The sequence below is a fragment of the Botryllus schlosseri genome, chromosome 3 (assembly GCF_051294905.1).
Source record: "Botryllus schlosseri isolate E-star chromosome 3, Bs_hap1, whole genome shotgun sequence".
NCBI classification, from domain to species: domain Eukaryota; kingdom Metazoa; phylum Chordata; class Ascidiacea; order Stolidobranchia; family Styelidae; genus Botryllus; species Botryllus schlosseri.
In genome coordinates this window covers 31,812,603-32,039,878 of record NC_137238.1, presented here as the reverse complement: position 1 = coordinate 32,039,878, position 227,276 = coordinate 31,812,603, and the positions used below count along the sequence as shown (strand labels likewise).

At 43.6% G+C, this 227,276-nt stretch overlaps 2 protein-coding genes across 3 annotated transcripts; both read right to left on the bottom strand.

Annotated features, from left to right (window-relative positions):
* Positions 1 to 50,391: 50,391 nt before the first annotated feature.
* On the bottom strand, positions 50,392 to 136,327 carry LOC145435013 (uncharacterized). Of its 2 annotated transcripts, none has more exons than XM_080312270.1 (53): positions 136,137 to 136,327; positions 131,983 to 132,130; positions 126,511 to 126,651; positions 123,293 to 123,415; positions 121,850 to 122,004; positions 119,444 to 119,523; positions 116,950 to 117,074; positions 115,563 to 115,675; positions 113,943 to 114,078; positions 112,701 to 112,812; positions 110,902 to 111,098; positions 105,351 to 105,502; positions 104,731 to 104,929; positions 103,463 to 103,566; positions 102,405 to 102,576; positions 102,120 to 102,202; positions 100,550 to 100,655; positions 99,680 to 99,796; positions 97,564 to 97,673; positions 96,288 to 96,375; positions 95,413 to 95,532; positions 94,692 to 94,856; positions 94,178 to 94,357; positions 92,365 to 92,516; positions 91,418 to 91,535; positions 89,797 to 89,952; positions 87,620 to 87,795; positions 86,750 to 86,936; positions 85,389 to 85,581; positions 84,652 to 84,777; positions 84,449 to 84,571; positions 83,068 to 83,196; positions 81,812 to 81,924; positions 76,617 to 76,736; positions 75,845 to 75,997; positions 74,794 to 74,967; positions 73,386 to 73,485; positions 72,651 to 72,772; positions 70,821 to 70,942; positions 70,474 to 70,578; positions 70,308 to 70,413; positions 67,154 to 68,839; positions 64,559 to 64,668; positions 62,919 to 63,132; positions 61,152 to 61,284; positions 60,810 to 60,943; positions 58,318 to 59,748; positions 57,038 to 57,147; positions 55,435 to 55,648; positions 54,122 to 54,248; positions 52,348 to 52,481; positions 51,531 to 51,702; positions 50,392 to 50,885 (listed from the first exon to the last, which is right to left on the bottom strand). In XM_080312270.1, exons 1-53 carry the CDS (start codon positions 136,305 to 136,307, stop codon positions 50,858 to 50,860), a joined length of 10,065 nt encoding a protein of 3,354 aa, XP_080168396.1. In that variant the 5' UTR covers positions 136,308 to 136,327; the 3' UTR covers positions 50,392 to 50,857. The 2 variants fall into 2 exon arrangements, with proteins under 2 accessions (XP_080168396.1, XP_080168397.1); XM_080312271.1 differs by having other exon boundaries at positions 58,324 to 59,748.
* A 123-nt stretch (positions 136,328 to 136,450) lies between these two features.
* LOC145436550 (uncharacterized) lies at positions 136,451 to 207,007 on the bottom strand. Its single transcript, XM_080313912.1, has 3 exons — positions 206,813 to 207,007; positions 168,464 to 169,230; positions 136,451 to 136,456 (listed from the first exon to the last, which is right to left on the bottom strand). Exons 1-3 carry the CDS (start codon positions 206,871 to 206,873, stop codon positions 136,451 to 136,453), a joined length of 834 nt encoding a protein of 277 aa, XP_080170038.1. The 5' UTR covers positions 206,874 to 207,007.
* Positions 207,008 to 227,276: the final 20,269 nt, after the last annotated feature.

The window sequence follows — 227,276 nt, the reverse complement described above, 5'->3', positions numbered from 1 at the left end:
ATTGCCGGCGAAAAATTTGGATTTGAATATTTACGGTGAGCACAACTATAATAAATAAACAAAGAATCGGTCACCGTAAATGATATTTTATTCAAATCCAAGTTTTTTGCCGGCAATAACTCCGCTTCCAAATTTGGTGGGCATCGTTTCTATAGACAGCCTAACACTTTCATGGGGTGAACAAAAAATTTTCAATTTTTTTATTATTTATTCTTATATAATAAATAGAAACTTTCTTCCCCTGTAGCAAAGCGGTTACTGGCTGGATATGAACCAAATTTTGTGTGTAGGCTTAAATTAGGTAACCTAACAATTTTATCAAGTAGCCAGTACGATTTGAGAAAAAAAGTCATTTTTGAAGAGCCCTACTGCCCATACAGAATACAAACAGTGACCTAGCTGGTCATGCTATTACAGGAATACTGATGAACTGACATTGTGCTGGGACTGCTGATATAGTCTGCTCTGATCATACCAACATCAATATACTTGTAACAAAATGTTCTGGTATAATGACACTTTAACAAGGGCTATTCATTAATGCTGTGGCTTATATGGACAATTGGACATTGATAGACTGTGATGGTCAGGTGATATTAAAAATAGAAACTGATTCTTCAAAGATAGTCTGGCTGCCCTGCTTATTCTGGCATTCAGCACTCACCTGTGAAATGATCTTGGATGCCGACGCTTTACCAAAGACTCTTCATCGCTACTACCATCGCTATTACTTCTCATATATGACTCCGTGGATATCTTTTTCTGCCATTTACTGCACCCATAGGCGCAACAAACACTACCACCAAAACGAGATGTCTTCGACATGTCGAAATACACAGATAACACAGATATAAACACGAGATATTGGGCTGAAACAAATCCTGAATGTTACGATGATTATTCATTCAAAGCTCCATTCGTATAAAATACTACTAACCCATTACGAATCAAATATATTTTAACACTGGACGTTTTTCCATAAGCGTCTGTACTAAGTCGTCCAGCCTACTACCCACAATACATCTGTAAGATGGTGATCACGCAAATTTGCTTAGCCGGAGATAGCAGTAGTTCGGGGCTTGCTCTGGAATGTATGTATCGAAAATTATATTGCGTGTTGTTTACAAAACCTCATTTTTACCTCTGGATGGCCAATGATGGCGTCACAAACGCATCCAGTACGACTAGTTTGACGTGAAATAACGCTTTCGCGAAATTTTGAGCGTTACTGGTATCGGTTCAAAATACTTTTTATGTTGCAGTTGAAGGCGATTGTCTTGCGTACTGGTGTGGTTGTGTGTCTTGTATAGTCATAGGCCTACCAGCAGATAGCTGCTCTGTGATGACAAAAGTGTTGGGTAGTGGGGAGCAGGACCGTACCTGCCGCGCTCCAAACCCCCCAATTGGGGGGGCGAGCTCGAAGAGGCCCAAAATTATTTCGTGAATTACCATAAATTAAAGTATTTTTTGGAAATTATGCCACTTTATCGAAAATTTTCCGCGCTCGGTACGCGATGAAATATTGCCGAATATCTGATTATTCGGTACCGTTCCCCCACGACAATACGTAGAATTGATAGAAATGGAGACTTCGGCGTCAGCCATTACTGCGCCACGACGCACCAAGGCCATGTATCATGCAATTCCGAGAAGTGTGCCAGGACGATCAGCAGCGAGAAGACCTTGGCCGAGAAGGAATGGCCTTGTGGTGACCGAAAACTTCGATATATATGCAATATACATATATATTTAATTGTCCATAGGCGGCTAAATGGCTGGCGCCGAATGTTCTTGTCCTGGCGATCTGAACCCCACAGGGCAAATGCCATCCCGCAGGGAAAAATTATTTGCCAGTAAAGCAATACCAATTTGAAATCGTGTGTGCCTTTTAGTTTGGGCGATTTCCATATCTTTTGACATAGCAGATTTAGGAGGTCACGAAATAGCATAATGTAATGAAGTCAATATACCAACTGGTCCGCCTGAAAAAGTTTACTTCTTATTTAGGGGTCCTACCTTTTCCAACACACCTCACTCAGCTTTACCGGTAAATCTGATTACGTGAGCAGAGAGGGGATAAAAATTGATAACAAAATATATGCAATTCCCGATCATATTTACAGATTCAAACACGAACTATATACATTTTTCGCGCTTCGCGCCTTTAGTACAAATAAGGCAACACACTGAACAGTATACCCGATGTAGCTGATAAGTAGCGGTAAAAAAGCGTACAGGCTCAGCGGGGCTGCGGGGCCGTGAGAGCCCAAGATCAACGTTTTTTTTTTGGCGGGGCTGACGGAGTGCTGTTACGGTCCTGGTGGGGAATGAAGGCTCGGAAAAAATCTGAAGTGGGGAATGAAGACAAAAAGGTTGAGAACCACTGGTATAACGCGTAATGTGACAATGGCAACGAGGAAGGTTTCAACTAAACTATATGGAAAGAGTGATTTCTTGTGACTTCAATTGCTACTCATACTTTGCCACATTGCCTTTATTTTGAATCTAGATCACGCATCCCAGGTACGTAGGCAGCGTAATCGTGGCATATAAATGACCAGGCTTCGAAGTAAACGAATTTCCTGTTCATTTGATACACCTATGGTTTTCGTCATTCAACAAGCAGGTTTCTTATTTTGAATTCGAAGAGTAATTGAGTATGTGAGTAAATGAGTAATTGCAATCTATTTCACACCAGTGTTGGGATCAAGTCACTACCTTCGAGTCACGAGTCATTTCGAGTCATTGCACATTTTGACTCGAGTCAAGTCAAGTCAATCGATTTTCGAAGGTGACTCGAGTCAAGTCAAGTCACTCGATTTCTGGAGGTGACTCGAGTCAAGTCGAGTCAAGTCAAGTCAAGTCACGAGTCAATTCACAATTCAAGTCAAGTTGCTTTTTCGAAGTATGAGGCATGATTACGTCATTGCATTTTACTAGCTGTCTGAAACGCAGATTGAATGGTCATTACTTTTCAAGTGATGAACGAATATAGAGTTGAATATACACACAAGAAGGCCCTGTATCGCTCACATATACGTAGAACTGCTAAACTACTTAAGTAATTGCATAGCCTCAGTTTATAGTTACCAGCCAAAATAGAGAATAGAGAAACGAATTGATAAGATGCAATACATTACCAGTTTACAAATTGATATGATACAATTCGAGCCTGCGCCAATGACTGAGGGCTATATAAACTATATTCGAATTCAATTTCAATAAAACAAGAGGTTTGGTTAAGGTAAGAACATAGAGCAGAAATAGACATTTTGCTATTAAATAACTTTACTGTATTAGTTTACAACAACGTAAGCTGTAAGCTTCTATCGCTTCGTTTGTGGCCAATTTATTTGTGAGAGAACAATGGAGGCTCAGTAAAACTCAAGATCATTGAATTATTGGTCGCTCTCACGGGTTACATCAGCGTTTCGCGTACAATCTGAATATATGCAAGATACAGAGATTTTTATCGACACCGATTACTTGATGATATGAAATTGACTCGTGAATTTTGCTCCGAGTCACGAGTCAATCCACATTTTTGATACGCCGAGTCAAGTCAAGTCAAGTCATTTTAGCAAAGTGACTCGAGTCAAGTCAAGTCATACGAAAAAGGTGACTCGAGTCTGACTCGAGTCAAGTCATGACTCGAGTCATCCCAACACTGTTTCGCACCTATTTGAATAAGTATTAGTTTGCAAGCGCGACTAATTTTGGTCTTCGAATCACCGTCTACGACGGTCCTGTGTCAAACATATTACCAAAATATTATCCTGCGTGTGATTCCTACCTCTGTAACACCAAACTACGAGAGATTTAGCAATCTATTTCACACCTATCTGAATAAACGTTAGCATGCGACCGCATCCATAAGATTACCGATATATTGATGTCCTGCTCACCTTAAAAGTTAGGATCAACTCGAATCGGTCCTATATAATAATTTTGAAAATGAATAATGAGTAATGGTGTCACTGTTTCCATACTTCATACAACACCAATTCAACAGAGATTCAAATACCTGGTACCGTTCGCTCACCAGCACTGCCTATACCTAAAACCAACATACCAACTGCACAAGGGTCACCTCATCAGCGGTAGGGAGTAAAAGGGTGCCATCACAAACACGATTTTTCAACCATCATCGTCACCCATGAGAGGTCACCTCATCAGAGATCCCTATACTTACAAAAGGCACCTCACCAGAGTTGGGGGGTCTAAAAGGGTGGCCATCACCAACACGAGTTTCGCGGCACCTCACCAGCGGGCCCTTAACAGCCCCTGCCACATCCAGAGCGATCAATACAACTACTAGCGTTAGATTTGTCACAACTGTTTACAAAGTTCAAAAATGATAGCAACCTGCATTTTGTCTGTATCGTGGATTTTGCACTGTCAGTGAACTTATCATTTGATATTTTACATTTATAGCCAATTTTATAGACGGTCCATTGTCTGCTCATTGTGAAACGGTCAAATTTTACAAATAGGTTGACATGGTGTTACGGTCAACGTACCGCAATATCGCAACTGAAGCAAGACTGCTAGGCATGGTTCTTATATCAAGAAGCGTATGATGAAAAATTGTTGTGTAGACAGCATATTCAGAATGAGGCAACAAGGTGTGTAACCAGCATTGTGCGCACAACTTCAGTGTTGTCAGCCCAAAATTGCTAATGTTGAACGTTGCTTCTCCATTCTTGGCAAGCTACTTAGTAAGGACAGACACTTTCTACCCGAGAATGTAGGAAAGTATTTTTCGTTGTTGTACTACAACAAATTTTACCTATTTTTACCACAATACGTGATATGTACCTCCTGAAATTCTTCATAGGACCAGATTTTCGCACTTCGCACGACCATGACGGATCGCGATTTTGGTGCGTATAATAGGTCGATATTCAACGGTAGATTAGTCTGGCGTTATCCGGAAATGACTTTGGACGGTCTAACATTGTATTTGACGTCCAGCTTATGCCTTACGGCTTTGTCCTGAAATGCACCCGCCACAATCACATAGAACGTATATATGATATGCGTTTTCCCTCGCATTCACTCATCCAAGTTTTCAACACTATGATGTGACGTCAAGCGAGCATAATAAAATATTAGTAATATGCTTGCATTCTCGCTCTTTGTTCACAATTAACGATAATTCTTTCCAGATTTTATCGTTTGGAAAACAGCGGCCATATGTTATAACCTAGGAAGCTTTGAAGTTAAGGTATCCCTATGATGTCAATACGCTTGGGTCGTTATACGCCGAAATATGTGCTACGGAGATACTCAACAATAAGGTACCAGCTATAGTCTTGGTGATACTCAAGCGTTGCGGTTTTGCATCCGAACAACACCCAGACGGGACAAGATATGTGCATTCCGTAGCCTGATAAATTTACTAGAAAACGAATCCACCTTTCTCACATATGTAGAAATCTGTTCCGATACATTTGCCATCATTCCATTGCCCATTGAAAGAAAATAATAGCTTGCCGCAATCTTCACCAGTGCCAGAGTCATTCGGTTCGGCCTCGTTCCAGTATCTAAAATCAACAACGATATCCACTTCATTTCTATAATCAGCTACAATATGTCAACGCGATCTAATTCATCCTTGAAATAATACGATGTAATATATGTAGGCGTACGATAAATTGCGAATAACAGCACTTATAAAGTGGACGAAGTCATCAGTTGGTAAGTGCTCTAAATAGAGAAACAATCATGTTTTCATGACGTAATAAGGATATGAGAATATGGTGGTGAATGGCATATAAAACTGGTTAGTAAACTTTTTAGAGCGTAACGGCACAATCCAAATCTGTGTTTTAATGAGAGCTCGCGACCCAAGCTTCAGACATTGAATTGAAATCTTTTTTAATGTTAGTGTGCTACGTTGTTACGGGAGTATGAAATGGCGAAGCAGCAGACAAATTGTACGCTACGTAGCTCTATGAATCATGACATTGCAATCATTACAATGAAGTCGTTGATTCAGCGGGGTTGATTATCCTCCATACTATTATTTATGAACGACTCTTTTGTAATGGGATCAATGCTTATATCAATGATTTCCAACCTTTTTGAATTTACGCTCATTTTAACAAATCAGGCACTGAAGCAAATTCTATATACATCATTCGCAAACACTAGGGTTGATTATAATTGACCGACTTTCAAAAAGTCGTGGTTTTCAGTCCATTTCCCGTTCCTTATACTTTAAAGGGGGCGGAAACGCTCAGGGGCGATATGGGGGGGGGGGGGCACTGAAGAGAAATGGCTTCGCAGTAGATGATATGGTAGTAGGACAACCCTTAATAAGTGGCAAGAGCAAATTAACATTCCACAAGACATGTCAAATCCCGAAGTTTTTGGTCGCGCTACGCGACGATGTTTGCTACATATGTTTTGATAATGTAATAGGTTATTATAATTCATGTAAAACGAATTGCGAGTGCTTTTGGATCGCCAATTTCCCGTTAAAACACTACCGTCACGCTTGCTAGGGTTATTTTTAACAAGAATGTTTCGATTTAGGTATTATATCACGCAGCGCACAAATCGAAGGAGGCACTGTATATCACTTTTGAGAGTGAGAGCCCCTTGTACATAAAATAAGTTATGAAGCTTTGTGCGCAAAATAAATAACTAAATGCACTTGTATTTGAGAGCTACAAAATTAAATCGTCAGAATATGTCTTCATCGTATCATCAAGGAGGATGCTATTGTATAGTGTTTGGAATACATTGATTTTAAAATTAATAACTGGGTACAGTACTAAATTCAATGTGAGCAGATATATGCATGTATCCCATTCCCAGTTGACTGATTTATTGTTACACAAAGCATCAAGACAAAATCCAATATCATTAATTTCCCCGTATTGCCAATCGCTGATGTGAATTCTGGATGGTTCGAACCACAGGGTATGAGACCGCACCTGATTGTTGTTATAACAACCTTGATTTGACCCGGAATATATCAAACACAATTAACGTATGATTTATTACAGTCGAATGGTTCTCGTGCGCGATTAAAGCGCGAAATACCAATTGTACTTTGACCTCTTACCAGGACCGAACTGCTGCAACCAAAACCCCCAATCGGTGAGCTCGAAGGGTGCCCCAAATTATTTCGTTGAATGAACATAAATTACACATCACGTTTTGACGACTCCCCTCGTAAGAATACTTATAATTATAGAAAATAGAAATAGGCATTTCGACCTCGGCCATTACCACGCCACAATGTACGGATACATTTGAAGCTCCGGTCAATATGGGACTCCGAGAAGTGTGTCAAAAAGATCGTCAGCGAGAAAACCTTAGCCGAAGAGGATTGCCCTTATGTTGATCGTAAAATTCGATGCATATAAGTGTAATTGTCCAATCTCCATAGGTGCTTAAATCCCTCGTGCCAAATTATCATGTCGACACAATCTGCACCCTACAAGCAGGGCATGGTATGGTATGGTATGGAACGAGAATTTTCCATACTCCATACTTGCCTTACTCTCTCCATACCATACTTGCAATTTTCCATACCATACCAACATTGTTCCATACCATACTTGATACATATTCCATACTTTCAAATACTGAAAATACTGAAATATCATAAGTATATTTCCTTTTCTAGCACCTATATTATTGATATTTCGGATGTCATTATTGCCTAAACTAGCCATGATGCGAATCTAATTCCTGGTAATAGTTTTACAGAGTCTCTTTTGGTGAGGTTTAGTTCAGGGTGGTGAGGTGCCGTGTAAGTCTACTCTACAGCTTCCGCGAGAAAAATGAGATAGTCAGCAGATTTTTATCTAGGACCGTCCATAAAAGGGACGGGTAACATACTGCCCACGGGCCGGATGCGGCCCGCGACGAGATTTTGTCTTGCCGCGGACAGTTTCCCGTCTTACATCATAATGTGGCCCGCTGCCCCAGTCAGCCGAGATTCCCCACCACTTGCTTGAACGTCAAATTTTAGTGACTGCGTATGTAATTATATAGGTGTGCGCACTGCGCAGCGTGCGAGATTGGATCTTACGCGTAAGTTCGTCGAAGCGAGAAGACTTGCATTATTGGCATTTATGATGTACTCAAGCCTATAATGAATTGATATCTTGATAAATTTTGGGTACCGGACTTATGAAACGCTTTGAAATCTTAATTAAGCAGACATGGCGGCGCCTGTATGACAATGCTGTTCTCAAATCCACATTGTATTGTCATTATCGGCGAGAAATGGCTTTGAAGTGACATTGCTGTCGATAAAATACATTCATTAAATACCATTTATTCCTTATACATATGCGCGAATAATGTATCCATTCAGCAATCCGGCTTGCCAAGTACTTAATTTTCCTATATCCGGCCCACCGACTGGCGAAGTTGCCCGCCACTGCTCCATAAGAATATCATCGCATTCCCGGTACATTGGCGTGATGATCATGCAAGTTTGAAGCAAATACTCGCAAAACAATTTATAATATAGGTGCACCCATAAAATATCCCAGCTACAGGCGATCAATACTGTAGCGATCTGCGTGATTATTAGTACAGCATTTGGTTGGGGTTAGCGTGGCTAGAATTTCAAACTATGTCTACCCCACTCCCTAATTTATAATCCTAATGCGAGAGCGTTTGAAATATGACCAATAATGCAAATAGTATAAATGTGCGGAGCGTACAATGTTGAAGAAGAAATGTAATAATCAATCGCATTGAGCAATTAGTACATTGCATCTTGATTGCTTGTGAGCTGTCGTCAGTAGGGCTGGGCAAAATCGAGTACCTGGGTGATTCGATTCTGAATCACGTAAAATGCTTCGAGTCGAGTCGAGTATTCGAGTATCACTCATTATGACGTCACAACCGAATGTCCTATGTCAAAGTTAAAATATGTACCTTTTATGCCACCACGAAGAACATAATGCCCCTTATCCGTCACATTAAAGATACTTTGGTATTTTTTCGACCATCCCGATTTCATTGCACTTCTTGACAATGTGGTGGGATGGTCATGACTTCGGAAATGTGTTATTTCCAGTAACGTTCCTAGCTTTGTACTATGTCTCGTATGCTGAGATGCCGTCAATCAAGGTTTTAAGGCTTCCTCATTGGAAAATATTACCAAAACTATAACCCTCGTTAGTAAATTAACTTTCAGTTGCGAGAAGCGTATAATTTCAGTACTCGAAAAAATCGTCTTTTACTACTCGACTCGAATAATCAAAATTAATACTCGATTCAGATTCGAGTACTCGAATCATTGTGCCCAGCCCTAGTCGTCACTCAAGTAATGAGGTATAGTTGGAGTTGCCTACATTACCAATTATTGCGTCACATGATAGACTATGCTCGGAGACGTCGTGTCTAGACTCAATAGAATATCAGATCAACATTACTGTTGTCATTAATATATCACAAAATCATGTCATTCCAAGTGCTCCTAAAACCGTTGCACAAGCGCGTATTTGTAACTACACAGCGTTCAATAGTTCACGTTCACACATAACAAGAGCGATCGTATTCCGTGAGCAGCGATCAACGTACGCTTCATGAAGCTTGCACAGATCACGATAAAATGTATAAAACACCAAAGTATGGAAGTATGGAAATGTCGTTCCATACCATAGATTAAAATCTTCCATTCCATACCATACTTGCATTCTTCCATATTCCATACCGAAATATCGATCCATACCATACCATACTTCCATACCATACCATACCATGCCCTGCCTACAAGAATAACATCCATCAGATAAAATTATTTGCCAGTGTGAAGAAGTACCAATTTTGAATCGTGTCCTCACTTTAGTTTAATACGTTTATGCGTTTCAATATCTTTTGACTATATAGCGGACAAGAGGTAACAAAATGACAACATATAACGAATTAATTGCACCAACGGGCACGCCCGAATATGCTTAATTAATAATTACGTGGCATTCATTTTCCAATACAACATCTCATTAAGCGCTACTAGTAAATCTGATTACGTGGGCTGAGAGGACAAAAAGTTTATAGCGACATATATATGCATTATAGAAAATTTTGGCGCCTAGGGCGACCAGTTCACAAAACTATGCTGACCAACGAAATCGCGCGACGGGGTTCTTGAGGGCGAAGCCCACAGAAGTTCGATTTATCAAGCTATGGGTGCGCAAGGCAATCGTTTTTAGGGGGGCTGACGAAGTGCTGTTACGGCACTCTCTCTCACACATGATCTTTATTACAATTATTGCAATATGATGTGGGGGGCGCTGGAGCACGATAATTTTTGAAAGGGGCGCTGGAAGAAAAAAGGTTAAGAATCACTGACCTAAATTATCAAAATGCCGTATATGTGAGGGTTTAAGTCGCTGTTGTGGTTATGGGTGAAGCAAAGCGTCACTGTAGATATTATTCCTGGTACAGGACTCCATTTCCATATTGCACAATGCCTTGAAAATCCTCAAACTCACCTAAAACTGAGCATCATTTTACACAACTCACCATTTAAAAGAATGTAACTGTAAACGCTCCATCCAATCGCACAGCGACTTTGTAAATAGCTCATTATTCCATGAAACGTAACAACATGCCGGGATATGGATAACGAAACGAAACAACGTAACAAAGAAATGAGTTAAATCGAAAAAAATGGAACACCAATCACGTGGACAAATTGGTTGATTTTTCGAAATTTTCAAATCGTGAAAGAGACGGCCTATATAGTACAGTGGTGGGCAAACTTTTGAGCTCGCGGGCCGCATTCAACATCTGGATCCATTCGCGGGCCGCACTATATAAAATTGGGATTATAAACCAAAATACAATATTGGTATTTGATTATATAGCGATGACATGGAGATAATCTACGTGCTTATTTAAAACCAACCAAAGATTGCTTTGACGAAATCGTACAGGTGTTAGAAACAGTGGCGAGACTTTATAGACTGGTTGACCTCAAAAAACAATTTATCAAAACTATAGGCCTTAAAGTCGATGTTCCCAATTCTTAGAGAAGGGATTGAAATTTAAATCAGCGTACAGCTATCAGTTCATAGATTTGCTAATGCCACTTTTGGTTCAGTTCCCGGACACAAAATGCTGACAGCATCAAAACCATGTTAGCTTCAAACACGCTTCTACTATGTGCAGATAAAATATAGCCAACTTTTACGCCAGGGGTAGCCAACTTATTGGCCATTCACGGCCGCATTTCGGCTAATCATGTAGCCTGCAGCCGCATTCCCGAGCATATTCGTGACGAACGAGCTATGGGCGCCAAATAACCATGTTACAGTGTCTATGTCTATTTCCGGCGAACTCCGGACACGTCTATTTAATGATATAGGCTTACTATACGACCCGAAATCACGGGGGGGGGGCACTGAAAATGGTAAGGAAATGTCAATATTAGCACCAAGCGCGAAAATTTTTCCAGATTCACTAATGAATTTCGTCATTAATATTAGTAGTTTTATATAGTACTATCAACCTTGATCCTTTACCAGCCCATGTGATCGGATTCACCGGCAGAGTTGATGGATGTGGTGTTTTCGAGAATTTAGGACAAGTTATAAATGATGATGCATCTCCGGGTCGGCTAATTGCTGTTAGTCATTTTGTTGCACGCTGTTATTCCTTGACCTCCCATCAGATTGTCGGTATAGTGAGGAGCACACGATTTCAAGTTGGTATGTCTATATGATGCGCATCATTTTCCTCTGCTTTTCGCATCTGCACTGTGGGGATCTGATGGTAAAGAGTGCTAATATATTAAAATCGAAAAATGAAGTGAATTTGAATCGTGCGCAGCGCGAAGAAAACCACAAGACGAATTAAAATCTTCAGATTCACGAATGAAGACCATAATTAATAGTAGCAGTATCACATATATTACTGTCAATTATTTAGCCTTTTTCAGCCCATGGGATCAGATTCACCGGTAGGGTTCATGGAGGGAGTGCTTTCGCAAGTTAAGGGCAAGTTAGAAATGATAATGCATCTTCGGGTGGGCCAATTGTCATTAGTCATGCACTTCGTTGCATGCTGTTATTTCTTGACCCCCGATCAGGATTGTCGATTTTATCGGTAGTGGAAATATATTGAAATCGTCCAAATGTACCATAAAAAATTTTTTTCGTCAGGAGCACACGATTCCGATTCCTGCTCAGATTTAGAAGGGCGCAACTACATTAGAATCGAAAAAATAAGTTATGTTGAATTGTGTGGAGCTCCAAAAAAATGTCAAGATTATTTAAAATCTCTCAAAAATTTGGGAGTGAATTAGTAATTTCAATTTGCATGTCGACGGCTGCCTACATATACCGATACTAATTGAATTGCGTGCCCACGACCGCACGAATTTCCTTCTACGGCCGCAAGTTGGCCACCACTGTTTTACGCATACAGAGAATCAATCTAATCAATACACCGGCGAATCGTTCGGGGAAGCGAGTGGCGCAGTTGCTTAAACACTGCAGTCACGACACCAATGGTTAATGGTTGCTGGTTCGAGTCTCGGCTCTGCCGTGTTTCTATGTGTCGGAGGTTTCTCTGGGCTCCTCATCGCCGATCCCGCTGTATACACAGCGCCTTGAAAAGTCCAGAGGAAGAGAGAGCCGAACTCGTGAAAGAATGGCAGCAAATGACCGGAAAGAGGACGAAAAAAAAAGCGAAAAAATACCTTACGAAATTTACTGTGCGGGCGCAAATGACCCAAGTGTTTACAAGCGCCAATTATGTCAATAAAACAAACAAACCGGCGAATCGTTTCTCCAAGCACAGTACTAAAATTAATAAACGTTGCTGCCCTGGAGTGGCCGAAATGAAATCACACTCGTGATCCGAATTATATCAATCTCGTTTAGGATTTCTATGATGTTTTGCAGTTAAAACCTTTCAAAATGCGTTGGCCTTGAGGTCGGGCTGTCGCGCCAGAAATTATACATGAAAAAGTAATATAGGAAGTATTTACTTTAGAATTAACATGGTAAAATATAGGGATGGTGTGAACGTGAGGTTCACGTTCGCGTTCTGTGTGTGAACCTCGGAGATTGAGAGGTTCACGCTCACCAACGAACCTTGGCAGGTTCTGCAGTGTGAACCTTTTTGATATATTACAATTTTAACGTCACCATAATATATTTGGCTGAACTTTATTGCATTTCAACTGCGTGCCACTCTATGAATGGTGCTGGCGCTGACGGCATAAAAGAATCAACACTGAACGAGTATGTACTTTGACAAGCTCATACAATTTACATGCTTTGTTACATAAGTCTGCTCGAAATATCCAGCTTTCTGTTTGTGAATATTTAGTGACTCTCTGGTGTGAGCTTGACCCTCAATCACACAACATCAAGAGCAAAATACGCTACATCTGGATTTCATGCGTTTATTGTATCATAAAAACCAAATCCGTACGATTGGGGTGTTAGGTACTGCTGCATAACTTGTTAATGGGTAAAACCCGTTAACCCGTTCACACAGAACCTTTCAAAATGGTTCGCGTTCACATGAACCTGAACCTTTCAGAGGTTCACACCATCCCTATTCAAAAAAAGTTTAATTATGGGTCCCTGTATTTTTAAGAAGTTTCTTGAGACTCTCGCGGGCCGCATACGGCCCGCGCGCCATAGTTTGCCCACCCCTGGCCTAGTACTTTCTGTCGTCTTATATGACCTTAGCGTGGTGGGTATTTTATTTTATCATACGCGCTGCTGTATCGTCATGTACTTGACCACTATTCCTAACCATCGGAGCGTCGCAACACAATGGCCAAATCACTATGATAATGGAAATTATATCAAGCGATTATTCGGAACAATGCCGATTTTCAGGGGTGCCTTTATTTTGTGCTAGGAAACTTATGAAACTCATGGAAACTTATGAAACTCATGGAAACTTATGAAACTTAAGGAGACAGATGAGACTTATGATACTTGTGGAAACATATGGAGACTTATGCAACTTATGGAAACTTAAGGAGACTTATTAAACTTATGGAAACTTATTGAGACTTATGAAACTTATGGAAACTTATGCAAATTTATCAAGTAAACTTATGAAACAGGGAAACTTATGACATAAGGAAACTTATGAAACAGGCTAACTATGGAAAAGAGAAACTTATGAAGATAAAGAGACTTTTGGAGGAAAAAACGTTCAATATACAATTTAAGAATATCTTCCTAGTGAAAAGAGCCCGAATAATTTCGGCTGAAACACGTCAGGGGTAATCGTCAGCAGCTAGTAGAGAATTGAAAAAAACATTGTATAGCAACAATCGCAATGATATAATGAATACAAGTCATTAAATAAATAACCAATCAATTTTAGTTGACACCGTCCAGATATGTCGTACCTTATTGTCATCGCATCTATGTGCTCTGTCCAGGTTTGATATGAACGCATGACAACGCGCACACCAATGTCACTTAGCCTATTTCATAGCGCAATGGTGAGAGTTCAGTATCGCATACACCCTCTTTATCTTATATTATAAACCTGACTGGAAAGAAAATTCATTACCGTGAATTATACTGGACTCATTCGCCTATACTTTGCTTAAATTTATTTAGAATGCCAAGTGAAAACCGTTGGCGTTGTCAGTGTAAAGTTGGATAATTAGAATATTTTCAGCTTTTTTTCAATTAGATTATAATTAGAACTATATAGCTCTATAGTATTTTTTTCAAAATAGATTTGAATTGAAATTTTAGTTACACAGGTGTTTTCGAAATATATTGGAATTAGAATTACTGAATTCGCGACCAGTTGGAAATTCAGATAAGTTCAGTTCATACTAAATCAGAGCTCTTTGTCATAAGCACGAAAATGGCAAATGCCTGTACAGCAAGCTCGGCTCGTTTCGGACTGTACTGTTCTCCTGTAGTATTTTCTGGAAAACCAGAAGTAGCTTGGATTGAAAATTGTAAAGCATTGAAAAATAGCACAAACAAATTAGAACATAACCAGCATTTTTCTCTATGTAGACAATTATGTCGGAATCAGTGTATCTGGTATTCTCCTAAATTAACATTGCAATTTACATAAACAATTTTCGTAATTGTAGAAGAATTGAAGCTTCGCCCAGAGAGATAACATTTTTATATAATCTGTTGTGAAGAATAGAGATTACATCAAAACAATGCGACGTCTACCACCGCATCTGAGATATTGGGCACATTGCACAATCCGTAACTTTCGCTCGGCAATCAAATTGGGTCACGCGTTAGCATATGACGATTGCGACATAGTTGCGTTTGCAGATTGACGCTGAAAAGCACTGCATGGCTTTTTGTAATACACAGTTTACGCCGATGACGTGGCGAGGAGGAGCCTAGATAAACCTCCAACACTTAGGTAGAAATTCTGGAGGCGACATTGGTCGCACTCGAACCCACAACCCATGGGTGTTGTAGCTGTGGATCCCAGTTGTTCTCAACCGCCGGTCGGCCAGGTATATTACATTGTTCCGCCGGTGTCGGTCAGTCAGGTATATTACAATTTTATACCTTCTTTTCAAGATGCTATATGTTGAAGGATTGTCCATCGATAAAATATATAAAACATCATCCTACGTTTTCATTTTTTTGCACTTTGCACGATTTAGTGTCACTAAATGTCTTGATTATTGGCTGCCCTCCCCCCAAGAAATACGCACCAACAAATAATGAAATTTAGGCTAACATGGGATTCCGAAAAGTGTGCCGAAAAATTCGGCAGCGAGAAAACCTTCGCTTACACTGAGTAGAACTCTCCTCCCAATAAGGTTGGTTTATCACCCTGTGAGGGGCCCAAGACCATCGTGTGTTGAGGGCGAGCAGACGAAGTGCTGTTGCAGACAATATTTTGTGCATGGCCAGGTATAGCGGTTGTCAGACTTTTTCGTGCGGCGTATTGTACGCTATTCGGCGCTGATTTTGTGGATGGTTAGGTACAGCTGTTGTCAGGTGTTTTCGTGCCGTAGCCTACATTGTATTCGTAGTAGCCTGAGTAGCCTAAGTCTGGTGGTAGTGGGCAATGGGCAAGGTAGCACAAAAAGGTGCTTGTTTAGACTACGAAACACTTCTTCTCTCAATATTCCCGAAGAGAAGAATAACATTCGGGTTAACGTGGTCGGTTAAATCCACGGCCTCCGGATCTGATGTGCGTTAGTGATGTGAGTGATGAAGGACTCTCGGCGGTAGCACGTTTATCTGGGCAAGACAATTTTACCTCGACACAGCAGACATACTACCGTAAAATCACATGGTTGCCTTCTTGAACATAATTAATTACGGTTAAAACCCTCAAAATGTCACTTTCTAAAACCTTCAACCTGCTAGAAAACTGTCTGAGATTCAATGAACAGATATACTCGTGTCGAGTCGAGCCATTTCCGTATCTTGAGAAAATGTTTGGAGTTAAGTAGAGGCTTCAGAATATCGTGACTCGAATTGAATTGAGTTGGACGAAAATTCGTATTTACCGCAGAATCGTACATTTTAATCTTGAAAAAGTACTCAATTTTCAATTTTTTGATATTATCATATCAGAATATCACGATGAGATGGTTATCCGAATATATAACATGTCCAAAGCAGAGGGCACTCCGTTACATTTTGGGTGTCTTGGCTCTCGATCGAAATTTACCAAAAATCTAATTATACAAAATGTCGTATTTCGCACAAAATTGTGCATATTGATCTTAAAAAAGTACACAATTTCTCAACTTTTTGACATCACGGCAATCACCACGACAAAGTATCTGTGTATATAACATATCAGAAACAGAGGGCACGCCGTTACATTTTGGGTGTCCTAGTCGTCGATTGAAATTGACCAAAAATCGAATTGGACGGAAAATCATTTTGATCTTGAAAAAGTAAGCAATTTCTCAACTTTTTGACATTATGGCAAACACCACGACGAAGTGATTATATGTGTATATAACATATCAGAAGCAGAGAGCACGCCGTTAAATTTTGGGTCTTCTAGCCATCGATTGAAATTGACCAAGACTCGAATTGGATGGAAAGTCGTATCTCGCACAAAATTGTGCATTTTGATCTTAAAAAAGTACACAATTTCTCAACTTTTTGACAATATGACAAACACCCGACAAAGTGATTATCTGATTATATCAGATAAAGAGGGTACGCCGTTACATTTTGGGTGTCCTAGTCGTCGATTGAAATTGACCAAAAATCGAATTGGACGGAAAATCATTTTGATCTTAAAAAGTAAGCAATTTCTCAACTTTTTGACATTATGGAAAACACCACGACAAAGTGATTATCTGAGTATATCAGATGAAGAGGGCACGCCGTTACATTTTGGGTGTCCTAGTCGTCGATTGAAATGGACCAAAAATCGAATTGGAAGAAAAGTCGTATTTAACGGAAAATCGTGCATTTTGATCTTTAAAAAGTACGCAATTTTCCAACTTTTGATATCATCATTAATATCATTATGTAAAATTTATCCCAATATATAACATTTTCGAAGTAGAAGCAACGCCGTTATATTTTTGTTACATTGCATAAAACAAGAATAGGACATAAATCGCAATAATCGTAAGCATTTATATTCAGATATGCTCAAGACACATAGTGTACAAGGCGATGTAGTTAACCGGCTGGAAGAAGTTGCATTTACCTAGAGCAGGGGCGGGCAACTTCTCCAGTCGGCGGGCCGGATATAGGAAAATTAGGTACTTGGCAGGCCTGATTGCTGAACCGATACATTCACTGGTCTACAAATTTCAACTTTTTTTTTCTGGTTTGGGTTTTGACAACTGATCAACTGAAATCAATTTTTGACCCGCCTCTGTTGCGAAAACAATGAATTCTGATGCAATAAACTCTGTTTTATATGCATAATCCAGATTTAATTAGCAAACAAGCATTCTATATCATATTCACCCAAATTTACGTTCTCTTCAATAAAATTTCATGCTTTGGAATAAAAAATAGGCAAAAAATAGGCTTGAAAAAGAGCAACTCTCAAATCTGGTACAAGCGCGACATTTTATCGAAACGAGTAGAAAAACTGCTTCCATATTGTGCTTCCCACAATGATTTCGTTTATTGCAACAATATAGAAGGGCTTCTTCCAGAAATGAGATTACCACAGTATGATGCAGTAGAGACTTTTCATTGATATCTCCAAATGAAGTTTCAAGTGTGTTCTACTTCACAAAGGCAACGCGTACGGTTCTATCCTGATAGGAAATTCGGTGACAATGAAAGAAGAGTATCAGAACATCAAAACCGTTCTTGAAAAGATAAAGTACCATGAGCATGAGCATGGTTGTCTCATCTGCTTAGATTTAAAAATGGTTAACTTTTTGCTGGGGCAACGGATATATGTTATGCTTTTCCTGGTCTCAGTGAATAGAAAAAAAGTGCTGGGATTTTCAATGGGACACAAATCAGGCCATTGTTAAAGGATGAAAATTTTGTATAATCAATATTGCTATTCGAGGCTAGAGCTTGGAATGCTTTCGGTGCTGTTTTTTGGGGAACAGAAAAGCAGAAAATTATAGAGATCTACTGCTTAGTTCTGAATATTTGGGATGTAGGATGAGCATCGAAGTTCACTATTTGAAGCGCCATGCGAATGAGTTTCCAGAAAACCAATGGAAAGTTAGTGAAGAAGAGGGTGAACGTTTCCACCAGGATATTGAAATTATGGACGGACGTTATCAAGGTCGGTGGGATTTATAGCTTCATTTATTCGTCACAACAGTGAAAATCTGGCACGGACAAGGGCACAGTCACCACCTGTACCTGGATTGTCATTCGATGGCCGACTGTTGCTGGAGTTCGGAAAGAGAAATTCCAGATGCTGCTCATAAAATAAAGTCCCTAAAAAGAGCATTTTAAATCTTATAAGTGAAGAGTTCATATTTTATGAAAGCTCTGTTTTTTTACTGTTTCTGAACTCGCTCTGGCCAAGTCCCTCTGGGTCAATCTTTATTTTGGCACTTTGCTATTTCTGTGTGTGTCTTCAGAAATTCAGCACTCCATTGGAATGACTACGTGCATATTGTGTACACTGTAGGCTATAATTCAGATGGTACCTTATTGCTGTATCATTGACATGCTCGTCAGCATAATGAATGCGTTTGATGTCATTATGGTTGCTCTTTTGCATGCCGATTTTTTATTCCAAGGAATGAAATTTTAATAAAGACAACGCAAATTTGTGTGAATATAATATAGAATGCTTGTTTGCTAATTAAACCTGGATTATTGCAGGTGAAACAGTGTTTATTGCATCAGAATTCCTTGTTTAGACAACAGAGGTGGGTCAAAATTTGATTTTTTTCAAATATTAGGGATATGAATCTGAGATCATTTTTTGATTCAGCGCCCGAAAATTAGCTAAAATCAGCTGTAAAAACCCAAACCTGAAATTTTGTGTAGACCATGCAGTGTTATTCGCCCATTTATCCACATATACAAGGAATAAATCGTATTTAATGAATGTATTCTAAAGACAGCAATGTCACTTCAAAGCCATTTCTCGCCTATAATGACGAAGACAATGTGGATTTGAGAATGGCATTGCCATACAGGCACCGCCATGTCTGCTTCTCTCTGATCAATTAACACACGGCGCAATCCTTAATTAGGATTTCAAGGCGTTCGATGAGCCCGGCACCCCAAATTTACCAAGATATCAATTCATTAGGGTTGAGTAGGTAACTAGATAGCGTCGTTGTTCAACTGTGTGGCCTAATTTATCTCGATATTGAATTCATGCGGCCCGCGTCCTCTACGAAATATGAGAAGTGGACCCGTATTGAGTTGGCGACCACTGCCATAAGCGGTGTCTTGCAAAAGCTTAGAAGTGTGCCATGCTACAAGTCGGCGGTTACGAAATAAAAAATAAGAACTATCAGCCTTTGAAATGACCATTGTATTCGACAGACACCAAGATTACTACAAACGACATTAGGGCTGAGTACATCGTAAATGCCGATAATGCAAGTCTTCCCGCCTCGACGAACTTACGCGTAAGCTCCACTCTCACACGTTGCGCATACGCGCACACACGTATGTAATTACATACAGTCACTAAAATCTGACGTAGCCTATAGTAAGCAAGTAGTTGGGAATGTCGGCAGACTGTGGCCGCGGGCCACATTATCACGTAAGACGGAAAACTGTCCGCGGGCCGGATGAAATCCCTTCGCGGGCCGTATGTTGCCCACCCCTGACCTAGAGTTACCATGATTTGTCTTCCTTTTTCAGGTTTTTGAAAATGCCTCCGTGGACGCCCAAATGTCCTCCTTATTGGGAATTTGTCCTTCTTTACAGCTTTTAGAGCTAAGGTAGTGGATAGATTCGAGTGAAAATGCATGGGCATAAATGACGCTAAATAGGATATTTTTTAGTCAACCAACGTAAAGTGTGAATGAAAAACTGCCTATTTTTGGAGTCGAACAGGAAAGTTAACCTTTTTTTAGTCAACCTACCACAAAGTTGGAAAGAATTACCATTTTACCGGATTTTACTCCAGTATTCAAAGTGTCCTCCTTCCTGATTCGAAAATATGGTTACCTCAATTTACCTATCATGATCTTTTATTCAAACGTCGTCTTGAGCCAATATAGTGACCGATGTAACAGTGTTAGATAGGCTGTCTCCGTTAAACATTATTATTTGCTTTCTTCTTGCTCGATACCACATATATTCCTTTGTGAAGTCTTTCTCCGAGTCTGTCGACGCCGTAAGAAATAGTCACACATGTTAGGAGGAGCACAAATAAATCTCCCCTGCTTCGGCTCCAGGCAAGAATCGATATAGGGTCGCCTGCGTATATTGTGTAACGACTAAAAATTTATATGCCATAAGTACTACATTGCGGTTATAAAATGAAGCACTCCTACAAGTTTCGATGATATCTTCTATTGATCATTACCGTTTGCGCAATTTATTAACAAAATCCTTTGTTTTAGTTCGTTTGCACGCCTAACCTGTCGCGGAATGGTTTTTTTCGATAATAACATTTCATTTTAGCGCAAGTGAATAATTTCGACAACACTGACGCAGCAAATTCGGAAATATGACGTAAGAATTTTTTACCCGAATCACAGTCGTGTTATTGGGTGCCCTTTTCCCAAGAAAATACGCATGATTTATAAAAATAGGCATTCCGACGTCAGCCATTACCGCGCCAATACATAGAGAATTTTAGGCGCGAGAAAACCTTGGCCGAAAATGACTTCCCTTTGATGACCGAAAACTTCGACATAAATATGTCTAATTGTCCATAGGCTCCTGAATGGGTGGTGCCGAATCTCGCTGTCCTGGCAATCTGTACCTCACAGGACAAAAGGCCATACCTCAGAGAAAAATTATTTGACAGTTGAGAAATACCAATTTGAAATCGTGGGCGTATTTTATTTTAGTACGCTCGGGCGATTTCAATATCTACTCACTATATAACAAACAGTAGGTCACGAAATAATGACATGCAATTAAGTAATTATTTCAACAGATCCGCCCAAATATGTTTAATTATTAATTACGTGCCCTCAATTTTCCAAGACGACACCTCACTCAACTCTACCGGAAAATCTGATAATTCTGAGAGTAAAGAAATTTATAGCAATAGCCTATATATGCAATTATTAATATTATTGAAGGATTCGATTAAAATTTTAGCGCTTCGCGCGATTAGGCTGCTTAAACTTATTGCCGACACTGATTAGAATGAATAGTGTACTGGTGAGAACATCCAACGAACTGCGAGGTTTGGGGGTCGAAGCCCCACAGAAGGTCGGTTTATCTCCCTGCTGGGGCCCAAGACCAACGTTGTGGACGGGTGGGCTGACAAAGTGCTTTTTGGTCCTTATTTTGGGGATGCCCAGATATAGCGGTTGTCAGGTGTTTTCGTGCGGCGCATTGTATTCGTACTAGCCAGAGTAGCCTAAGTCTGGTGGTAATGGGCAATGAGCAAAGGTAGACCGACAAGGGGCTTGGTTCGACTCCAAAACGCTTGTCCTCTCGATATTGTCGAAGAGAAGAATATTATTCGAGTTAGCGTGGTCGGTTAAATCAATGGCCTTCGGCGCGAAAGACTGTAAACAGCTCTCGACGGTAGCACGTTTATCTGGGCAGGGCAATTTTACCTCGACTCGGCAGACTCACTGCCGTAAAATCGTATGGATTCCATCATGAACATAATTAATCACGATCAAAAACCGCAAAATGTCACTCTCCAGCAGCATATACTTGCAGAAAACGGTTGGATACTTGACGTTTTGAGTTAGTCCACCGGTGCGCCAAATATTTTTTGAAATTTTACCGGTCTGCGAGGTGAAAAAGGTCGAGAACCACTCGTCTATAAGGTTTGGAGTTTCCCTTGAGAGTCTTTAATAGCAAATGGCATTGAATGTCGGTTTCCTCTTAGCCAACCATCCATATTTCATTGACAAGTTTCGCAGATTACATGAAATGCCCAGTTTTTATCATGGTCTCCAACTCTCATGCCAAAGTAATGTTAAAAAGTATTAAAAAACCTTACTTATATCTATATTTTTACTGAACTTGTTTAAAACTGATATAAAGACAACAGATACAGCTACAACAGCTTGCAGACAGATTGCATTTGTAATGTTGAAATAAAAGGTGATATATTACTCACTAGATCCACAATCAGTGCAGTTACGCAACAAAACAAAAAGGAATTTGAGATTGCTTGCTGTAGGTAGGCCTAATACTGATTAACTGAGACTGAAAAGACGATTGTTACTAAAATCCAACTATTATGAATTGAATGATATATCAATGCGACGTCACAGTTGAAAGGGAATTCAATAAAGGCGCTTGAAAAACATGGTGCGGGAAGTTTAAAAATCTTAAAATGACATTCTTTTCTTAGCGACACTTGTAACAAAAAATGCCGGAAACATGTTTCTTCGAGGAATATGGTATAAGAAATATTTCAAAAACCTGTCTCAATTAATTTTTGTTATATAGTGCAATAAGCAAGACACCCAGAAATTATTTACTACAACATGACTTTGCCATGGAAATGTGTCGATCTTTATATTACACAAATTAGTTTGAATTCATGATAAGATTTATCTGACATTCGTTTCCCTGGAAAACACCGTCGAGGACCGTTTGAATGCTTTAGTGTATGGGTGTGCAACGAGTGGGTACGAGACTATGATCCACATATATTTAGAGGCCGACCGCTTACGCTCCGGTACACATGAAAACATGATATTTCGGCCAGCATGAGGCTGGGCAAAGTGCGGTGGCAAACATATTGGCGGCGGTATAACCTTGGCCAAGAATGACCGTCGCGGGTTAGCCAAGACGTTGGACATTGTTATGTCAGGTTGCCGAAATGGCACCCGCACAGTTCCGTCCTTGCAATCTGAGTAGTACAAATGCGGTACAAATGCGACCGCAGAGGAAAATAATGCACCCAAAATTAATATCGCGTGCAGTTGAAATGTTTCATAGGGCTGAGTTGCGTAGAACTGTTGTCTGCGCTGTCTACGTCATACATGACCGTAAAACATAACATACAAATATTCAAAATGAATTCTATTTCATATGTGACGCTTGGGTCGAGAGATGCCACTCAACTCAGGTTTGAGTCGCGGCCTAAAATAACCCCTGCATTATAGATATGCATATCATTGCGGGGTCATATGCTACATACATGCATAATATACCTTTGTATTTGCTCAAAGTTATTTGAGTATGTAACACCCCATGTTCAATAAGGACAATTTACAGAACAAATAACTCAATTGGCTTCTTTACAAATCTAATAATCCACTTTTTCCGCCATATTCTGCAAAGCGTGCGGATAACATACACAAGCGCACTAACGTGTATGAGACTGGCGTTCCATCAGCCCATACGAACGTCCCTTCTTGGTCGCGGTCATTCAGTCCAATCCATAACGTGTGCTCCCCGCGTTTGTTTGTCCATAAGAAATTCTGAAATTGCAAGAGCAGCGGCTGGCAATTTATTTCATAAGGTGACTATTTGCAGTCAATAGGAGATTGAAGTTACGCGAACGTGCACTTTGTATCGCTGATGCGACTGCAAGCATCACCGATCACACTTTTTATGGCAATTCAGGTATATCAGTTTTTCAACAAGTGGGTGATTACTGATTACATATTTGCATGATTATTTAGCGAAGCGACAACTTATTTGAGTGACAATTCCAGACCTTCTTCTTTCGACCGCCAACTTGCGTTGCATTCATAAATCTATGCGTAATGTCGATTAGGCCTACGTTTGTTACAAAAGGGTGTTCGATTTTAGATTGGGTTGAAGCTGAGCTATAGCTTATACGACGTTTGAATTTCGTCTTTCTTACTCGAACATGTGTCCTAGAATACCCTAAAAAAGTTGTCTGCGCTTCAAGTCGGCAGTTCAGTCGGGGTGCGCAAAGTGGTCAGCGAATGTATGCAAGTAGTATTAAAAGTTATGCCATAAATTTATGCTCACATTCAAATGCAAGCTGCGAGCTGCACCCATTATTATCGTACTAACGACAAATGTCGTACAAAACAATTCTATCCGGTGTCGGGACACCAAAACTGTGACATGAGGTAGGATTTCGTTCGAATATAACGAGGTATTGTCCACTTTCATGGAAAAACATTTCTGTGTATACGATACGGTAGTAATCGGAGGTCGTCGTCGCCTTATCCCTAAAAACATTGTTTTTGAACCGCTAAAGTGTTTGGCTTGTTTGTTTGTGGTATACATGGTTTTTGTCGACTACAATGGTCATTTGCACCAGGCCGATTGGCATCCCAACCTCATCGCCCCCTTTTCAAGCTCCCAATTGATCATCGCCCCCCAAATAGCTGGAACCGAAAAATGGGCCACCAAAAAACTGTAATCACCGGCGAGTTGACTAAAAATAGGTCAACTTTCCGACTCGACCTCGAAATTACACTTTTACAGTTAAATTTTCGTGACTTGACTGAAAAGTTCATTTCTCCAACTTGACTCCAATATAGCCGTTTTAACGCGACATCGCCCCTTCCGTCCGTTTTCGACCACCCCCGTCGCCCCCTTTGTTATTTTCGTCCCTGGACCGCCAAATCACCCCCTGAGGGGCAATATCACCCATTTTGGGAACCACTGCCCTAAAATACCATTAAGTAACAACCTCCTAAACTGAAATCCTAACACGCCGCGTCACATCATCACCGGGAGAGTCACATGCTCCATCCCCTCTTCATTACATTCGATCGGGAGGGTCACAAGCTCCATCCCCTCCATGCGCGCTCACATCAGTTCCGCCAGTTAAACAGTTACTACGAAGTGAAGCAACCCGTCAAGTCCCTGAACTTCTCATATCGATGCACAATTGTTTCATCAATCGGCCCAGATAGCCAATGCCGTAATCGAATATCAAACCATCTTCACATACAGATACAGTCCAGGAATCTTCCTAATTCAGCAAAATTATGAAGTAACGTTTTTAGCGTGTTTGCCACTGTAAATGACCTACGTATGTAAGTAATCGCACTCGATTCAACAACTGCTGCAGAGACTTTATTACAGCCTTCGTCCGTCCGCCTAAACGGCCCGAAGCAGTAGAGGAAGTGAAAGCACGGTACAGTGATACTGCAACTGAAATAAGGGGCAGTAGAGAGCTGGGCTCTTCAACCGGGTGTACCGTACACCTTAGGGCAGGGGTGGGCAAACTACGGCCCGCGGGCCGCATGAGGCCCTCCACACCGTTCTGTGCGGCCCGCGAGAGTCCAAAGAATCTTATAGAAAATATTGATAAAATGCGTGCTAATAATCCAATTAATACAGGCACTTGATTAAACTTCTTAGTATATTTCACCATGATAATTCTAAGGCAGTGGTTATCAAACTGGGGGGCTAACCCCCTCCCCAACCTCCTTGGGCGTGTAAAAGCATCTGCAGGGGGCGATGCTGAGCTCATCTGAATTTTTTTTCGCGCTTCGCGCGAATGTTATCCTGTTCAGTATTATTGCTATATATTTAGTCGGCATTTCATATTTAAAAATCTCTTATCCACAATCGTAGCCTTCCATGCCATCAAACTATCCTTTATATTTGCTAGCATCCTGGTTGCGTTTTGTGATATGACGAAAAGGGGGTCGCGAAATCTTTTACCATCGTATGAGGAGGGGGGGGCATGTCTTGAAAAGTTTGAGAACCACTGTTCTAAAGGTAAATACTTCCTATGTTATTTTTTATGTTTAATTTCTGGCGCGACAGCCTTATCTCAAGGCCCACGCAGTTTGAAAGATTTCAACTGCTAAGCATTACAGAAATCCTACACGATATTGCATGGTATAATTCGGATCACGAGAATGATTTCATATTGGTCACCCCAGTTTTAATTATTTCAGTGATGTGCTTAATAAAAACGATTCGCGCGTGTCTTAGGTAGATTCGTTCTCTGTATGCGTATAAATAGGGTGTTTATAACATGGTTATGATGCTGTCAGCAGTGTGTGTCCTGGAACTGAACCAAAAGTGGAATTAGTAAATCTATGAACAGATCGCTTTTCACAGATTTAAATTTCAATGCTGTTCTAAGAATCGGGAAGACCGACTTTCATTTCTACAGTTTTTACAAATTGCTTATCGAGGTCGACTAGCCTATGAAATCTCGCCACTGATTCTGACGCGTGTACGATATCATCAAAGCAATGTTTGGTTTGTTTTAATTAAGCATATATATTGTCTCCATGTTCTCAGCACTATATCATCAAATACCAATATTGCGTTTTGGTTTATAATCCCAATTTTATTGAGTGCGGCCCGCGAATGGATTCAGATGTTGAATGCGGCCCGCGAGCTCAAAAGTTTGCCCACCCCTGCCTTAGGGTGTACCAAAATTGTAAAAGGGTGTACCAGATTCGCAATAAAATATACCAGTGACCAGTAGCTATCACAATAAGCAGGCAAGTTTATGCTTCAGAACATGTTGACCGGATATGCAATATCGTACAATGTTCATGTTCTTATCAGCTGTACGAAGCTTGTAAGTAACATTCCTTTAGTGATGTCATACGCAAATGCTTTCCTGTTTGAGACCCCTGATTTAAACGTTATTAATGGAATTAGTGGTTCCTTCTGAAGTTGAACAGAAGGGATTTAACATATGTTCAGCTTGCGATATCGGCCTACTCTATAATGATTTTCGAGGACACCGCCGCGAGAGCACAGAAATATTGAATTATAGTATATTTTCAGTGAGATGCTTCTAAATAGCGCAGTGTACATAATTGCAGGGGCGTAGGCAGGGCTTCTTGGGGGCGTCTAGTTTGAAAACAACTGTGCTAGATGGTGGTTCGGTAATCTCGAGCCTTAATTTGTATTTTGCATAACAAATACGTTGCAACCTTGTTCAATGTTCATTCTTATTTCAACAGGCCAGAGGTGGCCAACCTGCTGACATTAAACAAAAATTTATGCGGTCCTCCACACATAATAAATTAACGTCTTTTGGCAGTCGTCAATATTTAATTTGACTTAACGAATTGGTTCCCAAATCTTTCCCAATACCCCTGGAATAGGCTTACTATACGGAATCATTTGTTTATGTAGTACGTGGACAACATATGTGTCACTCACTTTGCTTCCACAATCCATATGATACCAGAGCACGGCAAATATCTACTGCGATACTGCGTTTGCTTCCAAATGATACATCAGCACGGACTCTCAATACCCGTTCCAACATATGTATTTATTTGTATAATTACCATATTAGCTAGGTTGTACGCTACAGGTACTGTGTTGTGCTATGCCAGTGTCTTATGATCTGCCACTAGTCAAGATTGAACAATGAACATTCTCAAGGACATTCACTATAAATATTAGAACCAGCTGGCCTCTTACAGGGAATTATCTAAATGAAGTCACATCCACCGAATACGTTCTTGGCCAATGGATATTGTCGCAGTACTTCACAATATGCACGACAAAAATGCTATAATTGTACATCAATGATAATGAAGCATAATCGGCATCACCTTCGTTATATCATTTTTGTGAATTGTGATTTCGTTAATATACAAATTATACATCTATAATAATCCCCTATTAAATCAGACGGCTTTGTCACAGCAGGATACCAGTAGTGTACAACAGAGCCTCAACAGTATGGTGAATATGCATATGTTGCAAGTGGAATTGAAAGCCCGTGCTGATGTATCATTAGGAATCAAACATAGTGTCGTAGCAGATATTTGCCATATACTAAATCAAAAATTGAGCTACGATATGGAGGTCGCGTCGAGTAGGTGCGACAGTGAAGATATCGCGCCAGAAATTTCGCAACGGGTCATATATCAATGACGCGCAGCCACGTTAGTTGGTCTTATACAAATTTATTTATTTGAAGCTCCAGTACAGATGGTATAATTTTCTTGTCATCGGTCCAACACCCTAGCTATTGGAACGAATTTGAAAATTTGACTTTAACTCCTGGTCTTGAATTATTTTAATTTATGACGCGATCGTGTATCTAATCTAATTTTTTTTCTTTCTTATGCCATTGACGAAGCATCTAAAACGGATTTGATCATGCAAGGGCGTCAGGCAGTTTCAGCTATAGTTATAGATGTCGTTAAATGTCAGTTCTTTCCCAGCAACAACGAATGAGATTTTTCAACTCTCAATGTCCATAACCATGTTATGCTCAGAAAATGTGGACTTTTCATCCATGAATATTAACACGAATTATAGAAATGTTGTTTGAAAGAATTTTCATTGAAATTCCATGCTAAATGGCACGATTTGTCAACTCAATATGGGTTCAAGGCGAAAAAGTCTCCCGTTCAATTACCTGTTCTGCAGCACTATCGATCGTAACCAGATTAGCTCCAAAGTTTTGACAACTTTGCTGTGCATTTTCCCACGACAATTCTTCAGTCGAAAAATAGTAACACCTAGAATCGTTTTGCTCCCAGCCTTGTGGACATGGCATGCCTGAATTAGTGGAGACAAATCAAATTAGAGTATCATTCAAAAGTTGAAATTATATCTCTCTGGTATAGAATCTTAGCATAGTGCATGGGCGCCTGGGCGCCCGTAAAATGTGAAAGAGCCGAATTTGACAACTCTTAAGAAGCATAAAAGTGTAGGCCTATGCACGATCGGTTGATTAACGTAGAAGGAAATGAAATGAACTGATACCATGCTCAAACTGTTGGGTTATGCAACGGAGCCTTTCAAGAATTTTATGCCCGAATAATTCTAAAAAATATAAATGCAACTTTCTTTAAAGTTAAGTGCAGATTTCTCGCGATTTTAGTGCAACAAAACTTGCTCTACTTGTTCGGGTCGCTACGCAGTCGGTGTATTGCGTGGATTGGTTTGTATAAGTTTTGAATAGTCGTTAAAAGTGTGTACCATTCCGAAAAGGTTGACAAGCACTGTTGTATAGTGCAGGGCTCTACAGCCGGGTTTATCGTATACACCCCATGGTGTACCATAATGTTTAATGGGTGTAGCACTTTGATGTGGTGTACTGGGGTGTACCCGATGCCGCATTACAAAATACCAATGACTAGCTATCACAATAATGAAGCAAGTTCACAGTTTCCAATTTTTCATAAAACTCTGAACTCAATGTGCACTTTTGTCTTCTCGAAATGGGGTGTCGATGTCACCGACTTGTTACTAGTAGCAAATGTCCCATTTCTTTCAAAAGTTACCGAACAATCACAATTATAGTTCAGTGGTAGTTAACAGGACTGAGCTTGCAGAAACTTCAATAGAACCACATATAAACAGCTAGTATCGAAAGTGCACCATTAAATGAAGTTTCCAGCATTACAATGACGTTTTAAATGCATTTTTCGTAATTAGATTTCTTTGAATTTTGGTTCTTTACGGTTCACCGGTTCTCAACATATGTTATGGAGTTTTTACGATCCACGAGTTCAAAAAGGTTAAGAACCACTGTCTAGCATTTCCTTCACGTTGCAGCCTTGCTCATTCTCATTTCGATTAGGCCAGGGGTGGCAAACCTGTGGACATACGGCGGCATGCAGCTGTAAAACCGTAATCATAATTATACTGTCGTCTCCACATACATACATTAGGGTGAGGGGGGGGCATTAGAATGCAATTTGAATTGGTTCTGAAATCTCCGAGATATTTTATGCTTAGCACGCTTAGCACGAGTCAGGGTGACTTGGATCTTGGATTTTTCGTTTTAATATAATACTGTCCTTGCAACCGAAGCCCCACCAATCACCATACAAATGCGAAAATCATAAGAAAGTGACGCCCTCCATAAAGAATTGTAAAGTTGGACCCGGGTGCATCTCACGAATGGCACGTTTTGCTACTACGTTTGAGTGATTCCAATATAGTTTGGCTATAATCCTAATGGGAGGTCAAGAAATAACAGCATGCAACAAAGTGATTAACAAAACCGCAAGATGCATCATCAATAATTTTGTGACCAAAAGTTTCGAAGCCACCCTGTTCATCAAATGCTCTACCGGTTAATCTGATCACGTGGGCTGAGAATGGATCAAAAATTGACAGTAATATGTGAAACTACCAATATTATCGACGAAATTTTAAATTCAAAATTTTAAATTTGAAAAAATGTTCACCATCTGCGCCATTATCAAGTGAACCCCGGGTTCTTTTCCCAACAATAATACTCGCAATTTGGGAGCGTATGTAGTAAGCCTGTGAGGGTGTTCTACTTCCACAATCAGAAGTGTTTATACGCAAGGTATATCTGAAGAAAACGATGTACAGACCCGACAAGGTCTCTCCGCGTTGCGATGTTCTCGGTAGCCAAATTAACATGAGTATTTGTCGTCCAGATGGTCCATGGCGAGTCTCCGCGGGAATGCGGCCCTATATGCTATATATGTAATCGAAATTCGACCTTATATAGCAAAAAGATTGAACACCCCCGGATAAGGCTTACTATTACGGAATCGCTGTGTTATGTGGTTAAAGGGTGCACTACGACGAAAAAGGTTGATGGGCACTGGCATAGTGTACTTTCGAATATTGGTGAATTGGTCTTACCGGTGTAAAATCACATATACGCTTTCGTGGCCGAACGATATTTTCATGAAAGTTCGCTCCGGCCATTGTCGCTTTTGTGTGACATATGCCTCGTACCCGAGAATGTGGATCATTTCCTCCTCGTATGCCCAAAATACGATTGGCACCGAGCATATTTAATCAATTTTTGCTCGAACTTGAAAGTTCAATTCACCACATATAACCATCTCGTATGGCCAGAACTTTTTTCACCTGTTGTCAAGTTCGTCCTGGCCAGCAATGTGATAATTTAAGTCACTTATAGGTAAATGATTTTCAACTTGCGATACGAAATTTTTGCCGTGGCGAACCAAACCCGACAAAGGGATAAGCGCCACAACGTCTCATTCTCACAATTAATAAATAAATAATAATTTATGAAAGTTCCGTTCACGAGAACACGGGCCTCCGATAGGTATTCAGTATGTGGAAATAAAAAGATTGGCTCTAATATTCGAATTATCATGTTTTAACTTTAGACTTGAACACTGAAATATATCCGGGTCAATTACGAGCTCTTCCACGTTGCAATTTGGTATATATCGAACGGAGAATATATTTTTAGGTCACTGATTCAGATGGCTAGGACTGTCACCTAGAATATTAAGTGTCACGTGATAATTCCAGACGTACCATAAGTAGGCATACCTGGTGTAATACAAAAGAATGCGAAGAAAATCCACTTTGTTGAAAGTTCTCCCATCGCAGTGTTGTGAAGAGCGAATAGAGGCTGTAAAAGACTAACAGAATTCAGAATTGTTTTTTCTGGACACTGGACCATTGAATATATATCGGCAAAGAAATCAGTTGCTACAATGGCCCGCCGCTCGTTGATAAATCTGTTTTTATACGACGATTTTGCCTCCAATCGGAAGAGTGCCGAGCAAATGTGATACGTCTTTGTCTTTGTTATTAATTCATTTGATATATGACAAATAGGATTGAAACGTAGCATTTAGCGTAAGCGTAGCATAAGCCCTGTTTAAGTAATCATTACATATCACTAGGGCGATTTTTTTTGACATGTCAAAATCTGTCAAAAGTTTGTCAAAATTGTACCGTTAGGTCAAAATTTGTCAAAATTGTTTACAAAGTCAAACAAATTTTGACATCTGCATTTCGATTGTATCATAGATTTTGCACTGTCTGTGAACTTATCGTTTGATATTTTACCGTTTGTAGCCTACTTTATAAGCCCACCGTTGCAGACGGCACATTGTCTGCTCATTTTGAATCATAAGCGGTCAAATGAAACAAATAGGTTGACATGGTGTAATGGTCAACGTACCACAATATCCTAACTGAAGCATGGGCATTGCATGGTTCTTATATCAAGAACCGCATGATGAAAAATTGTGATGTAGACAGCATTGTCAGTATGAAGAAACACGGTGTATCGCCAGCAGTGTATGCACAGCACAACTTTAGTGTTGTCAGCCAGCAACTGCTGCTGCTGTTGAACGTTCTTTCTCCATTCTTGGCAAGCTACATAGTAAGGACAGACAGTTTCAACCGCAGAATGTAGGAAAGTATCTTTCGTTGTACTACAACAATTTTCAATTATTTTTACCAGAATACGTGATGTAACGACTCGAATTCTTCATAGGGCCAGATTTCGTTGAAATACTAGGTTTTATTTTCGGGGTAAAATTTGTCAATTTTTAAGCCAAAGCGTTTTTTCGGGCCAAACTACTTCGTAAGGAAAGACAATTCAAACCATAAATGGAAATATGTAGTACAATTTTATCATTATGTCGGAAAACACCTAATTTGCATACGTGAGGTTCAATTCCGTTTTTTAAGGTAAAAATATTCCATTTTTAGGTAAAAAAAATCGCCCTACCTATCACTGATTGACATAGGTGTCAGGGTGGCAATGTCAATATTTTGGTCGGTGCATTCAGGTTTATTGTTAAGCTTAAGCAATCTGACCAGCGTTAACACGTGCTGACAATAATCTATTATTACCAAAGCTGTGTTCTTATATCATCTATCAATAGTTCTGTAGCCTACATCATTCAATAAGTGCACTATTATGCTGTCATTGCAGACGTTGGTGTATTTTACCTTGAACTTGTGATTCGAGCATGCATATATCCAACGCCCGATTGCGAACCTGGCAATGGTCTTGTTTTCAAACGGAATGTTATGAATCTATAGCGATAATGCTCGTCGCTTGTGCTAAACGATTGTCACGCACGCCGAACTCAATAAAATCTACATGTCGAAAAAAGATACGTCATGTATCAATAAACGGCGTAATTGTACAGTACATGCACAGTGCACAATGTATGAAGGTATCATTGCCCTTTATCAAAGAGTAGTGATTCTCAACCGGTGTGCTGATTAGAGAGACCATGGGTGCCGCGAGAAAATCACGTTGCCAACGAAATATCACAAAAAATTGGAATTCCAAAGTCGTCCTTGATCGCATAACAGGTTCAAAGCTTACTTAAAGATTGATGTCAGTGCTGTTGTATGAAGGAACCACCGTAGTAGGCCTTCACCATTCATCGAGTGATAGATATGCGATTGCTATGGCAACGTAAATACATGCAATTTTATGCTAAAATAAATAAACTTTTGGGTTGATTCGATCTAAATCGCTACGCTGTCCGCAAAACAATTTTTGAATTTGCAATATGCACAGTTCATGGATACGTAACGATGAATATCACTCCTAGTTAAAATTTAGTTTTTTGAAATGACTATATTTGAACTTCAAAGTATTTGTGTTCTTCAGAAAATGTTTCGGGTTTCGGAATGCAACCATCCGTATAACTTATTTGCGAACAGTTTGCATACTGCGGGATTGACCTAGATCGACTTCAACTCCCCAACGCGTAGTTTAGATAGCAATCGAATATCGATTGGTCGACTGATTACGTGTCGACCGTGACTGTATTTCGAACAAACTTGGCGTACCGAATGATAGTTACTGTCCGCTGGAATTCCGTTCTACCACACGCGATAATTCAATTCAACATATAATATTCCAATTGCCTTCTGCTTTTTCTAGATAAGGTCTTACGATGACTATTCACAAATCAAAATAATCAATGGTTGACCGGACGGCGGCTTTGATTCAATTTTATCAATGGCACGTTCTCGGAATTTGGATTGGGAAAAGTTACGAAAAAGAGTCTATACCAGGGGTTCTCAAAGGGTGGGCCATGGCCCACTGGTGGGCCACAGAGCATTTTGAGGTGGGCCACAAAGCTATTTAGAAAATTTTAGAATTAATGTAAGTTTAGTTATATTTGTTATGTTAAACGCTAGAAATATATTCATAAACTTTTCATCCGACTCTGAGGAGACGTAGTGGCACGTATGGAGTCAGCATGTACAATTCGAAAACGAGAGGGACAAACGGCGGCCTTTTCCACTGGCTATGACAACCTAGGGCTAACAGCAACTAAAGTAATTTCGAGTATATGATAACTGGAAGGTAATGCTGAAGTAATCAAGTATTCCGACAGGGTCATATGTCGTATTCCGTTGAAAGGGTGTGCAATAAACTCGGAATGAAGTGTAATTGATGTATTCCGGCAGATCGTAATATTGTAAGACAAAAATAGCCATAATTGAAAATTATTAGCAACTTCTGGTGAGGGTATACTGCACCACCGCTGCGAATCGTAATTGATGGGAGATTTCGCGGACTGCATTGGTCTTTGCAATCGCTTTAAAATGTCCGGCCTGGAAATCATTGAACATAATGTAAGAGTCACATGAATTGATTGTATCACTGGATTGAATATTATGACATCGCAACTTCTGTTGGCTCGGTACAAGACATTCAATGTAGGCTACATTGTACAGCATGCATATTAAAAAACTATTTCTCAACTTCTCTGTAGTACTAGCACCCCATTCATTAATGAATTGTTTGAAGCTGTCCCGGAATGATTATATTATTCCCTACAAAAAGCTTATAGGTGGGCTGTGCTATATGTCGGCAGTTGCGGAAAAATAATGAACAATATCGGCCTGGTGTAAATGCCCATATAGTCGACAAACACCATGAATACCACAAAAAAAAAACTTCTCCAGTCGGCGGACAGGACACAGGAAAATTTAGAACTTGACGGCCGGATTGCTGAATCGATACATTATTTGCCCATTTATCCACATATACAACAGTGTTGGGATGACTCGAGTCATGACTTGACTCGAGTCAGACTCGAGTCACCTTTTTCGTATGACTTGACTTGACTCGAGTCCCTTTGCTAAAATGACTTGACTTGACTTGACTCGGCGTATCAAAAATGTGGATTCACTCGTGACTCTAAGACAGCTAGTAAAATGCAATGACGTAATCATGCCTCATACGTCGCAACTTGACTTGAATTGCGACTTGACTCGTGACTTGACTTGACTTGACTCGACTTGACTCGAGTCACCTCCAGAAATCGGGTGACTTGACTTGACTCGAGTCACCTTCGAAAATTGATTGACTTGACTTGACTCGAGTCAAAATTTGCAATGACTCGAAATGACTCGTGACTCGAAGGTAGTGACTTGATCCCAACACTGATATACAAGGTGTAAATCGTATTTAATGAAAGTATTTTAATGATAGCAATGTCACTTCAAAGCCATTTCTCGCCGATAATGACGAAGACAATGTGGATTTGAGAACAGCATTATCATGCACTAGGCACCGCCATGTCTGCTTCTCTCTGATCCATCATCACACGGTGCAAGATTTCAACGCGTTCGATAAGCCCGGTACCCCAAATTTACCAATATATCAATTCATCAGGGTTGAGCAGGTGGCGGGATAGCGTCGTTGTTCAACTGTGTGGCCTATTTCATCTCGATATTGAATACATGCGGACCGCGGCTTCTACGACGTATGAAAATTGGCACGCGACCGCTTTGAGTTGGCGACCCCTGGCATAAGCGGTGTCTTACAAAAGCCTAGAAGTGTGCCGTGCTACAAGTCGGCGGCTGCGGAATCAAAAATATGAAATATCGGCCTGGTGTAAAATGACCATTGTAGTCGACAGACACCGTGATTGCCACAACGATAGTAGGGTTGAGTAGATCGTAAATGCCGATCATGCAAGTCTTCCCGCTTCGACGAACTTACGCGTAAGCTCCACTCTCGTATATTATAACATACAGTCACTAGAATTTGACGTAGTAAGCAAGTAGCGTGGAATCACGGCAGACTGTAGCCGCGGGTCACATTATCATACAAGACGGAAAACTGTCCGCGGGCCGGACAAAATCCCTTCGCGGGCCGTATGTTGCCACCCCTGCTCTAAGATGAGAGGTGGGCCGCGGCCAAGAAAGGGCTGAGAACCCCTATGGTCTCTACATTTGAATCATATGCTTTTATTGTAGCCCACTTTAATTATATTGCTCATTCGCTACAGTAATAGAACAGCCTATAAGCCTGATTCCTGCGAGGGTATAATAGCACGTAACTTTAGATTATGCTCTTTCTGGGTATTTAGTACTGAGGGGAAAACTTTTCTGTGCAACTTATATATTTGGGGTAAAACACCTGCCGGCAGATATCGCATGGCTACATATTCATTTATTGCCAAACAGAATAGAACAAAGGTAACGTTAGTAGGCATATACACGAAATTCCCTTATCACAATATATGTCACGTCTGCTTGCGTGATACGCGTTGCGTGTAAGTGGTATGGCGAATATTGTGCAGTTATATAGAACAACCGGAACACTGTGCATCAATGATCATTGATCACGGTTGATTAGAAATATGAAATTTGGCAATGGGTACATGTGAGGGTTGTGCGTAACTTATTGTGGGGTGATCAGCGATAATGAGAAAAGTATAAATGATAAACGAACCGAGTGGCTCTCAATACCTATATAGCTATAACAATGAATGCACATTGCACGTACGTATACAATTTGGATTAAAATGTTGTACTCGATTAATACCGCGGTATAAGTCCTAGATAGGTTCTGGTTTAGTGTGTCATGGGTTTATATTCACACCCGTATATCAGGAGTACTACACTGGTGGAAATACACACGGTTTTCGCAAAGAGTGCCCGGACTTTCTACGTTTAGGCTACTTCGTGTCACAATCATAGTTGGGTCAACACCGTACCAACGCACATGCGCTCGTCACAATGACGCTCCAAATCCCATAAATCCTCAATTAAGTTAACTTTTTTCAATTTGACTGACCTCAGCATCTACTGTTGGAATTGAGTTAAATTTGGTGTGCAACGTTTTTAGGTAACCGGACGATTTGACAACTAAGCCGATGAAATTCGAAAAAATGGGTTTTTGGAACACCCCTACTGCGCACCTTACAACACTTTTAAGCGGTTAAAGAATCGATATCGGGGTCGGATATACACGGTGTTTGCAGGAAACTAACTCTTCCTAAATCTTGGTATTGCGGGGAAGCCCAAAATCATTTTCTAAACGCCTTGGTCTTGGCCGTGTCTGGGCCATTGCACGTGAAGGCAATAATTATATCCGCTAATTCTTCATCCATGGAATGCTATGATCATCGCCGAAGCCGCATCAGCGACTGAGAAATATTGATGTTGGGCACAGGAGAAAGCGTATTTTGAACAACAACGACAATATTTTCAAATTGAAATCAATTTCAGAATTTTAAAATGCTTTACTGAGCGTTCTTCCGATATCTCAAATCATGCAGCCCGTGAGCCGCGTGTTGGTGACCCCTGACCTTTCATTACATTCTGACTACCTCTGCGGGCGACACGCTGACCGGCAACAACAGGAGCTTGCTTACATTGGAGTACATGTTTCAATTAAGAGCGGTGGAACAGCTAGCGCTGACTGCTTCATGAATGAATTGATTTCCTTAAAAATACATTTTGATTTTGATCAAGATAAGAGATCAAAATTGATCACATGTCTGATCTGGTTATCAGAGATTAAACCCAGATAATCCACCTCTCTCTCCTATTGACCCCATACTTGACCTAACTCTAAAAACTGTTTATACTACTCGAGCTCCAAAGCTCCCCAATCAAATTATAACGTTGTCAACGGCGGTAGGCAAATTAAAGTGATACGGGGCTAATATTGAAAGGAGCTGAAGCGTTACTTAGTTCCGTTCCGCAGCGTTCCAGTAGCATACGTTTCCGAATCACTATGCATTCCGTTCTAAGAGGTATGCAAACTTTTAAACATTCGAGTCAAATTTAAGGGGCGCGGTTAAGCAGTGGGCCCGCACATAAGCTTTCCAGTAGTTTCAACCTCCAGTACCTCAATGTAAAGTGGTAAATGCGATGCCAGAATCATCATTAGACTTGCACATTAGACTTGCATTGCGTGAAGCGCGAAAACGTTTTCAGGTTATTGACTAAATTTTGTCAAATATATTCACGTGCGAAATATTATTCTAGTGTTTTGTCCACTGTACCACGACCTCAGCTAAGACAGATCGGACTCTATAGAAGGCAAATTAGAATGCCATTCTGCGGGCCACGCAATTTTCATATTCGTTTCAAACGTTGTACACCTCTGTTCTTAATTTCTATCGTAAGTAGCGCAAACTACATGGTTGAAATTGCTATTTAGTTATTGGGCTACTGTCGAGATATTTGACAGATAACAATTTCGCATATACATGATTTTTTGATCGAAATATCACAAAGTCATTTTCACATGATAGTTTCGCCTCCGCTACCAACTAGAGACGTGTGTGATTTCAGTTTCTATCAATGAAAGAACTGATATTTATATTTGGGGAATTGTTCGCGCTTATTTGGACACTTGATTTGTAAAAACCCAAGGCTGACTGCTTAGCGTTGCTGTGAGATGCGTGTGACTCTAAAACTGTGGCTCGTGCATCCTTATATCAGCGAATGGCAAAATTATACCAACGAAGAGGTATGCGTGCAGTGTCCTATCTGATGCTAAGTGCAAGTGTCAATATTCAATGGCACGCGTCTCAAAAATTCTTAAAATCAGTTTCGTCTGGTGCGTGTGAACCATGCCAATCCCCTTGACCTGCGTCACGTATCATCGGCAGGGAATTATTGTTTCGTCTGTAGCGCATTCGTGGGATATTAAGTAGCCAGCTATAGTAACGCGTGAGTTGACTGGAATGTATGGTAACACTCGATAAATTGACGCAAGATGCGACATTACCCCCGTCTTATTTGCGTGAAAAATTACAACGAATTATTTTGTTACAGTAGTCTAGGGTCACGTAGCATATGAATTAACCCCATCGTAACCCAGGTTATGAATATTTCAAATAATTTAAAATATTCCTAGCGATAGGAGTGTACGGATAGGCATGGACCTAATTTTACACAGCAGAATACTCACGATATTGACCTGAATTTCAATGTTGATCACGGGAATTTACTGATAATTTAATTGTGAGATTTTGTTTTGAAATTTTGTCTCTGGAAAATGACATGACAGAGCCCTTTCCCAAAATTAACTATTATTCATTCAGAGTGAAATCTGTCAGGAAAATCATCATAATGTAAATATTAATGCTCTCATAACCGTCAGAGCTACGGTACAACAACTTATTGTAGGCCATATTTTGTGCGCTCAATGCGGCCCCAGTTATTGTATCATTTACGATGAAATTCCGTTATGGAGTTTTACTAAATCGTATAAGGTGATGTCACATTTGTGTTCAGAATTAGTTGATTCCTACTTGCGTCCCGCAACAATACGTCGATATGCAGTTGCAGAGCCTACAGACGTCGCGTTCTGGTGCTGCTGAAGTTAATTAACAATGATCAGACTGAGGCGTTTAGCCTGTTCTAACGATCAAATAATAGTAACGCTGCATGAGCTCGTCACAAAGACTGCATCGTCAATTCCATTAAAGAGCTTTCATGCACGACATATCCGTTCTACCTTCGGGAAGTCCTTACATTCATACCGGCGCATAGTCACGTGACAAATGCTATGTAGGGGAATTTAGCATGCTACAAGGTTAGAATGTCAGAATATCACACGCTCGTTTGAGGATAAACACTAGATTTACGATATGTGATACCGACCGCCGACTGTTTCTCCTTTACATTGAAGTACAGGAGGTCCAATGTTAAGTGAGCAATAACCGAAAAATTCGGTTTCGTTTTTGCCAGCGTCTCTCGAAACCAACGTCGTCCGAAATCGTTTGTTATTACCTAAGTCACATGGATGTCTGTCATTCCGTTAACAAATTATTCATTCTTAACATATATTGTATTACGATATGATAAACTGATTGGATCCATGGATACTACTGCTAAACATTTGCACAAAACTAATTGTCACCGCAGTCAATCCTTCCCAGCATAACATTACCGCTTTGGCTGTTCCAGGGCAGCGAGTATATAGCTGAATCAACGAGCCGCTTTCTGTAGCCGCTTTCTGTAAGAAAATTTGCGTAGAAGGCCCGAATCACAGTCGGGAGGAAAAATTAACAACAGAACATTCAAATCGAAAAAAAAAAGAATTGACCTACAGACTTTAACTATGTGATCTGGGGTGAATCGTAAGTAATACAGTATACTGTTTTTGTGATCGTTGTCCAAGGTATTTGCGGTGTTATAAGCTTGTTCCAGAATGGTTCCCGTATACAATGTGCTTCATTTGCTTGTTTAGAAATGGAAGTCAGAGTTAGGCATATATACTCTATCGCAGTGCTTTTCAACCTTTTTGAGCTCCATTCGCACTTTTTTTGTAAAATAATTTCATTCGCACCAGTCAGCCGAAATTTAGTAAACGAAAAGAAAATGAAGAAACTTATCACTTTTGTATGCGAAGAGCTTCTTGGAGGTACAGAGCTTCATTATTTTGCATTCAGCGTATCGTATTATTGACTAATCAAGCACTAAAATAACTGCAATAGAAAAATCACAGATATCGCACTCCCGTTGTTCTCAAGAAGTTCGTTGCATTTCCGGGGGTATCGTGCAGTGATTTCCTTGGAAGCTTAAAGGGCGAACCCAAGAACAATATTCACTCGCAACCATCTCACTTTGCCACTAAATCTACATGTTACGTCATCGCGATGTGAATGTGTTTGCATTTAGAACGCACAAAATAGTGAAACTGCACTTGAATCGTAGCATCAATGTTGCGATTAGCACCTTTGGTTCATTTTTCTGACAACATTCGAAAAGATGCTTCGCGTATTAAGGTAAGTTAGATAGGGTTACCATACGTCCTCCTTTAGGAGGATTTGTCCTCTTTTATCGGGTTTTCGAAAAAAGTCCTCCGAGAACGACTAAATGTCCTCTTTTTTTGAGATTTTGTCCTATATTTTAGGAATTTTGGTCAAATTTATAGCAAAATTCGACTGAGATGCCGTAAATCAGCTCTGGCGGGTATCTCGGGAGCTGAGCGAAAGTTGACCGTTTTTTTGTTATTTCAGTCAACCGACTACGAAGTGGTAGAAATTTACCACTTTTTTAGGATTTTCCACCGATATTCTGTGTTTGAAAATTCTGAAATGGTGTCGTCCTTCCCCGATTCCAAAATATGTCAATCCTAATGTTAAACCATGGGCGGGCAACTTACGGCCGCGGGCCGGATCCGGCCCGCGGACAGTTTCCCGTTTTATATGATAATGTGGCTCGCTGCCCAAGTCTGCCGAGCTTCCTCACTACTGGCGTAACGTCAATAAGTATTTGTGACTGCATGTTATTATATACGTGTGTGCGCTGCTGGCGAGAGTGGAGCTTCCGCGTAAGTTTGTCAAAACGAGACTTGCAATATTGGCATTAACGATGTACTCAAACCCAATGAATTAATATATTAGTTAATTTTGGGTACCGGGCTTTACGAACGCCTTGAAATCTTGATTAAGGATTGTACCGTGTATTAAATGATCACAGAGAAGCAGACATGGCGGCGGCTGTATGACAATGCTGTTCTCAAATCCAGATTGTATTAGTCACTTATCGGCGAAAAATGGCTTCGAATTACCATTACTGTCATTAAAATACATTAATTAAATTTGATTTATTCTTTGCATATGAGGATAAATGGGCGAGTATTGTATCGATGCAGCGATCCGGCCCGACAAGTACTTAATTTTCCTATATCCGGCCCGCCGACTGCAGAAGTTGCCCGCCCCTGTTTTAGACGATTGGATGGTACAGTGGGCGTTAAAATCATGAATGCATTGCGATACAAACCCACACAATCCGAGTAATTGATGACTGTTGTTTATGGATAAGCTTAGGCTTCATTCACTTCTTATCTATGCAGTACAGAAATTAACATATCTATCAATAACAACGTTCGGCATCCTTGTGTTGTCAAAGCCAACACTTTCACCTTCTTGAATAATAATTAATTATTACTCAAATAAGATGCATGATTAACACACAGTTATATCGACCCGGGTAGCCAACTGCGGGATGGCTCTTCTTAGGTCAATCGTAAAATATTGGTAAACTGACTGAAATATTGCCAAATTATCTTTACTATCCCACATATCCTGATACATAAAGACTAATAAGGTTCAACAGTCTAATTAAGCTTAAATTAGGCTGCATAAAGAAATATCGTAAGACATAGGCCTTGGTGGATTTGATTTTGCTCTGCAGAGGGTGCTCACTGCTCACTGCTCAGTGCTCATCTGCTCAAGCTAAACCGGTAGAGTTCAGAGTATTACAGAGTTTGTAGTACAAAGGCGGTACGGACACGAACTTTTCCTATGGATCAGCAAGCTTAGTGGAATGACCAATATGTTATATATAGGCCTATGCCTTTACGATCTAGACTTGGCCTGAGATCATCAGTCCAAGAACAGGAAATCGTGTCTAAGCCTAAATTATGGAGTTCGCATTACAAACAGGCCATTGCACTAGTCAGTAAGTAAACTGCCCAGTGACTTAATAATTCAATGTGATGCAAGATACATATTCATTGCACGTAAGACAATAATGTGCTTACACTAATTTTATTTATAACAGCCTCTAATCCTTGGTTAGATACACGAGCAAACAACACTTGTTATTGATGTAATGTGCTAATTGTTATAGTCGTAGAACAGCTAAATTCTCCTGTTAACCAACATGAATGTGTGCCAAAATTTCAACATCTTGCATTCAAATATGCCAAATGTCAACACTGGCATCGGATACTATTACCTACATCTACATTCCTACAAGGTCCGTACTCCGTATACAATACATGGTGGATGTTTCCGAGCAAGTGAGCAACTGATACCGATTCAACTCCTTCGTTTTTCCATGCAGTGACGTAATCCTCTCGTGCGAAAATATTATCTCAAACTTTGCATTATACACGCATCGGGAGCGTTCCTCACTTGTGAACTAGTAAAGCCTAGCTAGCAACAAGTTTTTAGAATTGCTTCCAAACGACAAAATGTACGGGCTCACTGTACTCAATATCGCGTTTATTTGAATTATTCCACGTCAGAAAATGTGAGAAACATGGACAATTTTCATTCGCACTCATCCGGATTTTTCATTCGCACCACGCTTGCCGTTCGCACTCATCCGGATTTTTCATTCGCACCATTCGCACCGCGCTCGTCATTCGCACTGAAAATTTTTTCATTCGCACTAGTGCGAACCGTCACACAGGTTGAAAAGCACTGCTGTATAGTATAGTGTATACAGTCGTAGGGTTGTTCATATTTGGGAATTTTTTTGGAATGTTGTTTTGCGTAATTCCAAATGATAGTTTAGTGCATAAAAACACTTCTAAAAGCGATTTTGGTCATTTTCATCGCGATCTTCCTTGCCCGCAAAGCCCTCAAAGATCAACGGGCCAATTCTCCTTACTACCGACGATTCACCATTCCTGGTTTGTAGCTTTTGAGAAGTTTGCGGTAGAAAACGGCTGAGTAGACCTGGGAAATATCAGGTTGAATTATCTTTTTGATGATTGAACATACTTTCATTCCTATGCATTCCAAATGTGTTTCACCTTCCCGTATTTGGCATAGGTAGCCGCGTGGTAGGCCTATGTATGAACGAATACAGGCATTTTCAGCTTGTTTTAACTCAGTAAATGTTAATCAAAGACATATTGTGTATGAATGTAATTTTATCTTTATAGTAGCTATATTAGTAGCTATAGTAGCTAGTAGCTATATTCACCTAATCCGCATAAGGTTTTCAGTATTTAATGCGTCTGAAGGAATGTTGACCCTCCCCCCACCTCTGAACACAAAAACTCAGGCCTGTACTGTCCAAGGCGTTGTCACAGTAGCGAATACGACCAGAACACCTTGTGCAAATGTCAAAAGCTCACGACACTAGGCTTCTTCTCAAAAGATCATGACAGTTAAGTCTACATGAGGGTCCTGATCCTCAACTACCTATGCATTCTGTAAGAAAACGTCCACGGTGTTCTTACGGAAACAGAAACAATAATCTCAATACATATTGGTCATTGTCGTCACCCACTATGGTATGTGTTTACAACTGAATTCACAAAAAAAAACAAAACAAATATCTGGCACAGACAATGTTTCTGAAACTTGATGAATTTATTGTAAGGAAATTTGCCTTATCAGACTTGAAAATCAGAATAAGGCAAAACACAAATCCGGACATAGTAGGCCGACCATTTACGTGACTTGAGACAATTGTGAAGGATGAAAAGACAGTTATTATCATTGAAGCACATTGAAAATTGGTTAAGCGTAAAACAAAAAGTGGATAACAACAGGCTCTAGTCTCAGGTAGGCTTACAGGATTTCATTGTGGGTTTATTGAAGTTGTCATACTTCTGATGGTGTAGCTCAACAACTTGCAGCAGACTTTTCTTTTGGCGCTCATCATTAGGGCTGGGCAAAATCGAGTAACTGGGTGATTCGATTCTGAATCACGTAAAATGCTTCGAGTCGAGTCGAGTATTCGAGTATCACTCATTATGACGTCATGACCTAGTGTACTATGTCAAAGTTCAAATATGTACCTTTTATGCCACCACGAAGAACATAATGCTTCTTATCCGTGACATTCAAGATACTTTGGTATTTTTTTCTACCATCCCGATTTCATTGCACTTCTTGGCAATGTTGTGGGATGATCATGACTTTGGAAATGTGTTATTTCCAGTAGGCCTAACTTTCCTAACTTTGTACTATGTCTCGTATGCTGCGATACGGCCAATCAAGGTTTTAAGGCTTCCTCATTGGAAAATAGTATCAAAACTATAACTCTCGTTAGTAAATTAACTTTCAGTTGCGAGGAGCGTATAATTTTAGTACTCGAAAAAATCGTCCTTTACTACTCGACTCGAATCATTAAAATTAATACTCGATTCAGATTCGAGTACTCGAATCATTGTGCCCAGCCCTACTCATCATCTGTGATGATCGAAGCAAAAGTCGGTGTTGAGTTTAACTCCTCGTTCAGCAGCGTCATTAACGACTTTGACACTACTTACAAAATGGCATATTAGTCATTGTCGTCACCCACTATGGTATGTGCTTACAACTATGCATTGAGATTATTGTTTCTGTTTCCGTAAGAACACCGAGGACGTTTTCTGACAGAAGGCATTGTTAGTTGAGGATCAGGACCCCCATTTAGACTCAACTACCAGGATCTTTTGAGAAGAAGCCTAGTATCGTGAGCTTTTGACATTTGCACAATGTACCTAGGTATTTTGGCCGTATTCGCTACTGTGACAACGTCTTGGACAGTACAGGCCTGAGTTTTTGTGTTCGGAGGTGGGGGGGGGGGGGGGGGGTCAACTTTCCTTCAGACGCATTAAATACTGCAAACCTGATGCGCATTAGGAGAATTGGAGCTACTATAAAGATGAAATTACATTCATATACAATATGTCTTTGATTAACATTTACTGAGTTGAAACAAGCTGAAAATGCCTGTATTCGTTCATACATAGGCCTACCACGCGGCTATCTATGCCAAATACGGAAAGGTGAAACACATTTGGAATGTATAGGAATGTAAGTATGTTCAATCGTCAAAAAGATGATTCAACCTGATATTTCCCAGCTCTACCCAGCCGTTTTCTACCGCAAACTTCACTAAAGCTACAAATCAGGAATGGTGAATCGTCGGTAGTAAGGAGAATTGGCCCGTGGGTCTTTGGGGGCTTTGCGCGCAAGGAAGATCGCGATGAAAATGACCAAAATCGCTTTTAGAAGTATATTTTATGCACTAAACTATCATTTGCAATTACGCAAAACAAGATTTCAAAAAAATGTCCAAATCTGAACAACCCTAATAAGCAATGCTTTGCTAGTGTGACGTCATTTTGACGGTCAATGTGTTACACCTTTTTAAAATCCGCTAGTGGGCGCTGAAGAGTGTCCAGAATTTGCTTCACAAAATATGGTAACCCTTGCCTATATATTTAATTTGATCGTTTATGATTCACACTGAGCAGATAATGGGGCGCCTAGGATGGTATGCCTATAAAGTAGGCTACAAGCAGTCAAATGTCAAATGATAAGTTCACCGAATGTGCAAACATCTACGATACGAACGTGCAGGTACCCAACGCCACAATTCCAAAATTATGACTTATTTTGACATGTCAAAAAGAATCGCCCTACTTATAAGCAATTCGAATGCCCCATCTGGCTGGATGTTCAAGTTTCACCTGGCTCATGAAATTAACAGCATATGCCATATTACGAATATAAATATGTTATTCCTAATATTTTGTGTAGTTTGTAATATTTTGGCAAGGCAGTCCAATAGCAAGTTGATTTTATTCGTAATTTGTGACATATGCTATGATCCCATTCAGTAAATCGGTCTGCCAACTACCCCTTCCGTAACTATAATATTGAAATTGTTCTGTGCTTTGTCTCTGAGAAGTAGGTCAAAATACATGTAAATTTCGCATGTATTAGAGAGGTTTGCCGGTAATAAGTTGGTATTTCCTTTTAGGCCAAGCATGGATCAAAGAACCATGAATATAATTAGGATCTGACAAGAAGAGCAAAGAAAAGAAAGCTTGATACTACCAACACTGTCACCACCAGGAAACAGAGAAAGCTAACATATCTGGAATAGGAAAGCTTCCCAGGACAAATTCGAAAAATATTTAATGCGTCCGATTGCGGAAGGTGTCCTACCATTCAGTTTTGTGGATCTTGTATACCGTTGAATGATCAAAAAATTGCTTTCGATTCCTCTGGCCTAAGACGAGGCTCAAGATCAATCCAAAAATCTTGCAGTACAGCAAGCATATTTTGCATATAGTTCTCCTGTTGCCCTACCTCGCCCAGACATTGCTTCATTGATCATTTGCTACCATTGTTTAATTTTTTTCTATTTTCCTTTCTTAACTAAACATTTTTTACAGCCAGACTGTTCAGAGTCAAGTGTAGCCTACCTGTTTGATGCTGGTGTGATCAGACTAGATGACCTTCTCGGTCTTATCGATCATTCCTATCTAATACCGAATACTGTGCACGCATATTTTCTGTATCACCATCACTGCCATTTGTTATGTATTTTGGTTCGATGAAAATAAAGAGTCTCTATCTATCTTTCCGATATCACGGTGTGGCCATGCTTGTAATCCTCAGCCATAATTCTATTAGGATCCGAATCTACGTTATCTTCACCCACCAAAGTAAAATTCTTTGAATTAACACCATTGCGGCCAATACCAGAAGCCTTTGCAGACTTCTTCCTGTTTCTACCAGGAGTCATTATGAAAACCAGAGTATACCAATTTACTGTCACCTCTGCTCGATAGGCAAAGACTTGCTAGTGTGACGTCATATTGACATTCAGTGTGTCATAGCTCATTATAAAATCCGCAAGTGGGCGCTAAAGAGTGTACGGAATTTGCTTCGCAAAAATATGGTAATAGATCCTTCGGCGATTGCATTTATTGCTATTGCACAATAATAATTATATTCAAGTTGTTATAGAAATAAAATGCCCAATCGCCGAATAATCCATCGGTGTTACAGCTGCTAAGCGTATGCTACGACTACTAAATACTCGCTACATTGTATTGGCGATAATAACAAGGATACAATATACCCAGGATGACACATTATGTCACTAACTATACACCAAGAGGGCAATGCAATGCCAATGGTTGCCATGCCGACCTGCTTCGATATCTACAGATATGCAACACAAGCTAGGACCTTTTGGTATATTGTCATTCCCCATACCAGACATATGGTTTGTTGCGTCCGTGGTTGTACCAAGTCACGGCGTTCCGGGTCACAAAAGTCCTTCTCTAATTGTAAGGTTTGACGCGACTCAACTAGAGTCACACATTAAGCCATTTACATGGCCGTTTGGGTCAGCTTCGAAGCTGACTCGTCAATCCGACTCTCTCGTTTTTGAAAAAGAGAAAAAGGCAGACGGCTTCAATCCGTCTTGAGCTCAATCCGTTCCGCAGAGTCGCTTGGAGCGACGACTTGAACAGTACCGGTAATTGAAAACGAAACCCGTCTACAGCAACATCCCAACATTTCATGTTCGTATTTCACGAAACCAGCACGTATTCCAACTAGGTGAATATGAAAGCTCTATCAGTACATGATACTGCTTTTTATAATATGCACGTGGTCTTATTTGTCCAGCGTCAGAACTTATGAAGCGAGTACAGCCAACAATATAACTTGCCCAACTCACTATCAGAAAGAATATATACACGATGTATTTGGTCATTCTAGAATTGTGTTGAAGTATTTGTGGATATCTGAACTGCCGTAGCATATTCTCGAGGTGAATCCCAAAGTGCCGTGTATCACTCGAGCTGCGATAAACATGACCATGTAAACTCGATCACTTTGGCAAGCCGTCTCATGACGTCACTCCAAGACGACTTGATTCAAGACGACTTGACCATGTAAATGGGCTTTGAGTCCGAGTAATTCTACGAATGGTAGTGTGACGCAATAGTCGATCCTCCACTGCGTGGTAACTTTTGAAAGTGATGTAATAGGGAAGTTTGATCAGTAGTTTCAGGCTCCTGGAGTAGTTTCCGAGCGAATTTCAAGTTCTTAAACTCTAAAAAAGACACTTGGCCGGTAAATATTGTCGAATATTCGTAATCACAAATGCCATCGCGTTTGAGACCACTGGTTTAAATCAACCAAATGTAGTAGTGCAAATGTTTATTTCGAGTCTATTGATTTACTTTCGACTGCTATTGGAACGTTTTATACAATAAACACAAAATAATAAAAGTAGTACTTTTATGTGGGTCATGAGTAAAATATGTTGGGTGCCTAATCCAAAAATTGGACGTGATAAAGAAAAATGGAAGTTTTTAATTCAGCGCCCAAAATCTAGTCGAAATGAATGTCTGATCAAAAGTAAACAAAATCGTGTTTACTGGTGTAATCACCACTTAGGCCTACCGCTCACGACTGATGAGTTCGGCATTTTTGACAAAATTTTGACTCAAAAACACTTATTTTTTACCTCATGTATGTAAATTAGGTATTTTCGTACATAATGTTATAATTGTTACTACTTATCTTCTGTCCTTATGAAGTAGTTTGGCCTTGAAAAAAAGCTTATATCTCAACGAAATCCGGACACACGAATAATTCTGGTAGTCATAACACGCATTATGATGGAAATAATTAAAATCTGTTGTAGTGCAACGAAAGATACTTCCCTATATTCCCGGGTGGAAAGTGTCTGTCCTTACTAAACAGCTTGCCAAGTATGGATAAAGTTGTTAGTTGGCTGGCCACACTTACGTTGTTCGTACACTGCTGATGACACACCCTATTGCTTCATTCTGACATTGTTGTCTACAATCACAATTGCGCTTGTTGCGCATCATGCTTCGGTTAGAATATTGCGGTACGTTGAGCATAACACCATGTCAAGCTATTTCTTTCATTTGACCGTTTATGATCCGCAATGAGCTGACAATGGGCCGTCCACAGCAGTAGTCATATAAACTAGACTACTACACGCTGTAAAATGTCAAGTGATAAGTTGACCAACTGTGAAAACATCTACGATATAAACGAAATGCAGGTTTTAAAAACAATTTTGACAATCTTCCGACCTAACGCTATACAATTTTGACAGGTAATAAAAATCGCCCTCCTGAGGAGGCATTGCCTCCACTGAGTGCACAATTGCGCATCTTCGCAAAACATCCATCACACACCTAACTGGAGGCCACTGAAGGGTCGGGCTACAGTAGTACTGCACCATCACTGCAAGTTTAATGAAGATCAGAGTAGCCGTGGAGGTATAACAAAACCTTAATAACTAAAAACGAAAAGAAGGGATATAACATCCTGGAAGTTAACAATAAAACCCTTTAATCTCGTTGGTACTCTTTTCTTTCACCATCCTCCACTGACGCATGGTGCTAAAAATACGTGGGTGTCCCGAGTTCTGATTACCAGTCCCTAATTCATCCTACACTTGCACTTATGCACACGTATTAGCATCAAGTTTAATGCAGCCGACAAAGAAGAACTAAAATGAATCATATGGTCCAGCTGCAGTGTAAAGGCGGAAAGCGTTACAGTGTTAATAAAAGAATACTTGGGAAATGTGCACAAGCAAATGGACCCATCATCATGAAAGAACTAATAGAACTTTGAATGAACAAGTATAGGAAAATTTTTTATCTAAAAATGAAGGTAATCGTTAAACAACGGTTGAAGAGTGCAGTTGATTAAGTGTCTAAAATATGAGAGAGATATAAAAAACTTGAAATAATCCAGCTAGATTATGGTTGGCTTCTTTGAATGCATCAATTGTGTACGAGTATTCCATTGAAACATGACGAGCTAAAACGCTTTTGAAGCTGATCGCTGAAACTGATTGAAGGGGGAAAGAATCGATTGCAAATCATTGTTAATAAAAGGCAATGTATGTAACTTTATCTCTCGTGGCACGATTCCTCATTGCAGGATATCATCAAGGCGTCCCCTGAAAGAGACAATCGCACTTGAAATACATTAAGAGAGATCAGGAATGTATTAGAAATGGCATTAGATAGTCACCATACTATATCAATGCATGCTAGGCAAGGTATTTGCAAATGATGGCTATCCACCGAACAGCTGGTACAACCGTTGCTGATGAGCACCGTCAAAACAGAACTGTATTATATCGAAGCAGTCGGAAGCGTCTAAATTTAAGCCGCAACCTTTATAACTCTCCTCCCAATCCATTACTTCCAGCTACTTGATTACTTTCGAGACGTTTTCTACTGCTGCTTGAAGCTGTTCTGGCATTTAGCCATGATGAAACTTGAATATGGGGTGGGTTTTAATCAAGATAGAAATTTGGGCTAGGAAAAAATTACAGACATGACAAATTTGGTGGTGGGGGCAACCTTTATCTAGGACAAAAACTCTAGGAAGGGGCAAAATAGTTATCAGGTTGAAAATTTGGGAGAAGTTGAAATTTTACCGATGATATGATGAAAATTTGGGAGAGGAAAAAAATTTACACAGATATAAATTTGGATTCGAAATTTATCAATGTTAATTTGGAGTGAAAAAAGTTATATTACGGATAATTGGTAGAGGTAAAAGGTCCTTGGGAAAACCACTGTATCACCGCACTCACCGCATAGATCCGCCAGTGGACATATCATTGTACCGCATCCTGGCTTCGAACGGCACCTCTGCGGCAGCGAAATGGTGAGATTTTCTCTTTTTCATCAGATAAACAACAATCGCGACTATGCCTGCGACAAGCGCCAAAAGTCCAATCGTCAATCCGGCAATAGCCCCGCCATCTGTGAAATTATTGCCGTTTTGAAACACCACTTTCCACAACAGGATGGTTGTCCGCCTTTGAGCATGGAGCAATTTCGTCTGTGACTTTACAGCTCCAATGTTAACCCTAAAACCTAGCCACTAAATTATTCCTTACACAAACTACAATACTAACACAACCGTAAGCCTAACCATATTATGTAAATCGGGGTTTTAGAGTAAACAGAGAATTAGTATCGCATTTCCATATCAATGCTGTCATTTTCACTTCATGATACGGACGAATGCCTATGCTGTCGAAAATTTACACCTCCCGGGATACCTTTCGCATAGCTCGATTTGCAGCTTTTGACAGTTATTATATGCCAACGGATCACGATCATTTTCACAACTCTTACTTACTTGAGTAGATTTAAAGCCAGTCAATTCTACTTTTACTTCAAGTAGTTTTAAGCTGCTTTCAAAATGTCTACTTCTACTCGTACTTGAGTAGATTTTTGCGTCGCTACTCCTACTTCTACTTGAGTAGCTTTGTTGACGAATTTTACCACCTCCGCAAATATTACAAAATACACTACTGCATACTATTTGTGGAGAATTGTCAGCACCACTCCAACATGATCAATACCCAAACCAGTATTCAGCTTCAAATATATTCAACTTACTTCTATCCGCACATCTAACCCCTTGGTAGAAAGCCACACATTCGCAAGTAGGGTTCTGACTTCCCCGTTGGCGTACGCAAGTGGCCCCGTTGGTACAGTAATCGTCGCCGTTGAGAAAACATTGATCTTCGCAGCTGGAATACAAAATACATTGTAGCCTATAAGCTAGGGTGGTGGTCGGGAGCCTATGTCTTGGCTCTTTTGGGTATAGGATATGGCTCTGCAACTAATTTTAATTTGGTTATTATTTAATTAATATTGCAGCAGCTGGTGAATTTTCAAAACGACCAGAATAATTTATCACGTGGCAGCATATACATATCTAATAGAGGTTCAATACAGCGAGGTATCAAGGGTTAGGAGCTCGTATCCCCCTTTTCAAAATCCTTAAATTTATGCCGCTGTCGTGCTGGCGACTAACATCACTCGCGAATTCGATGTAGCCTACCCGACGTCGCACGCCTCGAAACCGATCAAAGATAATAGAATCACGGCGACGCCTGTATGACCATCCAGTTTTCAAATACACATTTTCTTCTCGATCTACACTAAGAAATGAATTGCTTCGGAAGTGTCATTCACAATTTAGAAATTCAAATTAAAAAACAACGCCATAGCTATCCATGTTCTTGATTGATAAGTATAGCATTATTATATCGCCGTTAAAATGCATAGGTGTGTGGCGCAACGATTTGCTAGCCGAATGCTGCGGAAGTCGATCAATATTTAGATATTCGGAATCAGTGCGACAATTACATTCGATTAATATCAGCGATTATAAATTCTAAGCTGTTTACGACGAGTTGACCTATCAATGGTGAGGCTTGGCCCGCCTGTGCCTCATCTGAGTCTTACCTCTCCTTTCGCGCTCTATTTCCGAACAATATATTTGAATATTCCTTGATTTTGGGAGTAAAAATGTTTAAAATCTAGTCATTCATAAACATTGATAAAAAGTACCAATGAATCATTCAAGGTTTTATATTTTATAGGCTACTGCTGTAGTGACCAATGACCATGTTTAGCTCCCTTCGCCTACTCATGTGAGAAATGCGAATGCAGAGAAAATATTGTCCACACTACGAATCCCATGTATTAGTGCTACCAATGCGTCACAAATTTTCAATTGTGACTTAGTAATTGATTGACATTTCTGGTTCTTCGGGAGTTGCAATTGAAAATAGTTGGTAAATGCGGCTCTTCGGTCGAAAAGGGTTCCCGACCCCTGATTTAGGGGTTTCGACCTGTCAGCCATAAAATTTCAACGATTCGTCATATCCAAGTCTAATCCACGAAAACAAAAGATATGTTGTACAGCACATATTGTATTGTAAGATATAAATTGGTACAGCAATAATCTACTTCATGATTTTGAATTAACTTCCTTCCCCCCATCAGCAAACCTTCAGCTGAACACATATTCCGAGCAGAAGCAAGCTTAACAACCACATTAAACGTAGATCTAATAACTTATTATTATACTCGTATCGTGCCAATTGTTTGTTGTATTTAAAAGATTTTATCATTCCCATACCAGGTTACATTGTAAGCCGGTTTTTATTTAAAATGACATTTCCTAGATATTTCAAAAAGTTGAAAAATAGGGGGTCTTTTATAGTTCCAAAGTTCCGAAAGAGGCGCAGCCGGACCCGGAGCTACTTGAATTCAATTCCGCGAGTTAGTAATAATTGAAGTAAACAAAATATACGCGAATTCTCCAAATGAGCACAAGTGCTTTGTCACTGACCAACTACGATCAATCGTCCCTACTTACTTCGTTCCTGGAATCGATGGTGACAAGTCCCTGAATCCACTTCGACACTGGCATGTGAACCCCGGGTCAGTGTTTGTGCAATCGGCGGACTCATCACAATTGTCACTGTCATCGCACTCGTTCACATCTGTGAGAATCAATTGAATCAGTGACATTGAAAGATATTACTGCCTCGCGGCGAGTTTGCGAACATATGAACACAGAGCACGCATTACTTTAGCATGCGACACTGGCTCATGGCATATATATTACCTTGCATGCGGCATTTGAGCATGTGACATATGAAACATGCACATGTGACATATGTGCATGCGGAATTTGAGCATGTGACATATGTGCATGCGGAATTTGAGCATGTGACATATGAAACATGCATATGTGACATATGTACATGCGGAATTTGAGCATGTGACATATGAAACATGCACATGTGACATATGTGCATGCGGAATTTGAGCATGTGACATATGAAACATGCACATGTGACATATGTGCATGCGGAATTTGAGCATGTGACATATGAAACATGCACATGTGACATATGTGCATGCGGAATTTGAGCATGTGACATATGAAACATGTACATGTGACATATGTGCTTGGGTCACTGTAGCATGTGACACTTAAAGAATGTAGAAGTCTTTCTACATTCTTTGGTGACACCTAAGCATGCAGCATTGGTGCATGTGACACTTCAGCAAGCAACATCAGCGCATTTCAAATATGAGTATGCAAGACTTTAGCATGCAATACTAGTGCATTCAATATATGAGAGTGTGACCATTAAGAAGAGAGGTCTCAAACATGTTGTGACAACATTTTGTGCTGCCCGCGTCGGAATTAAGTGCAAAAACATTTTTTAAATACTTGAAAATATGATTTTCTTTGTGATAGGCGTGAATTTCTACACATTTGATCACATTTTCATGATGAGTGTTGAATGTCATTCTGCAAGGTCCCGTCGAATAAGGCTTACTTGCCTACATGGAAAAACATAGAATACTCCTATTTTTGATTCTACGGCCCAAGTCGCTATCAAAGACTAACAGATTGGCCATCAAGCGAATTTTACACCCCTGATTTAGAGTGGAACACTTGCTTATGTACCATGTAAGCACTCGATACTTTACCTTGCCATACTGACGCATGTGACACTCGGGCGTGTAACATACGAGCATGTGATAATTACGCGTGTGATACTTGCGCATGTGACACTAGTGTAAAGTTAGAATTATAGTTAACTTAGATTGTGGCGATGGTTATGGTTGAAAAGTCACATAGCGAAATGCCGAGCAGCCGTATTGACGACGTACCCGAGACAATGACTCCCTGAACAGACTGCGCTTGCACTTCGGGAACTTCTCCGCTAACAATAGCGCTGCTAAACTTCCTGGCGACTTGGGTGGAATTGTCGGTAGCGTTGCGTGGTAATTGCAGTAAGCCAGACCCTATGATACTACCGCAGGCGAATTTCATTTCCGCGATTCCAAACACAGGAACTCGAGTGTAGTTACTGAGAGCTAATACCTGCAAATAGAAAATATATAGTTAACTGACGGTGCGAAATCGATTAATATTACATAGAGGCCAAGTTACAATTTTAAATATATATAGTCATGGTTAGAACATCGCTCTCGCAGAAAAACTTATGTATAGCGTCTTGCAATGGAATGAAAAAGTAGTTGAAAACATTCCTGGATTGCGACACAGTCACGGGCAGGGTTGTGAAAAATCGAGTACCTGGACCGTGAATCGAGTATTGAGCTTCGAGGCAATTATCCTGATGTCGTGTCAGTATGGATGTGGGAAGTTCAAATATGTACCTTTTATGTAACCGCAAAGAATATATATTGCAAGTTCTATCCCTCATCAAGGTAAATAGGTATTCTCCGACAAAGCCGTATAGCGAACCCGTACTGCGTATAGGCTACTTGAAGCAATAACGAGAACGCGGGTGTGTTACTCGGCTCAGAATCTCGTCTTTTTGCAACTGCCGTTTGCTCACGAACACAATACGGAAAACAGACAACACCACAAGTCTACGCGGTTATAATATTATGTTTATACGACGCAATAAACTCACAACGGCGATGCTCATGCTCACGGACACATGTAAAGGAATCCAGACGATCCATAAAGCTCCGGTACAATACAAGTAAACTGCAACGAAACCTCACGCAAAACCTACGCACAACCTCCAGCTTAAACCCGAACCACCAGCTGCATTGTCATTTACAGGCAAGTATACGGACTACCAACGGGGCAACATCACTCCCAAGAGGCTCGTGTAGCATCGTCAGTGACCAGGTCGTGCCACAGCCATTCTCTCCGCGCAGAGATTCCGATCGGTACATACAACTCAAACCGGCAAATACAACACCAACTTCTACTACTTCACGCCCGAACTGCCTAATACTGCAACTACTGCTGCTCCCGACTATTCATACTTCACGCTACCAAACATAGCGACATACTCGCTCACATCCATCTTCAGCCACGCTTTCAGCCAACTTTCTACCTAACAATCTCAACACGCGGTCTTGAACGATACCACGTGTAACATAAATTCCAAACGGCGAATACCGAACATTCTGGAAACTTCGGGTTTCCACACCTACTTCATTGCAATTTGTGACCATGCGGTGGGTTGATCACGACTTCACAGGCATGTCGTTTCCACTACATGTTTCGTATGCTGTGATACAACCAATTGAGGCTTCAAGGCCTCCACAGTGGAAATACTAATGAAACTATAAATTTTAGTGACAAAGTAACTGTTAATTGCATTCAGCATATAATTTCATTGCTCGAAAAAAATCCTCTTTCACTACTCGACTCGAATCATTAGAATCAATACTCGATTAAGATTAGAGGGCTCGAATCATTGGTTCCCAGTTACAGCCACGGGTTACTCACCACTCCACGGAAAATGGCGAAAACTTGAAGATACGCTTGGCTGCCTGCGACTGTCACTAGCGGGTCGCAAGTCTGGTCCAGAGTCATCGAGAAGGACATTTGCGTAACATCTGCAAAACAGTAAATAAATAAATTTGCATAACAATATGGTAACGCTATCATTTTTCATGACTTGCATATGAACAATACCAATAAAGCACACATCACATGTACATTGTACATATAAGTTCAAATTATATAAATAGTGTGTCAACAGTCATTTAGGTACACCTTCCAATGAATTACGGATCTTCATCAGATGAGAATGTAATTTCTAACATCCAAGAATACGAAATATGCAAATGCGTACACAATCACGCTAGTTTGTGTTATTTTCCGTAAAATGTTTCGAATTGGGTATTTTATCCCTCAGCGCAAAGTGTGGCGAAATCGAAGAAAGAGGCACAGTGCCTCTTTAGAGAGTGAGAGTCATTTGTACATTGAAGATGCTTTGAAGCTTTTTGATCAAAATGATTCACTAAGTGTATTTGCATTTGAGAGCTAAACAATTGAATCTTCAGAATATTTCTTCATCATATAATAAAGAATGATACTGTTTTAATAGTGAAGTCCCAACCCGAAAATACCGACGGAACGTCGAGCTCTTACACCTTGTTTTTACTACCGTCCTTGAATAGAGGTTAGTACCAGAAGTAGGCAATTTTCGGAAAGGGGCCCGGCAGGGAAAAAATGTTATCACTGATATAACTCTTTGTTATGTAAACCAAAGACAATAGAACCATACTAGAAAGTGCTCACCCTTATAAAATGGTTTTTAAATCACTCCTTCACATTCTGCGCGATATTTGATAAAATTTGCAGTGAAAATTTTAATGAAAAATAGAAACAGTGACGCTATAAAATTCCTACAAACAGCTTAAAACATCACTGTACATAGATTCTCAGCATCTAGGAAGCTTGCGAAAGCAGAACAGGAAGTTGCAAAAACCTGCCCTTGTGATCAGGATTAGGCATACCTATCCACACCAGTTGCAAATTCAGTTAGCACATCGATGAAAATTATAGTTTTGAATTGTAAGTCAGCAGTAATCGTCAGAAACTAGAAGAGAATTGAAAAGAACATTGTGTATGTATATCTACGATCGTATCGTATCGAAGTATGATCTCGCAAGCATGAAAATTATTTCATCATGAATATATTATTCAATGTCATATTCATATTCTGTACCTCCAAGTGTCTCTTTATGATATATTTTTAGGAGAAATCATAAATCGCGCACCTGTACGTGACGGTGTTGTGGCCGGCGCTGGTGTCGTGGTGGTTGTCTGTGTTACGGCAACTGCCGACGTATCTTCGGAAGAAGTTGCAGATAGAGTAGTTGAAGTCGACTGAGAAGTTGCAGATTGAGAAGAGGATTCTGAATGTACAGTGGGTCCTCGTGAAGTTGTGGGTTCTGGGGTGTTTGTAGTTTGTGGGGTATTGGTAGTTTGTGGGGTTGTGGTGGTTTCTGGAGTAGTCGTAGGTTCTGTGGTAGTAGTTGTTTCTGGCGTTGGTATTGTTTGTGGAGTATTGGAAGTTTTTGTGGTTGTGGTGGTTTCTGGAGTACTAGTTTCTGTGGACGTGGTGGTTTGTAGGGTGGTTGTAGTTTGTGGGGTAATAGTGATTTCTGGAATACTGGTAGTTTCAGTAGTAGTGGTTTGTAGGGTAGGGGTAGTTTCTCGCGTTGTGATGGTGGCTGCTACAGTCGTTGTAGATACTTCGTCACTAGAAGAGGTTTCTTCTATAGAGGAGGTGGATGCTGAAACGTCTGTATCATCACTGGTTGCTCCTGCAGTAATTTCATCTCCAATGCTAGCTGTGATCGTGGCAGCTTCGGTAGCTGTGGGGCCTGACACGGCAGGAGTCAAACCGTCAGTATCAGTAGCTGTGGGATCTGATGCAGTAGTAGTCAATGCATCAGTATCAACAGTTGCTGATACTGTTACAGTGGCTGTCAATTCGTCTATAGCTGTGGCGTCAGATGAAGTAGGCGTTAATGCATCAGTGTCTGTGGTAGTAGGTTCTGTTTTAGTGACAGCTAATATGTCTGTAGCAGTAGCAGTCGATGAGTCGGTATCAGATGTAGTAGATTCTGCTTCGGTTATAGTCAATGTGTCTGTAGCAGTAGCAGTAGCCTTGGGGTCTGAGGCAGTGGGCGTCAATGTGTCAGAACCAGCGGTAATAGATTCTGCTTCGGTGGGTGTCAATGTGTCTGTAGCAGTAGCAATAGACGTGGGGTCTGAAACAGTGGGCGTCAATGTGTCGGAACCAGCGGTGGTAGATTCTGCATTGGTGACAGTCAATGTGTCTGTAGCAGTAGCAATAGCCGTGGGGTCTGAAACAGTGGGCGTCAATGTGTCGGAACATGCGGTGGTGGATTCTGCATTGGTGACAGTCAATGTGTCTGTAGCAGTAGCAATAGCCGTGGGGTCTGAAACAGTGGGCGTCAATGTGTCGGAACCAGCGGTGGTAGATTCTGCTTCGGTGACAGTCAATGTGTCTGTAGCAGTAGCTGTAGGGTCTGATGAAGTGGAAGTCACTGCGTAGGTACCGGTAGCAACGGGGTCCGTTGCAGTAACTGTGAATGCGTCTGTAGCAGCAGCTGTGGGCGTCAATGTATCAGAATCGCCAGTCGTCTCCTCCACCGTGGTTGTAGTCGCAGTGGTAGGAACTTTTAAGAAAGAATACACGAGTTGAAATTAACTATTCTTTCCCGATATTATGCAATTTACCAATAAACATGGCTGTTAGAGTAACGGTTTCACGTAGCAGATTAAGTAAATATACTATAAGCCAGTTCTTCCCAACCAGTGGGTTTCCATAACATGTCATAGAGGGTTACCTTTAATTGCGATGAAATGCCAGCAATCTTCTAATTGATATGATAGCAATTTTATAGATATAAAAAAAAAACTTCTACAATACTGACGATCTTACATGTGGAGATAGGAACAGGTGCAGGCCTATCTCAATTTCAGGAATTTATAGAGATTTTCCGATTATGAAATTCAAGTCAATGAAACCTAAACTTGATCTGATAATGTACAATTGTACAATAAGCCAGCTCAACTTTTGCATTAATAGTAAACTGCATGAGTATACATGATTCATTTCTCATTAATTTGTTGTTCATCCGTTCGGTAATATATCTCATAGTGGGTCACACCATAAAGCTTGCAGCAAAAGTGGGAAGCAGTGCTATAAGCGTTGGTTTTTGAAGTTGCAAGTTTATAGGTGCGTCCTAAGCTAAATGAAGTAGTTCTCATTCTTTTTCACAACTCCACATTCCGTCTTTTATAATTATCTTTAAACCTATGATATAATCACTATCCCTTGTGTACAGCGCCAAATAGTAGGGAGGATATATTGCTATGTAGTACATACAGTGCTCTATAAATTATTGTAGTGTTATTATTTCAAGTTAGAAATCAACACTGCTTCCAAATACTTCATTGAACAATGGACATAGATCGGTCGCAAGTGTCATAGATTATTCATGAACATGTCATAACACCGTATAACGAACAAGGAGATCAACAAACACCATACTGCACGATAGTGAGTCTTCTGCTAAATTTTTCTGTGAATTTCAGATACGATATGGTCAATTACTAGTCAGTGATATTATCGAAACTAGTGATTTTTGAAGTTTTAGTGAAAAATCTAGCTATTTCGTGCAGAGCGATAACATACCGTCTAGCTCTAGCTCTAGAAGTTATCCACAAAACGTACCTTGCATTTCGCACCTATCTCCAGTATAATCAGAGGAGCATGCACATGAAGGCGCTCCAACTCCTATTCCATTTGTGCAGTTGCCTGAATGCATACAGTACGGACTGCCGTCATACTCGCACTGAACCTCACATCTGCAAAAATGTAAGCGACGTTAACTGTATCCTTGAAAACGCATGGCTATACGCAGTGGTGGTCAGTAACGAAATAGGCCTTCTTCTGCATTTTCACAATGACAAGTCGGCTTTATCTATCTGTACTACTTGATAAAGTGCAATTGCTACAAACTACAACAAAGCCGATCCTCATTATCGATATTGATTCAACACAGAAAAACCATACTTGGTTCCAACGTTATTGGGATCTTGGTCCCAGTAGCCATCTTTGCACGAACATTGAAAGCCCGGGTCTTGGTCTGCGCAATCCGCGTTGTCGTCACAGTTATTGTCGGTGCTATTTGCGCATTCATTCACATCTGCGATGATTAGGAATAACGTAAAGAGCCATGCCCGAGACATGCAGGACATGAAACGCAGTACGAATGAATCTCGTCTTGTCGTTCATCCTCGTTTATGGATTAAACATTAAACGAAAACAGCATTCCTTACGCAAATATGAACTCACTCAAAACAGACTTATAACACGAATTTAAGTATAAATGTTGAAAATTCCTCACCCCACTCACACTATAAATGTGAGAAAAAACATATGATCATGACGGAATACAAGAAAACGAATCGCTCTATCAAGTATGCCGGACCTGTATTGCGGTACAGCATCTCACTAGTCGCCGCGCATGTCCACAGTCAAATCGCAGACAAGCGGACCGCGTGTTGGTGACCCCTGATCTAGAGTGATAGTTCCTAACCTCAACTAACTTGCGGAACACTAACTCCAATCTACAAGCCTTCACAGAACTCCAAATGTTTGCTGCGTCATAAAACAAAAATCTACCAGAATAGATGTCTAACTACACATCTATTATATTAGGCCTACTATAGATTGCTGGTTCACGCAAAATAAACTGTGCAGTGTGCATCAATAGATGGACGAAGGGAAAAACCATTAAAATACATTGTGCACACAACTAGAAAAACTTCATTGAATATTCACTGTAAATCTTCTGTTCCCTTTCAGATACCACTTCAGAAACGCGAGGATTCACCTTGTAAAATGTAACCGCAATCGAAACGCAAGCAAGATATACCGATAGCCTGATTACAAATAGGCTTATAAATATTGAAGATAGAAATGGCATTTCAGAAAGACTGGGTTTTGCTTCCGGACCCCAACCTCCTCTGCATATGCCAATGCACACGCCGTGCCACCACAACAGTCACAAGTTGACTGACTGATCGTGCTTAAATGTCTGCAAACAATGCTGGCCAAGACGAGCATATCGTCACAAATCTTATATATGAGCTGGGTGTATGTCGTGACCTCTAGAGTACCCAAGATACTAGCTCAGGTAATCCATAGTTCTTAGAAACCACCGGTTAAGAACTACTGCGATAGATATTGGACATGAAATCAGCATTCCAAATGGACGGGATTTCGAGCCTAATCCCTCTAACCCCCTTGCGTACGGCACTACACACAGACTGAACCAACGGCATTTCCAATGCGGCTACCGATGGCGCATAATTGCTATCAACCAATAATGGCGTGTCATCACATATCATATGTGTGAATTCTATGTGTCTTAACTCGTGCGGAAAGCCTGAGACTGACTAGCAGAATCCCTGGTGCTCCGTGAAACATCGGTTACGAACCACTTATCAGGTGGGGTGGGGAAATGTTGAGTTTCATAACATTCATTCGCAAACACGGATGGAAATTCGTACCATATTTGTTGCCGGGTTTCAAAAAATCATAAACGACATTTAGATATAAAGAGGTATGATTGAAACAGACTCGCAAATTCAACTTACACTCTCAGACTGCATGTTAGGGCATTGTTAATATAAAGTTATATATCGTAATGACGTGAGGTGAAGTGACGACGTCATTCTGTGTACTCACTCAGTCAAGCTACAAATCTGATGAAGGAATTGAATCATTGACCGCTCAACAAAAACTCCGAATGTGCGATAAATGCAATCAACTCACCAGTGACTTCAGCGGAAGTAACATTGTTCTCCGCGATTTCGGGCACGCTGTTATTCTCGATCGCGCCCTGTAATTCGGCTTGCGTTTCGTTGGCGCTGGCCGTGGTGTTGGACGGCAATTCCGCTTCTCCAGACGCAACCAAGCTACCGCACGATAAGGTGACTTTCGCCAAAGTATTAACCGGTCTGCCGATAGATTTGAAGAGGGCAAACATCTGAAAACACAAAGTTTCCCGATTGTACCACCATGATATGATCGAAGTAGACATTATTGCGACCACAACTCAACTAGATTTAATCGTTTGAAAAGTATTAGAGAATGTGGCTTTCCAAAATAATGTGGGCATTCAAAATATTGCCATGCTTGTTATCAACTGACACAGGCAATGTTTAGAATGAGAACCTAGAATTTAAACATACGACAAAATGAAAAAAATTGCTATTGAGAACGCAACACTTTATTATACCACATTCAAGCATGCGATTTTACAGTTCACAAACTCGCCCTCGTTCAGCTCTAACCCGAGAATTATCCATTGCCGAAACCCTAACTTAAATATACATGCTCAAGAGCTCAAGTCCTTGAGCTACTGTGTCGCATGCTTATTAGGACTGGAAAAATAGAGTACCTGAGTCACTTGATTCCGAAACCAGTATTAGTTTTCGAGTCGAGAACTCGGACACCTCTGACTATGACGCCATAACAGTAATTAGGATGTGGGGAATTAAAAATATGTACCCTTTGTATTACTGCCAAAATATACTGCCAGTTCTACATTACAATAAGGATAATTTGCTATTATTTCGACCTTGTGGGTTCATCGCGACTTCAAAGATGTCATTTCTCTACTGGTCTCAGACCATCAGAAATAATACTCGATCCCGATTCGAGTACTCTGTGCCCAGTCGTAATGATCAGATGCCCATTGAATGTTAAAAAGGAATGTGAACTGACGCTGATAAATAAAACATCATACCGATTACTTTTAAGTTGTACGCTAATCGATAACCGACTGATAATGGGTAATCGACAAGATAGCGCGATGGCAATCGGTAGGTCGTGGATTCAATCTCCGACCGGGTCAGACCAAAGACCTGATTAGTAAAATTGGCACATCGCCCTGGCACTCAGCATTACCGGGATAGAATTTAGGGGAGGTGCTAGACTTAGAAAGATTACATGGCTATATCTGCACCCTCATTGTCCAGCGGCATATGCACATCATGGTCTCATGGTATGCCTATGCACAGATCGAGTGTATGTCTATATTGAGTCGGTTTATATGCCCAAGAAAACATCACACATAACGTCATTTCGTTTCCTAATCGATAAAAATATATTTCAACCGAACAATTTTTCAAGTTCTAGTTACAATTCACGAATTGACATGGGCCGCATGGCTACTACAGATTGTTAAAAACTGGCTTTTTGAAACGGTCTTGGCCGCTAATAATTACCTGAAACATACTGCCAATTACAGTTCTATATTTGCTAAGTAAAAAGTTTTTCAAGCATGGTCCTTTATCATCGAATTTTCACACAAAAGCAAACACATATTCACTTGAAATATTTCATTTGCTAATCACCGGTGCGTCCCTCTTTCAAAACAACAACCGGTAGCTTAAAAAACTTATGCTCACCACTCGCCGGAAGATCTCCAAATATTTCTGATAGTAGGCGCTCGACGTGTTGGCAATCTGGACTGGGTCACACGTCAAATCGAATGTTAACAGGATGCTGACGCGCACAACTGTCAAATGTTCAAGAGGATATTGGAATTTGGATCCACAGCATACTGACCGATGAACATAAATACGCTTCATTCGAGAGGAAGTTGCACATTGAAGACTGATGCTTCAGTCGTTTCAGAGACAGAAGTATGTAGTGTACGAGTGTATTTTTGAGTGAGACATTCTATATTCTGGATTCCCTACTAGTCAGCCTCGAGATAACCATACCTCGATCTGACACATCAACTTTGCTTATAGATACATGCCACTTCATTTTCACCGTCACGTCCTTTTTATTTTTCGTCTGTTACTTTTCAGTGCGCCTGCCCCTTAATTACACGATCCAGGCCAGTGGTTACGAAACTACGTGCCACGACTCGGTACAAGGCCCCTACGACATTTCCAATGGGTCACATATCCATAAAAACATATTCTATTGTTTTGGTGTACTGTAAATATTTTGCACTTTGCTATGAAAAAGATGATATTATAATCTGGTTCCACCGAAATCGCCTGCAAATTCGGATATAGCCATTGTTTCGAATGATCGATCAATACAATCAATAAACAATGACCCAAATGCTGCTAAGAGTGTTGTAAGCTACTTCTAAATAGTTTGGTAAAATATTTATAAGTATTGTACTGTGGTCCAAAGTAGACAATAACTCTACATTACGCTAAAATGAAGAAAAGTACTTTGCAGAATCTTAAATCAATTTAAAATATGAGATTTCATTTCTCTGTTTGATGGACAAGCGTCCAGATTCTTTCACTTTGCAATTAAAATATAAAATTACATAATATGTTTGGTGGACTGGAAAAACGATTTCTGACAAACTGCGGGTCGGAACTGATGGTTTACACTGCTTTCATTTGTAGTCTGATTTTAAAAGTATGATCAAAATTACTTCTACATCTTTAATGTTCGTCAAAAGTAGAGTGCTATAAACATCTTCAAAAGAGTCAGCGGTAATTTCAGTCACGTGTAGCCAGCGAAGGAAAACCAGTGCGTTAAGTAGGAATTCTTAAAACTTGTTTATATCAGTGGTTTTAAGCTGGGGTTTTCTGGGTGCGCAACGTTGTTGACCTTTTATTTAGTTATCAGCTACCCAAATTAAGCGGTGAGCCACAAAATATTTCAAATCTGAAAGATTGCAACGGCCAAAAAGAGTCTAGGAACTACTGTTCTAGGCCAGGGCGCGCGGTGTCTGATTTAAAACACAGCTCCAAGTCGTCTCCACACTTGATGAAAACATCAATGAATGACTTTGTCACTGACATTTAGAAGTGTGGCACCAATCGTTTGTGCAACAGAGAAATGAAGTGTTTGAGGAGCGACATTGCCATGTTCAATGTAAGCTAAAGAATTTTGCCCTTGAACTCAACCAATTGCAACCCCAAACCGTGCCTTAATTTGAATTAATTGGTACAGTACTCAAATAATCGTCGTAGACACTGCAGCTCGAATTGAACTTGCCCTACTTAAATTTTAGCTAATTTTCTCTTAAATGAAATAGACCCGACCTGAATTTTATATATCACTCAATTCATCATCTACACCAGTGGTTCGTAACCTGGGGGTAATACCCCCAAAGGGGTGATTTACCAATTTTCGGGGGGTAATTCAAATTGTCATTTCTTATACACTTATAACACTGCTCTGAAATATTTTCAAACGTAAATATGAATGTAGGCTAACATATATTTTTGCGAGCTTTTAGGCTATGCATTTAGTCTCACTTAACACACCATGCCTGCTGTGATATCATAGTGGCGATAACCAATAGTGATTATGAATAACAGGGTTGAATGTAGTTTAGTATATTGCTCGGTGAGTCCAATTTATTTTGCAGTAGTGCGGATCATATATTGTTACGCATGCTGGCAAATTAAAAGAGAACAAGGGGCGTCTAAGCTCAGCTTTACACCTATAATGCAGTAACAATATCGTAGAAATATAGTTGTTAGTATTGAAAAGTGTAGTGGTCTAGTCTAGTCTGAAAAATTAAGTCTGGCATCATCAAAATGCCTTCAAAAAAACGAAGGGAAGATATTGGAACCTTTTGGTTTCGCCTTCAAAATGAATAATAATCTTCATCATAATGGAACTGAACTTTCTGATTGGATTTCCTTCAACTATTGCTGTGAAATAGGATTTTCTGCAATGGTATCTATCAAAATGAAATATCGAAATAAGTTTGCGACTGACAAATGCATGAGATGCTGTCTGTCATGCTCCCCTTTGCCTAGATGTGACCACTTGATAACACAAAAACAGCATCAGCCTTCCCCCCTTCCCATTGACTTAATATTTTTAAGTCATTTCGGTGTACATTATGACGTCACTTTGTGTTGTTTTACAATTAATTGAGTGTAAGCGGTAATTTTTTATTTTTTGAAAAGCGGTAATTCCATCCCGTCATTTTCTTCTTGGGGCTAAAGGTATGAAAAGGTTAAGAACCACTGATCTACACTCTACAGTATCTGGAATTCATATGAGATTACCTGCGGGTGGCACAGTCGGCTCTTGTGTAGTCGTAGCTATAGCGGAGGTTACGATAGCGGTTGTAGTTTCCACATGCACTGTGGTGGTCGGTGCCACAGTTGCGGCTTCAGTAGTTGATGGCGACTGGGTTGGAGTCGTGACTTCAGTCTGTATCGTACTCGTGGACGCTGTGGTAATGGCGTGGGTCGTGGTGTCATTTGAAGACAAGGTTGAACTGTAGGCTTCTGTTTCCATAGTGACATTGGACGCAACAGTTGTGGATAATGTCGAGGCGTTTGGAGCCAGGGTTATGGTTGTGCCATCCGTCTGAGTGTCATTTGAAGCAGAGGTGGTCGTTTCTGTCTGAGTACCATCCAAAGTTGAGGTTGTAGCTTCTGTTTTAGTGTCATTTGAAGCAGGGGTGATGGTGGGGGCCACAGTCTCGGCTTCAGTAGTTGATGGCGATTGGGTTGCAGTCGTGACTTCAGTCTGTATCGTACTAGTGGACGCTGTGGTAGTGGCTTGGGTCGTGGTGTCATTTGAAGCCAAGGTTGAAATGTCGGCTTCTGTCTCCATAGTGGCATTGGACGCAACAGTTGTGGATAATGCCGTGGCGTTTGGAGCCAGGATTGTGGTTGTGCCATCCGTCTTAGTGTCATTTGAAGCAGGGGTCGTGGCCACAGTCGCGGCCTCAGTAGTTGATGGCGACTGGGTTGCAGTCGTGACTTCAGTCTGTATCGTACCCGTGGACGCTGTGGTAGTGGCTTGGGTCGTGGTGTCATTTGAAGCCAAGGTTGAACCGTAGGCTTCTGTCTTCATAGTGACATTGGACGCAACAGTTGTGGATAATGCCGTGGCGTTTGGAGCCAGGGTTGTGGTTGTGCCGTCCGTCTTAGTGTCATTTGAAGCAGGGGTGTTGGTTCCTGTCGCAGTACCATTCAAAGCTGTGGTTGTAGCTTCTGTTTTAGTGTCATTTGAAGCAGGGGTGGTGGTGGGGGCCACGGGCGCCGATTCAGTAGTTGATATCGATTGAGTTGCAGTCGTGACTTCAGTCTGTACCGTACTAGTGGACGCTGTGGTACTGTCTTGGGTCGTGGTGTCATTTGAAGCCAAGGTTGATCCGTAGGATTCTGTCTCCATAGTGACATTGGACGCAACAGTTGTGGATAATGCCGTTGCGTTTGGAGCCAGGGCTGTTGTTGTTGTGCCATCCGTCTTAGTGTCATTTGAAGAAGGGGTGGTGATCGGGGCCACAGTCGAGGCTTCAGTAGTTGATGATGACTGAGTTGCAGTCGTGACTTCAGTCTGTACCGTACTAGTGGACGCTGTGGTACTGGCTTGGGTCGTGGTGTCATTCGAAGCCAAGGTTGAAGCGTAGGCTTCTGTCTCCATAGTGACATTGGACGCAACAGTTGTGGATAATGCCGTGGAGGTTGGAGCCAGGGTTGTGGTTGTGCCATCCGTCTTAGTTTCATTTGAAGAAGGGATCGTGATTTCTGTCGGAGTACCATCCAAATCTATGGTTGTGGCTTCTGTCTTCGTGTCATCTGAAGCAGTGGTGGTGGCTTCTGTCTGAGTATCATCCAAAGCTGATGTTGTGGCTTCTGTCCGAGTGTCATTTGGAGCTAGGGTTGTGTCAGTACCTTCTGTTGTAGTGTCTTGGTACGTAGCAGTTGTCAGTGCCTCCGTAGTCGTAGTAACGGCAGCTATGTACAAACAAGCAGTGAATTATCTTAATGGGTAACAGTCAAGTAAAGTCAAGTGTAGCATAAGTAAACTTGGGAGAATGTTTTGTTTGGGCCGACGAAAATAAGAACAACACATTCATTGCTTTGGTTATTTAACCTCAGTTCATCTATCCAATGGCATATTTCAGCAGTGTTGGGATCAAATCACTACCTTCGAGTCACGAGTCATCTCGAGTCATTGCATATTTTGACTCGAGTCAAGTCAAGTCAATCGATTTTCAAAGGTGACTCGAGTCAAGTCAAGTCACCTGTTTTTTGGAGGTGACTCGAGTCAAGTCGAGTCAAGTCAAGTCAAGTCACGAGTCAAGTCACAATTTAAGTCAAATTGAATTTCGACGTATGAGTGATGATTCAAAGTCATCACATTTTGCTGGGTATGTGAAAGACAGATTAATTGGCCATTTATCTTGAGTCAAATAATGAATATAAAGTTAAATAAACATGCATAAAGACGTTGCATCGCTCACGCACACGTAGAGCTGCTATTAAAATACGTAAGCAGCTGTACAGTTACATGCTACAGTCAGTTATTATCACCCAAAATATAGGACCGAATACGAAGCCCCGAGAAGTTGAAACAAATTGATTTGGTATAATAGTATACAATACCCATCTCCACATCCGTAAGAATATAAACGCACAGACTATATTTGTTCGATTTAAATCATACAGGAGGGTTGGCAAAACTGAGCACTGCGTAACGTAAGCATTAAGCCGTCTAAGAAACAGGGACACATTGCTATTTAGTTTAATCTTCTACTACTACTACGACAGCATAAGGTGTGATCGCTTAGTTTGTGGTCAATTTATTTGTGATCTAACAATGGAGGATCAGTGTAACTTACAATCAGTGAATGACTGGTTGCTTTCACAATGTGACAAAGGCGTGTCTTGAACAATCCGAACATACACAAGATACATTGATTTAATGGACACTGTTTACTTAATGACTTGAAATTGACTCGTAAATTTTGCTCCGAGTCACGAGTCAATGCAGATTTCTGAAGCCCCGAGTCAAGTCAAGTCAAGTCATTTTTGCAAAGTGACTCGAGTCAAGTCAAGTCACACGAAAAAGTTGACTCGAGTCTGACTCGAGTCAAGTCATGATTCGAGTCATCCCAACACTGTATTTCAGTGTATATATATCATACTCCGCCACTACACAGCATCCCCAAAATTCATGTTCTCAAAGCAGCGATTGACAATACTCAATTCACCAGTGAATGTGATTGCTATTTCCTATGACAATTTGACCCGTAAAAGTGTTGTGAACTTATCCCAAAAGTAATGTAAAATCATAACCACTCGATTAAGTACCGCAAACAGACAAAACCTTCTCAAGTACTTCGAAACAGTGAAAGTAATTCGCTACTGACCACTCCTACGTATGCGATGAGTCGAGCACATCTGCAATGAACCCACTTACTTGTCTGTATCGAGATCTCTGCAGACTGCTCGCTGACATCATCGCCATCCACGCATTTAGCGGAAATCGTGTACTCAATTCCGGACGCTAGTGCAGACAACACGGCCTTAAGAGTACCTTATCGTCACACACCTCAGTCACATTACATATCAATCGTAATACTCACCGAATCCATATTCGTACTGTCCGAGCCGGTGACATTTGAGCCTTTAGCGAGATAAGACAACGAGATATCGGGACAAGGCCCATTAGTCGGGCGCACGAGTAAGATCTGTGAAAAAGCGACGGAGTATATATTTTTGCTTAAATTCATGTCACAAATATGTGCACTTCATAGATTGGCATGGATTTGAAAATAAAGTTAGTATATTTATATTGGTCATATTCATGATGGGCTGATTAATATTTTCATCCCGTCAAGACACACGATGTACAATGCGATAGACTATACCAGTGGTGCCCAAACAGCGGTACGCGTCTTTGCAACGCACATGAAATCCTGAGATAACTCACCTGAATTGTCGACGTCGTGACATTGCCGCGTGATATCTCTGGTGGATACATTGTGAATGTGGTGGTAAAGTTGAAGAGCTCAGCGTCGCTGGAGACTTCCTTGTAAATCGCGTACAAGCTCACTTGAAACCAGCACAATATCGTTACGAACATATCGTGACTCTTTCTAGGATACTCGACACATATTGTTTGCATACTTCATCCACTTAAAACTTCAACGATTATAGAATGAGTTTCCAAATGAAACGCGATTGTAAAGCACCTGGCGCCTGTAAGCCAGGCATCGCGGATCCTGTATTTTTTGGATTGTACAAATGAAGAATTCAGCAGAGGTGGTCAAAGTAGTCAAGAAAGCTACTCAAGTATAAGTAGAAGTAGTGTCGAAAAAATCTACTCAAGTACGAGTAGAAGTACTTCTTCCATAAGCCACCTCAAACTACTTGAAGTAGAACTAAAATTGAGTGACTTTAAATCTACTCAAGTAAGTAGTTTTGAAAACAATGTTATTTCGTTCGCATGGACTGCCAAGAGCTGCAAATTGAGTTAGGCGGAAGGTGTAGAGAGCTTGATTCGTATTGATGCATCCAAAGAGGTATCAATTTTCGACAGAATAAGCATTCTTTCGCATCATGGGATGCGAATTATACTATTGATATGAAAATGCGATACTAACCCATTGTTTACTAGAATACCCCGTTTTAGAGAATATCATGGCATGGCGCCCTACCCCATATTATAAGGCCCAAAGTTTAGGCAAAGAGCAATACGGAGAAGTTGTATCGGATACGGTTTCAACACTTTGCGCGACTATACGTTGATAACAAATATTGTGGATCGTAAATGTTATATTCAATGTAGCTTTATTTTCGGAAAATAGAAGCATTACTACACTTTCTTTTATGCTTCAGCATGTATGTTCTGCAGACAAAAGAACTGAAAGTAATTAGAACTCAAAGTATGATACTCGGAATTGAAAGTGAAACACAAATACCACTTCTAAAAAGCAAAAATATATTTCATGTCTTTTGTCCATAAAGCTTCAAAGGTGATCTGCTAAAACAGGTGTAACGCTCAAAAAAGTCGGATTTTCCAGATTAGCAGGAAACGTCATGGGCTGCTAGATTATGAAATGATAGGTAATTTCTAGATTGCGTAACGGTAGTTGCAAACGTTATGGGGGGGCCATATTCACTGTGACGAAATATGGTATATGGGCGACAATACGGTGAGAGCGGATCCAAGCACTCCGGTACCTAAATTATATTCACTGATACTTTCTTGAAAACATATTTGTCTCTTCATAACTACTGTGCGCGAAGCGCAACAAAATTTCTGGCCTTTACTTTACTTTTATGAATATTAGATGTTGGTACTCCGTGAAAACAGCTCCGAAATTCCTCAGGCTATCTTTCGTACTGTGGGATTGAACCACTTCTACTTGACAAACTGAAAATAGCGAAAAGTAAGTAAGTAGATCACAAACTATTATGAAGTAGAAGTAGAAGAAGAGAAAATCAGATCTACTTGAGTAAGTACCAGAAGTAGAGGAAAACTACTTGAGTACTTTTAAAAAGTAGAAGTACTTCGTTACTGACCACCTCTGGAATTCAGCATTCAGATTCGACACGATTAGACGGAATCCATACTAGAAATGAGCATTTCATTGGATTGGCCAGCAGCGATATATAATTTAAAAACTGGATTCAGATTCGGAATCTATTCAAATTGGACTATGCCATTGAGGTATAAATCTCACCAAATCTTTACCAAGAATCAAAGCGCTTCAGATTTGTCTAGCGTCTAATCAGTAACAAAAATAAAGAGCCTCACCTTGATATTGTGTCCGAAACGTCAGTGAAGTGAAATTGTAAACGTTCACGTTACTTGCGACCGTCACATCCTCAACAGTTTGATTTACGGTATCAGCGTCTCCAATTTCTTTCAGTACGATACTGAAAGGCGAGTGATATATTGAATAATAATATTAATACCCGCATGAACTAAGACCAAACTAAGCTTCCTTAAACATCATATTATCAACGAGAATAATAGTTCCAATGCTTTTTTGTCCAACATCGAAGTGTTGAAACCGCTATTGAACGCATCACAGCATCCTAAACATGTGTTGGTGGTACAAAGCTATCAATATTAGTGGAAATCATAATTCTATCATGTCGTAATCCACCTATAGCATTGTCACAATATGCGATGAAATACGACTGTTTTGAAATTTTTTGCCAAATTGTCCTTAATGGGATACATAACTGGCAATATTTTCTTAGTGGTTGCATGAAAGTTAGGCTATATCTTTGAACTTTCCGTAGACTCCATACTATTATGGCATCAAAAAGAGTGTTACTGTAATACCCTAAGACTCAAAGCTTGGTACAATATTTGGAATCGAATCGCTACAGTACTTGATTTTGACCAGTCCTATATTTATCATTAAATCACTTCAGAGTGAAAGTGTGTTCTGAGTCATCAAGATCCTATAATTGAGGATCCCATGAAGTTTATCTTGACTTGACAACTGTGTCAATCCCAATAATAAAATGCTATATTTACCGCGTGTTGTCTACCAGATCTCCATTGTTCCAGGTTATATACGCGAAGTTGTCGCCGAGATTCGAACCTGACGGTTTTACGACGGTTGGCGCTACAACACCTAGAATTACATGAAATTCAAGAAGTGTAACACCTAAAAGATCAGGAAATAGTGGATTTGTTCAATTAGACACACCCTTGTGGGAGTTATTGGGAGGAAGTAACTTTCGAAACAGCATCAATGAGGGTCAGTATCCTGTCGAAGCAACTTCAAATAATGTCATATTCGCGGGGTTTGGCGAAACACAAACATTGCGATTACAATACTTGTTTTGGTACAATCTCCCATAACTTTAGGATCGACAGGGTGAAATGTAATCTCTCAGGCATACCGTAATCAGAATGAAGTTGTGATACATTATTAAAGGCTCCACAACCAGGGGGTTACGTCGAGCGATTGCTAAAATAAGTTCCGATCAACTCTGGCTTGGAAATGTTCATTTTGTAACCCAAGTATCGTAGCTACAGCATAAGTGGTGATGTGTGAAATAGAGATATATTGCAACGAACAATACATTCACATTGATACAGAGCATTCCATTCAACTTTAACAACTTACTGACTGACATTAATACCTTACAAAGTGTAGTAGATTTTGTAACTTCATCAAAATGACAGCAGTTATTATTCACAATTAACTTACTATTCTGAATATCCTGTAGTAAATTATCGAATTAGCTTGTGTTATAGATACCTTTTATTGGCTTATGATGGGAAAGATCACTGCTTTTATAAGCGCCATATCATGATTATGATGGTAATAACATGACCACCACGGTGATATAGAAGGCCTCACATTCACATTATACTCATTTTTTCTCACTACAAACACGTTTATTCAAACAGATCAAAGACAGTTTGTGTGTATATTTTTCAAACATCGTTAGTAATATACAAGACTTTAATAAGTCGGAAAAAAAGTGTAGAGTCATATAACTTGCTCATGCGCAATGGCTCAAGTACAAGTCAAGTCCATGCACAAGTTGACTCAAGTTGAGTCAAAATTTACGACTAGATTCCAATTCAAGTCGTGTCTTGACTCGAGTCATTACAACCCTGGTGTTGCGTTTTGGCTATAAGAAAATATAGCTATTTGAATTCATCTTATCGCCTACGTGCTTGATGCTTTCGTTTTGAGATTCTCTCTCATTATTGCCACACTGTCTATTTCCTATTTAAATTTTAAATTCGATTTACAGAAGGTCGCCTTGATGTGAGTCAATTGAGAATTGTAGATAAATGTACCGATTTAATTCGCTGCCATATTCAAATTCTGGACCGCAGATCATTCAAAAAACCTCCTCGAAATGCAATCAAAATTACGCTGGTATTAGTCAAGACTTCGGGAAAATTAGATCTGCATACTTACGTTTGCAGGTAACGACCGTTTGGGAATCGGAATCAGCCACGTCGACGTACGGGCTTGGACACGAACATGCGTATCCCGGGCTCTCTTCCCTGCATGACGACGATGCGCCACAGACTTCTTTTTCATCACATTCCTTTATGTCCTCACAATGCGTGCCGTTCACGGCTTCGAAACCTGACAACAGTAATACGAGAAAAGATGTCACTCATTTCCGTAAGACAGCTGCTTGGTTTTCGTGTAAAGCTGAATATTCTAATATTACCATTGAATCAGAGAAATTCTATTCAAACATAATAATTTTTTTCAAGCGGTATTGTGTAGAATTCACTATTCTAACGTTACCATCGAACAGGATAAATACTGTTTGAAATGTTGATATTTTAACAATGATTTTGGCGTGGAAGATTGAATATTCCAATACCGGCATCCAAATGGACCAATTCTTTGTGAAATAATATTTTTATCCGGGTTTTTCATGCGGAAGACTAAATATTATAATATTAGTGTCAAACAGGACAAATTATATATGAAAAGTTGAGGGTTTTGGTGTCGAAGACAAATATTATAATATTGGCATAGTACGAGATATATTCAACATACAATAGGCCTAATAATTTTTTTTGCCGAGGGAAATATTTCAACGTTAAACGAGTAACGAGAATGAAGACTTTCAATTCGAAATACAAGTGGTGTCTGCTAGACAAAGACTAGCTCGGTCATTGAGATTGCATTACTGCAGCGCTGAAAGCATGCATCTTTGTCATCCGTAGATTTTTGATACTTCCAAAAGGCCGAATGTTCCTGCTCCCGAAACTCCTGATTATTATCTATAGTCTGATCTAAGAGGCACTCGGGGGGTGAACATTTCACTAATAAAGTGATAAACCTTCTTATCAGGTTCTATGTTGATTACATTGAAAACATTCGATAACATCAACGAGTGTTACGTGTGAAAACCAGTGCTGCCCCCTAATTTGTATACTCCAGAGTAGTACAGTCAAAATTGCTATTGATTTTTGTAACTTTTCATGTCTGGCTAACGCATGTTTACCTGAGTCGCATAGACAGTTGGGTTCGTTTGTGCTGTTCAGATAGCAATTCGCGTTGACGCAGGCGATAGAGGTGGTGTTTGTGCATGTAGCGTTTGCCTCACAGGTACTCCCGTTTCCCTGAAATCCTTCGTAGCACGAGCAAATGTAGTTTCCTGTCACACAAAGCAGTTAAACAGTTCATAAGGTATTTGTTTGATCCTAACGGTAATTTGTCGACTTTGTCGATATCATGGTGTAACTAGCGAGGACCCCAAAAATAAGAACAATTTTGAACTCAAATTTACAAAGAATTTGTCGAAATTGGAGACTTTGGATCTACCCTGACTCCAGCACTTTACAACTTATGTTCCAGATAGGAATGTCACACTAAATTTCTGGCTTGCCATTGCGCGAAAAGACAGTATGCTGTCAATGACAGACCAGCGAGGACTGTGTTATTGGGTCGCGAGGCTTCGCGCCACGATAGTTAGATGATATCAACATCTCCATAAACCATTTTTGCAGATTTTCATTCACAGACATCCATATTATGGTTCTTTGATTAATATCTGTAGGCCAGTTTGGGCATTTGATTGAACAGCTTCTCTGTATCTTTTGACTGTATCGCATACTTGTGGCATTCTGAACGAGAATTGTAATAAATGATAGTGATTCAGTATATAAAGGTGATTGACCCTATTATAGTTGGGCATTGGGCAGCTATAAAATTTTCAGAGTTGGTAAATTAGCTTATATTTAGAATTATAGCTGCACTGTATTATCTCTACTTACCTGGCGTATTAGTACAATTTTGTTGACATATCGCGGGATCCGCGCATTCATCAATGTCCACGCAACCAAATCCGTTGCCAGTTATCCTGAAGCCGACGTCGCAGCTACACTTGAAGGAACCTGAATATATTGGCATAACGCTCGGTGAAAAGCTCACCCTTAACTCACCCGCTCAAGATTGATGCAGAACAATCAAAGGCCATAAATTCTGCAATTGGCAAACACTTGTTGGATAATCCCGCTTGTGCGGAAAAATTATCGAGACGACAGATTTCGCATACTCGGAAAGGGTCGCTCACACTTTCATTTGTGTGACTTGGAGTCGACTTTTATCAAAATACACCAGCCAAGGCTGTGTCAACAAAAAGAGTTCGTGTATCATCTAAAAATAGTACATTGATCGCTCTCGTATTCGACATTTCGTGCTGGTGACATCATATTTTGTGTTACGATTGTTGATATACGCTGTTCTTTCGAATTCTCTACTAGTTGCTGACGATTACCCCAGACGAGTGTCAGCCGAAAATATTCGGGTTCATTTCAATATGAATATACTATTCAATTGTATATTGAAGTTCTGTACCTCAAAGAAGCTGTTCGATTGGCAGAAGTGAATCCCATATTTAAAGACATTCTTGTAGAACTTCAGGTAGAACTTCAGCATACAACAGAATAATATATTCATAATACAAAAACAAATATTGTCGGCTGACACTCCTCAGCATTTATCACACTATTCAGCAGCCAATTTGCTTCTTAAACGAATAGAGTGAATCTCGGATAATTTGGGGTCGCTAATCACGAATATAAACTTGAAATTCGTTGCTTAGCTCTAGTTTCGAAGTTATAGCACCACGACAAAACGCTGTTACAAACAATGCTTTATTATACTCTTTAGTGAAGACAGATGGGGATGAGCGTATGAAATGATCTTACTGTGATCTGAAATTAATATCGGCATTTAAATATAGCCTACATAAGAAATCAATAAAAGTTATTTCGAAATCGGAAACTAGCAGCGGCCGCAACAAATGTCCTGACAGGTCACATGTGGCTGGCGAGTTGGTTACACATGGCCTCTATAGCAGGGGTGGCGAACCCGCGGCCCGCGGGTCACATGTGGCTCGCCAGAAGGTTTTGAGTGGCCCACGGATAATCCCAGGGTTGTAACCAAGTCACAGGGCTCCGAGTCACAAGTCAATCTCACTTTTATATTTTAGACTCGAGTCAAGTCGAGTCATTTTCAATTCCCACCGAGTCAAGTCCGAGTCCAAGTCAGCGAACAGAGGATCAAGTCCGAGTCATGGTATTATGACTCGAGTCCGAGTCCAAGTCATTGTGTTGACTGCTCAGTTTCCAGTTAAAGTCTTCCTAAACCCACTTTTTTAACACTGTTTGGTGATATTGAATGGTTCGCATTTATAATATATCAATTTTCCTCACTTTTAGCAGTTTCTGGTCGCATTTTCAAGCGCCAGTACCAACAAACGAAATCCCAATAGTGTGTTGGCTTCGAAATTACAATGAAATGTCGATCTTGGCCGTCTGAATCTCGAGTCAATGACTAGCTTCGAGTCATGCGCAATGACTCGAGTCCAAGTCGAGTCAATACACAGATTGACTCGAGTCGAGTCATTTCCGTATTTTTAGAAAATGACTCGAGTCGAGTCATCCGAAAATCGTGACTCGAGTCATTAAAACCCTGGATAATCCTCGAAATTAGTTATATTATCAAAAAAATTATCCAGGTAATTCATTGTGAACTTGCACGGTCAACCAAAAATTTAATTAGCCTGACCACAAAATTTGCGATGCTGATGACTAACATATCAGTTCCAACGCATTGGTGTAGCCAGGGGCTATCGCCAATCAGCGATTTGAACCGAAAATTTTGGATTCAGCTTCCACAAATACATAGGCATCAACTGTTTTCTTTTCAAATGCAAACGGCTTTTGAAAAATTGTTGAGCAATGTCTCCCGCCACTGGTAGAGAATTCAAAGGGACGTTGTTTATCAACATTAGTATCACCGCATATCACGCCACAGGCTTAGAGATTTGAATAATTGAGGCACACAGATTTATATTATACACTGATCCTGTCGGTTGGGAGAACGTATGTTGGCGGATATTGATCAAAGTCGACCACGAATGCTTCGTTCATTTGTGCTCCTTGGACGAAAATCTCATCTCAGGCATAATTGAAATTGAGACGGGTATATTATTGGATTAAAAACCTCTCATTGCACAGGTCCTATCAACTCCGGCTATGACAAGTTCGTTTCATGGCCCCAAAATTGCATCGATTGCCGGGTAAAAATCGCAAATATTGGAACCAACAATACATTCGTACTGATACATTTATTCAAACCAAGGCTTTACAATAACTTTCAGCAAAGGGACAGCCTCTATAAGAGTGGTTCCCAACATTTTTTTTCGTAATTCCCCACTTCCGAATTATTCCGAGCCTTCATTTCCCACCTGAAATCTCTACATTCATCCTTTAAAAATGCTACCTCCAATAAAATTTGCCAGGACTTTGCTTAATCAATACGTGCTATAGGCGATTGTTGAGATCCCCGGAATTGCTCAGCACACAATTAAATTAACACAGCAGTGAATTGAACTATTAACCATAAACGCGCGCCCGTAAATATGTATCTACTAGGGTTGTCCATAATTTGGAAAATCTTACGAATCCTCCGTTGTAATGTCTTATTCTATAGATTATTGATAAAAAACGACACTGAGCCCGAAAGAAGCTCACAGGAAGGTCGTTAAGATTTCGTGCAAAGCGTTTGAAAGTTGCTGCTGAAGAATGGGCGTGCAACTGACCATAGAACGGCGAGAAGACTAGCAATCACAAAACCACGGCTCTTGATTGGCCAATCTGCTATGCTTCAATGACCACTACAGCAGCAGCTTGCTGTGTAGGTGATCAAAGAGTCTGCTACCGGCGGCGATTCTGAATGCGCATTGTATGTAGGTTGACAGTTAATGATTTAGGATTGAGTCAGGATATGTTGAGGTACGAAATACATGATGAACAAACAACAGCTGCTTCACAAAACGTCTAAAGCCAGACCATTTTATTGTGAAGAAAATTGCCGTAGCCTATATGCCTTGTTTTCAATGAGGGAAAGCATAGGCGCTTATGCAAATAGTGACAGATTGCTAGTTTCAGAAAGGTTATATCATCATTGAATACAAAGATAAAGCTTAACAATGACACTATAATTTGTGTGATCTTATTGGGCTCAGGTTGTAGTACATAATTGAAGTTTTGAATGCTCTAGGGATCGACTGAATCAGACGGTTAGGCTTGGCACTTATCAGATGTTAACAGCAAATTGAATTCACTTGTAAGTGTTTTCAAAGTCCCGAATGATGCCGCAGAAACGAGGTTTAAATGCAAGCACAGACTATGCTTGATATGTTGTACAAACTATGCTGGATGCTATGCACTATGCGGCATTGTCTGTGCCTACCTTTACACCCCCTTTCTGTGCGATTAATAAGGACTTTGATATATCATGTCCAGCATAGTATGTGCTTACTTTTACACCTCTTTTCTGCGTCATCATCAAGGACTTTGACAACACTTGCAAGTGAATACATTTTGATGCAAGCATCTGAAAAGTGCCAAGCATAACCCGCTGATTCAGCCGATCCTTAGAGCTTTAAAAACTTCAACTATGTACTACAACCTGAGCCCAATAAGATCACATAAATTATAGTGTGATTGTTGAGCTTTATATTTGTATTCAATAATGATATATTCTTTCTGGAACTAGGAATCCGTCTCTACTTGCATAAGCGCCTATGCTTTCTCTCGTTGAAAACAAGGCATATAGGCTACGGCGGTTCCCTTCACAATAAAGCGGTCTGGCTTTAGACGTTTTGGTGAAGCAGCTGTTGTTTGTTCATCATGTATTTCGTACCTCAACATACCCTGAATTAATCTTAAATCATTATCTATCAACCTACATTAAATGCGCTTTCAGAATAGCCGCCGGTAGCAGACTCCTTGATCACCTACACAGCAAGCTGCTGCTGTCGTGGTCATTAAAGCATAGCCGATTAGCCAATCAAGAGCCGTGGTTTCGTGATTGCTAGTCTTCTCGCCGTTCTATGGTCGGTGGCACGCCCATTCTTCGGCAGCTACTTTCAAACGCTTTGCACGAAATCTTAACGGCCTTCCTGTGAGCTTCTTTCAGGCTCAGTGTCGTTTTTTATCAATAATCTATAGAATAAGACATTACAACGGAGGATTTGTAAGATTTTCCAAATTTTGGACAACACTAGTATCTACCCAGGCGTAAAATAGGAGGGGTTTGAAAATGTTCCAATTGTTGCGGGGTAGCATCAGTTTACCTGCGTAAATGCCGAATAATACATGAATAAGATAAACTTCCTGGTGTTGAAGAACTCAAGCGTGTGATATATATAAGCCGCCGTAAACTATACTTTCGCACGCAACTAAAAGACCTCGAAATTATATAAATATATGATATATAATTTGTAACGATTCCGAATGTGGCAATGTGCTATCAATTATCGCGTCCGCGATCTTCCTTGAATACATATTCAGCAATATATGAGCTCCTATACTACAACGAATCATGATATTTCAATCGTTCCATTACTTGTACAAATTTATAAGACCATATGCTGGAGATCACATGCCGCTATCCAGGCGATTCTCGCTAATTGGAGGCACTAACAATAATACGAATTGCTGAATTGCAAATGAGATAAGAAATAGTAGAGATACCATCAGCATTTCAAAAGGACATTTGATAAAGAAGATTATTATTGTGAATAGTTTTTCAAGAGTGAGTCTATTCCCCACCAGTTGGGAATTCCTCACCTGTTGGGAACCACTGCTCTATACTCTTCCAGTGCTACTTTATCGTTAATGTTGGTTCTTTAGCTAGCTGAATGGTATTTGTCTTATTGCTTGGGTGCTTAAACGCTCTCATTCACCGTTTTTATGTCATTTTTTCATCACACCGTATACTTCATCTTTCAATTCCGAATTCCAATCCCCACATTTACTGAAGGTCACACCCGATCAGATTCAGTTTAAAACATTATATGATTGAAGATACACGATGTTCAAATGAACAAACTGTACAGAGCACCATATTATTAACAGTCTTTAAACACACACCAGAGAAGGATGAGGATTCATACCAACAGAATTTTCACAGGTAAAACTGCAAGCGCCGTTGTTGTCAGCGCATTCGTCGATATCTTCGCACTCTTTGGTCGTGGAATTGTAATCGTAACCAAGTTCGCAGATACACCTGCAAAAGTACCGAGCAGGATTGTGTCGAGACGTTGAAAGATTATCACGTTTAGCTGAGCATTCTAGACTGTTTAGGGCAGGGGCAGCTAACCCGGGGCCCGTTGGTCAAATGTGGCCCGCGAGAAGGTTTTGAATGGCCCGAGAAGTAATTCTTGTAATTAGTTATATTATTCAAAAAATCAAATCATACAGGTAGTTTATTGTGAACTTGAAACACAAACCTAAAATTTGATTAGCCTGACCGCGAACTCCAGTTTGTTGATCACTAAAACATCAGTTCTGACGCGTTGGCGTAGCCATAATTTCCGTACATCTTCGTATTTGACCATAAAGTTGATTATTTCGTGGTAGATTTATTTGGCTTGATATTTTCTCTTAGCATTTCGCGAGATTTATTGTCACTTCATTTCTTGCTTTTAGTATTGGTGCCTCCTACATTCCTACACGGAATTGAGTCTAACTATATTCGCCACTATGAGAGAACGTGTTGTACAACAGCGACTGTAGCATCGACTCCAATCGCGAACCCTATACCAGTATGCATTACAACAAGTCAGTGCATCGACCGTCACAACCACTAAAGAGGAGTTACAATCTGCGAGCAAGGTTTGGATACCTTTCATTATTTCAGTGTCGAGTGTCGAGTATCGAGCTCGCGGCATGGGGAATGGAAGAGGTTCCACAATACAACCATGGTTAATTTGTAAGATGGCACCACAAATAGGTATATTGTACCATCTACAAAATATATTCCACTAACGTGATGCAGCAGCTAATTTGCATTGTTCTTTTGAATATTCCAACCATAAAGGTGATGCAAACTTGACCGGACACTCTACCTTCACTCTTTTAAAATTGAAAGTGTCAAAGTAGAAATATTTTTTCCTACAAAACTGTACAAAGGCGGGACTAGGCCAAGGCAAGGTCACTTGGGTCAGTTGGCAAAACCTACTTGAGTACTCCGAAAAAGTAGAAGTAGCCTGTATTTTGTTAATGACCGCTTCTGGCAGTTACATTGCCAGCATGATAGACATTGAAATCTTGTAGCCGGTAGCTGATGCCAATTTGGGAAAGTAACTAGAGAACTAAGATCGGAACGTCATGCACCTGCCCCTACAGCAAAGCTTTAAATATAACTCACAAGAACGAGCCGACCTCATTGGAGCAAGAAGCACGTGTTGGACACTCATGCGTATTTTCTGTACATTCGTCAATATCTTCGCAAGTACTCAGACCATTTGCTGCCGAATACCCAGCTGTACAATCACACCTAAAAGCAGAAAGCAACACATAATCTTGTGATAATGATAGCTGTCGCGATAATTTGGCAAATTTCGGTTCAGGAATCTTTCTAGTTCAACAATTTTCACAGCTACTTCAGACATAGTAGCCACAATAATAGGAGAGATGTGGTTCCGATGGATCAAAAATTGCAAAATGATCTCTGGCCCTCAAATAGCAGACCTTTTGCCGGCTCAACACTTTCATCCAAGCTCTACCTACCGCGGATATTTACATGAATGTCCGCCTCTTAAAACAATATTTATAAATTTTCAAAATTTGTTGCTCGAGCGTATCACGGGTCCCCACCAGGTGGGTCCAAAGGCACACGACCATGGGACCTATGAGACACCCGCTCAAGAACTCAATTTTTTAAACTTGTTTTTGCTGTGTACTATAACCTAAGCTACAGCAAGCCAATGATAAATGTTTGGTCGGTACTTTCAAAAGTGACATAAATAGTAACAACTCAAATGATGGCGTAAAATCACGTTCCGATTCACGCTAAAACTTACAGAATTAATGGCACATACATATTGCCCGTAAATCTACGTTTTGTCTTTGAAATACCTCGTTATAGCGCTAAAACACCACAGGTAACCATGATTTACAGCCTCTATAGGAGTGTTTCTGTTGTTGCGTGACTAGTTGGTCCAACTATTTTGCTTGATTTACCTATGGTATCATAGGACCCCACTCTACGAATTTTGTAATTGAATTGAAAATAGTCCACTCGAGGATGATATTGAATTACAAACATGTGCCATTATATAGCCTGATACAAGCCTTACACTTCACATTAAAATGATGGTTGGTTTGTTAGTGTTGGAGATTACACAGAAAATCAATACGTCGATCAAAATTTAGTTTACACCCCAAAAAAACATTAATCATCTGTCACAGACCCCATAACTCACACAGGTCAAATTATTTGTATGTGAGGAAAGATTCTGCCAGCATGCAATTGTAAACAAAATCGCATGGTGTAATCAGAGGATTATCACAGAGAATAATCCAAGTATTTTCGGTCCACAAGCAGCTTTCCAACTCTCTCTTTTCAAATAAATTGGTATATGTCTAATAACAGATAGATCACGTATTCCATGACACAGTTAAATACTAAAAATCATCCACCTTCCGCGTATATTGTATCCTTGAGGTAGTATTTGCAAAAATCAAAAATTAATATAAAAATCACAACAACACTTTATCATAATTCAAAGGTTTGAAGACAATATTACCTGAAGGAGCCTTCTGTATCAATGCATGTCTGCGTCACATTGTCGCAAAGCTCCGTACCATCACACTCGTTGACGTTGACACAGGTTCCGTTAACCGAAGTGTAGCCAGTCTTACAATAGCATCTAAAAAGAACTCAAGTTACTATGAGCCATCTGGTCAGATATGAATCAGAATTTCTCGAACTGAATATCACGGGACGCACCTGAAAGAACCGGGGCGGTTGAGGCACGTCTCCGTCGTCGCATTGCAAACACCATTAATATCGCATTCGTCGATATCCACGCATCCAGTCGCAGCGTCACCGGTGTAGCCATCGGCGCAAACGCAGCTAAATTGGAAGATATCGATTAACGGTAACGGCAGTAGTATCGACGAATGAAGATTGGGACTGAGCAAATCTTCGCACCTATCTGATTTCGCTTTGAGTCAAGCATTAAACTAAGATTGGGTAGCACTATTGATTAACACACATACAGAAAAATGGAGATGCTGTGATATGTGAATTCCCTTTGAGCACAAAAAACATATTGCCATGATAAGAAATAATTTCGTGTTCGTTTGCCATAAATATGCCATAACACATTTTGACAACGCCCCGGGTATTTGATCGCTACTGAGGAACGTCATTGTTATGATTGTGATTACAATACCGGGGAACAATTTCAATGGGAGTGACTGGATTTGACCGACTTGAAAGTTAATATACATGTCAGGGGCACAGGCAGTGATAAAGCACTACGATTTAAAGTTTGATATGCTAGACTCACGGTAGAGGCATGGGGGGGGGGGGGGGTATTCATCAGAAAATAAGTATAATGTCGATCATTTTTCCTTTGTCAAATTAGCAAACCTAATTTGCGTAACAGAAGAAGTTTGATTATATTTGAGACGAAAAAGTTGAATTATTATATAGATTTATGACATCTTGTCCTAAAATACCTGAAATTTCCTACAGAATTTACGCAGGCCGTGTTAACTGCAGAGCACGATGTGTTCGACAAGCATTCGTCAAGATCCTGACATCTAGAATCGTCGGTCGCGTTAATGGCGTAACCATCCTCGCAGGAACAATTGTATCCGCCGCGTGACGTTTCACAAACCTGCTCGCACGGCTTCGTATTATTGCATAGATCTGAATGCAGCAGAGTGCAAGAACAAATTCAGTAGGATGTATGCATTGCGGTGATGCCACCAATACATAACATATATGGTCATTGGTCACGCAGTAACAAATTACTTCTATTTCTCGGAGTGAGATAGTGTAATGGTTATGCGTCCGGCTTCTCGAGCGGTAGGTCGTGGGTTCGATCCCCGGCCGGGTCATACCAAAGACTCGAAAATTGGTATCCGCAGCTATCCTGCTAGGCGCTCAGCAATCACGGATAGCATGGAGGAGAAAAAAAAAACGGGGGCGCAGACTAGATGACCTCATGGGGCCGTATCGCTACTCCGTCGTCAAAGCATCTCGATGGTGCAGGCGAAAAAGAATATCATATCTCTCTCTCTCTCTCCAATGTAAGTAGGCCTACGACTTCTATACCATACTAAACGTCTTACTTTTTACATTTCTGCATTTGTAGAAAGTAGCCTGTGGTAAGATTGCGTCTGCTTTGAGAGTGAAATTGTTATCAAAACCAGGCAAAATAACCCCAGATGTTCAGTAACTGAATGTTATGTCGAAGATGGCATTCAATTGCATCATAATCAGTCTCATTTACGTAGGGTTACCATGCGTCCTTATTTTTCAGGTTTTTTAAAAATGTCCTCCGAGGACGCCTAAATGTCCTCCTTTTTGGCAATTCGTCCTCCTTTACAGCTTATAGAGCTAAGAGAGTGCATGCATCCGAGTGAAAATGAGCATGAATGACGCCAAATGGGAAATTCGTGTTTTTTTTTCTATCAACCACAAACATAATGTCTTACTATTTTTTACGGATTCCAATATTCTAAGTCTGAAAATTTTGAAAAAGTGACCTCCTTTCCAAATTCCAAAATATGTTAGCTTTAATTTACGGTAGTCGAGATGATGAATCCTGCACTTTCAAACGTAAACTATTAAAACAATATGGCGATCTCTACTTGTAATATAGTAGTATGTCAGGTCTATACATCTACTTGAGTAGCAATGCTCTCTACTTTGACCATCAGTAGATCTTTTGCGTTATCACACCATCGCAATAGTGCTGTGACGGCATGATGACAAGTTTTGAAAATATTTCCAGTTATTGTTCTACAGGAGGTACTTCACTAACCAACCACGCTACTGAATTTCTGATATTCGGCTCACAGATTCGTCTTACCTATTAGGTAGCATTTGTTGTCGATGCGTTCTTCGTTCTCGTTGCATGCGATAATGCAGTTGTACCCGGTACCGGGAGCTTCGATATCTGTGCAGTTACCTCCGTCGCAAGGATTAAACTGGCATTCGTCGTAATCGTCGGAGCAGAAGTCGCCGTCCCAAGCTTCGGGGCAGTTACAGCCGTGCACCTGACAACAGATTGACGGGATAACACGGGCGACATTTCTTAAACCTATAAGTAAGCGAGATGACGTGCATGGGTCACAACGGACCCCCAAATGTGCTGTAAGATCCAATATTTGGATTAATCTTGACAGTTATTAGAGAAAATATTTCAATATATCAGACATGTCACTGGAAATATCGAAATTTTTTAAAAAAAATAGAAGTTTTAGGCCGTAAAAACGTCAAGAAATAGAAGGGGTACACCAAAGGTGAAACCGCATGAGTAAGGATTCCAAGTACACAAAACCTAGTAAGTATCCCACTCTGAAAAGCTAGGAGTACATTGTTACTTACCAGCTCCGGGTAGGCAACACGTGAATATGTGGGTTAAATTAAGGGTCTCGGTAAGGTTTGATATTGATATTACAATCAGTTCAGGGCATGGGCCCCAAGCCGTTTTAATATCGTTGCCTTATAACAAAATGGAAAAACCAATGGAGCCATTTTTTTGACAAAATCAAGAACGAATATTTGGATTAAAAATGGTTTAGTTAGTTTACATAGGCCATGGTCCGCAGGTCGGGAACCCCTGGATTAGGGGATACAAAGTTATGTGCTGATATGTTCCACACTAATGTGCAACATTCTCTACTGTATTCATCATTTTCGTGCATGCTAAAACGTAGCGCAACCGATTTCGACGCACCTGAAACCGATCCGTCGTGTTGACGGGATCGCTGTCGTAGCTGCAATTGCCGCCATTATCGCATGTGCAGATCTTTACGGTGGGGGTCAGCGTTCTCTGCAAGTCGCCCGAGTCCGTCACCGTAAACATGACGGTAAATTCCGCGAGGTCCGTAGGCGTGAATGCGAATACTCCCGCTGATTGGAGAGAAATAATATTTGGATAAATACCAGGCGACAATAGGTGACCCGGGTTGGGCACAATGATTTGAGCAATCGAATCTGAATGGAGCCTAAATTCTATGCATGCGAATCTAGTGATGACTAGTGACTTTTGCGAGTCCTAAAATTATGAGCTCTTTGCCACAACGAGCTAATCTATCAATAAGAATTCTGAATGGTTCCAATACTATTCTCCACTGTGGAAAGCTGCAAATCTCGATTAGTCGTATCGTACTATCCAAAACATGTAGCACGAAGTTACCATGTTCAGGAAAATAGTTTAACTGTTAAGTAGTGATCAACCCTCTGCTTTTTCAAAAAGAGTTATTGAATTGGTGTGGTTAAAATGCTCCATTGTCTTTAATGTGACGTGGAATTGATTATATATTCATTCTGTTCGCAAAAAGGTGCCTATTAGGACTTTCCACATCATTGATATTGTGCTGATGAAACAATGAGTGATACTGAAATACTCGTCTCGACGCCTATTAATCGATTCAGAGCTGAATCAATCATGTATCGATTTTAGCCAGACCTAGCTTCAATGGTTCAGTATGCAGTTCGGTATGTTTCGATACTAACAGTATCGAAAACGTCATGGACGATTTTTCATGCGATGTCACGTTTTTTTCTGATACCCGCGTTATACTGACCTATAACCTTTATATAGTCATTCATGGGTATGTTAAAACATGTTTTACGACATTGTGAAATGATGGGCATAGTAGTCATGGATCGCTCTTATACAAAAATTAAGTTACCGTGCTTCCAGTGACTCCGAAGAAAATTTTCAAAATCACCCAAGGGAGTAAACAAGCCTCCTCAAAAGGGAATAGGAAATTTCGACCAAATATCGGGAGCAAAATAAAAAATGGGACAAGTCTTCATCCTCGCAAGTGCCAAATACACCGAAATTTTCGGGCTGTAACTTGATAAAATTCATGATCCGTCCTACTGCAAATGCAAAAGACCTAATTCGAATATGATGACATCTTCATGGGGATCTCTGATTGGCGGTGATCTTAGGAAGCGCATCTTGGTGTAGGTTTATTCTGTATACTGAGGAAGTGCTGAGTTTTGATCACGTGTCGTTCCCAAAACCGCATGAGTGATTTGCTTCATGAATCGAGTATTACGCTCCGAGTTCAATTGAGTATCCAAATACAACCCATTCTGACGTCATACCAGTATGAAAAATGTGGAAAGTTGAAATATGATACATTTGATCCTATACCACAAAGATTACAATACCAGAGATATTCATAAAATTAGAGACAATGCCTATTTCATTGCACTTTATGACAATGCTGTGCGTATTAGATTCAGATTTCACAGACGTGTCATTTCCACTAGCGTACATACTGCATGCATAGCTTTATACCACGCGGTCAGTTTGTAGCATTTCAAACTTCAGAGTACGTATGGAGCCGCATGAAAACACTTGAGTAGGCTACTTATAACAAAAATTTAAAGTTAGCTATTATCCTACCTCTGGATCTCACCACCCAGCTAATTCAAAAGCATGCACAATGCACATGGACTTCTATAGATTCTATTCTATTAAATTTTGTCGAAATTTACTCTGCAAGAATGTTCTTTGTCGGTTTTTAGAAGCGGCCTTAGACGGCTTTAGACATAACTAATACCCCTAATTTTAGCAATCATATACCGGAATTGTGACATATTTAGAGGACAATCAGGGCCGTAAGAAGGCTATCTTGGAGCTGCATGCGGTTTCAAGAGCCGCAGTTGGAAATCAGTGGTTTAAAGGCTAGCGCAATGGAATATAATACCGAGAGTATAATTTTTGTTGATAAATTAGCTCTTGTGACAAGGAGCACATCATTTCGACTGTAGAAAGGGTCATCACTTACTATTCGACTCGAATCATTAGTATATTTTGTCAATCCCCCGGAAAGGCTGGCATTTCAGAGGGATCCAAATCCAGAATTATTTACGCTAGTTCTAGGCACTAACTTGTATTATCAAACGTGTGCGTTAGATCCACGATGGTCCCATCGATTCCATAAGTAAGCTCTCCAGTGTCATTCGCTTCGAGTTGCAAAACGAATTCTTTTCCAACCTCAAGAAGTATCTCCGTGATATTGACTAGCCACTCGGGTGGTACATTATCTAAAAAAGCAAATGGGAGGTATCGCTAAATGTCCAACTATGTCTGCGAATCTATAAGTCAATATCCAAGCTTTCTTGGCAGCGGTTCCTTAATTTAATCCTAGTTGTGACTGGAGTCTGACCCATTTTAGCCGTTTGCTGGTAATAACGAGTCGATATCACACTTTGAAGGATAACTTTGTATCGACCATTATAGGTAAAAAAAAACTATCGTCTATTTTCAGGATGTCACAGCATGTTGCAAAGAGTCAGAGCATTAGAATCGGCGACTGGCAGACCTGAAATAATGATATATATGATATATATTTCTTTCAATTTACCGGTGTCCAGACCCAGACATTTTAGTTTAGTTCATAACAATGGCTGTTAATCTGTTCAAATGAATGCTCAGATGTTTTAGAAATGCGTCTCAAGCTAGATGCCATATCTTTCCAACATCGGTTTTATATGTAGGCTATGTAGTATGTATGTATGTATGTATGTATGTATGTATGTATGTATGTATGTATGTATGTATGTATGTATGTATGTATGTATGTATGTATGTATGTATGTATGTATGTATGCATGTATGTATGTATGTATGTATGTATATATAGGGATAGGGGTGCTTCTCAGCAAACTGAGACCTTTCGCATCATGCCATGTTTATTCATGGAGTCTCTAGTGGGCAAAATAACAAAGTCTAACACTGATTGTACTGTTTAAGGACTTTGCAATAGCAAGCTAAACGAAAGTTAGATGCTGTATCTATGTGCGGATTGAGCCAGATGAGCCGTGGGACGAGCGTAGCGATTGCATGATGTAAAAAACTGCTGAATCGTCATTGTTTGATTGTATGTGTCACACAAGCCTGTTTCATGAAGTCCGAATCTATGCTGATGAGCGTTTAGCATACCATTCCCCGTTTGCATTCGGATGAGAAAAGACGATTGTCCACTGGAAGCGACGGCATGATAGGCTTTGTATATATTAGTTTTATCGGTGAAGGTACTAGTTATAAGTTTATCATTATGGGTTCAAAAATTGGACATCGATGAGACTCTAGTCATGAACCACTTTTATTTTGGTATATCCCGAATTCGCAGTGTGATACTAACAATTAAACCGACAGAATTCCAAATGTGCTCTACAGACCATCAGTTTCGACCACCGAAAAGCTACCTTCCGAGATTGACTTATCGCAATATTTTCCTTCTCCAGAAGACATTCCTATCAAATAGTCTTATCTCTGAATCCCGAGGAATCATACGGTGAAATTTCAATTCAAACGCAAGTCTTCAAAGCATTTCATTCGATAGCATTATCTCACTACCTGGCAATACCTTTATCAAGTCAAACTATTAAAATGTTACATTACTATGAAAAAAAAGCATTTGAGAATTATTCTAATAATAAAGCACAAATGATTAATCATCTGCAACAACAGTTCTGCCGCGTGTCATTGGTTCCAGATAATACTAACTTAAATCGGTTTTCGTTTCCTCCAACGCGTCACCAGCGTCCAAAGTGTTTTGTGCCGCAGACTTGTCACCCGTTATCAGAAACGTTCTCAGGCACGAAAGGTCGTACAAGCCGGATTTCTGTATATGAAGCAACGTAAGAATGAGGTCGTAAAGTACATATTCAAGGTTACAAAATGGTATGTGGACTAGATCACTAGAGCAGTGGTTCTCCACCTTTTCAGCTTGTAGAATCACATATTTTGTGGACTGATGAACATCAAAAAATCCCAATCAACCTAGACTCTAATTACCACAAATGTATGCGATTCAAAACAAGCAACTCAAAACAAGCAATTTCTGCAACTTAAATTTTTATTGAACACATCAACTCAATATCAACACTCAACAGTTTGGTTTCTTTTTAAAGAAATGCGACCGGTTGTATTAGAAAACTAAGCAGAATTATGTAAAAAGAATTCGTTACTTTGCGACAGTAACATGCAATTTAGCCACATTTTACAGTATAATAGGGGCTAGCGAACAGCAAAGTCGTAGTTCTTCAAAAAGAGACCAACCAATCAGGATCAGATCAGTGGATGCAACTGGACTTCACCCTGCAGTAACTCAGAATCACGCGCAACACATGTAAAGTGGAAAAGATGGTAACGAATTTTTCTTCAAGTTGAAGTTTCCAATATTTGCTTTAGTTTGCATACATTTGTCGTAATTACATTTTTGGTGAATTGTGATTTTTTGAGGTTCACCGGTTTGCATTAAATAGATTAAATAGGACTTGTACAGGGCCCTGTATTGGTACAAGAATTGGCCGGAACCCAAACACTTCTGCGTGTGTGTATGCCAATAAAAAAAATTTGACAATAAAGATATATATTTTGATTAACTCAAAACACTTGGCATCCCCACATAGGCTACCAGAGCAATTAATCCACCCCTCATATCCACATACCAAACACAAGGTGTCTGCTTGATCTAACTGTTCCTCTGACGCCTGCTCCAAAAGGTCGGGCAATGATTTCGGTCTGAAAGTCACATTTCTCATTGTGGACCAGCTTTGGTTGCCAACGTAGGTGAAAAGAGATTCGTTTTTTTCAACAAGCCCTAAAACAAATGAAAATTGCAATTAGCTTGACATATAAAGCTTAAACTCACTTTTTTCGTTTATTCTGACAAGGCGCGTCGTTTGTAGTATTCATGGTTTTGTCGACGAGTATGATCATTTACACCTGGCCAATTTTTCTTCATTTCTATTCCGTTGCTGCCGACTCGTACCGCTTCCTACAGCTATAGGCTGTTATAAGACCCCGCTTACATGGATGATATGACGAGAAGGAGCCTAGATAAACCTCCAACACTTAGGTAGGAATTCTCGAGTCGACCCTGGTCGGATTCGAAACCTCAACCCATTGGCGTTGCAGGTGCGGATTATACCATTACGCAATCTCGCCACACAATTTAGACAAGGAGTATATGTGCAAAATGAAATCAGTCCGACATTACAAGCAAACTCATTTTTTGTATTTTTTTACTCATTTTTTCATTTACTATCACAGAGATTTATGTATGTTAAATCGGTTTGATGTTAAAGCATAATATCGTTTCACTTATTTTCAAATCATTTCAATTTCTCACGATATGGAGTTAATGGTCAAGGATTAGCGGCGTGACGTCATGCAAAAATTAAAGGACTTGCTTATACATTGCAACAAAGAATTTGGGGTACACAACTTCGGAATCACCCGAAAAATAACATCATATTGATGATTTATTCACTAAAAGCTTTTCACTAGACTGTGAATATTGATGGTAACGGCATTTTCATAAGCCCGCGACGTCGTTGCAACAAGCTATTAAATAATCATGATCAATGGGTAAAACTAACACCTTTGATTACATGCAACAATATTGACCTTGTGGCCACAAAATAGTACATACTTTCGAGTTCATTCCGACTGTTTTGCTGATGAGTGCTAGATGTTATCATCCCTAGCCATAGTATATAAGCAGGTTTGCCAGTAAGGCGTAAAATAGGACAACAGAAACACTTTTCCAATGTTTTTAGGTGTTGATTTGATTTGAAAATCGGCGATACACTTTTCTTTCAAGCTTCGTTCGATAAGATGCAATTTCCTGTCAAATCGCCACAAAACCCGTATTTTCCGCTTGCTAATTCCTTTTATCGGAGTTAGCCTTACCAGAATTATAAAACATATGTGCAATGCTATTCAGAAAAATTTAAAAACCACTTGGGAGCATGGATTCGCAACCTGTAGGCCATTGTCGCGACGTAGCACAACAGTAAGCTGCGAAGTGTAAGCCACGGGAGTAGCTTTAAATTCCTTGTCAAATCGCCACAAAAAACTTTACAGCACAACAGTGCACTGCGACATGTATGCCACGGGAGTAGCTTTACATTATGATGACACAAGTCAAAATCGGGACAATTCCGAGAAATCAGCACAATGTCGTTTTATCAGAAATTGCCCTTCAAAATGAGGACAAGTCTAACAAATCTGAACTGTACGACCACCCTGTATATAAGGCTTTTTATCTTTCAGTAAGTAGTAGTATTATAATCGAAATCTGAAAGAATTCGATTTATCGGGGATTGGGACTTCAAAACCATTCAACAAAACTAGTTTCTCAGTCTCTTACAAATATGCTATGCCAACTGTGACTGCCTGTAACTGAAAAATGTAACCGCAAAGATTCCTCAGCGGCCATCCCATTATTGTTCACTAAAGTAGTAATGAGAATCTCACATGACTGGCCAAAGTCAAAAACTCTGTCTTCTAGGATGGTCTCATTGGTGAAATATTTGTTCATTCTCGTTTCCCTTGTATCGACAGGACTTGGATACGGATTGAATCGAAGAGAGTCCAGGTCTAACACTGTTCCGTTTCTCATTTCAAAATCGTTTACACCATCGCCGTCGTAAAGTCCTGAAAGAAAACATTAGATTTACGAAATAATTTTAGGGTGAATATCACTCCAAAATCATAATTCAATGTCCGTTTTTCTTTAGTGCACCACACTGCGCCAATTACAGGCTATTCCTACTGAAAGGGGATATCATTTTTATCGTAAATGAATGTGGCACACAGGGAAGAATTGAATAATTTTACGCTACTGCGTCGCATGCTGATATACCCACATACCTAAATCAAGAACTTCTTTTGGAGTCAAAAATAGTACATTCAATGAGCTCTCATGTTTGGCATGACATTGACTGTAAGAATAACCACAGAAAAGAATCGATGACCGCTCAGTGCTCACCATATAAGCCTTTCAAGTCTCCGAAAGTATCAGGTTGCGAAGAAATTATCACCGTGAGAAGTTTCGGAGTGGGCGTGATTGTAATGGTGTATGAATTCTTCGTCGAGACTTGCACGGAGTTGTTAGCCAGTTCGATCTGTAAGTCGCCGAGATCAATACCAGTACCTGTGAAATGCAAACAGGACAGGAGAAAGTGATTCTTTGAGTTGATACATCCATGAAGCAACATTGCATGTAACAGTCACTTCAGGTAAAGGGACCTTGCACTTGAGAGGGTACATCTCAATCAGACTCGAGGCTGCCACTGCAGATTTGGAAAAATTGAACATTTTAAACTTTACCAAATGAGATTAGAACTACAATTATACCTACACCGTTTTTTTTCATATTAGAATATAATTAAAATAAGAGCCACACAGTTTTTGCATTATGAATAGAATTAGAATTACTGAATTCGCAAAACTTTGAAATTGAATCAAGTTCAGATCATATCATATCTGAGAAGAGTTCATTCTGATAAGAATCAGAATGACTCGGTCCGCATAACACAGTTCTACTGCAGAATCTTCAGGAAAAATGGAAATTAGACTAGAATTAAAGTTAGAGCATACAAACAAAACCAAAGGTGATATTTCAATTTCTTTAAAATTATATACAAAAAAATCAAAAGTCTTCATAGGCAAAACAAAAGTTACAGCAGTACACGAGAAAGCATTCTCACCGTTACTCAGCAACTCGATGGCATCATCGTTGATCCTTCGCATACCAAGAAAGATTGACAAGTTCAGCAAGTCGTACTTGCCGTTGACTTTGCCCAAATAGAATCCCAAGGATTCAACACCTGACCGCGAAAGTTAATGAGTTACAGAAACACGACAAGCACCCGTACAGCTGAGAATAACGCCACAAAAAATCTACAGCTGTGGATAAAACAAGTCGGTACCCATAGCGTGCCCCACAGCGATACATAGCATCGTACAAACTACCAATCTGGTAAGTTGATGGTTGACTACTACTGCTTTATTGTGTAGTTCTAGTTCTAGTTGCGAATTTAAACGATTGTCATCGTTTGGCGTCAATCGTGATGCCGATATTCTGATGTGCGATGTTCTTGCAGCTGTTGCTACATCAGAGTCATCACTACTAACAGTTGCGTCGCCAGTGCGTGAATTTTGGGGTCGATCCGATTACGATGGAATTTCATGTTGCTTCGAAATTGAATCGATTTAGTTGCGTTTCAGTTACTTTTGACGGCCATTAGTTCAAGTGCGAGTTTTGATAAGTGAGTGGTTCAAGTTCTAGATGCGCATTTTGAAAATCCAGTAGGTCTTCTACAAGTCTTTGAAGACATTCTTGCAGACACAGAACTTCAATATACAGTTGAAGCCGGTCAATCGGAAATATTCGTGTTTATTTTCACATGAATGTATCATTATTCAATTGTATTTTGAAGCTCCGTACCTCCAAAAGTATCTTCAAATTTTTCGCACACCACAAAATATTCACCAATGGTCTGAACTCTGACAATGCGGGAAGAGTGACTTCCGCTACTTTGAAAATATAGAAAGTGTTCGCATGTAATGAGAAAGTACAAACCCGTGTCGGTTCCCCCAATCGCAAACGCCGTAAGGACACTGCCTTCTATGAGAGTGCCGTTGACATCTGTGCTTTGCGATAATCTACCCTGAAGTAGAAACACATTTGTCAATAACTAGGCCTACTTCACTGCGAAGTAGATTACTATACTAGAAGTTTCAAAAAGCGGATTTCGTCAATTACACAAATATTCCAAGCCGGGGGTTCCTAAACTGTTTATCGTGGCGACCCAAAATAACTACTTGAAAATGTTTGGCGAATCCACCTCTCAATTTGGTGTGCTGCTTATCGAAAACCGGTCAGCATCTTCGCCAAAATCGATTCACAGCATATGTAGAAAGCTGGGGAAGATGTATGCAGTAACAGCATTTATGGAATTATAAATCGTCAACCTCCAACTATCATGGTATAGGTATTCTGGAAATATTTCTGTATATAGCCAATTGAAGTAGTCAAGCAGTACTAAGTTAAATTCTGTGTCACGTGAAGTATGGAAAACGTGAGTGTGTATAGGTCTGTTACACTGTTAATACATAGCACCACAGGTCACTTGAAGTTTTCCTGGAATGCAGAATTACCGTCCTATTGATTTCTATGCTCCCGACACTTTGATCTTCATTGTGATGGCGGTATGGCCAGCCACCAACCATACTTTATATTAGGTGGCGCTTTAGAACTACGCTTCCACTGATCAGATAGCTTGTTTGCGGGACTCGCATTCATCCGAGGTCTTTTTTTCTTTTACGTTGAAAATAAACTAAAATTTTTGGAAATTGGCCACCAATAACATATGTTTAATTTAATGACATTCGAGTAATAGTTTTTGGCAGTTCATTTTTGCCTTCGCGACCATAATGGGCTCGTTTACCAATTAGTTACCCCTAGTCCGGGAACGCCCGCTTTAAGCGGCTAATCAGAGGTAGTTACTGTCGAAATCGCAAGATGTACATTGTACATTGGCGACTAACTCAAAATGAGAAATGTCACTACGAATCAGTGGAATTGTCGATTATATATTCAGTTACCATGAGACAGACGCCATTTCACGCAATGTCAATATCCCGCATGAAAGTGATGCGAACTTGTCCCCACCCTCCTTACAACTTTCACAATAAAAAGCATAAAATCTGTGAGGTTTCGACTAAATACATTCTGGAGTAGAAGTAATCTACAAATAACCTATTTGAAAGTATGTAAACCTACTTGAGTACTCACAAAATGTAGAAGTACTTTATTATGGAACACATCGGTAAATAAATTAAAGGCACATCTTTACCTGCATCATCGTATTACTTCCCATTCCAAAAATGTATTCGCCCAGTCCCGAAAACAGATAGTCGTTGCCGTCCAGTGTTGAAAGTAATGGTTCCCCTCTCGACTGACAGACTGCAATAGCAATGGTTTGGTCGAATCAAAATCACATACTCTTTGGCGCAGGCTGTCACAGTGGTTACGGTCACTACTTAAATGAGAAGTGGGCTGCAGTAAATTTCAACTTGACTTTCAGTCGAGAAATTGATTTTCGAGCGATAATATGCCCCGAGTGAAATTTTCAATAGTCCTGTCGTGTCAGTCGAAAATATTCCACCATTGATTTCATAGTAACCTAAAGCATACCAAAAGCAAACTTCTTCCTTCAGTACATTTCAGGCCTTTGATTTTCGACTTACACTGGAACTGCTTTATACGTGTCTTATAATTTGCTACTTCTACTAGTAATTGAATGGAAATTTACATCGTTACTTCCGCTAGAGCAGTGGTTCTCTACCGGGGGTCCACCAAGCATTTTGAGGGGGTCCACGAAACCTTCACATTTGCAAAACGTTTGATAACCTAATTTGTATTTTTTAATTAGATAATTCACGAGCAGTTTCGCTTCATAACTGTTAAAACTTCAGGACTCACATAAATAGAAGGGCCGTCTAAGATGAAATATTATGCCATGTAAATTCATTTAATTGCCAAATTGCCAACAAACGACTGATACAAACATATTGCTGTTTTGACGGGTCTTGTTGGGGTTTTGAAAAACATTGTTTGCAGAGATTGTAGCAACGCTTGGTAATGACTGCACGTGAATGGTGGCGAGATAACGTAGTAGTATAATCCACAGCTGGGACACCAATGGAAACAAAGCCATGTCTCGCTAATGTTCATAGTCATAAATGTATGTAGAGCCGAACAGGACAAGTAGTTTGATGTCCATCTTTCTCAATTTGACAAACTTGTATTCATTCTGCGATGCATAAAATTCGTCAATACTTTCATAACAGAATTTCACTTTCAGGGTAAAGAAACTCTCTACGGTCCTGATCCGGCCGGCGGACCGCACGTTGCCCGTCTCTGATCTATATAGTAGGTTAGGTTGTATGTGAATTTCATGAAAGATCATATTGTTGCTGTTCATCACAAGCTCACAATTAACATTTGCACAAAACATATGATGCTTACGCGATAATTGAGCTCAATTTGAACTAAAACTGGGGGTTCGCGAGGGTCCGTGATGGTCCAGAGCAGGAATGCCCAAAAGATTGAGAATCATTGCACTAGTGTATATGTTGACCAATTTGACCACTTCAGATTATCGCTCATTATGGCATCGAAATCCGCAGTGATTACTACTTACCTAGATGGTGGTACAGAATTTGAACACTTTCAAAAGTACTTTCATAACGCAGGCCACTATTCTTTTCAAAAATCGTGGGATTTTAGACCGATTCAGGGGTAGGCTGTATCAGTACACTGAGTCCAAAAATGCGATTGCTTTTTCTGGATAGACTCTAGTTTCTAATATATGGCTTCTTCCTACATATACCATGAAATTGTCTATGATAGTTAGTAACATATTGTTATATCTAGCGTGGGAGGTAATGAAGGCCTCAGATTAGTTCATAATATCTCCCGTACAGCACCAACATAAGCATTGTTGTTCATGTGCATTGTGCTCCGATAAGGCAGTAGGCCTATAGTTAGTTTTGTCTTGAAGTTCATCAATAAAAGCTGTTTTTTCAGCATTGATATAGCTCATGCTGAGGGAATTGTGCCTGAAACTAAATGGAATTGTGATGCCATTGCATGCCGTTACTTAGATGAAATAGTGTAGTGTGTTCCACATCCAATGTGACCCCTTCAATTAGGACATTATCAGAGCAAAAACTAATGAATGTAATATTATTATTAGTATTTCTTGTGTTAACATAATTTTATCATTCTTACTATACCAGGTACTGTATAAACTAGTTTTTAGATTAAAATAGCTCAATTTTTGGTGGTTGAAAAGTAGGAGGGCTTTTATCATTTAAAGTTTTTCAAAGGGGCCACGGTGCCAATAATGTTGATAGCCTCTGCTTGAAAACGGTTTGAAGACATGATGGGATCTGTGTGTGACTCACATTGCCCTTGGAAGAGATATCCCACAGATGTCACTGCCGGCCGCTTCTCCCTGTACAACGAGCATGTCTCTTCGTTCAGATCATCGCAACACCAACTTCTCGGCCTGACATCATCCTCTGTAACAAATACTCAGATTACCAGCCGTGGCGGGCGGACAAGAACTGATATTTCTCTGACAGGACAAATCAAATATGCAGATTCGGTTCATAATAAATCTAGACTTGGAATTAAATTTTGAAGAAAGCTGTTACGGTATACAATTGAATATTATATTCATATTGAAATTGACTGGACTGTTTTCAGCTGACACTAGTCAAGGATCATTGTCAGCAACTAGTAAATAATTTAAAAACAATTTGAATCTCAACAGTTGTATTACCAAACAAGATGGCACAGGTATAAAAATTTGAATACTCGAGGAAAAAGATTGGATTTCAATAGAACTTTGTATGTTAACAGTCAGATCACCAAGAATGACGTCATAAAAATTAATGCATAAAATATCTGTTGGCATGCACTAAGTTGCCCACCTTGATCATATTCGAAGTTATATTCCTGTGATGTCAATTCTTCACTAACTGCTGAGAACTACACATGACGAGTGACAGCCGAAAATATTCGGGTTTACTTCGATAGGAATATGTTATCCAATGTCCAATGTCCAATGGTAATCGATCAAAAACTCAACTTCGCAATTGTAGTCCAAAATGAAAGCCCGAAAACTTGGCATTTTGGCGCCTTGAAGTTTTTCACCTACTCCGATTTTTGAACCCCATTATCTTGCAAAATGGACCCCAAGAGTGAAAATCACCAAAGTTGAGAACCACTGTCGCAGAGTTAATTTCGATTCAAACGCAAATAGGAATTACCCAGGTATTGTTGAGCTTGATCATAATCTCCGTCGTAAACCGGACTTTGCACGACTTGACCGGCGACTAATAAGTTATCCGGCGAGTAGTCGGCTTCGATCAGTCTCTGCAAAATTTCAAAACGAGGTCACGTTAGAAAACAGACAATGCGAGGTACTGTCGTATCCACCCAACACCACATAACCAAGAATATCGCTTCATTTAGCCAAAATGCGTGGGATCACAACAAAAGCAAAATATGCACTCCTTATTCAGACAAAGGTTCGCAAATCCCATCATTACATAGTGACACAGCATTTTGTTCGTTTTAACACAATGTAAGTCATCGTTACGGTCAAGCAATGGCACACCATGTAGGAAAAATTGACACTAAACTTACATTATTCCGCGCTAGTTACGTAGTTTACTTCATCACAATTGGAACCATTGTGTAGAACAGAATAGATGGATCATTTAATAGATTCGTATCACCAGGAAAATTTGAAACATTCAAATAATCGGTATGGAATGTGTCAGGCATTGCAGCGTGGCTTAATACTGTATTTTGGAGAAGAACTGTAATATTTTATCCCTATATGTGTTTGTTACACAGTAATACATTAAACAGTATTCGTTGACTTGTTTGGTATCGAAATACTGTACCATACAACTAACATCTGCGATTTTTGGGACGAGTGCCAATAACTGCAGTAGGCTATACCGCGGCTGCAATACACTTATTACGCAACAGGGCAGTATCTTTCATACGAGGTCTGTCATCATCCTTCACGTATGGTCATGAAACGAACAATTGGGTTTCCGATTCATTCCGACACTGCTGTTTCGGTCACTATTGACCGAATTAAACGGAGTCAAATGTATTATCGTTTGCACGCGATCGCTGTTTCGCGGATAGTTCAAGTTGCTAGTACACAAGTAGAGTAAAAGTAACACCGCTAATTTATATACCTACTCATCTCAATCACAAGAAGAAATAGCAAATTCCAATACAACTCAAAACTACTCTAAGTGGAGGTGCCTAACAAAAGGTCTAAAAACTACCCGAGTAAGTAGTTTAAAAAGGTAGGCTTGCTCGAGGGGTCACATAATCGGAGGTGGCTTCTTTTGAAATTTCGAAATCTATCTTCGCGACTGATGCAAAATCACAAATAGGTACATTCTTCAAAAGCGTACTCCGTTACCGCGACACGATGTTAATTTCACGCGCTAACTACGACAATATCAATCAAAATTGTGACGGAAATTCATAAAATTACTAGATTATGCTTTCTAAATTCTGGAGTGTGAAAGGTGAGCACTTCACCCAATAAACTGTTCAAGTAGACGTGGAGGTATTCCACAGAAATAATTGTATGGTAATCTACACCAGGCCGATATTCCTTATTTTTGATTCCGTGAGAAGGCAAAAATTACTGGAATAGCCCAGTTAAAATAATGTAGGGGTACTCCGCTACTCGCCGCCACCGTTAGTGGCATAATAATTCGATCGTTAGAGCTACATCTCGAAGTGGAAATTCTACAGCATTACATTGCCCTGGCAAGGAGATGGAATATTATAGAATGAACCTACCCTTTGCTGACCGTAGTTGTAACAGCAGATATGGTTTGATCCGTCATATGCAGCGTAGCCAGCACTTTGAAGACAGTTGGAGGCTGATAAAAATGCAATAATTCGATTGGAAACATCGCAACAGAGGAATGGCATGATACTTTAAAGGTGGGAAGACACCAAGACCAGACCTACTGGTCTCGGGCGTGAAATTACAATAAATGTGACGGTCTGGTACTACTGATGCGGTGAAATTTCAAACCATCACCGTTATCACAGCCACGTAGGATATTAATGTTGACTCACGTGCAAATTGATCAAGTTCGTCACTTGCGTTGAAGTTTGATAGTGGGTGGTACCGAAATGAGAAAAATTCTAAACCCGAAGACAAATATCTAACGGTTATGATCCACACAGGAGTGGAAGGCAAGTATCTATATCCCGAACGCCATGCATTTCTGAAAGTAGGCGGACATACCTGAAAGGTAACAAACATATTCAATTTATCGATTCGTACTCAGAGGCGACCCGTTTTCTCTAATCACGAGGGCTGGTCGCAATGCTTTGAATACTCAAATCTTAATCGAGTGTTAAGTCTATTGATTCGAGTCCAGTATTGAAAGATGATTGTTTCATGTACTTGAATTATACCCGCCTTGCCACTAAGAATTACGGAAATACTTCGTAAGGACAGACGGCTCCAACCAGAAATGAAGATAAGTAGTACAATTCCAACATTATGTGCGAAAACACCTAATTTACATACAGGAGGGCAAGTTTTTGTCAAGGTTAAGATTTAGGGTAAAAATGTCAAGATTTTGATTTTTGATGCCAAAATCTTCCTGCCCAACTGATCAGCCCGCAGAATTGTCACGAAGTCCCATGAAGTAAGTATAGTCCAAAAACATGTATATCATTTTAATCAGTTGCAGAACTGAAATAATTTTCGTCGTGGTCACAACAAAGAAAAACAAATTGAACCTTCCACATGATCCATCATCATATGACGTCATAATGAGTGATTCTCGAATATTCTACTCTACTTGAAGCCTGATGTTTGATTCGGGATCGAATCACTCCATAACCGGATTTTTCCCAATCCTGAAACTGGGTTATCAACATTCGATACTACGATGTTGCCAAGGTTGGAAGGAAGCATCAAAACTATATTTTTCGTTAATAAAATACCTCTCGATGCGAAATGCGTATATTTTCAATACTCGAAAGCAACGACTTTCTATACTCGACTAGAATTATTACAATCGATACTCTGTTCGTATTAAAGAACTTGCCCAGCTGTACTGACCACTTCTAGAGACTATGGACCAGGAAGCCTGGTTTAAGCACCGATTTCAAGTTCTTACGTTTGAACTTCGCAGTTCCGTTGCTTGTCTGTTCCATGCAAGACAATCTGGATTCCAAACTATCGAGGCTTGTCCAATCGCGAACACCCATCTGCCGGTTTTCCCTGTATACACACATCGACTCAAATATGAATCATTACTTATGACAAGGGCGAGTTTTCTTGACATGTCGCAACCTGCATTTCATTTTTATCGTAGATTTTGCACTGTCGGTGAACTTATCATTTGACATTTTACAGCTTGTAGCCAACTTTATAGGCCTACCGCTGTTGACGGCCCATTGTCTGTTCATTGCGAAGCATGAACATTGAAATGAAACAAGTGGGTTGACATGGTGTTATGCTCAGCTCAAGGTACCGCAATATCCTAACTGAAACAAGACTGCGTGGACATTGCATGGTTCTTATGTCAAGAAGCGCACAAGGAAAATTTTTGATGTAGACACCATTGTCAGAATGAGGCAACGCGGTGTGTCACCAGCAGTGTACTCACAACTTCAGTGTTGTCAGCCAACACCTGTTGCTGTTGAACGTTCTTTCTCCATTCTTTGAAAGCTACTTAAGGAGTAAGGACAGACACTTTCTACCCGAGAATGTAGGAAAGTATCTTTCGTTGTACTACAACAAATTTTTATTATTTCTACCGTAATACGTGATGTAACTACTGGAATTCTCCATAGGGCCGGATTTCGTTAAAGTGAAGTTTTTTCATTAAAACATTTGCCAGTATTTGAGTCTAAAAACTTTTTTCGGGACAAATTACTTCGTGAGGACAAACAGTTCGACCAGAAATGAAGATAAGGAGCACAATTCTAAGATTTTGTGCAAAAACACCTAATTTGCATACGTTAGGTCAAAAGTCGGTCAAAATTACGTTTCTTAAGGTCAAAAAATGTCAACACTTTGATTTTTTAGGTCAAATCTTCAGTTTTTAGGTAAAAATTCGCCCTACTTATGACAGGTAGGAACCATGACGCAGGGGCTATTCTTATCTATCTATCTTGGATAATCACACACACAAAGGCGATGCTAACCAATCCGAAAATTACTTCCCACTTCACAAAAGACAATGCATAAAACAGAAGATGTTTTGCGGAAAAAACTGTCAAGCAGAAGCGAAATTGGTCTGTCTACTCCAAGGGGTGGTTTTATGCCTGATCGGTGACGAATAACTCACTGAGGTTTTTCCTCTATCGTGACTCCGGAGTCTCGATAACCTTGGTTGTTGAGTAGCGCAAATGATTTAATGGGCACAGTTCTGTGGCTTACCAGAGTTGGTATCCAAGTCCGGTCTCTCACGAATCTGCATGCCGGTTTCGGTGTAACTTGTCACGGTATCGGTCCATCCCATCAGTGGCGGGCTGTTTTTCCTTTGATAATGCCGCGCGTCCATGTAACCGACTCGAAAGTTGAAAACCGAGTACGTCACGTTGCCGTCGGTGGCCAATATCATTTGGAAGTTATCCGTCTGCGTGAAAATGAGTTAATTGGATGTGGTTAGTAAGGACGTACTTCTGCTGTTTCAGAGTAGGCCAGCTCTGAGGGGGCAATCAATAGTAAATATTCTTTAGATTATGTTATCATATGCCTCAAGATACATACACAATTGGCAATGCAATGTAATGAACAGATAGGGGATGTCGAAACGACCAGTTGCAGTCTCTTAATTCGGCAACCACATCGGCCTACTGCCCGATGTCACAGTTTTCTTCGATGTTAATCTGTCTCTGTCTGCCCTTTTGGACGCTATTTCTTGCTTCATCCTTCTTTGTTCATAGTTCACTGGGCGATTTTTGTCGTTGTGGGATTAATGACACGGGTGTCAAGGAGCCCAGAATAACCTTAGATTGCGGTTTAATAAATCTCAAAATAAGATATGAAATACTTACCTTGTCCGAGTTGTCGCTAGACGCACCCACGCGGGCCCTTCGGTTGGTCCAAGTAACGACCAATGCTCCGATAGCATTGAAATCAGTCTTCACATCACTACTGGAGTTCTTCAAAATGTTTGTTATCGTCAGCAGCTTATTTCTGCCATTTTCTGAAATGACAAAGGAAATATCAACGCAAATACCAGCCCACTGACATTATTAAGAAATTAGAAAGAACGCATTTGAAACTTCAACAAGCCAAGTCCGATGTTCCATACATTATTAACAGAGAGAGATCAATTTCACAGTATCTTTGCGGGAAAATCATGAATAAACAACCACATGTGATCAAAGAAATAATGCATTGCTACCCTAGTAGGCCTAGAAGTATATTAACCATTTCGAAGTTAGTGAAAAAGTTAGTTCTCTGGGTCTAGCTTAGTCTAGAAACTGAAAATTGTTAAGTAGAATTAGAATGCACATAACCACTTGTGTACAAGGATGCAAAACTAACATGAGTTCTACGAAAAGGTGGAAAAACTTCGTTGCATACCACCATCTGGGAGTACTCGATTCGGTTTAGCCTAGTTCAGGGGCGGGCAACATACGGCCCGCGACGCGATTTTATCCGCTCCGCGGGCGGTTTCCTGTCTTACATGATATTGTGGCCATAGCGGCGCCAGTCTGCCATGATATCCCACTACTTGCTAACTACGTAACATTTTAGTGACTATATGTTATTATACGCGTGTGTGCGCAGCGTACGATTGTGGAGAGAGAGAGAGAATCTTTATTCGTATACATTACTCATCAACATTACACTACAAAAATTTAACAGTGAAATGCGACATGCAAGGTAGACGGGAGGCTCGATATGACAAAGTCTTCAGAGCCGAGCCACCCAGGACAGGAGCAATTTTCACAGTTGATAACTAATAAACAAAAACAAAATTAAGTAACGAACGAAAAGAAAAATAACACACAGTATCATGGACCAATTCGAAATACAATGCAAATACAATTTAGCCGTAGTTAGAGATAAGGGAATGAAAACATTGTTTTTTAAATGCACAAGAGTCTAAATTGCGGAGATTAGGTGGCAGCTTGTTCCAAACATTGACACCAATAAAACTGATCGAATTTTGTACTAGACTGGTAGAGTGGTGTTGCACAGACAGAGACAAGTTAGAAGAAAATCTGGTATGATGTTGGTGGGTATCTGAAGGTATCTTGAACAGATTATCCAAATATAGTGGCAGTTCGCCCTGATGATAGCTATGCATAAATTTCATAACCTCAAATTTGAAAATGTCTTCCACTTTCAATATTCCAACGCTTCGATACATGCTATTACAATTTTAATATCTAGATTTGCGACAGAGAATTCGTATGGCTCAGTTTTGCAAGACTTGCAATTTCTGCAGATGTTTTTTTTGGCAGCAGGTCCCCAAACTAGGGTCCCATATACGAGATAGCGGTGAATTAAGGCATAGTAGACTGATCTGAGAGTTTGATGAGGTATTAAATTTTTAAGGCGATAGAGAGCCCCGACACCACGCCAGATTTTAGTTTTTATATTGTTGATATGATCAGACCATCCGAGTTTATCATCAATGATAATGCCAAGATTTTTACCAGATTTATGTGTACCAAGACGCGTAAGTTCGTCCATGCGAGAATGTTGTTTGTGGTGATCGCTGTATTTGACGACTACAGTGTTAATTTACACCCGACCGATTTTTATTATTTGTGATTCCGCAACCGCCGACTTATAGCACGGCACACTGCTAGGCATTTGTGAGACACCGCTTATGCGAATAAGATGGCGAGGTGGAGCCTAGATAAACCTTCAAGTCTTTGGTAGGAATACTGGAGTCGACATCGGTCCGACTCGCACCCATAACCCATTGGTGCTCTATGGTGTGGACACAAGCAGATCTCATGGCTCATTGACATTGGTCTACGTCAGACTTTTCATTTGGTCAAAGACAATCTGACGGTAATTTTTGACCGGCTTGCCGAGCATTAAATTTGATAAAATGAGTATCCATCGAAAGCTACCTTGGTACTGATTTCGAAAATATAAATATTATTCTTCTTGTGGTCCTGGACTACTCAGAATCAGCCTCGAATGTGGCATTGTAACGGAGTTTGGTATTATGACTCAATTATATGCCATCTGAGCAGCTCAGGAGCAATTTCGTAAGAGAGTGAGAGTGAGTGCTCAATCGGTTGCGCAGCAATGGCTAATACGCTTGCGGTTTACGCTGTTTCTCACCAGCTTCCAGACGGCATGGTTGCTTCACAATACCAAACTCAATTAAAATGCAACATTCGAGGCTGGTTTTGGGGGGTTCCAGGACAACGAGAAAAATAAAATTTATATTTTCGCAATCAGTAGCACGGTATAGCTTTCGATTGATACCAATTAAATGAAATTTAATGCTTGCCAAGCGAGTTGAAAATTACCGTCAAATTGCCTTCGACCAAATGGAAAGTGAGACGTAGAACAATTTTAAAGGGCTTGTGTCCACACCAAATAGGACACTATGATTGCAGCGTGTGTTGATTGATCAAAGAGAAGCAGGCATGGCGACGCCTCTACGACAATGCCGTTCTCCAATCAACATTGAATAGTATATTCATATTGAAATGAGCCCGAATATTTTTGGCTGACACTCGTCAGGGGTAATCGTCAGCAACTAATAGAGAATTCGAAAGAACAGCGTATATGAAAAATCGTAACACAAAATATGAAGTCACCAGCACGAGATGTCGAATATGAGAGCGTTCAATGTACTATTTTTATATGATACACGACCTCTTTTTGTTGACACAGCCTTGGCTGGTGGATTTTGATAAAAGTCGACTCCAAGGCACACAAATGAAAGTGTGAGCGACCCTTTCCGAGTATGCGAAATCTGTCGTCTCGATAATTTTTCGCACAGGCAAGATTATCCGACAAGTGTTTGCCATTTGCAGAATTTATGGCCTTTGATTGTTCCGCATCAATCTTGAGCGGATGAGTTAAGGGTGAGCTTTTCACCCAGCGTGTTCTAATGAATCTAGGGACACGCTGATTTATGCTTTCCTACAAGCGCTTTGACGTTCTTCCCGCGTAGCCACAATCACAGTGACACTTAAATTCGTAAACTACATTGCTTTGCTGAAGTGCGGGTAGCACGTCTTTACGTGTTGCAGGGAGCAGCTGCGTTGTCGTGAAAATCACGTTGGTCTTCACTGTGTCGTAACACTTATTGACCGCTGAAATCAATTGCTTTTCAAAGCGGGCAGAAATAGGCCCTATCCAAGGTAGATGGATGTAAACATCTTCGGTTGTTCGTTCGGTAGGCTCTGTTGACTTTTCTGCATTGAAATGCGTTACTTTCCTCTCTATGCCGCTGTTGATGACATGTTCAGGGTAACCGTTATCAAGTAAGATTTTCCGGATATTGTCAAGTTCTGAGCTCAGTTTATTACCCGAACATCCACATTGGCGAGAAGTGGATTTGAAGTGACATTGCTGTCGTTGAAATACATTAATTAAATACGATTTATTTGTTGTCATGTGGATGAATGGGCGAATAATGCATCGATTCCGCAATCCGGCCCGCCAAGTACTTAATTTTCCCATATCCGGCCCGCCGACTGGAGAAGTTGACCGCCCCTGGCCTAGTTTGTCTACTTCCTAGAGTGGTTATTACTTCATACTGCTTTCATATCTTCTAATCAGTTCTTGAAGCAAAGCTACTTACTTTCTACATGAGTTTTTGTTGAGTAGAAAGTAGTTTTAGGGCTGGGTTGAATTGCTTTCGTGCTTTAAATTATCATTGCAGCTGGACGGAAGTGTCCCCGTCCCTTCTCATTTCTACTCAATAAACAAGTGGAAGTAGACATTTACAGGATATGTCAAAACTACTCCAAGTGGACGTAAAAAATAAAGATCTGATATGCACTAAAGCAGTGGTTCCGAACCTTTTTCCTCCCGCGTACCATTTCGAGGTTTCAGGCAGTGCTCGCGTACCACCTACAGAAATTACGCTCGCCGAGGGCGTTCAAAAATGTTTCCACCTGATTGCGCTGCCTTCCGCAGAAAATAAACTGCCCAATTAAGGTGCAGTAGCCTATATGCTTTCCGTATTGGATTCATTTGGAATTCTTGTGGTCGATCACATTAAAACGGAATTTGGTTAGGTGAGAATCCAAATGTTTTACGACTAGATCTCTTCGCCGTAGGCCAGGGGTGGCCAACCTTTTTGCCATTCGCGGCCGCATTTCAACTATACTCATGTAGCCCACTGCCACATTCCAGGGCATCGTCGTAATTAGCTAGGCCTATTGGCGGACACCAAATGCCCACGTTAGAATGTCTATTTCTGGTGAATTCCGGACTAATCTACTTAATCATAGGCTTGTTATACGTACCGAAATCGCGAGTGATCTCTGGTGATGTTATGGGACGGCAGACGTTTCCGCGCGAAGCGCGAAATTTCTTTCAGTTTTACTATTGAATTTCGTGATTAATATTAGTAGTCTTACTAATATCAAACATTTGTCCTTTCTCAGCCCATGGATGTGGTCAGATTCACCGGTAGAGTTGATGGAGGGGGTGATTTCGAAAATTTAGGTTAAGTTATAAATAATGATGCATCTTCGGGTGGGCCAATTGTTATTAGTCACTTTGCTGCATGCTGTTATTTCTTGACCTCCCATCAGGATTGTTGGTATAGTGAGGTGTACACGATTCCGAGTTGGTATTTCTATATGGAGCACATCATTTTCCTCTACACTTCGAATCTGAAATGTGGGGCTCTAATTCCGAAGGGTCCTACTATATCAAAATCGAAAAATAAAGACACATTGAATAACGCGCAGCGTGAAGAAAATTTCAAGATAATAAAATTCCATCAAGAAATTGGGATTTAATTCGTAAATTCAAATTGTATGTCGGCGGCCGCCAACACATATATGCTAATTAAATTACGTGTCCAAAGCCGTACAAATTACCTTCTTTGGCCGCAGAGTGGCCACCCCTGCCGTAGGCCGTCATTGGTGGGATTGTCCCTACCCACGACGAAGACGATGGCTTCAAAAAACTTAAAGTCAACCCCTCCTGAGCTAATACCACCCTTCGGTCGAAAAAAAGCAGCATCTACTCGCGTACCACCTGGAAGACCTTCGCGTACCACAGGTTGGGAACCACTGCACTAAAGTAACTTAAAAAAATTAGATTTGTTACTTTCGAAATTGCATGATCACGACAAAACAAAACGACTGACGACACTGCAAATAGGTCAGCGTTCAAAGATATTTACTGGGAGCAAGATACATGGGTAATTTTACACGCTTGTTGTCATAGTTTCACTCCATAAAGTTGTGAAAACCAATCCAAAAACTACTGTCTATTTTGCGAAAACCAAATCGTGAAAATTCAGTATTGCTGCCTTAATTATTGATAGTAGAAGTGGAGTAAGAATAAGTAAAACCAATATAATTACTGCGAAAAAGTAGAGGTACTTCGGGGCCACCAGCCACGAAAAAAATTCACATAAATTGCCAACCATTCTACCTGACTGAAAATCGTACTGCGCCACGTAGGTACCGCTATCGAAATAGTAGTCTCCAAGGAAGGCGCAGACAACCGCCAGATCTGTGAACCTTGGCTTGATCGGACTCAACTTTCCTCCCTCGGTGAAGCTCTTGTACACCCTGTGTATTGTGGGGCCCTTCTCCAGAATGATGACGCCGTCTTGTTGAAGAATAAACCTGAGCAACGCGCAGACTCGTGTTATTACAATTCAGTGTGAAGAATACAGACACAAGAATCGTTCTGATTTCGTGAAATCTACATTGGCAGTACAAAAGACATTTCCATATTTTGACTGTCCCTCGAGAAATACATTTACCTCTATTTTACCCGTTTGTCAGTTCATTTCCTTTATTACCTTTTGCCAGTGTGGAAAATAATTTCATTTGCAAATTATATCACCACCATTTTGACGCGGTACTTTCAATGAAGTTGACTAATTGCGAGCTAATCAGCGTCATATCTTTTTTTAATTAAATGGCGATGCCATTATCGAAACTCAATCACGGGCCCGTATCAAGACACAAACGCATTGAAAAAGCATCACCTTTCAATAGGTATGGCTGGAACATGATTGTTTTTGTAATGTCAATGGGACGAAATTTGCCACCGTAAATACCCTATTATTTCCAAAAATAGTTGAAGTTTTATTTTGGTGTAACTCGGCTTTTACTAGTAGCATCTTAGCTAAATTTGGCGGTACAGCGTTTTTTCAGGGTATCTGACGAGTTGATAAGTGAATCGCATAAATTTGGAGAAAAGTTTTCTGGATTACACTACATGTCAGTAACGATATAGTTCTACCATTGCCGCTAAATTTGCCAGGTTGTTCCATCGGAGAGCTGTTGACTGAAAAGGAATCCCCGAGTTGGCTTGCGATGACATTGAGTTGAATCGATGAATTTGGCACATGAGTCACGGCAGCTCAATGTACATTTGAAAAAATATAAAAGTTTTCACTTGCGGCTACGTTTGCGATGAATTTGGCATCATAGCCCCCTGCTTAAGGGCTGGATAAGATGTCGTGTTAGGGACAATTTGTATGAAAAGGAAATATTTCAAATAGCCTTTTAATATACTTCTAGTTGAGAAGCAACACAAAATAACACGCTTTCAAATGAACCTGTTTCGTACTTTACATTTATGCCATTAGAAATGACAAATTTGATGAATCCATGTGTTCCCCTCTTTACATTCCTAAATATATATCCAATGTTACTCTAATTTTTCACGAGTGTGCTCGCACTCACCGTCTCACTGCGTGGTTACTTGGACAACGGTGCGTAACGACCAAAAAGGTCATCACGTTCGCTTACATGTGCGCAGTTTAGATTTTCTGTGCGCAGAGACCGTGTCAGCACTGGGCACAGTGTCTATATATTATTCTCCGTAAAACTACAAAACTTCGAAGAAGTTATGAATTCCCACTTCTGTTGGGAACCACTGCTCTAGGGCATTTATGTCCGAACAGCTTTACATCCCTCGCTGTGCTTTGATAATGTCCGAAAGACATGCTATCACCTAGGAAGGCAGCATCTGGACATCTTTAAGCTATGAATATAAATCAATATTCCCAGTCTAGCGGACGCAGACCATCCTTCTGTGACTCCCAACCATCATGCTTTGACGTCAGGAAAACTGCACATATTCTTTACCTCTAATGGCCGATACTGATATTTCTTTCAAGGTGTGGTATCGAGTGGATATTTTCGACGAACCAATAAATCAGTCCTGCTCTAAATAAAACCGTGGGCAACTGTCGATTGAGATGGTCCACCTACCTCGTGAAAGCGTTAGCTCCGTAAGTAACAGGCACTGAGAAAGTCCCGCGGTAAAGGCTCTCGTTAGTTATCACAGTATCTTCATCTTCGATGATGTCAAGCATTACAATCTCTGTGATAAAAGAATGCAGTGCACCTCAAAGCCCAGAACAGTGATTAACCATTTACAGCAGTGGTTCGTAAACTGTGACATGCGAAAGCTTTCTTGAGCAGTATGCCAAGAATTTGACAATTTTTAATTGTATTCAGTCTACAATTTGCTGGACCTTGAGTAGGCAAAATCACTGCAAATACGCGGCGTTGAAGTACCTCAGCTGTGCAACAATTTCACACTGGTGTTATTGTGTCAAGGCAGATTTACAACACAAAAAGCCAAGCTACTTATGAGATTTGGCTAACTAGGCTACTACGACTAACAGAAGTATTCTTCAGTACCGCGAATGTAATCAGGATAAATTTAAACAAGTAACCAGTATACTCCAAAATACATGAAGGTGTCGATTCATCACAAACAAATACGAAGGATATTGTTTGCCATGAATTATGATATATCCCGGATGGGCAAGCTCAAGCGGGAGAGACAGAAGCTGCAGCTGCTGCACTAATCACATTTAATCGCGTTTTCCTGTTATGCATTGTCGTTATGTTGTACTAATATAGTCGAATTGTTGGAGATGATAGTTTACCGAGTACTGAAATTATATGCTTCTTTCCACTAAAATTTATTTTATCAACGATATACTAATAGTTTCAATACTATTTTCCCACCGTGAAATCCTCAAACCTTGATTTGTCACATCACATCATATACTCTACAAAGCTACGTACGTTCGTCAAAAGACATTTCTGAAAACATGTGATCATCCCAACCCATTGTCACAAAGTGCAATGAAATAGTATAGTCGAAAACAACCAATGTATTTTTAATGTGATGTAGTTGTACACCTAACATTATCTTCTCGTCATCGTTTAAAAGAAATACCTTTCGACTCTCCGCTCAGATGACGTCATAATGAGTGACACTGGATTTGACTCGCAGTCGAATACTCTATTCAGAAATAAATGATTCAATTACTCTATTTTGCACAGCCCTACATAAATAAGTGAAATACCTAATAAATACCGATTCATTTGAATGCAATAAGTCATTCTGGAGTCATGTGCTGATTAGTGTAGTGATAGAACAAATTAGTGGCGCACGATCGGGAAAAGATCGAGGAACACTGATTTACAGATACCTACCGTGGCAAATCGTTCCGTCGTTCGGGTGGTTTTTGGGTGGCTCGTATCCATCGGCACAGCGACAACTATACCCGGGCTTGTAATTAACACACGACTTATCTGCACCCAAGCAATCGGTTTCACATTCGTTGATATCCTGAAAAAAATAGATGTGCAGTGATTATGAAGAATTCAGTAAACGCCTTTGGAAATTGTTTTATGCACTTTGAGAAGGTCACAAGATTTGGTCGATGCAAATGAAATAGGTGTGTGCAAAAAGGTGTCGAAATGTTTCTTGCCAGTATCTTAGACTGCTGCCTGACTGTAAAGTGGGACTGGGCAAAATCGATTACCCGAGTGATTCGAATCAGAATCGATTATTATTATGCTTCAAGCGGAGTCGAGTAGTTTAATATCACTCATTATGACGTCATGTCAGTATGAAGGGTGCCTTTTATTGTGTACAATGAAGCTGATGAAACAAGCTAATGATATATGAAGCTAAACTTGTTTCATTAGCTTCATTTTTTTCATTAGCTTGTCTCATTAGCTTCAGCTTTTCATCAGCAAGTTTCAGTAGCTTGTTTCATTAGCTTCATTAGCTTTTCATTGGCCAAAGATTATATCGTGCGCAGCAGGCCTATTGTAGATGTGATTGTTCAGGCCAGCATAACCAGGCCTGTTGGAGATGGGACTGTTTAGGTCAGCGATTATATCTTGCGGGCCTGGCCTGTAGTAGATGCGATTATTGAGGCTTGTTGTTGACGCGAGGAATCAGGCCAACGAGGATTGCGCGTGTGTACAGCAATCAATGATTTAATTTCGTTCGCGTAGAAATGGCATACCAACTCAGCATGAGAACTGTTTTCTGAAGTATTCATGGTGTTTGTCGATTACCATTGGTCATTTCCACCAGGCCGATAATTTTCATTTTTATTTCCTTAACTGATCATTTGTTGCACGGCCCACTTTTAGGCTTTTTGTTAGACACCGCTTACGCGGATGAGGTGGCGAGGAGGAGCCTAGGTAAACTTTCAACATTTGGGTATAGGAATTCTGAAGTCGACCTCGGTCCTACTCTAACCCGCAACTCATTGGTGTTGCAGCCGTGGATTATACCACTGCACTATCTCGCCACCCGCAGCATGAGGTTGCGTGCTGTTGCGCAGCGCAGACGAATCTCACTAATTGGAAACACGTTTGTCGCTAATTGGTAGCGCCCAACACTGATAATCGGAATTACCGGGCAGGATGCCTGAATGGGAAGCGCGATTGACAACAAACAAGAAGAAAGGAGTGATTCAAAGTTTTATTTCGAGGGAGTTCCTTTTTCAAGAATTGTTGTACTCATGCATAATGCGTTGTGCACACTCGATTTTTTGCATGGAAAATTACAGGAAATTTTCAATAGTAGATTTGGTCGATGGACCCCATGCCCCTGCTAGTAAATCGTCGGTGGCTTTAGTTTACAAGATCGTCGCGACTAACAAAAACTGAATAAAGTCACTAGAAATAAGTACAATCTTCGAATAGATATTTAGTTACAGTGACACTGGGGCTATGTCATGTATTTTCTGTGACAACATCACTCATTCATTGGACTCGGAATTCTTAGGTTGGTAAAAGGGAAATGCAACCCACAATACAATTCGTTCCTGAAAGCTCGTATCCTTCTCCACACCGGCATTCAAATCCACCCTGCTGAAGGTCTACGCATTCACCGAATTCACATTCAGCATCAGAACACGTCAAAACTAAAAAAAAAAGAAGAAGATACATTGACTGAAAAGAGAAAGTAAATTCACCTAGCCCGACCATAGCGTCAGTAGTCAAGTATCTCTACTTTTTAGTGGTATACTCAGATAGGTTTTGCATACGTTCACCACTTACGCACCCTTACGATGTCTAATAGTCATAACGAATTCAGTCATAAAAATGAAGGCGATCGATCCAGAAACTAATCTGTGCGTGGACCATATTTTCAAAGTGACGAACTAGCAATCTAACGTAAAAAATCTGTGGGAGTTCAAGTGGAAACCACTCGAATACGGTGGTAACAGTAGATACAGTTATATTTAGGCTACTTGTAAAATGCGGACGTAGGCTCAACTTTATTCAAAGTTGGTCCAATTCGTCAGCTTTCTTACTCAAGTGAAGTAGAAGTACTCTGTTCTACTACAAACAGAAATAAGAATTGATTGATTGGAAGTATTAAATTAATGCCGAAAAGTACCCTCGATAGTTTAAAAAAGTAAATATGGTGGCATGCTTTTACCAGTTGTTCAGAGGAGATAAAATGTGAATTTGCATCTTTACGACTAACGCAAAATGATTGATGACAGAACCAATAGATGCAATTAGAGCACAACGATCCCGGGGATATTTTTTCCAGTTGTCATGGCAATGTCACTCACAGCGTGATACAAGCATATCCCAAGACTTAATTCTACTTTACAAAATCCAAAGTGTAAAATGAAGGTCGTTCGGCCAAACAATTTGTTAAGTATAAGTAATCTAAAACCTACTAGAATACACCAATTATCTTGGTAGCGTAGTGATCAGCTGCTTTGGGCATTCGTTTACTGATTTTGTCATAGCAAAGCAGCTCAAGACTGACTGCAACTTAGAGACAGCCGCAAAAATAGCAAGGCAAGATAACCCAATGTCTACGCGCTCAGCCCACACTGATATTAGAGCCCGACCGATACAGGATGTTTGATCAAATAGTGATAAAACCAATATTATGCACCTTCATCGGTAACCCCGATATATTCAGTCGATATTCTACTGCAGTCTAGCAGTCTCAGATTATAGTTCTCTGATACGCTACTGACATGTCGTGGAATCACGAGAATTGCGGATATTTTTCACAATCAACGGGCGATATCGATATTTCGTTCAAAGTCTGATATCGATTCGATAGTATGGGCGAACCGATAATCGATCAGGTCATAGCCTCAACTATCTCAAAAAGCACAAACAGAGAGGAAAATGGAGAAATGACAGAATTAAACGGGCTGGTACTCACTGTCTTGGCATCTGTCGCCTTTATAGGCAGAGTCACAAGTACACACAGGGCCTGCGTCACTTTCCGCACACTGACCGCGTCCGTTGCAGGTGTCATCAGTGCATTGTTCGTTGATGCAGCATTTGCTGAGAAAGTAAAGTATAATGATTGTCAGCTGCATTACAGCATATTGACCTATAGGCGTGGGAACAATGTCGTGACTAGGGTTAGTTCGGATATCAATAATTTTCACTATCCGGATAACGGATATATCCGGATATTTGGGAATTTATCTAACCGGTTAACCGGATAATAACTGCTAAGTGAGACAATCGATTTCATTAGGTCTGCATGTAAAACGGATCGCAAAATCATTACACAGTGTTATTGTAGAGTACCTACCTACGCGCGCAGTATGAGCGAATACGAGAAAAACCACGCAAATTTAATGTTCACTGCTTCTGCAATGCCCTCTTTATAAAGCACAGATGCATCAATTGTGGGATCCTGTAGCCGGGACCGGAATTTTGTAACGAAGAGTCCACGTTCATTGAATGCTTTTTCAGCTTCCACAGAAGTGGGCTGAATAGAAAGCAGCGCTTCGTAGAGAGTCAAAAGGTTGGCAGTTCGTACGCCGGAAACTTCAACGGCTTTACATCCTTTTGACCATCCTTATGTTTAGGTTTGGAGTACTAGAAAGACGACTAGCTGATACTGAAATTGATGCCGACATGATACCTCGCTCTAATTCACGTGATCAGGCACGCAGCCAGCCGAAAATGTAGGGGGATTGAAATAAAATCAGGGGGATTCTATCTTTTTTTTCGAATTAATCATCAGCGGAAATCAATTATGCTTGCACGCACGCACATTTTTGCGAACATTCGATGTCATTCAGTTTCGCGGTGTCACTCTCAGAATCACTAATTAGAATACACTTGATGGCATATCGTCAACAAGCCATGGAGAGATAGGAGCCAATGCATGCTGGGTCCGAGATGGTTAGGCCAGCGATTATATCGTTCGTAGGCCTATTGCAGATGCGATTGTGTAGGTCAACGATAATATCGTGAGCACCAAGCCAATGAAGATGCGATTGTGCAGGCCAGCGATGGAATAGTGTGTACACTGCACAAGTGCTTATGGCCTATTGCAGATGCGATCCTTCAATCCAGTGGGACTATCGGCTTGTTGAAGACGCGATAAATCAGGCCAGAGACGATAGCCGAGCGCGCGGCAATCAATGACATAATTTAACGATCTTCTCAGCAGGAGATCGCGTCGCATTACATTGTGCAATGTGTACAGACGCATTTCGCTAATTGGCAACACGCTTCTCGTTAATCGGCCGCGCCAACACTGAATACGACTTATTGAAGCTTACTAAAACGTGTAAAATGCATTAGCAACGATTCTTTTTTATCCGGTTAACCGGCAGAAATATATCCGGATATCAGATAGTGAAAATACCTGCGGTTAACCGGTTAACCGTTATCCGGATAATCCAACCCTAGTCGTGACTCCACTGGAATGTCTTGACAATTGAATGGTATATTCATGTTGAAAAGAACCAGGATATTTAGGCTTACACTCGCCAGGGGTAATCGTCAACAACTAGTAGAGAATTGGAAAGATCATTATATACATATATATATATATTTCAATGGTACGTGGACTCCTTATATTGACACAGCCTTGGCTGGTGTATCTTCATGAAGGTCGACACCAAGGCACACAAATGGAAGTTTGAACGTCCCCCCAACGACGCATAATCTGCCATCTCCATAATTTTTCGCACAAGCGATATTATCCAACAAATGTTTGCCAATGGCAGAATTTATGACCTTTGATTACTCGGCGTCAGGCTTGAGGGGATGAGTCAAGGGTGAGCTTTTAACCTATCGTGATGCGTGTGTTCTGATAAATCTAGGAACATGCTGTTGTATGGGTCCCAGCAAATGTTTTGATGTCCTTTCAACGTAGCCACAATCACAGTGGCATTTATATTCGTACACCACATTATGTTGTTGGAGTACAGGAATCACGTTATTGTCCCCACGTGTTGCAGGAGCAGTTGCGTTGTCAAACCATGTTCACAACATTTAGAAACAAATCAATAAGAAATATCCCCCTCGAGCTCTGGAGTCTGGTTAAATTTTTTCTCTTTGTTGCCGTGAGAAAGCTCACAGCAGAAACCGACTTGACATGGTGCGACGAACAGAAATTTGTGATTTTTATAAAAATGAAACCCAATATTATGAGGATGATGAGTGATGACAATACACCAGCCTCATCCGTTTTATGTGTTCCATTAAATGCAGAATACCTCTGGTTTAATTATTTCAGCGCGGGAAGGACATGGAATGCGCTGATACTTTATTCGGTCCGTAAGGGAGAGCTCTACAGCTGTAGTCAGGCCTCGTGACTAAGCACGGGAAAACTCCTGAGAGTTGAATTGACTATAGCTACTGCAATGAATGTAGCGTCAAAAGAAATTTCATTGTAAACAACGTACTTGTTGCTGACACTGGATAAAGTATATCCTAACCCGCAAGTACATTCGAATCCAGGTGCCCCTGGCAGCAATCTCCATCCCTGTCAGGACAAATAGCGTAGTTAGTTCAAGAAATTGGCACCTTGAACATTGCATCGCATCAGTTTCGCACCCTGACAATTATATCGTGTGAAAACCATACCAAATCATTTGATCAAATACAAAGGTTAACCGTAGCGATGAGAGCATTTCATATATTGAAATCAAACCAAGTTCCGGACTGGAGATCTATCGTAAATCTAAATCCCAATCGAAATGCAGAACTCAGTTTGTTTAAATTATCCTAAAGTTAAATTTTAGAAATTTCATGCCCAAGTCAAAATCCAAGTCCAGCTGCGATGCTGCAACACGGCTATATTCGAGCGAGCACTCAAGTTGAATTTCGCTGACTGCACTACTTCCTCAAGTGGATTCGTCTTTACACTACCATTTTACCGATGCGAATACCTGCAACGCAGAGTTGGTCAACTAAAAAACATTCAGCTTTTCCAAAGTAGATTAGAATTAAAAATAAGAATTACCGCAAACCGGGGTAACTTTGGACTTAAGGGTAACTTTGGACACTAAGCAGTAAAAGATTTAAATGGTTATTGATGGAAAAGGGTTGCCGCCGGATGTCCAATTCTTTTTCATGAGGCAAGAGTACCACAAGTAGTCTCAATAGAAGGTGGATTCATTTCACTACCAGATAAACTTGACCCGACATTGATAAATTAATGGCGGGGGTCAATTTCATCAAAATTAATGGCCATTAAACTTCTTACAACCAAACATAGATAGCATGTGATTCATAGATTGAAAACTTGGCAGCAGATACCTCTAAGCAGTCTTAATCCATGGCAAAAATCTCAGTGGGCTCACCCTTAGATCAATACAAGAAAATGTGATGTCCAAAGTTACCCCGTCAAATTTTATCAGAACGGGGTAACTTTGGACAGTGAAAAATGTGGTATTTAGAGCTCTGGAAAGTGGCTGCTTCATCTGTGTCAAAGTGTATGGTCAACTATATTCCTTATGACCGGCCTGGTGGCTTTTTCAAAAAAAATGAATGAGAAGGTTAATAAATTAGAGTTTGCCAAAATATGAAAAAATTGGTAGGCAATGAGCTGAGAGATTGTAATCAGGTGTAGGCTACTTCAAAATACTCCTAAAGATGCGCCTGCTGAATACGGCATATCGTAAATTACGACAAATATATCCATCAGAGGAGATAGGAAAGGGAAAGTGTATCTTTTAAAGAACAGTAATATATTTGAAATCTGCAATTAATCATGTTAACATGTTTAGCGTTCGCTGTCGATTGCTGACACTGCCAGTGGGATACTCCTCATCACCATATGTTATTTATAAGTCCCAATTGGCGAAGGCATGAGGGAAAATTGAGATAAGAGATAAATAAGGGCCCATTAGCCTTCATAAACTACCTATATATATATTATTTTTTTTGGGGGGGGGGGGGATTAGGTAAAAATCATACAATAGGCCGGACATATACTATTTTGTTTCAGTTTTAGCCACTGCTCTCATCAAGTCTTACCAAATAAGCCTCATTTACAAGGTTTCATAAACAATTGAGTGGAAAGGCATACAAAAAACTACATTGTCCAAAGTTACCCCACATGCAGGGATAACTTTGGACACGGATAATTTACAAAAATAAGTTACTTATTTATGACCATGAAGATTTTGGATTAGGTAATTCTAATCTATGCTCCGTGACCCCTAAAAAACACCAAACTTGCCTCCCCTACACCCCAGCATTTCCGAGATACAAAGCGGAATTGTTGAAAATTGTCCAAAGTTACCCCGGTTTACGGTACTGGATTCGCAAATAATTGGAAATTTAAATAGAAACAGACAGAAAAAATAAAGTTCAATTCATATAAGCACGAGAATAGCAAATGTATGTACTTGTATACAATTGTACATGCACACCAAGCTTGATCCGTTTTGCACTATAAGTCTCTCCAGTAGCATTTTCAGGGAAACCAGAAATTAGATTAGAATTAGAGCATAAAAAATTCCATACATCTGATTAGAAATATGTTTTTGGCATTTCGCTCTAATTAGTCTAATCCAGTGGTTCTCAAACTAGGGGACGCACAGTTGAGTTTTTTTCGCGCTCGTCGCGATTTACCTTTTATTAATAGTTGTTGCTGTATGTGTAGTCCGACTTACATATTTGAGAATTCTCTCATCAACGGTCATAACTTCCATGCTATCAACCTATTGGTTGGGATGGCAGCAAAATTTTTCACTATCAAAAAGGGTGGCGTGTCTAAAAAAGTTTGAGAACCACTGGTGTAATCAGACAGTGAAATTATCTAGTTCACCGACTCTGCTGCAACGCATTCAAGGCGTACTTACGTCAGAGCACGCGGAGGCGGCTAATTCACTTCCAGCCAGAACACATGTAAACCCGTTCGCCACGTAATACTTGGGACACTTGCACTGCACTCTTTGAAGCGCGTCGTAATACGCGATGCCGCCACGACAAGTCGACCTTTCATATGTGAAGTTCGCTAGAGAGAATCAATCGATAAGGTGCAGTTGATATAGTGAAACCTTCGTGATAAGTAATTAACCGGCTTGTATATTACATATTATCCGCGGGTCGTTCAAATCAATACTCAGAGTCGCAATAAAACTACTTAATAAACGATCGTTGAGGCTGGGCGCAAAGATAAGAGTGCAGGATTACCAGTCATATCATTGAGTCCTGAATTCACTTCCTGCGATTTAGAATTATTGTTTCGACAATTCATTCTCATTACAGAATTCAAAATATCTGGCACGTGTTCTTAAAAACAACATTGCGATGTGTTAAGTCTTAATTATGATAACTACATACGAATTTATTCCTGGCCAAGTTGGACTGACAATATCTTAGTTATAGTTAGCCTCATATTTCAGGTTTTTTCCGGAATTTCCAGATGTGTTTGACGTAATGATGAGCAATACTCAAAAATTCGACTCGAAACTTGAAACCCAACTCGAAACGAATCACTCATGTACTAATGTTATGTACAATTTGCCCGGCTCTACTCATATCTTATGGCCGGCGAGTAAATAATTGAATTGACAAGTAACCAGTCTGAAGCATCAATATTGAGATCATAAAATGCGTCGATAAAATATTCTCGCGAAGAAACGAGGGTTTGGTGGCTTTTCGCATTCTGTTTCGACATTCACTTTTCTAATTAATATACTTCCATTTCAGTCAGTAGCACTAAAAGTGAAGGCATTGCTATTAAAATACTTTGAATTACGGTACATAATAAGATGCCCCAAAAATATGCAGTCTGCTTGCTCCACTTCCACGTGTACTTCGACAGTTTTTCAAACAAAATTACACTTTTTTCTAGATTTATCCACGTGGAAAATCCTACTTTGCAAGAATTTGCATCACTTTTATCAGCGAAATTCTCATAACAGCCGAGCAAGGCTCCGTCTATGTCAAAGTACACGTTATAATTTTGAAAATTTCACGTAATTCTCGCGCCATTAATCATTCTGCATTGGTCACGATCACGAAGATGCAGTTTAATAATATAGCCTGCAGAATCCATCCTAAATGACCAAAATATAGCCGACATCTTCAAATGTTGAACTCAATACTTTTCAGATAATTTGATTTGTACTTCCACTTGAAGTAGTTTTTACTGTCTTGAAAATGGTTACTACTACTCATTTTTGAGTATAGAATTTCACGACACCACTTTTACCTGAGTGGCCCCTGTCATTACTCTGTTCACATCAGCATAACATACAGTTATGTTATCCTGTAATAAGTAAGAGGATGTGTGCCACCTTCACATCTCCTTTCATCACTATTCCAAGAAAAGTCTTCTTCGCAAGAGCAAGAATACCCGTCGACTTTGTTTGTGCAGATCTGGTCGCAATCGTCCGTGCCAATTAAACATTCGTCGAGATCTAAAATCACATAAAATTTGAAAGCTTTCTTGTTCATGCTCAATCAATTCTGAATTTGAGATGAAAGATTTAATTTTGTTAAATACACGTACATCATATTCTTCGCTTCCAGTAAATGAAATTAAACAAGTATTAAACAAGTAAACAATCACAGTTGTTGCTCGATATTCATGGTGATTTGACATTAATATGTTACACAAGGCCGACAAGTATTTTCATGATACCCGAGGACGGCTGACTTTTGTCCAAAGCCAGTGATTCTGAACCTTTAATAAACTACCCGAACCCTATGCTAATTTGCACGAATATGGGAAAATCCCATATTATAGTTGAGTCACAAAAATTAAAATTCACATCTAACTACATATCAAGTAGGCCTACATTACTTTTGATGACAGGTGCACAAAATATACTGTGCAGTGTGCATTATTAACGGAGTGGTATAAGAATAAAACTAACATGATATTCACTCAAGACGAAAACAGCATAACGAATATTTGATGCATATTGGAGTCACTTCGGTAATACCGCAAGAGAACTATGTTTGAAATTAGAGACTTTGCCTTTCAAAGTGCCTTCGTATTTTTGGTCGCAACCCAACATCGTGATACCAGCTGCGTATTGAAAATGACCTAATAAACAATGGAGATTAGAATCGGCATTTCAGCATGACGGGATTTCGATGTTGAACACAAACCTACCCATCATGATTACGTGTCCTGTCAATACCGGGAATGATATTTCCGAGACTGCTATTACCGATAACGACACGACCGAGAATTTTACTACCGAGATAGTCACGACCCAGAATGCTAATACTGAGAATGGGCATTACCGAGAATGTATATTGCCGAGAAAAACACGACTGGTAGTAGGAATTACCGAGAAAACAATCAAAACATTCAACGGTATTTAAAAACGATTGAATTCAGATCACTCGCGAGACGCGATGCATGGTCAATAGTCATGCTCAGTGCTGTCGGGTATTGTTTCCATACGCCACTGCTTCGCTAATATGATAGAAGCCCAATTCATTTGCCCGAATATTGGATCAGGATGATCAATAATAAAATAAAATTAAAACGCCTGGCGGAGGGTACTATTCCAAGCGAACTAAATCATCTGAAAATTTATCACGCCATGGATATATGATGATCCGTTAAATCGGGTTGTGACAGGTGTGATACGAGGTCGATGAGATCTCCCGCTTAGTTGATTTTGTATGCATAATACGTCGTAACTCGTGATCAGTAATTATAGGTGTGCCAATATCTTAATATAACTGGATTATGTATATCAGCACGCATTGGTTAATACGAGCAAATGCGTTGTAACCAGATATGCGGTTATTGTCGTAACTCGATTTCGGTAATTAGCGAGGCAGCAAGTTGCGTCTCCCAGATACGTAAAAGACGTATTCTAGATTCGGATTGTTATTGTAGCGCAGGGGTGTCAAACATACGGCCCGCATCCGGCCAGCCATACCATTTCATCCGGCCCCGCGAGGTCCTTTTGAGTGAAGTAAAAAGTTATGGTATTGTCCAGCACATTTTTAACAGAAGTTGAGATTTATTGTAATGAATACTTTGACGTAAACATCTCTCGAGACAGCAATTTTCGAACATGTTCATAGACCACGTGATGAACATCTGTCGGCAGTGTTGAGTTCTCACTCAAATAACCATCAGGAACCAGTCGATGACATTAACGTTACATTCTAAGAAGGCAAAGAACTGCACACTCCGTTCCGAGTTTTTTTTCAAGAAATGGGTCAAATGCTCCAGCCCCAGTCTCAAACAGAATTTCGAATAGCGAGATGAAAATAATGAACAAACTTCCAACGCCTGTGTGTACATGTACAATCTCTTATATTCATCACCACTAACGATTACGCCAGACCAACGACGCATCACGATCAAAACAAGCGGAGCATAGAAATATTCCAACTCATAGCGTCGTCAGAGTCACTGTTTCAGCGGTTTATAACGGTATGCAATCGGCCATCATCGTCTTTATGACAATCCCATTGTTTGTGAATAACGGCGCTGCTCGAATGGAGCCCACATGACTTGTGAGTGACATACTATATAATACTATTTTGCTTGATGTTGATGATAAAGCATCCCAGAGAAAAAATGTTTTGCATTTGGAGGTAACATAGTGGAATCATTTGATCAAAACTTTTGAATCCGGCCCGCGACCGAAATTGAGTTTGACATCCCTGTTGTAGCGTAATGCAGCTGAGCTAAATCTAGCCTGTTTCCTGGTCATGCACTTAGCGCTGACGGGAAATAGTTATACTATTATCCACAAGCAAGAGAGCGTGATATTTCAATGAGAGTATTTGAAGTCAGTAGGCCTAATATTCTCGATAACGCATGCCCTATCTCAGTTTTGTGGTAAACTTTATTTCGTACTGTCACGGTGAAACAACCAGTGACATTAAGTTGAAATCCAAGGAATTTATTTCCCGATGTTGAGATTACCGAAGCCCTGTGTCAAATCTCAGGTATAGATCTCGTTCCCGGTAATGTCCTCCTCGGTAGTGTCTATTCTCGGCCGTGTCTTCCTCGGTAATGTCATTCTCGTTAATATTAATTCGCGGTCGTGTCTATCTCGGTAATGTCCATTGTCCCATTGTCCATTCTCGGAAATAGCATTCTAGGTCGTGTCCAATGTCCATCTCGGTAATGGCATTCTCGATATTAGTATGGAACCTCATGATTCGACTACTGATTTTGATAATGGCTAATTGCCAACAGCCAATGACAGCCATGACAGGCATGGTATGACGAATTGTATGTTTCAGTTGGGTATCTATCTTGATCTCTTACGATAGCCGGTGTATGGGTCAGGAAAACTAAGTTGAGAACCAGATAAAGCAACGAATACATGGGGCAGGTTCTAATTTTCGATTCTTGCCAAATCGCACTTGGGTTCACACATAGCAACAGTAACCGTCTCAAATTGCATTGAGTGTTGAAAATTCTCAGTATCTGCATTATTCCGGATTTGCTGTATTTGAATTATGATATAAAATACGGCAACTCCGGAGATATCACAGCAATAACAATTAGACCGGTACTGGTACTCACTGCAATTACTACCAGGCTTGCTAGTCTCCGGCGTGTCGAAGTGGCTATATCCGCAATCACATTCGCACGTGGTTTCCCCCGCCGCATAGGTGCACGAAGAATGATTTCCACAAGGATTAGAGCACTCGCATTCATTAGTAACTGAAATGAGTCACTGTAATTCAGTTAAAGGCCTACATCTTATACGGCATTGTGTGAGTTTACAGGCAATTTAGCTGTATAGGGATGTATATCAGTGTCATATTCAATCGATATGTGAACAGTCTCTATAGAAACAGACCAATTTGCTATACAATCAACAAAAGACACAGAACACCTGGACATTGCCTTCATTACCAGTTATGTAATTTTGGTATCACGATCAAGACTTGGCAAAATTCAGTATCTTGATGATTTGATTCCAGAAGAGCTTCGAGCCGAGTATTCGAGTACAGTCTTCTGTAATGACTAGGGCGATTTTTTTTACGTATAAAGGGACGATTTTGACCTAAAAAATCAAAAATTTGACATTTTTTGACCTTACAAAACTTAATTTTGACCTAGGCGTTTTTTTATTAGGCGTTTTCCCACAAAATGTTAAAATTTTATTACTTATCTTCATTTCTGGTTGGAACTGTCTGTCCTTACAAAGAAGTTTGGCCTGAAAAACCTTTTTTGACTTAAAAACTGACAAATTTTCACATCGATAAACTTTAATTTAACGAAATCCGGACCTATGAAGAATCATAGTGGGTAGATCCCGCACTATGGTTGAAATAATTAAAATTTGTTGTGGTACAACGAAAGATACTCTCCTACATTCTCGGGTAGAAAGTGTCTGTCCTTACTAAGTAGCTCGTCAAGAATGGAGAAAGGAGTTTTGACCGCAGCAGTTGTTGGCTGGCAACACTGAAGTTGTGCGGCGTGCGGACACTGCTGTTGACACACCGTGTTGCTACATTCTGACAATGTTGTCTACATCAAAATTTTTCATCATGCGCTGCTTGATATATGAACAAATGCCCACGCAGTCTTGCTTCAGTTAGGATATTGCGGTACGTTCAGCATAACACCATGCCAATCTATTTGTTTCATTTGGCCGTTTATGATTCACAAAAAAAAACGGATAATTGGCCGTCTACAACGTTAGGCCTATAAAGCAGTGGTTCTCAACCGCCGGTCCGCGACGACTTTTCTGCCGGTCCGCCAGGAATATTAGGATTTTATACTTCAATTTTAAGATGCAAGATGTTGAAGGCTTGTCCATTGAACAGCTTCTTTGAGGTACAGAACTTCAATATACAATTGAATAGTATATTCATATTAAAATGAACCCAAATATTTTCGGCTGACACTCGTTGTGGTGTATCAGTCCCTTTTGACCACTAGTGGGTGTTTATACTGATTGCTCCTGATTACCTTCACGTCGGGGCTATTCCTTTCATTCGTACCAGTTGGGTGTGGCGTCGCTTATGTTAGTTGTACCTACGTTAACTCTGTATTATTGCCATGTTGTATTCAGATACACTAGCTTACTTTTATGTTAATAAAAGCCTAGGAACCGATCGTATTGAGTTCTATCGAAGGGTACAACACTCGTCAGGGGTAATCGTCAGCAACTAGTAGATAATTCGAAAGAACAGCGTATATCAACAATCGTAACACAAAATATAACGTCACCAGCACGAAATGTCGAATACGAGAGCGTTCAATGTACTATTTTTAGATGATACACGAACTCTTTTTGTTGACACAGCCTTGGCTGGTGTATTTTGAAAAAAGTCGACTCCAAGGCGCACAAATGAAAGTGTAAGCGACCCTTTCCGAGTATGCGAAATCTGTCGTCTCGATAATTTTTCGCACAGGCGGGATTATCCAACAAGTGTTTGCCAATTGCCGAATTTATGGCCTTTGATTGGTCCGCATCAATCTTAAGCGGGTGAGTTAAGGGTGAGCTTTTCATCGAGCGTGTTCTAATGAATCTAGGGACATGCTGATTTATGCGTTCCTGCAAGCGCTTTGACGTTCTTCCCAAGTAGCCACAATCACAGTGACACTTAAATTCGTAAACTACATTGCTTTGCTGAAGTGCGGGTAGCACGTCTTTACGTGTTGCGGGGAGCAGTTGCGTTGTCGTGAAAATCACGTTGGTCTTTACTGTGTCGTAACACTTATTGACCGCTGAAATCAATTGCTTTTCAAAGCGGGTGGAAATAGGCCCTATCCAAGGTAGATGGATGTAAACATCTTTGGTTGTTCGTTCGGTAGGCTCTGTTGACTTTTCTGCATTGAAATGCGTTACTTTCCTTTCTATGCCACGGTTGATGACATGTTCAGGGTAACCGTTATCAAGTAAGATTTTCCGGATATTGTCAAGTTCTGAGTTCAGTTTATTACCCGAACATATCATCAACGCTCTATGCACGAGGGTGCCTATGAGGTTGATTTTTCTGCGTCTAGGACTAAATGAGTTCCAACGAAGGTATTGGCCAGTGAATGTCGGTTTCCGGAAGATTGATGTTTCAAATTTATTGGTATCATGTTTTTCGACTAAAACGTCCAAAAATGACAATGAGTTATTTCGTTATTTTTCAATTGTGAATTCGAATTCTCTACTAGTTGCTGACGATTACCCCTGACGAGTGTCAGCCGAAAATATTCGGGTTCATTTTAATATGAATATACTATTCGCTTGTCCATTGGTAAAATAAATATTACGTCAAATTTTAAACTGCTGCAGAACTTCGTGAGGTAAGATTAGGCTCGGAGACATGTTCTATTTGACTTAAAAATCACACTGTCTCCGGTGAGGACATACGAGCGACTTGTCAAGTAAGACAAGACTCGCTAAACCGCGCAATTCGTTCAATAATTCGTTCTCGATTTATTAGTTTTGTGGATGGCCGTGGCCAGGTATCGCTATTGTCAGGTGTTTCCGCGCAGGCATTGTACTCGTAGTAGGCTAGGTCTGATAGTAGTGGGATTTGAGATAGCTCGACAAGGTGCTTGGTCCTACTCCAAACCGCTCCATCTCTGGATATTGTTGAAGAGAAGAATATTATTCGAGTTGCCGCGGTCGGTTAATCCTCGGCCTTCGGCGTGAAATTAGCCTATAGGCAAGTCAATTTTACCTCGACTAAGCAGACACTAGCGTGGAATCACATGAATACCATCACAAACATATTTCATTACGAACAAAACCTTCAAAATGTCACTCTCTAGTACAGGGGTGGCCACCCTGCCGCCGTAAAAGGCAATTTGTGCGGCCGGAGACACTTACTTCAATTAGTTTGTGTTGGCGGCCGTCGACATGAAAATTGAATTTACGGATAGACTCCCGAATTACTGATATATTTTATTTAATCTTGAAATTTTCTTCGCGCCATGCATGATTCAATGCGACTTCATTTTCGATTTTTATATAGTCGTATAGCGCTATTAGCAATCTGAGCCCCACAGTGCAGATGCTAACAGCGGAGGAAAATGATGCACTCCATGTAGAATTAACAACTCGAAATCGTGTGATCCTTCCGAAAGAAATTTGTTTTGGTACGTTTAGGACAGGGCTGGCCAACCTTTTCAGCCAAAGAGCCACATTCGATTGACGAAATATTGCGCGGGCCACTTACCGCGCAAAGCGCGAAAATTTTTTGAAGTTTATAGGTCAATAATATTGTCACTTGACTATATTGCGGGCCTGCCGTATATCGCTGGGCTAAGTTTGCGAGGACTGGGCTATTCGGCGCATGGACATATCGATATCGAAAGCTGCGACCAACATGCGTCAATCATTCCGAGCCTAGGTTTCATAGTCAACGATCTTACTGCGAGCGCAAATGCAAGGTCGCATTTGTCTTGCGAACGTAGTTAGACTCAATCTGATACATCAGGCGTTCTTCCATTTTCACAAAAAGGGCAACAATATTAAAATCAAGGAATCGAGTGACAACATGTTGCGCTAAGCTTGCAGAAAATTTTTACTTTTGATAAATCCATCGCAATTTATTCTGCTTTATTGTAGTGTACGAAGATATACCAATATGCGACTGGCTCATGGATCTGTCGATGCGTCGGAACTGATATTTTAGTCATCACATCTCAAGTGTTGCGGCCAAACTAATCAAATTTTTGGTTGGCCTTGCAAGTTCACAATCTGTGCAATCCATTTTTGATATTAGAAATTTCGGAAATTACCTCGCGGGCCACTCAAAACCTTCTCGCGGGCCACATGTGGCCCGCGGGCCACGGGTTGGCCGGCCCTGGTTTAGGAGATTCCAATATCTTTTCACTATACCGACAATCCCGATGGGAGGTCAAGAAATAACACCCCCATCAAAGTGACTATAATAACAATTGGGCCACCTGAAGATGCATTATCATTCATAACTTGCCCTAAATTTTCGTAAACACTCCCTCATCAACTCTAGCGATGAATCTGATCGCCTTGGCTGAGAAAGGATAAATATTTAATAGTAATATGTGAAACTACGAATATTAATGACAAAATTCATTCGTGAAACGACCATAATCGCTCTAAGTAAGTGCTCCTGACATGACCACTATGTCGTGATTTCGGTGCGTATAGCAAGACGATATGAAAAAGTTGATAAGTCCGGAGCTTGCCAGAAATGGACATGCACAGTTTAAGATAGGTATTTTGCGTCAAGTTAGTTGATTGCGACTATGTCCTGGAATCCATATAAGTAATTGAGATGCGGCCGTGAAGAGCAAAACGTTTTGGCACCCCTGCTCTGGCACCATACTTGCAGAAAAACGGCTGCATACATTACATATTGGGTTGATTTCAATTTTTAAGGTCCACCAGTCCGCCGAATATCTTTTGAAATTTTACCAGTCCGCGAGGTGGAAAAGGTTGAGAACCACTGCTATAAAGTAAGCTACAAGCTCTAAATGTCAAATCATAGTGTCCTATTTGGTGTGGACACAAGCAAATCGCAGGGCTCTGTGAAATTGATCCACGCCACACTTTCCATTTGGCTAAAGGCAATTTGACGATAATTTTTGACCGGCTTGCCGAGTGCGTGATTTGATAAAAATGGGTATCAATCAAAAGCTACCGCAGTTTTGATTGCGAGAATACAGATTATTATTGTGTCGATGTTCCTGGAACCCCCAAAATCAGCCTCAAATGTTGCACTGTAACGGGGTTTGGTATTGTGATGCAATCATGCCGCCGGAGAAGGTGTTAAAAAAATTTTGACTTTGAAAAACAATTTTGACAATTTTTTGACATAACGCTACAATTTTGACAAAATTTTGACTTATTTTGACATGTTAGAAAATCGCCCTAGTTATAACATAATATCAGCATAATGTATTGTAAAGTTCAGATATGCAATTTTTGATACCCACAAGATAAGTGATACTAGCTAATAGCTATACACGTCATGCAAAATGGTTGGTCTTGGGAAACACAGGTCAATACAGTGCATGCAACAGAAAAGAGCCGAAAAGTTGCGGAACGCATTATACCCGGCTCATATGTCAGCTGAAATCCCTTCTCCCCCAAGCTGTTGGTGCTGCTGTCGAAACGAATTGTCACTGTATCACTTGTTGAATAATATGTCGTCGTCGAGACATGTCCAGATAGTCTGACAACACCGCCTTCAACGCCGTCAATCTGATGTATATTATAAACTTAGATATGAACCGCAGCCAATATAATGTAAAATTGCAGGTACAGAACTTCAATATGCAATTGAGTAATATATTCATATGGAAATACAGGAAATATTTTAGGCTGACTCTGGTCACAGGTAATTGTCAGCAATAGAGAATGGAGATAACTTTGTATCATTAACAGTATTCTACTCTGTACTCTCAGTCATAGGCGCCGAACCTGGGTATGCAAGGTATTCCACGCATACCTAGACCTTTTCTCAGGTATGCGGCATACCTAGAATTAGGTTTGGCATGTATCGGCATAAACCCCCGATTGTGTTATTTAGAACGAATCTCAATGTAATTTCGTTTACAACATTACCTGCTGCGGCTATGTGAGCGAGGTAACCCGTAACCCGAGTCATATTCAGTCCCTATAAACTAAATTATCACCGAAGTGCGGCCTGTTCTACAGCCTTAGGCGCTTCATGCCAGTATGGGTTCTTCTGATACTCTTCTGATACTCTTCAAATCCTTAATCCAATCGAAGTTACATTATGGCATCCTCTGTTGGGGGGCTGCCAGTAAAACTGCACTCAAGCCACTGCAGAAACTACAGCATAAAGTACTCCGAATCATAGCTAGGGCCCCGAAGGGGCCTGGCTGCCCATCCAACAAGTCGCTACTGAAGAGATTCGGCGTCCTAAACATAGAAGATATGCGGAAACTAGAAATCGCCAAGTTTATGTATCAGTTTCACTGCGGTCGTTGCCCCGAATATTTCAATGACTTCTTTACCTCTGAATCAAAAGCGCACAAGTACAACACACGCGCGTCCACGTCGTCCAAATATCATATGATCGACCGAAAAGATCATCGCTCCATCAAATATGCCGGACCTGATGTGTGGAACAGTATCCCGCCGGCCATCCGACAGTCGACGAGCATGTCCACATTCAAGTCGAAATACAAGCAATTACTACTAAATAAATACAGTCCATCCTCAAGATTACCGGACCACGACTGACCTATCGATCTCGCTTCCCATGACATGCCGCCCTATTTCTTGTCGCATTCTTTTTCTATACTATCTTCTTTACTTTCATTCAGTGTGCATGCCTCCTCTTTACATCGCCTAGGCCAAGGTGGGTGTCAGATTCCATAGACTACTCCTTGTCGCTTCGACATCTTCCTGTCTTTTCATTGTATCGCATTTTTGTGGTGTATTGAACTGATAAAATTGCTAATAAACCAATGATGATGATGATGATGATGCGCGAGGCCAATTAGCGAAAAGCGCGTTGCCAATTAGCGAGATTCGTCTGTGCAAAATGTAACGCGACGCGATTTCCCGCTGACATGATCGTGAAATTATGTCATTGATTGCCGTGCGCTCGGCAATCGTCGCCTGGGACGCTTGCCAGATTTATGGCGTCTCCAACAAGCCTAGGTTCACTGGCTTGAACAATCACATCAGCAGTATGCCCGGTGCGCACTGTGCCATCGCTAGCCTGCACAATCGCATCTGCAACAGGCCTGGTACGAAAGATATCATCGCTGGCCAACTGTCGCGTCTCGAGTCTAGCATACGTTGGCTCCTATCTCTATATGGCTCGGAGACAATGCCGTTAGGTGTATGCTGATTAGCGGTTACCATAGCGCCAAACTGGATGCCATCGAATGTCCGCTGACATGTGCGGTTGTGCGTACGCCGTGCATGCGTAAGTGAATATCGCTAATACTTAAACATAACCATCAGAATATGTTTGTCAAGGCTTGAGTTGCAAAATACGAGAAAGGTTTGAACAACCTGAGATCGGTGCCATTATAGAACAGATTCCATAACAACTCGGACATTTTGCCTTGCGCAAATCGTCGCAGAGGTTACGTAAGACACGTTGATAAGCGGCGCATTTAATTGTTCGCTAGCAACACGCTAATTGACAGCGCTTCCGGACTCACTGACAAGCTTATACGCGCAAGTTCGTTAACACGAGGAGATTGTGTAATCGGCATTTACACAGGCACTTAACCCTCAGGAATCGATGCTATATTAACCCTAAGTAATCGATGCTATATTAACCCTAAGTAATCGATGCTATATTAACCCTAAGTATCAATTCCGTCACATTATACCGTCATTCCTTTATGACGTCATCGAACCCTCATACCCAAGGAAAATTAGCGTTCAGCGCCTATGCTTTTAGTACTCTGAGAAAGCAGAAGTCCCGGTTACTGACCAGTGACCACCCCTGAGCAAGAGTGACCACTAGGGTTGTCCATAATTTGGAAGATCTTACAAATCCTCCGTTGTAATGTCTTATTCTATAGATTATTGATAAAAAACGACACTGAGCCTGAAAGAAGCTCACAGGAAGGCCGTTAAGATTTCGTGCAAAGCGTTTGAAAGTAGCTGCCGAAGAATGGGCGTGCCACCGACCATAGAACGGTGAGAAGACCAGTAATCACGAAACCACGGCTCTTGATTAGCTAATCGGCTATGCTTCAATGACCACGATAGCAGCAGCTTGCTGATTAAAAAGACTGCTACTGGCGGCGATCCTGAAAGCGCATGGTATGTAGGTTGACAGATAATGATTTAGGATTGATTAAGGGTATGTTGAGATACGAAATACATGATGAACAAACAACAGCTGCTTCACAAAAACGTCTAAAGCATGACTGCTTTATTGTGAAGGAAGACGCCGTAGCCTATATATGCCTTGTTTTCAACGAGGGAAAGCGTAGGCGCTCATGCAAGTGGCGGCGGATTCCTAGTTTCAGAAAGAATACATCAATATTGAATACTACGATAAAGCTTAGCAATGACACTATAGTTTGTGTGATCTTATTGGGCTCAGTTTGTAGTACATAGTTGAAGTTTTGAAAGCTCTAAGGGTCGGCTGAATCAGCGGGTTATGCTTGGCACTTGGCAGATGCTCGCATCAAACTGTAGGCCTATTCACTTGCAAGTGTTTTCAGAATCCTTGATGATGACGCAGAAAAGAGGTGTAAAAGCAAGCACATAATATGCTGGATATGATATGTCAAATTCCTTAATAATCGCGCAGAAAATGGGTGTAAAGGTAAGCACAGACAATGCTGCATAGTGCATAGTATCCAGCATAGTTTGTATATCATATCAAGCAGGGTCTGTGCTTGCATTTAAACCTCGTTTCTGCGACATCATTAGGGACTTTGAAAACATTTACAAGTGAATTCAATTTGCTGCAAACATCTGATAAGTGCCAAGCCTAACCGTCTGATTCAGCCGATCGCTAGAGCATTCAAAACTTCAACTATGTACTACAACCTGAGCCCAATAAGATCACCTAACTTATAGTGTCATTGTTAAGTTTCATCTTTGTATTCAATAATGATATATTCTTCCTGAAACTATATGAATCCGTCGCCACTTGCATAAGCGCCTATGATTTCCCTCGTTAAAAACAAGGCATATAGGCTGCGGAGGTTTCCTTCACAATAAAGCGGTCATGCTTTAGACGTTTTTGTGAAGTAGCCGTTGTTTGTACATCATGTATTTCGTACCTCAACATACCCTTAATCAATCCTAAATCATTATCTGTCAACCTACATACCATGCGCTTTCAGAATCACCGCCAGTGGCAGACTCCTTGATCACCTAATCAGCAAGCTGCTGCTATCGTGCTCATTGAAGCATAGCCGATTAGCCAATCAAGAGCCGTGGTTTCGTGATTACTGGTCTTCTCGCCGTTCTATGGTCGGTTGCACGCCCATTCTTCGGCAACTACTTTCAAACGCTTTGCACGAAATCTCAACGGCCTTACTGTGAGCTTCTTTCAGGCTCAGTGTCGTTTTTTATCAATAATCTATCGAATAAGACATTACAACGGAGGATTTGTGAGATTTTCCAAATTATGGACAACCCTAGTGACCACTTTCGAAAAATACACAATATTGCGGTGGAGGTAAGTTTGATTTTGCCCATGCATACACTCATTTACATCAGATGGTAGTCACTTCTAAATAGATTATGACCTGACCTGTAGAGTATCATGGGGAAATTCAGTCCTCAAGTCTTCTAACATAATCGAAATACGGCCACATAGGTCTGGATTCTGAAGATGGACCATGCAGTTTAATTTCCCCTCATAATTCTGAGGATAGTTGGGTGATGAAATGGTATTAGTTCCACGAACTTGGATGTTCTCCATTGTGCAAACTGAAACAAGGCATATTTCATTATTCAATAACGAAATTACATCTTTGAGTCAATTCTTATTTTTCATATCTTTACGAGTGTTGCAAGGCTACTTACAAAATCACCATATGCGCATTCGAGTTGGATATAAGACTATCAATGCTAGAACAGTGAGATGTAATTTTGAGGACTCATATAACCTAATGCTTGTCAACATTTTGTTCGTTAAGCATTCAGAACACAGCGCTACTATCAAACACGCAATGTTTAGCAATGCAGCGTGGTAGGTTACGTGAACAACGAAACAAATTGCATGTCATTAGATCAGTTTGGTAATGGATGAAGATCAAATTGCAGAAACCATAGTCGTAAAGCAGTATAAGCAGCAGAGAACACGGTTTGTTTGTCTGTTTTGGGGTATTCATGGTGTTTTTCGACTACTATGGTCATTTACACCAGGCCAATATTCTTCTTATTTTCCGTAACTGCCGACTTATAGCACGGCCCACCTCTAGGCTTTTGTAAGACATCGCTGACGCGGAAGAGGTGGCGAGGAGGAGCCTAGGTAAACTCCAACAGTTAGGTATCGGAATTCGGAAGTGAGAACACGGTTAAAATTATTTGGCCTTAAGCGCCGGGGCGGCCAACCAGTGGACCGAGGGACTCATGTGGCCTTCCAGAAGGTTTTGAGCGGCCCCCGAGGTAATTCTCAAAATTAGTTATCATATCAAAAATTGTAGTTGTACCAGTAGTCGTGCTCTCAGTGGTGGACGCCGTGGTCGGTTCTGTCTCTGGGTCTTCTACCGCGATCGTGGTCGCGCCAGTAGTCGTGCCCTCAGTGGTGGACGCCGTTGTCGGTTCTGTCTCTTCCACCGGGATCGTGGTCGCGCCAGTAGTCGTGCCCTCAGTGGTGGACGCCGTGGTCGGTTCTGTCTCTGGGTCTTCTACCGCGATCGTGGTCGCGCCACTAGTCGTGCTTTCAGTGGTGGACGCCGTGGTCGGTTCTGTTTCTGGGTCTTCTACCGCGATCGTGGTCGCGCCAGTAGTCGTGGTCTCAGTGGTGGACGCCGTGGTCGGTTCTGTCTCTGGGTCTTCCACCGCGATCGTGGTCGCGCCAGTAGTCGTGCTCTCAGTGGTGGTCGCCGTGGTCGGTTCTGTCTCTTCCACCGCGATCGTGGTCGCGCCAGTAGTCGTGCCCTCAGTGGTGGACGCCGTGGTCGGTTCTGTCTCTTCCACCGCGATCGTGGTCGCGCCAGTAGTCGTGCCCTCAGTGGTGGACGCCGTGGTCGGTTCTGTCTCTTCCACCGCGATCGTGGTCGCGCCAGTAGTCGTGCTCTCAGTGGTGGACGCCGTGGTCGGTTCTGTCTCTTCCACCGCGATCGTGGTCGCGCCAGTAGTCGTGCCCTCAGTGGTGGACGCCGTGGTCGGTTCTGTCTCTTCCACCGCGATCGTGGTAGCACCAGTAGTCGTGCCCTCAGTGGTGGACGCCGTGGTCGGTTCTGTCTCTTCCACCGCGATCGTGGTCGCGCCAATAGTTGTGCCCTCAGTGGTGGACGCCGTGGTCGGTTCTGTCTCTTCCACCGCGATCGTGGTCGCGCCAGTAGTCGTGCTCTCAGTGGTGGACGCCGTCGTCGGTTCTGTCTCTTCCACCGCGATCGTGGTCGCGCCAGTAGTCGTGCCCTCAGTGGTGGACGCCGTGGTCGGTTCTGTCTCTTCCACCGCGATCGTGGTCGCGCCAGTAGTCGTGCCCTCAGTGGTGGACGCCGTGGTCGGTTCTGTCTCTTCCACCGCGATCGTGGTCGCGCCAGTAGTCGTGCCCTCAGTGGTGGACGCCGTGGTCGGTTCTGTCTCTTCCACCGCGATCGTGGTCGCGCCAGTAGTCGTGCCCTCAGTGGTGGAAGCCGTGGTCGGTTCTGTCTCTTCCACCGCGATCGTGGTCGCGCCAGTAGTCGTGCTCTCAGTGGTGGACGCCGTGGTCGGTTCTGTTTCTGGGTCTTCTACCGCGATCGTGGTCGCGCCAGTAGTCGTGCTCTCAGTGGTGGATGCCGTGGTCGGTTCTGTTTCTGGGTCTTCTACCGCGATCGTGGTCGCGCCAGTAGTCGTGCCCTCAGTGGTGGACGCTGTGGTCGGTTCTGTCTCTTCCACCGCGATCGTGGTCGCGCCAGTAGTCGTGCCCTCAGTGGTGGACGCCGTGGTCGGTTCTGTCTCTTCCACCGCGATCGTGGTGGCGCCAGTAGTCGTGCCCTCAGTGGTGGACGCCGTGGTCGGTTCTGTCTCTTCCACCGCGATCGTGGTCGCGCCAGTAGTCGTGCCCTCAGTGGTGGACGCCGTGGTCGGTTCTGTCTCTTCCACCGCGATCGTGGTCGCGCCAGTAGTCGTGCCCTCAGTGGTGGACGCCGTGGTCGGTTCTGTCTCTTCCACCGCGATCGTGGTCGCGCCAGTAGTCGTGCCCTCAGTGGTGGACGCCGTGGTCGGTTCTGTCTCTTCCACCGCGATCGTGGTCGCGCCAGTAGTCGTGCCCTCAGTGGTGGACGCCGTGGTCGGTTCTGTCTCTGGGTCTTCCACCGCAATCGTGGTCGCGCCAGTAGTCGTGCTCTCAGTGGTGGACGCCGTGGTCGGTTCTGTCTCTGGGTCTTCTACCGCGATCGTGGTCGCGCCAGTAGTCGTGCCCTCAGTGGTGGACGCCGTTGTCGGTTCTGTCTCTTCCACCGGGATTGTGGTCGCGCCAGTAGTCGTGCCCTCAGTGGTGGACGCCGTGGTCGGTTCTGTCTCTGGGTCTTCTACCGCGATCGTGGTCGCGCCACTAGTCGTGCTTTCAGTGGTGGACGCCGTGGTCGGTTCTGTTTCTGGGTCTTCTACCGCGATCGTGGTCGCGCCAGTAGTCGTGGTCTCAGTGGTGGACGCCGTGGTCGGTTCTGTCTCTGGGTCTTCCACCGCGATCGTGGTCGCGCCAGTAGTCGTGCTCTCAGTGGTGGTCGCCGTGGTCGGTTCTGTCTCTTCCACCGCGATCGTGGTCGCGCCAGTAGTCGTGCCCTCAGTGGTGGACGCCGTGGTCGGTTCTGTCTCTTCCACCGCGATCGTGGTCGCGCCAGTAGTCGTGCCCTCAGTGGTGGACGCCGTGGTCGGTTCTGTCTCTTCCACCGCGATCGTGGTCGCGCCAGTAGTCGTGCCCTCAGTGGTGGACGCCGTGGTCGGTTCTGTCTCTTCCACCGCGATCGTGGTCGCGCCAGTAGTCGTGCCCTCAGTGGTGGACGCCGTGGTCGGTTCTGTCTCTTCCACCGCGATCGTGGTCGCGCCAGTAGTCGTGCCCTCAGTGGTGGAAGCCGTGGTCGGTTCTGTCTCTTCCACCGCGATCGTGGTCGCGCCAGTAGTCGTGCTCTCAGTGGTGGACGCCATGGTCGGTTCTGTTTCTGGGTCTTCTACCGCGATCGTGGTCGCGCCAGTAGTCGTGCTCTCAGTGGTGGACGCCGTGGTCGGTTCTGTTTCTGGGTCTTCTACCGCGATCGTGGTCGCGCCAGTAGTCGTGCCCTCAGTGGTGGACGCCGTGGTCGGTTCTGTCTCTTCCACCGCGATCGTGGTGGCGCCAGTAGTCGTGCCCTCAGTGGTGGACGCCGTGGTCGGTTCTGTCTCTTCCACCGCGATCGTGGTCGCGCCAGTAGTCGTGCCCTCAGTGGTGGACGCCGTGGTCGGTTCTGTCTCTTCCACCGCGATCGTGGTCGCGCCAGTAGTTGTGCCCTCAGTGGTGGACGCCGTGGTCGGTTCTGTCTCTTCCACCGCGATCGTGGTCGCGCCAGTAGTCGTGCCCTCAGTGGTGGACGCCGTGGTCGGTTCTGTCTCTTCCACGGCGATCGTGGTCGCGCCAGTAGTCGTGCCCTCAGTGGTGGACGCCGTGGTCGGTTCTGTCTCTGGGTCTTCCACCGCAATCGTGGTCGCGCCAGTAGTCGTGCTCTCAGTGGTGGACGCCGTGGTCGGTTCTGTCTCTGGGTCTTCTACCGCGATCGTGGTCGCGCCAGTAGTCGTGCCCTCAGTGGTGGACGCCGTTGTCGGTTCTGTCTCTTCCACCGGGATCGTGGTCGCGCCAGTAGTCGTGCCCTCAGTGGTGGACGCCGTGGTCGGTTCTGTCTCTGGGTCTTCTACCGCGATCGTGGTCGCGCCACTAGTCGTGCTTTCAGTGGTGGACGCCGTGGTCGGTTCTGTTTCTGGGTCTTCTACCGCGATCGTGGTCGCGCCAGTAGTCGTGGTCTCAGTGGTGGACGCCGTGGTCGGTTCTGTCTCTGGGTCTTCCACCGCGATCGTGGTCGCGCCAGTAGTCGTGCTCTCAGTGGTGGTCGCCGTGGTCGGTTCTGTCTCTTCCACCGCGATCGTGGTCGCGCCAGTAGTCGTGCCCTCAGTGGTGGACGCCGTGGTCGGTTCTGTCTCTTCCACCGCGATCGTGGTCGCGCCAGTAGTCGTGCCCTCAGTGGTGGACGCCGTGGTCGGTTCTGTCTCTTCCACCGCGATCGTGGTCGCGCCAGTAGTCGTGCTCTCAGTGGTGGACGCCGTGATCGGTTCTGTCTCTTCCACCGCGATCGTGGTCGCGCCAGTAGTCGTGCCCTCAGTGGTGGACGCCGTGGTCGGTTCTGTCTCTTCCACCGCGATCGTGGTAGCACCAGTAGTCGTGCCCTCAGTGGTGGACGCCGTGGTCGGTTCTGTCTCTTCCACCGCGATCGTGGTCGCGCCAATAGTTGTGCCCTCAGTGGTGGACGCCGTGGTCGGTTCTGTCTCTTCCACCGCGATCGTGGTCGCGCCAGTAGTCGTGCTCTCAGTGGTGGACGCCGTCGTCGGTTCTGTCTCTTCCACCGCGATCGTGGTCGCGCCAGTAGTCGTGCCCTCAGTGGTGGACGCCGTGGTCGGTTCTGTCTCTTCCACCGCGATCGTGGTCGCGCCAGTAGTCGTGCCCTCAGTGGTGGACGCCGTGGTCGGTTCTGTCTCTTCCAACGCGATCGTGGTCGCGCCAGTAGTCGTGCTCTCAGTGGTGGACGCCGTGGTCGGTTCTGTCTCTTCCACCGCGATCGTGGTCGCGCCAGTAGTCGTGCCCTCAGTGGTGGACGCCGTGGTCGGTTCTGTCTCTTCCACCGCGATCGTGGTCGCGCCAGTAGTCGTGCCCTCAGTGGTGGACGCCGTGGTCGGTTCTGTCTCTTCCACCGCGATCGTGGTCGCGCCAGTAGTCGTGCCCTCATTGGTGGACGCCGTGGTCGGTTCTGTCTCTTCCACCGCTATCGTGGTCGCGCCAGTAGTCGTGCTCTCAGTGGTGGACGCCGTGGTCGGTTCTGTTTCTGTCTCTTCCACCGCTATCGTGGTCGCGCCAGTAGTCGTGCTCTCAGTGGTGGACGCCGTGGTCGGTTCTGTTTCTGGGTCTTCTACCGCGATCGTGGTCGCGCCAGTAGTCGTGCCCTCAGTGGTGGACGCTGTGGTCGGTTCTGTCTCTTCCACCGCGATCGTGGTCGCGCCAGTAGTCGTGCTCTCAGTGGTGGACGCCGTGGTCGGTTCTGTTTCTGGGTCTTCTACCGCGATCGTGGTCGCGCCAGTAGTCGTGGTCTCATTGGTGGACGCCGTGGTCGGTTCTGTCTCTGGGTCTTCCACCGCGATCGTGGTCGCGCCAGTAGTCGTGCTCTCAGTGGTGGTCGCCGTGGTCGGTTCCGTCTCTTCCACCGCGATCGTGGTCGCGCCAGTAGTCGTGCCCTCAGTGGTGGACGCCGTGGTCGGTTCTGTCACTTCCACCGCGATCGTGGTCGCGCCAGTAGTCGTGCCCTCAGTGGTGGACGCCGTGGTCGGTTCTGTCTCTTCCACCGCGATCGTGGTCGCGCCAGTAGTCGTGCCCTCAGTGGTGGACGCCGTGGTCGGTTCTGTCTCTTCCACCGCGATCGTGGTCGCGCCAGTAGTCGTGCCCTCAGTGGTGGACGCCGTGGTCGGTTCTGTCTCTTCCACCGCGATCGTGGTCGCGCCAGTAGTCGTGCCCTCAGTGGTGGACGCCGTGGTCGGTTCCGTCTCTTCCACCGCGATCGTGGTCGCGCCAGTAGTCGTGCCCTCAGTGGTGGACGCCGTGGTCGGTTCTGTCTCTTCCACCGCGATCGTGGTCGCGCCAGTAGTCGTGCTCTCAGTGGTGGACGCCGTGGTCGGTTCTGTTTCTGGGTCTTCTACCGCGATCGTGGTCGCGCCAGTAGTCGTGCTCTCAGTGGTGGACGCCGTGGTCGGTTCTGTTTCTGGGTCTTCTACCGCGATCGTGGTCGCGCCAGTAGTCGTGCCCTCAGTGGTGGACGCTGTGGTCGTTTCTGTCTCTTCCACCGCGATCGTGGTCGCGCCAGTAGTCGTGCCCTCAGTGGTGGACGCCGTGGTCGGTTCTGTCTCTTCCACCGCGATCGTGGTGGCGCCAGTAGTCGTGCCCTCAGTGGTGGACGCCGTGGTCGGTTCTGTCTCTTCCACCGCGATCGTGGTCGCGCCAGTAGTCGTGCCCTCAGTGGTGGACGCCGTGGTCGGTTCTGTCTCTTCCACCGCGATCGTGGTGGCGCCAGTAGTCGTGCCCTCAGTGGTGGACGCCGTGGTCGGTTCTGTCTCTTCCACCGCGATCGTGGTCGCGCCAGTAGTCGTGCCCTCAGTGGTGGACGCCGTGGTCGGTTCTGTCTCTTCGACCGCGATCGTGGTCGCGCCAGTAGTCGTGCTCTCAGTGGTGGACGCCGTGGTCGGTTCTGTCTCTTCGACCGCGATCGTGGTCGCGCCAGTAGTCGTGCCCTCAGTGGTGGACGCCGTGGTCGGTTCTGTTTCTGGGTCTTCTACCGCGATCGTGGTCGCGCCAGTAGTCGTGCCCTCAGTGGTGGACGCCGTGGTCGGTTCTGTCTCTTCCACCGCGATCGTGGTCGCGCCAGTAGTCGTGCTCTCAGTGGTGGACGCCGTGGTCGGTTCTGTCTCTTCCACCGCGATCGTGGTCGCGCCAGTAGTCGTGCTCTCAGTGGTGGACGCCGTGGTTGGTTCTGTCTCTTCCACCGCTATCGTGGTCGCGCCAGTAGTCGTGCCCTCAGTGGTGGACGCCGTGGTCGGTTCTGTTTCTGGGTCTTCTACTGCGATCGTGGTCGCGCCAGTAGTCGTGCCCTCAGTGGTGGACGCCGTGGTCGGTTCTGTCTCTGGGTCTTCAACCGCGATCGTGGTCGCGCCAGTAGTCGTGCTCTCAGTGGTGGACGCCGTGGTCGGTTCTGTCTCTTCCACCGCGATCGTGGTCTGGGTCGTGCTCTCAGTGGTGGACGCCGTGGTTGGTTCTGTCTCTTCCACCGCTATCGTGCTCGCGCCAGTAGTCGTGCCCTCAGTGGTGGACGCCGTGGTCGGTTCTGTCTCTGGGTCTTCAACCGCGATCGTGGTCGCGCCAGTAGTCGTGCTCTCAGTGGTGGACGCCGTGGTCGGTTCTGTCTCTTCCACCGCGATCGTGGTTGCGCCAGTAGTCGTGCCCTCAGTCGTGGACGCCGTGGTCGGTTCTGTCTCTTCCACCGCGATCGTGGTCGCGCCAGTAGTCGTGCTCTCAGTGGTGGACGCCGTGGTCGGTTCTGTCTCTTCCACCGCGACCGTGGTCGCGCCAGTAGTCGTGCCCTCAGTGGTGGACGCCGTGGTCGGTTCTGTCTCTTCCACCGCGATCGTGGTTGCGCCAGTAGTCGTGCCCTCAGTCGTGGACGCCGTGGTCGGTTCTGTCTCTTCCACCGCGATCGTGGTCGCGCCAGTAGTCGTGCTCTCAGTGGTGGACGCCGTGGTCGGTTCTGTCTCTTCCACCGCGATCGTGGTCGCGCCAGTAGTCGTGCCCTCAGTGGTGGACGCCGTGGTCGGTTCTGTCTCTTCCACCGCGATCGTGGTCGCGCCAGTAGTCGTGCCCTCAGTGGTGGACGCCGTGGTCGGTTCTGTCTCTTCCACCGCGATCGTGGTCGCGCCAATAGTAGTGCCCTCAGTGGTGGACGTCGTGGTCGGTTCTGTCTCTTCCACCGCGATCGTGGTCGCGCCAATAGTAGTGCCCTCAGTGGTGGACGCCGTGGTCGGTTCTGTCTCTTCCACCGCGATCGTGGTCGCGCCAGTAGTCGTGCCCTCAGTGGTGGACGCCGTGGTCGGTTCTGTCTCTTCCACCGCGATCGTGGTCGCACCAGTAGTCGTGCCCTCAGTGGTGGACGCCGTGGTCGGTTCTGTCTCTTCCACCGCGTTCGTGGTCGCGCCAATAGTTGTGCCCTCAGTGGTGGACGCCGTGGTCGGTTCTGTCTCTACCACCGCGATCGTGGTCGCGCCAGTAGTCGTGCTCTCAGTGGTGGACGCCGTGGTCGGTTCTGTCTCTTCGACCGCGATCGTGGTCGCGCCAGTAGTCGTGCCCTCAGTGGTGGACGCCGTGGTCGGTTCTGTCTCTTCCACCGCGATCGTGGTCGCGCCAGTAGTCGTGCTCTCAGTGGTGGACGCCGTGGTCGGTTCTGTTTCTGGGTCTTCTACCGCGATCGTGGTCGCGCCAGTAGTCGTGCTCTCAGTGGTGGACGCCGTGGTCGGTTCTGTCTCTGGGTCTTCAACCGCGATCGTGGTCGCGCCAGTAGTCGTGCTCTCAGTGGTGGACGCCGTGGTCGGTTCTGTCTCTGTCTCTTCCACCGCGATCGTGGTCGCGCCAGTAGTCGTGCTCTCAGTGGTGGACGCCGTGGTTGGTTCTGTCTCTTCCACCGCTATCGTGCTCGCGCCAGTAGTCGTGCCCTCAGTGGTGGACGCCGTGGTCGGTTCTGTCTCTGGGTCTTCAACCGCGATCGTGGTCGCGCCAGTAGTCGTGCTCTCAGTGGTGGACGCCGTGGTCGGTTCTGTCTCTTCGACCGCGATCGTGGTCGCGCCAGTAGTCGTGCCCTCAGTGGTGGACGCCGTGGTCGGTTCTGTCTCTTCCACCGCGATCGTGGTTGCGCCAGTAGTCGTGCCCTCAGTCGTGGACGCCGTGGTCGGTTCTGTCTCTTCCACCGCGATCGTGGTCGCGCCAGTAGTCGTGCCCTCAGTGGTCGACGCCGTGGTCGGTTCTGTCTCTTCCACCGCGATCGTGGTCGCGCCAGTAGTCGTGCCCTCAGTGGTGGACGCCGTGGTCGGTTCTGTCTCTTCGACCGCGATCGTGGTCGCGCCAGTAGTCGTGCCCTCAGTGGTCGACGCCGTGGTCGGTTCTGTCTCTTCCACCGCTATCGTGGTCGCGCCAGTAGTCGTGCTCTCAGTGGTGGACGCCGTGGTCGGTTCTGTCTCTTCGACCGCGATCGTGGTCGCGCCAGTAGTCGTGCCCTCAGTGGTCGACGCCGTGGTCGGTTCTGTCTCTTCCACCGCTATCGTGGTCGCGCCAGTAGTCGTGCTCTCAGTGGTGGACGCCGTGGTCGGTTCTGTTTCTGGGTCTTCTACTGCGATCGTGGTCGCGCCAGTAGTCGTGCCCTCAGTGGTGGACGCCGTGGTCGGTTCAGTCTCTGGGTCTTCAACCGCGATCGTGGTCGCGCCAGTAGTCGTGCTCTCAGTGGTGGACGCCGTGGTCGGTTCTGTCTCTTCCACCGCGATCGTGGTCGCGCCAGTAGTCGTGCTCTCAGTGGTGGACGCCGTGGTCGGTTCTGTCTCTGGGTCTTCTACCGCGATCGTGGTCGCGCCAGTAGTCGTACTCTCAGTGGTGGTCGCCGTGGTCGGTTCTGTCTCTGGGTCTTCTACCGCGATCGTGGTCGCGCCAGTAGTCGTGCTCTCAGTGGTGGACGCCGTGGTCGGTTCTGTCTCTTCGACCGCGATCGTGGTCGCGCCAGTAGTCGTGCCCTCAGTGGTGGACGCCGTGGTCGGTTCTGTCTCTTCCACCGCGATCGTGGTCGCGCCAGTAGTCGTGCTCTCAGTGGTGGACGCCGTGGTTGGTTCTGTCTCTTCCACCGCTATCGTGGTCGCGCCAGTAGTCGTGCTCTCAGTGGTGGACGCCGTGGTCGGTTCTGTTTCTGGGTCTTCTACTGCGATCGTGGTCGCGCCAGTAGTCGTGCCCTCAGTGGTGGACGCCGTGGTCGGTTCTGTCTCTGGGTCTTCAACCGCGATCGTGGTCGCGCCAGTAGTCGTGCTCTCAGTGGTGGACGCCGTGGTCGGTTCTGTCTCTTCCACCGCGATCGTGGTCGCGCCAGTAGTCGTGCTCTCAGTGGTGGACGCCGTGGTTGGTTCTGTCTCTTCCACCGCTATCGTGCTCGCGCCAGTGGTCGTGCCCTTAGTGGTGGACGCCGTGGTCGGTTCTGTCTCTGGGTCTTCAACCGCGATCGTGGTCGCGCCAGTAGTCGTGCTCTCAGTGGTGGACGCCGTGGTCGGTTCTGTCTCTTCCACCGCGATCGTGGTCGCGCCAGTAGTCGTGCTCTCAGTGGTGGACGCCGTGGTCGGTTCTGTCTCTTCCACCGCGATCGTGGTCGCGCCAGTAGTCGTGCCCTCAGTGGTGGACGCCGTGGTCGGTTCTGTCTCTTCCACCGCGATCGTGGTCGCGCCAGTAGTCGTGCCCTCAGTGGTGGACGCCGTGGTCGGTTCTGTCTCTTCCACCGCGATCGTGGTCGCGCCAATAGTAGTGCCCTCAGTGGTGGACGTCGTGGTCGGTTCTGTCTCTTCCACCGCGATCGTGGTCGCGCCAATAGTAGTGCCCTCAGTGGTGGACGCCGTGGTCGGTTCTGTCTCTTCCACCGCGATCGTGGTCGCGCCAGTAGTCGTGCCCTCAGTGGTGGACGCCGTGGTCGGTTCTGTCTCTTCCACCGCGATCGTGGTCGCACCAGTAGTCGTGCCCTCAGTGGTGGACGCCGTGGTCGGTTCTGTCTCTTCCACCGCGTTCGTGGTCGCGCCAATAGTTGTGCCCTCAGTGGTGGACGCCGTGGTCGGTTCTGTCTCTACCACCGCGATCGTGGTCGCGCCAGTAGTCGTGCTCTCAGTGGTGGACGCCGTGGTCGGTTCTGTCTCTTCGACCGCGATCGTGGTCGCGCCAGTAGTCGTGCCCTCAGTGGTGGACGCCGTGGTCGGTTCTGTCTCTTCCACCGCGATCGTGGTCGCGCCAGTAGTCGTGCTCTCAGTGGTGGACGCCGTGGTCGGTTCTGTTTCTGGGTCTTCTACCGCGATCGTGGTCGCGCCAGTAGTCGTGCTCTCAGTGGTGGACGCCGTGGTCGGTTCTGTCTCTGGGTCTTCAACCGCGATCGTGGTCGCGCCAGTAGTCGTGCTCTCAGTGGTGGACGCCGTGGTCGGTTCTGTCTCTTCCACCGCGATCGTGGTCGCGCCAGTAGTCGTGCTCTCAGTGGTGGACGCCGTGGTCGGTTCTGTCTCTTCCACCGCGATCGTGGTCGCGCCAGTAGTCGTGCCCTCAGTGGTGGACGCCGTGGTCGGTTCTGTCTCTACCACCGCGATCGTGGTCGCGCCAGTAGTCGTGCTCTCAGTGGTGGACGCCGTGGTCGGTTCTGTCTCTTCGACCGCGATCGTGGTCGCGCCAGTAGTCGTGCCCTCAGTGGTGGACGCCGTGGTCGGTTCTGTCTCTTCCACCGCGATCGTGGTCGCGCCAGTAGTCGTGCTCTCAGTGGTGGACGCCGTGGTCGGTTCTGTTTCTGGGTCTTCTACCGCGATCGTGGTCGCGCCAGTAGTCGTGCTCTCAGTGGTGGACGCCGTGGTCGGTTCTGTCTCTGGGTCTTCAACCGCGATCGTGGTCGCGCCAGTAGTCGTGCTCTCAGTGGTGGACGCCGTGGTCGGTTCTGTCTCTGTCTCTTCCACCGCGATCGTGGTCGCGCCAGTAGTCGTGCTCTCAGTGGTGGACGCCGTGGTTGGTTCTGTCTCTTCCACCGCTATCGTGCTCGCGCCAGTAGTCGTGCCCTCAGTGGTGGACGCCGTGGTCGGTTCTGTCTCTGGGTCTTCAACCGCGATCGTGGTCGCGCCAGTAGTCGTGCTCTCAGTGGTGGACGCCGTGGTCGGTTCTGTCTCTTCGACCGCGATCGTGGTCGCGCCAGTAGTCGTGCCCTCAGTGGTGGACGCCGTGGTCGGTTCTGTCTCTTCCACCGCGATCGTGGTTGCGCCAGTAGTCGTGCCCTCAGTCGTGGACGCCGTGGTCGGTTCTGTCTCTTCCACCGCGATCGTGGTCGCGCCAGTAGTCGTGCCCTCAGTGGTCGACGCCGTGGTCGGTTCTGTCTCTTCCACCGCGATCGTGGTCGCGCCAGTAGTCGTGCCCTCAGTGGTGGACGCCGTGGTCGGTTCTGTCTCTTCGACCGCGATCGTGGTCGCGCCAGTAGTCGTGCCCTCAGTGGTCGACGCCGTGGTCGGTTCTGTCTCTTCCACCGCTATCGTGGTCGCGCCAGTAGTCGTGCTCTCAGTGGTGGACGCCGTGGTCGGTTCTGTTTCTGGGTCTTCTACTGCGATCGTGGTCGCGCCAGTAGTCGTGCCCTCAGTGGTGGACGCCGTGGTCGGTTCTGTCTCTGGGTCTTCAACCGCGATCGTGGTCGCGCCAGTAGTCGTGCTCTCAGTGGTGGACGCCATGGTCGGTTCTGTCTCTTCCACCGCGATCGTGGTCGCGCCAGTAGTCGTGCCCTCAGTGGTGGACGCCGTGGTCGGTTCTGTCTCTTCCACCGCGATCGTGGTCGCGCCAGTAGTCGTGCTCTCAGTGGTGGACGCCGTGGTCGGTTCTGTCTCTGGGTCTTCTACCGCGATCGTGGTCGCGCCAGTAGTCGTACTCTCAGTGGTGGACGCCGTGGTCGGTTCTGTCTCTGGGTCTTCTACCGCGATCGTGGTCGCGCCAGTAGTCGTGCTCTCAGTGGTGGACGCCGTGGTCGGTTCTGTCTCTTCGACCGCGATCGTGGTCGCGCCAGTAGTCGTGCCCTCAGTGGTGGACGCCGTGGTCGGTTCTGTCTCTTCCACCGCGATCGTGGTCGCGCCAGTAGTCGTGCTCTCAGTGGTGGACGCCGTGGTTGGTTCTGTCTCTTCCACCGCTATCGTGGTCGCGCCAGTAGTCGTGCTCTCAGTGGTGGACGCCGTGGTCGGTTCTGTTTCTGGGTCTTCTACTGCGATCGTGGTCGCGCCAGTAGTCGTGCCCTCAGTGGTGGACGCCGTGGTCGGTTCTGTCTCTGGGTCTTCAACCGCGATCGTGGTCGCGCCAGTAGTCGTGCTCTCAGTGGTGGACGCCGTGGTCGGTTCTGTCTCTTCCACCGCGATCGTGGTCGCGCCAGTAGTCGTGCTCTCAGTGGTGGACGCCGTGGTTGGTTCTGTCTCTTCCACCGCTATCGTGCTCGCGCCAGTGGTCGTGCCCTTAGTGGTGGACGCCGTGGTCGGTTCTGTCTCTGGGTCTTCAACCGCGATCGTGGTCGCGCCAGTAGTCGTGCTCTCAGTGGTGGACGCCGTGGTCGGTTCTGTCTCTTCCACCGCGATCGTGGTCGCGCCAGTAGTCGTGCTCTCAGTGGTGGACGCCGTGGTCGGTTCTGTCTCTTCCACCGCGATCGTGGTCGCGCCAGTAGTCGTGCCCTCAGTGGTGGACGCCGTGGTCGGTTCTGTCTCTTCCACCGCGATCGTGGTCGCGCCAGTAGTCGTGCCCTCAGTGGTGGACGCCGTGGTCGGTTCTGTCTCTTCCACCGCGATCGTGGTCGCGCCAATAGTAGTGCCCTCAGTGGTGGACGTCGTGGTCGGTTCTGTCTCTTCCACCGCGATCGTGGTCGCGCCAATAGTAGTGCCCTCAGTGGTGGACGCCGTGGTCGGTTCTGTCTCTTCCACCGCGATCGTGGTCGCGCCAGTAGTCGTGCCCTCAGTGGTGGACGCCGTGGTCGGTTCTGTCTCTTCCACCGCGATCGTGGTCGCACCAGTAGTCGTGCCCTCAGTGGTGGACGCCGTGGTCGGTTCTGTCTCTTCCACCGCGTTCGTGGTCGCGCCAATAGTTGTGCCCTCAGTGGTGGACGCCGTGGTCGGTTCTGTCTCTACCACCGCGATCGTGGTCGCGCCAGTAGTCGTGCTCTCAGTGGTGGACGCCGTGGTCGGTTCTGTCTCTTCGACCGCGATCGTGGTCGCGCCAGTAGTCGTGCCCTCAGTGGTGGACGCCGTGGTCGGTTCTGTCTCTTCCACCGCGATCGTGGTCGCGCCAGTAGTCGTGCTCTCAGTGGTGGACGCCGTGGTCGGTTCTGTTTCTGGGTCTTCTACCGCGATCGTGGTCGCGCCAGTAGTCGTGCTCTCAGTGGTGGACGCCGTGGTCGGTTCTGTCTCTGGGTCTTCAACCGCGATCGTGGTCGCGCCAGTAGTCGTGCTCTCAGTGGTGGACGCCGTGGTCGGTTCTGTCTCTTCCACCGCGATCGTGGTCGCGCCAGTAGTCGTGCTCTCAGTGGTGGACGCCGTGGTCGGTTCTGTCTCTTCCACCGCGATCGTGGTCGCGCCAGTAGTCGTGCCCTCAGTGGTGGACGCCGTGGTCGGTTCTGTCTCTACCACCGCGATCGTGGTCGCGCCAGTAGTCGTGCTCTCAGTGGTGGACGCCGTGGTCGGTTCTGTCTCTTCGACCGCGATCGTGGTCGCGCCAGTAGTCGTGCCCTCAGTGGTGGACGCCGTGGTCGGTTCTGTCTCTTCCACCGCGATCGTGGTCGCGCCAGTAGTCGTGCTCTCAGTGGTGGACGCCGTGGTCGGTTCTGTTTCTGGGTCTTCTACCGCGATCGTGGTCGCGCCAGTAGTCGTGCTCTCAGTGGTGGACGCCGTGGTCGGTTCTGTCTCTGGGTCTTCAACCGCGATCGTGGTCGCGCCAGTAGTCGTGCTCTCAGTGGTGGACGCCGTGGTCGGTTCTGTCTCTGTCTCTTCCACCGCGATCGTGGTCGCGCCAGTAGTCGTGCTCTCAGTGGTGGACGCCGTGGTTGGTTCTGTCTCTTCCACCGCTATCGTGCTCGCGCCAGTAGTCGTGCCCTCAGTGGTGGACGCCGTGGTCGGTTCTGTCTCTGGGTCTTCAACCGCGATCGTGGTCGCGCCAGTAGTCGTGCTCTCAGTGGTGGACGCCGTGGTCGGTTCTGTCTCTTCGACCGCGATCGTGGTCGCGCCAGTAGTCGTGCCCTCAGTGGTGGACGCCGTGGTCGGTTCTGTCTCTTCCACCGCGATCGTGGTTGCGCCAGTAGTCGTGCCCTCAGTCGTGGACGCCGTGGTCGGTTCTGTCTCTTCCACCGCGATCGTGGTCGCGCCAGTAGTCGTGCCCTCAGTGGTCGACGCCGTGGTCGGTTCTGTCTCTTCCACCGCGATCGTGGTCGCGCCAGTAGTCGTGCCCTCAGTGGTGGACGCCGTGGTCGGTTCTGTCTCTTCGACCGCGATCGTGGTCGCGCCAGTAGTCGTGCCCTCAGTGGTCGACGCCGTGGTCGGTTCTGTCTCTTCCACCGCTATCGTGGTCGCGCCAGTAGTCGTGCTCTCAGTGGTGGACGCCGTGGTCGGTTCTGTTTCTGGGTCTTCTACTGCGATCGTGGTCGCGCCAGTAGTCGTGCCCTCAGTGGTGGACGCCGTGGTCGGTTCTGTCTCTGGGTCTTCAACCGCGATCGTGGTCGCGCCAGTAGTCGTGCTCTCAGTGGTGGACGCCGTGGTCGGTTCTGTCTCTTCCACCGCGATCGTGGTCGCGCCAGTAGTCGTGCCCTCAGTGGTGGACGCCGTGGTCGGTTCTGTCTCTTCCACCGCGATCGTGGTCGCGCCAGTAGTCGTGCTCTCAGTGGTGGACGCCGTGGTCGGTTCTGTCTCTGGGTCTTCTACCGCGATCGTGGTCGCGCCAGTAGTCGTACTCTCAGTGGTGGACGCCGTGGTCGGTTCTGTCTCTGGGTCTTCTACCGCGATCGTGGTCGCGCCAGTAGTCGTGCTCTCAGTGGTGGACGCCGTGGTCGGTTCTGTCTCTTCGACCGCGATCGTGGTCGCGCCAGTAGTCGTGCCCTCAGTGGTGGACGCCGTGGTCGGTTCTGTCTCTTCCACCGCGATCGTGGTCGCGCCAGTAGTCGTGCTCTCAGTGGTGGACGCCGTGGTTGGTTCTGTCTCTTCCACCGCTATCGTGGTCGCGCCAGTAGTCGTGCTCTCAGTGGTGGACGCCGTGGTCGGTTCTGTTTCTGGGTCTTCTACTGCGATCGTGGTCGCGCCAGTAGTCGTGCCCTCAGTGGTGGACGCCGTGGTCGGTTCTGTCTCTGGGTCTTCAACCGCGATCGTGGTCGCGCCAGTAGTCGTGCTCTCAGTGGTGGACGCCGTGGTCGGTTCTGTCTCTTCCACCGCGATCGTGGTCGCGCCAGTAGTCGTGCTCTCAGTGGTGGACGCCGTGGTTGGTTCTGTCTCTTCCACCGCTATCGTGCTCGCGCCAGTGGTCGTGCCCTTAGTGGTGGACGCCGTGGTCGGTTCTGTCTCTGGGTCTTCAACCGCGATCGTGGTCGCGCCAGTAGTCGTGCTCTCAGTGGTGGACGCCGTGGTCGGTTCTGTCTCTTCCACCGCGATCGTGGTCGCGCCAGTAGTCGTGCTCTCAGTGGTGGACGCCGTGGTCGGTTCTGTCTCTTCCACCGCGATCGTGGTCGCGCCAGTAGTCGTGCCCTCAGTGGTGGACGCCGTGGTCGGTTCTGTCTCTTCCACCGCGATCGTGGTCGCGCCAGTAGTCGTGCCCTCAGTGGTGGACGCCGTGGTCGGTTCTGTCTCTTCCACCGCGATCGTGGTCGCGCCAATAGTAGTGCCCTCAGTGGTGGACGTCGTGGTCGGTTCTGTCTCTTCCACCGCGATCGTGGTCGCGCCAATAGTAGTGCCCTCAGTGGTGGACGCCGTGGTCGGTTCTGTCTCTTCCACCGCGATCGTGGTCGCGCCAGTAGTCGTGCCCTCAGTGGTGGACGCCGTGGTCGGTTCTGTCTCTTCCACCGCGATCGTGGTCGCACCAGTAGTCGTGCCCTCAGTGGTGGACGCCGTGGTCGGTTCTGTCTCTTCCACCGCGTTCGTGGTCGCGCCAATAGTTGTGCCCTCAGTGGTGGACGCCGTGGTCGGTTCTGTCTCTACCACCGCGATCGTGGTCGCGCCAGTAGTCGTGCTCTCAGTGGTGGACGCCGTGGTCGGTTCTGTCTCTTCGACCGCGATCGTGGTCGCGCCAGTAGTCGTGCCCTCAGTGGTGGACGCCGTGGTCGGTTCTGTCTCTTCCACCGCGATCGTGGTCGCGCCAGTAGTCGTGCTCTCAGTGGTGGACGCCGTGGTCGGTTCTGTTTCTGGGTCTTCTACCGCGATCGTGGTCGCGCCAGTAGTCGTGCTCTCAGTGGTGGACGCCGTGGTCGGTTCTGTCTCTGGGTCTTCAACCGCGATCGTGGTCGCGCCAGTAGTCGTGCTCTCAGTGGTGGACGCCGTGGTCGGTTCTGTCTCTGTCTCTTCCACCGCGATCGTGGTCGCGCCAGTAGTCGTGCTCTCAGTGGTGGACGCCGTGGTTGGTTCTGTCTCTTCCACCGCTATCGTGCTCGCGCCAGTAGTCGTGCCCTCAGTGGTGGACGCCGTGGTCGGTTCTGTCTCTGGGTCTTCAACCGCGATCGTGGTCGCGCCAGTAGTCGTGCTCTCAGTGGTGGACGCCGTGGTCGGTTCTGTCTCTTCGACCGCGATCGTGGTCGCGCCAGTAGTCGTGCCCTCAGTGGTGGACGCCGTGGTCGGTTCTGTCTCTTCCACCGCGATCGTGGTTGCGCCAGTAGTCGTGCCCTCAGTCGTGGACGCCGTGGTCGGTTCTGTCTCTTCCACCGCGATCGTGGTCGCGCCAGTAGTCGTGCCCTCAGTGGTCGACGCCGTGGTCGGTTCTGTCTCTTCCACCGCGATCGTGGTCGCGCCAGTAGTTGTGCCCTCAGTGGTGGACGCCGTGGTCGGTTCTGTCTCTTCGACCGCGATCGTGGTCGCGCCAGTAGTCGTGCCCTCAGTGGTCGACGCCGTGGTCGGTTCTGTCTCTTCCACCGCTATCGTGGTCGCGCCAGTAGTCGTGCTCTCAGTGGTGGACGCCGTGGTCGGTTCTGTTTCTGGGTCTTCTACTGCGATCGTGGTCGCGCCAGTAGTCGTGCCCTCAGTGGTGGACGCCGTGGTCGGTTCTGTCTCTGGGTCTTCAACCGCGATCGTGGTCGCGCCAGTAGTCGTGCTCTCAGTGGTGGACGCCGTGGTCGGTTCTGTCTCTTCCACCGCGATCGTGGTCGCGCCAGTAGTCGTGCCCTCAGTGGTGGACGCCGTGGTCGGTTCTGTCTCTTCCACCGCGATCGTGGTCGCGCCAGTAGTCGTGCTCTCAGTGGTGGACGCCGTGGTCGGTTCTGTCTCTGGGTCTTCTACCGCGATCGTGGTCGCGCCAGTAGTCGTACTCTCAGTGGTGGACGCCGTGGTCGGTTCTGTCTCTGGGTCTTCTACCGCGATCGTGGTCGCGCCAGTAGTCGTGCTCTCAGTGGTGGACGCCGTGGTCGGTTCTGTCTCTTCGACCGCGATCGTGGTCGCGCCAGTAGTCGTGCCCTCAGTGGTGGACGCCGTGGTCGGTTCTGTCTCTTCCACCGCGATCGTGGTCGCGCCAGTAGTCGTGCCCTCAGTGGTGGACGCCGTGGTTGGTTCTGTCTCTTCCACCGCTATCGTGGTCGCGCCAGTAGTCGTGCTCTCAGTGGTGGACGCCGTGGTCGGTTCTGTTTCTGGGTCTTCTACTGCGATCGTGGTCGCGCCAGTAGTCGTGCCCTCAGTGGTGGACGCCGTGGTCGGTTCTGTCTCTTCGACCGCGATCGTGGTCGCGCCAGTAGTCGTGCCCTCAGTGGTGGACGCCGTGGTCGGTTCTGTCTCTTCCACCGCGATCGTGGTCGCGCCAGTAGTCGTGCTCTCAGTGGTGGACGCCGTGGTCGGTTCTGTCTCTTCCACCGCGATCGTGGTCGCGCCAGTAGTCGTGCCCTCAGTGGTGGACGCCGTGGTCGGTTCTGTCTCTTCCACCGCGATCGTGGTCGCGCCAGTAGTCGTGCCCTCAGTGGTGGACGCCGTGGTCGGTTCTGTCTCTTCCACCGCGATCGTGGTCGCGCCAATAGTAGTGCCCTCAGTGGTGGACGTCGTGGTCGGTTCTGTCTCTTCCACCGCGATCGTGGTCGCGCCAATAGTAGTGCCCTCAGTGGTGGACGCCGTGGTCGGTTCTGTCTCTTCCACCGCGATCGTGGTCGCGCCAGTAGTCGTGCCCTCAGTGGTGGACGCCGTGGTCGGTTCTGTCTCTTCCACCGCGATCGTGGTCGCACCAGTAGTCGTGCCCTCAGTGGTGGACGCCGTGGTCGGTTCTGTCTCTTCCACCGCGTTCGTGGTCGCGCCAATAGTTGTGCCCTCAGTGGTGGACGCCGTGGTCGGTTCTGTCTCTACCACCGCGATCGTGGTCGCGCCAGTAGTCGTGCTCTCAGTGGTGGACGCCGTGGTCGGTTCTGTCTCTTCGACCGCGATCGTGGTCGCGCCAGTAGTCGTGCCCTCAGTGGTGGACGCCGTGGTCGGTTCTGTCTCTTCCACCGCGATCGTGGTCGCGCCAGTAGTCGTGCTCTCAGTGGTGGACGCCGTGGTCGGTTCTGTTTCTGGGTCTTCTACCGCGATCGTGGTCGCGCCAGTAGTCGTGCTCTCAGTGGTGGACGCCGTGGTCGGTTCTGTCTCTGGGTCTTCAACCGCGATCGTGGTCGCGCCAGTAGTCGTGCTCTCAGTGGTGGACGCCGTGGTCGGTTCTGTCTCTGTCTCTTCCACCGCGATCGTGGTCGCGCCAGTAGTCGTGCTCTCAGTGGTGGACGCCGTGGTTGGTTCTGTCTCTTCCACCGCTATCGTGCTCGCGCCAGTAGTCGTGCCCTCAGTGGTGGACGCCGTGGTCGGTTCTGTCTCTGGGTCTTCAACCGCGATCGTGGTCGCGCCAGTAGTCGTGCTCTCAGTGGTGGACGCCGTGGTCGGTTCTGTCTCTTCGACCGCGATCGTGGTCGCGCCAGTAGTCGTGCCCTCAGTGGTGGACGCCGTGGTCGGTTCTGTCTCTTCCACCGCGATCGTGGTTGCGCCAGTAGTCGTGCCCTCAGTCGTGGACGCCGTGGTCGGTTCTGTCTCTTCCACCGCGATCGTGGTCGCGCCAGTAGTCGTGCCCTCAGTGGTCGACGCCGTGGTCGGTTCTGTCTCTTCCACCGCGATCGTGGTCGCGCCAGTAGTCGTGCCCTCAGTGGTGGACGCCGTGGTCGGTTCTGTCTCTTCGACCGCGATCGTGGTCGCGCCAGTAGTCGTGCCCTCAGTGGTCGACGCCGTGGTCGGTTCTGTCTCTTCCACCGCTATCGTGGTCGCGCCAGTAGTCGTGCTCTCAGTGGTGGACGCCGTGGTCGGTTCTGTTTCTGGGTCTTCTACTGCGATCGTGGTCGCGCCAGTAGTCGTGCCCTCAGTGGTGGACGCCGTGGTCGGTTCTGTCTCTTCCACCGCGTTCGTGGTCGCGCCAATAGTTGTGCCCTCAGTGGTGGACGCCGTGGTCGGTTCTGTCTCTACCACCGCGATCGTGGTCGCGCCAGTAGTCGTGCTCTCAGTGGTGGACGCCGTGGTCGGTTCTGTCTCTTCGACCGCGATCGTGGTCGCGCCAGTAGTCGTGCCCTCAGTGGTGGACGCCGTGGTCGGTTCTGTCTCTTCCACCGCGATCGTGGTCGCGCCAGTAGTCGTGCTCTCAGTGGTGGACGCCGTGGTCGGTTCTGTTTCTGGGTCTTCTACCGCGATCGTGGTCGCGCCAGTAGTCGTGCTCTCAGTGGTGGACGCCGTGGTCGGTTCTGTCTCTGGGTCTTCAACCGCGATCGTGGTCGCGCCAGTAGTCGTGCTCTCAGTGGTGGACGCCGTGGTCGGTTCTGTCTCTGTCTCTTCCACCGCGATCGTGGTCGCGCCAGTAGTCGTGCTCTCAGTGGTGGACGCCGTGGTTGGTTCTGTCTCTTCCACCGCTATCGTGCTCGCGCCAGTAGTCGTGCCCTCAGTGGTGGACGCCGTGGTCGGTTCTGTCTCTGGGTCTTCAACCGCGATCGTGGTCGCGCCAGTAGTCGTGCTCTCAGTGGTGGACGCCGTGGTCGGTTCTGTCTCTTCGACCGCGATCGTGGTCGCGCCAGTAGTCGTGCCCTCAGTGGTGGACGCCGTGGTCGGTTCTGTCTCTTCCACCGCGATCGTGGTTGCGCCAGTAGTCGTGCCCTCAGTCGTGGACGCCGTGGTCGGTTCTGTCTCTTCCACCGCGATCGTGGTCGCGCCAGTAGTCGTGCCCTCAGTGGTCGACGCCGTGGTCGGTTCTGTCTCTTCCACCGCGATCGTGGTCGCGCCAGTAGTCGTGCCCTCAGTGGTGGACGCCGTGGTCGGTTCTGTCTCTTCGACCGCGATCGTGGTCGCGCCAGTAGTCGTGCCCTCAGTGGTCGACGCCGTGGTCGGTTCTGTCTCTTCCACCGCTATCGTGGTCGCGCCAGTAGTCGTGCTCTCAGTGGTGGACGCCGTGGTCGGTTCTGTTTCTGGGTCTTCTACTGCGATCGTGGTCGCGCCAGTAGTCGTGCCCTCAGTGGTGGACGCCGTGGTCGGTTCTGTCTCTGGGTCTTCAACCGCGATCGTGGTCGCGCCAGTAGTCGTGCTCTCAGTGGTGGACGCCGTGGTCGGTTCTGTCTCTTCCACCGCGATCGTGGTCGCGCCAGTAGTCGTGCCCTCAGTGGTGGACGCCGTGGTCGGTTCTGTCTCTTCCACCGCGATCGTGGTCGCGCCAGTAGTCGTGCTCTCAGTGGTGGACGCCGTGGTCGGTTCTGTCTCTGGGTCTTCTACCGCGATCGTGGTCGCGCCAGTAGTCGTACTCTCAGTGGTGGACGCCGTGGTCGGTTCTGTCTCTGGGTCTTCTACCGCGATCGTGGTCGCGCCAGTAGTCGTGCTCTCAGTGGTGGACGCCGTGGTCGGTTCTGTCTCTTCGACCGCGATCGTGGTCGCGCCAGTAGTCGTGCCCTCAGTGGTGGACGCCGTGGTCGGTTCTGTCTCTTCCACCGCGATCGTGGTCGCGCCAGTAGTCGTGCTCTCAGTGGTGGACGCCGTGGTTGGTTCTGTCTCTTCCACCGCTATCGTGGTCGCGCCAGTAGTCGTGCTCTCAGTGGTGGACGCCGTGGTCGGTTCTGTTTCTGGGTCTTCTACTGCGATCGTGGTCGCGCCAGTAGTCGTGCCCTCAGTGGTGGACGCCGTGGTCGGTTCTGTCTCTGGGTCTTCAACCGCGATCGTGGTCGCGCCAGTAGTCGTGCTCTCAGTGGTGGACGCCGTGGTCGGTTCTGTCTCTTCCACCGCGATCGTGGTCGCGCCAGTAGTCGTGCTCTCAGTGGTGGACGCCGTGGTTGGTTCTGTCTCTTCCACCGCTATCGTGCTCGCGCCAGTGGTCGTGCCCTTAGTGGTGGACGCCGTGGTCGGTTCTGTCTCTGGGTCTTCAACCGCGATCGTGGTCGCGCCAGTAGTCGTGCTCTCAGTGGTGGACGCCGTGGTCGGTTCTGTCTCTTCCACCGCGATCGTGGTCGCGCCAGTAGTCGTGCCCTCAGTGGTGGACGCCGTGGTCGGTTCTGTCTCTTCCACCGCGATCGTGGTTGCGCCAGTAGTCGTGCCCTCAGTCGTGGACGCCGTGGTCGGTTCTGTCTCTTCCACCGCGATCGTGGTTGCGCCAGTAGTCGTGCCCTCAGTCGTGGACGCCGTGGTCGGTTCTGTCTCTTCCACCGCGATCGTGGTCGCGCCAGTAGTCGTGCCCTCAGTGGTGGACGCCGTGGTCGGTTCTGTCTCTTCCACCGCGATCGTGGTCGCGCCAGTAGTCGTGCCCTCAGTGGTGGACGCCGTGGTCGGTTCTGTCTCTTCCACCGCGATCGTGGTCGCGCCAGTAGTCGTGCCCTCAGTGGTGGACGCCGTGGTCGGTTCTGTCTCTTCCACCGCGATCGTGGTCGCGCCAATAGTTGTGCCCTCAGTGGTGGACGCCGTGGTCGGTTCTGTCTCTTCCACCGCGATCGTGGTCGCGCCAGTAGTCGTGCCCTCAGTGGTGGACGCCGTGGTCGGTTCTGTCTCTTCCACCGCTATCGTGGTTGCGCCAGTAGTCGTGCCCTCAGTGGTGGACGCCGTGGTCGGTTCTGTCTCTTTCACCGCGATCGTGGTCGCGCCAGTAGTCGTGCTCTCAGTGGTGGACGCCGTGGTCGGTTCTGTCTCTGGGTCTTCCACCGCGATCGTGGTCGCGCCAGTAGTCGTGCCCTCAGTGGTGGACGCCGTGGTCGGTTCTGTCTCTTCCACCGCGATCGTGGTCGCGCCAGTAGTCGTGCTCTCAGTGGTGGACGCCGTGGTCGGTTCTGTCTCTGGGTCTTCCACCGCGATCGTGGTAGCGCCTGTAGTCGTGCTCTCAGTGGTGGACGCCGTGGTCGGTTCTGTCTCTGGGTCTTCCACCGCAATCGTGGTCGCGCCAGTAGTCGTGCTCTCAGTGGTGGACGCCGTGGTCGGTTCTGTCTCTTCCACCGCGATCGTGGTGGCGCCAGTAGTCGTGCCCTCAGTGGTGGACGCCGTGGTTGCTTCTGTCTCTTCCACCGCGATCGTGGTCGCGCCAGTAGTCGTGCTCTCAGTGGTGGACGCCGTGGTCGGTTCTGTCTCTGGGTCTTCTACCGCGATCGTGGTCGCGCTAGTAGTCGTGCTCTCAGTGATGGACGCCGTTGTCGGTTCTGTCTCTGGGTCTTCCACCGCAATCGTGGTCGCGCCAGTAGTCGTGCTCTCAGTGGTGGACGCCGTGGTCGGTTCTGTCTCTTCCACCGCGATCGTGGTTGCACCAGTAGTCGTGCCCTCAGTGGTGGACGCCGTGGTCGGTTCTGTCTCTTCCCCCGCGTTCGTGGTCGCGCCAATAGTTGTGCCCTCAGTGGTGGACGCCGTGGTCGGTTCTGTCTCTTCCACCGCGATCGTGGTCGCGCCAGTAGTCGTGCTCTCAGTGGTGGACGCCGTGGTCGGTTCTGTCTCTTCCACCGCGATCGTGGTCGCGCCAGTAGTCGTGCCCTCAGTGGTGGACGCCGTGGTCGGTTCTGTCTCTTCCACCGCGATCGTGGTCGCGCCAGTAGTCGTGCTCTCAGTGGTGGACGCCGTGGTCGGTTCTGTCTCTGGTTCTTCCACCGCGATCGTGGTAGCGCCAGTAGTCGTGCTCTCAGTGGTGGACGCCGTGGTCGGTTCTGTCTCTGGGTCTTCCACCGCAATCGTGGTCGCGCCAGTAGTCGTGCTCTCAGTGGTGGACGCCGTGGTCGGTTCTGTCTCTTCCACCGCGATCGTGGTGGCGCCAGTAGTCGTGCCCTCAGTGGTGGACGCCGTGGTTGGTTCTGTCTCTTCCACCGCGATCGTGGTGGCGCCAGTAGTCGTGCCCTCAGTGGTGGACGCCGTGGTTGCTTCTGTCTCTTCCACCGCGATCGTGGTCGCGCCAGTAGTCGTGCTCTCAGTGGTGGACGCCGTGGTTGGTTCTGTCTCTTCCACCGCGATCGTGGTCGCGCCAGTAGTCGTGCTCTCAGTGGTGGACGCCGTGGTCGGTTTTGTCTCTGGGTCTTCTACCGCGATCGTGGTCGCGCTAGTAGTCGTGCTCTCAGTGGTGGACGCCGTGGTCGGTTCTGTCTCTTCCACCGCGATTGTGGTTGCACCAGTAGTCGTGCCCTCAGTGGTGGACGCCGTGGTCGGTTCTGTCTCTTTCACCGCGTTCGTGGTTGCACCAGTAGTCGTGCCCTCAGTGGTGGACGCCGTGGTCGGTTCTGTCTCTTCCACCGCGTTCATGGTCGCGCCAATAGTTGTGCCCTCAGTGGTGGACGCCGTGGTCGGTTCTGTCTCTTCCACCGCGATCGTGGTCGCGCCAGTAGTCGTGCTCTCAGTGGTGGACGCCGTGGTCGGTTCTGTCTCTTCCACCGCGATCGTGGTGGCGCCAGTAGTCGTGCCCTCAGTGGTGGACGCCGTGGTTGCTTCTGTCTCTTCCACCGCGATCGTGGTCGCGCCAGTAGTCGTGCTCTCAGTGGTGGACGCCGTGGTCGGTTCTGTCTCTGGGTCTTCTACCGCGATCGTGGTCGCGCTAGTAGTCGTGCTCTCAGTGATGGACGCCGTTGTCGGTTCTGTCTCTGGGTCTTCCACCGCAATCGTGGTCGCGCCAGTAGTCGTGCTCTCAGTGGTGGACGCCGTGGTCGGTTCTGTCTCTTCCACCGCGATCGTGGTTGCACCAGTAGTCGTGCCCTCAGTGGTGGACGCCGTGGTCGGTTCTGTCTCTTCCACCGCGTTCGTGGTCGCGCCAATAGTTGTGCCCTCAGTGGTGGACGCCGTGGTCGGTTCTGTCTCTTCCACCGCGATCGTGGTGGCGCCAGTAGTCGTGCCCTCAGTGGTGGACGCCGTGGTTGCTTCTGTCTCTTCCACCGCGATCGTGGTCGCGCCAGTAGTCGTGCTCTCAGTGGTGGACGCCGTGGTTGGTTCTGTCTCTTCCACCGCGATCGTGGTCGCGCCAGTAGTCGTGCTCTCAGTGGTGGACGCCGTGGTCGGTTCTGTCTCTGGGTCTTCTACCGCGATCGTGGTCGCGCTAGTAGTCGTGCTCTCAGTGGTGGACGCCGTGGTCGGTTCTGTCTCTTCCACCGCGTTCGTGGTTGCACCAGTAGTCGTGCCCTCAGTGGTGGACGCCGTGGTCGGTTCTGTCTCTTCCACCGCGTTCATGGTCGCGCCAATAGTTGTGCCCTCAGTGGTGGACGCCGTGGTTGCTTCTGTCTCTTCCACCGCGATCGTGGTCGCGCCAGTAGTCGTGCTCTCAGTGGTGGACGCCGTGGTTGCTTCTGTCTCTTCCACCGCGATCGTGGTCGCGCCAGTAGTCGTGCTCTCAGTGGTGGACGCCGTGGTTGGTTCTGTCTCTTCCACCGCGATCGTGGTCGCGCCAGTAGTCGTGCTCTCAGTGGTGGACGCCGTGGTCGGTTCTGTCTCTGGGTCTTCTACCGCGATCGTGGTCGCGCTAGTAGTCGTGCTCTCAGTGGTGGACGCCGTGGTCGGTTCTGTCTCTTCCACCGCGTTCGTGGTTGCACCAGTAGTCGTGCCCTCAGTGGTGGACGCCGTGGTCGGTTCTGTCTCTTCCACCGCGTTCGTGGTTGCACCAGTAGTCGTGCCCTCAGTGGTGGACGCCGTGGTCGGTTCTGTCTCTTCCACCGCGATCGTGGTTGCACCAGTAGTCGTGCCCTCAGTGGTGGACGCCGTGGTCGGTTCTGTCTCTTCCACCGCGTTCATGGTCGCGCCAATAGTTGTGCCCTCAGTGGTGGACGCCGTGGTTGCTTCTGTCTCTTCCACCGCGATCGTGGTCGCGCCAGTAGTCGTGCTCTCAGTGGTGGACGCCGTGGTTGGTTCTGTCTCTTCCACCGCGATCGTGGTCGCGCCAGTAGTCGTGCTCTCAGTGGTGGACGCCGTGGTCGGTTCTGTATCTTCCACCGCGATCGTGGTTGCACCAGTAGTCGTGCCCTCAGTGGTGGACGCCGTGGTCGGTTCTGTCTCTTCCACCGCGTTCGTGGTTGCACCAGTAGTCGTGCCCTCAGTGGTGGACGCCGTGGTCGGTTCTGTCTCTTCCACCGCGTTCGTGGTTGCACCAGTAGTCGTGCCCTCAGTGGTGGACGCCGTGGTCGGTTCTGTCTCTTCCACCGCGATCGTGGTCGCGCCAGTAGTCGTGCCCTCAGTGGTGGACGCCGTGGTCGGTTCTGTCTCTTCCACCGCTATCGTGGTTGCGCCAGTAGTCGTGCCCTCAGTGGTGGACGCCGTGGTCGGTTCTGTCTCTTCCACCGCGATCGTGGTCGCGCCAGTAGTCGTGCTCTCAGTGGTGGACGCCGTGGTCGGTTCTGTCTCTGGGTCTTCCACCGCGATCGTGGTCGCGCCAGTAGTCGTGCCCTCAGTGGTGGACGCCGTGGTCGGTTCTGTCTCTTCCACCGCGATCGTGGTCGCGCCAGTAGTCGTGCTCTCAGTGGTGGACGCCGTGGTCGGTTCTGTCTCTGGGTCTTCCACCGCGATCGTGGTAGCGCCAGTAGTCGTGCTCTCAGTGGTGGACGCCGTGGTCGGTTCTGTCTCTGGGTCTTCCACCGCAATCGTGGTCGCGCCAGTAGTCGTGCTCTCAGTGGTGGACGCCGTGGTCGGTTCTGTCTCTGGTTCTTCCACCGCGATCGTGGTAGCGCCAGTAGTCGTGCTCTCAGTGGTGGACGCCGTGGTCGGTTCTGTCTCTGGGTCTTCCACCGCGATCGTGGTCGCGCCAGTAGTCGTGCCCTCAGTGGTGGACGCCGTGGTCGGTTCTGTCTCTTCCACCGCGATCGTGGTCGCGCCAGTAGTCGTGCTCTCAGTGGTGGACGCCGTGGTCGGTTCTGTCTCTGGGTCTTCAACCGCGATCGTGGTAGCGCCAGTAGTCGTGCTCTCAGTGGTGGACGCCGTGGTCGGTTCTGTCTCTGGGTCTTCCACCGCAATCGTGGTCGCGCCAGTAGTCGTGCTCTCAGTGGTGGACGCCGTGGTCGGTTCTGTCTCTGGTTCTTCTACCGCGATCGTGGTCGCGCTAGTAGTCGTGCTCTCAGTGGTGGACGCCGTGGTCGGTTCTGTCTCTTCCACCGCGATCGTGGTTGCACCAGTAGTCGTGCCCTCAGTGGTGGACGCCGTGGTCGGTTCTGTCTCTTCCACCGCGTTCGTGGTTGCACCAGTAGTCGTGCCCTCAGTGGTGGACGCCGTGGTCGGTTCTGTCTCTTCCACCGCGATCGTGGTCGCGCCAGTAGTCGTGCCCTCAGTGGTGGACGCCGTGGTCGGTTCTGTCTCTTCCACCGCTATCGTGGTTGCGCCAGTAGTCGTGCCCTCAGTGGTGGACGCCGTGGTCGGTTCTGTCTCTTCCACCGCGATCGTGGTCGCGCCAGTAGTCGTGCTCTCAGTGGTGGACGCCGTGGTCGGTTCTGTCTCTGGGTCTTCCACCGCGATCGTGGTCGCGCCAGTAGTCGTGCCCTCAGTGGTGGACGCCGTGGTCGGTTCTGTCTCTTCCACCGCGATCGTGGTCGCGCCAGTAGTCGTGCTCTCAGTGGTGGACGCCGTGGTCGGTTCTGTCTCTGGTTCTTCCACCGCGATCGTGGTAGCGCCAGTAGTCGTGCTCTCAGTGGTGGACGCCGTGGTCGGTTCTGTCTCTTCCACCGCGATCGTGGTGGCGCCAGTAGTCGTGCTCTCAGTGGTGGACGCCGTGGTCGGTTCTGTCTCTTCCACCGCGATCGTGGTCGCGCCAGTAGTCGTGCTCTCAGTGGTGGACGCCGTGGTCGGTTCTGTCTCTGGTTCTTCCACCGCGATCGTGGTAGCGCCAGTAGTCGTGCTCTCAGTGGTGGACGCCGTGGTCGGTTCTGTCTCTGGGTCTTCCACCGCAATCGTGGTCGCGCCAGTAGTCGTGCTCTCAGTGGTGGACGCCGTGGTCGGTTCTGTCTCTTCCACCGCGATCGTGGTGGCGCCAGTAGTCGTGCCCTCAGTGGTGGACGCCGTGGTCGGTTCTGTCTCTGGGTCTTCCACCGCAATCGTGGTCGCGCCAGTAGTCGTGCTCTCAGTGGTGGACGCCGTGGTCGGTTCTGTCTCTTCCACCGCGATCGTGGTGGCGCCAGTAGTCGTGCCCTCAGTGGTGGACGCCGTGGTTGCTTCTGTCTCTTCCACCGCGATCGTGGTCGCGCCAGTAGTCGTGCTCTCAGTGGTGGACGCCGTGGTCGGTTCCGTCTCTGGGTCTTCCACCGCGATCGTGGTCGCGCCAGTAGTCGTGCTCTCAGTGGTGGACGCCGTGGTCGGTTCTGTCTCTGGGTCTTCCACCGCAATCGTGGTCGCGCCAGTAGTCGTGCTCTCAGTGGTGGACGCCGTGGTCGGTTCTGTCTCTGGTTCTTCCACCGCGATCGTGGTAGCGCCAGTAGTCGTGCTCTCAGTGGTGGACGCCGTGGTCGGTTCTGTCTCTGGGTCTTCCACCGCAATCGTGGTCGCGCCAGTAGTCGTGCTCTCAGTGGTGGACGCCGTGGTCGGTTCTGTCTCTTCCACCGCGATCGTGGTGGCGCCAGTAGTCGTGCCCTCAGTGGTGGACGCCGTGGTCGGTTCTGTCTCTGGGTCTTCCACCGCAATCGTGGTCGCGCCAGTAGTCGTGCTCTCAGTGGTGGACGCCGTGGTCGGTTCTGTCTCTTCCACCGCGATCGTGGTGGCGCCAGTAGTCGTGCCCTCAGTGGTGGACGCCGTGGTTGCTTCTGTCTCTTCCACCGCGATCGTGGTCGCGCCAGTAGTCGTGCTCTCAGTGGTGGACGCCGTGGTCGGTTCTGTCTCTGGGTCTTCTACCGCGATCGTGGTCGCGCTAGTAGTCGTGCTCTCAGTGATGGACGCCGTTGTCGGTTCTGTCTCTGGGTCTTCCACCGCAATCGTGGTCGCGCCAGTAGTCGTGCTCTCAGTGGTGGACGCCGTGGTCGGTTCTGTCTCTTCCACCGCGATCGTGGTCGCGCCAGTAGTCGTGCTCTCAGTGGTGGACGCCGTGGTCGGTTCTGTCTCTGGGTCTTCAACCGCGATCGTGGTCGCGCCAGTAGTCGTGCCCTCAGTGGTGGACGCCGTGGTTGGTTCTGTCTCTTCCACCGCGATCGTGGTCGCGCCAGTAGTCGTGCTCTCAGTGGTGGACGCTGTGGTCGGTTCTGTCTCTGGGTCTTCTACCGCGATCGTGGTCGCGCCAGTAGTCGTGCTCTCAGTGGTGGACGCCGTGGTCGGTTCTGTCTCTGGGTCTTCTACCGCGATCGTGGTCGCGCCAGTAGTCGTGCTCTCAGTGGTGGACGCCGTGGTTGGTTCTGTCTCTTCCACCGCGATCGTGGTCGCGCCAGTAGTCGTGCTCTCAGTGGTGGACGCCGTGGTCGGTTCTGTCTCTGGGTCTTCAACCGCGATCGTGGTCGCGCCAGTAGTCGTGCCCTCAGTGGTGGACGCCGTGGTTGGTTCTGTCTCTTCCACCGCGATCGTGGTCGCGCCAGTAGTCGTGCTCTCAGTGGTGGACGCCGTGGTCGGTTCTGTCTCTGGGTCTTCTACCGCGATCGTGGTCGCGCCAGTAGTCGTGCTCTCAGTGGTGGACGCCGTGGTCGGTTCTGTCTCTGGGTCTTCTACCGCGATCGTGGTCGCGCCAGTAGTCGTGCTCTCAGTGGTGGACGCCGTGGTTGGTTCTGTCTCTTCCACCGCGATCGTGGTCGCGCCAGTAGTCGTGCTCTCAGTGGTGGACGCCGTGGTCGGTTCTGTCTCTGGGTCTTCTACCGCGATCGTGGTCGCGCCAGTAGTCGTGCTCTCAGTGGTGGACGCCGTGGTTGGTTCTGTCTCTTCCACCGCGATCGTGGTCGCGCCAGTAGTCGTGCTCTCAGTGGTGGACGCCGTGGTCGGTTCTGTCTCTTCCACCGCGATCGTGGTCGCGCCAGTAGTCGTGCCCTCAGTGGTGGACGCCGTGGTCGGTTCTGTCTCTTCCACCGCGATCGTGGTCGCGCCAGTAGTCGTGCTCTCAGTGGTGGACGCCGTGGTCGGTTCTGTCTCTGGGTCTTCAACCGCGATCGTGGTCGCGCCAGTAGTCGTGCCCTCAGTGGTGGACGCCGTTGTCGGTTCTGTCTCTTCCACCGCTATCGTGGTCGCGCCAGTAGTCGTGCTCTCAGTGGTGGACGCCGTGGTCGGTTCTGTTTCTGGGTCTTCTACCGCGATCGTGGTCGCGCCAGTAGTCGTGCCCTCAGTGGTGGAGGCCGTGGTCGGTTCTGTCTCTTCCACCGCGATCGTGGTCGCGCCAGTAGTCGTGCTCTCAGTGATGGACGCCGTGGTCGGTTCTGTTTCTGGGTCTTCTACCGCGATCGTGGTCGCGCCAGTAGTCGTGCCCTCAGTGGTGGACGCCGTGGTCGGTTCTGTCTCTGGGTCTTCAACCGCGATCGTGGTCGCGCCAGTAGTCGTGCTCTCAGTGGTGGACGCCGTGGTCGGTTCTGTCTCTTCCACCGCGATCGTGGTCGCGCCAGTAGTCGTGCCCTCAGTGGTGGACGCCGTGGTCGGTTCTGTCTCTTCCACCGCGATCGTGGTCGCGCCAGTAGTCGTGCCCTCAGTGGTGGACGCCGTGGTCGGTTCTGTCTCTTCCACCGCGATCGTGGTCGCGCCAGTAGTTGTGCTCTCAGTGGTGGACGCCGTGGTCGGTTCTGTCTCTTCCACCGCGATCGTGGTCGCGCCAGTAGTCGTGCCCTCAGTGGTGGACGCCGTGGTCGGTTCTGTCTCTTCCACCGCGATCGTGGTCGCGCCAGTAGTCGTGCCCTCAGTGGTGGACGCCGTGGTCGGTTCTGTCTCTTCCACCGCGATCGTGGTCGCGCCAGTAGTCGTGCTCTCAGTGGTGGACGCCGTGGTTGGTTCTGTCTCTTCCACCGCTATCGTGGTCGCGCCAGTGGTCGTGCTCTCAGTGGTGGACGCCGTGGTCGGTTCTGTTTCTGGGTCTTCTACCGCGATCGTGGTCGCGCCAGTAGTCGTGCCCTCAGTGGTGGACGCCGTGGTCGGTTCTGTCTCTGGGTCTTCAACCGCGATCGTGGTCGCGCCAGTAGTCGTGCTCTCAGTGGTGGACGCCGTGGTCGGTTCTGTCTCTTCCACCGCGATCGTGGTCGCGCCAGTAGTCGTGCCCTCAGTGGTGGACGCCGTGGTCGGTTCTGTCTCTTCCACCGCGATCGTGGTCGCGCCAGTAGTCGTGCCCTCAGTGGTGGACGCCGTGGTCGGTTCTGTCTCTTCCACCGCGATCGTGGTCGCGCCAGTAGTCGTGCCCTCAGTGGTGGACGCCGTGGTCGGTTCTGTCTCTTCCACCGCGATCGTGGTCGCGCCAATAGTTGTGCCCTCAGTGGTGGACGCCGTGGTCGGTTCTGTCTCTTCCACCGCGATCGTGGTCGCGCCAGTAGTCGTGCCCTCAGTGGTGGACGCCGTGGTCGGTTCTGTCTCTTCCACCGCTATCGTGGTTGCGCCAGTAGTCGTGCCCTCAGTGGTGGACGCCGTGGTCGGTTCTGTCTCTTCCACCGCGATCGTGGTCGCGCCAATAGTTGTGCCCTCAGTGGTGGACGCCGTGTTCGGTTCTGTCTCTTCCACCGCGATCGTGGTCGCGCCAGTAGTCGTGCCCTCAGTGGTGGACGCCGTGGTCGGTTCTGTCTCTTCCATCGCGATCGTGGTCGCGCCAGTAGTCGTGCCCTCAGTGGTGGACGCCGTGGTCGGTTCTGTCTCTTCCACCGCGATCGTGGTCGCGCCAGTAGTCGTGCCCTCAGTGGTGGACGCCGTGGTTGGTTCTGTCTCTTCCACCGCGATCGTGGTCGCGCCAGTAGTCGTGCTCTCAGTGGTGGACGCCGTGGTCGGTTCTGTCTCTGGGTCTTCCACCGCGATCGTGGTCGCGCCAGTAGTCGTGCTCTCAGTGGTGGACGCCGTGGTCGGTTCTGTCTCTGGGTCTTCTACCGCGACCGTGGTCGCGCCAGTAGTCGTGCTCTCAGTGGTGGACGCCGTGGTCGGTTCTGTCTCTGGGTCTTCTACCGCGACCGTGGTCGCGCCAGTAGTCGTGCTCTCAGTGGTGGACGCCGTGGTCGGTTCTGTCTCTGGGTCTTCTACCGCGACCGTGGTCGCGCCAGTAGTCGTGCTCTCAGTGGTGGACGCCGTGGTCGGTTCTGTTTCTGGGTCTTCTACCGCGATCGTGGTCGCGCCAGTAGTCGTGCCCTCAGTGGTGGACGCCGTGGTCGGTTCTGTCTCTTCCACCGCGATCGTGGTGGCGCCAGTAGTCGTGCCCTCAGTGGTGGACGCCGTGGTTGGTTCTGTCTCTTCCACCGCGATCGTGGTAGCGCCAGTAGTCGTTGTCTCAGTGGTGGACGCCGTGGTCGGTTCTGTCCCTGGGTCTTCCACCGCGATCGTGGTTGCGCCAGTAGTCGTGGTCTCAGTGGTGGACGCCGTGGTCGCAGCTGTCTCATCATTTTTCACTGTAGTTGACGAGCATTTCGAGATGGGCGACAAAGCTATTCGATAAATTGTAGAATTAGTCACAATTTAGTTCTATTCACCATGTTTTTCGCTCAAAACATATATTCATGTTATTTAATTAAATATCCATACATCAAGCTTTTCATCCGACTTTGATCTGTGTTATAGGGAGTCACAATGTAAACAAGTGGAAAATGAGGGGGGACGGTGTTTTTTTCTCCTGGCTCCATCTTTCACAAGGCTCTCAAACAAGCGGCCAGCGTCGACATTTTATCTGATTTTCAAGTATTGGATAATATTTACCTGCTAGATATACTGTTTTAGATTCCAGAACCTGAAATTCATACTAAGGGTGGAGCCCAATTTCTCTATTGAGTAGCGATTCTCTTCTCACCATTGATTTCGTTACTCAACTCACGCTAAAAGTAGACTCACACTTGAATGCGTCTAGATCGGCACCCAAACTCAAGATAAGGCACCACCAGACTTAAGTGGCAATTTTTACGGTCGAGCTGCCAACAGTAGGCGTTTTACCGGTTTTATGCAACACTCGCTGCATGTTAGCCAAATACCGGGGTACCGGTACGCAGGACCGTAACTGCCGCACCCCAAACTCCCCAATTGGGGGGAGGCCGAGCTCGAAGGGGGCCCAAAATTATTTCGTAAATTAGCATAAATAATAGAGTATTTTTTGAAAATTTATGCAGCTTTTTCAATAAATTTTCGCGGTCCGCGCGATTTCTGGTTTCCAAATATCTTGATTATTGGGTACTCTTCACCCAAGAAAAAATACGCAAGGTTTATAGAAATGGGCATATCGGCGTTGGCCATTACCGCGCCACGTCACACCGAGATATAAAGTTTCAGGTAATGTAACATGCGACTACAAGAGATGTGCCAGAACGATTGGCAGCGAGAAAACCTTGGCCGAAAAGTACAGCTCTTATGCCGATACATATAAGTTTAATTGTCCATAGGCGCCTAAATGACTGGCGTCGAATGTTCCTGTCTTGGCAATCTGAACCTCACAAGACAAATACCATCCCGCACGGAAAAATTATATGCCAGTGAATAAATACCAATTTCAAATCGTGTGCGTGTTATTGTTTAGTAGCCTACTAGTCCTGTAGAATTTTCGGTCAACCCAGAAATTTTATCAGCTTTTCAATGTTGGGTTTTGTCACTTTTTTTACCTTGGGGAAAAAAAGTTATGACCAAAAACGTGCCAGGGGGTAAAGCACTATTTTGCCTAACATTAAAATACAATTATAAGGTAAAACACGATACCTTCGTAACATAATACAACACCATAAATTGGAATATCACTCTCAGTAAAGCAAACTAACAATCGAACAGCAAAAAAATGAAAAATTACTTTATTAAGAGGTATTTATGAGCGTTAAGGGGGCAAAAGTTGACCGAGACGGAGATAACACTGGTATACTAATTTTGAAAAAAAAATAGCGTGAAAAATTTTTAGGATTGATTTAGGCTAATTTATGGTTGCTGAATCCGATTCTGTGCTAATAATTTCTCTGTCACGTCGGATCTTTTCCGTATTAATTTTTCTCATTTTCATAAATTAATCAAATTTCAGATTTCGTTAGTGAAATCACGGTTAGCATACAATAGCAACAGATCAAATATTGTTATTGAAATCATCTACCATGAAACCTAGGTTGTGTTTTGCAATATTAAACGCCAGTTCTATATACAAAAAGCTTTACATTTCTGGCAGTTTCTGATTTGCCGTAATATTTTACTATGAACTTGAGCAGTGGTTTTCAACCTTTTTGTATTCGCGGACCCCTTTTGGACCCTCCCGGACCCCTAGGACCCCCCCCCCCCAGTTTTAGTTCAAATTTAGCTCAATTATCGTACAATCGTCATCTGTCTTGTGCTAATGATAACTGTAGGCTAGTGGTAACAGCAACAAAATTACTTTTCTTTAAACTAACAGTATTCTATTTATGTAGAAATTGGGTTGACTTTTATTACCGTAAACCGGGGTAACTTTGGACTTTAGGGTAACTTTGGACACTAAGCAGTAAAAGATTTAAATGGTTATTGATGGAAAATGGTTGCCGCTGGATGTCCAAAAATTAATCCATGGCAAAAATCTCAGTGGGCTCACTCTTAGATCAATACAAGAAAATGTGATGTCCAAAGTTGCCCCGTCAAATTTTATCAGAACGGGGCAACTTTGGACAGTGGAAAATGTGATATTGAGAGGTCTGGAAAGTGGCTGCTTCATCTGTGTCAAAGTGTATCTTCAACTGTAGTCATTATGACCGGCCTGATGGCTTTTTAAAATGGAATGGGAAGGTCAACCACTGGCGTAGCCAGGGGGGGCGAAAGGGGCGGTCGCCCCCCCCAAATTTTTGAAAATTTTCGTAAAATCAATAGATATTAGGAGTATTTTGGGGCAAATGTTTGCAACCTAAAATTTTTCTTCGCGCTTCGCGCGATTTAGTGTCCGTTCATATCTTGATTTTGTTATCGGTATCACGAAAAAAATTTATTCCGCAAATACCCATTATTGAATTTAGCTGCATTCTCAATTATGAGAATACAACAGTACCAGTAGATACACTAGAGTAGCCCGAGGTCGTTGGGTTGATTGAGTCTGTAGGAGAGTCATTCCAGTATGGTGGTTGAGGACTGTTAGCTCCGGCAACTTCCGTTCCGGGACACACGAAGATATATAAAGTATGCTACATGCTACTCCGCAAAGTGCGCTCCCAAAATGATTCACCACCATAAAACCGACCCTTGTATTCCGAAGCCTTCGATATAGATTTTCGGGTGCTTAAATGGCTGGCACCGAATGATCCTGTCCCTGCAATCAGACCCCTCCAACATAAACGCAACTGGCACAGGAAAATATCACCACCCCCCGTTAAAAATTGCTAATTTGAAATTGAACGAGTCTGATCAAAGGAGTTTTTTAATTTGGTCTGGTATATATCAGCGATTTCAATCTTTAAAGTAGCGTCAATCTCTACCAGAGGTTACGAACAAACCGTGCTTCAACGAAGTAATAAGAATGGACACCACTTGCTCATATAGACGTACCAATATTATTGATCAAATTCTTTCATTTCTACAAAAACAATTTCCGCTCCGCGCGACTAGGGCCGAAATTCACACTGATTGTTCATCACTTTACGTCAGCAATTTGGGCTTATCCGTGCAACGACCGCCTAATAAGCTATAGTTGGCAACTGGAAGCTTCCATAGGGTATGTGTGTGTGTGCGTCTAAGAATCGTATGTATAAAGGGTAGTGATGAAATTGCCTATGGCAGGATGTACGGTTCTGCGAGATGTTCCCACGGGAGAGCTCCCCTAAAGTCATAATCCTCCCCGCCCCAAAAAAAAATAAATATTAAAAATAAAAATAAATTGTTTTTCTGGCTACGACCTTGCGTGTGCTCGATCTCTTGAGTGGTGACAGCTTTCTACGCAAGTCATGAAGTAACAGCAATAAATGACAACTGTCCTGTCCGGCGTCCACCCTATAGAACAGGGGCGGCTAACCCGTGGCCCGTGAGAAGGTTTAGAGAGGCCCGCGGGTTAATTCTCGAAATTACTAGTATTATCAAAAAATAAATTACCAAAACCGAATAACTAAAATTTGATTAGTCTGACCGCGAAATTTGGGATTTTGCAAACTAAAATATCAGTTCTGAGTTCCGAAGCATTGGCGTAGCCACGGGCCAGCCACATTTTTCGCAGATCGTCGTATATGACTATATAATGTACAATATTTCGCGCGGCTAGGTTGGGGATCCACACCAAGTCTTCATGTCATATAATTGTTATTGATTTTGATGCGTATTAATATAAGTATTGTTTTCAACGTCACCTATTATCCGGTACGCTCCTATCGGAAGACTAAAAAAGGTCATCAACATTCAAGTGGCCCGCGCAATGGTTCGTAAGTCTCATGTGGCCCTTTGGCCACCCTGCTCTAGAAACTTTAAATAGTCTTGCCGTGTGGTATTAACATATAGCTCAAGATGTATAATTAATTGCCCCCGGAATGTTTGATGACACCACTTCTATCAGCCCTGCCGGAAATCTGATAATGAAAACATATTTACAATATGCAAAGACCAATATAATGAACCAATTTCATTCATTAACCATGAAAAATTTTCGCGCGAGCGCGAAAGTCTTGTCGTCCTGGTTTTCCACAATCATTGTTTGATCACATCCGTCTGTGAGTGGAATATATATAACGATCGCCCCAGATGTTGAGTTAATCATATAATAAGCGCCCAAGTCCATCGATTTTACCTATTTTTTCCTTATCTTCAAGGGGGGGGGGGTCATTTACGTCATCGAATTTTTCGCCCCCCCCAAATATTTTTTCTGGCTACGCCCTTGAGGTCAACAAATTAAGAGTTTGTCAAAATATGAAAAATGGGTAGGCAATGAGCTGAGAGATTGTAATCGGGCGTAAGCTACTTCAAAAACTTATCACATACTCCTAAAGATGTGCCTGCTGAATATGGGATATCGTAAAATATGACAAATATATCCATCAGAGGACATAAGAAAGGGAAAGTGATTCTTTTAAAGAACAGTAACATCTTTGAAATCGGCAATAATTCACAGTAACATGCTTAATGTTTGCTGTCGGTTGCTGAGACCGCCAGTGGGATACCCCGCATCACCATAGATATGTTATTTATAAGTCCCAATTGGTGAAGGCATGAGGGAAATTTGAGATAAGGGATGAATAAGGGGGCATTACTCTTCATACACTACCTAATTTTTTTCTTTTTTTGGGGGGGGGTGGATTAGGCAAAAATCATGCAATAGGCTAGACATAAACTATTTTGTTTCAGTTTTAGCCACTGCTCTCATCAACTCTTGCCAATAAGCTTCATTTACGAGGTTTCATAAACAATAGAGTGTAAAGGCATACAAAAAACTACATTGTCCAAAGTTACCCCACAAGCAGGGGTAACTTTGGGCACGGATAATTTACGAAAATAAGGTACTTATTTATGACCATGAAGATTTTGGAATAGGTAATTCAAATCTTTGCTCCATGACCCATGAAAAACACAAAACTTGCCTCCCCTACACCCCAGCATTTCCAAGATACAGAGCGGAATTGTTGAAAATTGTCCAAGGTTACCCCGGTTTACGGTATTTCAAAGCTAATTATTCAACTGCATTTTTTGAAGTACGTGGCCGTGTCTTTATAATCTGCGCCTTCGATTTCATATCAACAAGTGCTGAAAATCCATTTAGACAAAGAAAGGTGGTGGCGAATGTAATAACAAGGCATAACGCTTCCGACGACACATTTGGGTATGATCTCAAAAATGATGACACCACAATTGACTAACAATTTTTTTTTATTGAACATATAACGTCAAGCCTGTTAATTTATATCTAGCAGCTCATCTTGAAGTTATTAGAGAAATGGTTATGTAGGCCTATGTCACAGGAGAAAATTAACAGTATAAGTAGTAATTTTTGAGACACGTGAAAACTACTTCAAGTGGCAGAAATATCCAAGTATATTTGGTCGGGGGGGAGGGTGGTCGCATACTTTCGACAGTTAGTCGGAGGTGGCTACATACGAAATCGCAAAATGTATCTTCTCGGGTAACGCAAAATGTTTATAATGACAAAATACCCATTGGTAGAATATTCGAAAATATATTCAGTTATCGCGCTTTGGGGGCTGTTACGGCTACTACATTTATGAAATCATATGCAGCCAACATCGTCGCGGAGCGGAGCTTTGTTTGGAATACATTCATGTTAAAATTAATAACTGGGTGCAGTATCAAATTCAATGTGGGCAGATATCTCGATGACATTCCCAGTTGATTTACTAGTCACACAAAGCACTAAAACAAAACCCAATACAATCAATTTCCCGTATTGCCAACCACAGATGGGAATTCGGATTGCGTACATCTGGTTCGAAGCACATGGTATGAACCCTTCCCCGATTGCGGTTATAGCAACCTTGATTTGACCACGAATATACCACATGCAATTAATATATTTATATGCGATTGAAGCGCAAAATATTTCCAATAGTAAAATCTCAACCAGAAAACAGCGACCGACCTTTGACCTCTTACCAGGACCGTAACTGCTGCATCCCAAATCATCCAATTGGGGTCCCGAGCTCGAAGGGGGCCCAAAATTATGTGGGTGAATGAACATAAATTATTTATACATCACTTATCGACAATTTATGCAACTCCTTTCAATTTTTTTTGCGCTGGACGCGATTTCATGTTGCCAAATTTTCGATTATTGAGTACCCTTCCCCCACGAAAAAAGCAGGATTTATAGAAAATAAAAATAGGCATTTCGGCGTCGACCATTACCACGCCGTGATCCACAAAAACATACGAAGTATTTGCCAATATGGTACTCTGAAAAGTGTGCCAATAGATCGCCGGCGAGAAAACCTTAGCCGAAAAGGATTGCCCTTATGTTGACCGTGAAATTCGAAATAAATATAAGCCTATCTAATTGTCCATAGATGCCTAGATGGCTCGTGTCTAATTATTCTGTCGTGGCAATCTGAACCCCACAGGTCAAATAACATTTCTCAGAGAAAAATTATTTGCCAGTGAAGACATACGAATTTCCGATAAAGCCTCCACAAACGTTTCTTGGATCTCGCATGGTTTCTCAATAAAATACGGCATGATGTGTGAATGTACGTACGTCTTATGGCCATTTTCATAATTTTTCTGAAAAGTTGCGATCAGCGTTTCACAATTCAGTTTCAAAGCATGACCAATTATAGTGTCCAAACTAGGGTTGCATTTAAAACAAACCGTGTTTTGAAACACATTTTTTAAAACATATTTTAAACAAAAGCCTTATTAAAAAAACCAAATTGTATTTTTTTCAAGTTATAAAATTATGCCTTAATTGTGTAAATACATGTTGTATGAGCACACGGACAATTACCACCCAATTTAGCCGACGTATATATCGTTATGGGATGGTTGGAACCCTAAAAAATAGTCGGTTCAACAATTGTAGTACAGATATTTTGTCAAAGGGGCTATATTTACCCTATATATTCAATGGTCAATTTCAATCCATTATGACGTCACTATTAAATATTCGTGACGTCATGGCTAAAAAACAAAAAACAATAAAAACATGTTTTAAATTAGGGCCTTGTTTTAAACATGTTTGTTTTGAATTGATTTTTGTTTTAAATGCAAGCTTAGTCTAAAGGGTGTGTGGTACTATTACTCTCGCAGAAATAAGCTCCTAAATGACAGAGGGAATCTTCAGTCCGATAGCCTTTTCTACACTTAACACAAACTGCTATTTCTTTTTCACTAAGCACTATCTAAAAAACCAAGCAAGGTAAATGAAACAGACCATAGTAAGTAAACAATTACATAATGAAGTTATAACGAACAACGACAGCTAATAAAGTCATCATGTTTTCAAAATCAGCCATGCAACTCTGCCTAGCGTAATTCTATTTCAACCGATTTTTTCGAGGAAGGTGTCAAATGGAAGCTTGGAAAGAGTAGAACGTTGCTGAATTGGTATTGTATGTTATATTTGACTGCCACTTGTCTAAAACTTCATTGAAAAGATGGGTTCTAAATAGTGCATGACCTGTTCCGCATAAAAGGTCAAAGTAGGCTATATTTTTAACCGTGTGTTCCTGTCTTATATTCATATCATAACCAATTTCGATGGATTCTAATTAGCAACAGCTTTCATATGACACCTTACTTATGAATTTTGAGTTAGATAAAGTCGTAACAGAGAGTGCAGAAATATCGTTACGCGTCACTGATTTTAACATACTGGTATGTCAATTTTCAAATCAAGATTTGAACCTTGATCCTGTAATGCGGAGGGGAATTCCTAGTCAGTGAAGAACATGTACCACCAATGATTGCTTACCAGCATTACTACCTGCAGCCTGTATAAGTAATGATTTTAGCAGTTATAATTATACACAGGTTGCCCCTTATCAAATTTCATGGTAGAATAAGCACGTAATCCTCATTCTCAAACTGCAATTGCTCAAGAACCGATCAATAAAGTAATATTAATTAAATTCTGTTCTACTCAGAATTGGGTACTTTAGTCGTACATGATATTGCAGAGAAATCTGAGAGGGTGTGAAGACGAATTGAAATATTATTTGGATGTTGACTCGAATTACTGATAGTCGGTAAACCCAGAAGCACCCTTGCAAGCATAATGGATAGGCCTACGCAATAAATAAAAGTACACTCTGAGCATGGCAATAATTATCTACTGAAACACATTACCATATAGGGAGTAGAATAATGGCAAAATCAGATAATCACTGAATTAAATTAATTAAAAAATGACCTATTTTGCATATGTACCATATTATATTTTTAGTCATGTTGCATTCTAGTTGGAAACAGCTTTCAAATGACACCTTGCTTGTGAATTTTGGTGTAAATAGAATTACACCAGATGAGTTGAAAAATATCGTTATGCATCACTGATTTTAACATATGCCAATTTTGAAATCGCGTTTTATTACAATTCCAACATTATGTGGGAAAATACCTAATTTGCAAGCTTATAGCACCCGCTGATTCAGCCGATCCCAGAGCATTCAAAACGTCACCTATATACTTCAGCTTGAGCCCAATTAGATAACACAAACTATACTGTCTTTATTAAGCTTTATATTTGTATAATTCACCAGTGGTGGCCTTACGATTGGGTAGGCCCTAGGCGAAGTTTCCGAGGGGGGACCACCTTATCTATATTTTCACAACTTCTGGGGGCCCCCTCACTAACGGTGAACGATACTTTTATTTTTGTACACCTCGTATGCACTGTTCCAATAGCACATTGTCTGTACATCATAATGTGACTGTTCACTGCTCCTCTGTACATCATAATGTGACTGTTCACTGCTCCTTTCAATCAGATAACCTACTACCATATAAAATAAACACAATAAACGACTTGTCATTTGAAAACACCGACTCAGGTGAACTACAGCGCGTGCCGAGACCCAACTATTTAGAAGAATTATGGGATGTAGCGTGACATAATAGTATACCAAGGCAACTGCATGCCAAATAGACCACATAAATCCAGAAAGTTGCCGGCTGACATTGCTAATAAGCCAGCACACCACGACAAGGTTTCAGCCAGGTGCTGGATTAGACCAATCTTTTTTCTACAATGAAGATTTTGTTGAATGATTAGGCATAAAAGCAAAATGTGCGGCAATGTGATACAACACCAGTAATAGGCTACCACAGGAACACATCAGTACTGGTATCACCTGTGAAGAGCTAGTTCCACGATCTGTAAGAATATAGCTTTCCATACAACATCCATTGTAATATAATATTTACCATATATAATGCGTAGAATTTTCCCGATTTTTTTGTCCTAAAATCATGGGTGCCGATTATGCATGGGTACAACAAGCCTTGCAAAAAAATATCCCTCGAAATATAACTTGAAATCACACCTTTCTTCCTGTGGTTGCCAGTGAACTCGGCACCTTTAACTCGGTACTAGGGCTGGGCACAATGATTCGAGTACTCGAATCTGAATCGAGTATTAATTTTAATGATTCGAGTCGAGTAGTAAAAGTCGATTTTTTCGAGTACTGAAATTATACGTTCCTCGCCACTGAAAGGTAATTTGTCAGCGAGAATTATAATTCCGATACTAATTTCCACTGTGGATGCCTTGAAACCTTGGTTGGACGTATCGCAGCATACGAAACATATAGTATACAAGCTACTAACGTTACAGAAAATAACACATTTCCAAAATTATGACCATCCCACAACATTGTCACAAAGTGCAAAGAAATCCGTATGGTTGAAAAATACCGGAGTATTTGTAATGTGACGGAATACAGGCATCATATTCTTTGTGGTAGCATAAAAAGTGCTCAATTGATCTTTGACATATGACATTCTGTTATGACGTCATGATGACTGATACTCGAATACTCGACTCGACTCGAAGCATATTACGTGATTCAGAATCTAATCACTCAGGTACTCGATTTTGCCCAGCCCTACTCGGCACCTGGTGAAATCGGCGCTTGTATTGTGACGCAACAATGCCGTATGTCGGTGTTGGTCTACTCGGTACATGTATTGCTAATTTGACGGATAGAGGTAATGATTGATGGATGCGATGGACATGGACATATGCGTTGAGATTGAAGTGGGGCCGCTACTGGTAGTCGATCCTTACAACCAGGTAAGTCGAATAGTGCTAATTGATTCAGTCCAGTCAGTTCAGTTCAGTCCATCCTCAAGATTACCGGACCACGACTGACCTATCGATCTCGCTTCCCATGACATGCCGCCCTATTTCTTGTCGCTTTCTTTTTCTATACTATCTTCTTTACTTTCATTCAGTGTGCATGCCGCCTCTTTACATCGCCTAGGCCAGTGGTTCCCAACGTGGGCGATATCGCCCCCCAGGGGGCGATTTGGCGGTCCAGGGGCGCGAAAATGACGAAGGGGGCGAAAATGGACAAAGGGGGCGACAGGGGGCGAAATTAGCCAAGGGGGCGATAGGGGGGCGATGACGCGACAAAACGGCTGACCCTTTTTTTTGTCAGTCATCCACCTAGCAATGCGGAGAGAAAAATGTTATTTTGAGCTCTGAGCAGACAAAGATGACCTTTTTCTTTTCAGTCAACCCGCCGGTGATTACAGTTTGTATGCCCATTTTTCGGTACACAGAATCTGGGGGGCGATGATCGGTGTTAAGCTTGAAAAGGGGGCGATGGTTCGAAAAAGGTTGGGAACCACTGGCCTAGACCAAGGTGGGTGTCCGATTCCATAGACAACTCCTAGTCGCTTCGACATCTTCCTTTCTCTTCATTGTATCGCATTTTTTGTGGTGTATTGAACTGATAAAATTGCTAATAAACCAATGATGATGATGATGATGAGCTATCAGATTGTAACTAAATTTTGTTTGCAGGAAGATGCCGTTGAGATTGAAGTGGGGCCGCTACCGGTAGCCGATCTTATCAACCAGGTAAGTCGAATAGTGCTAATTAATTCGATATGAGTGATCAGATTTTAACTTATAATTTTGTTTGCAGGAAGATGATCTCATTGAGTCGTCGTTATCCGATGTGTCCGCTGCTCAGGTTGACTCTGAAATGTCATGCTCGGACGAGTCAACTAATAAAATATTGGAGGGTGTATCGCAAAGAGGATGAGATATGCTGTTTGACGACTAAAGTCGATCGTTCTTACACCAGGAAGATGAAAAAAAACATGCCTCAATTCTGTGGAGATGCAAGAATCGTGCAAAATATATATATTTTATTTATAGCTTTCAATACAATATCCATTGTAAAATAATATTTATTGAACTCGAAGACTTTTCGGGCGCCTCTTTTCAAGAGTTAACGGCACACATATTTTATTTATCAGTTGTTTAGTTATTGTTAAGGTCAACTGTTAGGTTTGTTAGAGATTTTATAAGTTCAATACAACACAACAATACTGATTTTGTATTAGCTGAATACTTATAGGAAGGTGTGATTCTGTCACAGGTAGCTGGTCAGGAGCAGGTGGTGACATTAGGGGGACATCCTGCTAAAGAAATATAGTTAAGGGGCGATATTTAATTTATAAGGAGCAAGGTGAAGGGTGACATTAGGGAAACATCCTGCTAACAAACTATAGTTAAAGGGCGATATTTAATTTATAATATCCGTTTCTTTGAAGGCAAAAACTGATTATTTTGGCCTTCATGTGTTTCGATGTGTTCATGGGAAACATTTATTGGTGTCATGGGGAACATTGTATTGTCATAAACTTGAAACAATAGAGATCGCACAGCATCTACGGTCAAACGAAGTGCCGAGTTCATCAAGTGCCGAGTTCACCAAGTGCCGAGTTCACCAGGTGCCGAGTTCACTGGCAACCCTTCATGTTAGTTTTAATCGCGCATTAGCAGGCCGTGTTATTTTTGCCATTTCAGGAGCCGGATGCCAAAACTGCCAAAAATTTGAAAATGCCAAAAATAAGCAATTTTTGGGATATGCCAAAAATAACACGGCCTGCCAAATAGTGTATTTCGTTCATGGTGTTGTGTTAACAGGAACGCTTTAAAAGCGAGAAGAGCGTTTGTGAAAGGCAGGTTTCTTAATCTGGGTTCAATCCACCCATTAGGGGTGAAAGCATGGTGTGGGCACAGCGAGATTGAACGGCTGACTGCATTTAGTTTACGTCATACTTTTCATTTGTTCAAAGGCAATTTTACGACCATTTTTGACCGGTTGTCGAGCGCTAAATTTGATAAAACGGGTATCAATGAGAAGTTGCCGCAGTACTGATTATTAAAATATAAATTGAGTTGAACATTGTGACGCAACAAACTGTCTGGCTATTTCTGAGCTGCATAGTCTCGTTTTGCCAGACAGTCTTGTTGCGTCAATGTTCTTAAACAAGCTAACCTTCCCAGGACTCTTCCATGCGAGTTGGTAATATTAAAGCCACCTGAAGTGACTAAAGTCCTCCGAAAATATATCGGTAGACTGAAGGAGAAATGATAGTCGGGCTACTAAATAGAATGTGTTGAGAGACAACACAGGAAACTCCTGGAAAAGGATCGGGAAGAAAATTCTTTCCGCGATGAGATCGATGGCACTGGCGAAGTGATCTCTTTTCATGATGCATTGAAGCCGGTTCGGCCCTCCAAATATTTTGAAGCTCTGAAAACCTTTGTTGGATGACTGGCAACATTCTTTCCCTCAACGGCTACTGTTGAAGCCGATATTTTCCAGATTCGCTGGTCGAGAAATGAATTTAGGAGAAACTTAGCTGACCTGAGTTTGGAAGCACTGTTACAGTGCAAACGATTTAAGTCTATTCACCAGCTGTAACAATCAGCTGTTGAGCGTGTTTCTTAGGCTTTTCTTTCTTTTTTTTGCTTATTTGCACCGATTACGATGGATAATGCACATTTTGTGGTTTCGTTTGATATTATTAACCTATGAAATCGTTAGGTTGTTTCTTCTTCTTATTGTTTGTTGGCACTGATTATTAGGGTTGTTCAAAATTTGGAAAATGTTTGGAATTCTGCGTGTCCATCGCTTATTCTGTAGATTATTGTTAAAAAACAATAATGGGCTTGAAAGAAGCTCGCAGGAAAGCCGGTAATATTTGTCTAAATGCGTTTGAAAGTAGCCGTCGGCAAGTGGGCGGGGAATCGATGAAGTGGGCGGGCAAAGAGAAGCCAATAATCCTGATTGGTTGAAGCCGGTAATAATAAGCTAATGATTGGCTGAAAGACCGACTTTGTGAACACTGCTGGTAACGATTTTTGCGTGCTGTTGTGCAGTCGTTTCTGTTGGTGGCATTACAGACATGCAGCCTTTGTTATGTCATCAAGAGTCCATAGTACAACATCGCAACCGCCTAAGTTAATATCTACCTGCAGAAAGTGCTATGTATTGCACAGGTGCTCTCGCTAGTTGAGATACGAATAAACTAGATGCATGCATATTGCTACCTTCAACCTTTCCAAAAGTTACTGACAGTGAGTGAAACTCAAGTCAACATCTCAGTAGTACTTGTTATGACTGGTCGACGTTTCACCCATAAACAAACGCATATTACACTTTTTATTCACAATTGAATGAAGGCGAAAAGCACTATTTACAAAAGACATTAAAAAGGTACGTTGCAGATCAATGTTGCATTGTCAGGCACAAGTTGCAGATTACAGGCTTTTGATTAGAGTTGACTTCCTGCTGTCTCCAACTGTCTTCCTATGCTGTTCCACAGCTTGAAGCAGACTGTCTCTTTGTTGTTCATTTTCAGTCAAGATTGCAGCAAAGTCTGTGCTTAGCTTTACACCTCGTTCTGCGGCATCATTAACGACTTTGACAGAACTGATGTAGGAGCTCATTCTAGTGTAGGAATCTGATAAGTGCCAAACATCAACCGGTTGAGCTAGCCACGCCCCAGAGCATTCAAAAACATCAAATATGTACCACGACTGTGGCCCAATAAAATCAGACAAAGTAGTGTCCTTGTTGATGTGTACAGTTGCATTCAACGAGGGCGGGCCTCTCCTGAAACTTGAAGTTCGCTCTACCTGTAGGAGCGTCTTTGCCATGTTTTCTCGGGTTTCATTGCTTTCACTCGGCGAAAACAAGGCATATACAGCGGTTTCCTCCACGATATACCAGTCATGCTTTAAAAGCTTTTGTGAAGCAGCTGTGGAAACTTGTTCATCATGTTCCTTGTAACTCAACATGTCCTGGATGAATCTCAAGTCATTACCGGCTACATCACGACCGATGCTGGATGCAACCCAGGCAGGGATATAAAAGAGAACTCAAAATAAATTGAAGCGATGCAGCAGTTCCACTTCTTCAGATTTGTAATGTAACTGATCAGCCCACATGAACATCTTCTGAGCATACAGAATTGTGCCCATCCACCTTGCATGGTGTGTTGCACCAGGTTTGTGATGATGTATATCTCCATCTGCACCGAGAAGAGCTAGAGCATTAGTCACACATTGTTTGTAGTCATCCCGCGTGAAGAAATCTTTTCTGGCGAGTAGTAGCTTGAAGTTCTCAACTGTCATTGCTGCTCGTTCTTTAAAGCATATAGGAATAGTCAGAGTCTTGAATTGCCGTTTTCTGTCAAGACTGCTCCAGCTCTTAATGTGGGCAAACCATGTGTTCTCTGGTCCGGTTGTTGCTTTTCCAAATAAACATTTCCAGACGTTTTTGACTACTAGCTCATACACATGGTGCCGACACACATGGTAAAAAAACCTTCTTTCCTAGAAGGTCCTCAAGGATCTTCGCTGCACCCTTCTTCCAGCCGCTGTTGCTTGCTGTGGTGTCAAAAACCAAAGCTGTTACAGCATCTTGTATATCCCACTTTTTAAGTATGTCGAAAGTAGTTTCAGCTTGTGTCTGACCTGCCGCATTTTGTATCTTCTGAATTCCAAGTAGTTTTCCTTCCGAGTATTGAGGTTGACAACATAGAACAATTGACAAAGCTTCATATCGATTTCCTAATCTATCCTCTGTGAGCTTTCCATACCAATGAATGGCAACATGCTGTGGTCTATTTTCGGCAAATTTTTCCAAAATGTCCTGAGATATTTCCAGGCGATTTGTTTCCCTGGCTCTCTTCATTGAAGATCTTGACAGGGAGAACATGGCTATATCTCCTCCACAAGCCTTAATAAATGCTCCCATCAGCATCGTTGCATCGTTGTCAGTTACTTGCAATCGATCCAGAGGTTGGGAAACATGCGTATTTTTCATAATATTTTTAGGTGCCATCAGTTTAATGGATTGGGTCGAGGTGCCAAGTCCAACATCAGCATCATAGTCAGAACTTGAACTCAAACTGTCACCCTCTTTTGAAGATGACGATGATGCTAAAACAACATAGTCACAACTTGAGTCGTGTGAAACGTTTTCAACAGTTTGATCTGCAATGGCTGCTGTTTTCTTTTTGAGGTCTTTAGCCAGAATTTTGTCTCTTCCCAACATTATTGACTGGCGAGATTGCCGTTGATCTTCATAAAATGCTATGTCTCAAGCTTTCTTTCATGTGATAGATAAATGTCATTTTTTATTGATGTTATGGCATCTCTACTTCAAATATCCCACAGCTTGTCCAAATCATCAGTGAATTTTCTCCTCTTACCCTTGGGATCACTTTCCTGTTTCGGATTCTTCTTCAGATCACGCCATCTTTCGTGCAGGTTTTGAAGTGATCGCACCACATCATTTCTGCATTGTCGCAATTCTCGCCATTTTCCACACTGTCATTACATCATCCACCACCACAGTACATAGTTCATGAGTAGGGGTTGACTGAGGACAATGCTCTTTCAGATGCAGCAAGTAACTCATTACTTCTCGTATAGTAGGTAATCTCGAGCCACAGATGTAATCGCAAGTATATCCGACCAAGTACTGCTCAGATTTGGATCTTGTTCTTCGCTGCGGCATGTGTGCAACCTTTCGCCGTTTTGCCTCTGCCATGACTGCACTATTGTTGCTCCAAAGCATAAACTACTGCTATCGACTGTGAAGCATTCAAAGAACACGTGTTACAGTACTACTAATGACTCATCAACACACAACGCGCTTGTACAGAACCGCAACCGCTACTAACAGACTCTACCTCAGCAAAACAGACTTTCAATTTAGTAAAGCGAAGCTACCGAATCCGAGTCAGCTGTTGCAGTAATCAGTGAAGCTTAGCCGATTACCCAATCAAGAACCGTGGTTTCGTGATTGGCCGCCTCTGCTGTCGGTTGCCCGCCCACTCTTCAACAACGACTTTCAAACGCATTTAGACAAATGCTAGCGGCTTTCCTGGGAGCTTCTTTCAAGCCCATTATTGTTTTATAACAATAATCTAAAGAATAAGCGATGGACACGCAGAATTCCAAACATTTTCCAAATTTTGAACAACCCTACAGTGATTATACGTGGATGCTGCACATTATGTGGTTGTCTTTTGACAAACTAGCCCAAATAAAGCGTTTTTGTGACTAACTCGAGGCTGAAACTATCTATTTAGAGGACGATGCCAAAACTGCCAAAAATAAAAATCGAAAAATGCCAAAAATAAGTTATTTTTGGCATGTGCCAAAAATAACACGGCCTGCGCATTAGTATTCGATGTCATTCTGTTTTGCGATGTCACTGTTGAACAATGATGACATACCAATCGCTAATCATTATACACCTAACGGCATTGTCTCTAAACGATAGTAGATAGCAGCCGAAGCCCGCGACGCGATAGTTCAAGGCCAGCGACATCTTTCGCACGTGGCCTATTACAGATGCGATTGCTCAGGTCAACGATTACGTCGTGCGCATCCGGCCTGTTGGAGATGCGAATGTAGTGTTTAGGCCAGCGATTACATCTCGCACACATGGCGTGTTGTATATGTGATTGTTCAGGCCTGTCGTTGACGCGGTGAATTAGGGAGGATTGCCACGCATGCGTGCGGATAGAGGTAATGATGACATACCAATCGCTAATCATTATACACCTAACGGCATTGTCTCTAAACGATAGTAGATAGCAGCCGAAGCCCGCGACGCGATAGTTCAAGGCCAGCGACATCTTTCGCACGTGGCCTATTACAGATGCGATTGCTCAGGTCAACGATTACGTCGTGCGCATCCGGCCTGTTGGAGATGCGAATGTAGTGTTTAGGCCAGCGATTACATCTCGCACACATGGCGTGTTGTATATGTGATTGTTCAGGCCTGTCGTTGACGCGGTGAATTAGGGAGGATTGCCACGCATGCGTGCGGATAGAGGTAATGATGACATACCAATCGCTAATCATTATACACCTAACGGCATTGTCTCTAAACGATAGTAGATAGCAGCCGAAGCCCGCGACGCGATAGTTCAAGGCCAGCGACATCTTTCGCACGTGGCCTATTACAGATGCGATTGCTCAGGTCAACGATTACGTCGTGCGCATCCGGCCTGTTGGAGATGCGAATGTAGTGTTTAGGCCAGCGATTACATCTCGCACACATGGCGTGTTGTATATGTGATTGTTCAGGCCTGTCGTTGACGCGGTGAATTAGGGAGGATTGCCACGCATGCGTGCGGCAATGAATGATTAAATTCCGCTCGTGTATAAACGGCTAACTAACTCAGCAGGAGATCGCTTTCTGTTGTGCAGCGCAGACGCTATACTTGGCAACACCCTTCTCCAGGCGCGTAGCCAGCCGAGAAATGAGGGGGTTGAAATAAAAGGGGGGGTTCGATTTATTTCGAATTTAGTAATATAGCATCAATCCATTAGGGTTAAGTAGGCCTGCATGCATAAATAACAATTATACAACATCCTCGTGTGGGGAAGCGAGTGGCGCAGTTGGTTAAGCGTCACGACACCAATGGCAGTGGTTCTAATCCCGGTTCGAAACAACTTCTATGTGTCGGAGGTTGTCTGGGCTCCTCATCGCCGATCCTGCTGTACTAGCAGTGTATTGAAAAAGCCCAGAAACAGAGTACAAGCCACGCTCTTAAAAATGTCGGCAGCCGTGACTCGAAAGACGGACGCATGCAAGAGGACATGCCTGAAGAGTGAATGAAAGCGTGATTGAAAGACGTCCCATGAGCAAGCTGAAGATGAAGATGAACATTGAACATTCATAACTGTACAAAGTCAATGCATCTGAACTGTACAATAAATCTGTGTTGTGACGCACAAGGCCTAAACGGCGATAAGCGTCACTGTGGTACCGTGTGTAATAATAATAATAATAACATCCTCGTGTTGACGATTATACGCGTATAACAAGCTTGTTGACGAGTCCGGAAGTGCTGTTAATTAGCGACTACCTGATCTGTCGTGAACAATTAAATACGAGCGCATATCAACGCGTCGAACAATTAAATACGCGTCAGCGGTGTCTTACAAAAGCCTGGAGGTGGGCCGTGCTATAAGTCGGCAGTTACGGAAAATAAGAAGAATATCGGCCTGGTGTAAATGACCATGTAGTCGACAAACACCATGAATACCCCAAAAAAAACAAACAAATTAAATACGCGCGCTCAAGTCTTACGCAGACTCGGCGACGATTTGTGCAAGTCAAAATGTACGAGTTTTTATGGACAATGTGCTATATGTGGTTCAAACTCAAGCCTTGACACACAGATTCTGATGGTTATGTTCAAGTATTAGCGGAAATCAATTACGCATGTGTAATTGTGTACGCACGCGTCGTAGGCTACATGTTTGCGGACATTCGATGTCATTCAGTTTCAAGATGTCACTCTTCAATCACAATCGCTAATCAGTATATACTTAACGGCATTTTATCCAAGCCATCGGGAAATAGGAGCCAAAGCATGGTAGGCCCGAGACGCGGTAGTTAAGCTAGCGATATCTTTCATACTAGGCCTATTGCAGTAGCGATTATGTATAGGTCAGCGATGATATCGTGCGCACCAAGCCAATGCAGATGCGATTGTTCGGGCCAGCGGAACTAGGCTTGTTAGAGACGCGATAAATCAGGCTAGCAACGATTGCCGAGCGCGCCAGGGCTTTGGAGCCGGAGCTGTGCATTTTTACCGGAGCTGGAGCCGGAGCCAGAGCTCTACATAAAATTCAGCCGGAGCCGGAGCTGGAGCCAGTTATTTGAGGGGTAGCTCCGGCTACGACGTATTTCATAAGATGCTATTATATATGCAACAACCATATCTGCTGAGTAGGGCTGGGCAAAATCGAGTACCTGGGTGATTCGATTCTGAATCACGTAAAATCCTTCGAGTCGAGTATTCGAGTATCACTCATTATGACGCCACAACCTAGTGTACTATGTCAAAGTTCAAATATGTACCTTTTATGCCACCACGAAGAACATAATGCCTCTTATCCGTCACATTCAAGATACTTTGGTATTTTTTCGACCATCCCGATTTCATTGCACTTCTTGACAATGTTGTGGGATGATCATGACTTCGGAAATGTGTTATTTCCAGTAACGTTCCTAGCTTTGTACTATGTCTCGTATGCTGCGATACAGGCAATCAAGATTTTAAGGCTTCCTCATTGGAAAATAGTATCAAAACTATAACTCTGGTAAGTAAATTAACTTTTAGTTGCGAGGAACGTATAATTTTAGTACTCGAAAAAATCGTCTTTTACTACTCGACTCGAATCATTAAAATTATTACTCGATTCAGATTCGAGTACTCGAATCATTGTGCCCAGCCCTACTGCTGAGTTCACATAATTCAACAGCAGGCCTTCGCGAAATCAAGAATCTTTTTCTCTTTGGCGCTACCTTTTCCGACTAACCATGTTCCTGGGGATTTAACAGCAGAGCAGTCGTATGTTCAATGTTCAATTTTCATACATTAGTGCCGAACCTCGGCATGCGAAATATGCCTGTGAATATTGTGGGTATTCGGCACCCCGCAACTCCCCCCACCTATACACCTGCTCTTCTCGCTAATTGGCAGCGCGTAACACTGATAATGCGAATTACGGGGCATGATGGCTGAATGTGATGCGCGATCAAAACAAACATGTAGAAAGGTGTGATTTCAAGTTATATTTCGAGGGAGATTGTTGTACCTATGCATAATACGCACCCACGATTTTAGGACAAAAAATCGGGAACATTTTGCGCATAACACATTGAAAATTACGGTAAATATTATATCACAATGGATGTTGTATTGAAAGCTATATTCTTACAGATCGTGGAACTATCTCTTCACAGGTGATACCAGTACTGATGTGTTCCTGTGGTAGCCTATTACTGGTGTTGTACCACATTACCGCACATTTTGCTTTTATGCCTAATCATGCAACAAAATCTTCTTTGTAGAAAAAAGATAGGCCTAATCCAGCACCTGGCTGAAAACTAGGGTTGGATTATCCGGATAACCGTTAACCGGTTAACCGCAGGTTTTTTTATTATCCGATATCCGGATATAAATCTGCCGGTTAACCGGATAAAATAGTATCGTTAATAATGTGTTTTAAACTTTTAGAAAGCTTCAATAAGTCGTATTATCAGTGTTTTGCGCGGCCAATTAGCGAGAAGCGTGTCGCCAATTAGCGGAATACGTCAATGCACTGTGTAACGCGATGGAATCTCCCGCTGAGAAGATCACCACATTAGGTCTTTCATTGACGCGAACTCGGCTATCGTTGCTGGCCTGGTTTTTCGAGTCTTCAACAAGCCTATAGTTCCGCTGGCAGAATCACATCTGCAATAGGCTCTGTGCACATTATACCATAACTGGCCTACATAATCGCATCTGCATTGGCTTGGTGCTCACGATATTATCGCTGGCCTGCACAATCGCATCTGCAATAGGCATGGTACGAACGATATCATCGCTGGCGTAACCATAGTCTCGGGCCTGGCATGCGTTGGCTCCTATCTCTTGGTGGCTTGGAGTCAATGTGCCGCTGAGATTATTATGATCAGCGATTGTGATTAGTGAGTGACATTGCGAAACTGAATGACATCGAATGTTCGCATTCCGGAAACATGTTCGTGCGTGCAAGCGTAATTGATTTCCGCTGATACTAAATTCGAAAAAAATTGAAACCACCTCGTTTTATTTAAAATACACCCCCCTTATTTTTCGGCTGGCTACGGGCCTGATCATGTGAATTTCTCATGGAGGAATTAGAGCGAGCTATCATGTCGGCCTCAATTCCGGCGTCAGCTACTCGTCCTACCAGTACTGGACACCTAAGCAGAAGAATGGGCAAAAAGGAAGCGCTGCTTACTATATTCAGCCTTGCTTACTATAATCCAGCCCATTTTGTGGAAGCAGAAAGAGCATTTAATACGTGTTGACTCTTTGTTACAAAACTCTGGCCCCGGCTACAGGATGCCACTATTGATGGGTGTGCTTTATAAGGAGGGAGCTGCAATTACACTGTGTAATGATTTGGCGATCCATTTTTCATGCAGACCTCGTGAAATCGATTATCTCACTTAGGATTCACTATCCGGTTAACCGGTTAGCTAAATTCCAAATATCCGGATATATCCGTTATCCGGATAGTGAAAATTATTGATATCCGAACTAACCCTACTGAAAACTTCACGTGGTGTGCTGGCTTATTACTATTGTTAGCCGTTTTGGCGGGTCATCGCCCCCCTATCGCCCCCTGTCGCCCCCTTTGTCCATTTTCGCCCCCCTATCGCCCCCTTCGTCATTTTCGCCCCACTGGACCGCCAAATCGCCCACGTTGGGAACCACTAATCTAACCAAACTACTGAAAGTCGTTGTCAATTTGTATGATGTTCACTGAATGCATACTAGAACTACCGGTATTTGTGCAACGCACACGATCAGACAAATTGGAAAATTTCCCATTTTCATTCGTCAAAGTAAATGTCGTCACAATACTCGGTCACTAAAAGACCTTTCTCGTATGTGATTGAATCGCCGGCAATTAACTAGCTAAATCAAACCCGTAAGAAATTTCACTCACTCATCGGATATTAAACAGCGTCGCTTAATCGGTGTAGATCGTTTTTCTAAATACAAATCATATCCATCCAGCAGAAAACAATTTTGACCCGCTTGGTAATGAAACCGAGGTGTGCTTTATGTTTAGTTATGCTTAGAAGATTGGTTGCATATCGCGAAAAATAATATACCACTCATATTGATACTGTTACTCCATTGATCGGTATTTTCAAACGAGTCGATTTTCAGACCAGTAAAATTTATTATTTGAGTTGTGTGTAAACTCATACGTATTTCAACATCACAAAGACATCGATAAAAAAGTATACAATCAAACGCAACTAGTTTTACTTTTGAAGGCTGTGTATGATTATCCCACACAACTCATATCTTACCAAAGGTATATGGAAGATATTTACGACACAAAAATATTCGACGTCACTCGATATTCTTATATTACGATACTACAGAATGTTCGACTACGCTTTCAAACTGTTTCGATATCACAAGAACTTTAGTGTCTGAATGGATGTTCAATGTTCATGTATCTTAATAACCAAATAGTTCAACACATAACTAGTACTTACAGGAACATCAGAGTTGTTTACACAAAAGTTTGTATGTGTACAGTATGTGAATACCATGTGTAAGTCCAGCACAATTGCGGTATCCATCCGAGTTCAGTTAATACAAATTTATTACAACGGAGCCACGTAAACTTTCGTGAAAGAAAAGCATAGTCACTTTCCGAGGGTTTCGTCAAAGTGATAGCAATAAATCAGCTACTCCAACAACAGAGTACATATGTTTTCTAGTCACGGTCCTTACATCATTCACACAAATCAATCAACTTTGTTAACGAAAAGTGCTGAGTCATCACATGATTGTCCTCATAACAAAACAGCTAGAAGATATTATCATAGATTCATAACTCTTTGCACACCAGTGGCAAATTTTGCAATGGATATGTTTTGTAAATCGAATTGTTGTTCAGCGTCAAGTCTCCATGTCGAAGCGTACCTTTAAACAAGCGCAATTCAATTAAAACCACGAATCTATTTTCATTTTATCCCAAACTGTCACACACACAAAAAATTTCTTTCCCCAACTCATACTTGTAATCAATCACTTTCATCAAACACACAACTCAATAAAATTATTTACTTTCTACAACATCGTAATTCCGATTTAGTTGAACATGTAGTTGAGAAAATCTGTTTATTATTGTGCATCAAAATCATCGTATTCTGTTTACGGTGTTAGTGTGTGCTTCGTACCTGTGGACCTGTATTTACTCAGGATAGGATTGTTGTTTCATCTTTAGTCTTGGTTACTGGAAACAATTACATTTGTAAAATATTTTCTGATATCCGCGATACGCAGAGTGATTTGTACCAAAGTTGAATAAATTTCCAATCAAGAACATTTTAGACACGCAAAGTTTTACAACTCAATATGTTAATAACAATGGTACTGTAAAGTTTGTTGCTGTCACAATAAGCTTTATCACAACGCCGGGTCTAATTAACGCGAATAATTTAATAATCAAGTCATCATCAACTATTACATATGTCAAATCAATGTGTCACAATCCTTATGTTTACAGCATGATAACTTTCAATATAACGCCAGCGTTCGATTGTAAGAAATGAATTCCCAACTACGTTGATCAGACTTTCCAATCTCGTATACTCAAACATATTATGTTAATCTCAAGGTGCCTGCACCGAGTAGTAATTACTTTTGTCTTACAAAATATATCGAGTAGTAATTACTTTGTCTTGCAGAATATACCGCGTAGTAATACCTTTATCCTACAGAATAGTAACGACTTAAAGTTGAATAAGAAAGACGCATCGTCGGAATATGAATACAACCGAACTGGTTATGAATTTTAGGTTGTAGTGGTTGTATGTACTCGCGTAATCTTGTTTACTTTTCATATGGATACTGTTGAGTTGGTCTGGTAAGTTACAAACGGATTGACTTGACAAGGTTTTTGTATTTTACTCTTTTGCGTATGGCAAGATGTTAAAATGTTGAGATGTCATAGTGATAGTATTTCTGAAACTCTCTTTGACAAACGTAAAGACGGATCGCGAATAGAGTTGTAATGTGTCATTACTTGTTTCAAATCAATGTGCGTATAATCTCGAAATGTGACTGGGTGAAAGTTGGTAGTCATGTTTGTCAATCCTATTTCAATTCACACTACACCAAAATCAAAATATTTCATTTAGGGCGATCTCAATTTACCCATAGAACATCTCGCGAATGGATTCCGACGCCGTACTATAACATTCAAAATAATAACGATTCGAGGATTTTCATGATAGAGTTGGTAAGTGATTAGATGCGTGTTTTTGTTAAGAGTTTGAGTTCGAGTTGATAAATACAATGACTGCATAATGTACATACTTGTGATTCTTGATTCTTGTAGAGCTATTTGGTATTGATTCTATAAGTGTGAAAACAGCGGCGCGGAATGTGTGAATAATCCGATGTTCTTGAAAGTTGGTGACAGTAATATTCAGGTTACGTTCGAATCAACAGATCACGTTAAATGGATTTCTCAAAGGATTAGAGTTGGGCCGCATCAACACATTCAAATACGAATCAACTTGATTTGTGTAGTGAGTTTCATTTCAAGTTGACAAATTGACACATTGATTAAATATTATCATGATTCGTATCACGCAACCAAAGTTAACCACTATTCCAGAGGTGTGAAAACACTGACATAGCGATCGCCGGAAACTGTCAAATTGTTGGTTTTCGAATGACCGTCTGCGACGGTTCTGTGACAAACTAATTACCAAAATATTACCTTGAGAATGATTCCTACCTCTGTAACACGAAACCACGGGAGATGGCTATGTCTGAGGTGTTATCTTGTGAGCGATCGTAGGATTTGCAATCTATTTCACACCTTTTTGAAGTGTTAGTTTGTGAGCGCGGTTCTTGTTGGTTTTCGAACCGCCGTCTACGCTGGCTCTGTGACCGATTAATTACCAAAATATTACCATGCGAGTAATTTCTAGATTTAGCAAACTATTTCACACCTTTTTGAAATGTTAGTTTGTGTGCGCGGCTATTGTTGGTATTCGAATCGCCGTCTACGTCGGCTCTGTGGTAAACTATTACCAAATATTACCTTGCAAGTGATTCCTAGATTTAGCAAACTATTTTACACCTTTTTACTGCAAGTACGACATGCCGCCGCAGTCTATACCCGAAAGTACGAATCACCGCCGAGCATATAAGAATAACGATATATTGGTGTCACAATCACCGTAAACGTTAGGATTAACTCGAATCCGTCATATTTGATGATTTTGAATATAGAGATTAAGTAATGGCGTCGCTCATTCTATGCTTGATATTCAACACCACTTCATCAGAGATCCCTATACTTGTGACGTTGGTACACTATCAACAAGAATGGCAGGTCATCAACACGACGTATACCTGAAAGGGTGGTATCACCAACGAGACGGCAGGTCATCAGCGATAGGGACTCGAAAAGGGTTGGGGTCACCAACACGAGTTTCCACGGCAGGTCACGAGCGAACCCTATACCTCAGTGGTTCCCAACGTGGGCGATATCGCCCCCCAGGGGGCGATTTGGCGGTCCAGGGGGCGAAAATAACCAAAGGGGCGATAGGGGGGCGAAAACGGACGAAGGGGGCGATAGGGGGCGAAAACAACGAAGGGGCGATAGGGGGGCGATGGCGCGTTTAAACGGCTTTATTAGAGTCGGGACCGTAACTACCACCCCCCAGACCCACCAATTGGGGGTGGGGGGCCCGAAAACGAAGGAAGCCCAAAATTATTTCATGAATGAATGATGGAGTTATTTTTTTGAAATTCCTGCGACTTTTTCAAAAAATTTTCGCGCCCGGCGCGATTTTATATTTTCATGTATCTTGATGTTGGGGTCCCCATCACCCAACAAAAATACGCATGATTTATGGAAATGAGAGACTTCGGCGTCGGCCATTACTGCGTCACGACCCACCAAGACCTGTGAAGTTAGAGGCCATGTAACATGCGACTCCGAGAAGTGTGCCAGAACGATCAGCAGCGAGAAGACCTTGGCCGAAAAGGAATGCCCTTGTGCTGACCGAAAACTTCGATATATATACAAATATGTTTAATTGTCCATAGGCACCTCAATGGCCGGCGTCGAATGTTCCTGTCCTGGTGACCTTAACCCTACAGGACAAATGCCATCCCGCGAGGGAAAAATTATTTGCCAGTAAAGAAGTACCAATACGAAATCATGTGCGTCTTTTAGTTTGGTACGTTTTGACGATTTCCATATCTTCTGACATAGCAGATATAGGAGGTCACGAAATAGCATCATGTAAAGAAGTCAATATAACAACGATTCCGCCCGAAGATGTTTATTATAATTTAGGGGTCCTGCCTTTTCCAACATACCACATCGACCATATTGACCGATTCAAACATTAATTATATAAATTTGTCGCGCTTCGCGCGTTTGGGCGAAATATGGTGACTCACCAAACAGGACATGAAATACGGTATAGCTGATGTAGCGACAAAAAGCCCACTGGCTGATGGGGGTCTTGGGTTTGGTTTATCACCATATGGGGCCAAAGACCAACGTTTTTTCGGTGGGGTGGGGGCTGGCTGGCGAAGTGCTGTTTTTCGGTTCCCAATATTTGGGGGGCGATGATCGGTGTGGAGCTTCAAAAGGGGGCGATGAGTCGAAAAAGGTTGGGAACCACTGCTATACCTGAAAGGGTGGGGTCACCAGATATCCCATAAGAAACAATGGCAGGTCAAGAGCGATAGAGGGGTGTAAAAGGGTGGGGTCACCAACACGAATTTCGAGGCAGGTCACGAGCGGGCCCATAAGAACCAATGGCGAATCACGACCGATCTACTATACTACTCACGTTTTGAATGCTCTGGGATCGGCTGAATCAGCGGGTGCTATAAGCTTGCAAATTAGGTATTTTTCCACATAATGTTTAAATTGTCATACTTATCCTCATTTCTGGTTCGAACTGTCTGTCCTTACGAAGTGGTTCGGCCTGAAAAAAACTTTTTGACTCAAAAACTGACAAATTCTTTCACGAAAAAACCTGATTTTTACCTAAATCTGGCCGTGTGGAGAGTTCCAGTATAGTTACATCGCGTATTATGGTAGAAATAATTAAAATCTGTTGTTGTAGTACAATAAAATATACTTTCCTTCATTCTCGGGTAGAAAATGTATGTCCTTACTAAGTAACTCACAAAGAATGAAAAAAGAACGTTCAATAGTAGCAGTTGTTGGATCGCAATACTGAAGTTGTCCGTGCGTACACTGCTGGTGACACACCGTGTTGCTCATTCTGACAATGGTGTCTACATCACCATTTTTCATAATACGCTTTTTGATATAAGAACCATGCAATGCCCACGCAGTCTTGCTTCAGTTAGGATTTTGCGGCACGTTGAGCATAACACCACGTCAATCTGTTTGTATTATTTCAATGTTTATGATGCACAATGAGCAGGCAATGGGCCGTCTACAACGGTAGGCCTATGAAGTGAGCTACAAGCTGTAAAATGTCAAATGATAAGTTCCGTGACACTGCAAAATCTACGATACAAACGAAATGCAGGTTGTAAATTTTTTTTGAATTTTGACATTTTTTATCTAACGCTACAATTTGACCCAATTTTGACTCTTTTTGACATGCCAAAAAGAAATTGCCCTAAGAACCACATAAAATCGGTATCTTCTGCCGCTTTCCCAACAATTTCGACGAGGACTTGCAAGGGAATATAACCTTACGCCTTAACGGTCTAGGCATGAATTGACAATGTATTCGACGTCTGAGTATTGCTACGTTGATATTGAGCAGAGTGCAAAACGGGTTTTCTACATGAAACAATTGTTATGCAGTTGTAGCCAATAGGGATGGTGTGAACGTGAGGTTCACTTTCGCGTTCTGTGTGTGAACCTCGGAAATTTAGAGGTTCACGTTCACAAACGAACCTTGGTAGGTTCTGGACTGTGAACCTTTTTCATATATTACCATTTTTCACGTCATTATAACATCTTTAGTTGAAATTCTTTGCAACTCAACTTCGCACTATTCTATGCATGACGCTGGCAGCATAAAAATAAACATCACCAAACGGGCATGCACCCGCCAATCTCAAATATTTTACTTACTTTGTTACAACAGTTTGCTCGAAATATCCAGCTTTCCGTTTGTGAGTATTTAGTGACTCTCTGCTGTGAGTTTGACCCGCAATCACACAACATCAAGAGCGAAATACCGTACATGTGGCATGAATAGGTAATTGGCGAGTGATGCTTATTCAACCAATCAATTAAATTTATGTCGTTGTCTAATGTAAAAATCTAGCAGGCGTGTCGGCTTAATCTTGATTTCATGTGTTTATTGTATCATAAAAAAATCCGTGCGATTGGGGTGTTGGCTACTGCTGTATAAATTTTTAATGAAGTAATATCGGTAGCAAGTATACCTGTTTTACACTCCGCTCAATATCAAGCTATGTCAGGAAATAGCAATACTCAGACGCCGAATACATTGTACGGTCTGGCCTAGACCGTTGAGGCCTATATTTCCTCGCCGGTCCTCGTCGAAATTGTTGGCAAGGCGACGAAAGATATTGATTTCAAGGGACTATTATATCATTTGATTGCCCCAGTTGATACATTTGGCGTCGTTTAAAACGTCAATATATGTACTTCAGCATTGTGGCATTATGTGGTTAATAATATAAGCTATCCCTTCACTAAAATGTAGGGCTGGAATCAGCAATATGACGTCACGTGACGTCATGAGGTTCACGTTCGCGTTCACACAGAACCTTTCAAAAAGGTTCGCGTTTACACGAACCTGAACCTTTCTGAGGTTCACATCATCCCTAGAGCCAACACCCCAATCGCACGGATTTGGCTTTTATGATGCGATAAACATATGAAATCAAGATGGATTCCGTACCCTTGCTAGATTTTTAAATCAGACAACGATATAAATTTCATCAGTTGGTTGAATAAATATCATTCGCTGACTACCTATGTAGCGTATTTCGCTTTTGAAGTTGTGTGATTTTGGGTCAAGCTCATCATAGCAGAGAGGCACTGCATATTTGAAAAGAGAGAGCTGGATATTTCGAGCAAACTTTCGTAACATAGCAGGTGGAATTTTTGTGGTTGTCAATGTACGTACATGCTCGTTCAGGGTTGATTTTTTATGTTGCCAGCGCCATGCATTGAGTAGCACTATAGAGATTGTCCTACAATCTCTATAGTGGCACGCAGTTGAAATGCAATAAATTCTAACCAAATATGTTATAATGACGTCAAAAATTGTCATATATAATAAAAGGCAGTCTCATCTGTTTTCAATGAAAGAGGTCCTCAGTAGAGACGTCTATATGCCAAAGGTGAAAGCTGCTGCAAAATAATGGACCGTATAGCAGGGGTCACCAACGCGATGCCCGCGGGCCCCAGGTAGCCCGCGAGGACCAGATGAGTAGCCCGCCAGCCTGTTTTAAACATAGATCGAATAGCAGTATTTACCCAAATTTACCAGGCTCCACCTCCACCTCAAAGCCCACCAGGCTGCAGCAACTTTTGGTGCCTTGTTAACATGGAAAAGTATAGTGGTGCATGCGCAGCAGCTACGGACGTTGCAAGCGTGTTTGGTTCTATTAATCGTTGTGAATCAGTCTTTTCGGACATTTCATCAAAAACAAACAAAGAACACGCCTCACTAATGCACATCTGGAATACTCCTTCAAAGTTACAGTGTCAAGTTTTATACCAGAGTACAGCGCACTAGTTATTAGCAGGCAATGCCAGGCTTCTCACTGACTGATATAGAAACAGATAACATGTGTCCACGTCCAGTCTAAAGTGTGACATGATATATTATAAAATTTGAGTTGATTGTTGTTGTATAATTTATACTAACATGATGCGAAGCAATTTGTGATGGCTTTAGTTTGTTCATGTGAGATGTTTTGAATTAAAAGACTCTCTTACCGCAATGTGATTCTTGCCCAGTGCTGAGAACATCAAAATTCAGTCTGTTACGGGTAAACGACAGGAGTAAATGGTAGCCCGTCGCTTCAATCAGTACCCAAGAAGTATAGCTCTTGGTTGCAAAAAGGTTCGTGACCCCTGCCATAGAGTCATCAGACATGGCATCTTGCTATAACAATTCAACAATTTGGAAAAGTGATTCATCCGTCATCGAAAAAAACAAATTATTGGTGAAAACAACCACTGTTACCGGTCTGGATTATGAGCTCTCTATTGCGTTCATGTTATCCATGAACACTCTTGGCTATTGAGAACATGACGTCATTTCTGTAATTCCAACTGAAAGACTTGGAAATTATGATTACTCGTAAGACAGTGAAGCAAACTATCACATACGACATTAACAAAACAGAACTATTGTTGGTTGCTCGCTACCCGGACTTTTATTATAAGTATCTGATACATATTATGTTGGTGGCGCAACATACTTTGTTAACCTTCGAGATTTTCAAGTACGAACTCGATGATCAAAATTGATTAATGCACGCAAGCTCATTTTGTAATATACAATCTGCAATTCTCACATTAGGGTAGCATTTTCGTTGAATATTCTTGGGTGTGGTGTTGCCATTTGTATCAATTGGACTTCCACCGTAGTATTTTGCTTTGTGTCTTTGGGCAGACCAATACATTGGTTTCTCAGATAGCGGGTTGACATTCCTTTAAGTTGAGAAATATTATGCAACCTAATAATAATGCGGATGCATAATACGTTGCTTAGAATTTTATAATCAATAGTTTAGGTGCTTACCATACAATTTATTTCCGGGGTCGGACAACAAATATTCGACAACCACTGCTTTATAGACTATGACCGTTCTCTTTTATTCAACAAGATAACTGCAGCAATACAACTGGTCTATCGTTTATTTGCAGGCCTGTTTATTTTTGGATTTCTCCAAAAATAACAAAAATAGCTTAGTTTTGGATGTTTTCAAATTTTATTTTTGGAGAATCTCCAAAAATAAGAAATGAAGGTGTTTTTAGACCTAATTCTACATAGAAAACTTCACCGAAAGTATGTTATTATCATGTATTCATGTTCATCGACATTATCAGTGATCTTGATCTAACTTTCTAATACATTCGTCACAAAGTCTTTGGCCTGGAGAATGCCCTCCAAATAAAAATCAGTGGGTGACGCCAGGTAGAGACCTTTCTCCCAGTTGATTTTCGGGAAATCGGCTTCGACCGTCGCAGTTGTGGAAAACATCGAGCCATGTGGTTCTAAAGAACTGTCGCTCGTCAATAATGCGCTTGAAAGTGACGTCCATTTTGTATCGGACTAACATGGATTGGAATTGCTCTTCGATATTCTGTATCTACTCAGGTGTCCTCTTTGTTGGACAGCCCACCCCGGTGTTTGTCGATCAATTCACTGAGCTGCAAATAAAGTAGCTTACAAATATTATGTATCACTCTTGTTTAAATTATTAGAATCTAAAAGAGCGAGAAGTGTTTGTTCCGTCCTGCCTACGAGGTTGCACCACTTGGTGTGGTAGACAGGGCAGAACCCTTTCATTCTCGGCCACTTCAATTTTCTTTATGCCGTTGATGAGCCCTGCTATAAGGCTCCTGGCTGCCTCGAACGTGGATTGCTTCTCTTCTTCGTCGATATTATCGAGAAGATCGAGGACTGCACACTCTGGTCCTCCACGAAATTGCGTGACTCAGTGAACTTGATAGTCCTAGGACTATAGGACCTTCCTTGCCGCGGGTGTCATTGTCCCAGTCCTCAGCTGAGCACCGAGCTCGAAGGCGTTCGACCAGACGAGGGAGCTCATCCTGATGCTCCACGATCAGATGGCCAAGTCCATGAATCTTTGTGACGGTGGTGCTCAGCTCTGTGGCCATACGCTCGAGGACGATTAGTTGGATCCACTACTGCAGCGGAGGTGCACAGGCCGGACTTTTATCGTTTATAACCCCGAGGAGTTTGGTACGGTGTCTAGTCAACCAAGTGGTCATTTTCTTAGTTGACAACCAACATGTGTCTACAAACTTGGGGCACATACTTTTCTTTTCCTGGATCAAGTCCTGTTGCCGTTGGAGGTAGCCATTCAGTCCCATCATCGTGGGGACAAAGTTAATGTTGTAGAGGTGGCGGTATTCGGCCTGCGTCACAAGGTCCCGCCCGCACCACACTCACACGATTTCATACCATGCCGCCTCTTTAACCCTTGTCGTGTCGCCTCTGATCCTTCCAGAGAGTGGAAGTGCCTACTTTTAGCGTTTCGGAGACCCCCTCCCGCATACACATGCTGTTTTTGTGTGTGTTTGTGAGTTTCCTGGTTGTTTCAATGGTATTTACACTGCTCTGACTCGTGCATTTCACTAAAAAACTTGAAAAAACATCATCCAAAAAAAGCTTATTTTTGGATGTTTTCAAATCTTATTTTTGGAGAATCTCCAAAAATAAAACCCAATATCCAAAAATAAACAGGCCTGTTTATTTGTCAATGATAAGAGAGGACGAGATCGAGATGTAGTTAGTATATATTTGTATTATAACTACAACAATACAACTGGTACCAATGTTCCCTCTAAGCTGCGCATGTGCAGAAATGCGCAGTGCTGACACGGTCTCTGCGCACAAAAAATCCAAGGGTCTTCGCAGTGAGTTGGTGAGCGTGCGCAGACTCACCAAAAATTAGAGGGAACATTGACTGGTACACAGAGGTGGTCAGCAACGAAGTACTTCTAATTTTTGAAGTACTTGAAGTAGATTTTGCTTACTCGCACTACTTCGTAAGTATAGTTATGATTTTAGACTACTTCTGCTTCTACTTGACAGTTTTCATTTTTTTAGGGAAAGATAGGCGTAGAATACCTTCTTACTCTCTTGTCAACCACCACTTCTACTTCTACTTGAGTAGAAATTCCAGCTTTACTTCTACTTCTACTAGAGTAGCGAGGGTGACTACTTAGACCACCTCTGTTGGTACATCCTTCAATTGTCAATCATCAGAGAGGATGAGATCTAGTTGTTGATATTGGTATTTCATCATGCAAAACACAAATAGATTGTGATGAGATTAAAGGATAGAAAGGTATTGACATGAAACTAGGTGTTTCAACCACACAGCTATTTTGCCAACGTTATAATATATCTAGAACGGGTTTTTGTTGAATCTAGTCTTATCTGATGAAGTATTGGCTGCCAATAGCGAAAATAATGATGATAGGGTGATAAGGTGTGAAGCAAAATTTCAGCATTTCCATCACGAGGACAAGACACCAAGAAAGTCCCATAGTACAGCATATAGGAACAAACAGATTTGGATCGAGTTCAATGTTGCCTATAATTTTGACGAGTCTGCGCACACTCACTAACTCACTGCGCAGAACCTTGTGCAACAGTGCGTAACGACTAAAAAAGGTCATCACTTCGGATTTTTTGTGCGCAACTTGGATTTGCAGTGCGCAGAGACTGTGTCACCACTGCGCGCGCAGCTTAGAGGGAACATTGGTCGAGTTGTCTTTGTCGTCATACGTGTCCAAAATGAAGTGAAAATGCCCCATTGTAATCAATTGAGGATATAGCGTAGCTTATTAATCTTTGGAGTCGGTCTGACATGTCCGTCTTTGAAATCGTTGAACATAATGTAAAGTTACATGGACTCGCATTCTTTCGTCGTTTATTGCACAATGAGCATCATAATGCTTTTGCGTATTGCGCAAGATTAACCCTGGCGAATTGCGTAAGCTTCGCAATCCTTTCGCGCATTACGCACAATAGCTACATTTCTGCAATATATTATATAGCAGTGTTAGTTAGTGATATAGTCCTCCTCAATGCGTGGTAATTGCCGGCGACAATATGTCTTGCTTTAAAACAATGGCGGGCAGATTCTTCAGTCGGCGGGCCGGATATGAAAAAACGAAGTACTTAGCGGGCTGGATTCCTGAATCGATACATTAAACGCGTATTTATCCACCTCTAGAATGATTAATCGTATATAATGTCAACTTTAAGTTTGAAGCATTAGCACTCAAGCAGTATTCAATGAATATATTAACGAAATGTACGTCAATAATTGTTGAAATCAATGTGACTTCTGTAGTCGATCAAAGTTGTGTACAGTACAGGTTATTTGAACTCTGGCTGTATGTTGGAAACAAAGGAAACAACGAACTAATATTTGTGACCGAATAAAAATGGAGAATAACATACAGTCACTATGATTTGAAGTCGTAAGCAAGTAGTGGGCCGTATGTTACCCGTACTTTCTCCATAATATGCGTTTTGTTATTACCGTTTAGGTTGAAATGTAAAGACGTGATATCGCGCGATGTGTGAAAACAAATTTCAAGAAGTTCTTTGTTCTTTGTGGAATTGGATTTTCAGCACTTGTTTATATCAAATCGCAGGCGCTAACTTTCAAAGCCCCACCACGTACTTCAAGAAATACAGCTGCAGAATTCGCTTTCAAGTAATAAAACTCCACCCAATTTCTAGATATAGTAGGATGGTATCATCAAGGAAGGTCATTTGTTGCTCTTTACCACTAGCCTACTGATGATATATGTTCCACAGATGACGGTTGCACGATAACTAGCTAAATTTGAAATTATGGGGTCCACGGTGGTTCGTGACGACCCACGACAAAAAAATTGAGAACCACTGCTCTAGAGTCCAGTTTCGTGTCAGCGCTCCAATTGGGTATCAATGAAAGAACGATGAACGATGAATAGACAATACAAAGTTAATACAAATGCGCGCGAGCTAATATAGCTAATGTCCTGGGGAATTGCTCGGATTTAGGCCACAGCATGCATCGTCTGCGCGTTTTGCGGGAGTGAAACTTAGAATGCAATATAATCATCCCGCAGTGACATTTAATGTGTGGCACGCTGGCTTACATCCCATTGTTCTGACGGAGCCCCGTGTGACTATTACGCTGTAACTAATAAAAATTTCAAAAGTGGGTGGATTAATGTAATGTTATTTTGCGGCCGGGCCCGCCAGTGAAGTACGCCTAAAAATAATGTAGCCGTCAATGCAGACTTGGACAGCTAGAAAATTTTCAGCTTTTTCGAATTAGATTAGAATTAGAATTAGAGCTAGAGAGTATTTTCCGAATTAGATTAGAATTAAATTGGAGCCTCACAATTTTTCCAAATTAGATTAGAATTAGAATTAGAGCTTCACAGCTCTTTCCCAATTAGAATAAAATTAGAATTAGAATTACTGAATTCAGAAAAACTTCGAAATTGAATGAAATTGTGTATGAGAAATAAATACAGCAAAGAATTCATTTCAAATAAAATTGCAGTGGAGTCTCGCATCCAAAAGAATGATTATTCTCTTATACCAAGCTTTGCTCGTTTTGCACTATAACAGGGGTCATCAATATACGGCCCGCGAGGTCATATTTTGCAGCCAACGATCAGCTCTGTGAATTTGGAAGAACACGAATAATGATCATTGCACATTACAACATTTATTATCATGGCGCGACGGACATGATTGGGCAATAAGCGTCACAATTGTTCAATAAAACAAACAAACAAGCTACTATGCCAGCATGGCTATTATTCGTCGCGCAATAACTACTATTTCTGTACGGTGTAAGTAATGCGATGGCGGCTTGGCATTGGATTTCCATGAGCGAGAGGGTATTCTTGCTAATTTGCTGCAAAATACCGCGGTCAAATAGGCATTTGAAGGAAAACAAAAATTAGATTAGAATTGAAATTAGAGCATAAGAACAATTCACAAATTAGATTAGAATTAGATTACTGGGATTTCGCTCTAATTTAGTGAAATTAGACAACTAGAATTATCTATTTGTCCAAGTCTGCGTCAATGTTCTAATATAGGTTATCATTATGGCGATTTATTTCGGCATGTCAAAAAAGTCAAAATTAGGTCAAATTGTAGCGTTAGGTCAAAAAATGTCAATATTGTTTGCAACGTTAAAACTTTTTTGCAACCTGCATTTCGTTTGCATCGTAGATTCTGCACTGTTGGTAAACTTATCATTATACATTTTATAGCTTGTAGCCTAGGCCTACCGTTATAGACGGCTCATTGTCTGCTCATTGTGAATCATAAACATTCGAATGAAACAAATAGTTCGACATGGTGTTACGCTCAACGTATCGCAATATCCCAACTGAAGCAAGACTGCGTGGGCATTGCATGGTTCTTATATCAAGAAGTGTATAATGACAAATTGTGATGTAGACACCATTGCCAGAAGGAAGTAACACGTTTTGTCACCAGCAGTGTACGCACAACTTCAGTGTTGTCAGCTAACAAATGCTGCTGTTGAAGGTTCTTTCTCCATTTTTGGCAAGCTACTAAGTAAGGACAGATACTGTTTATCCGAGAATGTAGGAAAGTATCTTTCGTTGTGGTACAGAATATTTTGATTATTTTTACCATAATGTGTTATGTAATTGCTGGAATTTTTCATATGGCCATATTCATATGGTTTCGTTAAAATAAAGTTTTTCATGTAAAAATTAGTCAACTTTTGAGGCAAAAAAGTTTTTTTTCTTCAGGCCAACTATTCCGTAAGGTCAGACAGTTCCAACCAGAGATTAAGATTAGTAGTACAATTCTAACATTATGTGGGAAAACACCTAATTTGAATAGGTTAGGTCAAATTTGGTCAAAATTAAGATTCTTAAGGTAAAACAATGTCATAATTTTGATTTTTTTAGGTCAGAACTTCCGTTTTTTAGGTCAAAATCTTCCGTTTTATAGGTCACAAAAATCCACTAGTTATCATTTTTAATTGACAAATTTCTCGCTACCTTCAAACCAGTCTTTCTTAACCGGTGTTCCCGGGAACCTGCGGTTCGCTACGCCAATTTCGGGGTTCCATGACAGTCACGACATACATTCAACAGATATATATGATTGGTTGCTGGCAATTAGGTCAGATTAGTAGTCTAATTGTGACTTCCATGGTGGTATGTCGTGTGCAGTAGCGTAAGAAGGGAGTTTTGGGTTCGAAATCCGAGCCCCGTCCTCTGAAACGCATATTCAATTTCAAATATTCATGAAGTCATTTATAAGTAGGCATGTTTTTGAAACTTTTTTTTATGATTTCTTATTTTTGCTAAAACTTTTTCGTTTTCTTATTTTAGCCATGGCGTCACGAATCTTCGATTGTGATGCCGCATTAAATTGACAATGACAATTGAAAATATAAGATGGCTCCTTGCACAAAAACGGATTCCGTCCCCTGTCTTAAACGGACCAAAATAATCTTTAACCAAGACTACATCGCTGTGCAGCATTTTTACGGTCGGCGGTCATCATCCTAAAAACATCCATTTGGTACCAAATACCCATATCTACGTACTATAACTGTTGATATGACGACAATTCCGAGTGTTCCAACCATTCCATATTGTATACGTCGATTACATTGGTTGCGAATTGTCCATAGGCTCATAATATATATCGTTTTCGATAGTACCAACAATTATGGCATAATTATTCAACTTTAAAATAAGATTTTGTACGATACATATCAACAATTTGCGATCGTCAGTATAGCCTATTTTTTTGTAGTACGTACCGAAAAATAGGGCAAGTATGAGGTGCGCAGAGGTGATATTCGTTCCCCGCCATCTCCTCATCTTGTATGGACGTGGTTTGATTTCGTCCTGACACCGAGCAATTTTACGCGATGAATTTCAGCTTCCAATAAATCACTGCAGGTAACTGACCATATACGTTAAGCCTATTCGTACACCTGTAAACGTAATATACGTGGTATACGATAAAAGTGGCACTGAGCTCCAATTATGATCTGGTCTCAAATTGAACAAAAACTCGGGAAAAATTTTGGCCGCAGCAGTTTTCTTAGGAAAGCCGTCGTAACGGAACTGAAGATAAATGATATTTTCGCAACGCTTATTCCACCCTAGCTGCCGCGGCTGCACGTCTGCTCCTTTTAACCCTTAATTCCTGGCACGATATCTCCACTACTGCACTTGAACGACCACGTTCATCAGACGGAAACAAAACGCCAAAATTGAGCCGCTTTTAACTGTCAGATTGTGTCTGGAGTTGCGTTTCATGACCTTATGTGTTACTTGAACCAGGGGTCGGCAACCTTCCGTATGCATGGTTCCAAATTATCAAATGATTTAGCGTTTCAACCAAGGGAACCTATCAACCACTTACATCCAGCTGGCAACGATATCGGTTACGTTACGCCAGTGATCCTTAAAGTATTGACCGCGCAGGATATAAATATTGTTCGCTACCTTACTAGCTAGACCAGGGCCCGGCAACCCGCCAAAAGGCGTGCCCACCATATTTAGTTTTGTCATATTTACGTTTCAAGTAAGGAATCACACCAACTAGCCTGCCGAAATGATTTTCGTCTATTAACTGAGAAATCTTCTCTTATTATGGACCGCAAATAAGCCCCCATCCTGATGCAACTCAACCTCCCTTAGAATCCTCTTTCCAGATCAGTAATATCCTGTTGAAACACTTCACCATATTCCTTGCTTACATCACTCATATTTGGACTGGGATATATGTGAGTGCAGGTAATGCGTTTTTAAGGACATGCCCAGTTGCTCACTTTGTTTTGTCGTGTACTGTTAATCCATTTTTATATATTATTTTGAGAGTAGCGTTCGGTGTCAGCTCGGGAATCAAACAAAGAAAACAAGAATGTTCTGTATAACTTCCTTGGAATCCTTTCAAGAAGCCCATTGTTGTGAGCACGGAACAATATTCGTAAGCAGTTTATTACTTCGGCTTATATGAACTAATACCTTGAATACGACACCAACAGCACCAGCAGTTAAGAAAACAGCAACATAAATGAAGAATGGTTCTCAGTACGCCAAACAGGTAGACAGTCCGCAATCATTACAGTGTTGGGATCAAGTCACTGCCTTCGAGTCACGAGTCATTTCGATTCATTGCACATTTTGACTCGAGTCAAGTCAAGTCAATCGATTATCGAAGGTGAATCGAGTCAAGACAAGTCACTCGATTTTTGGAGGTGACTCGAGTCAAGTCAAGTCAAGTCAAGTTAAGTCACGAGTCAAGTCAAAATTCAATTCAAGTTGCCTTTCCGAAGTATGAAGAATGATTACGTCATTACATTTCGCCAACTGTCTGAATTACAGATTGATTGGTCATTGATTCTGAACCGACGAACGAATACAGAGATAACCATACATGCAATAAGGGGCTGTATAGCTTACATATACGTAGAACTGTTAAACTGCGTAAGTAATTGCATAGCCTCAGTTTATAGTTACCAGTCAAAATATAGAATGAAAAAACGAATTGATAAGATGCAACACATTACCCATTTATACATATTGATATGATACAATTCGTGTCCGCGCCAATGGTTGAGGAGTATATAAACTATATTCGATTTCAATTTGAAAATAAAACAAAAGGTTCGGTTAAGGTAAGAACAGAGAACAGAAAGAGACATTTTGGTATTAAACTACTTTACTACTAGTTTACGACAACGTAAGCTGTAAGCTTAAATCGCTTCGTTTGTGGTCAATATATTTGTGAGAGAATAATGTAGGCTCAGTAAAACGCACGATCATTCAATGATTGTCGCCACGGGTTACGCCAGCGTTTGGCGAACAATCCGAACATGCAAGATACAGTGATTTTTATCGTCACCGATTACTTGATGACTTGAAATTGACTCGTGAATTTTGCTCCGAGTCACGAGTCAATCCACATTTCTGATACGCCGAGTCAAATCAAGTCAAGTCATTTTAGCAAAGTGACTCGATTCAAGTCATGACTCGAGTCATCCCAACACTGAATCGCCATAGTTCACGCTAGTACATTACGACGAATGATCATTAACACAGAAAGGTAATCATACGAAAACTGAAGTCAGTACCGATTTAACAACAAAAATACAACATTCAACCCTCCTTATTTTAATGAGGCACTGGTTGTCCATATCTATTCGATGGGACGCCTGTTGTTGATCTAGAGAAGTGGTCGGGAAGCTTCTTTGTCCGAAGAGCCATATTGGTCCTATTTTTTCATCCCAACTCTCAATGAGCCATACATACCAATCAACTGTTACGTCACAATCGAAAATTCGTGACTCAAGGGGAGCAATAATTCGAACTCGCTACATGGGATTCCTCGTGTGTACCATATTTTCTCTTTAAAAACTGTTATTTATTGTTCGAAAATATAGTTCGAAACGAAAGGTGAGGCTATAGATAACTAAGGTAAACCGTAGATGCGACACTGCCGGGCGTCACGCTCTGATGACTGTCTACGCCGCTCGATTTGTTTTGCTGGGAGCTTGTGGAAGAGGATGGTAATTTCTGCATTTGAATAGGAATATCTATCCATGAGGTTAGTTAAGCGAATAGCTACTCCGTGTGGTTACTAACCAAGGTTATTCGGTTGATGCTACATAATCAGTGCTAGAGAGATGGGCAAGTGAATACAATTTTAAAGCATTAAATATGGCTATACGGTACATGACTACATGAAAATTGTTGTTATACAATATACTCTCTACAGGGATTCGAATAATTGTGGGTATCGTTGTAAATTTTCGGACATGGCTGATGTAGGCGAATTTGATTGGGAATCACTTCTGACTGACGATGTGATCCAAGATCTGTTGTACAATGACATGGAGGACGGTGGAGGAAATGAAGCACCGGCTAGCAAAATTGGGAAACGCACAAGAGCCATCCATTCCGATTCTAGTCTGCCTGCTGACTTCATTCAGCAGCAAGTCAGTAGTGCACTAACACTCTCTGAATTTGGAAAGCAGAAGATTGATGGATTTTGGCGCGAATTTGTATCGAAACCAGAATCAGCAACTGTGATACGGCATTATCCAACTGAAGCAGTTCACGCACAGGACTACTTCAATGAAAATACATCTAGGATTGAGGCGTCAAAGTTTCTTCTAGACGCAATGAAATTAATGATAATGAAGGGTTCGGTCAAAGAAGATGAAACTAAAGGTGGTTCAATTCAGCAATTTGAGAGTGAAACTCTTGAGTACATTGCTGGGTACACTTTGAACAAGGCACGAGGACCTCCTGGACGTGAGCGCTTTCGTTTCGACATTGTGAAGCTGCTGTGCAACGACCAACCGCGTGGCTCCTTTATTTCATTTATGGAGAGGAAGGCTGGGTGTTTAATGTATCCTACAGAAGAGTATATGTTTTATGTGGAACATGTTTATCTGACATTCTGTAAAGAAGCCAACCGTCACCCATCTTTCATCAATTTCGAAAATGCCAAAATCGCCATTTTCAGTGGTCAGTACTATGAATCTTTTATTCATAGGGTTTACGACCTGTGTGTTGAGGATGCATCTGAGTTGGATATAAGACAGCTCGTCACTTACGTAACGTCATTGATGATCCGAGTTTTTTCACACAGCTTCGCAAAGAGACTGTTTGAACGTCTGCACGATAAAGTGACTACCGGAGCAGTTTCACTCCGCAGTCAGCTATCGCAATAGGTGATGAGAAGGTAGCATCTCTCTCACAAAGTTCAACACTTGGTTAATCTCTACATTTTGAGTTGACAACAAGATGATTTTATTGACTTTGTATCACTTTCCTTGCAACATGATACTGTGCCTACTGTTCCTTTCAAAAGATGCCGACTAGATTTTGTTTTACGTTGTAGCACTTCCTTGCGATATAAGACTGTGCCTATCGTACTACTTCTTTCAATGAGTCCCAACATCCAAGTCGAAATGCAATTAGTTCCAATTGAGAAATAGTAGCTAGCACTATAGATTCTCGGGCCTACTGACGCATGCCACTTCATTGATTTGTCAGTTTCAATTTGTCTGCTTACTATTCTTTCAGTGTTCTGTTCATGCCTCTTATACAGGCTACATGCTCTAGACCAGTGGTTCCCAACCTTTTTCGTCATTTCTCAGACTCAGGTCATTTCTCAGACTTGACTCCAATATAGCCGTTTTAACGTGCCATCGCCGGGGTTGTAATGACTCGAGTTGACTGGACCTTGTCATATGACTCGAGACTCAGACGGCCAAGACCGACATTACATTGTAATTTAAGTAATCAAATCACGCTTTTGGGTAATTGGTACTTGCTACCAGAAGCTGCTGAAAGTGAGGAAAAACAATGCGAATCATTCGATGTCACCAAACAGAGTTATAAAAAGTGAACAAGACTCTGAACTCGAAACTGAACAGTCACTTGAAATTTTTCGACTTGATGCGAAACTGTTAGTGAAATTGGCTTGGTTACAACCTTGACAATCGCCTCCTGGGTGGCGATATCGCCCGCTTTTGACGAAGTGGGTTGCTGATGAAAAGACTGCTACAAGTTATGACGACACCTTCCTCTCTTAAACACTCAAGCGCAAACTCTTACAAGAATGGATAAAATTGGACAGAAGACATATTTGTAAATCGCATTGTATTGCTCAATTGTTCATATGATGTACGAATAAAAAAACAAACAAGATATGACTACCGTTTCGAGAACTTCGCTTTTTTGTTGTTGTTGAAGATAGCCGATCGTTTAATCACCTTGCTTTGTGAAAGGTGATTAATGCCATAGGCAGCCTGGCCAATATCGGGATTTTGACAGCGTCTGCCACGTTGCCTCTGAGAAATTAGGATTTTGTTAACATATTATTGCATAGTTGGCTACCAACCAAACCAAATTCCCGAAGAATGCTTCCAAAACATCTTGGGTGAATGTGCCAAGAGCCACACGAGGCATCTACCGCAACAACTGCTCGCACAGCCCTATCAAATTACGCGAGGTGAAAATAAGACCCTCCATTGTTGGCAGGGCCATCATCCTCTTGGGCTCTTTACGAGCTTCAGAGTCCTTCTGTAACAACAACCTTGACGTTGGAACCGCAATCAACAGGTATAGTGTATTTAGTTTACTTTCCAATTTTCGAGTTTATCCGCAAACTCACAATTCTTCAAGATAAAAATTCATGTCAACTCGTAATGTCACTAATATCTCAGACTAGGCTATGTAGCCTAATAGTAATTCAAACCTGAATTCGGGTACTATGCTATCATCTAACACTCCATTTCTTTTCTGTATTATCAAATTTTCATCCTACTCGGTCATGAGCCAGCACTCTAATAATGCATATAAGCTTATATTAGTTATCAGAGCTTAGTAACTACAGCTGAACAACTAGAAATTTTACCTTTGTAATTATCGGTCAAATGTTTAGCAGCGGTTTTTACACTTGACAAAGAGGAGTAAACCTTCGCCGGAGGAAGAGCTCTTAAAGATAAAATATAATTTGTCAATTGTTCCCGGTGAGCTCTTTCGCCAGGAGTTCTTGCCAAATCAGGTCGATGAATAGTAAACAAACTACGCTTTTCTTTTCTGGAACGAGACCACTTACAGCCAGGGAGAGCGCAGTGCGTTGGCATAATATAATTGATAGTTGACAGCGCAGTAACTAAATTTGCTGTAAAAAACATATGCAAACATATAAATGCCATATGAAATCCTATGAAAACATGAACATCATGTAAATCAAATGCAGGCATTTGTATGTCATCTTGGATGATCTATTGCTTAATGAAGACCACAGACCACTGACCACTTAAAACAGCCACATACATTCAATGATTACGACATTCATTTCCTCGTTTTGCTAGCTTTGATTACGTAGCATCAACCCAATAATCTTGGTTAGTAACCACACGGAGTAGCTACTCGCTAAACTAACCTCATGGATAGATATTCCTATTTAAATGCAGAAATTAACATCCCCTTCCATAAGCGCCCAGCAAAACAACTCGAGCTGCGTAGACAGTCATCAGAGCGCGAAATCACGTGACGCCCGTTAGTGTCGCATCTACGGTTTACCTTAGTTATCTATAGTGAGGCATAGACGGGCCAAGCCTCACCATTGATAACGCAATTTATCGTAAGTAGCTTAGAATTTATAATATCTGATATTAATCGAATACCACTGTCACACTGATTCCGAATATCTAAATACTTATCGACTTGTCAATCTTCAAAGTATTCGCCAGTAACATAACGTTGCGCTACACGCCTACATTTTATCGCAGGTACTACACAGCGCTATACTTATCAATCAAAAACGTGTATAGCTATGGCGTTGTTTGTAATTGTGAATGTCACATCCACAACAGTTCGTTTCGTGCCGTAGATCAGCAAGACAATGCGTATTTGAAAACTGCGTTTTGAAATGGGTGTCGCCATGTCTGCTATGCTCTTTGATTAATCAACGTATCGCACAATTCAAGATTTCGAGTCAGGTAGCCTACATAGAATTCGCGAGTGATATTAAGCGCCGGCATGACAGTAACTAAAATTTGATGATTTTGAAAAGAGGGGGTCCGAGCCCCTAAACCTGAAGACGGCATTTTCTTTACCTCTCAAAGACATGTTGGTACTGTCACGAGAATAATTGTTCTGGCCGTGATCAAAATTTACCAACAAGCCACTGCAATGTTGATCAATTCAGTACAAAAATAAATATTTGGCATAGAGCCATATCTAATGCTCAAAAGAGCCATATCTCATGCTCAAAAGAGCCATATGTTCCCCGCCACTGATCTAGAGGAACGACGAGGTGCAGCTTCCATTTTGTTTGAACCGAGAGGAAAATTATCCGCTTTTTCCGACGGCACTTCCTTGTTCTGGGGGTCGAGTTTGCAACTCTCGATGGCATCGGGTAACTCCGAATCAAGCGGACATTCCTCCCGAGCTGGCAGACGAGGACATGGGGCAATATCGGTTATTGCTACGTTTCTCTCCCTTCCATCGGCGTGGCGAACGTTCGCATATAATGGATTGACGTTCAACAATTCCATTTCCTCCATAAAATCGTCGTTTTTGTCGAACCGACGTGACGTTTAATGAAAACAGGACCAGGCTGGGACAACCAAGTCGGCAAGGTCTTCCTGGGTAGCCTGCCAGAAAATGTTGTCATTTCCTTACTGCTTCGATAATAGCGGTCGCCTTTTTCTCGATGGTAGGGTAGTGCATTTTGCTACTGTTGAGCGTTCGGTACATAAGAGCAATAGGCAGACCACCCTGATTTGACGTCGCCGACGGGCTCGTCGTCATCGATCGCCTGTAAAGCGGCATCCTCCACGCCCTTTTTCAATGCATTGAAATCATTCAAGCACTTTGCGTTGATTGGGAAATCGATACAGTTGGTCTAGCTTGCAATCTTATCTAAAAATGCCGGTATCCACTTTGCGTAATAGGCAAATAATCCCAACGCCCTCTTCAGGGCTTCCTTGTTTGCGGGCGGAGGCAATTCAAGCAATGGTGTCAATCGCTCCGGATCAGGTTTTATGACACCACGACCAACGCGGTAACCCAATATATCCACCTCTGCGACAGACGAAATGTCGCATTGTGGTTAAGAGTCATGTTTCTCGCACTCAGTGCATTTAGCAAACGTTCCACATTTTCATCGTGTTACGACTGTGACTGGCTTGCGACGGTGACATTTTCAAGGTATGGAAACTCCAATTGGTGATACGCACTCTTTAAATCGAAAGTTGTAAATACTTTGTATTTTGCCAGTTTGTCTACGACAGGGGTGGGCAAACTACGGCCCGCAATACTGTTCTGTGCGGCCCGCGAGAGTCTAAAGAAACTTTAAAAACATTGATACAACGCGTCATAAAAATCGAATTAATGCAGAGAGTTGATTACCTTTTTCTTAGTATATTTTACAATGATTATTCTAAGACAGTGGTTCTCAAACTGGTGGGCGTGTCCATCCTTGGGGGCGCGAAGCTGAGATCGACTGAAAAAGATTTTCGCGCTCCGCGCGATTTACATGCGTTTCATAGTTATTGCTCTGTATTTAGTTTGAATTACATATTTAAAAATCTCTCTCAGTCGTATCCTTCGATGTCATCAAACTATCCGTTAGGTGTGCTAGCATCCTGGTTGCGTTTTGTGATATGACGATAAGGGGGCGCGAAATCTTTCACCATCATAAGGGGGGGGGTCTTAAAAGTTTGAGAGCCCCTGATCTATAAGGTAAATACTTAAAGTCCCAGTGGGATAGCTGCAACGATATTGACATAATTTGGATCACGAGTGGAATTTCAGATTGGCCACTCCATTTTTAAATATTTCAGTGATGTGCTTACAAATTACCATTCGGGCGTGTCTTGGGTAGATTCGATGTCTGTATGCGTAGAATTGGTGTATTTATATTTTATCTACACATAGTAGAAGCGTGTTTGAAGCTAACATGGCCATGATGCTGTCGCCATTGTGTGTCTGGAACTGAACCAAAAGTGGAATTATAGTAAATCTATGAACAGATCGCTGCTCACAGATTTAAAATTCAATCCTGTTCTAAGAATCGGACCAACCGACTTTCATGTCTATAGTTTTGACAAATTGGTAATTGAGGTCCACCAGTCTATGAAATCTCACCACTATATGTTTCTGACGCGTGTACGATAATCATCAAAGCAATGTTTGGCTTGTTTTAAATAAGCATATATATTATCTCCATGTCCTCACTATATAATCAAATATCAATATTGCGTTTTGATTTATAATCCCAATTTTATATAGTGCGGCCCGCGAATGGATTCAGATGTTGAATGCGACCCGCGAGCTCAAAAGTTTGCCCACCCCTGGTCCACGATGTCCTCTATGCGAGGTAACGGGTAAGCATAGAGTACCGTAAACCGGTTCATAGTTTGTGAATAAGCTATGCACAGTCGCTTTCTACCGGATTCGTGATTGGTTACGACGAGTAGTTGAGCGCTCCATGGTGAACTACTTCGTCTTATAATTTCGTCTTGTGCCAGTTTGTCAACTTCGGATTCGATTAGGGCAGTATCTGCAACACTATAACGCCGGGAGGGTACGCACACTGGCTTGAAATCTGACGCAATGGACTTGAAGAGTTGTGGACATTTCCTGTTAGCTGCTAGAACAGCACAAGCTCCACAGTCTAGAAAAGATATACCGAGTTCGGGCTCTTTGATATTATTTGTTAACACCACGCGTTTGTGTCTTTCTCAATCTTGACTACATATGTTTACTGTATCATAAAAACCAAATCTGTGCGATTGGGTTGTTGGCTACTTCTGTATAACTTGTTAATGGGGTAATATCGGTAGCAATTATATGGAAACCCGTTTTACACTCTGCTCAATATCAACGTAGCAATACTCATACACCGAATACTGGCGTAAGCTTATATTCCCTTGCAAGTCCTCGTCGAAATTGTTGGCAAAGCGACGAAAGATACTGATTTTATGGGATTATTATATCATTTGATTGCCCCTGTGGATACATTTGACGACGTTTAAATCGTCAATATGTACTTCAGTATTGTGGCATAATGTGGCCCGAGTCGTCGCTGGGTATCGTGTACTTAAATATAGGCTATCACATCACTGAAATCTAGGGTGGAAATTAGCAATATGACGTCACGTGAAGTCATGAGGTTCACGTTGGCGTTCACACAGAACCTTTCAACAAGGCGCGTGTTCACATGAACCAGAACCTTTCAGAGGTTCACACCATCCCTAGAAACTAAGGTACTGGTGTTAATCTCGGCCGATGCTTTTACTCGTTTTTGGTTAGAGGATGCAACCATCCGAGGATATTTCAGACACATATGTGAAGCAAACTGCAGGATGTGAAAAGAAAAATAAACATACCTACATTTACTATCAGCTACAGGTCCAATGACCCATTCATCCTATCCAGTGTACCTTGAAACTCCTATATGCTCTATAATCTGGATCAATATGAAGATCTTAGGGACAGCAGGCCTAATGATGAAAATTAGAAATCAAAGCTAATGACCTGGCATAGGCTTTGGGACTTGGAAGAATAATTCTTGGAACTTTTAGCATCCTTGCGAATTGAGAAAAGACTACTTGGCAAGAGAGAGGATATCTCACTTTCGATGATGAGAAACGGTGTTTTCATCGTAAAGCTACTTTTAGTAGCTTTGTGTATTGCCGTGATACTAGGGTTACCATATCTTGGAAATCTGAAAAGAGAACACTTTCATAAAAGTGAAGAGAGGACAAGTCCTCTTAAAAGAGGACGTGTGGCAGGGAGGGGCCACATACCAAACTGAGAAACACTATTTTTATTAACGGATATAACACAAACCATGTTTACGGATTTGAAATATTATTATCTTGATTTCGAGGTGACAAATTATTACATTCATTCAGTATTTACGTGTATTTTTTTTTATCACAGCTATAGTTGTTATTGATTCTGTAAGTGTGAAAACATAATAATAATATAAATTGTTACGACCCAAACCCAATTCTCTGATGTCTTAACCTTGCGATCCTAGGTTTCTGAGTCAGGCTAATCACCGATTCATTATCAAGTCACGGCCGATCGTAGGTTTTTGCTCATTATAACCAATGTTCCCTCTAAGCTGCGCACGTGCGCAAATGCGCAGTACTTTCAAGGTCTCTGCGCACAGAAAATCTACGTTGCGCACAAAAAATCCGAAGTGATGACCTTTATTTTAGTCGTTAGACACTGTTTTCCAAGGGTCTGCGCAGTGAGTTGGTCAGTGTGCGCAGACCCGTCAAAAATTAGAGGGAAAATTGGAACCCAGCGTTGTAATGACTCGAGACTCGATTTTCCGATGACTCGACTTGACTCGAGTCATTTTCCCAAATTACGGAAATGACGCGACTCGACTCGAGTCATTCTGCGTATTGACTTGACTTGGACTCGAGTCATTGCGCTTGACTCGAACCAAATCACAGGACTCGAGACTCAAACGGCAAAGACCGACATTTCATTGTAATTTCGAAGAATAGTAAAGTAACCACACTATTGGGATTTCGTCTATTGGTACTGGTACTTGAAAACACGGCCAGAAACTGCTAAAAGTGATGTAAATTAGTCTATTATAAATACGAACCATTCGATATCACCAAACAGAGTTATAAAAATGGGTTTACCAAGACTTTTACTGAAACTGAGCAGTCATTACAATGACTTGGAAGGTGGCGAGATAGCGCAGTGGTATAATTTGCGACTGCAACACCAATGGGTTGCGGGCTCGAGTCCGGCCGAGGTCGACTACCGAATTCCTATGCTTAAGTGTTGGAGGTTTATCCAGGCTCCTCCTCGTCACCTCATCCGCGTAAGCGGTGTCTTACAAAAGGCCTAGAAGTGCCATAAGTCGGCAGTTGCAAAATAAAAATGAAGAATATCTGCGTGATGTAAATGACCATAGTAGTCGACAAACACCATGAATAGGCTACAACAAAACAAACAAACAAATAAACAATGACTTGGACTCGGATTCGAGAGTCATAATACCATGACTCTGACTCGACCCTCTGCTCACTGACTTGGACTCGGACTTGACTCGGGGGTGAATTGAAAATGACTCCCCTCGACTCATGTCAAAACTATTTAAGTGAGATTGACTTGTGACTCGGACCTCTGTAACTTGATTATAACCCTGTTATAACCACACTAATTTCTTAATATTTTATCACCAAACGTAAGTTGTTTGTCATTATAATCCAGTAATTTCTTATTATCGAGAGCTATCTCTATACCTTACGGTCACCCCATGAGCGATCGTGGGGGTCACAAACTCACAGAGGCTCTATCTGAGGCCGTGCCACATGCCACCGATCTAAACCACTACTTACATTCATAGTTGGATCAAATACAATATTTTAATTCAATTACAATTACAATTACAATTACTTCCTTGCATGTTTCAATTACATTACAATTACAATTACTCAATGCTAAAAATATCAAATTACAATTACAATTACAATTACTGTTAAATATGTAATGAATTACAATTATAATTACAATTACAATTACTTTTTAACAGGTAATTGATTCAGTAAAGAGGTGTTCTTTGAAAACCGTAGCGACGTAATTAGCAACAATCTCAAGCTATTCAATATTCATGTTTCATTCCTGATATTTAGAATACCCTTAAATTTAAAAAAAACTAGAACGTATTCGAACTATTCCTAATCATGAGTACTGAAAACTACAAGCACAGAAAAATGTTTCAAGTGACTGTTAAGAACCAAAGGTTTGAACGACTAACAGAGAATAGGCTACAGGACAGTCAATGAAATGTGATCAAACGAATAGGCTACTCAGATCTGAGTCAGGATAATGAAATGTAATTGGTAAGGCGTCCGCGATAAGGATGATACCGATAAGGTGCGTGAAATTAAAATAAATGCAAAAGGAAAGAACGTCCTGATAACTAGGAATTACAATATTTTGGTTTGCATTTCCATTTTCACTTGCTCGGAAACTGATTGACTGCAGTTGATAAACAGTGGGGTGCGAAAAGTTTCTGGCCCCAGTAAATTTTGCCAAGATTGGAGGTAAGATTGAGGTAACATCTCTACAAATGCGTGATCAAGCTTGATGAAGCCTTGGTTGGAAACTTGAATTTTTTTGCTATTGATGCAACAAGCCTCGGTACTGGTCAGAGATTAAAAAAACTTTGACCGTGGTGTAGGAAGTTGTTCAGCACAGGTTTCAGAAGAGTTTATTTGCTGTTCATCCATTTTTGAAATATTAAGATTTAGTTTAGGCCACTGGTTCTCTAACTTTTAAAACACGCCCCCTTTATGACAGTGAATATTTCGCGCCCCCCTTATCGTCATAGCACACAATGAAACCATAAAGTTAGCAATCCTTACATATAGTTTGATGGTATGGAAGGTTATAACTGTTGATGAGAGAATTCTCCAATACGAAATTCAGACTATACACCGAGCAATAATTATAAAACGGAGGTGAGGCGCGGAAGAGATTGCAGTTCACTGGAGTGTTGCGCCCAGTTCTGATGCTTTCACGCCGCCCAAGGGGGCACGCCCCCAGTTTTAGACCCACTGGTTTAGCCTATATTGTATTTTACAAAGTTTTCTGTTGCTACTGAAGTATGGAAAACAGTTTAGCGTGACTGAATTATCTAGTTATAACGCAGCACACATAGAACGACAATGTAAATAGGCTAATCATTACATGTGGTGACTTTTACTAAGGCCTTAAGGCCCCTCGTCGTCAGCAAAATTTTGATCAAATTACAATTACAATTACAATTACACAAAATAGAAATGCTTCAATTAGAATTACTATTACATGAAAAAATGTAATTAATTACATTCAGCTCAATTGCAAATTACAATTGATCCAACTCTGCTTACATTCATGTTAAATTTAGTAACTGGTTGCAGTCAGGGCATGGTATGGTATGGAAGTATGGTATGGTATGAAACGAAATTTCGGTATAGAATATGGAAAAGCGCAAGTATCGTATGGTATGGAAATTTCACAAGTATGGTATAGAACAGTGGTCGGGAACCTATGGCTCGCGAGCCATATATGGCTCTTTTGGGTGAAAGATATGGCTCTTTGTCAAATATATATTTGTACTGAATTGATCAATATCGCAGCAATTTGTTACTAAATTTCCATCACTGACAGAATAATTATTCTCGTGGCAGTATAAACATTAAACATGTCTTTGATAGGTAAAGACAATGCCGTCTTCAGGTTTAGGTGCTCGGAATCCCTCTTTTCAAAATCCTCAAATTTCAGTTCCTGTCGCGCCGGCGACTAATACCACTCGGCAACTCGCGAATTCGATGTACCCTACTCGAAATCTTGGATTGTGCGATACGTTGATTGATCGAAGAAAATAGCGCACATGGCGACGGCGTCCCTATGACTACACAGTTTTCAAAGACAGATTGTCCTCCTGATCTACGGTGCGAATTGAATTGCCGTGGACGTGTGATTCACAATTACAAAGAACTCCATAGCTTGATTGATAAGTCGCCCTGTGCTACCTGCGATAAAATGTAGGCGTGCAGCGCAACGTTATATGTTACCTCCGAATACTTTGAGAATTGAGAAATCGATCACTATTTAAATTTTCGGAATCTGTGAGACAGCTACATTCGATTATTATCAGTTGTAATAAATTTTAAACTATTTACCATTAATCGCGTTATCGATGGTGAGGCTTGGCCCGTCTCTGTCTTACCTGTCGTTTCGCGCTTTATTTTCGACCGATAAATATGCAAATTATGTGAATTTGGGAGGAAATATTCAAAATCTAGTCATTCGAAGTCATATGTTCACTCACCCTGACAACAGGTGAGGCACTGCATCATTTGTATCCGCTAACCCCACGTCCCTGATGTGGGTAGTGGGTAGGCCTATACCAGTGGTTCCCAACATTTTTGTCTTCATTCCCCACTTCAGATTTATTCCGAGCCTTCATTCCCCACCAGGACAATAACAACAGCACTTCGTCAGCCCCGTAAAAAAACGTTGAACTTGGGCCCCCGCAGGGTGATAAACCCAACTTCTGGGGGGGCGAAACACCGCTGATCCTTTACACTTTTTCCCCACTACGCATCAGCTACAGTGTTTAGTTCGTCGCCTTATTTGGACTGAACGCGCGAAGCGCGAAAAATTTATATAATTAGTGTTTGAATCGGTAATTGTGATCGTGAATTGCATATATTTTGTTATCAATTTTTTGTCCCCTCTCTGCTCACGTAATCAGATTTACCGGTAGAGCTGAGTGAGGTGTGCTGGAAAAGGTTGGATCACTAAATAAGAATTAAACATCTTCGGGCGGACCCGTTGGTATATTGACTTCAATACATTATGCTATTTCGTTACCTCCTATATATGCTATGTCAAAATATATGGAAATCGCCCAAACTAAAAGGCACACACGATTTCAAATTGGTATTACTTTACTGGCAAATAATTTTTCCCTGTGGGATGGCATTTGCCCTGTGAGGTTCAGATCGCCAGGACAGAAACATCCGGCGCCAGCCATTTAGCCGCCTATGGACAATTTAACATATATGTATATTGCATATATATCGAAGTTTTGGGTCACCACAAGGCCATTCCTTCTCGGCCAATATCTTCTCGCTGCTGATCGTTCTGGCACACTTCTCGTCGTTGCATGTTATAAGGACTATACCTTCATATGCCTTGGTGCGTCGTGGCCCAGTAATGGCCGACGCCGAAGTCTCCATTTCTATAAATTCTATTTATTTTCGTGGGGCAAGGGTGCCGAATATCCAGATATTCGGCAATATTAAATCGCGCACCCAGCGCAATTTTTTTTTTGAAAAAGTGGCATAAATTCCCCCCAAAAACGTACTTTTATTTATGGTAATTCACGAAATAATTTTGGCCCTCTTCGAGCTCGCCCCCCTAATTGGGGGGTTTGGGGTGCGGAAGTTACGGTCCTGTTCCCCACCACCCCGCACTTTTGTCATCACAGAGCAGCTATCTGCTGGTTTGACTACACAAGACAGGCAACCACACCGGTACGCAAGACAATCGCCCATAACTGCAACATAAAACGTATTGTGAACCGATACCAGTAACGCTCAAAATTTTGCGAAAGCGGTATTTCACGTCAAACTAGTCGTGCTGGACGCGTTTGTGACGCCATCATTGGCCATCCAGAGTTAAGAACGATGTTTTGTGAACAACCCGCAATATAATTTTAGATACATACATTCCAGAGCTGTTAACTGGTAACGGTAATTCAGCATGTGCCTTCGTGAATATGTAGACCGTCCTGTATATAATTTTGAAAAAGTGCGTCCATTCCCTACCAGAAATCATTATATTCCCCACCGTTTGGGAACCACTGGTCTATACACTTTTGCAGTGACTATGTTTGGCTCCACCTACATATGTGTGTGTCGTTGTGCGTGTCGTTCGACATCCTCCTATCTGTTCGTTACATTGCATTGTGTCTTATCGCATTGTACATTGTATGTGTAGCTTGTTCAGATGAAAATTATAACCCAATGTATTGTATTGTATTGTATGTGATCATGAGTTCTCGCATTTAAAAGGATCATCAGGACGAACGTACGTTATCGTAACTCAAGTTTCGCATGCTCAAATAAGGCAACCCCCATGATTAGTACGAGGTTTTACAGAGAAATTTTGGCGCCCACGACGAATCCCATGTATAGTGAGTTCGATTTAGTGCTACAATGACGTCACGAATTTCCAATTGTGACGTAACAGTTGATTGACATGTATGGCTCTTTGGGAGTTAAAATGGAAAAAAATAGGGCCAATATGGCTCTTCGGACCAAAAAGGTTCCCGACCACTGGTATAGAACGTGTTTTCCGTATTTCCATAATTTTTCCATACTTTGACAGTTTTGCCAGAACCATGACAATAATCCTACCTTCGATTTGTCAAATTGATTGTATAGGCTACCACAGAAAATCGCTTACTTTCTATATGTTCATATCTCAAATTGTGATTCATGACTCAACCATCCTGGTCGACATCTATTTGAAGACAACAAATTTTCGCGACACGCATATGAATTAAAATAATATTAGTTTAATTATTATTCCGATTTAGATATCACAAAAATGAATGATATTCGACCGCTGTTGCGTTACAATTGCATTTCGCTCATCGTAACTTCCACACGTAAATAGCCAATGGAGTTTTAAAACCGTAGACTCTGGGAATGTAGAATTACATGAATATTTGTATCAATTTGTTGAACTTGGTAATAATTTTCTGCGCTTTGGGAGGATGATCCTCACGCAATATCTATTTGACAGAACAATCATTGTATTTCAAAAACATGTAGCTTGTTTTGGACCGACGTTACGATATTCCGGCCTACAACACGCATTGTAACTTCATGAAATCTCGTTATTTATGATATAATAGACAGCGGACACCCTGATGTTGGCTAATAAAGCTAATGGGTGTGGTCCACAGATTGACGGGAAAATAGATGTTTGATCAGCTGTCGCAAAATGCTTGTAGTGATGTAAAATTATACTTGAAGATATATTCTAATGCAGGTGTTTCCAACCGGTGGGGAATCCCTCAATTGGGGGGAGTTTAGGGACATCTGGTTGGGATTCATTTGGAAAACAAATTCTTTACATTAATAACCTCGTTTATTAAACGTCTGTATGAAATGCCGATCGCATCTCTTCTATCAAATTTCTTCTATCATTTGCCATTCAGCAATTCGTATTATCAGTGCCTCAAATTAGCGAGAACCTATTGGACTGCGGCACGCGATCTCCCTCATATAGGTTGTTATTCATTCGAATGCGAAATGTGTGGTTGAAATCACCTGATTCGTTAGTAGTGTAGTAGATCAGTGGCACATCGCCATTGTGGCTTGTGGGCGCGGCGGCATGGTGCCGTGAAACTCGTGGTTGCATGGTGACCCTTATAACTATAGGCTGCGGTCGCATGGTCCCATTGTGTCTTATAGGTGCGGCGACATGGCTACCTTTTTGGGGTATAGGCTGCGCGGCATGGTGTTGAATATGTATCAGGTATGGTATATAGTCACGTGATTGATCCTTAGCCAATGTGTATATTCCAAATTATTATATATGACCGATTCGATGTAATCCTAACGTCTACGGTGGGCGCGGCGGTGATTCGTACTTTCGGGAATAGGCTGCGGCGGCATGTCGTACTTTCAGTAAAAAGGTGTGAAATAGTTTGCTAATCTAGGAATTACCCGCATGGTAATATTTTGGTAATGAATCGGTCATAGAGCCGGCGTAGACGGCGATTCGAATACCAACAATACCCACGCACGCAAACTAACGCTTCAAAAAGGTGTGAAATATTTGTAAAATCCTACGATCACTCACAAGATAACACCTCAGGCATAGTCATCTTTCACGACTCGGTCTCGTAGCCATACCGATCACTCACAAAGTAATATTTAGCTATTTAGTTGTCAGAGAAACCGCTTTCAATGGAAGAATAATAAGTATAATAAGTAATGAATAACAGAACCACCACCGGCGGGAACTATAGAATACCAACAAATTGTCACTTAATTCCGTCCTAACCCTAATCCTTTGTGAGGTTACCGCATACTCAAATAGGTGTGAAATAATTGTAAAATCCTACGATCGCTCACGAGGGTAACGAATAACAGAACCACACCGACGACGACTTGAATACCAACAAATTGTCACTTGGCGGTATAACTCTAATCTTTTTTAGGAGTTTAGTATTTTTGAAACTGAATATTACTTGACTTGACCAACTTTCAGCTCCGTTTTTGATTTTTCACACAGTCACTATATGTTTTCACGCTTCTAGAATAGGGTTGATTTTAGTTGCGGCATAGGAATCATGATAATATTCAATCAAAGTGTTAATTTACCAACTTGAAATCTCACTCGCGGTGCAAGTGAAGTTGAATCGTATCAGAATATTGTAATTTGTCACCATCAGTATAATATTATTCAAAGTCTGTAAACATGGTAATGACTTATATCGATAATATTGAGAATTTTGATCTCGTGTTTGTCGGATTATTCACACATTGATTTGAAACAAAGCTCGAACTTACAACTCTATTAGTCATCTATAATTTTACACAGGTAAACGCCAGTTATCCAAATGAAAATGATATTTTACTCGGGTAAGTGACGTATGTTCAGTGTCAGTGGTGTTTTTAAACGTTGTCGCTTGACGTCGGCACCCGTTAGTGTACTATTATGAGTGTGAAAAGGATTTACACATCTTGTGCAGACTATCAGAGTATCGCGACAGTTAAGATATTTTTCGCGTGACGCAACAAGATCGTTGTTCAAATGTGAATGCGTGTATTTCGATTACCGAGTTGCTGTACAATATGTTAATAACAATGGTACTGGAAAGTTTCTGATGTCATAATAACCTTTACCACAACGCCGGGTCTAATTAACGTGAATAATTTAATAATCAAGTAATGATCAACTATTACAAAATATCATATGTCAAATAAATGTGTCAATCCTCATGTTTACAGCATGATAACTTTCAATATAACACCTTCGTTCGATTGTAAAAAATTAATTCTCAACTACATTGGACAGACATTCGCATCTTGTATACTCAAACATATTATGTTAATCTCAAATCGTGTGATTTGCAACAAAAATAATTATAGATAACTGATAGAGTTTTAAGTTCGAGGTTTGTTTCAAATCAATGTGTGAATAATTCGACAAACACGATATCAAAATTCTCAATATTATTGATATAAGTCATTACCATGTTTACAGACTTTGAATAATATTATTCTGATGGTGACAAATTACAATATTCTGATACGATTCAATTTCACTTGTGCCGCGAGTGAGATTTCAAGTTGGTAAATTAACACATTGATTGAATATTATCGTGATTCTTATGCCGCAACTAAAATCAACCCTATTCTAGAAGCGTGAAAACATATAGTGACTGTGTGAAAAATCAAAAACGGAGCTGAAAGTTGGTCAAGTCAAGTAATATTCAGTTTTAAAAAGATTAAACTCCTAAAAAAAGATTAGAGTGATACCGCCAAGTGACAATTTGTTGGTATTCAAGTCGTCGCCGGTGTGGTTCTGTTATTCGTTACCCTCGTGAGCGGTCGTAGGATTTTACAAATATTTCACACCTATTTGAGTATGCGGTAACCTCACAAAGGATTAGGGTTAGGACGGAAATAAGTGACAATTAGTTGGTATTCAAGTTCCCGCCGGTGGTGGTTTTGTTATTCATTACTTATTATACTTATTATTCTTCCAGTGAAAGCGGTTTCTGTGACAACTAAATACCTAAATATTACCTTGTGAGTGATCGGTATGGCTATGAAACCGAGTCGCGAAAGATGACTATGTCTGAGGTGTTATCTTGTGAGTGATCGTTGGATTTTACAAATATTTCACACCTTTTTGAAGTGTTAGTTTGCGTGCGTGGGTATTGCTGGTATTCGAATCGCCGTCTACGCCGGCTCTATGACCGATTCATTACCAAAATATTACCATGCGGGTAATTCCTAGATTTAGCAAACTATTTCACACCTTTTTACTGAAAGTACGACATGCCGCCGCAGCCTATACCCGAAAGTACGAATCACCGCCGCGCCCATACGAATAACGATATATTGAAGTCGCACTCACCGTAAACGTTAGGATTACCTCGAATCAGTCATATGTAATAATTTGGAA

What these genes read in the sequence shown, in the direction of transcription:
- LOC145435013 (XM_080312270.1), bottom strand. Translation starts at nt 136,307, where the DNA reads ATGGAGAACATCCAAGTTCGTGGAACTAATACCATTTCATCACCCAAC. An exon ending in TTTTGACTTTGGCCAGTCAT is followed by an intron (nt 92,517 to 94,177) that starts GTGAGATTCTCA and finishes CATTTGTTTTAG; the next exon opens with GGCTTGTTGAAAAAAACGAA. An exon ending in CAACTGTCTATGCGACTCAG is followed by an intron (nt 74,968 to 75,844) that starts GTAAACATGCGT and finishes TACTGTTGTCAG; the next exon opens with GTTTCGAAGCCGTGAACGGC.
- LOC145436550 (XM_080313912.1), bottom strand. Translation starts at nt 206,873, where the DNA reads ATGAGGAGATGGCGGGGAACGAATATCACCTCTGCGCACCTCATACTT. An exon ending in CATACTTGCCCTATTTTTCG is followed by an intron (nt 169,231 to 206,812) that starts GTACGTACTACA and finishes TTTATCGAATAG; the next exon opens with CTTTGTCGCCCATCTCGAAA.